Here is a 243,793-nt window from a genome sequence, read left to right on the forward strand (position 1 = left end):
GACTTTATCACTGAGTACATCTTCAGTTGCATGGATTTACATGGTGTTCGAACAACTGAATTGATCAAATTGCTGAATCTGTGTAAAGCTGTATTGAATCTATTTTTCTCCCTGATTGAAAATGAGTAATTTTTAACATAGCTAAAAAAAAAAACTTTGTAAAAATTAAGTTCTCCTAGCAAATCGTAAACTTTTAAGATTTTTTCGTCCTTTATTAAATGAGTGCAAAAGATCCATTGTTTTGATCTAAAATTTTAAGAGGAAAATGATTATGAACTGGAGAACACTTTAATTCTGTGGTTTGGTTCCATATTATCACAAGATCTGAGAGCATCATTGTAACATTCCTCCCCAAAGAGTTCATTCATAAAGAAACCAAAAGGAGAGGAAGTGGGGAGATCATTGGGCAAGTCTTATTTTTGTAATAAACCGTAGGTTAGTTTTGACTTTCTTGGATCTGATGATCCTCATCATAAGAAGAAACATCTTTAAAAAATTAGGAGGATTGTGGTTGTTGAGTATAGGAATTCCCGGTCCCATTTCAATGAATTAAACAAGCATTTTCTTAAAAGGGAAACGGGAAACATTTTCATTTTAGATATTTTTCAATTTTTCATCCACATTTTATTTGCTCTTAGGGCCACTGGATGTGCTAAAGCCAAGAATCATTTCTAGAGTCTGGTCCCATGAGTTTGGAGTTGGGAGTTTGTGAATATATTTTTAAAGATATTTTATTTGTGCATAAATTCTGATCTAGCACATGATAATCTTTTGGCATTATCAGGCAAATGTCATCACTCTTCATTAATATTCTTTTGGTTGGATGACATTACATATCTTGTACATTGAATTTAGTATTATATTAAATCAAGGGAAGTGAAAAAATAATTCCAGAAGTGAAAATGAAGCTAAAATGACAGCTGTTAGGTGTGGAGGGATCACCAAGGAGTTCCGTAAAAGGATAATACATAACATGCAAATATGGAAAAGGCAGGTGTTCTATGGTGTTCATATCTGAAAGGGCTCATGTAAGATTCTTCTGTAACTTCAAAAAGGCAGACAGAGATCACAACTATTGAAAGAGAAATTCTTGATTGGGAATTAGTAGTAGAGTAACCGAACAAGGTCTAATTAACCATTGTTTTCATAAACACTAAGAACTGATCAGAGATAACTTCAGGAGCTGAAGACCCTCGGAGTCCTTGCAGTCTTCCTAGTTCCTCTGCCCACACTCAGCAGGCTTCTACCTAGGATGCTCACCATCATATCCCCTCAACACACAAGGGCTACACGAATGCTAACCTCCTCCAGTACCATGCTCACTGGGAATTGAAATTTGGGTTTTCTAGAAGTGCCAGTGGCCTCTAAATTTTTACCTGGATCGCTGCCTTCTATCAGAGCACAGTCCTCCCTTGTTCCTTAGCACTCCGTGTTCTAGTTGTTTCATTGATCCGTCCTAGAAGTGCAGAAGCCACAGAATTCAGTCCAGGCTCCATTCCTCAGGAACATCAATCACAGTGAGGCTCCCTACGCTCCAGTTTAGCCCTTAGGAAACTACCCTAGACTCTAGCTCCCCACCCCAGAGATCTGCAAGGAGAGACCCAAGCCATTACCCACAAAGCATCATCTGCATGAGCTAAGAACTTTCATTAGAAAGTAATTAAACGTTCTGTACTCCCCAGGATCATGTGATGATTCTGATTGCCATTCTCACTTACCAGATTTCTACCATCCCAACGTTCACTCTTACACCCACACCCTGTAGACCCCCAGCTAGTATCGCTGGTGAAGATGGTAGAGGTGAAATACAGCTCAGATGAGGAAAAGATATGAACTTAGAGATAAACAGTGGGCCGTGACAACCAATTGGGTTAAGAATGTGAATACAGAATACAAAAAGGATGGTAAAGATGAAATGAATAAAGACAAAGATAGATGACTTTGGTTTTAAATGACTACAAGTTTAAAATGACTCCTTTCTGGATTAAGACAAGATATGAACAGTTAAGTGAAAAGAGATTTGGATTCCAGACAAGGGAGGTGTAGGAGACAGATAGGATGTAATTATGATATGATTTTAAATTGCAGTAAATGTAAGGTCAACCTAGGATACTTTCCCACAATGTCCCCAAGCTATGGGAGGTGCAAGAGAGATACAGGAGTAAAATATCCATGGTCAAGAGCAGTTATGCTTTGCTCTCAAACCCGGAAAACATCAAAGAGTAAATAATTGAAGAGTGACTCAGAAATTAGAGCTATGGCTCCCAATAGCTGGCCCTGGACAAGAGCCAAGTATACATGCTGTATCCTCCACTAGAGCGTAAGTTCCTGAGGGCAGTTATGACCCTGTTTAATGTTATGTGATGGTTAAACCGTGGGCTCTGGGGTCAGATCACCTAGATTTGTGTCCCAGACAAACCCCTTAATAGATTTGTGTCCTTGGGCAAGTCAGCCAATCTGAGTCTCAGTTTTTTCATCTGTGAGTTGAAATAATAATAACAGCAGTAACAACAACAACAATAATGCTACCTACTTTGTAGGGTGGGATTATAAAGAACAAGTGAGAAATACATGTAAAACACCACAATGATTAGTAGCAACACAATAAATCTTAGCTATGATTATTATCCTTTGTAAATCCAGTGATACGTAGCACAGTGCGCTCAAAGGGTGGTGCTCAAGCAGACATTTCTTGAATAAACTGAACACATAAATGAATGAATGAGTCTCATCAGGCACCTTAGAAATGGAATGTTACATAGAACAAGCCTCAGGATCTCCAGGGCAGAGGACGGAATCAGTGATGGCCAGAGGTCACGGCTCTTAAATTCCCAACCTTAAACTGGCTTCCTACCATGTAATGATTCTGCAGATTTTATTTGGTTTCCTTTCTTTTAGGATTTACTATGTCCCAAAGTCATCTTGGGCCCTTTGTGGACTGTTTTGAGGAAGACCACCCCAGAGTTTTACAACACAAGGCTTTGTTTTGAGAAATCTTATGTAGTTTTCCACTTCCAGCATTTGAGAGGAGCCCTGCATCAATGTGAATCTTCTTGCATCTTGCCCTTCCTGTGGATTGCCAGGGAGACATTACAGGTCCAAAGAACATATCGTGTGCTTTACTGTCAAAGCCATGACTCAGATTTTTCCAAAGGTGATTTCTCATTAATATAAGATATTAAAATAAAAGACATCGATTTGTTCATAAAATGCTTTCACAAGCTTTTTACTTATAGTTTAAAAGAACATTGTTTCCTACAGCAGAACATAAGCATCTTATATGAGTTTTGTCTAAGTAACATTTAAAGCTTCCTGATCTTTCTTCAGCCTGATCTCAAGTTCAGAACTGAGGTGTCTCCAGGAGAAGAAGAGGGAAAGGTGGCTTAGAACAAGCTCAGCAGATTCTTACAATTTATTCAATAGCCTATAAGGTCCTCTGCATCTGCAATGCGTTTTTGTAAAATATCCGAGAGCTTTGCAGCATAGAAGAAAATCCAGGTATACCTTACCCTTGCTTCCCTATTTTTCCACTAAAATAACAATAAGCAACAGATGAGGGAATTTGTACAAAAACATGCACATAAAGTGCTCACTTCCTTTGCTGATGTTATGCAACTATATGCAACCAAGTGAATCAGCAAAAAAGGAGGGCCGTAATCCATCCTTTCAGCAACTGTGCAGAAGCAGGGCTGGCAAGTTCCAAAGAGCTGCGTAGAGAGGCTCCTTTTGCTGCAGATAAGTTTGCAGAGAAGAAAATTGGAATTTAACGGGGAAGAGGTGGATGAGCAACCTGGAGATTTCCGGGTAGCCTTTCAGGAGCTGGAGGAATTAACTAGTAAGGGTGCAGTGGGAAATAATTAAGTCCTAAAAGCAAATAGCTCAACAGCTTGAGATCATGGCTGCAGCTTTATGAAAGTATGCATCCTCCAAATCTCCACGTAAGGAATTTTTGAAATGCGTTTTAAAGGAAAACCAAAGAAGTCTTTTAATTCTCTTGTCTGAAAACGACCAATGCATATACTACGATTTTTCTTTTAATTGTTGCACAAAGTAGGGCCATGGTTCCATTATGTCTGTCACATCCCTCTGTTTGGCATTGTGGTAATTTGCTGGGATCTTTGTCTCTATGTGAGGGATGCCACATACCACCCTGGTTCCCACCAGAGTCAGCGGTCTGTTTCCTCTTTGTCTTCCTCTGAACTACCACTGCATGCCTTTCACCTCCCCAAATGTGCTGTCTTGCATTATTCAACTGAAAAGATGCTTTACTAGCACCAGCGTCCTCAGATGTGGTTCACTCAAATAGCATCCTACCAGCAACTAAATAGTAACTGGCATCCACCAGCCTCTGATGAGCGAGGGAGCTGAGAGACAAGACCACTTCTGGCTTAAACAAACAACAATAAGAATATGTGCAGATTCCAAAAGAACACACACCAAATCTAATAAAGACTTGATGGAATGAAAAGAGTTGAAGACAATCTCAGAGACCTCTGGGACAACACTAAATGCACCAACATTCACATTATAGGGGTCCCAGGAGAAGAAGAAAAAAAGAAAGGGTCTGAGAAAATATTTGAAGAGATTATAGTGGAAAACTTCCTTAAAATGGGAAAGGAAATAGTCACCCAAGTCCAGGAGGCACAGAGAGTCCCATTCAGGATAAACCCTAGGAAAAACACACCAAGACACATATTAATCAAACTAACAAAAATTAAATTCAAAGAAAAAAATATTAAAAGCAGCAAGGGAAAAACAAAAAATAACATACAAAGGAATCCCCATAAGGTTATCAGCTGATTTTTCAGCTGAGACTCTGCAGGCCAGAAGGAAGTGGCAGGATATACTTAAAGTGTTGAGAGAGAAAAACCTACAACCAAGACTACTCTACCCGGCACGGATCTCATTCAGATCTGATGGAGAAGTCAAAAAAAAGCTTTTCAGACTAGCAAAAGCTAAGAAAATTCAGCACCACCAAACCAGCTTTACAACAAATGCTAAAGAATCTTCTCCAAGCGGGAAACACAAGAGAAGAAAAAGACCCACACAAAAAAAAACAAACCCAAACAATTAAGAAAATGGTAATAGGAACATACATATCAATAATAACCTTGAATTTAAATGGATTAAATGCCCCCACCAAAAGACACAGACTGGCTGAGTGGATACAAAAACAAGACCCATATATATGCTGCCTACAAAAGACCCACATCAGACCTAGGGACACATACAGACTGAAAGTGAAGGGATGGAAAAAGATATTCCATGCAAAAGGAAATCAAAAGAAAGCTGGAGTAGCAATACTCATATCAGATAAAATAGACTTTAAAATAAAGACTGGGGCTTCCCTGGTGGCGCAGTGGTTGAGAGTCCACCTGCCGATGCAGGAGACACGGGTTCGTGCCCCGGTCTGGGAAGATCCCACATGCCGTGGAGTGGCGGGGCCCGTGAGCCATGGCCGCTGAGCCTGCGCATCCGGAGCCTGTGCTCTGCAATGGGAGAGGCCACAACAGTGAGAGGCCCACATACCGCAAAAAAATAAATAAAAAATAAAATAAAATAAAGACTGTTACGAGAGATAAGGAGGGACACTCCATAATGATCAAAGGATCAATCCAAGAAGAACATATAACAATTATAAATATTTATGCACCCAAATAGGAATACCTCAATACATAAGGCAAATGCTAACAACTATGAAAGGAGAAATCAACAGTAACACAATAATAGTAAGGGACTTTAACACCCCACTTACACCAATGGACAGATCATCCAAACAAAAAATAAATAAGGAAACACAAGCTTTAAATGACACAATAGACCAGATAAATCTAATAGATATTTATAGAACATTCCACCCAAAAGTGGCAGAATACACTTTCTTCTCAAGTGCACATGGAACGTTCTCCAGGATAGATCACATCTTGGGTCACAAATCAAGCCCTGGAAAATTTCAGGAAATTGAAATTTTATCAATCATCTTTTCTGACCACAACGCTATGAGACTGGAAATCAATTACAGGGAAAAAACTTAAAAAACACAAATACATGGAGGCTAAACGGTGCGCTGCTAAATAACCAAGAGATCACTGAAGAAATCAAAGAAGAAATAAAAAAATACATAGAAACAAATGACGACGAAAACACGACGACCCAAAACCTATGGGACGCAGCAAAAGCAGTTGTAAGAGGGAAGTTTATAGGAATACAATCTCACCTCAAGAAACAAGAAAAATCTCAAATAAACAATCTAACCCTACACTTAAAAACAACTAGAGAAAGAAGAACAAAGAAAACCCATAGTCAGTAGAAGGAAAGAAATCATAAAGATCAGAGCAGAAATAAATGAAATAGAAACAAAGAAAACAGTAGAAAAGATGAATAAAACTAAAAGCTGGTTCTTTGAGAAGATAAACAAAATTGATAAACCCTTAGCCAGACTCATCAAGAAAAAAGGGAGAGGACGCAAATCAATAAAATTAGAAATGAAAAAGGAGAAATCACAACTGACACTGCAGAAATGCAAAGGATTATAAGAGACTACTACAAACAACTATATGCCAATAAAATGGACAACCTGGAAGAAATGGACAAATTCTTGGAAAGGTACGATTTTCCAAGACTTGAACCAGGAAGAATTAAAAAATATAAACAGACCTATCACAAGTAATGAAATTAAAACCGTAATTGAAAATCTTCCAACAAACAAAAGTCCAGGATCAGATGGCTTCACAGGCTAATTCTATCAAACATTTAGAGAAGAGCTAACACCAATCCTTCTCAAACTCTTCCAAAACGTTGCAGAGAGAGACACACTACCAAATTCATTCTACGAAGCCACCATCACCCTGATACCAAAACCAGAAAAAGATATCACAAAAAAAGAAAATTATAGACCAATATCACTGATGAACATAGAGGCAAAAATCCTGAACAAAATACTAACAAACAGAATCCAACAGCCCATTAAAAGGATCATACACCATGGTCAAGTGGGATTTATCCCAGGGATGCAAGGATTCTTCAATATGCACATATCACTCAATGTGATAACCCATATTAACAAATTGAAAAATAAAAACCATATGATCATCTCAATAGATGCAGAAAAAGCTTTTGACAAAATTCAACACCCACTTATGATAAAAACTCTCCAGAAAATGATCATAGAGGGAACCTACCTCAACATAATAAAGGCCATATATGACAAACTCACAGCAAGCATCATACTCAATGGTGAAAAACTGAAAGCATACCCACTAAGATCAGGAACAAGACAAGGATGTCCACTCTCACCACTCTTATTCAACATAGTTTTGGAAGTCCTAGCCACAGCAATCAGAGAAGAAAAAGAAATAAAAGGAATACAAATTGGAAAAGAAGAAGTAAAACTTCACTGTTTGCTGATGAAATGATACTATACATAGAAAATCCTAAAGATGCCACCAGAAAACTACTAGAACTAATCAATGAATTTGGTAAGGTTGCGGGATACAAAATTAATGCACAGAAATCTGTGGCATTCCTCTACATCGACAACAAAAAATCAAAGAAATTAAGGAAACACTCCCATATACCACTGCAACAAAAAGAATAAAATACCTAGGAATAAACCTGCCTAAGGAGGTGAAAGATTTGTACTCAGGAAACTATAAAACACTGATGAAAGAAATCAAAGATGACATAAACAGATGGAGAAATATACCATATTCTTGGACTGGAAGAATTAATATTTTGAAAATGACTATACTACCCAAAGCAATCTACAGATTCTATGCAATCCCCATCAAACTACCAATGGCATTCTTCACAGAATTAGAACAAAAAATTTTACAATTTGTATGGAAACACAAAAGACCCCGAATAGCCAAAGCAATCTTGAGAAAGAAAAGCAGAGTTGGAGGAATCAGGCTCCCTGACTTCAAATTATACCACAAAGCTACAGTAATCAAAATAGTATGGTACTGGCACAAAAACAGAAATATACATCAATGGTACAGGATAGAATGCCCAGAGATAAACCCACGCACATATGGACACCTAATTTATGACAAAGGAGGCAAGAACATACAATGGAGAAGAGACAGCGTCTTCAATAAGTGGTGCTGGGAAAACTGGACAGCTACATGTAAAAGAATGAAATTAGAACACTACCTAACACCATACACAAAAATAAATTCCAAATGGATTAAAGACTTAAATGTAAGACCAGACACTATAAAACTCTTAGAGAAAAACATAGGAAAAACACTCTTTGACATAAACCACAGCAAGATCTTTTTTGACCCACCTCCTAGAGTAACGGAAATAAAAACAAAAATAAACTAATGGCACTTAATTAAACTTAAAAGCTTTTGCACAGCAAAGGAAACCATAAACAAGACAAAAAGAGCACCCTCAGAATGGGAGAAAATATTTGCAAATGAAACAACAGACAAAGGATTAATCTCCAAAATATACAAACAGCTCATGGAGCTCAATATCAAAAAAACACACAATCCAGTTAAAAAATGGGCAGAAGACCTAGAAAGACCTGAAATAGAAGACCTGAATTTCAGAAGACCTGAAATAGACATTTCACCAAGGAAGACATATAGATTGCCAAGAGGCACATGAAAAGATGCTCAACATCACTAATTATTAGAGAAATGCAAATAAAAACTACAATGAGGTATCACCTCACACCTGTCAGAATAGCCATCATCAAAAACTCTAGAAACAATAAATGCTGGAAAGGGTGTGGTGAAAAGGAAACCCTCCTGCACTGTTGGGGGGGATGTAAATTGATACAGCCACTATGGAGAACAGTATGGAGGTTCCTTAAAAAACTAAAAACAGAATTACCATACGACCCAGGAATCCCACTACTGGGCATATACCCTGAGAAAACCGTAATTCAAAAAGAGTCATGTACCAAAATGTTCATTGCAGCACTATTTACAATAGCCAAGACATGGAACCAACCTAAATGTCCATCAACAGATGAATGGATAAAGAATTGTGGCACATATATACAATGGAATATTACTCAGCCGTAAAAAGGGATGAATTTGGGTTATTTGTAGTGAGGTGGATGGACCTAGAGTCTGTGATACAGAGTGAAGTAAGTCAGAAAGAGAAAAACAAATACCGTATGCTAATGCTTATATACGAAATCAAAAAAAAAAAAAAAAAATGGTATTGATGAACCTAGCTGCAGGGCAGGAATAAAGAGGCAGACATAGAAAATGGACTTGAGGACACAGGGTGGGAGGGCAAAGCTGGGGTAAAGTGAGTGTAGCATCGATGTATATACACTACTGAATGTAAAATAGTTGACTGTGGGAAGCAGCAGCATAGCACATGGAGATCAGCTTGGTGCTTTGTGACCACCTAGAGGGGTGGGTTAGGGAGGGTGGGAGGGAGGCTCAAGAGGGAGGGGTTGTGGGGGCATATGTATGCATATGGCTGATTCTCTTTGTGGCGCAGCAGAAACTAACACAGTATTGTGAAGCAATTATACTCCAATAAAGATCTGTTAAAAAAAAAAAAAAAAGACTTGATGCCACAAAAGTCTGTGTTAGTGGATGTTGCCAGAGTTCTTTTCCTCTTGTATTTTCTTGTATTGGTTTGTCTCTGGAAGCTGTGGGTCCAAATCTCCACTCCCCATTATGGTCATGAGTCGATTCACCTTTGAGTGTGCTGTCTTGGTAGCTAAGAGATGGGGCCGGGCAACTAAGGGGCTTGTTAGATCACTGCTCCAATGGAGCCAAAGTGTGAGCTCCAGCCCAAAGAATCGCTAGGCTCAGTTTCTCCAGCCACCCCACAAAGGCCTGGGCTTGGCCACAGAGACGTTGAGTTAAGGTGCTGGTGAAGTTTCCATGCCACAGTGCCAAGAGAAGAGCCTTAAAAATCATTGTTTCACTGGTAGTAGCGAAGAACTTCATTAAAACTAAGTAGTAGACGTACATAGTTCCACTTAGTAGTGCAGAGCAGAGAGTAGTTGTACCTACAGGGTATAGAGAGAACTGAATATCTGAGAGCATCCAGAAGGCTTCACAGGAAAGGAGATATTTGAACTGGGTCTGGAGAGAAGCAAGATAGCACTGTTGCCCTGTGGAGAGAGAGACAAAGCATAAGCCATGAAACCCTACGGTGCATTCAGGTTTTCTAGAGGGATTAACTTTTTTGTTTTTTTTGGCTGCGTTGGGTCTTTGTTGCTGCACCCAGGCTTTCTCTAGTTGCAGCTAGCGGGGGCTACTCTTTGTTGCGGTGCTCGGGCTTCTCATTGCAGTGGCTTCTCTTGTGGCGGAGCACGGGCTCTAGGCACATGGGCTTCAGTAGTTGTGGCATGCGTGCTCAGTAGTTGTGGCTTGCGGGCTCTAGGGCATCGGCTCGGTAGTTGTGGCGCACGGGCGTAGCTTCTCCGTGGCCATGTGGGATCTTCCCGGATCAGGGCTCAAACCCGTGTCCCCTGCATTGGCAGGCAGATTCTTAACTACTGTGCCACCAGGGAAGTCCTCACAATTTTTCTTAATAAAAGTAGAGATGATGACAAATTTCAGACAGTGCAGTAAAGAAAATTCTTTTTCAGACAACATTAGGAGGTGAGTGAAAGTTTAGCTGTTTGGATGCAAGAGGGGCAGATTGGCCCTGAGAGTCTGGCCCATAGCGCTTTCTGATTGCACATTCTCTTACTTTCTTTTGGTTTCTGAACTCTCAGATTCTCTCAAATTCTAAGTTTTTGTTTTCTGATGTGCAGTTGTCGTGGTGGGGTGGGGAGAGGCAGGAGAGGGGAGAGGGAAGGCACTCAGGTTCCAGGGAGCTGCAAGGCAGGTACTGGCTGCTCAGAGACGTCTGCTCTGTGTGAGGGAGGCAGGTGGGCATGGGCGGCCCTTTGACCCCAGGACTGAGCCGGCAGCGGCCCACACAGCTCCAAGCCACACCCAGCGCTGCCCACGCCTGACACTTGGCCCCGACCTCCCACGCTGTGCAAGCCCAGCACACTGGGCTGTTCTGCTGAATGTGCCCCAGGTCTCCAGAGGGAAGGGAAGGAGGTAAAGGGAGGTGAACAACAGTCCCCGGAACTGTACACAGCCGGCCACTACGTGTGTCCCCGTGTGACTGAATTCTCATTCACAGGTATACTGAGCTAAAGGGTGCTGTTGTGGGAAAGGGACTGCAGGATGGATTTCATGACTTTTTCTCCACAAGGGAAGGAGGCCAAGAAGAGTGGAGACTCCCCGTGGTCATCAGCAAATGTCCACGTTTCATCTGGCCTGTCTGTGTAAATCTGGTTTCCTGCCCTTGACCCTGAATGACTTGATCCTGTCAGAAGGCAGCTGCTTTGGTGGCAGGGTGATGCTCAGCAGCGGCCTGGGGTAGGGGGTGGGGGGGGGGCCAGTAGGTGGCCACCCCGACTCCAGTTGCGGCTGCTCTGGGTGAGCAGTGGCAGCAAGAGGTCCTGTGAAAATTGTCTGGGCCGCCTCTGCTGGCCCTCCTCCAACAAGAACCGTTCACAGGCCTGTTCTCAGGCGGCCTCGTTCCAGAGGCTCTAACTGGGAACACAAAATGCATTGCTTTTTTTTTTTTTTCCTACCAACCTCAAAGAGGTCCTTTTATGGACAGACCAAGCCTGCCTCCTTTTTGAAAATTCCCGTTGAGAAGCTGACCTCCTTTGACCTGGGCGAGGCAACAGGTGATGACCCTCTCGGAGAGTGGGTGGTCAAAGCAGCTCTGCCTCTGCGGTGTCCGTGGAACTGAAGACAAATACAGCTTTCAGCCTGAAAGGACACAGGCGATGCCTCGGGACATGCCCTTGAGTTTGGTGCTGCGTCAGGGCAGTGGGACTCCTGGCCTCACAGAGAAGTTGTGGCGGCTCCTAACCCTTGGGGAACTCACTGGGTTATGGTGATCGTGTTGGCAAACAGGAGAGCAGAATGTGTGACTACCCTTTGGGAAAAGTTCCTTGGGTTTTTACCCACATATACTTGGTTGCATTTGGCTTAAAAACTTACCCTCAGTGCAATCTTCTCTGTAGACAGTTGTGGAGAAGAGATTCCAAGGTAGGTCAAGACTGTCAACATCACTGACTGGATGGGAAATGATACACTAGGTTGAAGAGATTTTTCTTAAAGACTGTGGTGTCTGGGATTTTTCAAATCTCCCAGAAAGCATTAATTTGATGTCGTTAATTTATCAAGACATAATTAAGCACTAAAACAGGAAATGAAGTGAAATTCAAAATCAGCTCCAGCGGCCACTCAAATGTCAGCAACTTGATGTGCAGATCTTGTTTTAAGAAAGGACTAACAGACCTGGATCTATATAACAGAAAGTCAAGTTTTGGTTATTTTTGGTGCAAATGCTTTTGAGTCTGTTTTAATGGCATTCTTTAGCCATGTATTTATATCTCTATATTTATTTTATGTTTGAAGTGATAAAGAGGAAGGAAGCTATAAAAATGCTGGGCTCTTACATAGAAAACAAGTTTGATGTTACGAAAGGAGAGAAGGAAGGGGGAAGGGACGAATTAGGAGTATGGGATTAACAGATACAAACTACTATAAAATAGATAAGCAACAAGGATAGACTGTATAGCACAGGGAATTATAACCATTATCTTGTAATAACCTGCAATGGAATATAATCTGTGAAAACACTGAATCACTATGCTGCATACCTGAAACTAACATAATATTGTAAATCAACTGTACTTCAATTTTTTTAAAATGCTGTGTTCTTTTCCTACTATTAGGAGATTTGGAGTAGATGACTCACTTATCCCTTTTGTGTATTTTCATTCTACTTTCAAACACATTTTGGTTTTATTTTTTATTCTGTTATACTCATTTATTATACATATATGTATATTAACAAAATTTAATATGTATTTAGCACTCATATAGTGCCTTGCACTAAATTAATCATTTCAATTTGGTGTTATAAATCTGGAAGACACAGTGGTTATCACAAGTGATATAAAAGGCCTAAGGAAAAAAACAGTGCCAAACACCGAGTTCTTATAGACTATAGAATTTAGGTGTGTATTATTGCACCCGGACAAGAAGCTGACAAAGCAAGTATCATGGCTTCTGGGAGTTGACCCAGAGTCAATCTGAAGTTGAGTCAAATCTCATCCCCAAATCGTCTGACTCTTCCTCTTTGCTCTTTTAGCCATTGGTAAGGAGCCTAGGGAAAATCACTGGCAATTAAAAAAAAAAAAAAAATTCTTACAGGACTTGCTTGCTTCTGAAGAACTGAGCCCTGGTCTTGAGTGGCTGTTAGGCTCTAGGTCACTCCCTACTGCCCTGTATATCTCAGCGTCTGCATTTGTGAAATGGGGATACTTAAAACGCAAGTTATTCTGCAGCTATGTCTCAGGGGGTAACAATGACAGTTATTTACATAGAGATCATTCTTTATTGTTTGGAAAGTTCTTTTTTGTAGACAAGGATATTACACAAAAGAGCTTTGAAAGGTAAAAGACTGTACAATTGCAAGTGATTACTGTGCTTCACTTTTTAGAACTCCTGTTTCCCCAACAGTAAAAAAGATGGCTTGTAACAGTCTCAAATATTTAACAGGAGTTTGGAAAGTCACTCAGTGTCACTTGGACAGTCTTATCTGAGCTAAAGAGATAGTCATTCAAAATATTTATAGAGCATCTATTATCTGTTAAGCATTGTGTTAGTTACGGGACAGGTGAACAAAATCCTTAATCCTTTGATCTCGCCTCCAGAGACTTTCATCTTCACCTCACTTCCCCAGTCCATAGTAATTGTTACACCGTTAACCTTGCCAACTGAACTTTTAAATTTCAATATCCCACATTTTTAATGTTATCTTAATGCAAACCAATTAATGTTATTGAAATCCAAGATAAAAATTGTCCCATATCACATTACCTAATTTGTCTGTGATATCGTCTACTACTTGTCCATATGTTCATCAATTTTTGCATATTTACAGTATTAGTATCAATAGAGTTCTTCAAGCTGTACTTTGTCACTTAGTATTATACCAGAAGACTTTATTTTTAAACTTTCCTAGTTTTTCTTTTCTGCCTCTGGTAATCTGGTTCTAATATACTTTCTCTGTCCACTGTGGTGGATATAATGGTAGATATTTGCTTGCTTAATATCTATTCTAATCTCTTTCTACTTTTCTTCCTATACTAAAAAGGCTTGAAAACTAAACAGTGACATTTCCCAGATGCCCTTGAAGCTAGAGCTGATTGTGATTTACGTTCCAGCACACAAGTCACCAGGGCAAATTTAGGCCCTGGACAGGAAGGGTAACCTGAGTCAAAGTCCTCAATAAATGAGAGAGTGATTGGAGAGTGGTGGACAGCAGAAAAGAGGGAAGAAGGATGATGGTGTGAATCTAAAACATGAAAAGTTTAGCATGAGGTTGGGAGACGTTCAGACAGTGTGGGCATTTTATGAAATGGCCAAGGGTGCCCATGACCCTCTATTACCTTTCTCCCCTGCCCCCAATTCTTTCATTTCAGTACCTGAGGGGAACTTCAGCTCAGTGTAGCTGCTATTCCTGTAGATTCCAAAGGGCCAGATTCTATCGTTGAGCCTCTGCTCACGCTGCTTTCCCAGTGCCAAAGCCCAATCCCTTCTTCTCAGTTTACATACTTCATGGTCAACCAGAAGTTTTTTCTCTTTCATGATTTCCTTGTCAGTTGTGACTCTAAGAAGTCTGTGCCATATATGAATATCTAACACAGCTTAGTTGTGTCTTCATCACAGACTGCCATTTATTACTCTTCAATGGTTCAGTAAATCTTGTTACACAACAGTAGTGTCAAAACCTCATCGTTCTTCTCAAGCCTTCTATCCTATCAACTCCCCATTCTTTTTTCACTCTTTCATTTCACAGAGAAAATAAAACATATCAGTTGAAAAAATCCCTCACATTTCTCCCTCCTCACAGTATTCCTTCATGTCTTCTTATCAGGGAGGAAGAGGTACCCCTCCATGTGTCAAAGACACACATCCTCTACTGGCATCCAGTTCTCTTCATAATTTCCTGAGCATCTTGATGTTCCAGCACCAGCCCAGGTGCCAAGTAGAGGGTGATGATCTGCACAAACATGGTCCCTGCCCTCAGAGTTGAGAACCTAGTAGAGAACAGGTATTTGGTTATTATAAATAGGATGAGTGTAAAGTCACACAGGGATTCTGTCTCCTCCTGCCTTCTTGGAAACTGCCATTGACCAACTCCTACATCTTCACTATCTCCAAGCGCTTGCTTTTTATAACATCCCCACGATTAGTATTTACGCTTGCCCCTTTACCTTAAAAGTAAGATAAAAATTCCTTTATGCCTATTTCCCTCTAAATATAGTCCTACATTGTCTTCCATTCCCCAGCAAAACTTCTAGAAAGAGCTGCTTATAATCACTGTATTCTTTTTCTTACATCCTCCTGCAACTTGGCTTCTGAAACACTTCCCACCTCCATCACCAGATCCCAGGAACCTCTCCCACCAAAAACAGTGACTTTCACGTTGTGAACACAGTGCGTAATTTTCAGTTCTTGTTTGACCTCTCGGCAGTATTTGAAGTTCTTTATCATTCCCTGTTTCTCCAAACGCTCTTTGTTTAGCTTCAGGCACTCCGCAATCTTAATTCCTCTCTCCTCTTTTGCTACTCTATTTCCATCTTCTTTGGAGATTCATTTCAGCTGTTAGACCTCTAAGATTCAGTTCTCCCCTCAATTCATGTGCTGTCTTCCACCTAGGCAATTTCATCCATTCCTGAGTCCTAAATTAACATCTTCAGAGGACTGTTCCACATTTATACCTCCTGCTCAGATCTCTTCTCTGAATTTCAGACTAGCGTACCTAACAGAGCTTGGGTAATTTCCTCTGGGAATGTTTCACAGAATTCTTGACAAGCTTAGGGTCTCTTACAGTGCACTCCCATTTCACTTGTATTTTTCTATCTACTTTATTGTGATTTTATTATGTCTTCTTCCCTGAAATGTATTCTGTGAGGGCAGGAACCCCAGTACTATACTTACTTTATTCAACACTTTACCCACAGTGTCTAGCAAAGGGCCTGCTTTGTAATTACTATTTATTGAAACTCTGAATTGCTCAATTTAATGATTTTCATTGAAGCCATTGTAGGAGTTGTCTGTTTTAAAGGACATCAAAATTAGTGTGTCTTTCATCTTTTACAATATGATAGCCCTTTAATAACTGATACTTTTGTGAAATATTTATAAAAACAAATTACTAAAAAAGTGAAACCAGCAATAACATAAAAGACATACAAAATGCTAGCCCCAATTTTTCATTATTACATACAGCAGACTTGTTTTTACTCAATGGGATAACTCTAAAGGTTTCTAAATGTTTACTCTAAATTTCTGCAATTTTCCTGATGCTGCATGGTGACAGCTCACAAACTAGCATTAGACAGCTGACCATACTTTGAGTAGTGCTGGGTCGGATGACAGAGGTGGTCATACCTCTCAATTTTTTTGCATTTGCATCTTTCCCTGATCACTTTATTTGCCAAGGAACATTAGAGAAAAGTCCTTTTTGTTTTTGCAAAGCAAGTAAGGAGCTGCTTCTCTAATGGTCAATGAATTGAGTATCCCTCATAGTTCAAGTTGCTGTAGAGGGTACAGATATCACGGATGAGGTGGAGTAGGGATCATCAGTGTGCACGTGTACCATGGAGACTGCTCGAGCCTTTTGCTGCATGGTTATCACAGGGTCCTCGACAGAGTGACCGCTGAGTCAGTGCCCACTATTGTGCAGCCTTATCCTTGGCACTGAGTGCTTTAAAGCCAAAGACTCCCTGAAGATACCTGCATCCTTTCGTTTATCAATACTACATTCAGAACCCTTCAAACACTACAAATATTACAGCCGTTAGGAAACTCTTGCATTATTTCTACTAAACATATGAGAACTGCAACTTCTCGTGGAATTGCCAAATTTTTTTTTTCTAGGACCAAATATCCAGGACACTAAAAGTTCAGTGTGATGATATCTATAGTTTTCCCACATATTTTTTAACAGTAAGACTATGGGGAAGTTTCAACCTCTTCCCCTTGTCAACTTTGGAATATTTCTCTGTTTAATATTTGAAGAACTAATAAAAGCCCAGCCTCACACTGGAACCTCAGATTATCTCAGGCAGAAATTGCTAGACAGAAGCTCTGTTTTTAATGTCTTATTAAGGTTGCCAGATTTAACAAATAAAAATACAGGGCACTCAGTTAAATCTGAACTTCAGATAAACAACAAAAAATGTTTTTAGTATGGATGAGGCACATATCCGTTGGATGGGACACTAAAAATTTATTCTCTGTTTATCTGAAATTCAAGTTTAACTGAGTGTCCTGTATCTTATCTGGCAACGCTGTCTTGGGTAAATTATTTTATTTAGATGGGCGCTTTTTCCTATGTTACCACTGTGGGGTTTTTTGTTGCTGTTGCTTGTTTCTTTTTTTGTTTTTGGACTCTTTTCTTCACTATTTGAACACATTTTTTTAAAGGCTCTCTGCCAATCCCCAGCTCATTATCAATGACATCATTAGCATCACCATAGCTCTAAATTATGTTGAAACAGGATTAGAACTACTGACAAATTGTAAAGACAAGAGGCTCCCAAGGAAGTTAGGATCAAATTATGATCAAGAAAGGAAAGGAAGGAAATGCCAAACTTAGCCTGTAGATAATGCCCAGCATAGTGAATGCTCTGTAAAGGCAGTCGGACACGAAATACCCCTGGGAGGCCCATGGGCACTCAGCCTCGCATTTCACAGATGGAGAAACTTGAACACAAAGGGAGTTAGTGACTTCTTGAGGGGGCAGGAAGCAGCTGTATAAAGGGATGGGGGAAGAGAAGAGAAAGAAAATCTTCTGAAACCCAATCTTACCTGGCAGGGTGTGGAGAAGGCAGACATCACTGAAATGTGGAAATTTATTAAAATATTTTTCTTCTAGACGAGTGGGAAAGTCTGGTCTCTACAATCCCACCCTTTATATGCACAAATCGTGGAACCAGCACATTCTAAAATTTGGAAGGAACATTAGAGAACATTCATCCCAATTCCTTCATTATATTGATGGAAGAATGGAGGCCAAGGGTTTGAGTGACTTTAACCAAATTGTATAACTTGTAGGACTCCGCCTGGGTGTAGACCAGGATGGTCTACTAAGGAGGTCTACTTCTTAATGTTTTCATCCAGCTGCTTTTTAATTAATAATTGATCCATAAACTATAAAAAGAAAGCCAGGGTGAGTTTTTTCAACCAAGGAAAGTAACTCCAATAAATTGGGGCATAAAAGGGTCTTAAAATATCTCTCTTTTCAGTAAGTTTAGGAGCTGCCATGTAAGAATAAAGTCTGATCCTCTTGTTAAAGGGTAAATTATAAAAGAGATATGACTTATGCAAGTATAAAGAAACCACGTCAAATATTTGATTTAACTAATTAATTAATGAGGGAACCAGTAAGATGTTACAATTGATTTAAATGGTAGTTTGACATACAGAGATAATATATTATCTACCTGAGTGCTAAGGACTGAATTGTGTCTGCCCCTCACAACTCCCACCCAAATTCATATGTTAAAGCCCTAACCCTTCATATGACTGTTGGGGGTTAGGGCCTTTACGGAGGTGATTAAGGTTAAACTAAGATTTAAGAGTAAATCCTTGATCCAGTTGAACTGGTGTCCTCATAAAAGATCAAGAGATACCAGCGATAACTCTCTCCCTGCCATGGGAGGACACAATAAGGCGGCAGCCACCTGCAAGCCAAGAAGAGAGCTGTCACCAGAATGTGACCATACTGGCATTCTGATCTCAGACTTCTAGCCTCAAGACCTGTAAGAAAACAAGTTTCTGTTGTTTCAACTACCCTCTCTATACTATTTTGTTATGGCAGCCTGAGCTAACACACTGAGAAATCCATTTTCATTGCCTTGAACAGGAATCATTTGCATAGCTATGGACAGAAACATTAGCATTTTTGTACGGTTAACTTCTCTCTACAGCGTTGGAGGAGCCTAGTCAAAGAGAGACAAAGGCACACAACCCTATAGAATTAGATAATCCCCATAAGCTACATCATTCCGTGGAAAGGCTATCTAATAATCTGTTTTAGCCATTTAAACATCTATAATTTCCCCTCACGATTTTTATGAAGATACATCTGTAGGAAAATATTTTACCCATGTTACTTTAAGCCCACCTGCACTTCACTGGAGGTCACTCCATTCCTTACAGCACACGTTTTATGGGCTTCTGTGGACAGAGAGCTTTACCTGCTTCTCTTTCCTCCATTTTCAACTTTTTTTTTTTTTTTTTGCAGTACGCGGGCCTCTCGCTGTTGTGGGCTCCGGACGCGCAGGCTCAGCGGCCATGGCTCACGGGCCCAGCCGCTTCGCGGCCTGTGGGATCTTCCCGGACTGGGGCACGAACCCGTGTCCCCTGCATCGGCAGGCGGACTCTCAACCAGGGAAGCCCCTATTTTCAACTTTTTACTCTCCTTACTCTCCATCCTCTTCTGTGACTGAAAGTGTTAATTACATTTATCTGCAGTTAATTTGTATAAAATAAATATAAAACCTCTTTCCATTGGAAGATTAAAACACTTCCAAAATCAATAACCAGTTTATTTAGGAGAAAGAAGAGGAAGACTCTTTCCTAAATGTGTCATACTTCTCAGAACTAAGAGGCATCTCAATAGATAATTTTGTTCTTCATATTTAAGTACCTAGAAGATAAAGTTTTATTTAAACTATTCAAAAATGATTGAGTCGACTCATAATAAAAATTTTGTAACTACTGATAGAAATATAAATATTCTTACTGTAATGGTACACATCCTTAGAGAATCACAGATTTAAATTTTTGAAGTTTAGAGATTGAAGAATATTTTCTCATCAATTTTTCATTCCTTCTGTATTACTCTTCAGAAAAATTGACTGCTTAAATATTTTTGATTATCTCAATACTTCAAGAGGAGTTCCTTTCTCTTGTTAAATAGCTCCAAAAATAATCATAATTTCCCCTAAGCCTTAAAATATTAAAAATATACTACTAATGCAAAATAATTTTAATAACTTACAGAAAGCTACTATTTCTCTGGTATGATAGCTTCCAATTACATATATTAATCCATCTGTTACAATGAAGCTCTTCCAAGACTATTTTCCATCTTCTGAATTCATATCATCTAATAATGAGAAGTCTAGATTTTGGAATATATATGTAGGCTACTAAGAAATCTTTCATTTCTGCTTAATTTAATCTTCATATAACTTTGACTTCTCTATAAAATTCCACTTATTTTCTAGACTTTTATGGAGATTTATAATGGCAATATTATAAATATTTTATATGAAAATGATTATAATTTAGGAAACCTGTAACTGTACTTATGGAAATTAAAAAACACATCCTCTAAAGTTAACCAATGAGTCCTTTGTAAAGTGTATCTTTACAAACTCATTGATTTTAATGTATTTTTGTATATCCATCCACTGCTGTTCTTCTTCTTCTTTTATGTTCAAAATTTTCCATCTTTGGCCAGTAGCATTTTCTTCAAGTTCGCTCCTGAGTCCCTTTGATACAATTCCAGTAGTCTTAGAAAGCTTTTACGATTTTTGATATTGAATATTCCGTCTTGTTCATCCTGCCCCAAGCCTGGAATCAGCCATTTCTTTCAAGCCCTGGTTTCTTCTTTAGGAGGAAAATATTATTATTATTATTATTATTATTATTTTGGTTGCGCCGGGCCTTAGTTGCGGCTGGCAGGCTCCTAAGTTGTGGCATGCAAACTCTTAGTTGTGTCATGCATGTGGGATCTAGTTCCCTGACCCAGGATTGAACCCGCAGCCCCTGCATTGGAAGGTGGATTCTTAACCACTGCACCACCAGCGAAGTCCCCCAAATAGTATTTAAATTGCATAGTTCATATGCCAACATTAACAATATTACAGAATCAATCCGTTATTCTAATAACTGGCAGAATGGAAAAGAATCAAACATCTATATTGCTTTTCAAGAACAAATTGTACCTCAGGGTAACCAAATAAGTGAACAGTCTTCTTTATGAGAAGATTTCCAATTAATAAAGGCAGAAAGATGGTAGAATTGGAATGTTACCATTTTCAAGACCCTAATGAGATAAAGGATTTAGACAGTTATTAAGTAGAAAGTTGTTGAACAATTTGTAATGGATTGGGTTGACAATATCTATCGTTGATCAACTGAACAATTACAATGATAAAACAAAAAGAGGGATAACCATAAAATATGTACCTTCTGATAGGATGTAACAGGAAGTACAGAACATCACTTATAAAATGTCTCTGTCCCCTCCCCCACCAAAAAAAAAAAAAAAACTGGAACCAAATCAAGCCTCTAGATCTAACTACCAGTTTGCTAATATGCTGGAGACAATGGACCATGTTAAATGACACAACAAGGGCACAATTCTACATCCTGTTTCCCTAATAATTTCCTAAATTTTAAAGAACTAAAAAAAGGGGGAGAAGGAACTTATAGACTAAGAGAAACTTATAAAGCATATCAACCAAATGAGTGTGCAGACCTTGCTTGATCCTGATTTGAACAAAACAACTATACAATATGTTATGAAACAATCAGGGAAGTCTGAATATTTTTGATAATATTAGGGAGGGGATATGGGGATATATGTATACATAGAGCTGATTCACTTTGTTATACAGCAGAAACTAACACACCATTGCAAAGCAGTTATACTCCAAAAAAGATATTAAATTAAAAAAAGTTATTAATTCGATCATGGTATTTGGTTATATTTTTAAAGTGAAGGAGTAGATATGAAACAAGTTTAAACGTGTGCTGATAATTGTTGATGGTGGAGGATGGGTTTCTGGGATGTCGCTCTCTACATTTTGTAATCCCCCTATTTTTGTATGCTTGAAATTTTTCACTATGAAATACTGAGAAAATTTTAAATCCATGTATCTTTTCTTTTAAGAATTGTATTTCTAAGAATTTTGTCTTGGAGATATATTTGCATTTGTGCTGAACAACATGCATATGTGAATATGCATTGCAGTAGTGCTACAATATCAAAAGATTAGAAAGTATCTAAATGTCCATCACTAAGGCACTGCTTACATAAATTAAGGTATATCCATACATTGGAGTACCATGCAGTCTTTAAAAAAGAATGAGGTAGCATTAGATATAAAATTAGGAATGATCTCCAAGACATAACGTTAGGTGAAAAAAGCAAGCGGAAAAACAATTTATATATCCATGTATTATTGACTCTGGACATAAATCAGGGCGTGCATATTCTCGAGTACCATTGAAAGATGCTTTGTCATCATGAGGAAAGCTGGTGTGAGAACTAAGCTGATACAAGGGCAGAGCTGAGTGGATGTCAAAGGCACGGAGCTATTTCATTTTTTAAGTCAACTTTGGGTTTTCCATGCTTGCAGTCTAAAATAGCTTAATGAATGCATCAGGGCTAGTCCTGCATCACCAGGAGAAGATCACAGGAAAGGATTGGGGTTGGGATGTGGGAAAGACACAAATCACCTCTTCCAAAAAGTGACAAGTCAAGGAGAGAGATTAAAATGTTTCATTGATAGCAAAGCACACTTTAGAGCAGTTTGAAAAAACTCCTTTAAAAGGTTACTAGTGTAACCCCTGAAACAAATCTAGTACATTCAGATGGGATATCCAAGATTTCTGTCTAATTTTCTGCCCTAAGATCTTCCTATCCACTCAAATGTCCAGAAGTGCATTCTGGTATCTATAACACATAGTGTGCTGGGCAGGACTGTAAGGTTTTTCTTGAAACCTAAAATAGGCAAGTTTCCTTGTCTGATTTTTGCTCTAAGCACTAACCCAACCCGAGTGTGTGCGCATGATTTATAAACCACAAAGAATTCTGGGCCAAGATTCAGGTGAAGCTTCTTTTTTTCCCCTGGTTTCAAGTTAGGCAAAAATCAATGTTTCGAGCCCATTACAAGTGAAAGTTATTGAGGTCAACTGACAGGAATTCAGATATAAGATTTTCCAACTCCGGTCTAAGCAAGCTGCATAGAAAAAAGTTCTTTTATTCAAATCATTCCAACTGGTAGGCGTGATTCTCCACAGACAGAAGGGCTTTGCTTAGTTATGGTTTGTAAACTAAACTTTAACAAATTCGATCAGGTAACTCATCCAAAGCTAAGAAAGTTTAAGTCAGAATGATCCCAGGATTAAGTTATCAAAGTAAGCCTTTAGGGTGCTTATTTGAGGTGGTTTAAATGCAGTCATTATTTACGGAGTTTGTAGACCTCTGACTTGGTCTACTAAGGAGTAAAAATGGCTCAAGTCTCTTATTTGGCTTACTAGGTTCCTACATCTTCTCAAGGGTAATAAAGGAATCTCAAATAACAGTCTTTCCAAAAGTTCATCCAGGCCTTTAAAATCTCTGAATTGAAATTACTCTTTTATTAACCAGATTCATAGTCCTAAGAAGACACGTTTCCATGCTGATCTGCAGAAGAGAGAGGTAAACACATTTATCTCTGATTGTAAAAGGCAAGGAGTAGAAGTTATAAAAGAGGAGACTGCGTCACAGATGAAGGGCTCAGATTCCCAACCCAGGAGAGAGTTGTCTTTTCCCTGCTCCAAAAGACTGAGTGACCCTGAGAAATAGGTGCCTGCCCAGGTCAAATAACTAACATATATATATATATACACATAGGTGTATATATAAAAAGGACCACAAGCCCCACAATAAGCTTAAGCTTAGACAGGCAAGGGACAGGAAGAAGACCAGTAAGACAGGAGCAGGGCTACCAAAAGGGAGAGTGGAAAGAGAAAGACCAGGCCAGAGAGAAGGATTACCTAGAGCCTTGGAACCAAGGTCAAGTGTTCATATTCTTTTCTAATTGGAATGGAGAGCCACTGGAGCATTTTCAGCAAGCCACAGTCTCTCCTTGTAAAGTGGTGAGTGTAACTACTTCAAACGAGTGAATCATAGAGTGCTTGTTTCTTAGTAAGGGTTCAAGAAATGGTGCTGTTGCTTCTTTTCTGGATGAGAAGAGCACTGCCCACCTCATCATTCTTTGCTTGTCAGCACCATATTCCCCCAGAGAGCATCTTACTTGTCCTGTATCTCATTATGTCACAGTCAACTAACAAGTCCGAGAAAGCTACTTCTGCAGCGCTGTGTGGTACGGGAAGCTCCTGGAGGTTGGGTGTGCAGTAAAGGTGGCTTCTCAGAGGTCTTACAACATCCCTGTTCTCTCAGAGTGGAGGGGACCACAGGATCATTAGTTTTTAATTGAAAAAAAAATCTGCGGGTTTAATAGTAACTCCAAAATTGAAAACGTGACTTGAGTAAGCATCTTCAGTAGGGTGACAGCTCATACGCTCCCCCTGACCCCCAGGAGATTTCCTTAACCCCACTTATGGGTCAGGCAACAGCAACGTGTTTTTCCTAATCTTCCAGCATGAACCAAATTAATAATGTCATAGTTCATCTTCTGTGAAAATACATGAAAGTTTCTAATACTTTCTCACATTGTTATTTTAAATAAGGATTAAATGACTGTTCCAGAAGAATCGTTTGTGGTTCAAGTAGTCTACCCTTGGCCAACAAATTTTTTTTGAGGGCTTTTCACCATCCAGGCATTAAAGTTATTTAGTACAGCGATTTTACATTTTTTTTAAGGCAGAGACAACTTTCTTCAAGCAAAATCTATCAAATCAATCCAACCTGTGAAACAGACCAACACGAAGGAGCTTTTGTGAAAGCAGGGATGGGGTCTCAGGCCTGAGATGGGGCTCTCAGATAAGCCATTGCTTTCCAAGGGGATCCCTGAATTCCTCCTGAAGGGTTTGGAGGAATTTGAGCACATCTGAAAACTAGTGCCCTGGGTGAAGTTCAGATACTGACAGAAAATAGATTTTTTAAAAAATCACTTGGGAATGGTGGCCCAAATGTTAATCCCTCATTCTTTTCTCTATATAAGATTTTGTATGTGGGGGGGTTATGAATTATCTATCAAATCCTTTATCGTTTTAACACTTAATGTGTCTTTTTAGTCAAAGTTCTACAGTCTACTGTTCACATAGCTATCCTGAACCTTCTAGGTCCAAGAAGCCCCATCCCCTTTCAATCACTCATCACTGCTGCATCCCACCAATAGCATCTAGGAAATAAAATCCCTCCAGGTGCAAGACTCCTTCACACACGTGCATGAGAGAGTCAACGGACTCCTAACGTACCCCCAGTGAGGTTGGACTGATTTAAGTATGTTAAAAGATAAACCGAGGCCTGTTAAAAATTTTAAGAGCTTATTTGAGCAAAAATCCATTCAAGTCAGGCAGCACCAAACCAGAAGTGTTTAGTAGCTCTGACAAGAGCTGGGGAAAGTCTTTTCCAGAGAAGAGGTGGAAGCAGAGAAAGGAGATTATTTGATTGGCTGTAGCTTAAGTGCTTACCTTATTTGAAAAAGGCTAGCTGGCTGTGTGTGACTGGTTGTCCATTAGGTTCCAATTTTTTCCTCTTGAGGCATCTACAGGCTTCGGTTTTGTCTGCTTACAAAGGCTGCGAAGGCATTAGAACCTCCTCAGTCTAACGGGCTCCTTGCTTACTTAATTTAATAAGCAGGAACATGGCGGGTGGCGAGTGCTGTGATTTTAAGTTCTTGCTCTCACACTTACCAATAGTCGGACCTGAGGCAGGTATTTTAATTTCTCCAAGTTAACTGTCGTTTCCTAGTACACAAAAGAAGGATAATAAATAATACCTTTCTTACCCAAGAATGGTATGCAGTCAGTACTCAATAAGTGCAAGTTTCCCCTTTTCACTCTTTCCTTTTCTGTTGTGTGGCACAGTGGTTCCCTCCTGCGAGCCTGCAGGGATGAGGGAGTGCTGGGGAAGGGCTGCGCCACGATTTGTAAACTATACCCCCTGTTTTCCCATGTATGCAGCTGCTGTTGAGGGAAGAAAATACAAATTCACTTAAAGTGTTTATCAAATTCAAGGTAGCCTTTTTTTGAAAAAAAATTTTAATTTATTTAATCTCCACTCATGTAAAAGGCCACAAAATAGGTTGATATTAAGAGGTCCTTTGACTTCTAAGGAGTGGAAACAGCTTTCGCATGGAGCAGAAGGGCAGCCGCGGAGCTCTGGGCCTCGCATTAAATCCTGCTGGCTTGGTTTCCTCTGGCAGCACCCTCTCTGCATCTCTCATTACTGGTTATCAGTGGGTAGGTGAGGACCATAGCTTCGCTTTTCTTCACGTCGCCTGTCGTGTTTCCTGGTTTCCTGCCCCTCTTCCTCCCTGTCCAAGCCCCTCGAGGGCACATCTTAGGAGCGCGGCAGCAGGCAGGCCACTGAGTCACAGGCTCCGTGGTGGCGTGGGCCCTGCTCCCGACCCGGAGACAGCCCCGTGGCTGTGTCTGATTGCTAATGAGCCTCTGGAAGCTGCGCCTTCCCATCTGCACCGTTTGTTTTTACAGGGCGCCGGTATAGACTTGACACGTGTTTTCCTTGCCTCCGAGGCCTCCAAGGTTTTTCCTCTCTCAGCCTCGCTGTCTCCTTTTCTTTTGAGACTGTGTGGGAGCTAAATTTAAACTTGATTAACGACATTTAGTCCAAGGAGGGTCAGCATACTCTTTTCATGTTAAATGCTGCTCTTTCGGGGGGTCTGTTTTAAGACACAGTAGGCCCTCTCGATGGGAGCCCGTCTGATTTTGTTGCTATGGTGTGAAAGACAAAAATAGCATAAAGCCTTGTGTCCCCCATCAGCGACGGAGGGGGAACTGATACCCTTTTGTGAGACTATAGTCTACTCTTGACAGAGATATTTGACAAACCTCACAAATACTTTTAGTAATGACATTTTGACACTTTACTTCTGAATAACTTCTTCCACTCAGCATTTGGGGTCCAGCTTGATGTCATTTACTCAGGTAAACTCCCTGACTCCCCAGATATGTCAAGTCCACTCTTAGGGGTCTCCTTCCACACCCAGGAAGCATGGTCTAAGGCCTGATTAAACCATTATTCATCATCTGCCTTCTTCCGTAGCCTGTAAGCTCCACAGATGGGGCACGGCTTCTCTCTGGCTCGCTACCAAAGGGAACGAATATATAAATGGACACTGGCCGGATCACATATGACAGTAGAACTCTGACCCTCAACCTCTGCAGCAACCAGTTCCAGATGTCAAAGTGCAACTTCTTGATCCAGAACGATCAGGAGAATCCTCAGGGCTTGGTTGACGCCTGCCAGCTTCTCCAGTTTTGTCCCCATACCCAGATCAGGACCAAACAGAGAAAGCAAACTGTGTTCCCCAAACTTATCACATAGGATGCTCCACTCCCAGTCAGCCCCCCCCCCCCCCAGCTTCCCCCAGGCCTAAAGCCTTCCTGTTTTTCACTATATTGCTTTACCACTCCCCCGCCTGCCTTGGAGTCAACTAAACTTAAGTGATGGTGGCTGATTCGCTTGCAATAGCAAACTCCACACAAATGGCCTTTGTTTGTTCTCATGCGGATGGTCTTCATTTATTCCCACACTATAACCTTGTACTCAGGATAGTGTCTAGCACATAGCAGGCACTCAAAAGTAATTTAATGAGTGAAAGAGTACTCATCAATCCGTTACTGGATTATAGTTCAATCTTCCTGAACAGAAAATTCAGGAGCCAAGAGGACCTGGGTCTTCACCTTAGGTCTTTATGTATCTGACTTAGGTCTTTAAGTACCTAAGGCTTTGGGAAAGTCACTCACTGAATCTAGGTATCATTTTTCTCAAGCTGTAACCTAGCAAGTTTTTACATGATGTCCATGTTTCAAAGATCTCTCATAAAACCTCTCTCTACAGCTGGGAGCTCAGGGCGTCCACCTAACCTTCTCCACATTGTGCTTAAAGAGAAAATGTACTGAGTGCTTTCTCTGATAACCCACCCTAGCTGCCTCACGGAAAGAAAGAATAGCTTTTAAGAAAATGAGTTTTTTCCTCCTGAATTAGGACTTGATGAGCCATGATGTGTGCAGGGAAGAGCAAGATCGTTTCTGTTACTTATTTCGTTATCTGCCAAAGATCCTGGGGAAGGCATCACGCTTTCATGTTGGAAGGCCATACTGTTAAGCTCTCTGCACCTCTGCTCTCCTTCAGCTTATGTCACTTGGCTAGGTTGTTCCCTCCTCCACTCCAGCAATGCAAACTCTTCCAAGTTCAAGGCCTACCTCACGTTCCATATTCTACGTGAACTCTTCTCCAATTTGTCTTGTTCCTGATAAGCCTCTTCCTCAATTCTTATAAGACATCATTGAAAGTTCACATACAGTCTTTTCAACTAGAATATAAATTGCTCGAAGAAAGGGATCATATCTTCCGATACTTCTACATTTGGCCTAATACCTTTAAAAAGTAGAAAAGAAAAGTATCACTGGATGAGCCAGCTGTTTTCATTTCTGTTATGTCATTGGGTTTCTGCCACCATCTCAGGTAATGGTTATAGATTCCATATTACAAAAGGACAGATGGACTTTCAGAGAGGGTAGGTAAGTTGTCCAAGGTCACCTGGGCAGCTGTGTTGGGTCTCAAAGCCAGATTTCCTGACCCCTGGTCCAGCACAACATTGTTTACCCCACACATGTTGATTATTAAATCAGTTTTTGTGCTCGTTGACAAATCCAGCTGAAATATCTAAAATGGTAGCAAATACAGACTGGAGGACAAGTTCCAAAGTTTTAAGTTATATTTTCAAATTCAACTGAAATTTTCAGTTGGTCACAGCACTTAAAAAAATTTGTTTTCCTAGAGATTTTGAACGCACAGACTTACGTCCGTTTGCATGGCAGCAATAATGTTTGTCTTTATGTACTGAGTAAATATTCTGGAACTTTTTAATAGCTATTAGGCAAAAACCTAAAAACCAAAATAGGCAAATCAGAAAGTAATTCCACTGCAGTAGAAGTTTAGTTCAAAGTCAATCTATTAGATACTAGGAGATATTGCCACCTCTCATGTTTTTTCTCTTTTCATCTCCATAACAGGATGTGAAAATAGCTAGAAGAAAACCTAAAAGGAGAAAAGATTGAGTAGTGTACAATTCAGTAGAGTAATTACTGTTAAAAGCATTTTTAGAAAGCTGGGGCATAGCATTGGAATAACGCATTTATTATTACTGGTCAGACCTTTACCAAAACAAGAAATTCAAGCTCTAGAATATAAAGTTTAAACACCTGGGGAATTTAGAGACAAATCAGAATAGAGTGTAGAAATGTTTAACATGATCAAAAATGAACCTGGAAATTCGACTAATGCAATTGTGATTATTTGGCCTATAGAATAGAACTCCACAACTCTGAGTGAATAAGGGACTCCAGGAGTATCAAGTACAATAAATAAGACAAATATGAGTGACTTTCTGTTTCCGCTGAAGACTACAAAAAAACAGAAGAAATGAGCATATGTATAACTGTGTCTTTCCCTGGCTATACTCCCTAATACTTTACAGGTACTTTTCCTGGGGTACTCACCACTTTCTCTGTGTCTTGTCAGTTATCCTCCTCTCTTACTTCCAGGGGCTATTTTTTATACATCTTATATTCTTACATTCTTGCATTTAGAAGGAATGAAACCAGTGGGAGAACAGCAGAACTGAAAGATGCAAAGAGGGCAAGTTCTGACTGGTGATGTAGCGCTTGGATCCAGCCAAGTTTTAAGGTAGTCTACCGTGGACTTTTCAAACCGTGATTTTATAAATTCATATTTTTTCTTCATCGTTTGAATAAGAGGATTTTTAAATTAGAATTATGGGTAGGTAACCAGGACCATCAGAATAACAACAATGTTTAGCTGGGTTTTTAATTGGCATCTATCCTAGGCCTGGTTTTCACTCTTCATGGTCTTCTTGTCTGGTTTTCCTATCCTCACAGTTTCAGCAACTTCTATGACAATGACTCCAATATCAGTCCATATTCATAGGTCAGGACTTCTCCAGGCTTACACATCTAGCTGCCTACTGGCCCCTTCATGGGCACTTCAAACTCAATATTGTTAACAGCACTTGTTTTCTTCTCCTTCAGACCTGTACATCCTCTCGTTTTCCCTACCTCATGTAAGGATTTCAGGCACCCAAGTCAGTCTTTTCTAATTAAATGATTTTCTAATGGGTGAGCATGATGTTTTCCTCCTGTTAACAGTCCTAGCAGCATACCTAACACTTAATAGATACCTCCCAATTTTTTTGCTATATTATTAACAAAAAAAAGAATGAAGAGGGCTTCTCTGGTGGCGCAGTGGTTGAGAGTCAGCCTGCCGATGCAGGGGACACGGGTTCGTGCCCTGGTCCAGGAGGATCCCACATGCCATGGAGTGGCTAGGCCCGTGAGCCATGGCCGCTGGGGCTGTGCGTCCAGAGCCTGTGCTCCGCAACGGGAGAGGCCACGGCAGTGAGAGGCCTGTGTACTGCAGAAAAAAAAAAAAAAGAATGAAGAAATGGTAAGACTACTCTGTTATTTAGTGATATCAAGAGCAGGTCTTAATTGAAAAAGAATAAACTAGAGGACCTCTTAGAATTCCTTCCAGCAAACTAATGTTTTTAAAAAAATGACTCCTTTGCCTTGTTTTTAAAGCAAAGAGGTAAACTACTTTTACAGGTAAAAAGTGTTTTTGGTTGTTTGTTTCTTTATATCTCATTTCTGATCCATTTAACAAAGGAAGATGTCTAATTGGTGTTGATGCAATACAGTTGGTCAATCATAGACCATAGACTAGTCAATGGACTAGTTTCTTAATTCAAAGGTTTGGAGTTGCCCTAAGTATCAATAATGCAACTTTGATCAAAAGTTGTTCTGAAGAAGTACCTCTTTTACAAGTAAACTAGGAGGAGAAACAGGAAACGAGGAAGTAGACTAAGATGGGAATGGATGAAAAGGCTATGGGAAGATCTTAGTGGCAAACAACAAACAACTTCACATCAAAAAAAAATACGTATAAGACAATTCAATATAAAGGGAGTATTGAGAGAAGAATAAAGAAATTATATCCTGGGGGAAGTTCTAGTTTGGTGAGCATTCTCTAAAGTTTATTCCCGAATATAGCATAACATTTTTTTGTTTAAAAGAAAGTTTATAAATTAGGAGTTTGGAATTAGCAGATACAAACTACTACATATAAAATAGGTAAACAACAGGGTTTTATTGTATAGTACAGGTAATTATATTTAATATCCTGTAATAAACCATAATGGAAAAGAATATGAAAAAGAGTATGTATATATATAACAGAATCACTTTGCTGAAGACCAGAAATGAGCACAACATTGTAAATAAACTACACTTCAATTATAAATAAATAAATGCAGAATGGGCTCCAAAAAAAAGTTGAGAGTAATTGTTTTAATTGCAACATTGTAAGATGTTAAGATTGACTTCTTGAGGTGTCTGTATTTTATTTTTTATTGTAAATGTGGGTGGGAGAAAAGAAGATAAAAAATGGTAAAATTTTCAGAAGCCTAATTTCTTCCCAGGGCAAGTTCACAAACTCTAGATTTAGGTTGGAAACGTTGCAATACCAACTACTCCTGTGTACTTATTTGCCACACAAGTCTTGTGTTCTGCCACAAAATCCTTTCCTAGCTAGCATATTGTTCCCACAATGGTTTTAACTCAGGACTCTGAGATGCCAGTGATGACCACCTCTGACCTGGAGAGGCTAATGGTGCTGAATAAGATCACCTGAGAGATCTCACACAAATTTCTTCCCAAAGCAACCACTTCCCAAAAGGGCATTCATCAGATTCTTCAGTATACAACCTTAGGATCTAGCCTAGGCATAATTACCATAATCTTCTTGCCAATTTTCCCCTGTAGGACAAAGTCAAGATGCAGTGCTTGTAATCAACAGTAATCTCCTCTCCAGAATGCCTTATTTGCCCAGAATGCCCACCAACACGGAGAGTTGTGATGGTTCACAAAAAGGACACGAGAGAGACTGATTTATCTGGCAGCCAAGAACACAAACTCCAGCCTAATCTCTATTGCTTAGATGTAGAACAGGGCAATCAGGCAGAAGGCTCAATGAAATACAAACAATAGCCTGAGAAAACATGAATTACACTCTAATATGTTTTTGCTTGTGGGAGAATTCTCTGTGTCTGCTAGGTAGAAATAGCAAACGGATTTCTTGTTTCAGTCAAGAAATCTGGGACTCTGAAAGGGCAAGTGAATTTGATTGCAGTGGGGGTGAAAAGGTAGGGGAGAGATCAGTAAATGTGGGCACACCATGAGGTCCCTTCAGAACCTCACTTTGGTCAGAAAATACGTTCATACAGTCACTCTAATCACACCTCCTCTCCCCACCATGGCTCTCACGCACATCACTCCCTAAACTTTACTTTTGTTGTACATAGTTATATGTATTCCTTTGTACCCATCTATTCATATATATGTTTCCGAGTTGGTTTAGATACTCCTGCTGGCTCTTGAGAATTTTAAGGTCAACCTTTATATCTAAAGTATTTTCATTCCTTCTCCCTTGGGTTACTCTATGATTCCTTTCTTTGAATGAATGTTACTGACTAAGCTCATTTTCAATCTCAGAGAATCCCTTCTGAGAATAATGAAAGTGTTATGGGTATCTATAGCTATCATTATGACTATGAAAGAAGAGTCTGGCTAACATGGGTGTGATGTCATATTTACATGCCAAGGGATATATGTTTTGAGGATAAAGCTACCAGTTTCCTTCCCACTATTCATTTGTTTTTAAAATAAATATCTATCAAGTGCCTGAGTATTAAACCTAGAAAAGGAGATTCAAAATATTAAGACAGGCTCTGACTTCTTTGTACTTTTGCTTTTAGCCCTCTTTTATTGATTAGGGCATCAGTTCTCTATTATTGCATAACAAACAACCTCAAAACTTAGGGGCTTGAATAGCAACTACTTTTTAGCTCACAATTCTGAAGCTTGGCAATTTGGGCTGGATTCAGCTCGACGGTTCATCTGGTCTCAGCAGGCTCATTCATGCCTCTGTGGTGAGCTGGCGTGCTTGCTGGGGCACGAAAGCACCAAGGCTCAGAGCAGCGTGACGTCATTTCCACTACATTGCAATACAGTAGTAAAATAATAATTGTTATTAAATAAGTAATATGTGATATGCTAGTAAATAATAATTTAATAATTATTAAATAATATTAAACATAATTATTTTTTAAAATCTTATGGTTTTAGTTTTTTACAGATAATCTTTGCAGTTTCTGGAAAGCCAGGGGCTCTTTACAAACATACATAAAATTATTATTTTTCATCACAAACGAATTGTAGCAAAAGCAAAGACCAGAGAGTAAAACTTTAGAAGCAAGCACTGACTCTGACACTTTAATTCTTCTAGCTCTAGTTTTCAATCTGTTGTCTTACCTGCAAAATGGGGTGTCATGGACTTGTCTCCCACCCCAAATTAACATGTTGAAGCCCTAATTCCCAATGTGACTGTATTTGTAAATAGTGTTGAAGGAGGCAATTAAGGTTAAATAAGTTTGATCCCTCATCTGATAGGACTGGAGTCCTTATAAGAAGAGGGAGACAGTGGCGCGCTCTCTCTCTCCACATGCACACGGAGCAAAAGCCCTGAAAGAACACAGTGAGAAGGCAGCCGCCTGCAAGCCAGGAAGAGAGTCCTCATCAGGGACTAGCCCTGCTGGTCCCTTGACATCTAGCCTCCAGAACTGTGACAAAACAAATTTCTGTTGTTTAAGCCACCCAGTCTGTGGTATTTTGTTGTGGTAGCTTACACTAAGTAATCCTGTGAATTAAGATAATACATTTTGGAGGGATTTGTGGGGTTCAAATTAGATTTGCAAGTGAAAGAAATTTATAAACAAAAAAATCACACAGTAGCTAACTATGAGTAATATTTATTGATAATTAGAATTGGTGATTATACTTGAATTTAATAATTGAATTAAAAATTGCCAAGGGTATGTTAACAGGGTAGGGACAGGCTTCGTGTAGGGGTATAGGATTTATTAGCCAGTGGAGATTGTCTTTCTGCATTGCTGTTGTTACTGACTCTGCACATCATGCAAAGAACCTGCTTAGTTTCAGGATGATGAGTTGAGGAACATTCATGCTTTATCCTATGATATGCCACTCAATTACAACATTTCATGTCAACATGGGACAAATGACTCCAGTGATCAAACTCCAAACTATAGAAATTATCATCAAAAGCTAAATGGATTTGCTTACAGTGCAACACTTCAAAGACTAGTAAATCACATACATAAAAGTTGAGAAAACTCATAAGAGTGGATGGAAGAGAATTTTCTGAGATTTAAAAAAATTAATCAGGTTCAGCTGATATGTGTTCCTGATGCTTTTCTATAAGGGCACCGTCTCCTTTCCCTTTCTATTTCAGCCACTCCCCTTGCCCCACTTGTTTTTTCGAATACTTGAAACTGCCTGGCTTCTCTCTTCCTCCTGAAAGGAAAAAAAGTCAATTCCAAAATGACATACTTGTCCAGCATCATTTTCTCCAAAGAGCTCAAAATATATTTTTAAAAACCTTGTTTGCATAGCTCTTGGAAAGATAGATGGCAAATATTAAGTTTACAAATAGGAAAAGTTCCAGAAAAAGACTCTCCAGGGACTTTCATGAGAGAAAAGTTATAGAGTTGGACTGAATTGTTTGAAAGTTTTTCTGTATATTATATCCCATTGCAAAATGCCTGGAAAAGTATAGTCTTTGTGTCTTGTACCTCTTACAAATTAAAAGGCAGGATAGTTAACATGAAGAAAGAAGGTATTATAGGTTCTTCAGCAGTGTACTTCCAAAATTTCTAATGGGATATGGGCAAAGGATGGATATTATGGTACTCCTTTTCCCTCAAAAATGTCTAAAAATATACAAACTAATAAAAACACCCCAATGATTTATAAAGAATGATTTTTCAAATAAATCAAGTTGAGGTGTACATGCAGAAGGCCCTGGGTCTTGATGACCATTAAGTGGAAAGACAGGGAAGGATTGTGGTCTATTTGACATATACGATCTTTGGGACTTTTTAAGCCCAGCTGGTGAAGGCATGGCCACAACTGCTGGTTATTTCCATGAGTCATATTAGAGAGCTTAGACCAGTGTAATCATCAAAGAAGCTCTGCCTTCTGGTTAACTCTGTTTATAAATATATCACAGCTAGTTCTTCCCCGGAGCTACAGAAAAATTTGATTTGCTCTTTGGGTCATTTTAATGAAATGCTGACTTTCAGTTTGTGATTCTTGGCACTATCCCAATTTCTAATAAAAAGAATTAGGAAAGAGACCCCTGTAAATATATACCATCATCTCCTAAATATACAACAGTATCTGAGAGACACTCCCAATTCATCACTCTGGGATGAATTTGTTTATGTCTGTGTCTATGTAAGAGCCTACACATGGTCTTAGAAGGAATTATCAGACTCTGGGATCAAAGTGTACATTTCTTAATATGTAAACGAGTTTCACCAAGCCAAACAATCAAAATAGGCTTTGCTGCCTTGTAAGCAGGGACTTCAGAGCAACTTTGGATATCCAAGAAAGACAATCTCAGAAATGAGACTAGAGAGAAACATTTTTGTGAATGAATGCATAGAGACTTGTGTGATTGTAGGCAAGTCATTCACTCTTTCCAGGTATCAGTTTCCAAAATTCCTTTCAGCTTTAAAAACCTCTGCTTTATAATCCTCTCAAATTGAAATTTTCAATTCCAAAATTATCACTGAGTACATAGGGTGAGCCAATTATATCCTAGAGCTGCAGGGGGTCAAAATATTAAAAAATTAGATATGGTCCCTGGCTTCCAGGATTATGCACCAGACAGGACATCTAGATGAGAAAGGATAAAATAACGATTCAGATTAAGGACACAAATGATAGCAGGGAGTTTTTAGCAGAGAGAGTAATGTGGACAGAAAAATAATTACAAAAATGTAATTCTTAAAGGATGGGTTAGATTTGAATTAAAAGTACTCAGTGCAGTGTGTTCTTCCTCACTTAATTTCTTCTCTCCCCTTTGGCATTTTCCCCTTACTGATGCCTCTCCTTCCACTGACACTAATTGGCACAGTTGTCACCAGTGTTGGAATGCTTCCTAGAATTTCTTTTTCCAATAAAATTTTTGTTCTTTATGTCATTCCTTCAAGACAAATCATAGATCAGGGCAACATATAACATTTACTAAATGTTTGTTGATGATGATGATAAAAACTCAGTTTTGAAGGTAGCAGCTAAACAGTTTGGGGGACTAATCTAATCCGTTCTAAGTTTATTAAAAAGAGAGAGATACATACACAAATTTTATATATGTTATATATAGTTTATATAATGTGTACTTTATACATAATATAATTACTATAACTATAACATAAAATAATGAGCTTCTAGATGATGGAGAAAATAAGGTAGTGACCACTGAGTGCCATCCTGGATTCAGTAGGAAGAAGTCATAGCATGCTAACCTCTTTTCTTTAGTTAGCAAAATTGATGACAGAACAGAATATGGAAACGCAGTAATCCAAAAATCTCCATGTGGGATTTTTTTTTTTTTTTTTTTTTTTTTTTTTTTGCTGTACCCGGGCCTCTCACTGCTGTGGCCTCTCCCGTTGCAGAGCACAGGCTCCGGACGCGCAGGCTCAGCGGCCATGGCTCACGGGCCCAGCCGCTCCGCGGCATGTGGGATCTTCCCGGACCGGGGCACGAACCCGTGTACCGTGCATCGGCAGGCGGGCTCTCAACCACTGCGCCACCAGGGAAGCCCCATATGGGATTTTTTAAAGGTCTGGAAGAAAGTTTAGTTAAATGGATTCTTGTGATGAACAACTATGCTCAATGAACATTTCCTCAAAATAAACCTGATGGGAGGATTCAGTAGACTGTCTGGGACCCTATCCTCAAGTTCTGTCCAGCTCTGCATTTTAATCAAGGAGTTGGATTAAGTTATGTTAAATTTGCATATTAAATTTTCACATGCTTTGAGACTGGGAAGAATAGCTTATTTTGTTTGCAGAATATGAGACATTTTTCAGAGACTTGAACAGAGAAATGAAGCTAAGATTGAATTTTACAGAGATAAATATAAATGCCTGTATTTAACAGCAAAAGCCAAAACACGGGATGGATGAGTTATTGGTGTGGTAGGGTTGATAACTTGGAGACCTTAGTTGATAGTTGATCCTTAATCATCAGAGGTGGGATGTGACTTTTAAATAAGTTACCATGTCCATGTAGTATATAAACAAAGGAGTTACAAGTTCTACTCTACTCTGGGCTGTTTATCCAGACTGCACCTAAAAGATCTTCAGAACAGTGTATTTTAAAAGAAGATAAATCAGGGCTTCCCTGGTGGCGCAGCGGTTGAGAGTCCACCTGCCGATGCAGGGGACGCGGGTTCGTGCCCCGGTCCGGGAGGATCCCGCATGCCGCGGAGCGGCTGGGCCCGTGAGCCATGGCCGCTGAGCCTGCGCGTCCGGAGCCTGTGCTCCGCAACGGGAGAGGCCACAGCAGTGAGAGGCCCACGTACCGCAAAAAAAAAAAAGTGATGCCTTTGCAAATCCTTGCTGGGTGAAGAGTGTGAGGATGCCAGGTGATTAACTCAGGTCCCAATTGTTTACTTAAAGTAGCTGATTACCATCTTGAAGATGTTAAAGCATCAAGTTACATAAAGCACAAAACATAGTTAATACAGATACTTTTATTCAGAACTATCTTTTCAAGTTTGTTTTTACAGAAATCAGTCTTGGAAGTTAGATGTAGTATCTCCCTCCGGAGCAAGGGGGTAGGCTTGTTTACTGATCAGTACAAAGCAAACAAAGGGCAGGCAAGGTTATTGCCCATTATAAAACATTAGGGTTTCCTAAGTTCAGGGTTCCTTTCCCCAATGCATCCACTGCATGTGCAGGTATCATCTGACTTTCTTTGCATTACCTTGTGGGAAGTGGGGCTCAGGGAACCAGAGAAAATGCTGATACTTTGGCTACTGCTATGCCTGTGAATAGTAAACTGTTCTTATCTATGACCCAAGCCTCTCCCGTCTTCTACCAGCACGTAAGAAACTGTGACTGGTTAACCTGCTAGCATGCAAGTAGGATAAAATCTGAGACCCTTCACAGTTCTTTTTTTTTTTTTTTCTTTTATTTGGGTATAGTTGCGTTACGGTGTTGTGTTAGTTTCTGCTGCACAACAAAGTGAATCAGCTATATCTATACATATATCCCCTCTTTTTTGGATTTCTTTCCCATTTAGGTCCCCACAGGAGACCCTTCACAGTTCTTGACAATACCTTTTGACACCATGGTTCTGTGATTTTCAAGAGACTGGAGATAATGCCTTACTGCAAAAAAATATATATATAGATTCTAATGGTGAGAATTCCAGAGTCTGTTATATGATGGAGAGGTGACTGAGAGCAGGTGGGAATTTGAAGAGACTATTGGGACAAATTTCATGGACAATCATCTGTTCAGCCTCTGTCATTGCCCCTTCTCATGCAGTGAAAGATCTTCAGCACAACATTGATGGGGCCAGAAATACAGCCACTTCCCAGGGAAATTGTGTTATTTCAAATTTCTACTGAAGAAGGATATTCTGTTTTAGAAATATGACATAATCTGAACTGTATTTGAGTTCATACAACAGTGGGCTGCATCATACAAAGTTCCTCTTCTTTTATTGTCCCCAAAATGTATGAAGGTTTATCTGGCAAACACATGACCTATTAATTTTACTATCAACACCAGATTACATTTCTTCTCCATGAGACCTTCCCATTGGTGTGGTTGAAATTATAAAACTATAGTGTAAGGTGTTTTGTTTAATATCCATTCTTTTTGAGAATAGTGATAAAAGAGTGATTGTTTTCTTTGAAATCCAGCAGCTTTAGCAAGACCGATGTCTGATTATTTTTCCTTTTTTTTAAAACAAGTTTTTACAATTATTTTGTAAGTATTTTATCAAGTAAAGGAATGTGAAACATCACATGTATCTAGGAATTTATGTGTGTGTAAACTTACCTGTAACATGCACACGTGTTGAAGTGGGATTTACAGTCTAGATTCTTCAGGTCTTGAGCTGGGTAGGAGAAAGCTATAATGAGAGTCAACCCTAGCCTCTCATCTCACGTCTCCTATGACTGGGTTTAGGACTGATATTTAGGATTGATTCTTCGTCCAAGCTTGCTCTCCAATAAGGGGAGACAACTGATATAACACCCAGACTGGAATGGGAGCAAGGAGTGCCTGGATCTCCTTGTGGACAAGTTGACAGCTGACGACTATGAGTGCCAAACTGGTGTCTAGCTCCAGAATGCCTTTGGTCTATGACACAACAGCCTGCACCCTAAAGACTTTGAAAAATGAAAGGGGAAAAAAGTTTGCTTATTGAAATACTTATAGTTAGGGTGGGAAAACTGCTTTCATTGTTTATAAAAATAATACATTCTAAGAATGGTGTATAGGGGAGAGCTTTAATTTTCTCACTCTCCACTAGATACTTTTCCTCATATTTCAGAGAATAATAGGGGGAAAAATGGAAACTGATAGCATGCGTTTCAGTTGGATCGCTTGTAACTGGAGACAGGACAATCCTAAAGAGAAAAAGAATTGCTTATCTCATGGAAGAAAAACTTTAGTCATTGGAAACAGGGCAATATTTAGTTGACCTGTTAGAAGCAGGAAAGCATCTGTACTTACATTCATGACTGTACTTACTAAAACCCAGGATCATTCCATGATCGTGTAAACCATGAGAAGACTGGCTAGCATTGCAGGTCGGGCATATGCCCCAAAGGGCCCATGCCCTGTGGACCAAGCATCAGACACAATTCATGAGGAAGATCCCAGTCTCTCTGATTCTTCTGACAAACTCAGCCCCAGTATTTTTCATGGGTCTTGTATCTAACTGGCTCTGCTTCTCATTAGACAAATCAATTTAGTTCTCAGTGCTCCCTCACCTGTTCTTTGGTTCCTGGATTCATCTCAGCTTCCCATTCTTTTCCCATTTGTTTCTCAGTTTAAATTGGTCACTCGTTCCCATTTCCAGTATATTTTGATATCAAATCTCATCCCTCCCTTTACCCCCATCCGCACTTGCGGCTCCCACCTTCATCATAGCACCTTTGTCTATTGATTGACACAAGAGTTTTCCTGCCTCTTAGGTGCATGTGAGCCTACCACTCCAGCAGTGCTTCATTTAGGGCATCCTGTTAGTACTTGCTATAATCACTTATAAACACTTTGGCAGCCTGGACGTAACTCTTCAAATTTTGACCCTTATTTATGTCTCGTACTGGAATTGGGGGAAACTTTTCTTTCGAAATAGGAATTGGATTACAGGCAAAAGAAAGGTGTAGGCATAAGTGGTTGTATTTTCTGTATAAAATGTATATTTATTAGAAATCAGTACTCAGACTCTTTTCTGACCTTTATTAATTAAATGTTACAGAATGAGGAGTCCAGTGAAACATGTTAGTAAATTAAATTCTTCTTGGAAATGAATGTCTGTGTTTGGGGAGAAAAATCACAAGCAAAATTTTGTAGAAATATGTAAGTAATAGAAATGTGGCAGGTAAATTTCAGTCTGAGCAATTGTAAGGTAATGAATTTTAGAGGAAAAAATCCAGAAGTTACTTATGATTATTAGCTTTGAGCTACCAAAGAAAGTCTAAGCTAGCAACTGGTGTAATCATTGCAGACTATTCCAACATCCTACCATGACCAAAAAAGGCTAAACGACATTTTCTAGTATAAATGAGCTACATAAATACAACATCACCTCCATCATACATAAAACTTGGTGAATTCACACTGGAGTATGCTGTCTCGATTGATACATTTCAATCAAGATGAGACATACAGATCTCAAGGAAGCCCAGAGGAATGTAAAAAAACTCCATCTGTGGAAGGAGCTTTTCATAATAAGAGAAAGTAAAAATATTTTTTAAAAGAGACATCAATCTCAGAAGATACAGGCAAAGAGGACACATTTTCCTGATGACTTTTAGAAAACGTAATTTTAAAACATGATAAAATAATTCTTTTAAGTCAGCAGCCACCTTTACACTTAATGATGTCCCACCAGAGGCTTTCTCATTAAAAAGCCAGACAACGTAACAGTATTCACTCTATAACCATCCTATCAGGCTACTCTTTCACAGAGCTGAAGCAATCAAGAGAGAAAGTTCACAAGGTCCCACCACAACAAATTTGCTCAACTATATATATATAGTTGTGTATATGACTATATACTCTTCCTTGTTTTCCATTATTATTCATGAACTGGCCGTGTTCCTACCTATGGCAATCCTGCCACTTGGGCATCAGAGCCCACCTACTCTTGCCCACTCCAGAATATTGCTCCAGCAATTCTCCCCATCTTGCATCATGATTTTTCTCTGTTTACTTTATTATTCTAATGAGTATAGAAATATGCTGTTATTTTCCCCACCAAAAACATTCTTTTGATTTGAAAGCTCAGTATTGTAAAGATGTTAATTCTCTCCAAATTGATTTAAAGGTTCAACATAATTCCAATAAAAATATTTGCTGTTAAATAAGTGTTAAAGTGATAAGCTGCTTCTAAATGTTTACAAAATTAAGTGGGACTAATAGTAACCTCAAGAAGTACAGAATTGGAGGAAATACACCACAGATTATTAAAATTTATTGTAAAGTTATGAGTCTTGTAACTCTTCAGGAAGAACAGAGTTGAAAGGAATTGAATACTGGATATTAAGATTTATTATGAAGTTATAAGACTTATTTTAATAGTAATCTTCAAGAAGAACAGAGCTGGAGGAACTACACTGCCAAATATTTTGATTTATTATGAAGTTATGACTTATTTTAATGTTAAAAAATGTAACCTTCAAGAAGAACAGAGCTAGAGGAGTACACTGCCAATTATTATGACTTATTATAATTTACAGAAAATAAGGTGGAGTATTTGTGTAAGAATAAACAAATAGGCTAATGGAACAGAATAGAAAATACAGACAAATACCCACACATATATGGTCACTTGATTTTTGATAAAGTTACAGTGCAGTGCAGTTTATAAAGAAGGGTCTTTTCAGTTAATGATGCTAGATCAACTGGATAGTCATATTAAATAAAAAAAAAAAAGACTCCTACCTCACACTGTACCCTAAGTCTCTTCCAGATGGGTTGTACTCTCTCATTTCAATTAATGGACATTTAATCCTTCTAGTTGCTCAGACCAAAAGTTTTGGAGTCATCCTGATTTTTCTGTTTCTCTTACATTTTACATTCAATGCATCAACAAATCCTTTCAGTTCCTCTTGAAAACATATTCAGCACTAAATCAATTATCCCCACTTTAAGGATACACTTTGGTCCAAGTTATTATTCTGTCTTGCCTAGATTACTGCAACTCCTATCTTAGTTTGGGTGCCTCCAGAAACTCTCCCTAAGAGGGTGATCCAGGAAGCATGGTGAGCTAGATGGAGAATGAAACTGGGAAAGTTGATGAAGCTGCACTAATGAGCAAGATACTGCTTGGACCCTCAGAGCTCAGTTCTGCTGGGGACCCTCCTAGAGACTGTGTAGAACACACCTCGGAATTATCCCGCTGAGAGAAACTGGAATCTTTATGCACAAGCTCCCTCCCCCATTTGTTGAGAGGCATTCTAGGTGTAACTCCCTGGCACTTCTGCTCCCGCTGCTGTTTTCAGACAGAGAAACAGGAAGCAGTCAGTATATATGAGAACTGTCTACAGGTGCCTTTTGGGGTGAACCAAGGCTGTATGGCCAGGAGAATGACAGCTTCTGTTCTACTCCCCAGATGGTCTCCTTGCTTTCATCCTCTTCAATCTGTTCTTAACACAACAGCCAGAACCACAGCCGTCTAAAGCAGTTCATATCACCTTTTGGCTCTAAATCTTCTAATATTTTCCCAACTCATTCCAAATAAAAACTCCAAAGTCTTTGCTATGACACACAAAGACCTCCCTGATCTAGATCTTCATTATATGTTTTAAAAATCTCATTTACCTCTACTCTCTTTCTGAACTGTTCCAACTCCTTTACTCAGAAGATATTTTTTGGTGAGGTTTTACTCTATCTAAAATTTCAGCATCCACCCTGGTTACTTTATATGCCTCTTCTTTGCTCCATTGTTTTTCCTTTGTCCTAAGCACTACCTATCCTAATTTATGTCATCTTTGTTAAAATCTGGATTGTTGTTCTTCTTTTGGCTAGAAATATACCATACTCTCCCCCACCGCCCGCCCCCATCCCAGTGTTGTGGGCCCAGTGCTTAGAACATTCGGCTGACACAGAGTAAATGCTTAATAAATATTTTCCATTGAATGAATAAAGCATAATTTGTAGATTATAAGATTTTCTTTTGAGAAAACCCAAGATAATCAATCTAAAAATTATATATATAAAGCTATATATCAATTATAAGCACTTATAAAACATAATAAACATATAAAGCATGATAAGAACCTAATAATCTAACAGTAAAATAATCTAGTAGTACCTTATCAAGAAATGTGAGACTTCTGTTAAGAAAACCATAAACATTTACTGAGATGGAAAAGAAAGTTTTGCTGTATAAAGAGATGTATCATATTTCATGGAAGATGGAATCTGACAAATACGTTAATTACTCTAAATTAATTTACATGTTTATACATGTTCCAATAAAAATTCCACCCCTGCCCAAAACAATCGTGTCGTTTTCGGACACTAAAAACTACTCTAAACATTTTTAGAAGACTAAAGAGAGAAACTTCGCCAAGAATATTTTGGGATTAAATAACATAGAAAGAGTAGCTAAGAAGGAATTTGTTTTATTAGATATTAAAACTTTATGTAAGAATTTAATATGGTGCTGAAATCAATGGATAGATCAGTGTAACAGAATATATAGGTCCGGTGCTGACCCTTTACTCTTTGGGGATAACCTATGCAATCACAATTATCCTGTTTGTGGGTTGCCTACCCCAGGAGTGTAGGTCTTGACTATACCAGGTCTCTACGCCTTCTACCCATCTCATTGTGGTTCCTTCTTTATATCTTTAGCTGTGGAGAATCTTTTCTGCTAGTCTTCAGGTCGTGCTCACGGATAGTTTCTCTGTAAATAGCTGTAATTTTTATGGCCTTTGAGAGGAGGTGAGTTCAGGGCCTTCCTACTCAGATATCTTGGCCACACCTGCTAGTTCTAAACAAAGTAAATTTCATCAAATCCCTGTAAAACCAAAAGCCTATATAAGTAGAAAAGCTTTGCAATACAATTATAGAAAAAACGGGTTCTTCTGAATTAACTTTAACTACTATACACAGTTAAACTTTAGATTTCTCTAAACCCATGGCATCACTTATTTAGTATCTTGCTTTTGAATTTTGTTTCTATCAAATTTGCTTTGATCAGAAAAATCTAGTCATCTAATTTTTCTGTTTTTAGTAGGGACCCAAAATATTATTTTTTAAGTAAAAATTTTTAAAGAAAAAATGAAATTTGACCTTTACCTTCACCCTTAATCTCTTTGTCAGAAAAATAATTCTACAAATTCTTCTACCTGCTAATAAGCAGTCATCTAAAAATAAAAACATTGCAGGCAACAAAGCTTCTGTTCTAAAAAAAAGATTGATTTCCTTGTTTTGATGCTTTTAGTCTCTTGTAGCCTGTCTCCACTGAAAGAGAGCTTTCAATTCCCCTCAAGACCTCAAAATACCCCCACTTCTCCCTCATCATTGTGGTTACCAGTTTATTTATCAGTTGTGGCAAATGGTAACCTTTTACACCATACTTAGCTAAATGCTGTTTGCTTTAGGAACAAAGCACAGAGGACAAATATTTCAGTGTGGCTTTTCACTTGGGGAGGGAGTGCGACAAACACTTGAACTCCAGCTGATTCTCATCCTCTCAGCCCCGTGTTATTTGGCAGCTGAAACTTCACAGAGCCCTCAAGCCTCCAAAGTCTTGGACCCTGACTTGCACAGAGGAGGCAGGAATTAGACTGGTTGCAATTAACCTGAGAAGCGCATAGATTCCAGGCCCCCGGTAAAGAGAAAGTTTGAAAGACCACTAGAGCACCCTACGTTAATTATTATATAAATAGCTCATAGGGAAACAGTGTCTCTTCTTTTAAGGACCCTCTGCAAGGGGTTTTTTGGGTCAGGATTTATGCTGATTTCAGTAAATTTGCAATGAAAACTCAAGCAAAATCAAAATTAAAAGAAACTACCTCTACCCAAGGCCACCCAATATGAATCAAAGAAAATCCCCTTCAAGCCTAATATATTAGTGGGGGTCAAATGGTAGAGGAGAGAATGTACTCTATCTTACTTAATTAAAAAAATACATTAGTTATGACGCACTAAATTGATTTCATGGTGCACTAATGGGTCGCAGTCCTCAGTTGGAAAAACACTGGTCTTATGGGAACCCATTTATGAGTGGGAAAAGATTTAGATCTGGTGCATTGAGCCTGTGAGTACCCCAGATGTGTAATTTTTTTTAAAGCAGAATGGCCTGAGAAAAAGGAAGTATAGGGTTGCAGGGCCACCAAGGAGGAAAACCTACATTTTTTTCCACTGGCATTAGATTTCCTGGAGTCAGAAGCTGATGTGCAAGAGTGTGGGCTATTTTACTGGTCTTACCCATTTGTTTTTCTACAAATCGATCTGTCAAGTTTTGATAAGACTGTCGGTTCAGGCGTTCATTTTTACCAATGGAAATGACAAAAAGCACAGTACAAATGGGGCAAAAAAAGGCTTTGAAGTACTGGATAAGAGCATTGGAGTCAGGCAGGCTTTGAATCCAGTTCTGGCCCTGCCATTTACTAGTTGGTTATCTCGGCGATTTGCTTAACCTCTATGACACTGTTTTCTCATCAGAGTGTCTCGTGACACTAAAGCACTTAGCATAATACTGGGCACAAGATGCTTAATAGATATATATGATGTGATTTTAATAGCATGGCTCTGTCACTAATAAGTTATGTGACATTGTGCCAATCACTCAACATCTGTGAGGCGAGAGGAGCCATGACGTTCTCATCTGTAAAGTAAGGCCTTGAATGAGATGCGTAATGTGTTCCCCGGCTTTCGGTTTCATTCGTTAAAATACACTACCACTAGGAATTTAGGAATACTGGAACAAGTTAGTGGAAATATACCTCTTAGCTAGATTTGTGGAAAACAGTCTTTTCGTTTTTCTCTATCATCTAGACACTGACTTCTTTAACAAACTGCCTTGTTTGTAAAAATCGTTTAGAAACCATTTCAGAAACAGCATAGGACTATAAAAGCCAAACAACAATTTCTCAGCAGGAAAATAAGCAGGCTGCAATGCCATGATATTGTGTTATTTAGAAGCCAGAAGTCATGAAAGATGTTGCTACGTATCACTGGTAAAGATCTAACTATGAATAAGGTTTTCCTGATCTAGTTATGAGATCTTCTGTCTTTTTAATACTATAAGGATTATGTATAGGTGCTTCTTTTGCTTTTATTTTTTTTTAATCTCAATCAGTTGCTTTTCCATTAAAGAAGGACATCTTGTCTTAACTATTGGAAAAATAAGTCCCATTTTCCTTTTATCCCTATTCTACTTACTACTTTATTCTAGGCCAATGATCCATTGTTTAATTTAGTGAGAAGTCATTCAAAATGAGATTTTTCAGTTGTCCCTGAGCTTTTAGTCTTCCTCTCCCCGTCACTTTCTTCTGTTCTAAAGGAAATAAATGTCCTCCTTTCTATGCATTTACCTGCTTTTGGTTAGAATCCATACCCTTCAGCTTCTCCAGCTAGGGTTATTTCTGCCTTATCTATATCTGTAGAATCTATCTCTATTTCTAGGGGAATTTATTCTCCCTTCTCTATGCCTCCCTTTTGGCATAGGAATTTATTATGTCTCTCCTTCACAATTGAAACAAAAGTTTCAATTCACCTAGCCTCTCTTTATTTTTCTCATTTCAATATATTCTTGCTACAACTGTTAGCCAAAACTTTCTAAATCATATCACTAAGTCACAACCCCACTTCAAAATCACCAACAGCTACTGAGTGTTAAGTAAGAGAAAAATTCAAACTGGGGAACTCACTATTTCTTGGATGCTCATTACTTATTTGCATTTAAAAGCTACCCTATCAGACTTCTGCTTCTGGCTGTGATGTTGGGACTAATACTAAACTTACTCTAAGGCATAAACAACTATACAACTGGAAAAAATTAAATGAAATAACTATTTCATATGTTTGACAAAAGGTAGCACAGGGCAGCAAGCCCTGAGAAAGGAAATAAAAATGAGGTGAACCCATTATTTCCTAAGGCACATAATCTTAAAAACAGACAGAGGAAAAGATACATCACCTTCAGGGGAATGTAATAAGAATGATTGTTGCCTTCTAATCAGATATAATGGAGAAAAAATAATGGATCATTATTTTTAAATTACTAAAAGAAGAGTGTGAACCTAGAATTCTATAAACAAATAAAGTATTTTTCAAATGAAGCTGAAGTGAAGAGATTATTAGACCAAGCAAATCTGAGAGAATTTATTGCCAGAAGACCTGGGCTACAAGAAGTATATAAAGAAGGTTGAAGGATAATGCTGTATTAAAATGTGATTCCACACAAAGAAATGGAGAGCTCCAGATAAGTTTAATATATAGGTAAATATAAAATACTTTTTTTTTCTGTGGTACGCGGGCCTCTCACTGTTGTGGCCTCTCCCGTTGCGGAGCACAGGCTCCGGACACGCAGGCTCAGCGGCCATGGCTCACGGGCCCAGCCGCTCCGCGGCGTGTAGAATCCTCCCGGACCAGGGCACGAACCCGTGTCCCCTGCATTGGCAGGCGGACTCTCAACCACTGCGCCACCAGGGAAGCCCTAAAATACTTTTTCACGTCATAATTTTTTTAAAAAACTAGTTGACTCTTCAAAGGAGAAACAAACTATCATGGGGTTTATGACATGTGTGGCAGCACAAAAGATGAGAAGGAAGAAAATGAAATTATACTGTTGTTAAGATTCTTACAATATACATAAATTATTATAATATTTTTGGTGGGAGAGTCTAACATTAAAATTCATGTAATAAATCCTAAAGTAACTATTAAAAAAATAAAATTAAAAAATATGAAGATAAACCAGTAGAGGAAATGAAGTGAAATGCTAAAAATTACTCAACCCAGAAGAAAGTCAGAAAAGCAGGGGAAAAGCCTACAGATTATGTGAACAAGTAAAAAGCAAACAATAAGATAGTAGATTTACAACCAAACATAAACATGCCAACAAAAATAAATTCACCAGGCCTGATTAAATCCGTGGCCAAATTATTAGCTGCTTAAAAGAGGAGTACATTAAGTGTAAAAAAAGCTACAAATAGGCTAAAATTAAAGGGTGGTAAAATATGTATCAGTCAAACACTAATCATAAAAAGTTGCCTATATTAAAAGCAGACAAAGTAGACTTCAGAAAAAAAGTACTGACAAAGATAAGAGAAACATTTCATAATGATAAAAGGGTCAATTCATCAGGAGGAGACAACCCACAAATCAGTATGAATCTAAAAAGAGAATACATGAAACAAAGACTACAGAATCAAAGGGAGAAATAGACAAATCCATGTTTGTAGTTGAAGATTTCAATACTCCTCTCTCAGTAAATGTTGGAAAAATTGGCATCACTAAGGATCTAAAAATTTTCAATAATACTAACAACAAACTTAACCCATTTGACATTTGTAGAATATTACATCCATTGACAGTAGAATAAGTACTTTTTTCAAGTGCACTTAAGACATTCACAGAGATAGATCAGATGCTGGGCCATAAAACGTGTCTCAATAAATATCAAAGAATTGGGATAGTTCAAAACGTTCTCTGAACACAACAATACTACTTTAGAAGTCAGTAAAAAAAATACACCTGGAAATCATCAAATATTTGGAAATTAAACAACGAGGTTCTAAACCATCTATAGATCAAAGAGGAAATTCCAAAGAAAATTGACATATATTTGGAACTGAATGATCCTGAAAAAAAGTATAGTAGTATATCAAAATGTGCGAAACATAGGTGTAGCAGGGCTTGAAGGGCAATTTGTAACTCTAAATGCTCATATTAGGAAAAAAAAAGATCAAAAGTCAATGATATAAGTTTCTACTTTAAGAAACCATAAAAAGAAGGACAAATTAAACACAAGCAATCATTAGGAAGGATAAAATAAACACAAGAGTGGAAGTCAATGAAATGATAGACAATAGAGAAAATCAAAGAAACTGAAAGCTTTTTCTCTGTAATGATTAATAAAATTGATAACTCGACTGACCAAGAGAAATAGAAAAAAAAAGTCCCCACAAATTACAATTTTTGTGAGTTAAAAAGCGACATTATTACATACTCTACAGACATTAAAGCAATAACGAGGCAATATTGTGAACAATTCCATGCAATAAATTCAACAGCTGGAGAAGAGCATGGATTCTAAAAGTAGATAAATGCATAGAAAGAGGAGGGCATTTATTTCTTTTAGACCCAAAGAAAGTGAAAGGGAGAGGAAACCTTAAAGATCAGAGACAACTGAAGGACCTCATTTTGAATGACTTCTTGCTGAATTAAACAAGGGATCATTGGCCTGGAATGAACTGCAAAGGGAGCTGGAGATAAATGGAAATAGGAATTATTTTTTCTGATAGTTAAGACTAGATTGCTTTCTTTGTTGGAGAAGCCAAATGTGAATGTTGAATTACTCTTTCATTGAAAATATTAGAAAATACATTATTATGCTCAAGTTTAAAAGTGGGTCAGAATTAGACTAGTATCTTCATTCAGGTTAGACAGATTTTCATGTTAGCTGATTACATGGATTTCAATTCAAGAAGTAATTTTTTAGAAGGAAAAGTTATTTTTTTAGTGGGTATTGGTGCTTTCAATTCAGTCCCCAAACGAGGCATCTGTGGGTCCTTATCAGTATGAATTCAGAAAGTATAGATATTAGGTGTTCAGCAGAATGTATTCTCAAAGATCCCCTTCTGTATACACAGAGTAGTCATCAAATGCATAAAATGTAAGCATGAAGAAAGTCTGTCCCTGCTTTCCAGGCTGGCTGGGTCTCCTGGACCCAAGTTAAAGAGTGAGCTTTTCCAAGTATCTGCATGTTTTAGGGGGAAGAAGAGTTAAATTCAGCCTTTCCTGGGTAAACAAAAGAACTCCTAAAAAAAAAAAAAAAAAGAACTCCTTTTCCCAGTCTTATTATTTTCCCTGTCTCGCTGTTCTCTCTAAATTGATTCACTTTCTTCATTTTCATATTGTAAACGGACTTTTTGCCCCTATTGGTCTACTTCTTTTTAGAGTAAATCAACTGTTCACAATGTGCTACTGAGTTAAAAAAAAAAAAAAAAGACAGCGTTAAAAAATAGTGTATATATTATTATTATATTTTATACACATGTATAGAAAAATGCCCAGGATAGACACAAATATGTTAGTTATGGTTCTCTATGGATATGGGATTATCAGTGAATTTTCTTTTTAAAAAATTTGTTTACTTATTTACTTACTGTAATTTTTCTAGAGTAAGCATAATTTTTTAAAATTAAAAATCAAAAGCTCTAAATATCAACTGAGAATATATCAGTAATGTTGGAATTATCAGTATATTTCTTCTTTTTTTTACTTTTTTAGCTCTCTCTTTTTCTACTTATCTCCATTCTCTATTTTTTTCTAGAATAAGCATGATTTTTTAACATAAAAATATCAAAGTCTATAAAGAGTCAACTAAGAAGACATCAAAGGAGTTTTCTGAAAAGTTTAATTCCAGCTGTTTTGTGGAAAATGAAAAGATTAATGCCTGAGAAATAATTTCTGAAGTATAAACGTTATTGTAAACAGGTGAAGGGCTTGATCTAGCCTTAGAATAAGACAATAGAAGATTGAAGTCCTCATCTCCTTGGCTGGCTGTATCCACCCACATTATCTTGTCACTGTGCCTAGGTGTCTGAGTCATCATGTTTGAGGTATGACTAATCTGATGAAGACTCACTTTAGGAAGTGAGGAAAGAGAAAGAGTCTATGTGGCTGACATATAGGAAATCATATGGAAGAAAGGTTAACTTCCTTTTCCTCCCAAACTTGTCAATAGTTAGAGGACAGGTCAGATTTCTTTTGTTAGCTCACATTTATTGATTATGTAGCATGTGCATAAGTCATACTAAGCCCTTAACTCATTTAACTCTTACAGCAGCCTGTGAGCTAGGTAAAAATATTATCCCCATTTTTCAGATGAGAAAACTGAGGCATAACCTTAAGCAGCTAGTAACACAAGATCTGGGATTCAAAGCTTAGCAGTCTATCTCTTAACCACTGTGCTATACTGCTTAGAGACTTTGGCCATGTGACAATAGAGGAGATAATGATTGCACTACCATAGTGTATCAGACAGAATTGACCAAGGAAATAGAAAGAACCTATTTCATTACAGAAAGTATAATTATAGTGGTGAAAGGAACTTTTGAGATAACATCAGTTTCTACCTTCAGGCAGGTGAATACCTGTTCCTTGCCTGACCAAGTGTTGTCTATTCTGTTCTAAAGTATGCAGTGATACAGATTTCTTTGTGGAGTGCTGTGGTAGGCAGCCCCGAAGAAGGGTCCCAGGGATTCTTGCCTCCTAACATTGATGCTTTGGCACATCCTCTCTGCTTGAGTGTGGCTGAACACAGTGACTCACTCTGACACATAGGATAGTGCAAAGGCAATGTGATGTCACTTCTGAGATTAGGTTAGAAAGACTGTGGCTTCTGTCTTTCTCGAACATTCTTTCACTCTAGCTCGCCTCCTGCAAGAGAAGCCTGACTGCCATGTTGTGAGCTACCCTATTAAAAGGCCCATGTGGCAAGGAACTAATATCTTCAGTCACCAGCCAGCAAGGACCTAAGGCCTGCCAACAGCCAGGAGCGTAACCTTGGAAGTGGGTCTACTTCTACTCTCCTACTTGAGATAACTGTAGCCCCAGCTGACTCCTTGCCTGCAACCTCGTGAAAGACCCAGAGCCAGAGACACTCAGCTAAACTACTCCTGGGTTCCTGCTCCACAGAAACTGGGAGATGATAAATGTTTGCGGTTTTAAACTGCCAAGTTTGGGATTATTTTGTCACATAACAACAGGTAAATAATACCAGCATAATCACTGATCTCATTGAATCCACTGACAGTTCTTTGGGAAGATGTCTACTTCCTCCCCAAACTAAAATGCACGTGTCCCTGTCTCTGGTGTTGGACAGTGTCTTAAAGATGATGCCTAGAATGACAGGGCAGTGTCCTTCAGGCAGCGCTAGACTAAGGAAGAACCGTCTGACTTCTTTGGCTTTCCATGTTCCTGCCTTCAGTTCCTGGGTTAGTCTTACAGGTTACAGTTTTTCTGCTCCATCTTCCAGCCGTGTCCCTGGCAACGCCCCCACTTGGCTCCTAGCCATCAACCTTGGCTGACCCCTCACCCTCCTCCCCCTGGACCACAAAATAAACCCAGGTCTCTGATCAGAGCTTCTTCAACACTATGTTTACCCTTTGGTTCGGCTCTGCCCAGACTTTCATCATGCCTTCCAGAGCATCATCTCTCTGTCCTGCACCAAACCATTTATTTCTGAAACTATGCTAGGTAAGGCCAGGTTATATTGTAAGTAATTTAATAATGTAGAATTTCTGGAGTTATAAAATAAAGAAGCAAGGTTATAATAACTATCTATTTTTAATGGGTTATAAAATAAAACAATGTCATTATTTCCAATAAATTTTGAACAATAGGCTCTAAGCATAGCTCACTTCCTAAAGAAACATTTGGGTTCTTGAGGATTAAAAGGTTAGAATTAATTATGAACCATACAATAAAATGTTTATTTTTCAGCCTAGATCCAGCACAATATTTTTTTCTAGAATGAATTTGAGGTGCTCTCTAAATTAAGAATTTGCCCTATACTACTCACAAAATAATTGTGCAACATATATTCACTGAAAAGCCATGAAATGCAAGACACCAGGTTAGGCTTTATGAGAACATAAAAATGAAACTAGAAAAGTTGGGGAGAAATATTTTTAAGAACTTTTCCCTCCATTTCTCCACTCTCTTGTGAAATAGTTTGAAAAAATATTTTTCTTTCTTATGTTACACATGAGCCTTTGATCACGGAATATAAAAAATTTTTAAATTTTGAAAAAAAACCACTATAAAGTATTTTTGCTCTTCAGACTACAAACTAAGAAAATCATCTTATATTTGTTTTAAAACTGCTAAAACATGTTTTGTATATATTCCAGTTTTCTCAAATGTTTGAGGATTTGTAAAACATTTCATGATGCCAGGACCTCAAAAAATTTTGTATCTTACTCTTGACCTAATCTGGGCATATATGTACGAGAGTGTTTAAAGCAAATAATCTCTGATAAATAAAGGATGTTTTAGGGCATCTCTAATTTGCTACCTGAACTCCCACCCCCAAGCCTCTCAGTTTCTTAAGGGCAAGGATTTTTATCTGTTTTGTCCACTGTGGTATCTCCAGTGCCTGAAAGAATGAATGCACGACACGTAATAGGTGCTCAATAGATGTGCTGATTGAAGGAGCAATCACTCTGGAAGAAGAGGGTTGAGGTTTTGTTGGCATTATCATTCTCACTTGTCTTGCCATCACATGTAGATGAATGTGGAATAGATATTCTTTCCTGCTGATATTATGATTCTGGCTTTTAACTCCAGTAAAGGAATGATATTTTGCTTTAAATAGAAATAAATGTGAAAACATTCTCAAAGGCCTAAAGTCAAAAGACAGAAAAAACCCTTCCCCAACCTGTTATTTATCTTAATCTTTTTTAGAGTGAGACTTCGCAGTCCTCAGTCTTTTAAGCACCTTCTAAAGATGAACTAGATCAGATTCAGAAGGATGAAAGGAAGTCAAAGACTCAGATTAAAAAACGAGCTAACCTCTCTCACTTTGTCACAGCTTACCCTTCCCCCTCCCCATATCCTCAAGTCCATTCTCTAGTAGGTCTGTGTCTTTATTCCAGTCTTACCCCTAGGTTCTTCATGACCTTTTTGTTGTTGTTGTTGTTTCCTTAGATTCCATATATATGTGTTAGCATACAGTATTTGTTTTTCTCTTTCTGACTTACTTCACTCTGTATGACAGACTCTAGGTCCATCCACCTCACTACAAATAACTCAATTTCGTTTCTTTTTATGGCTGAATAATATTCCATTGTGTATATGTGCCACATCTTCTTTATCCATTCATCTGTTGATGGACATATATACACTACCAAATGTAAAATAGATAGCTAGTGGGAAGCAGCCGCATAGCACAGGGAGATCAGCTCGGTAGTTTGTGATCATCTAGAGGGGTGGGATAGAGAGGGTGGGAGGGAGGGAGACGCAAGAGGGAAGAGATATGGGAACATATGTATATGTATAACTGATTCACTTTGTTATAAAGCAGAAACTAACACACCATTGTAAAGCAATTATACCCCAATAAAGATGTTAAAAACAAACAAACAAAGCTAACAACCAAATAGTGACGCTGCTACAAAGGACTCAGCAGGAGAAGAGCAAGTGACTTGTGATGAGCGGAGATTCATTTCCTTGTTGGGTCTGACCTTGGCTTTCTCTCCTTTGTTTCTTCCCTCCTCTCCCCTCCATTTCCTTCCTTTCTTCCCTCCCTCCTTTCGTTCTTTCATCTTGATTTCAGGGCTTTCTAAGAAACTTGGGATCTTACGGGAAAGGCCTTTCTTCCTACTGTATTTTTTCCACTTGTATTGCATTGTGACATACACAAAATGAGGACGGAATTACTTTTTTCTGGAATTTTCTTTTAGGAAAAAAAGAACACATTTTTAAAAAAAAAAAAAGAAAAAATGCTGATGGGTTTTTTTTATCTCTTAAAAATATTTTCAATTTATGTCTTGAGGTTGGTACACATTTAGACCCAAAATCTATCTTTTCTTGTTTTCTACAACCATATCTACCTCTCTGAAACAGTAAGAATTAATTTTTAACATTTGGGAATATAAATTTATATAGTTCTTTTAACAGCTTACAAATGCTATCTAATCCTCACAATAACCCTATACAATTATAACTCAATACAGTGAAAGACGGTTTTGTTACCACCACATAGAGAATTCCTTGTATTTCACTCATATTTTATTTAAGCAGAATACATGCTGAAAATCACATCTGATTTTCATTGAAATTTCTTAGGCAGTTAGATATGGGTATGAACTAGGGAATGTGTTTTCTTTGAATTCTGTAGCTCTTCTGCTCATTTCTTTATGTTCTCTTTCTTTTCTTAACCATATGTTTTTGTATTATATTAATGAAAAATGTGGGATCCCTTGCTGGGGGGATTAGACTTGAGGGAACTTGTTATATGTTTAGGGAGGGGGAGAGTATGTGTGTTTGGCTTTGTCTTTCTCTTGTGCTATCACATTTCCCAGTGCCAATTCTGGGGAGGGTAGGAATTGGTCATGAAGTGCTTCTATTATAAAAAGAATATGTTTTCTTTATTGCCAATTCGAGTTTTATTTGTGTAAATGTGACAGGCTGGTGTAAAATTAAATGAAAATTATTATGCCTTGAGAAACAAAATGCTGTGAATGTATAGACATTATTTCTAAATTCTCCAAGTATGAAATATTAATTCAAACCCACTCAGTGCCAAGACACAAAGTTGGTAGTTAAATGAGGTTGAAAAACCTTTCAGTTCCTTTTGGAAGGTTGTAATTTTATTTGAATTCTTGTGATCATTCCAGTAGCTCCTTCTTCCCTCCTTTCCTTTCCCCCGCTGACCCCCGCTGTCCTTACCTCTCCTCTTAGAAGTAATTTAAGAAGGAAAGTAAAGGAAAAGAAACATTATTCTAATTCCTCACTAAAATTCCATCCACATCAAGCCCTATTTCACTCCTTACTAATCTCCCAAAAAGAACAGAGCTGGCTCCTTCCCTGTGTTCACCAGGACATCTCTCTACCAGACGATATTTGACCCCTTGCTTTCCAGATGTCACTGGAAGTGAAACCACATGTAGTTTTCTGAGTCAGAGTCAGCCCTTCTTACATGAGAACTTAGCCTGGATAGATGGACCCATGTATCCCCTGGGTGAAAAAGAACAAAAGTTAAAACTCAGTACCCCCCCCCCCCCCCCGCCCCACCTTGTCCAAGAAGAAGGGAGAGAGTTGGGCTACCACGTTGTGTGGGGTGGCCAGATATTTCTACTCCAGGGTAACTGTTGTGCATCTGTGTTCCTCTGGGCCTGCAGCCTCTTTGGTTTGTTGATTGTTGTTGTCATTTAACCTGGCCAGCTGTGAAGCTCTACTGATAGCAAGAGCTTCCAGGAGGCTGTGGACTTTTCAGTACAGTGAACAGACACCTGCCCATGAGCTACTGAGATCTGGGCTACAGTTAGGCCCAGTATAATTCCATTTATTCCTTTACTCTTTAAAACTTACATGCCAAAGTACTGTGCTCCCTGTTTTGTTTTAAAAACGTTAAAAAAAAAAACAAAACTCCCCTATCTTGGGCTCATCACAGACCCCTTTAATGCTTTTAGTTACTTTCAAGAACCACCAATCATTAGTCTCACTGCCTGATCAAATCATATCCACTTCCTTCTATTCTTTCTTCCATTAAAGTGTTTTAGATCCATTGTGCCTTCTTTTTGTGTTTTCCCACTATTTTCATTTCCATTGTTTGTCCAAGTGACTTTCTGTTTATCTGTAATTTACAATGGTTCCCGTGATCATATTCATTACTCACCTTTCCTCTTTCTCTGCATAGGTCAGTGCTGATTGGAGATGGTGGTCTTTAACCTTATTATGGCCCTCCAGCCTTCGACTATTCAAAGGAGCCTTGGCTCCTTTGTCACACATGGGACATAAGGCCTAGGCTTATCCTCACTCTCATGGTCTCAAAGCCAAAGTTGCTGCAAGATCTGGTTCATAAAACATTGGCTAAGCAATGTGCCGTCGTGCAGCGTCATCCTATTATTTAAAACAACTTGGCTTTTCTAGCGATTCTGCTGTCTTATTACTTCCAGATTAGCTATCTCCCTGATAAAGGTCTTTTCTGGCTGGTCAAGAAACAAAGCAATGTATTGGGAGAAGGAAGGTGAAAATTCAAATGTTAATTTCACTCCTCAATGGGTCATTGAGTTCACTGCCATGTTAGAGATAGAAGGACGATCCATTCACTTCATAACCTCACTTATTCCCCCGCTTCCTCAAGACAACTCATGAAAATACTGGGCAACATTTTCACCACACAACACATAACACCCAAAGCCATATTCATTCTCTTGCCTGATTGGTCATGACAACAGAACAGGCAGATTCCCACCATCCTTGCTTGTGAGGTAGAATTTTAAAGACGAAGAGAGACAGTATTCATCCATCAACTCACTTAAGGTGAGAACTGTTACTCTTTGGGTCACTTGTCTCACGTTGAATGGTCTTGTGGGACAAGTTTACTTTTATCACGTGGGTTTTCAATCTAGGAATGCTTAGATGATAAACCAGGGGAGGGAGTATAATGGGAAGAGCGCTGTCACAGAAGTTGGAGGGATTTCAATTGTTAAAAGGCGAAATGCCCTCTTTTAAATTTAAGTTTAATTTAAATTTAAGTTTACTGCCAAAGGTCACATGATGCAACAAGTCATGCGGGCAGTCTTCAAGGCGCCCAAGGGACAGAGCTTGTTCTCTATGAAATGATGTCCAGGCAGGATGCCCTTTAGAAGGTTGTGGTTTCCACAGCAAGAGGCTGAATTGTGTTGCTGTCTCTAATTCCAGCTTATAAAAGCATGCAGAAAGATTACCCAAATCCTACAGAGTTTAGTAACTATATTAAAGACAGATTTGCTTTGAACATCAGTGGCCAAAATGATCGGGAAGATGAGAGAAGACAGAAGTGGAATACAATCAGAATTTCTATCTACAAATAATATACCTTTAAAACTAAACCATTATTGCGAGACCTTTCTATACTCTCTGGATTTCAGTCTGCTTTGGCACTCAGCAGATGACCTTTGATCATGTCTGCAAAGAGACCAAAACATGAATAACTTGAAAATGACAAAACTGAAAACCAGATACTCCCATTACTATAAGAACTATTCTTGTGTTGTTGTTGTTAGATATTTTAGCTGGGTTCCCAAGTCGCTCTTCAATGGTCAAACCAAGTAAACAATCTTTGGTTGTTTGGCAATATCTATTATAGCTCCTTCAATTGGATATATCCTTCAAATCAACATTTCCACCTTTAGAAGTTTGTCCCTAAAGTATACTTGCTCATTAGGGAAATGACATATGTTCAAGGTTATTCCTAAGTTAGGACTATTAAATATATTCTGACACATCTGTTCAAAGGAATAGCATACTGCTGTTTTAAAAAAGGCAAAGTGCATTATATATTGATGTGGAAAGATCTCCAAGATATATTGTTAAATGGAAAAAGAAGTCAAGGGACAGAACAATGAAGATAGTTTTATTTTGCTAAATGTGTTTAAAATAAGAGAGGCAGTAGGAAGGGAAGAAGGAAAAGAGAAAGAGGAGAGAGGAGGGAAGGTAAAGGAAACCTGGGATAGCAACTGGAAGCTGGGCATGTACTTTTGTACCTTTTTAATATTTTGAAAAATTTTGTAGCTTATAAATTTTCAAACCAAGTGAACATATTACTTGTCCTATATAAGTGTGAGAAGGTTGCCATACTTCCCTGCTTCCTTTGGAGGAGCTGGAAATGGGCAGTGGTGTTTAGTCCTGTAAAGTGTAAAGCATGAATATAGAAATGGCCATTTTTTTCCTTTCATCTTGATGATTTTACTGTCGTTTGTATTGGGATTTGAACATGTTATGTTTAAAAAGAAGAAGCTTTAAATATCCTTCTCTTGCAACTCTGGCTGGGTGGTAAGTAGTGAGGGCACAACAATTAGCAAAATATTAATAAACTGAAGGTAATAATGTTACAAGGAAGTAGAAAGCAAATTGGTAGTTTATAGATTCTCGTAAGAGGAAATAACATGAAACTGCTGAAGGATAGGCAGTTTGAAAATAAAGCACATATCCGCATCTATATGCAACTGAGTGTGAATGAAATCCACTTCTCCCGTGGAACTTTTTTCATGTCTATTTACAGGGTCGTACAGCTCTGTGCTGTATTTGTCTGTTTACATGTTTCCTGTATTGTGAGCCCAGGGAAGGCATGATCTCTGTGCTAGTCACTTGTGGACATCTATGCCCAGCTCAGCTTCTGATGCCTGGAAGGGATTAATAAATGATTATTGCCTGTGTAACTGTGAGCCCCAAAACAATAGTGTAAGTTTATTGTCAATAAAGGAATCTAATGCTTTGTAACATAAAGATGCCAGAGTGTGTAGTATTTCCACCCTAACTTCTTTTTACCAAGGCATATACACATTTCTTAGAAATAAAAATATTGTCTAAAACTGTAACAAGGTTTATTTATGCAATTTGTAGCAAGCTTGTGATAGAATACAAATATACAGATAAAACGCTAAAACGGTTTTAACAAGAACCAATAAAAAAAATAGTATACGCGATGGTTTCTTTGCTTTAAATTTCATGCATACTAAATGTAAACATGTTGGCATTTATTTGTTAGCGATGTCACTTTACAAAATATATGAGACACTTAACAAAGGGATTTAACAATAATATAAAGATACAAAGAGCCACCAGAGATAATGCCAGGAGTCCCACTCTTCCCACAATGTAGTGACCATGTTCTCAAAGTTTTTTATTCTAAATTTAACTCAAAACCACAGAAATTTCTTTATGATCAACTTAAATGTATAGTTAAAAAGGAGGAAGACATGTAAAAATGCAGAAAACAACCCATACTCTCCTCTGCTTTTGGCTCTTGGGTGCAATCTCAAACACAGATTAGCATTTGGAGTTTGATTTAAAAAATGAATTTCTTTTTCCTGACTAGCAAACCTTTGCTAGTCTAAAAGTTGAGTCCATCCAACTGAAAGTTTGAATTATTGATAGAATGAAATAATATAAAGTCAGGAGTGATTGTTTGACTATGGGATTTTTTGCTCTTTCTTTTCTTTTCTTTTTTAAAACCAAAATAGTTTTAATTGGTCTTTCCTAATCCTGGATTTTTAGAGTTGGTGTTTTCATATAAGTCAGAGGTAAGTTTAAATACAGAATGTATGAACTTCCTGTTCCTCAGGGAGAGCTGTGCTTTTGTGAGAAATCCCCCAAAAGGGGCCACAGCAACTGATGGGGACAGAGGGCTTGGGAGGCAAGAATGGCTTTCAGTGTGTGCACTGCATAGGTTGCCCGGACTCCTCTGGTCATGTGGCCCTGGATAAGTTTTACAATTTCTCTAACCTTAGTTAGAAACTTTGTGAAGTGAGGAAAGTACTGTGTGTCTTCAATTCTAAGACATTATCAATTATAGGATGCACCATCAATTTTTAATATTAATAACTAATATACAACTGAGGAAGCACAATTAATGACTCGTCATTGTCTGTAAGACGCATTCTAATTTCAGAAATGTTAGAATGTTAGGGACGGTGGGGAGAGTGCATATTAGAACCCTTGAAATGCAGTAAGGGTATGTACCTTGTAGAATTGTGAGGGTTAAATGAGTGAATGCATGTATATGGTTAGCACATCTCAGAATGCAATACGTGCCCAATAAATAGGAGAGCTATTGTTATTATTCATAGTATCCTCAACTTGAGAAATGACTTAGCTTTGGGATGGTGTCCAGCTAAACTGGAAGCTGATACACTGACAAGGGGCAGAAGGAGAGGAGATTGAAATGTAGACCACATAGAATGGAGACTGATTTCATCTCTTGATTCTAAGCTGATCTGCAGCTATATATGTATCCATTCATACATGGTTTGAGAATAGTCACAAGATTTAACTGTAAAGTAATTCTTAGGTCAAGGTTCTACCAAGGTTGCTGCTGCTGCTGCAGACCTGTTGGTTTTTCTTTTCCTTCTCATGTGTCATTTCCTAAAGCTTCCTATTCAAATGTCCTTAATGTTGACAGACAATCAAATTTTAAATGTTATTGTAATTTTTACATAGTCCTCAAATTATTAGAAACAAAACTAGTGAGTAAGGGATTTAAATTAATTTAGGTACAAGCATCATAAAATAACCAAATAATTGCAACAGAAAAGAAAAAACAGACCACATAGCCCCTCCCCTACCTTTAGTTTTGTACTTGATTAAAATTTTTAAAATATTCCAATTAATGGAGCTAGTTTTCTCAAATAGCTTATACTTTTTATTAAAAAAAAAGCAACTCCTTAGACGGAAAATGTTAAATATATATATATGAAGACAAAGGTGAACTTATTGTATTTATTTCATTTTAATCAAATATATAGTCATATATTATCTCTCTTTCTTATATAACAATATTAAGAATAATACTTCTATGAAATCCCAAGTTTCCTGGGAATCACAGCATTGATTCAAGTTGTCTGTTGATTATGTTATTTAACCTTTCTGAAGTTTGCTCCTTAAATGTCCTCCACATCCAACTCTAAAGTTCAAAAGGGTTTAAAGTGAGAAAATACTATTTATCCACATAAATGGCTCAGGGCTAGGTTTATCTAAGATTTTATTTAATGATTTTGTCCAAATAAGGTCTCAGGCTTTAAAACTTCATTTTGTAAAGACAAGTGCTATTTATTCCAGCTAAGAGAGGGCTTCCCTATTTGTTCAATGTTCGTGAGGCTATCGCATGTGTATGAAGCTTAAAGAACCCTAGTGCAGGAAGAGAAGTTAACTCCCCACCCCCCATGCTTACTTGCCAAATTCACTTTCATTTTATTCCAAGTTGAAATGTTTCCCAGTGGTCTCAGAGTTCTTTCACGGGCATTTTTGAAATGACTAGCTTTTTACCCAGGAAATGCTGTCATTTGGGATCACAGTCCGAGCCTGGCATTTCTTTTTACAGCGATTGAGCAGTTTCAGGGGTAAATAGTGTTTTCTTTCATTCAGTGCCACTTGCTTGTGGAAGCCTCAAGGACCACTGCCCCATCAGAGTCGCACACAGAGCGCCCTGCTTCTGCATCTTTAAATTGGCTTCCTGAGCTGCTGAACATGTCAGCTCTGGTGATCCACTCTCAGATATCACAGGCACCTGCTGCGTCTGACAGGGGCCTTTCTGCAAGTACACATGGGGGTTGGCCTTGTAAAGTCTTTATCATTTGCAGATTATTGCACAGAGTGGATACGAGCTGTGGTGTGATCCTGTCACATGGAGAGATTGGCCACGTTTTCAGAGCACCAGGAAAGGGACACCTGTAAGCTTAATACTCATGGGATTTTCAAAAAAATTTTGTGTTACTCTAGGGAAACAAGACAAATAAATTTAATCATTGATCTGTGAAATAAATAATCTGACAGGAATGCATCAATTGACATTTTGGCCTAGGATTTTAGGCACAAATGAAAATCAGGCACAAAAAGTTTTTTAATTTATTACTATTTCCTTTGATACTTTAACAAACTTCTAAAAAGTTTCATAAAACTACTTTCTGGGTTTCCTGTGACATTTTCCCCATGATACAAAAAGTTAATATTTGATAGCTTAAATATCAATATTGACAGAAACACAATTATTTAAATAGAAGCACAGATCATAAAACAACAATTTTATGTGATATAAAATAGTTGAATATTTTTAAAACTCCTTGGAGCAGAGATGCACTTAACATGTGGTAAATATTAGATACTAAAACCATCCCTCAGAAGTTGCTTTGGTAATCCTCCCTTTCTCTCCTGGCCATTTAAAAAACATAGTTTGTGGTCATCTGAATTTCCTTATAGGTTTAAACTAGGAAAATGCCTGCACTTAATACAAAGTGGCCCTTCCCTCCCCTTTTTTCACAGAAATGTATAGAGTTGCAAGGAGAGTCTCCTCTTAGGTCTTGTAGAAACTTCTTGGATATTATTTAAATTCATTTAAAAAATTCTGTTAAATCTTTAAATTGTATTTGGTTTTATTATTGTCCTTTCCTCTCATCTCCATTGTAATTCGCTACCTACTTTTTTTTTTAATGTATGAAATGTCAAACCTGCCAACATACCACCAAATCAAACAAACCAAACAATAATCGTGATGGGTGGTTTTCCTTATATAATTTCTTCTAACGTTTCTCCATTCTCTAATTTATATGACTTCTCTTATGTGTTAACTGTCTTCTCTTTTCTCTTAATAATATTGCTCTGATTCCATTGTTTATTTTGTTCTAAGAATGGCACTCTAGTACTAGCACCCTTTCATTACATTTTTATATAAACTATACCCTCATCCATTCCATTCAGACGTTTCTGTATTCCTCATATTTTGCTCCTCCAAACTCAACATCATCCTTCTATTCTCAGGAGCTCTGTGCTTTATTCTTCTATTTGTAACCATTAGGCACTCCTTCCCTTTGGAAAATAGAACAAACCAACAACCAACACCATTTTTCCTTTCTTAGCTCTTAAATAGTTATTTCCAACTGTACATCCATTCTTCCTATATTTGCATTTTCTTAAGACTCCTCAACATGTATTTGCATTGTTCTCTTTTGAATCGAGCTTATTTGCAGAGGTTTCCTTCAAAGTAGCTGCAAGAGTTATTTTCCATTTTTAGGATACAATTGCCATCTGTTTACTACCCACTGATGTTATTTTATTATCTTGCCCCTTTCCCACTTCTTTTTCTTTGAAAAAAGCCAACTCTCCCATCATGATTTTGAGTGGGAAATTTGAAACATCTTTTTTCACTGTTCCCTTTCCCTGTCATTCAAATGGTAGCAACAACAAAAAATAAAATCACTGTAAAGGGAAGCTCTGAAATCATTAACTTCAGTCGTTTATTTCTCTTGGATGAAAAATCACTAGGATCCTTTAAAATCTATTTACCCTATCATTCTAGAAGGCGAGAAGATTCTTAAGATGCTACACACGTAGTTACGGGAAGCTAAAGATAAATTTGTATGCATAACTACAAACATTTAGATAGATGTGAAATAATTTAAATAGAAAAATGAAGGAAGAAAATGTAAAATACAATCTAAACAAGACTTGCCATGTGGTTGGCAGGCAGGATATTTCTTCCATGAGGTTTTTTTAAAAGCATGAATGTACGTAGACCACATGTCTTTTCTTTATCACATGAGATTTAATATCATACATCTTTTAAAATGTCTCCATGTGCTGACACAGATTTTATATGACAATTAAGGCAACTTACACTATATAAATGAGGCTTTTTTGCCCAAATACTAAAAGACATTGAAAATAATTTACCTTTGCAAATGTTTTATTTTATAAAATCCTTTGACATACTATCTCACAGGTTTTTCACAACAACTTTGTGATGGAATAGAGGTAGTTATTATTATCTTCCCAACATTTTAGATAATACAAGAAGCTCAAACCCTACGTGACTTGTCCAGTGTCACAAAGTAGGTGACACCCAGAGCTCCAATGTGGTCTGCTACAAACGAAGCCACAGCTCTCTCTACTTTGGGACTAGTGTAGGATGTTGGCCTTTTAGTTCATGTTCAACTTTTAAATAAGGAGTCCCGGATGTAAAGCCCTTTCTTTGCTACTAAACCAGCTAGTTATGCTTTGGAAGGATGTTAACCTCTCTCTCTTCCACTTTCTTCCGTCATAAAATTAGCAGGTGCTCTCAACGGTCTCTCTGTTCCCTTTGGCTTTCACAGCCTCAGATGCAACACCACCAGTGGTTGGTCTCTTAATACAAATAACTTTCACCACTAGCCTAATTATATTTTTGTCTTTAATTATTCATCCCTAACTCATATTACAGATTCCTTTTTGCTTTATTCCCATTTCGTTTCCCAGCTTTAGTTTTTGCTTGGGAAATGTGTTAAGGTTTGTGTCCACAAATATTTATTGAGCATCTGCTACTTCAGATGATGCGCTAGGTACCAAGGCTGCTGATCTGAACAAGGAATCTTTCTTCCTCTCAAGCCCAGAGGCCATCATCCAGGTATACATCACATCAGCTCTGCCTTCCTCTCTTCTTTCCCCCAGGTCTTGGGCTGAGGAAGCCTGCATTTCACCTCACCATCCTCCCCTTTCCAAGGCCTGATAGGCCTTTAAACTCACCCTCAAGCAGAATCCTTCTCCCCAGGGAATCAGCACCACTGCCTTTCATTATCTTTCCCCCTCTGCCAGACTTTCTTCCTCATTTCCACTTCAACATGTCCTCCATGTTCAATTTGTAATTCACAGTTTCTCACACTCTCATCTTGAGGCTTGAAGCCAACAAGTGTTTGTACTGAGCCCTGGAGGGATGGAGAGCATCTTGCAAACGGGAGCAAAGCGGGAGAGTAGATGTCACAATGACACTGATCTGTCTTTATTATCTGCCTTGGCCGTGTGGAGCAGTGTAAAGGAGGAATGCGAATTCCCCATGCAAACTGCACCTAAGGGAGATAGACTTCTGAGAACTTGAGTTCAGTCTCAGCTCTGACAGTCTCTTCCTGAATGGCCTTGCAGTAAATAACTTAACCTTCCTGTAACATAGGAGTGCTAACGGTATACATTTTAAATTCCTTTTTAAGGTGTGGCTCAAATGAGCTCATTTGTATGGATGGACTCAGTGGGGCTTTGTGAGGTGAGCTAAATACATTCGTTTCTGAGAGCAGCAGGGGCTGCTGGGTATCTGGGAGACAAGGGAAGGAGCAAGAGACGGGAGAGACATTCGCAAAAAGAAATGAAAGGGGCACAAAACCCAATTCTGCAAATTCTGTGGTTTTGCACAGGTCCCCTCAGCAGCCCACGGCCACTGATATTGCTGCCTTAGCCCCGACTGCTGAAATTAAGAAATCCGGACTCCTTGAAAGGCTGCAGGCTTCACATGTGCCCAGGTCGAGCAGGCACATGGATGGGGGCTTGCAGCAACATCATCTTAATTCATGCTCATAATAGAAGAGAATTTCCTCCTTCAGCCCCGCCCAGTATCCCCACTCAATTCCATCTCTTCTCTAGTGAAAATAAAAAAAAAAGAAAAGGGGTAGTCATATATCCCTAAGTTCAGTCTCTCTGGATTATGAGGTTGTACACGGGGAGTCCCTGTTCAGAAGAAATATCTGATGGGAATGCAGTGGTGGGACCTTGCTTCTTTGAATTTCTGTCCTCCAACTTCTACCCGCCCTCCCACTTCACTGTCTTTTACCTTTGGGTCTTTCCCTCCTGTATCTACAGTGGTCATTTGGAGGGAACTTTAATGTGGTCGTCCTTTTATGCCCTTTTTCATTCTCTGGTTCTCCATACTGATTTTGCCCATCCTCACCAGATGGGATGTATTTTTGGATGACTATTCACCTCATACCAAGATATTTGCTTCCTTCATGTCCACAGGAATTTGATACGTTGGCTCTCTCCACTCCAAAAATTTCTTTGGCCAAACGTCTTTTCTGGCTTCTTCTAATACATGTTTCCTTCACAGTTATCTTTTCCTGACTCAAAACGTCAAGAGTCTCACTCATCTGACTTACGATGTTGCAGTCCTTTGCCTTTTCTGGCAACCATTTGATTTCTGAATACTCTGGACACAGGACGTTTTCATCTGTGACCTACTTATAATAATAGTACTGCAAAATCAAGCCAGGAGTTCTTTCTCTTTTCCAGACATTTTTTCCAAAATCATCATCTACTACCTTTCTCTTAAAACTCAGCTCGTATGTACTCACTCACAACTTTTTTTTCTGGCCGTGGAAACGTCTCTCAGAATTATACCAGGTGCCAGTACAACCAAAGTTCTTACCTTATTATCTGCATGTAGGTGTCTCCTGCCTCTTTTTGAGCCGCATTTATATTTTATAGAGTAATGGAGTTTCTTTCCCCCTTGTAACGTTAACTAGGTCCTTATTTCTTTTTGTTCATCTCCTTTTCTTTCTGGAATTTTAGAGACATCCCAGCAAAAATAGTTATTCGGCACCTGTTGTATGCCAGGCATATTTCTCAGTTTTGAGAAGAAGTAGAGACAAAAGCCATAGCCTTGCCTTCTAGAAAATTATAATCTAGTTGTGGAATCAGGTCATGAATAAATACTGAATTGGAAATCCAGATCCCTGTGGACCATTCTAGTTCTGTCCCTAACTCAATTTTGTGGCCTTGATTGATAAAGGTTAGCTGCTTCTGTGTAACCTAATCACGACCCCAGTAACAAAGGATTTGTGAGGTCGACCTTGGTTCAAGAGAATTGAAGTGCACCTGGGGTTACTTAAACAAAATAAAAGCAGAAATAAGATTAGAGGAACCTTGTTTAAAAGCATAACTAATCTTAAGACTATCCCTAAATGAATTGCTCTGATTAATTATTTGTGTCTTGTTTATTCATTCGACCAGATCCTGAAGGACTGGCTCTAGGTTATTAGTAAATATATGTTATTTGAGAAATAATCACATTAGAATATATATGAATGTGTATACAGTATGTGTGCTCATAGCCACGTTTGAAAGTCACGACCAGAATTTTGACCTTTAAAATCGATCACTCAGAACACTCACTCGCCTTGCGGCAGGTGCTGGGAGTCACTGATATTCTGCGGCCTCATTTCTGGCTTATGTCCTAGAAAGCATCTGAGTATTGATGAAAAGGGGAAATTGAGCGATAGGACTGCCTCGGATTAGAGAGCGGGTTAGGGCTGGAGCCAGGAATAGCCCACAGCAGGATTCCTGAGCGCTCATCAGGCAGCGTGACCGCGGGCGGGCTTCCCCCCATAGCCGTCGGAAGGTTTATCAATCCTCAAGCTCTCCGTCCTCTCCTGAAAGGGGTGCTGTGGGCAGCTGGAGACCTAAGACCTGGAGGGGTGAAGGCAGTGACCTCACTCAGGTCGGGGCGGAAGGCAGCCCTGGCTGATCCTTTCTTCTGTTGGTCCTCCTTGACTGGGTACATCCTTGTCAAGAACCTTCCAAGACCCGGGTGCTGGCTCTTTGCCCAAGAGCAGTGCGAGGCACACAGGCCAGCCTGGTGGGAAGACTAGCCAGACGTGCGCCTCCCTTTCAGCCCTTGCTGCCCTATCATTCACTGGGTGACAGATGCATTGTTCTGTGGGAGAGGCCGGCCGCTCGGCGGGGCGGCTCCGCCCCCCGTCCTCGGGCAACCCTGGCGCAGCGCGCATCCCAATCGCCCACCGTGCGAAGCCAGGAGGCCCGGCGTGGTGGTTGGCGCTCCCCGAAATTTTAACAACATATGCTACAAGAGTGTCTGTTGGTGGCATGAATGAAGCTGGCTGTCCGTGCAGTGGGGCTTTTATATTTTTTGCCCCGAGGGGGGAGGCTTGGAGCTGTCCCGTGGGACCGGAAAGCGGCAGGGATGTCGATGAGAGCGAGAAAACGATAAAGCGTCCGCGCCAGGAGACACTTCACCGGCCTCGGGACTGGCCGTCTTCCTCCTACCTGGCAGAGACGAATGCATTGTGTTGGGAAGTTTCAAACGACCTCATTTGTCCTGCTGCAAGGAAGCAGTTGGCCCCGCAGAAGTGGAATCTGCAGAGTTTCCTCCAGGCAGGAGCTTTTCACGGTGTGACTCATGCTCACTTCTCCTGGGCGGGAAGGGAAGGGCCCTGCGTGAAGGAAATTTAATTAAAAAAAAAAAAAAAAAAAAAAGATGCTTAATTTGTACCAGGCAAACGCATTTCCAAATGCCTGCTGAAATTTCCTCTTCTAGTCCCTTAGAATACACATCAAAAACTGAACTTGGTATTTTCTCTCCTGTCACTGGTTTCTCTGCTCAACTTACTTATTAGGTTAAACGAATTACCATCTCATCTAGGTTTGCAGATCTGAGAGCCTCTTGACTGCCCTCTACCCTGCCTGGAACATCCTGCCAGCTATGAAATCCTTTCCCTTCTGCCTTTGCACCATCTTTCACTGTGGTGGTCTTTTCCTTGATGTTTTCACAGACATGGTCCTAGCTTAGGCAGTGATCTCTCTTCCCCTCCTGGACCTTAGCCAGAATCTGCAGTCTCTCACTCTCCAGATCTCCTGCCCCCCAGTCCAGGGCACACGCTGCTACCATATTATCATATGCTCATCCTCCCAGTGATATTAGATGCCTCCTTATTCTCTATAGCAAACTGCGCAACTCCTTGGTGGGACATTCAAGACCTTTATTTACCAACATTATTTGCCTCCTCTCTATTCAAACTCTTTGCTTTGGTCAAAATAATCCATCAAAAATTCCCTAAAGGGCTTCCCTGGTGGCGCAGTGGTTGAGAGTCCGCCTGCCGATGCAGGGGGACGTGGGTTCGTGCCCTGGTCCGGGAGGATCCCACATGCCGCGGAGCGGCTGGGCCCGTGAGCCATGGCCCCTGAGTCTGCACGTCCGGAGCCTGTGCTCCGCAACGGGAGAGGCCACAACAGTGAGAGGCCCGCATACCGCAAAAAAAAAAAAAAATTCCCTAAAAATACCTCGTTTTTTTTCCTGCCTCTGTACCATGTGCCCTATCCAAGACACCTCTTGCCTCTCTGTTGAAACTTTACCAAGTATTCCTTTTACTATGAATACTTCCCCAACTTCTCAGAGAAAAAATTATGTTTCCTTTCTCAAGAAACCTAACACTTGTTTGTATCAGTCTTGGGCAATTTATTATACATTGCTGGTAATTTGTCCACATATCTTGTCTCTTTCTATCTCCTCTTTCTATACCCTAGGAAAGATGAGCAGAATGATGAGTTGCCTGCTTAATTGATGCAGCCTTGAAAATATCCATTAAGTGCCCATGAAGTACTCAGTAGTGTTTTGACACTATTCTTTGATGAATAACCTACTTAAAGTAAAATAAAGGACATTTTGAAGCACCAAAGGAACAGTCACCTCTGTTTCCCAAGCTCTCCTTCCAGTGCTGACCCTGGCATGCATCCCGCCACACCTACTTCTAACCAAGGGTACGCATTTGTGTAGTCCGTAGCCATGGAAGTACTGAGATCAGCTAACGTTGGAATATTGGGCTTAGCAGCTCTATGCAGAGCCAAACGAACTAACGAAGCCCAGGTAACAGGGGTTTATAATATGGTCTATACGCAAAAGCATCTTCTTAAATCCCAAAGTAGAACCAGCTATTACCTTTTATTTAATACAAGTAAAGTAAAAACACACGTGCCTCCATGTGAACTAGTCAAGCAATACTTCCAAAGTGTGAAGTTCCCCTAGAAATGCTCTTTTTGGCTTAATGTGTTTATGTGAAGTCTGATGTAAGACAAAATCTAGACCTCCTGCTTCAAAATGCATCATAACCGGAAGATGCTGCAAACCCAAGTGGCCCTAAAAAGGGTTCAGGAACCAGTGTGTGTGTCATTGGGGGCAGTGTTCCTCATACCACCAGGCAACGCTTTGAACATCAGCTGGGTGTCCTATAATTCAACTCAATTCTGACACTATCTACCCCAAAATAGAATCAGATCCCACAAGTCAAAGTTCTACATTTCAGACGTTGCTTAAATCTTGGCATATCTGCCAAGCAAGAAGGTAGATGTGACAAAATGGTTCTTCTTTTTATTTAGGAGAATTAAAGTGCGTAATGAATTTTTCATTACTATTGATCCATAAAAGGGTCCATAAAAGGAATACTTCTTTTTAGAATATTTTTCTTTTAAAACTCTAACCAGTGTTATTAGTCATCATTTTCTACTCATTTTGTTTGGCCTCCTTATCTCAGACTGTCTCCCGCCAAGCTAGGAGAACGTAGATAATACCTTGACAACCAGGAAAACTCAGTATCCTAAATCCAGCTTTCCTAATCCAGCTGCAGTGTCATTTCACACCTGCCAGGATGGCTGTAATACAAAAGACAGACAATAACAAGTGCTGGTCAGCATGAGGAGAAACTGTAATTCTCATCCACTGCTGATGGAAGCATATATTTGTGCTTGGCAGTTTCTAAAATGTTAAACACAAATTTACCATGTGACCCAGCAACTCCACTCCCAGATATTGACTCAGGACAAATGAAAACATATTTCCCCGTAAATACTTGTATGCAAATGTGCGTAATAGCACTATTCATATTAGTCAAAAAGTAAAATCAATCAAAAGTCAATTAACTGATGAATGGTTAAACAAAATGTGGTATGTCCATGCAGTGGAATACTATTCAGTAATTAAAAAAAAAAACAAAATGAAACAGAGTACTCACATATGCTACAACATAGAAAAAACTTCAAAAGGGCAGCTTAGGTGAAAGAAGTCAGACACGAACAAGCAAAAAAATGTATGTATGATTCCATTTACATGAAATGTTCAGTAAAGGCAAATCCATGAGACAGAAAGTAGATTAATAGTTTCCTGGAGTTGGGAATGGGGATTGGTTGATAAAAGAAAGAGGTGTTGGGAGCTGGTGATAAAAGTGTTCTAAAATTGGATTGTAGTGATGGTTGCACAACTCTGTAACTTATACTTAAAACAGGTGAATTATGGTATGCAAATTATAAGTCACAAAGCTGAAAGAAAGAAAAGGGAAAGGAGGGAAGGCAGGAAGGAGGGAAGGAAGGAAAGGAGAGAGGAAGGGGATGCTGCAGGGCAATAACTCTCTAAACTGGAGAGCTCTGCCTTGCAAGCATCACGCACAAGGCACCCAATAGCCTGAACACAGAGTGTCCCACTGGCCTCCCTGTTTCTGGAAGAAGGAGCAAGTTATGCACAGTGCTAAGGAAGTTTACAGGCTGCAAAGGATGGAAAAAACAATCCTTCCTTTTATCTATTTTTGTAAAAGTAGCAGAAGCTATAAAAATCTTCTCTTTCCTGGGCTGATAATTTTATCCCTCATGACCTGTCTGTAGCCCCAGAGGAGGAAGTCATGTAACTCAAGCCATGAGGATGGAGAGGTACTTGGAGCTCCCTGACGCCCTCTTGCCAGCACAGAGCTGCCTCTGTGGCCACGTCTGCTCTCAGCGGCTTCTGGCGTTAAGCTTGCCAATCAATGGCAAGAGGACAGAAGAATTAGCTGTTGGAGTGGTAACTCAGCACAATGGGCTGAACCAGGGGCCCGGGAGCAGTTTATTTGTTTGGTACCATTTCCTCAGAACTGACAGGCAGCCCTTCCTTCTGAAATCCCTCCCGGGACCCCAGCACACTCTGACAGTGAGTGCACTCAGCTGGCAAGAAGCCAGACTCGACCTATGTCCTTATTACCCGTTGCCTTAGAAACAAGCCAAGGACTGTGTGGGTGCTTTGCTTCCTGACAGGGTGAACCTCACAGAGTCCTGCCAAGATGCTGCTTCTGCTGCTGCTGAGAGAAAGAGAAAGGGGGATGCACCAGGCATACAGAAAGTAGGGACAGGGACCCATTCTCAGAGCGAACAAACCCAGCAAGGAAATGCAAACTCTGGATGTCCTTGGAGTTAAAAACACACACACTTGTTCAGGTCTATACAGGGATGGGCTCGCTCCTCGCAACCACATCCTGTGCACATTGAAAATCTCCAACAGAATGTAATGTAGTGTGTGTGCCAACAATGTCACCTTCCAGCCAGAGCAGTGTTTTCTATTTTGAAGAACAATTTCCAAGAGGATGTTTTTCTTTTTCACAGCAAGTCCAGTATCAGATTGAGTGTGTTTGGGGAGGGAGGGGGTAGTCTACTTCTAAACAAAAGGCTGTTTACCTTCTTATCTTTTGAACTAAATATAGAGATTTCCCTAAAAATGATCACAGATGATCTATGAAGGTGGTGAGCTCAGGACAAGTAAGTGGGGACCTAACCAGTTGTCCACTCCCAGGGAAGGACTTCTCCCACGTGACTGTCAGAAGCCTGAAAATACTGGTATGTTCAGAACAACCGCGGCCCAGTGTGGCACATCCGAGGGGGACGCATGCTCAATTTGCATTGGGAGCACACAGAACATGGATGTAACCTGGGCACAGACGGTCATGTGAGGCTTCCCAGAAGGAGTGTGGGATAAGCCCCATTGCACTGAGACTGCTCAGGTAACTCCAGTCTTTAGAAGAAGCACCTTAAGTCGCTCTACATACGCTTTCAGCTACTGCCCATTTCTCTGATCTGCAGAGAAAAATTTCTAGAGTGTTCCATCCACGGTAGCTCCTTTCCTCATCTATTTACTTTCCACTTCCTTCTATCTGCCTTTTGTCCTAAGCCAGTCTTCTGAATCCACTCTGGCAAAAGTCACTGGTCACCTTCTTGGTGTCAAAACCAACGGATGCTGTTTTGGCCTCATCTAACTCACCTTTTCAACAGTGTTTAACACAGTTGAGCACTACCTTCTTCTTGAAACCCTGTATGCATCCAGTTGCTTCTGCCTGGATGTAAAGAGCCATCTTTCTTTGTCAAAGGTGACATCTGTCCAGCAAGCTGAGCACCAAAGGGGTTGTGTCTGCTTTAAAAGGCATCTTTGTTATCCTTACAAAGGGTCTGTGTAGGTGAATTACAGTCCCCCATCCACTCAGTTACCAGAATGGAAACCCCGTTACCAAGAATGACACCTGCCAAATTCACCAGCAAGTCCTGTTGATTCCACCTCCCTTCCATGGCCATATTCCTACTTGACACCACCATAGTCTAGTATACAGACTGCCCTAACCTCCATCAGATCCTCCATTGTTTTCACACTTGTCTCCTCTGATCCATTCTTTACAAAGTAGCCAAAGTTATTGTTTAAAAACAAAATCAGATGTTTTAAAACATCTCCCTTTTGTCCTGCCTAATCTTTTAAAATTATTCTCCATTATCCTTAGAATGAAGTTCCTGCCTCACCTCTCCAGCCTCTTCCTTTTGTACTTCTTACCTGTCCCCTTGCCCATCACCCATCACCAACAATGGCCTTTTGTCAGTTCCCAGAAGGGCCAGGCCTCTTTCCTCCTTCAGGGCTGTAATATTTACTTTTCCTTCCCTTGTTCTTCATATGGTTGGCTCCTCCTTACCCTGAGTCTTCAACTTAAATACCATCTCTCTCTAACAATCTAAAATGGGTTGCTCCTGTAATGGTCCATTCCAAAACCTAGTTAACTTATTTTATAGAACCCAAAACAATGTCTAGTTAATATATTTATTTATTGTCTATGTTCCACACTAGACTCTAAGTTCCTGAGGGCAGATCCCTCACCTATCTTGTGATCCCTCATATCTTCTGGGCTGACACTTTCTGGGTCACAACAGGCACTTAGTAGGTACTTGTGAGTGAACCAATGAATGAATCTGAGTTTCAGATATGAGTTTTGAAAGATAAAGAAGTTATTTAAATGAGACACCATTAGGGGCAGTTCCAAGTGTAGAGACTCGAGATAGAGCTTATGAGGAAGGTAATTGGTCAGTTGGAGTAGGTAATTAAGTAAGGTTGAAACGAAAATTAGAGGGGGAAAGTAACCTAAAAATGGACAGGCAGTGCCTCACATTAAACTGGAAGGAGAAATTCTGAAAGAGCACATGAAAGCTACCTTTCCAAAAAACAGAGCAAAGTGGCTTTGAAAGCCATGCATAACTGGAATCTTCTGGTTGTGCTGTCAATTGGTCTTTCATACAATTTTAAAAGTGAAATAGGGGCTTCCCTGGTGGCGCAGTGCTTGAGAGTCCGCCTGCCGATGCAGGGCACACGGGTTCGTGCCCCGGTCCGGGAAGATCCCACATGCCGCGGAGCGGCTGGGCTCGTGAGCCATGGCCGCTGAGCCTGCGTTTCCGGAGCCTGTGCTCCGCAACGGGAGAGGCCACAACAGTGACATGCCCGCGTACCGCAAAACAAACAAACCAACCAACCAAAAATAAAGTGAAATAGAACAGAACACTAGGACATTTCATGATGATTATAGTATAGTTGGAGCATTCATGTCACTCATTTTGATGTTAAATTTCCAAACTTTTTTTTTTTTTTGTATTTAATTTCTTGTTGGGGGAACAGTTGCAAGTTTAATACCAGATCCATACTGGATTCTGGAACCCATTTTCCTGTTTTGCTACTTAACAGCTGTGGATCTTGACCAAGACAGTTAACATCTCTGAAATGTGGTCATCTTGTTTGTGAGCAAATGAAAAGGAATTAATGATGGATCGGAGATTTGGGAAGAGTAGGACACCTGTGTATATTTAAGTTATCCAAAGCAGCGTGAATATTTGTACAGTACGTAGGATTGTGTAAAAAGGGGGGAGGGCCAAATATAGATATTTGCTAGTATTGCTGTAGAATACTCTGGAAAAATAAGTGAGAAAGGAATAAGAGTAATTGTCTCTGTGGTGGGCATCTGGATGGCTGGAAAGGTGGGAGAAGGGACTTTCACAGTATGTCCCACTCTTCCTCCTTCTCTCCCCTCACCCATCCCTGTTGTTCTCATTGCCAGTAATAGCTATTTTAAGAGGTACCATTCTTCTCCTTGACTATCAGTCCATATCTCAGCACTGTGAATTCTACTTCACAGAAAATGTAGAGATCCTCTCCAGACATGTTCCTCAGTTATATGACCATCTTCTTATATATCACCTGCCTTGGCATTGGATTTTACTTTTCACCATTTTAGATAATAAGATCCCATTCTCTCTCTCCCTCCCTCTCTCTCTCTCTCTCTCTCTCTCTCCCTCCCTCTCTCTCTCGCTCTTTCTCTCTCTCTCTCTCTCTCTCTCTCTCTATCTCTCTTTGGTAGTATTAAAATACTCTTATGTTTTCCTATCCTTAAAAAACCTCTCTGTACCCTAGAACTCTTTGCTGCCATTTTCCCCCTTTTCCCCTTTATAGCTAAGTTTCTTAAAGAGTTTTCCATATTTTCTCTCTCTATTTCATCATTAACAATTTACTCCGTACCTCACTGGATTTTCTTCCCTCCACTCCTCTGAAATAGTGTTCCCTCAGCTCATTAAAGACCTCCTTTGTTAATAAGCCTGATGAACATATTTTCTGTCTTTATCTTATTTGACCTCGGCCCAACATATTGTCACTGATTACTTCTCCCTTTCCAAATGTTTTCTTTTATGGTTTCCATAAAGCCTTCTTCCTTTCCCTCCCCCTTGCCTGAGTAGGGAGCTTAGCCTAGTTGTTCTCATAGAAAGCTATACCTACTTCTGTTATGTGATCACCTGTGAACATGAACAGGAATATCTTCTCCATTAAACTGTGGTATCCTGAAGGCAGGAAGTGTGTCATTTTGGTCTTTGATCTCAGTGCCTAGGTCAGTGTATTAATCAATAAATATTTGCTTACTGAATTTTGAATGAGTGAGAAATTTTTCTTCTATAACATCAGTTTTAATATTAACTATGGCAGGAACTGTTCATTGCCTCTAATATCTGTTTCCCCTCTTTTCATTTATAACAGAACCCTGAGTGTGTTCAGCTGAAAAACTGCATTTCGCAGCCTCCTTGGCATGACCATGTGGCCATATTCAGGGTAATGAGATGGAGGTAGAAATCTCTAGAGTACTTACAGAAGGCTCTTTAGAAGGGAGGTGCACCCCTTCTCTGCTTATTGTTTCCTCTAATGTGAAGTGAATGGCTGTAACTTTATCAGCCCTCTTATGACCCTGAGAATGGGGGGCAAAGCAGCAGAAGAAAAGGAGCCTGGTGCCCTGATATATTTTATAGGGTAACCCCACCAGCCTTGTACCAAATACCGCTGGACTTTTTTTTTTTTTTTTGGTACGCGGGCCTCTCACCATTGTGGCCTCGCCCGTTGTGGAGCGCAGGCTCAGCGGCCATGGCTCACGGGCCCAGCCGCTCCGCGGCATGTGGGATCCTCCCGGACCGGGGCACGAACCCGTGTCCCCTGCATCGGCAGGCGGACTCTCAACCGCTGCGCCGCCAGGGAAGCCCTGGACTTTTAAAATGTAAATTAATGGACCCTTAAACTGTTCAGTCCATTCTAGACGGCTCTCTGATATTAGCAGCAGAACTTAATCCTAACCTACACACATCCTACAATAAAAATTCTTAACAAAGTTTAGCACACCTCAGTGATGGAGAGTTGGGGCCTTTGGTTCCTTAATTCACTCGCTGCACAGGGAAATGGGGGACAGATGGCAGTTTGAATTTGGGTAATACACAGAGACCAGATGATCACTATCATGTTTGATGCCCATCAATTAATGGATTTATCTAGAGCAATGGGCTCCTGTAGGGAAAAAAGTGAGAGTTTATCAGACTAAGATACGTGATTATTCAGTAGACAGTTTTTGAGGGGGTAAGTGACTGGATTAAATCGACACTAGATTATTCAAAAGTGTGATTGGATTAAATAAGCCAGTTAATTCAGCCCAAGCAGTTATCTTCTTTTAAATAACTTTAAAATTGCAAGTTGATCATTCTAAGACAAAATGGAAATTTGGTCACAAAACAGGACATTTCAACACCGTACGATCATGTCACCCAGGAGCAGTCCAAGAATTGCCTTCATTCTAAGTATGGAAGCTAAAAGTAACATTTGGAAGAAGGACTGTGGATCTAAAAGGCATGGACCACAACAGGTAGAGATGCAGGCTGGGTGGTAACTAATTTTTTAGTGTCTTAGAAAGGCATGCGGTTGATTTATTCCTAGCAGGGCTCAAAAGATTTAGTGGACATAATCTTAAAATACATTTTCAAATAATTTGAATACCTGAAGTATGTGAGAGAGTCCAGACTCCTGCATTTACACTGGAAAGTTTGATAAGCCGGAGTTTTTCCCATATAGGCACGCAATTGATTTAACTATAGGCTTGACCCATGGAATTCCCTTGTCAACTGACAGCCATGAGAAAACCCACTCTTGCAGTGGAGTCCTCCTGAAAATAGAGCAGACACTTCTTGCCCTTTCTCACAGGCCTCTTGGCTGCAGGGAAACAAGAATGCCCTTTGTCAAGGCATACCCAGGAGGAGCATTTTGGAGCTCAATTTTCTCATGGTGTATTCAAATAAAAGGAATGATGATAATTCAATTTGAAATATGTCCAAATGTTTCTAGTATCATCCCTGTGCTGTGGTATGTTTCTGAAGCAAATAAGATAATAAGGGATCAAATATGGAGAGTCAGCTAAATGTCTAATGACCTAAAATAAGATAGATTGTAGATTTTTGCCATGGCTTTCTTTTACCCCTCCTTTTCTGAAATAAAATGTTTGATAACCTGATCTCCTGAATCAAAGAAACATACAAACAGAAATGATTACCAGACCGTGTCTGTGACCACAACGTATCTCAATATACAAAGTAACCATTTCTTCAGTAGTCCTGCAGCTTAACTAACTTCCTTCTGAACACAGTGAATGAGTCGTGAGTCCAAGAAGACTTAGCTGGAGAAAGGGTACCCAGGTGCCATCCACACAGACTAAGGCTACAGGGCCCTGCATTGCCGCCTGTAAAGGATACTTGGTGCCCTGAAATTATCCCATCCAGGAGCCTCAGTAGGAGGCAGCACCTCTTCAGAATATGACCTAGCAATTTGCTGCTGCACTTGGCCTTGATCCAGTGTGTTACTATAGTTGCAGGCAGCACCTACTAGGCACTCAGTTAAGATGAAATATTGAGGAGTATGTGAAGCTGTTTTCACTTTTTCCAACTTATATACACTTTACTCACCAACTAATGTCTCCATAACCATTATAGGTTTAAGGCTAACGGCTGAAAACTATCTTTAAACGAACACATGCAGTGTTTTAAATTTTGCTGAATGTGATTTTCACGCTATTCACATACCAAGAAGGTTAAAAGAACAGGCTCTGTGGTCAAACTGCCTAGGATCAAATCCTAGATCTGCCACTTACTAGCTGTGTGATCAGGGAAAGTTACTTCACATAGCTGTGCTTATTTGTCATATGTAATAAATGGGGATGATAGCAGCAAGTACTCAATAAAGCTGATTATATATAATGGAAGGCGTCAAACATATAGGATGGAAATTCAGTTGCTATATACATGGAAAAAATTCCAATGTTACAATTAATGTCTGTGTGTGAATGAATCTGGAGATTTGGAATTAATCGAATTCAGTCTTGCACAACCATATAGAACTCTCTAGGTAAAATGTCTTTAACTGGATCACATCAAATAGTCTGATAATTCATTTGGCCTGCTGCAATGACATTACAGATGTGATTATAAAATTGCAGGATGAACTGAAAAAAAAAAGCACAAACTGCTATGCTAAATTTACATATCAAAAGAACTGTTGACTTTCAAAGCTGTCACCTTGTGAGACATTTCTAAAATTTATTCTAATGCTACTCTGAGATTGCTGAAAATATTCTTGGTTCTTCTGTTTGGGAAGACAGTTTATAGGCTACAGGCAAAAAGTAATCAAACCTATTTTAATTTTCCATCACATCTGACACTGATTGTAACTATCCCCCAAAACCTATTTAGTCTTAAAAAGAATTGTTAACACTAATAGAAATCCAAAGAATGAATAACTGGCCCTGAAAGCAATAAATGAATGTATTCCCCATTCATCCATAAATATTTACTTCAATGCACTACAAAAGATGCTTTTACAATATCAATCACACTGGCTTTGGTAAAATATTTTAAGTGATTGCTTTGATAGGAATGTGTGTAAATTCCTGCCTACATTTGATTAAATAAAAGCTATTCAAATTAGTTTATAGACACACGCCAAACTTGAAAGGATCCACAAGGATGCCTGCTGAGGAGACCACAAGAAAATCATGGTAAATGTACTACTTTTTTAATGGAAGTGAAGTTTTAAATGTTGGTGATGTAGACATTATTTAAATTTATTATGATTTAGTGTCATGTTTAAGATTCTCTGCTTAGTTTCCTTGGGCTGCCATAAAAAATACCACAAACTGGCTTAAAACAACAGAACTTCATTGTCTCACAGTTCTGGAGGTTAGAAGTTCAAAATCAAGGTGTTGGCAGGGCCACGCTCTTGCTGAAGGTGCCAGTGAAGGATCCTTTTTGCTTCTTCCTAACTTCTGGTTTCCAGTAATCCTTGACGTTCCTTGGCTTGTAAATACATCTGACTCCATTGCCATACGGCATTCTTCCTGCGTGTCTGTGTCCAACTTCCATCCCCCTCTTATAAGAACACCAGTCATATCCAATTAAAGGTCACCCTACTCCAGTATGACCTCATCTTAACTTGATCACATCTGCAAAGATGCTGTTTCCAAGTAAGGTCACTTTCACAGATACCATGGGTTAGAACTTCAGCATTACTTATGGGGGGAACACAATTCAAGTCTTAATACCTTATGTGTCAATTTAGCTAGGCCATAGTCCCCAGTTATTCAATCAAACACATAGACATTGCTGTGAAGATTTTTTTTTGGTGTGATTAAAGTCTATAATCAGTTTGCTTTACGTAAGGAAGATTATCCTAGATAATCTGAGGGCTTCTGATCCAACCATTTGCAAGGCCTTAAAAGAAGAACTGATGTTTCCGTGAGGAAGACAGTCTACCTGTGGACTACAGTGTCAGCTCCTGCCCCAGAGTTTCTAGCCTGCCCTTCCTGATGACCTGCCCTGCAGATTTCTGACTTGCCTATCCAGCCCTCACAATCACGTAAGCCAATTCACTGCAGTAAATCTCTTAACATATGTATATACATGTATAGTAGTGGTTCTTTCTCTGGTGGAACTCTGACTGATACAATACCTAAAGGAGTATAAACTTCTTGAAATCAATATTTCATCATTCAGAAATCATTTACTGAACACCCACACGACAGCCTGCAGAATGGTACAGGGGTTAAGTGTGTGGACTCCGGTGTTAGGCTGCCTGGGCTCAAAGCCTGGTTCCACTGCTTACTGGTTTTGTCACTTTTGGCAAAGGAACATAACTTCCCCATGCCTCAGTTTCCTTATCGGTATGAGAGTGTGTGATAATAGTATCACTCGATAGAGTAACTAACACTTGTTAATACTCAAAGCAGTTGGTACCAGTTAATACTTAGTACCATCAGTATCCTGGAGCTGACTTGTACTGGCTCAGGAAAGCCACTTGTGATCATTTCTCTATTCCATATTCACTTTCAAGAACTTTGGCAGCTTGAACTATGCTGTGAAGGGAATATTTACACTATGGAAATCGACAAACACTGCAGTTCAGGGCTTTTTTTTTTTTCCAGAGCTAGATTACCAGCATAATACATACTTAAACTAATGTCTGCTAGTCCTTGGTAAATAGTAATGATTATAATAGGTAAAGTGCAATACGAGAAAAAGAGGATACTGCTGGTCCATTATGGTCCCTTTGTACAAAACAAACAAACCAACAAAAAACACCCCTCCTTCCCCAAACTTCACTGACACTTGCTAGGAAATCATGATATTAAATTAAATCTATAGTGTGAATGGTGACACCTAGAGTTACATCATGCATAACTTAGACAACTAACTACACTCAGTATTCCTGCAAGAAACTACACCCAGTGACAATTTCATTTTTCTATTATTTTTTTTAAAATAAATTTATTCATTTTATTTATTTATTTTTGGCTGCGTTTGGTCTTCGTTGCTGCACGCAGGCTTTCTCTAGTTGTGGCGAGCGGGGGCTACTCTTCGTTGCGGTGCACGGGCTTCTCGTTGAGGTGGCCTCTCTTGTTGCGGAGCAGAGGCTCTAGGTGCACGGGCTTCAGTAGTTGTGGCTCATGGGCTTTTGTAGTTGTGGCACATGGGCTCAGTAGTTGTGCCTCGTGGGCTCTAGAGCACAGGCTCAGTAGTTGTGGTGCCTGGGCTTAGTTGCTCCGTGGCATGTAGGATCTTCTCGGACCGGGGCTCGAACCCATGTCCCCTGCATTGACAGGCGGATTCTCAACCACTGTGCCACCAGGGAAGCCCCCTCTGTTATTGTTTTAAAGGTAATTTTTCTCAGTAAACACGTGAATGGCCCCCCTATTTTCATTTTAACCTCAAATGAGCTTTAATTCTTGTGAAGAAATTACTTGAAAATAAAGATATTTCTCAAGTAAAAGAAAATATTTTCTATTCCAGGACATTTTGAAACATTTTTTTCAGAGGAGAAAAGAACCTCAGCAAGAGCATCAGAAAGAGAAATAACCAGTTACTAGGAAGAGCAATGCTGAAGGGAAGGGGTGGGGGCACATATTTACAGAATATCTTGACTAAAGCTGGATAATACACAAGGACAGCCAAACAAAACACAACGACAACAAGGACTTCCACATGAAAGGGCCCTTAGAAACTTGTGAGAGCTAAATCTTTCTTGCTAGCGCCCAAGTTTGCATTAAGATGCCCTGCAGTTCAGCCCTTGGCCCGAGCTGGCCGATCCACGCAGCCAGCAATGCTTCACAGGCCCAGGGTGGCCGTCCTTGCGAGGCACCGTGGAGATGGCCTCCCTGGCACATTCTTGGTGCATCCACAGGGTCTGCTGCTTCCCAAGTCTTGAAGATGTGAAATGAAACCCCAAGGGCTACATTAACAAGGGCCCAAAACACCAGCAACCCCAGCCAGCAGAGCATCCTGGATTCCCATGAGAAACTCTTGGGATCCAGTTCATGTGAGTCACATGAGTCTGCAAACAGGAGGCCACAAGAGTTTAAAAATACTGTGACTGAAAAAAATAAATAAAATAAAAATAAAAATACTGCGACGATTGGAGATTTCCGTGGCCATATTTAGTTCCTAGGTCTCGCAGTGGTAGGAAAGAACTGGAAAGAGACAAAGGCAGATGGAGGGAGAGAAAGAAGGCAAGGGGTGCTGCCCGCATTAGGAATCAGGATGCAATACTGCACCACCTTCCTGCCCCCCTCTTCCCTTCACCCCTCACCCCTCACGCCCCACCCGCAAGTCTCCGTTGAGCGCTTGTTTGCTCTCCAAGGAAGCTGCAGCCCAGCGTACTCCTCCGCCATCCCTGGACATCTGCTAGGCTTGTCTATTTTCTGCTACAGAAAATAGAGGACAGGAAGGAAGAGTTTGTTTCCTGTAAATAGAGGGAGAGAAAATTACAGCTATTATTGTTTTGACAACGGAAGCCCTCCCTGAAGCTTGTACCACGGTTCATTCTTGACAGGCATCGCGTCTGAGTTGCCGGCTCTCGGCAGAAATTCCTCTCAAGGGGTCCCCGGGGAAAGCTGAAAGCCTTGATGGCTTTGCATTAGATGTCTAATGGCCTAAAGATGTAATTCTGGGCAATCTTGATATCGGGCTGTGGAAATGGAATGCAGCCTGTGTTTTGATGAATGTTTTGAGGCAAACCTCTGCTACCCCAGATGAGCATGCTGGAGCTTGACACACACACACCAGTTCGTGCAAAACACATACCCCAGGGTTGAAAACACCTTGATAACACAAATTATTTATCTTTTAATTATCTCCCCTTACTCCCTGCTCTCCCAAACTTCATTTCTTTTGAAGATTCCCGGGCTTTTTAAACTATAGACACATACATATTCAGTGGAAAGGTATAAAATTATCAACTACATACTGGGTATCCCAGCTTCTACTTTCCATGTTTGATGTGTCCACATGTTCTTGTGAATATATTTGACCATGATCCTCAGACATAAATTTGTTATTTTCAGATGTTTTAAAGTCACCTTTTACCTGATCAGTGTTTGAAATCTAAAAAGAAAAGAGGAAGGAATTAACCAGAACTCAGGCTGGGAGCCAGGGGAAAATCTAATACTCTGTGCATTTACTAAGAAGAATGAGATTTGTTACTCAAAGGGAGAGATTTCTCCTCTTGGAAGGAGAAATAAACTTAATTTTGATAGCTAAAGCAGGATTCATATTTTTGTCAAATATATTAAAGAAGGGTTGTTTAGATTTTTTTTTTTTTTTTTTTTGCTGAACGTGTAACAGTAACAGAACACCCTATGCAGAATTAAATTGATGGGATCATTTTTACTCTTGGCCGTCTTGACAGTACACCCTTTGTTTGTCCTCTTTCACTGGCTGCTCCTTTTAGCATTCTTTCCTAGTCCCTTGTCCTCAACTCCACCCTGAATGTCCCAAGGCTCAATCTTGGTCGCGCTTCACTGTTCTCTCTAGGCTTATGGCTTTCATAGTATCTATATGCTGATGGCTTTCCAATTTGTGACTCCAGACATCACCTGTCACTGGGATTCCAGATTCTTAGAAGCCACAGCCTACCTGATACATCCAGTTGGCCATCTAACATATATCTCAAATGCCTAAAACAGAGCTCTTGCTTTCCCCATCTCCAAACCTGCTCTTACTCAGCATCCCCTATCTCAATAATTGCTACCACCATTCACCTCGTTGCTCAATAAAGAAATCATCCCTGAGTCTTCTTTTCCCTTTATCTCCTATATCCAATCTGACAGCAATTTTTCTTATTTCTGCTTCCAGCTGACATCCTCTATTTGTCTTCCTCCAACCCCATGGCTGCTCTCCCAGTCCAAGCCACCTGGCCTACTGCAGTAGCCCCTGTCTGATAGCTGTACTTAGAGACTTGGACACCTAAAATCCTTCACACACAGCAGCCAGAGTGATCTTTTGGAGATGTAATAAGGGCAAATCCTTTCTCTGCTTAAAGCACTTTAGTACCTTCTCATTGTACTTTGAATATAATTCAAACACCTTACCCTGACCTGCAGAATCCTGCCCCTGGAGATCTCTTCTACAGAACCTAATCCCCTTCACTTTTGCATTCTACCATCTTTCTACTCTCTAGAGCCTTCCTTCCACCACTAGAACCTCTGCTGGAAATGTTCTTCCCTTGGAATTTCATACCATGGGCTCCTTCTTGACACTCAGATCTAAGTTTAGATGTCATCTTCTCAGAGAGGTCTAACGCCTCACCCACTATTTCTATCACTGAGCTTATCACCTCCTGGTGGCTCCTTGTTCATTTATTTGTGCATTATTTCTTCCTCCAACTATATCGTAAGCTCATGTGAGCAGAGGTCTTGTCTTCATGTCCAGTGATATAGCTCACGTACCAAGAAGAGTGCCTGGAATACCCTGATGCTCGATAACTGTTGAATGAATGAGAGAATCAATAAACATACTCTCAGGGGCCCTGATCTGTTCTATGATATCAGGAAGACTTGCCTGAAAGAGTGTTGTTTGAGCAGAATCCTGAATGATGAGCAGTAATTAACAGGAAGAATTTGGGGAGGAGACAGAAGAAACAACAGGTGTAGAGACCTGGAGTTGGGAGGAACACGGAGCATTTGTTACAGCATAAGAAGGGACCCTGTTCAGCATGCAAGGACAGAGGAGAGCCGTGTGAACTCAGACTGAGAGAGGTATGCAGAGCTTCTAGACCAAGTTAAGGATTCCCAGCTTTACTATGAAAGCTTTGGGAAACCACTGTGCATTTAAGCAGGTAGATGCCATCTTAAGATTTGCCTTCTAAAAATATCCCTTTGCCTGCAGTGTAAAGAAGAGGCTGAGGTGTGAGCAGTGTGGCTCTTATCCTTCCTGCCGTTAGGATGTTGCTGCAGTAATCTAGAGGAAAGATCATGGGAGCATGGTCTAAACAAGTGGTGGAGGATAATGAGAAATTGGGACGATTCCAGAGACAATAAGGAGGTAAAATAAATGGTGGTGTTCAATTCAGTAAAGGTAGAGTGATGGAAGGTGGGGAAAGATGTGACGTTAGGCCTGAAGCTCAGGTTTTTGACTTGCGTGCGTACTTGTGTGGATGGTGGCACTGCTTATGGAGAAAGAGAGTATGAAAGAGAGTTAAAGTGGCAAAAAATATCAAACGTTTGGTTTTCTGTATGTTGAGTCTGAATGCCTTTAAGATATCTAAGTGGAGATGTGGAAGTAGACAGTTGGAATTAGGAGTAGGGAGCTCAGGGACTCACCTGGCAGTCCAGAAGTTAAGACTTGACGCTTCCACTACAGGGGACGTGGGTTCAATCCCAGGTCTAGGACTAAGATCCCAGGTTGGGGAACTAAGATTCCCACATACCGGACTTCCCTGGTAGCACAGTGGTTGGCAATCCACCTGCCAATGCAGGGGAATGGGTTCAAGCCCTGATCCAGGAAGATCCCACATGCCGCGGAGCAACTAAGCCTGTGCGCCATAACTACTGAGCCTGCGCTCTAGAGCCCGTGAGCCACAACTACTGAAGCCCATGTGCCTAGAGCCCGTGCTCCGCAACAAGAGAAGCCACTGAAATGAGAAGCCCTCACACCACAATGCAGAGTAGCCTCCGCTCATTGCAACTAGAGAAAGCCCACGCAGCAACGAAGACCCAATGCAGCCAAAAATAAAATAAATAAATAAATAAAATAAATACATTTACTTTATTTATTTATTTTTTTGCGGTACGTGGGCCGCTCACTGTTGTGGCCTCTCCCATTGCGGAGCACAGGCTCCGGACGCGCAGGCTCAGCGGCCATGGCTCATGGGACTAGCCGCTCCGCAGCATGTGGGATCTTCCCGGACCGGGACACGAACCCATGTCCCCTGCATCGCCAGGCGGACTCTCAACCACTGCGCCACCAGGGAAGCCGTGCAAGGTGGTTCTTGACATCAAAGTGTTCATAGGCTATAACCAGTGTTCCGAAATTTACACCTCCTGCTCACCATATTTCTTTTGGCTCCTTACTCCTTTATTTTACTTTTTGGCCGCACCTCACAGCATGTCAGATCTTTCTTTTTTTTTTAAATAAACGTATTTATGGGCTTCCCTGGTGGCGCAGTGGTTGAGAGTCCGCCTGCCGATGCAGGGGACACGGGTTCGTGCCCCGGTCCGGGAAGATCCCACATGCCGCGGAGCGGCTGGGCCCGTGAGCCATGGCCGCTGAGCCTGCGCGTCCGGAGCACGTGCTCCACAACGGGAGAGGCCACAACAGTGAGAGGCCCGCGTACCGCAAAAAAAAAAAAAAAGAAAAAAGAAAACCACCTTGTATTATTTATACTTGCCATAGACTCTAACACACAAATATAAGCTAACGTGACCATTCCAACTAGTAAGTAGGTATGAAGGCAAATTGTACAGATTATTTTAAAGAAGCAAAATAAATGTCCATTTGGAAAGCTTTTTTATTTAAGACTTAGTAAAAAAATAAAAAACAGGAAAGACAGGAAAATCGTATATTTTAAATTTACTGTGAACATTCACAACACTTTTCTGTCAGAATTTCAAACTGGTGAAAAATTACCCCATTAAAAACTCCTCAAATGACTTCTTCCTTTATGGGCAAGTTTATTGGGATTCTAAAACTAGATTGGTCATGGAACAAATATATCCTAAAGAAAGATTTTTATTATAATTATATCACAACTGTTTTCTGAGTTGAAGAATGATAAAGAGGTATGTTTTCCTTACTTCCAAAGCAGAGCACAAAGTAGCCGTTGCCCACCTTGCAATTCTGACTCATCTTTCATTTTATTCCAAACAGGACGGCCTGACATGAATTGATTGGAGTAGGAATGGCTGAGTTTATTGTGTTTAAGTTTGAATTGTTTTAAGTGAGACATAACACGAGTATGAAAATGTGTCAGAAGATGCATAACATGAAGTGCCGTAAGTGTGAGGGTGTCCATTTCCTAGAAGTAAACTATACTAGTTTCCTAGGGTTTTCATAACAAAATACCACAAACTGGCGACTTAAAACAACAGAAATTTGTCTCACAATTCTGGACACTAGAAGTCTGAAATGAAGGTGTTGGCAGGGCCATGATTCCTCCAAATCCTCTAGGGCAGGATCCTTCCTTGCCTCTTGTAGCCCCAGGCATTCCTTGGCTTGTGGCAGCCTAACTCCATTCTCTGCCTCTGTGTCTGTATGTCTCTGTGTCTTCATGATATTTTCCTCCCTAGGTCTCTGTTTTCTCTTTCTATAAGGACACTAGTCATATTGGATTAGGGCCCACTCAATTCGAGTATGACCTCATCTTAACTCTACATCTGCAGAGACCCTATTTCCAAATAAGTGCCCATTCACAAACACTGAGAGTTAAAACTTCAACATATCTTGTTTTGGTGGGGACACAATTCAACCCACAGCCTGAACTATCAGAGCTAATGAACATGTGCATGTGCAAGTGAGGGCTCAGTGTAAGAGTGTGTGTGTTTTTGTGTGAGTGTGCATTCATGTTGTAAAGAACTATGACCAAGTAACCAGTTCGTCGATCTCTATCCTGATTCCTAGTTCTTGCTTTCAGTGGTTACTTGGAGGGCTTTTATGCTGTGCCAGGACTCCATTCTCAATGAGTAATGGATCATTTCCGAGCTCTCACTCCCACTTTTAATGAATACCCACACTAATTAACTGACAGTAACATGTAGCTGCTCTTGGGTGCATGAATCTCTCGCTGAGGTCATAACGGCTGTTGGTAACGTAAGTTATTACTTCGTAAGGCACACTCTGGGACTCAGCGTGAAGACCATTTTTGCAAGTGCCAAGGCAGCGTAAGGCAGGCCTTTAAGGTAATATGTTCCATAGCTCCTGGGCCTTGGTATAATGATGCATCCAAGACACAGCGGTTCCTCTGGAATGCTGTAACGATTTCCAACCACAGTACCATCTGTGGGGAGGCACAGAGGACTATTGTTTGAACGAGGATTCCTGCTTATATCCTGAAATCAGAGACAGCAAGAGAACCCCCTAAATTATCAGAACACAGTGTATTATTAGTGTTATTTGTATTATCAGCCTTAGAATTGTTCTGGGAGTGAGAAAATTGCATCTCAGGAAGAAACAACACCACACAAGCAATATCAAGGATGTCTGATTAGGAGAACGGCAGGCACCCCAACCCTTGTGTGCCCTGCAGTGAGGTCACTCGGGCAGCCTGCTTCAGGACCCAACTCTGTACTCCCCGTGAACTCTACCAAATTAGCTTTACATGAGGAAGCGGCCTTGCTTCTCTAGAGGATCAAAGTAGCTGGACCCAGTCCCAATGTTCTGTAGATAACCAGGTCACAGGATACGTTTGTGCCCTGTTCTGCTCCTAGCACACCATGCTGCAGATTCCTCTGTATTTTCCAGTTTACATCCATAGAGTGAACTTAGGTTCACATGCTTCCTTCTATTATCTGCGCTAATCTGGTGACCTGAGATCATTTACGTACCCTCCACTCTTGTTACAGTGCTTCTGGAACCGTGTAACATTTTTTTCTCATGTATGGGGCTACTGTTCCCACCAAGTCCTTTTATCCTCTGTAATAGTAACAGCACCTCCTTGTAACACTTAAAATGCTTGTCTCCCAAGGGCAGCCTGACAAGGGAAAATATGTAAATATGATTTTCAAAATGACATCTGAATAGTGAAAAATCACAAGACTATGCAGCCAAAGTAATAAAAACAATGACTGTGAAAAGATGTATTAACAAAATGAATAAAGAATGGAAGAGAATAAGTTAGAACGAATTTTAGCTGTTCAGCCAGTGGCTTTTACTGGTCGATATTCCATGTTTAGATTCATTCTCCTTTTTCTGATGCTCAATTCACATATACCAAGATCACTCTCTACATCCATCCTTATATGCAAATACACAGTAAATGTGACCATAAAGTTTTGAGGCTGACTTTTTTTTAAATGTCAGAACTTAAATAGCCAAATTATTATTTTCCTTAATCCTGGAAACATGGTTATTCCAATGCAACTGTATTTACCTAAAAGCCTGTGAAACTGTTCTTTTAGAAACAACTTTGAATTTAGTTTCTGAAAACTAAAAACAGAAAGCATACTCATTACTTTGTGTTCACATCTGAAATATGTCCTCCAACTGTTTAATTATCTTGAATACTTATCATATTCAGAGAGTTAGTTCCAAACATCTTGTCTTTAACCCAGCCTCTTTGAATGAACATTTGCTATGATATTTTTAACTTTCTTAGATACTTTTAATAACAATACATTCATTATAATAAGTCAAAGATACGTATAAGGAAAAATAATAATCTCCATCCTCTCCCACTAATATCACCCTCATGAATGAATAGAATATGGTACATCCATATTAAAGAAAAATAAACAGCTATATGCATTAATCTGAAGGGATTCCAAAGATATATCTTAAATAAAAAAGAAACAGAAGGATACAGTATACAATATGACTTTATTTTTATTTTAAATTTTGTCTATAAATGTATAGATCTATAGCATGAATGCACCATATTTTACTCAAACTTTGCCTTATAGATGGGCAGTCAGGATATTTGCAGTTTGCCTCCACTACAAGCAATGTTCCAGAGGACTTTCTTAATCATAAGCCTTTATGCATAGGTACATTTATATCGGCAGAAGAGATCCCCTAAGGTGGAATTTCTGGGTCAAAATGCATACATCACTTTTTTTGTTACTCCTAGGAAGAGGAAAAAAATACATAGAACTGGTAAAGTATAACTGCATTTAATTAATAGAAAAATTAAAAGTCCAATCTGTGTTTCTCTATACTCATGAACAGAGAAAACTATCTAGATTATTGTTCAGTGTTTGGGGAGCACACGTTCATATGACACAACAAATACATCACAGTCACGGGCAACTGTGCTTGTTAAGGCGGTCACTTCAATTATGTCTCACTCTTCAAGTGTCTAAAGCCAAGTTTCAAAATGAAAATGACAGTAATACAAGCATAAAAGAAAAAAATCTCCAGCTATACTATTAGATATAACCTAACAAAAAGTACCCAGATACGAATTTGGTCATCCTGTTTTATGACCACAAAGTATACAATAATCCAAGTCTAACATATTATTAAATCATTGTAAACTCTGCCTGAAAAAACCAACCATTTCACCCATTTGTGACTTTCTCTAGTTAATAAATACCCACTATAGCAATGTCTGTGTTTCATCGCTGAGTCATTCTTCTAGCCCTATCACCTTCCTAATGTCATCACAGTGACTTGTCGGTACATAAGATGCACACTGATGAAAAATGCTGCTTGCCAGTTTGCAAAGAGTAACTGGTACAAAGACCATCAAATAATGTGTCTACTAATAGCCATGAAGTGTTTTCTTCCATCTGTAATTATAATTTAGTGCCTTCAACTCTTCAGGAGAGAGGGAATACTCTTCATACTTTATAAAATAATGAGAACTGAGGTCACTGAGAACAGGAGAAAAGTTCTAGTATGTCCCGTAAAGTATACATTATATTTCATTTGATATATACTTACTGAGTGCCTCCTCTATGCCAGCAATAGTCTAAGGTATAAGGGATATAGAAATGGAGAAACTAGTCACTGGCTCCAAAGAGGCAAGAGACAAACCGGTAGCCACAGTTCTAGCACAGTCTGAGAGGAGCTATGATGGAGATGTGTACAAGGTGCACTGGAAACCCAGAGATGGGTCACCTACAGTACCAAAGATTCTCTAAAATACTGTGGAGTCACCACATTTGGCAAAGAAGCCCATAGAGCTGAATGTTTAGTTTGCTAAATAGTACTGAAAGCTCAGTGATTGAGTCAAGTGGCAAGAGAATTGGGCAATAAATGATATAACAGCAAGTCAAAAATCTGCAAGGTTACATTTAAACCCTTCATTTTGAAAAATCTAAATACAGACTCACATATATTTATGGTGGAACCCTACCAAGATGCTCATGTTGGGGAGAGGAACAAAAAACTTTCCAAATTGTGAAATCAATTTATCAAATAAAATTCTTCTTTGGCCACATCCACGTAATAATACACCATTGTATCATGAGGTTTGACTCTGTTTCTACAAGCTTAATAAACAAAAGTCATTGCAAATAAAAATCTTATCTTTTTATTTAAATTTTACTGACAGGGATAGACTTCCATGTGCCACAGCAATTACAGCTTAATTCAGCCTCATAGATGAACTATAAAACAAAATTTTTTAAAAAATCCTAAAGAATCCCAAGAAATGTTTTAAAAATTGATGATGTGTTAGCTTTAAGAACACCTGCATAGTCCACTTAAATGGAAATAGTAAATGATGTGAGTGTAAAGAAGCACTCATAAAAAAAGTTTCCATCAGTGTTTACTTTTAATCTAAACACAGTAATCCATAAAAGCACAATTTTAACCCCTGAGCTTTTCTTTTGAAAAAAATCCAGTTTTCTCTGTTCCCCGCTACTCCCCAGAGCAGAGGGGTATTTTCTGATATATATATCATTTGTTTGTATAACATAAAATATTCGTAAGTAGTTTGTGTAAGTGAAATATTGTGTATCTTCACTTAGTGTTTTCCTGCAAAGGAATAACAAATAAGGTCTTAATTGTTTTTTAAAGTACTTTTGCAAGGACTTCAAGGTACCTTCGCTTAGTACTCATCTATATATGAGTAAATGGCCCCTTCCTTCCTTCCTTCCCTCCTTCCTTCCTTCCTCTCTTCCTTCAACAGTATTGAGCAATAACAATTACATGTTTATCATGGTGCTATCTATACAGATTCCAAAAGTAGACTTAACAATTACATCACAACTGTTTTATTAAAGGGTTTCACAGAGCAGTGTGGTGTTAGATTGCAAATACACATGATTACATTTAGAAAATTGAACACTTCTGATTCAGTATCATTTTGTAGCTTCATTAGTAGGATGAATGATTGAATACAAGCCTAGTTATCAATACCTAGGGGCCAAAACTTTTCTACTGTGCCTTGGGAAATATGTTCTAAATTCTGAGTGATCATGGAAAATTGGAAATGTGGTCAGATGCAAGCCAATCAAAATCAATGAGAAAAATTGCATGCTAATTTAAAAGTAGGAAAATACATTACACAAATAAAATGATTGAGAATGACTTTTTATGTGAAGAACAATAGAAAAATATTCACCAGTCTTGGACTCAGAGTGACTGCAATATGACTGTTGCAACAATTTGCAAAAATCATTTCTCAGAGCAAGCATAATAGCCTGTAGGAGCCCAAAGGTTAATTCTTGCCCAACATGCACATGTACAATTACCAAAGTATACTACTCAGTTGGGATACACCTATTGAAAGAAACACTGATGCTTATAGAAAATTCACAGATAAGTCTTATTTGTGATATTAAGATTATTAGATCTCTTGGGAAAGATTGTCCAGTGGCCCCTGAGGATATTTACAGCATGATCCCAAACCACCATTCCCCCCTTCCATTGAGGATGGACACAAGGGACACACAGGTGAGGAAAGCACACGGGTGAAGGAAACACAAGAAATGAAAGCTGTCTCCCTGCCTTGGGATCATATCAGATTCTCATCTTTCTGAAATGTTTGAGGTGTGGACCTCCCTAGAAATAGGGAGGAGCAAAATCCAAAACCCCGACTTTAAAGAGCTAATTAATATGCAGGTAGCTTCTCAGGAGCTGCAAAAACAGCTATATTTCTCTTTTGACTAGAATATATCTGTATATATGAATTATTTACATACAACATAAAGGCTTATAAAGTATGTGAAGGAGAACTTTAAATTTTATTTAATCACTTGTTTTATAGCCTACATCACATCAGAAAGGATTGTAAATAGCTTACAAGGATTCTGGGAAGATGGCAGTGGTGAAGGCATGGTATTTAAATATCCTTGAATCCCCTTATAAAGAACAGAGCAACTATGATACCAGAACCCAAAAACCCATGGGCAACATGTGAAGCAAACTAAGTGACAAAGTATCCTCCACAAACCTCAAAATATGAGAAGCCAGAGCGCCCACAGCTACAAGATCTGTGTGTGGTCATCCTTAGCACAGGAGGAAGCAGAGGGAAGCCAGCAGGCATCTGGCAGCCCTGAGAATAGAAGAGGCCCAGCAAGCTCAAACTGGGGCCCCACAGCCAACTGAGAGAGTGGTTAGGCTGGAGGGTTTCATCAAAGCTCCCTCCCGAGACAAAGCCCTGCAATGAGAAGAAATTGCTGGGATAGAATTCAATTTGGCCAGTCAGGAGCAACAGGAGCAAAGGAAAGGGAAGGTCCAGATAAATGCCATGACAGCAACAGAAGCAGTGAGCACGAGAGTCATCAAACTAGAAAAGATATCCAAAACTACCACCAGCACTCCAGAATAATAGAAAACTCATTTCCCTCAAAAATTAGCAACAGGGAAACATTAGAGATTCCCATACAAAGTGGTGAAATGAGAGAGAGAGAGAAAGACAGGGGAGAAAACAACATCTCTACAAGCAATAAATATGTGCCAAAAAGATATGACCACAAAAAGATGTACAACCTAATATTCAGAAAACACCTACATGAAGAAAATGATAGAAGATATAAAGAATAACAAATTGGAATTGGGAAAAACTCAAAAACAAAATGATCGGAGGAAAGAAAATTTGAAAAGAAAGGTGACAGAACTTATGAAAGAATTAGAAGTAGAAGAAAAATGATATGATTTAAAGACTAAACTAGAAGGGATGCAAGAGCAAGTAAACATAACAGATACCTTTCAGGAGTTAGGTGACTCAACAAACTAGAAATAGAAGGGAATTTCCTCAGCCCAATTTGGGCATCTATGAAAAACTCACAGCTAATACCATATTTAATGGTGAAAGCCTGAATGGTTTTCCTCTAAAATGAGAAACAAGACAAGGATATCTGCTCTCACCACTTCCATTCAACATTGTAGTAGAGGGGCTAGCCAGGACAATCAGACAAGAAAATGAACTAAAAGGCATCCGGATTGTAAATAAAGTAAAACTATCTTTATTGCTGCTGACATGATCAGCAGCATGATACAGAAAATCTTAAGGAATCCACTTAAAAACCATTAGAACTAATAAACAATTAGAGCAAGTTTGCATGATACAAATCAATATACAAAAATCAATTGTATTTCTATACACTTGCAATGGACAATTTGAAAATGAGATTAAGAAAACAACTCCATTTACAATAGCATTAAAAGAATAATATTCTCGGGAGTAAATTTAACAAAAAAAGTCCAAATTGTATACTCTGAGAACTACAAAACACTGATCAAAGAAATGAAAGAACATGTAAATCAAAACGCCGGCTGGCTTCTTTGCAGGTTGACAAGCTGATTCAAAAATCCTTAAGGGGGAATTCCTGGCGGTTCAATGATTAGTGCGCTTCCACAGCAGGGGGCACAAGTTCCCTCCCTGGAAGATACTGTAAGCTGCATGGGGCAAACAAAAAACAAAACAAAACAAAAAAATCCATAAGGAAATTCAATGAGCCCAAAGTGGACTAAATAAATAAATAAATATTGAATAAAGAACAAATATGGGGGGCTACCCTGGTGGTACAGTAGTTAAGAATCCGCCTGCCAGTGCAGGGGATATGGGTTCGGTCCCTGGTCCAGGAAGATCCCACATGCCGCGGAGCAACTAAGCCCGTGAGCCACAAATACTGAGCCCGCATGCCACAACTACTGAAGCCCATGCGCCTAGAGCCCATGCTCCGCAACAAGAGAAGCCACCGCAACGAGAAGCCCACGCACGGCAACAAAAAGTAGCCCCCGCTCACCGCAACGAGAGAAAGCCCACAGGCAGCAACGAAGACCCAACACAGCCAAAAATAAATAAATTTATTTAAAAAAAAACAGCTGAAATATAAAAAAATAAAAGAACAAATATGGGAGCCTTCCTGCTTTCAAAGCTTAATAGAAAATTACATTAAACCTGACAGTGTGGTAATGGCATAAGAATAGATATAGAATCATAATAATATCAGTCAATAAAATAGAATAAAGAATCCAGAAATAAACACACTCAGAGTCAATTCAAGATCTTCACTCAAGATCTTCAATAAGGTACCAAGTCAATTCAATGGGGGAAAGAATAGGCTTTTCAAAAAATGATGCTGGGACAACTGGATATTTACATTATAAAAAAATGAAGTTGGACTGCTACCTTTCCTAATATACAAAATCTATAATTCAAGAAGGCTTTCCTGAGAAAAAGAAATTTGAAAATATATTGAATCACCAACGCTGATAATTACTATTGATTTAAAGAAAAATGTTTGAATGGAGTTTACCGATAATGAAGAGGATGAAAGTGGATGAGATTTGGAAGGAATACTCAAGGGCCTCCCTGGAAATTAGTTCTATTCTATATGCAAAGCTTGGTCATGGAGATACAGATGCTTGTATCATTGTTCATCTTTATACCCCTCACATACACTGGAGGTATTCTATTCCGAGTATGTTCACTATTTACTAAAAGCAGTTAAATTGACTACTACCAAAAGAGAGCATCTAATGAGTGCCTAATAAAGAACATAGACAAAGTAGGGGAGAATTATCCTACAATGAGGGTATGAGCTTCTAAGTTGAATAATGTACAACGATGTTATCTAAAGTACTTTACATTCATTAATTAATTTGATCCTCTGAATAATCCTATGAGATGCACACTATTATTTTCCCCATTTGGCAGATAAGAATAGTAAAGTACAATGTAACTTATCTAAAGTTTACAAAGTGAGATGGTAAACAAGAGGGAATTTGAATCCAGGCAGCCTAGCATGAGAGTTCATGCCCTTCATTTGCAATACTTCACTCTCTGGGTAGTGGTGATGGTGGTGAAGCTGGTGGTGGTGGTGGTGGAGGTGGTGGAAGTGGTGGAGGTGAAGGTGGAGGTGGAGGTGGTGATGAGGTGGTGGAGGTGGTGGAGGTGGAGGTGGTGGTGGAGGTGGTGGAGGTGGTGGAGGTGGAGGTGATGCAGGTGGAGGTGGTGGAGGTGGAGGTGGTGGAGGTGGAGGTGGTGGAGGTGGTGGAGGTGGAGGTGGAGGTGGTGCAGGTGGAGATGGTAGAAGTGGAGGTAGTGGAGGTGGAGGTGGAGGTGGTGCAGGTGGAGGTGATGGAGGTGGTGGTGGAGGTGGAGGTGGAGGTGGAGATGGTGGAGGTGGTGCAGGTGGAAGTGATGGAGGTGGTGGTGGAGGTGGAGGTTGAGATGGTGCAGGTGGAGGTGGTGGAGGTGGAGGTGGAGGTGGTGGAGAGTGAGGTGGTGGAGGAGGTGGTCGTTGTGGAAGCAGCGGTGGTGTTGGTGTTAGAAAGTTTGGCGTCATGCCAGCTATTCACAAGGACAATCGGGAGAAGTGCAGACAAGTTTTGATATTAGTCTTATTGTTAATTTGTGGCCAGATTTGGAAATGCCTTGAATGCCATGCAGAAGTGGGGGTCTTTATCCTTTAATCAGTGGCAGGTATTGATCATTTTTCAGCAAGCAATTTATAAGCTGAAAGTCATATTTAAAAAATGATAATAATAAACTGGGCTGGAAAGTTGATGAAAGAACTAAATGAAGGCAGAAAATCTATTTGCAGACTTTGGGGGAGGGAGGAATACCTGAATTTAAAAGAGATGACTTTGAGCCAGGAGCCAGAATCCTCAAATACTTTTATTTTTTTACTTTTTGGCCACGCCCTGAGGCATGTGGGATCTTAATTCCCCAACCAGGAACCGAACCTGCAGCCCCTGTATTGGAAGCGCAGAGTCTTAACCACTCGACCGCCAAGGAAATTCCTCAAATACTATTTTTGACCACAATGCTGAGCAGTTCCTGAGGGAAACTGTGTACAGAGGACCAGGCCCAGCGAAAGCATTTCTTTAATACTACGGAGTCTTGACTCCTAACGAATGACATCTCTTGCTTGAAGCCAGATGGACGGATTGTGTGGAGAACTCTGTCTAATTGGAGGCAGGACTAGAACGTAGACCAAAAGATGCCAAGAAGTCTCAGAATTCTTAAGCCTCCTCAGCCTACCCTTGTCATGATGAGTGCAATGAGAGGAGTCTAAGAGGGGCAGCTCAGAGAGGTGAGAGCAAGCATCTGCAAGTGCAAGAGGGCCCAGAGTATCTCTTGAAACAGGCTTAACACATGCCCTCCTGCTACAATTTCATCCCTGGCAACCAGGTCATGCTACCCATTATGGACAGAAGTTAGGGAGAGAAGGGCTTCCAGCCGCACCTGCAATAGTCAAAGCATAGGTGATCTAAATGCTGATTATGGTGGTGGATATGGGAGCAGAAAAGGACTTGATAAGAGATCACACTGACTGAAAGAATGGAACCATCAAAAATAACAGTTTTGAGCCAAAATAATGTGCCAAGAGAACTATGGGGACCAGAAAGAGATGCTTGCTCTGAGTAGACAATTATTCCTCCCTTTTTTTTATGCATCACAGTATAGCAAAGCTCACCAAACTTAAATGAAATTTCAAATTCCTGCTGCACCATCTTGAAGTCTTCAACAAAGGCTAGTAATTCAATATGCAAGTTTCTCTACACGTTTATGTCTTTTTTAATTTGGAGAGATTTTTTTAAAGGGAGTGTACATATAAGATACTCATACTTCTTATTATGAGGTAGGACAGAAAATGATTTCTTAATAAAAAATAATAGTTTCTATTTCTTGAGTACTGATTTTGTTCCAAGCATTATGCTAAGTGCTTTATACACACTAGGGCAATAATGCTCACAATAGCACTGCAAAGGCTATTGTTCTCATTTTGCTGATGAGGAAATTTAGGCACTGAGAAGTTAAAAATGTTAAGAAATTCGTCCCAAGACACGTGGCTAGGAAATGGCCAATTCATGCTGCAAACCTAGATCTGACTTCAACATGTCTTATCTAGAGTTACAAAATGGTGTTCTCTGATTTCATTTTTCTAGTATCTATCAAACCTACAAGTTTTGCCTAGGTGGTCACTACAAAATTAAAAGGTGTTCTTTTAACTAGCTCGCAACTCACTGGTTATTTAACTAAATTACTAATCAGTCAGTTTAGTCAATACTCTTAATTCTTTATTTATTAAAGCATGAAATCGACCATGTGCCAAGCTTATCAATCTGCTGGAGAAACTGAAAATAGAGACTTTCCTTCCATGTCCTCTGTTTATCATCCATGGAGAGACACACTTTGAGAAATAAGGTACAGCATTCCAAAACGATGCAGAACATCACTACACAGCATACCAATTAGACCCTTATTATAGTATAGAATTCTAGTCTGGAGTCACCAGTTTGAGTCCAGTTTGGAGAAAGGCTACACCTAGTATGCAAAATGACAGCAATGATTGGGATGATAATCTAATGTAAACCCTACCACCAATTCTTGCGAAGAGACTAAGGCAGTAACTTTTTTTCTCATCTATATTTAAAATTTGTTTCTTTTTACCTTTTGACCCCCTTCATCCATTTCTCTCATCCTCCACCCCCCAACCTCTTGACAACCACCAATCTGTTCTTTGTATCTATGAGTAATAACTTTTTAAAAAAATTAAAACTATAGTAAGTCAACAATACTTCAATTAAAAAAATAAATAAACGTTTTAAAGGATGAATAAAAGAATACATGTAAAAAATTAAACTTCAATTGATACAAACCAAAGACAATAACTGAAATAATTTTTCAGAATCAATCCAACAGAATAGCTATGTTTCATTGCATTATTCAGGTACTTCCTTTCCCAAATAGTTATTTGGTCCTGAAAAACCCAAGTAATTAATTATCTCCTTTGCTTTAGCAGCAAAGATCTAGAATGATAAAAATATTTCAGACTGAAATTTTAGAAAGTAAAGTTAGAAGGGAAAAGTCACACACCTGAGTTACCTCAGCCTGCACGGGAACATTAATTCAGTAAATCCTCAAGTACAGGAGAGGTTGCTGACCGCCTTCTCCACTGACGCGAGCACAGAGGGGCAAGGCAGCACCGTGCCTGGCATTGTAGCAGCTGCACAAACAATTCATAACAACAAGGTCCCTTCCAAACAGGAACAATGCAGGAAAAGGTAACCCTCTTGGTAAGAGTTGTCTCTTGCTCAAAGTCGTTAAAAACCAAGTATAGTTTAGATCTAGGGATGACATTTCTTGGAATATTCCTCAAAGGGAGCCGGTTGTGCTCCCAGACACGCTTTGGGCCCAAAGCTACTATTTCCTCATGAAAATTTGCCACTTTTATCTGGTCGCTGCCACCCACGCCATGCTCTATGATCTCAAGAAATGAAACTCACTTCCCTAAATCAATCACCAAAAGGGATTTTAGACCTAAGTGATGCTAAACTTAGAGAAAGGGAGAGAAAAAGGATAGTGACTTCTTAACAACCTTCAATATTTTTCTCTCCAGTTTTATCTTAAAATCACATCTTTTCGATATTGGGGATGAATGTAGAACCCTTGGTAAGCCGTTTCATGAACGCTCAGGCTTCTGGCATTGAAAACAGAGTTAAAGTGATGAGGTAAAGGCCTTGCTTGGGAATGCAATGACTTAGAGGTAAGCTCAACAGCTCACATCTGCTGAATCTCAACCCAAATAATACTTTAAAATTTTGTCTCATCTTAAGTCACCAGGAGAATGTTTCCTGTGATATTGCTCCATTTAATAGGGGATCTATCATTATTCAGAAGCATCAGGGACTTAAGCTCACATCTCACTGTAGTAAGTTCCAATGCAGCCCTCAAATTAGTCACACAGAGAAATACACTGTGTATTGAAATACAACCATTTTCTGCATGTTCAGTAGAACACAGAAGCTATTTTGTTTCACAAGTATAACATGATGATTTTTATGGGGGAAGTGAAGAATAATTTATCCAGTGGGGGAGGAATGTAATTAGTTTGAATAGAGAGTGTTGGAATTGGGCCAGAACAATAGCCAAGTTACTGAAAAAAATATCCCAGTTCGGACACCAAAAATTAAACCGGTGTCCCCCTGTAGAAGCTTGCATTCTCATGGTTATATTATCTCTCTCTCAAAGTAGAAAATACGTAATAAGGTACTAAAGGACTACATCAGAAATAACATTTGCAGGGGATCCACTGCACACTAGACACGGTGCTAAACGTTCTTAGTCTTCATGACTCCCCTGTGCCAGCCTGCACAGGCAAGCTCCCTCCACCCCCACAAATGCCTGTCCCTTGGCCCCCTCTTCAGCCTACAAGTGACCCCCAGTGGCCCAATGCTCTTTCAGAAAAACAGACCTGGAAAGAAAGAGGCCTGAGCAGATTGGAAATAGGCTGCAGCTGTGAAGCTGGAAATTCCAAGGTCCCTGGCACCCGGATGATGGCTTAATAGGCAGCATGGGTGCATAGAACACAAGCTCCAGGTGCCCCTTGAACTGCGCACTCCACAATGTGATGCCCAGAGGCAAGAACAGGGATTTCCAAAATGTGGAACCTGGTGCGGATCCCCACGTCCCTTTCCACCTCCTGCCTTGGTCTAAGGCTAGTGCTACCAACCTGGGTCTAACTCAAAGCTTATGCTCTGAACCACTAGGCAAACAGTTTCATAGAACACAACTGGGTTCAAAAATGGCTACGTGAAGGAGTGATTGCATGAGACCGGGGACCTGTCCTCTTGAAGTTTAGTAGAAAAAGACTTGTATTTTATCTATGGAACAAAATTGAAAAGATGTTGGGCTAAAGGAGCAAAAGAGCTCTGATCATCACCAGTTTTCATTCCTGTGACATTTGGTTAGACTTGCCTTGAGGTGCCCCGATGGCTTAGCTGTCAGGAAAGTCACTGGTTTCCCAGAGCATGGGCTCCAGCCTGGGGCCTCGCCACCACAGCTCAGGACTCAACGTTCTACCCGTCTCAAACAGCCCAGAGGCAGTACTGGGTTATGTTGCTTAACCTGTTGTCTACTTTTCGGGGTGGATCAAGAAGAAAATAAAGGAACTGAAAGTCTGTCTAATCAGCATCAAAAACTATCTCAGCAGGGCCTCCTGGTAACAGGTTAAGGTGTTGTTCATTTGTATTGTGTTCAAATAAAATAACCCCTAAGTGTAAGGGAAGTAGAAATTTAGATTCTTTATTAGCCTTTCTACAACACAAGAAAAGGGATTTTTTCTTTTTTTGTTGAAGTATAGTTGATGTACAATGTTGTATTAGTTTCAGGTGTACAGCAAAGTGATTCAAATATATACATATATATATATATATGTATGTGTGTGTGTGTATATATATATATATATATATATATATGTATTCTTTTTCAGATTCCTTTCCCATACAGGTTATTACAAAATATTGAGGACAGTTCCCTGTGCCATACAGTAGGTCCCTGTTGTTTACCTATTTTATATATAGTAGTGTGTATATGTTACTCCCAAATTCCTAATTTATCCCTCCCCCACACTGAAAAAAGAATTTTAAAAAAATAATGTTTTCTTTTATGATTACAAAAAAATGACATGCTCTTGGGGAATAGTTTTTAAAAATGTGGAAATGTACAATGAAAAGTCAATCATAATCCCACCAACCAAGACAATGACCATTAGTATTTTATTGCACTTTCACATTCTAAAATCATTACCAGTTACTTAATTACAGCTTATCTTTTCATCTAACATTTAAATAAGCATTCTCCCATATTACTAAGAGTCTTTGGATACATTAGTTTATTAGCTATGTTGTATCCCATTGTGTAGATTTACTGAGGGTTAACAGTTTACTTAATTAACTCATTGTTCCCATGTTGTTTTAGGGCTTTGTTTTTCCTGTTGTTTGTTTTTGCTCTTATTTTCATTTTGATGAATAATATTGTATTTATTTCCTTATTTTGCCTTTAATATAATATTATGTGTGAATCTATAGAATATATAAATACATAAAATATATTTGAGGAAGTAGGATAACTGGGTCAAAGGGGCAGACTATTATTAAGGTTCTGCTAAATTGCTTTCTAAAACCAGGGATCCAGTTTAAACACCAGATTCTTATTCCACCTCTCCCATCAGCATGGAGCACAACAATTTCTTTGAATATCTGACGACTGATAAGTAAGCATGGCATCTCATTATTGTAATCTGTATTTATAAGGAAAACAATTTAAATGAATGGAATTATGCCACTCTTACCATTAAAATGTATTAAAAGATCATTTTATCTGATTGTCAAAAATATTTCCTGACTTCCAATCAATGATAAAGTCATGAAAAATATCTCTGGATTTACTTTGTTCTTAAACATTTTATTTTATTTATTGCTATTCTTAAAATCAGAGTTGTAAATGTCCTTGGCCTGGTCTACGGGAAGGGCAGACTTTGGGGTGCATGTCTAAAAACTTAAATGAGTTAATATTTCATTTTATTCCTGAAAACTCTAGTCTATTCCCCCCAAATTCAACTTCTTAAGAATCATAGTGGCCTCTGGCACTAGCTGGAATTATTGCTTCTTATCTTTGAAGCTTATTATGAACTTGCATTTTTATTATACTTCCCATTCTCCAAAGTACTGCATGCCATGTGATTATTTTTCAAAACTCAAACATAAGTTTTTGGTGGCGTCGATGAGGATTATGCCTTACCATTCAAGCTAACTGTATTTAAAAACAAGCACACAAAAAAGCACAAGGAAACAGGTATGAGGATTACCAGCTTGAAGGGAGACTCACTTGCTAGAAAAGCATCCACACACTAACTTCAGCAGGATGTGGGACTTTTGCCACTGACTTTTTTCTATTCATGGTCTCACTTGTGAAGAGCAGAAGCGAACGGAGCTGGTTGGTGGTCTGCACTTGTCCAGTCAATGCTGGGAAACTGTCAGGATTACAATGCTCCTTTGTTGGCTGGCTTGGCAGCGATGCCAAGAGCTGAATGGGCCACAGAGACTGAACTAGTTATGACGACTGCTGGGTCCTCCCAAATGACCAGAGGGCCTCCCCACCTCATTGCCCAGCCACCCTGGGATGACTGCATGGACGCGGAGATGCCCCAATTCCTCCTACCAATATGCTGCACCAAGTTGGCCAGTGGAGGATGCTGACTTCCTGATGACCAATCTAATTCGGTAGGGGTACCAAGCTCACTGGAAACTCGCAAAAAGAACGCAGATAAACGAGATAGAAAGTAAATCCTGAAACTGCTATGCTGTAATGATGTGCTAATCTCTCCCACTGAAATTCACAGGGAGTTTTGGAGATGGAGAGTAAAGGATTAAAAAATAAACTCAGAAGAAAACAGAAAAAGAAGCTCCCCTATGATGATATTCATGGGAAAAATCTGATCTGACCAATTTAGGTCATAAGGATTTTTATGTTTGTTTTTGACAAATCACATGTCCCAGAGCCCCAGTTTTCAGATTTAGATGCAGCCCCCAATAACAGAGAGAAGGAAACTGAAGATTATGAAGCAGGTAGGACAAAAAGATTACTAAACAAAAGATGAGTTGTTTTCTAACAGCTTTCTGCTAACCCAGACCCCCTGGTTTTGTTTAAGAAGTCCACTGCCTTTGAAAATACACAGGGTCTTTTCAATAGCAAAAGATCAAATGATGGGGGCTTCCCTGGTGGCACAGTGGTTGAGAGTCCGCCTGCCGATGCAGGGGACATGGGTTCGTGCCCCGGTCCGGCAAGATTCCACATGCCACAGAGCGGCTGGGCCTGTGAGCCATGGCCGCTGAGCCTGCGCGTCCGGAGCCTGTGCTCTGCAATGGGAGAGGCCACAACAGTGAGAGGCCCGCGTACCGCAGAAAAAAAAAGATCAAAAGATGTTAATCAGGCAGTGAGTCCTAACCCTTTAAGGCAGCCGTTGTCTCTTTACATTATAAACATTCCGGCTATACAAGCTGGAACAATTTTTATCTTAGCCTGTCTTTTCTTCTTCTTCCTCTCTCTTTAAATTTTAGGTTTCTCCAATCTTTCTTCTATCTCCTTTCTAACCCCCATCAAGGAACAATCTGTTGTGCCTTAGGACGAAGGAAGACAAGACGATGGGGCAGTGAGTACACCCATCTCCCCGTTTTCAACTCCATGTCCTCCACACGTCTGAGCTGGTCATTGTAGACTACGTTCTAGTAGAAAAGCCACATCCACAGGGCACTGTATATAGCTCAGGGTTCTCCCTGCTCAACATCTCTGCTTCTGTTCAGCTATTGGTTTGGCCTGATGGATTCACTTCCACTTACCACAGTTATGGATACATTTACAGATATGATCAGCAGCTTTTTTTTTTTTTTTTTGGATACAATCTTTGCCTCAGAAAGATAATAATCATATTTTGAATTCTGTAGCATGTTTAGCTGAAAGAAGAATTGATTGGGGTAGAGAGAAGGATGTATGACAGTTGTCTTCAGATATTTGACCTACCACCCTGTTGACATAGGATTGGACTTCTTTAGGAATACAGAACCGTCACAGCAGTGATTCTTCAGGGGGAGTGGTGGTGGTGAGTAGAGACAGTTAAGGTCGTCTTCAGTTTACATCTCTGCTGAGATGCTAATGCGTCTGCAGTAGAATGCCGTTGTTATCCTGAGCGTTGGACCTATTTCTTAGGAGGGTTAGGATGGAAAAAATTGAGATGGATCAACCTGGACTACAAATTTTGCCAAATCAGTTGAACTATACGTAATTCTCTTATCTTTTTACTCCTAAAGCCCAACAGGGCCTGACACGTGGCAGATGCTCAAAAATGCTTTTCAAAGTATTATTTTGTGGATGAATTAAAACAAAACTTCAGGGAAGCAAATTTCACCTTAATATAAGTGGAATGATCTAATAAGAAGCACTGTCCAAGGTGGGCTATGACAGACAGTGAGCTCTCCATCTTTGGAGGAGTTCAAACATAAACTGTGGATACTGTTATGTAAGCTGGGGGGTTGACCCCGTTTATGAGGCGAAAACAGTGGCAGCCCATTAGCCCCTGGCCAAGGAAAAGCTCCAACACTTTCTACTTCATGACCATGAACAGATTCATTTTTGGAAGGGTATTAAAAGATGCATCCTGTAATATCATCAGTTTAAGCCAGGAACCAAATCCTTGTGCTCTGCTTTCTGGGAGTTTTGTTCAGTTTGAGCCACAGTTTATTAAACCCTAGGTTTTTAATTTCTATTCATGATACTAAAGTTTTTTTTTTTTTTTACTAAGAATAATACTTGTACCTTTGAAACTCTCCGTGGACATGGTCTTCTCCACTAGAGCACCATTTGAATGCTGATACATATTAGTCTAGAGCTGTGGTTGATAGGTCCTAAAAACCCAGTTCCTTCTTCCTACAGAAGCAAAGGCTTCTAAACCCATCTCTTTGTCACACTAATTTGGAACCCAAATTTCCAAATTAACTTAAGAATGGCCCACAAGAGAATTTCAACGCTTCTTGAAACATTGGAAGTCTTTTAAGATTTTCCCTTCCCTTCTCCTATTCTTCCTTTTCCTCCTCCTTCCTCTTCTTTTTCTTCTCCTCCTTCTTCTTTTAATTCTGAATGAAGTTTATCATCTCAGGAAATGTGGTACCTTGATAATCGCTTTGATATCCATGCATCCCACATTGATTTACACTGAACAACTGTGGTCCATTAAAAAGACTTAATAAAGTGGAAGCCTCGTGCCCAACCATAAGATTTGCTGTGATGATCTTTTGGTGAAGAGCGCCACCTCTCAAGAGCAAGCCAAGGTGGCCTTTCTGTGGGCCAGAGTCGGAGGAACCGTCCGCCAGAAGAGTGAATCAGGGATCGCTCGCATTTTCTCCTTGCACAGCATTCAATTACTTTTTGGACCAACAATGGTAAAGTACCTGAGATTGTACCTCATGACTGTTTTAGCGAGAGTGTCTCTGGGCTCTAAAATTATTATTCACCGTCTATGAATTCACTTTTAAAAGACAGTAATTCTTAATCTATTTCTCAGTCTGCACCATTCTTTAAAATCTTGGATTTTCTACTGAATAAAACAAGTCTCCAGACTTTATCCAGATTAAGAATTCTTTCTTAGCATTTTAGGTATCTCACAGGTCTTCTAGGCTTCTCTTTTTACAGGTGCAGAAGGTGAGGTCTGGAGTAGACCAGTGATGGCATACACCTCCCCTGTTGACCCCGCACCTGTTGACTACTACCCTCAGGCCCTCCCCTTTGGGCCACATTCCCCTGTCTTGGGTTCCCAGAATTTTGCAGTTTAGAGGGTAACTGGAAAGACTGGGACTGTATCGAAACAATTGTGATATCTTAGGTCATATGCATTTTATCTTTATAACTTTATCATGTTCTGTTTGTGCTAATAAAGTACAAATCTCTCTATTCACAACACATAAAAAACCACAGATGTTGATTCTAAATTGAATTATATTAATCACTGCCTATGCCTCTAAAATCATTCATGTAAAATTTTTGAGAAAAGCATTTTAGGTTCTTCTTCCTTTCTCAGGAGTTTTAAGTGATTTAAAATATATACCTGCATGTATTGTTTGATGTTAATACAGCTTTTCCTAAATAGCATGCTTGACGTTTAACAGAGATTTTTGGAGCTAGCGTATTCTGAGTGCCAATGGAGGGAAATTTACCTTATAATATATGATTTACTATAAAGGGGTGTTGCTACTGCAGAAGAAAGGCAAGGAGCAAAGGATGAGAACTTTGGTTTCAAGTCCAGTGTCTGACACTTAGCAGCTCTGTGAATTAACCCCAAAAAAACTCTCCTGGTGGAGGCATGTGTGTTGCTCGCAGGGACAGGGGGGTGGAGGGGAAGGAGTGGTAAGAAAATCTATGCTGCCTTTCTCATTGAATTGTTGTTAGCATCAAGGTCAATAATATAGTTGAACGTTCTTTGAAACTTATAAATCAAAGTTAAGTTAGGGGCTTCCCTGGTGGCGCAGTGGTTGAGAGTCTGCCTGCCGACGCAGGGGACACGGGTTCGTGCCCCGGTCCGGGAAGATCCCACATGCCGCGGAGCGGCTGGGCCCGTGAGCTATGGCCGCTGAGCCTGCGCGTCCGGAGCCTGTGCTCCGCAACGGGAGAGGCCACAACAGTGAGAGTCCCGCGTACCGCAAAAAAAAAAAAAAAAAAAAAAAGTTAAGTTAGTACTATAACGGCCAGAGCGTTTGCTTGCTGCCATGTAGCATGTGAAGTGGAAGTCATATGTTTAAAGGTTAAAATCTGGGCTCTTTGATCTGCCAATTTGGATGGAACCCTAACTTCACTACTTCCTAGCTGTGTGCCCTCTGGTGAGTTACTAAACCTGCCTAAGCCCGACATCCTGAGGGAATGTAAATTGGTGCTGCCACTATGGAGAACAGTATGGAGGTTCCTTAAAAAACTAAACATAGAGCTACCATGTGATCCTGCAATCCCACTCCTAGGCATATTATCTGGAGAAAATTTTAATTCGAAAAGGTAGGGAATTCCCCCGCAGTCCCGTGGTTAGGACCAGGCACTTTCACTGCGGAGGGCCCAGGTTCAATCCCTGAAAAGATACATGCACCTTAATGTTCATAGCAGCACTACTTACAACAGCCAAGACATTGAAGCAACCTAGATGTCCATGGACAGAGGAATGGATAAAGAAGATGCGAGATATATATATAATGGAATATTACTCAGCCATAAAAAAGAACGAAATAATGCCATTTGCAGCAACATGGATGGACCTAGAGATTACCATACTAAGTGAAGTAAGTCAGAAAGAGAAAGACAAATATTATATGATATCATTTATATGTGAAATATAAAATGTGACACAAAGGAACTTATTTACAAAACAGAAACAGACTCAGACATAGAAAACAAACTTATGGTTACCAAAGGGGAAAGGGGGTGGGGGAGGGATAAGTTAGGAGTTTGGGATTAGCAGATACACACACTATATATAAAATAGATAAACAACAAGGTCCTACTGTATAGCACAGGGAACTACATTCAATATCCTGTAATAAACCATAATGGAAAAGAATATGAAAAAGAATATATATATATATATATATATATATATATATATATATAAAACTGAATCACTTTGCTGTACACCTGAAACTAACACAACACTGTATTGTAAATCAACTACACTTCAATAAAAAATAAATAAAAGATAGTACAGTGATGCGTGCGAGGCACCAAGTGGGATGTCCAGCCCACAGCAAATAAACGTTAGTTTGTTTTAGCGCTATGCGATTCCTGGCTTTTTCTGTTCATACAGTTCTGTGGGATAAATAATCTGGGAGAGTTGAGCCTTTTAGCCCTTGAAATATTTTACTTAGGTCTCCCTCCCCTATGACTAGAGCTCTAGCTGAGACATCGCCTCAAAGGACACAGAGCAAATGAAAGTGTCATGAAACAAAATTATGAACAGAAGGATTCATAAGTTTGAGGGATAAATCCAAGAATATCTGCTTTTTATCCTGCCCCCCCTACTCTCGTCTTCAGAACTATGTCCCTTACAAAAAATTTCAACTCCAAGAGAAGAGTCGATTTCAGGATGTCTTCTTGACTCTGTTCCTAGTAAGCGTCCCCAGTAATCTTAGACCCTTTATAAACCTTATGAACTTATAAATAAGTCATTATTTTAAAAAATTATGTTATAAATAACTTGGTTCATTTACCCTATTTCTTCTTTTAGGTTATGAACTTCGTGAAGCCTAGCCTCTTCCTGTTTTTCTCACTGTACCCGATGTTTAAGTTCCATGAATGGTCCAAAGATCATTAGTGCCTTAACGTTACAAGCACCTGGACTCACGTTGTGCTTCTATCACGTACTTGTTGGGTATCCTTGGGAAAGTTGCTTCAATTCTCTGAACCTTGGTTTCTTTGCTCATAAAATGAAGGCAACCTTGCAGAGTCCTCATGAATCTTGGTAGTAATACCTGGAAAGCCCTTAACACATAATAAGACTTCAATAAAAGGTCACAATCAGTGTTTCTCTCCTTTAAGTTGTCTAATATGATTATTATCACCATGGTGGCCACCATTTCTATGCCTATCATTGGCCCAGATTCCCAAGAGCTAAAGGAAAACAGAAGAAAGGATATAGAAAAAGCCAGAGAAGCATGATGAGAGCAGAAAGAGTTTGCTAAAACCAAATCAGCAAACACAGGGCAATAAATGTATTCCACCATCCAAAGGTGACGGTGGCTTCATCATGCTGATAAAAGAGAACACTGGTGAGACAGTGCCACTTAGTGGTGGTCTCTTAATATTACATGCAGTGACTTCGTAAGCGGTGGGGAAATATTAATAATTGCCAAAGGGGCCTCCCGTTTATTCCTCTTGTCTCTTTTGAGAAGGTGGGGATGTACCGCTTGTGCATTCCTCTCTCTCACCCGTCCTGAGTTGGGCTGTGCACAGCGCTGTGCTCACAGACCTGCTCAGCAGCACTTTGTTGTTCGCTTGTTACTTCTACATTAATAGTTAGAGCCTCTCTGGGCTTATAAATTAGCTCATTAGCAACAAGTCAACATATTAATCGATCGCAAAGGAACAAAGGATGATGAGATTCTTGACATGTGCAAGTTAAGCTGTGGTCTTGATCACCATTTCCCCATCTGCAAGGAAGGAAGAAAATACTTTTTTTTAAATAAGTTTATCAAAATTAAGTTCATAAAATTATGAACGTTTAAGGAAGAATGTTTTATCTATCATGATAGTGCGTCCTGCAGTTACTTACTCAAAATTATAATCTTTTAAACACAATGATGTTACGTGAGGAGTTTTACAGTGCTCTACAGACATTCAGTCCCGAGTCCCTGGGAAAGAGAAAATAAGCAGATTCGATTAACTTTATATTATTTATTCACTTGTTCACAGTAGGATCTATGAAGACAAACTAACTCCACCGATAAAAGAAAAATCCAATAGCCCTAGTATAAAGCAGCATACCTTCAACTGTAAGGAAATCTTTTTTAAAGTTTAGAATTTTAGAATTAGAAGGCACTTTAAAAATTAGAAGGTTCAGCTCCTTCTTTTACAGATGACTCTGTTTATCTAACTCACATATTTTGTGATTTTGTCTTTTACCCTTGACTGCTGTGTTAGGATTTGTCACAGAGCAGTCTGGTTCTATTAACAAGTCAGGCTGTAAAACACCTTCTACAATGTGTCATTTATTTGGAGAGAGCGGGCCTGGGAGAGAATTAGAAACAGCTGAAGGCATATACACGCCCATTGCTGCTCCGGTTTTAAAGGCAGTTTAAAAGCTCAGATGAAGAGAGAATAGGCAGAAACAGAAAGTTAGAGCAGGACAGATGTTGCTGCTGCTGTCTCTCTGGCCCTAGACGGGCCCTGGCCTCAGAGACAGGAAGGACCATCCCGGCAGTTTGATATGCCTCCTCCCCCAACACCCTGCCACCCAGCCTCACGTGGGCATGGAAGAAGAGGGGAACACATGTGTCCCAATCCTGAATGCCCTTGCTTTATAGAAATGCCATGGCTTTTGGACCAATGGCATCTCTTCTGGTAGAAGTTGGAAGACATCTCCCAGATAGACTGATTTTGTTCATTAAATTAACATTTTTGAGCTCCTGACTTGGGCTATTCTACAAATCTCACAACGATTTTCAGGCCTTCGGGCAAGGTGATTCCATCCCTGAAGGGCATCTCCTTTTTACACCTCCACCACCACCATCACCATCTTCTTGTCACCACATCTAGGGGAATGTCACGCTAGGTTCTGAGGATAAAAGATGGATCAGACAGAGTGTCTACCCCCAGGAGCCTTTCTGTCTAGTCTCACCATCATGACAAAACTGCCTGGGAAATATTCCCTGAGCTCAGAAATGTACTTCCAAACAGTTAAAGAATTCTCCTGTGGCTTCATGGTTTGCCATTTGGTTTTCGCACCTTCTGAGGTCAAGTCCTACTTCGAAATGGCAGGGGCAACCGCCAGAAAAGAAACCTGACCTAATTTGTAAGCTCAAAAATTACCATTTCAATTAAGTTGAACCAAAGACACATGCAGAACCTGATTTGTCCCTAGAGAAAGCTTGAGATGCACTTTACCTAGAAGAACCTTTCTGTTCCGTATCCCCTTCCAAGCTCTGAAATATGATTCCTTGGCAATACAGCCACTTCATTATTTACATAATGATGGCATATTCTGACACAGCCTCTCTCTCCGTGTGTGAAATGATCTCCCCACACAGGAGAACTCGATGGCTGCCAGGATTCCCACACTGCCATTCTAGAAAGTCCTAGGAGGCGGTATGGATACTAGAAAATACATGAGCCGTGGTGCTATAAAGTTTTCGTCCTAACACAGCAACTTAATAGGTGTACGATCTTGGGCAAATTATTTAACCTTTCTGAGCCTGTTTCCTCACCTACAGAAAGCAGAGAACGATACTCTGAAGGATGGTACAAATTTGAATAATATGGCAGAACTCCTAGTGAAGTGTCTGGCACAAATGAGGTGTTCTTTAAAGAAAGGTATTACCACTGCCATCCAAATACTCCTTGTACTCACTTCCTGATACCCTCTCACAACGCCATGCAAGACCACCTGACTGTCCTGTGCTGTTAGTGAGGCCAAACCCTTCAGTTTTAGTATCTGTCCTTGTATCTAATTGCTTTCCTCGAGTCAATGTTCGTTGCCACCACTTGTAATATTCACCACTTGCTGCCTTTGTTGTTTGCTGTTCCCTCGCTTGTTTTCTTCCCTCTTCCATCAGACTTCCTCTCTACTTCCTGGCCTGAGTGTTGCTGTGGTTTGCCTTTTATGACTCTTAAAAGGCACTGAAGTATCTCTATTCTTTCTGAACATTAAACCAAGAGACCATTAAGTGCCATCCTGGACCCAAGCCAATCAGGTTTCGCTTCAATGGCTTAAAGCTGGACGCCCTGGTTGTTTTTCTTCTTTTTCCCGTTAGACACACTTTAAAAATTCCCCGCGCCCCCCCTTTAATCCTCTGGGTTCCATGCCACTCCAGATGTATAAGATTACTAGAATTTTGGCCTCTGGGATAACTGAGGTGTTGCTACAAAACATATAGGTTTACTCTTTAACAGTTAGGAATGTGCTAGAACAATAGCATTTCTTGTAGTTAGAAGTTAAAAAAAAATTTCCAAATTGTTGAAAGCTGCATGTTATCAGAATTGCTTTTCTGGCTTTCTTTTAATATAATTTATTCTCTATATTACTTAACTTGGCTGCTGTTTTATAGGAGTAACTATTTTTCTTTATTTAACAGGAAAATGCTACTGCTGAGTACGTACGAGAGTATCATTTCTTTTTCTGTGTGTGGAGAAGGATTCTGCTACCTGGTCTAAGGTACCTGAAAGGTCACCGTGTAACAGCTCCCAAAACAGTGGCTGGCACAAGGACCTCTGTGAAATTCACCTGGAACCCTGCCCTGTTCCTGATGACGCATGCTGATGGACAGGGGCAAACTGTAACTTCAGTCACTCTAGAGGGATAATAGTTCCAGTCTGTTCCATCTGATAAGGATGGAGTGATAGAGCAGCTGAAGATTCTTGTACAATTATGAAACACTTTAGTCACTGAAGGTGCGCATCAGTGGAGAAGATTTGGGAGCTTGCCAGAAAACTGGTGTAAGGGATTATTAACTCAGATAATAATTTAAAACAAAACAGTAATGTTGTCTTTCTACATGCAGAACCCCTCCACTCTGTAATCCAGATGTGTCCAGGGGTGACTCTAACACACCCATTAGTGGCAATTATCTTGGAGCCAAACCGTTCTTGCTCAGCTTAAGGTTAACTGTTAAGAAGGCACATCTTTCTTGGCAATGTCCCTGCCACCACCCTCAGCCACCACAGACAGGGTGCACTCTACAGCTGCTCATCTGAGCAGAAAGCCCTCCCTTACCTCTGTCGTTCATGGCTGGTTTTATGGGGGACTGGTGCCCACTCTGACTTTTTTGCTGCACTGCAATACTGCACCACCGGCAAGAAAAGTGGCAAAAGAGAACAAAACCTAATCTCTTTCCCTTGAGCAAATATTCCTTTTGTAATATTCCCCCACTCCTAGACTTACTATCCTACATTTTTCTTCGGGGAGCTGAATTGCTCTGCTTAACCTAGTAACATAACTGATCAAAGCCTTCCTCGAATTCCCCTCATCTTTCCGGAGTCTCTGTGGCCAACCTCCAGAGCCTTTCTACACTACTTTAAAAAGGGGTTACATGTGAAAATTGTGTTTATTTTATTTCCTCACTCATTTTAATATAAATGTAACATCCATTTTCACCAATTATAATTCATCAACAATACGAGGAGTTTAATTTTAAGCATTTTCATTTTGGACCTATAGACTACAGCTTCTTAACTGCAACATTAGTGACATTTGTGCCGGATAATTCTTTGTTGTGGCAGGTTGTTGTGTGCTTTGTGGGAATTTTATTAGCAGCCCTGACATCTGCCTTTTAGATGCACACTCCCCTGCTTTGTGACAACCAGACATGTCTCCAAACATTGCCACATGTTCCTTTGGGGCAAAGTCACCCCGAGATTGAGAGTCGCTGATATAAACCAACTATTAACCTTTTTGTCAATGAAGATATAGCAGGCAGAAGCATCATTTTTTCCTTGGGTGTCTAAAGGAAAAAAAGAAAAGAAAGTAGGTTTTGGTCAGACATGGTCTCTGTTCTTTCATCAGTTCCTAAAAGCATTTTTATAAATGTTTTCTGGGCAAATTTTCTCAGATCAATCCATTGCTATCTGTTCTCTTGCCCAATGCTTTACCTAAATGACAGTATACGAAATCTATTTTATACACAGGATCTCATTTAATTTCCACAGTGATAAGATGTGGTACTCACAGCCAGTTAGCTGGGAAGCAGCAGGGTGTCATGGAAAGGAAGATTTGGAGAAAGACAGGCCAGAGCTTCAATTCTGGCAGCCCTGTTCACTGGCTATGAAAACTTAGGATAGATACATGAATTATGTGTAACTGAATCACTTTGCTGTATACCTGAAAGTATCACAACATTGTTAATCAACTATACTCCAATATAAAATAAAAAGTTAAAAAAAAAAAGAAAGAAAGAAAAGTCAGGCCAGTTCTTCAGCTTCTGTGCCACTCAGTTTTCTCTTGGAAATGTCCGATTACTATCTTGGAGAAATGTTGGGTGAATTAAAATGAGGAGAGATGTGTGACAATATATCTCACTTAGTGGAGGCTTAAGCAGTGATAGCTTTTTGTATTAGAACACCAAGACCAGAGCTTTGTGGACTACCCCACAGCTGCATGTTGAAGCAGCTTTCTCAATAGCAGCAGATTTTGCCCCCATTCTGTCACAGGCCTCTTTAGGGATCTGATAAATAGAAAAGTCCTCAAATGCAACACAATTTCAGGAGATTTCCATATTCCCCAGAAGTGTATATTAAACCCAAGGGATGAATCCCTCTAATGAGAGCCTTCTGATTTCACCTTTTCTTCTAGTTGACTCAGTAAGTGATACAAATTGTTTTCCTTGCCCATTGCTTTAAACTGGCACCCCCTTCTAGGGAAACAAATGGGTTCCAAGTCCCCTGATGTTAGTGGTTGGCCAACAAGGCTTTGAAATAAGCCATTGGTCTGGTAGAGAGCAAACAGGCTTGCTAATTTCCCAGCAATAGACATTTAGCATCAGAGAGAAGTAAACCTTTGACGTGTTAAACCCCTCAGATACAGAGGTTGCGTATTACTACAACATAACCCAGTCTAGACTTCACTTCCTATTTCAGTGAGAAAATAGAGGCAATCAGAAGAGAGCTCCACAATCTCCCACGACCACAACTGCCGTTAATTAGTCACCATATATTCTCCCTTCCTCATGTTTTATGGATGAATGCTTCACATTCCTAAGACCAATCTTTCATCTTGTACCCTAGATTGTATCCTCTTCTATCTACTCAAGGCCGTCATTCCAGTATTTCTCTCCTTTGTCTCCTACAGTACATCATTAATTTTCCCTCTCTACTAGATCACCTCCATCAGTAAACAAAAATACTGTAACATCTCCTGTCTTAAAAAGAAATCTTTCCTCCAGTAGCCCCACTCATTTTAAATGAGTTGCATTTCTCACTCCTGTTCTCTCTGGAACCATCTCCAGGTAGGGTTCTGCTTGCCCCAGCAGACCAAAGCTGCTCTTGTCAAGGTCAGTAGTGACAATGAATTTGCTAAATCCAGTAGTCAAATCTGTCTTTATCTGATATAATGTTGACTTAATTGATCACATTCCTTCCTTCTTGAAGTATTTTCTTCATCTGGCCTCCAGGACACAACCACCTCTTAATCCTCTACTGGCCACTTCTTTCTGGTCTCCCAAACTCTAAACTTTGGTTTGCCTGAGACCTGAGGCTTCAGACATCTTTTCTTCATCCACACTTTTCCACCAGGTGGTCTCATCCAGTTGCTTGGTTTTACAAACCATCTTATGTGCTGATGACACAAAGTCGTCACCTTTCCCCTGACCTCCCGATTTATCTCTCTACTAGGATCTCTAATAGGTATCTCAACATGTCCTAAACTAAACTTCTGATTCCTACCCTTCCCCACAACCTACTCTTCTTGCAGTTTTCTCTGGCTCAATACATAGCAACTCCATTCTTTCAGTTGGTCAGGCCAAGATTGGTGGAGTCATCCTTGACTCCTCTCTTTCTCTCGTACCCCATGTCCAATCTGTCACAAATCCTGTTAGTCCTACCTTTAAATTGTACCCCAAATTTAACATCTCACCACCTCCACTACTCGAATCCTGGATTAAACCAAAATCATCTCCCCAAAGAATTACTTCAATAGACTCCTAACTGGTCTTCCAACTTGCTTCCTCCCTATACAGTCTATTCTCCATGTTACCCTCTCTCATTGAGTCCTTCAGTATGCATGTCACTAAGTGCCTTTAAAAACTGGTACCATCGTTTTTTGATAGAATTAGGACAGATAGTTGAGACAGGCCCTGACCAACTTTTGGGGATTCTTCAGCACTTGAGGTGTCAGGGGGTTGTGATTTCAACATGGAATTGTATTCACTCCCTAGCCATTTATACTAACCTCTAAAGTTCTCTAGCTATGGCTAGCCTCCAATCCTTACAGTACTTTTGTCACTCCTAACTAATGTCTCCCTTCCAAAGCATCTTCCTTGTGCCTCTGTTAAAATGTTTATAGATTGCTCGCCTTGAAGTAGAGTTCCTTATCTCTCCCTCTAGTCAGAGGTTGAATTGCTAAAAGGCAAGATTTTGGTGCATTATGGCATAACCTTCCTCCACCTCCTCGGCACCCCAACCCCTCTGTCCCTCCCCAAGGAACTGCAATCCCTTTAAAAGTTTGATGGAGTTCAGCTGAGCGGAGTTTAGCAAACAAGTAATGCATACCTAGATGCTCCAAGTACAGTGCCTCTGCCTTGGATGGTGCAATGCCCAACTGCAGCCACTACGGCCAGGAAGGTGGAAGACTGGACAGAACAGTCGGAGAAAACCAGGGTGAGGAAATGGAGGAAGAGTAAGGAGAGGAGGAGAGGGAAGGAGGGGTAGGGAGGAAGAATGGGAGGAGCTTCAGTGGGAGGGGCTTCGGGGGGAGGAGCTTCGAGCGGCGGTCGCGCTGCTGGCTCAGACCTGTCGGGATCGGTGGCCGCATGGCTGCGCCTATCTCGGGCCGCGGGGCCCGGGACTTGCTGCAGTTCCTGCGGCTGGTGGGGCAGCTCAAGGTGAGCGGGCGCCGGGAGGGCCGCCTGGGGCCCGGGTCGCGGCTGCGCGGGGAGAGGCCGGGGCCGGCCGCGGGGCGACGAGGCTCCTGCTCCCCACCTGGCCCGAGGCCAGCCCCCTTCCTCAGTTCTCCCGGCCTCTTGGGGTCGACAGAGGAAACCCCTCCGGATGGATGCGGTCGTGCGTCCGGACCGTGGTCGGAGGAAGCAAGTGGCGGAGACTGCGTGGCCGGGCTGCTAGGGCCGACCCCAGGCCGAGAGGAGTCCGAGACGCGCTGTTTCCTGTGTCGGCCTGGCGCTCCGATGGGGCCGGCCCAGGCGGCCTTTCGAGAGGTTTCTGGAGGGGATCCGGCGCGGTGATGTGCTGGTCCCTCTGCCCGCGTCTGCCCTGACTACTTTTGGGGCTCACGACCCCACAACCAGCCAAGTGGGAAGATCAGAACCCATTGGTCCTGCAGGGTTTAAGTGGAGTGCTTAAAATCTGTCTCACAATTACTTATAGAAATAACAAGACTTTTTTTTTTTTTTTTAACGGAGGATTTTATGTAGCACACACTGGAGTTACATCCCAGAGGTCCTCCTCCTGCCGGTCCACCCCTGGCCACACGTTTTGCAGAATTTCTCCAAGTTCAAAGCAGATTATCTGTTTCATGCCATTGTTTCTGCAGTTCATAAAATTCTTTAGAAATGTGAACTCCCGAGTCTCACAGGATCACATCATGATCTGAGTAAAAGGAAGAGTCATGACTGGTGGGTAGCATGAAGCAGTTAGAAACGCCTTATCCTTTCTGCTTCAGAATTTGGAAGTCTGTTGCTTGTTCACGACGCTTTCACCACAGTGTTTTCTACTTGTGTCTAATGAGTTGTTTGAAGTAAAACTTAACAACTCTTATAGTTAGGAAAGATAAGATACTTTACAGTTTTGTTCTTATGTTTTAAGGACTTGTATATGATCTGTACATCAGTAAATCGGTAACACGGAGTAACTTGACTTTTGGACTTATGTATTGTATACTTGTGAATTATTCCTCCCTCCCTCTCTCTTTCTCATTCTCTGCCCTCACTGGTTTATTTGATTCCAGCAGTTGATCATTTAGGTTAGTTAAGCGTTTTTTAATATGTACTGAAACCGTGACCCAGCTTCTGTGCCCTATTCCCTGGACTTCTCTTGAAGAGCACTGTAGATAGTTAAAATACTTATTTTTATCAATTGTTTTCTGTTCATTTTTATCAGAGAGTCCCACGTACTGGCTGGGTATACAGAAATGTCCAGAAGCCAGAGAGCGTATCAGATCACATGTATAGGATGGCAGTTATGGCTCTGGTGACCAAAGATGAACATCTTAACAAAGACCGGTAAGCTGTGAACTTTGGTGCCGGTTAGGGTCTGTGGGTATGCATGACTCTTCATGACTGAGGCCTGTGTCAGATTCTTGTAGCTTAGTGTATATGTCAAGAAAAATTACTTGAGGCAAACCATACAGATTCAGGATGTGGGAAGGGGCATTATATGCTGATCACTTCAGTTGTTGTAAACTGTACTCTGGGTTTTCTCCTGGCAAGTGAAAGAGCCTACCTTGGTCTCAAACTTAAGTGTGATGTGAGGGTTTCCAGGGCCTTGAAGGTAAAGTGTCTTTTGTCTAAAATTGTATCCATACACTGTGTGTACCTTTATTTCACCCCTTTTCTGAATAGTAGCACTTATTTGTGAAGTGACTTTTTGAAATTGTATGTGCAGGAAAGAGCTGAGAAAGATATCCTCTCTCCCTTCAGTCAACCAACAAGTGTTTAAAATGCTTTTTGAGGGACTTCCCTGGTAGTCCAGTGGGTAAGACTCCACGCCCAATGCAAGGGCCCTGAGTTTGATCCCTGGGTGGGGAACTAGATCCGTCTTGAATGCCGCAACTAAGACCTGGCTCAGCCAAAATAAATAAACAAAATAAAAAATAAAATGCTTTTTGAGCGCAGGACAAACTTTCCTAGCAATACAGTATAAGATAGTAAATAAAACCCAGATGAATTACACAGGCCCAGAGTGGCTTCCATACAGAGCACAAAATAAATTAAGTTAGAAAATTTAACCGAAGAGATCACCTGTTCTCGGGCGGTCTTCATGGAGGAGACAGAATCGGAGTTGACCTCTATGGTGCTGATTAGGTGGAGAAGTAGAAGACAGCACATAAAGAGAGGGCAGAGAAACCAAATCTCTGATGGTAGGAAAGTAAAGGTATATTTTGGAATTGATAAGTAAATCAAATTGATTGAAACGAAGGTCCATTAGGGAGTCTCCGGAGGCCTGTTACTCTGTAGATGGCGTAGAATTTAGGAGGTTTTTGGCAGATGGTACGAGATGAGCACGGTGTCAGATGGAGAGGCTCGTAAGGACAGTCTGAGACTGAACTAGATGAGAGAGCAACTGCAGGCAGGGACACCTGTGAGGAGGCTGGGAGGCCTTCTTCTGCCTCGGTGATGGTGGGAACATAAAACAGACTGGCCCTCTGGGGCATTTATCTCATGAACTGCCTTTATTATTTTGATGCTGATTATCCTAATCACTAATCATTATCACTAATAATTATAATCATTTGTTGAATAATCAACATGTTTCAGGAACATAAATTATCAAATTTAGTTTTCATACCAAAGTTAGGAAGTATTATTACCCCTTTTTACGGATGTTAAAAATGAAGGCTGCAAAACTCAGCATTTAAAGAAATTAAGTACCTTGGCAAAGGCCACACAGCTATTAGATGTTGATTGCCGGATGCAAACTCAGATCTGTCCAACTCTACCCATTTCTCTAGAAAGGGCATCATTTTGACATCTGACTAGTACATTGGGGAGATGATAGTTTTTGAATTTTGTATCAATAAGTAAATGCTCTAACTAGATCACCTCCTGGCTTTTTAATCTAAAGTTATCCACCTTTTAAAGTGACATTTGAGAAACCAGCTATTTTTTTTAATTCATGCTAACAATTTCCCCTGTATTCTCATGTATTGTGCTGAATATTAACTAGCAGTTTTGATTCAGAACTGTTGCAGGCTGGCAGAATATAATTACTTTAGAAAATACTGCATTAAAATAAAATACTCTGTGAGGCTGGAGAAAGAAAACTATATTATGTAACTTCAAAGTAGTATAGAGAAGGAATCTAGTGAATATCATTCTGTGTAATTATTCACCATTTCTTGCCTGCTCAGATGTGTACGCCTAGCCCTGGTTCATGATATGGCAGAATGCATCGTTGGGGACATAGCACCAGCAGATAACATCCCCAAAGAAGAAAAACATAGGCGAGAAGAGGTCAGTGTTGACTGTTGACTCCACAAAAGACCCCCAGAAAAACCCACTGCTGAAACAAAGCTAAGTTTATTAGACCTCTTGCAGTAAGGGAGAGTACCTCCTTGATGGAGTTTTAGTAGTGTCTCAGAAAGGAGGGTGAAGGGAGGGTATTTATAGAGTTTTAGGGCCTGGGCTGGAGGATGTTTGGATGCATCTTACAAGAGGAGCTACTATCTTACAAGATGGGATTGCATAGAGTTTAGGACACAATAACTTTGGGGTGGTAGGGCTGGTGAGCCAAGGTCTTAACAAGCGTCTTGAAGGGCAAGCTGTTAGTGCTTACTCTATTTTGGGTGGTTTACAATCTTACCTTCCAGAAGTAAGGATTTCTTGGAATAAGCAGTGAATTGGTTTTGCTTATTCTAAGCCTTGTTTAACACAGAGACAGGACATTTTGTTGGTTTCAGTTCTCATGGAGGGGCATAGAGGGGACCTGAACACAGAGTACAGATAGTACGGCTTTCATTAGAACAATGGAAATAGCTGGAACTTGAAGGAATTCTCCATGCTAGTTTAAGCTCTTTGGAGAGAAGTTCTATAAAGCCCAAGAATAATCATTATTATAATTAGTATTTAGTAAATTTTAAATTAGTCCTTTGATTTAGTGGTTAAAAGTAAAGAAAAAAATTTTGTGTTAGTAAAAAATGAATAACATCAATAAAACATTGTCTGCTGATTTGGACTCTAAACCAGAGTCCAGGGACAAAGAGGAAGACATATTTGACACAGAGACTGGAAAATCCAGGAAGGTTTTTTTTTAAAATGCTGAATGGCTGGTTCCCAATTCAGGGATTATTGCAAGCTGCTTTTATTGTAGGCCAGAGAGATTGATCCTAAATGTCTAAGTCAACAGATCCTTCATCAAGGTGGTTTAACAGGGAAGGTGGGCTTAAATAGCTGTTCTCGGAGCTGGCGGAGGCTAGAGCTCAGTAGCCAACAGCATTTTTGCCCCTCTAGAGGCAAGAAGATCTATAAGGAATCTCAGTTTAGGAGTTCCAACACACCCTAAATTATGGTAGTAAGGGGAATAGTGTAAGGAATGTGTTCTTAGTGTAAATACAGGTCCAGAACACACGAGCATCATGACAGTCTGTGAAAATGGAGGAGCTAAGGAAATGTTTCTCTGTGGGAGTCTAGACTGTCCTGAATAAAGAACTCCTAGGTTGACTGGCAGGATTAACACAAAAAGAAAACAATTAGCTCAAGATGCTGAGTTGTGGAGAGGAGTTAGCCCCAAACCAGAGGATGTTGGGTATTGACATATGACATAGAGAAAAAGGAGGAGGAAAAGACTCCTCAATTATATAGCACGTTTCAGGATGTACGATGGTTTCATTCAAGGGTAAATGTATACCTTGTGGAGGAGAAATCACATACTGAAGTACCAGAGGGTGACCAGAGACCTTAAAGTGACGCAAAGGAAGAAGAGAGTGTTCCCGTATCGGCACACAAGGAATGTGAGGTTCATTCCACAGAGGAGCGAGTCAGAACCTTCTGAAGAAAAAACATTCAGTAGGAAGGATCTCCAACCACTGGAGACAGAGAAAACCTACCTGTGTCCTGACAGAAGCTGAGTCCTGGCTAGTGACACCCCCCGGAGCGGGGCATAGAGGGGACTTGACACTCAGTGCTGCTTCTTCCTGGACGCCGTATGCAGGCAATGATGAAAAGCCTGCCCAGCCTCATTAAACCTCCTGGCTGCTGCCCACTCCATCTGATTTATAGGAGAATAAATATCATCAGAAGGGACAGGGGAAACATCTTAAAGAACCCCAAGTTCTTGGACAGGAAACCAAAGGCTTGGGGAGTGCTGATACTCCATTGCCTCTTCCTCTGCTAGTTAGGATTTGGGACAGAGAAAAAGATCTGGGAGGTGAACAGTTCTTTATGCAGATGGTGTTTATGAATAAGATGTGGATGTCTGAGCCATAACTTAAGATAATTAAATGAGGGTTTCTTGGCTCCTTGAGGTGGAATGCACATACTGAAAACCAGGAAGTATCATTTGCCCAGAGGCTAGCCAACGGCATCAGAAAGGCTTTAAACCCAAGTAGGAATGGGAGGAGAAATACTTGATAAAATTGGAAGGCTGATTGTCTTGGAGGAGAGTAGGTATTAAGATGAAAGGGAGAATGAAGGTGTAGAACAGAAAATTCAGGGGGGCCAAAAGTAATACTTGTAGTCTGACTCCCCTCCTAAACAGGATAAAATAAACTTTATATTATAACCCTAGTTGGTAAATGATGCCTGGTAGGGATCATTAAGAAGTAGTGGGATGAAGCTTGACTCTGGAATATAGCAATAGCAGGTTATATTCCTTGGCAAAGGGAAAACTTATTAAAACAGAAGGCAGAGTTATGATATATATGTACCTGAGAGTTAAAGTTGCTGAAGAACTAGAGGTTAAAAGGGGAAGAACCAAACTTTATTATGGGAGTAAACATGCAAGATGGAGAAAGTGAAAAATACAGTGAACATTTTACAGAGTGCTTTTCCTGTGCCAGATAATGAGCACTTTATATATATATTAATTATTTAATCCTCACAGCAATCCTTTCAGGTAGGTACCACTATTAACCCCATTTTACAGATGAGAAACCTGAAGGACAAAGAAGTAACTTGCACAGGGTTCCACAGCTAGTAAATGGCAAGCAGCGTTTCAAACCCCATCTGAATCTACAGATTGTCATTAACTGTTGCACTCTTCAGCCTCACCAAAGGTGTGTGAGTGATGAATACTGCTTTCTGGGTGCTTGTCACAAAACTGACAGACATTTGCTGAAAGCTTCACTCAGCTCAGAACTGTAGGCAGATTCTTTTTTTTTTTTTTTTTTTTTTTTTTTTTTTTGCGGTACACAGGCTTCTCACTGTTGTGGCCTCTCCCGTTGCAGAGCACAGGTTCCGGACGCGCAGGCTCAGCGGCCATGGCTCACGGGCCCAGCCGCTCCGCGGCATGTGGGATCTTCCCGGATCGGGGCACGAACCCATGTCCCCTGCATCGTCAGGCAGACTCTCAACCACTGCGCCACCAGGGAAGCCCTGTAGGCAGATTCTTGACATGTTTTGCTAACAGGAAGAAGCTAGGGAGATTATCACTCTAAATCTGTGTGAACAAGACAAAACTCAGTTTAGAAGTGGGAGTGGCAGGGCTCACCATCAGGCAGGGCAAGTCTGACATCTGCAGCCATTTGTCCTGGACTTCAATGAAGTCGATTTCAGTGGCTCATTTGAAAAGGTAGGCATGATTCTGTGGCATATGAGGCCAAACAAGGAATAACAACTAAGAGGTCTCAAAATGCAATTCTGATTGTATAATAACAAATGATATCAATGAGTTTAGGTCCAGAAAATCATTGCTTAATTTCAGGAAGAGAACAAAAACGTATCTGTTTGCTATGTTTTGTTTTTTAAAAGACATGGTGATTTTAGTCACCAGGAAGCTTATTAATAAGTCAGTAATCATGTGATTTCCAAAAAGCCAACTCAGCCTTGGGCTGCATTTATAGAAATAGAGCATTTGGCACGATGGAAGCTTTGGTTCCATTGTGTTTCGGGGTCAGACCACATATCAATCACTGTATTCAGCGCTGGGTGCATCGCTCTGAAGGAAATAAAGTAATCCCTTGTCACAGCAGGACTTCTATGTTTATATTATAAAAGTTTAATTTTGATATGTCTCTATACCTATATGTTATTCAGTTCATTCTTTTCAAACAAAAGCAATGGGCAAACTTATGTTTCTAGAATAGTGTAGAGAAAAGTGATCTATTTATAAAGACACTATTAATTTTTGAAAGTGCAAAGTATTTTCTCAAGTATTTTGCTGAGGTTTATGAAAAAGAAACAAGGGAGAATGCAGGTGCAAAATACCCTAAATTTCATACCACTAAGGCTGCTATAATGGTGCAAACCATTCAAGATGGTGATGTTAGTTACAAGAGCAGATCGTTGACACTGGCCAATGTGGTTTGCTCTGGAAGTGGTTGTATTCTGTAACATTTTTTTCTCCCGGTAATAAATAATTATATATACAAATACTCATTTTTATTTTTATTGCTTTTTCCCATCTCACCATTTGATCTTATGTGAGACCTTTGCCACTTTTATATACCCACTTTGCCAAAAGTGGTTCTTACAACCATATTCTTTTCAAAGAGCCTAAGCTCTAGTTAGAAGAACTGGACCAGATTAAGAGGCATAGGATGAGGATAGTGAAGGAATTGGAAGCCAATTGAGAGTAGACTGCAGACCTCATGCCCCCAAAATGTGATATTTTAGAATTTTGGAGCAACATAGAAATGAAGGAAGAGATGGGAACGAGAGGGGCTCCTGGAACTTGGAGACTAGATATACATACTGAACACCCTCCATGCTCTCACTCTCTCATCTCTGCTTTTCTGTGGGTTTTGGCTCTCCAGGCTCTACTCGGGGCTTCTGTCTCCCAGCCTCTGCTGGACAACTCATGCAGATGGTCCCTGAGTGGCTGGTTTGAGTTACATGGCCATCCCTTGGACCAATCACTGGTCGCAGAGATTCTGGCCCAGCTGGGCCACGGCCCACCTGTTTGACATTGTGTTTTTATGAGGGAGGAAGGCAGAAGAGCTGGGGCTATAGGCATAGTGGAAGGACTACAGGGACAATTTTCAGCTTGATGTAAGAAAGTACTTTCTACCAATGCTGCCTAAAGCCCATTTGGGTAACCTCTTGAGGTGCTAGGTTCCCACCACTGGACATGTTTGTGGAGGGAGGATAAGAAGTGCCCAGTGATGCTGCTGGATGGTTGGGCTCGTTACCCTTTAACATCTCTTTTCAGTCTGTGAGTCTGTGAGCCTACGAAATGCTGCTTGTAATTTCCTTTATGTTAATAACAATATCTGCCCATTTGTGTAGTGCTTTACATTTTGCAATAAAAACATTTTAACGATAAAAAATGAACATAATGGTATACAAAAAATTTCTTTGAGGTTTGTAATTCACCGATACTTTCCTATTCTCCCCACACTCAGGTTTGTTTTGAACTGTAGTGTGCTTATGGTTGAAATTCATGTGGGCATCTTGCAATTCATCCACAAGATGTAAAATCCATAAAACTCTTAGAGGAAAACATAGGCAGGACACTCTATGAAATAAATCACAGCAAGATCGTTTTTGACCCACCTCCTAGAGTAATGGAAATAAAAACAAAAATAAGCAAATGGGACCTAATGAAACTTAAAAGCTTTTGCACAGCAAAGGAAACCATAAACAAGACAAAAAGACAACCCTCAGAATGGGAGAAACTGTTTGCAAATGAAGCAACTGACAAAGGATTAATCTCCAAAATATATAGGCAGCTCATGCAGCTCCATATCAAAAAAAAAAAAAAACAACCTAATCCAAAAATGGGCAGAAGACCTAAACAGACATTTCTCCAAAGAAGACATACAGATTGCCAACAAACACATGAAAGGATGCTCAACATCACTAATCATTAGAGAAATGCAAATCAAAACCACAATGAGGTATCACCTCACACTGGTCAGAATGACCATCATCACAAAATCTACAAACAATAAATGCTGGAGAGGTTGTGGAGAAAAGGGAACCCTCTTGCACTGTTGATGGGAATGTAAATTGATACAGCCACTATGGAGGACAGTATGGAGATTCCTTAAAAAACTAAAAACAGAACTACCATATGACCCAGCAATCCCACTACTGGGCATATACCCTGAGAAAACCATAATTCAAAAGGAGTCATGTATCACAATGTTCATTGCAGCTCTATTTACAATAGCCAGGACATGGAAGCAACCTAAGTGTCCATCGACAGATGAATGGATAAAGAAGATGTGGTACATATATACAATGGAATATTACTCAGCCATAAAAAGAAACGAATCTGAGTTATTTGTAGTAAGGTGGATGGACCTAGAGTCTGTCATACAGAGTAAAGTAAGTCAGAAAGAGAAAAACAAATACCATATGGTAACACATATATATGGAATCTAAAAAATAAAAAAAGGTTCTGACGAACTTAGGAGCAGGACAGGAATAAAGATGCAGATGTAGAGAATGGACTTGAGGACACGGGGAGGGGGAAGGGTAAGCTGGGACGAAGTGAGAGAGTGGCATGGACATATATACACTACCAAATGTAAAATAGATAGCTAGTGGGAAGCAGCCGCATAGCACAGGGAGATCAGCTCAGTGCTTTGTGACCACCTAGAGAGGTGGGATAGGGAGGGTGGGAGGGAGATGCAAGAGGGAGGGTATATGGGGATATATGTATGCGTATAGCTGATTTACTTTGTTATACAGCAGAAACTAACACAACATTGTAAAGCAATTATACTCCAATAAAGATGTAAAAAAAAAAAAGATGTAAACTGCTTGGCCTCGCTTCTGATACTTCTGTAATCATTTCACACCTTCCTCATTGTCCTTATTTGTGTCTGGTGTGCTGTAGGCCACAAAATAAGTGCTCGTGAATAAATACATATGAACAAATACATTTATTTAATGTACACAACTGCCCTCCTTGTAAGCCTAAATATTGTCCAATATTCTGCTGCCCCTTTGGGAGTTATTTGTAAGAGTTTGAGTCCATTATTTGGCATTTGTAGATGAGCTGTTAAATAAATGTGAATATGATTAAAGTAATGATTTGATGTTTCAGGAAGCTATGAAGCAGCTAACCCAGCTCCTCCCAGAGGATCTCAGAAAAGAGCTCTATGAACTTTGGGAAGTAAGTATATCTGATGGGTTGCTTTTTATTGTAACTGAATTTATATGGCTCATCAGTGTTTTATTTGACTTAGACTATCTCAATAAGCTGTCTCCAACTTGTTGCTTTTTTGGTCATGTCAGTTTCTCACCTCCCAGCTGCTGCAGGAACTTCTCAGGACTAACAGTAATTTTTCTTCCCATTTCCCTTGTCACCATAAAGCCTGGTACGGATACTGACTCACAGCCCCTGGATTTCCTGATGCATAGCTCTCATCCTCCACCCTGTCAACCTCACACTCCCCCACCCCCGTCTCTGGTCCTTGAAAGGAATGTAGGCTTTGGGGTAGTTCAGAACTGGGTTCCCACCTCACTCACCACTTCCTGGCTCAGTGACCTTGGGCTCCTTCCCCTCCCTGAGTCAGTTGTCCATCTCTGAAACCATTAAGGGGTGTTAGGGCTGAGTGAGGTCAAGGCCAGGTGCTGCCATGGAGCCCAGCGCAGAACGTGGGCTCTGTGGGTACTCAGTCCCTCCCTGGTGCTGTTTTCCAGCAGTGAAGAGAAAACGACAAACAAACCCTGCCTACTGCAGTTTCTCCCTCCCTTCCAGCCCCACTGACCCTCCCTTGCTTGAGCCTCTAGCCCCACCCCTTACGCTTGGGTAGCCCTGCCTCTCACTCTCACTCTTCACGTTTCCTTCAAAGCCCTGCTCCCTCCTCCTGTCTTCTGAACCCGACCTTCCACCTTTTCTTTCACCCCCTAAAACTCATATGTACCTCCAAATAAGACCTTATTTGGAACTAGGATTCTTACAGAGGTAATCAAGTTAAAATGAGGTCATCTGGGTGGGGCGCTTTTCCAATATGACTGGTGTCCTTATGAAAAGGCGAGTTTGGATGTAGAGACACACATATTGGAAGAGTACCATGTGAGCATGAACAAGGCCATCTGTAAGCCAAGGACAGAGGCCTGGAGCAGTTCCTTCCCTCACAGCCCTCAGAAGGAACCAACCCTGCAAATACCTTGATTCCCAATTCCCAGCCTCCACAACCGGGAGATAATAAATTTCTGTTGCTTAAGCCACCCGGTTTGTGGTACTTTTTACAGCAGCCTTAGAAAACTAATTTTCTCTCTCTTTCTTCCTCTTTCCCTGATTCTGTGCAGTGGCAACTTTATTATATTCTTCGTTATTTTTTAATTATCTCTATATTCTCTCTGTTTGGCTCTTTACTGTATCTGTTAGAGTTTTGTACAGTTATAGCTGAAAGAAAGCCTGTTTCCAACTCCCTTATTTTATAGATAAGAAGACTGGAGACTAAAGAGTTTTGCCTTCCCCAAGGTCTCTTAGCCAGCTGGTGACAAAGCAAGGCCACAAGCCTGCTTCCTAACTCAGCATTTTCTTTATGTCATTACGCTGTATGTTAATTAATTGAACAAGCATTTATAGTTCTTATGTATTCATGATACTATGTCAGTTACTTACTATTAATTGTAAGAGACCCTGGGTTTCCAGGGGCTGCTGTAACAAATTACCACGAACTCGGATGGCTTAAAACAACAATGTATTGTCTCACAGTTTTGGAGGCCAGAAGTCCAAATCAAGGTGCTGGCAGGGCCATGCTCCCTGAAGGCTCTGGGAGAGGATCCTTCCTTGCCTCTCCCTAGCTTCTGGTGAATGCGTCTTCCAGCTTTGACATCCTTGCCTTCTGAATACATTGTTCGAGTCTCTGCCTCCTTAGTCAGGTGATGTTCTTCCTGTGTCTGTAACTGTGCCCAGATTTCCCTCTCGTAAGGATGTCGGTCATTGGGTTGAGGTCCATGCTAATCCATTATGACTTTATCTTAATTTGATTACATCTGCAAAGACTCTATTTCCAAATAAGGTTACATTCGTGCATTACAGGTAGACATGATTTTGTGGGAACGCTATTCAACAGAGAACACAGACTCTCATATTAACTTATGCATGTTTTAGATTCATGTACATTGGCTTCAATACCAGATTTCCAAGGTTCAAATTACTGGCTCCTCTGTTTACTAGCTATGTGATCTTGGGCGACTTACTGAACCTCTCTGTCTCAATTTCCTCATCTATAAAATGCTACTAATAGTAGTATACCTATTTTATAGGGTTGCGTGGCAATCAAATGAATATATGTAAAGCAGTTAGAATATTGCCTGACACATAGTACACTCTGTTTTTCTGTCTCCAGTCCATATGTTCTGATTTTGATTTAAGAAAATAGGGTCACTCTGAACGCAGGGAACTGAGTACTGGTTACATAGAAAATGGCAGTTGATCGATTTCTGAAACGTTAATCACTGCTATTCACAACTGTAAATAGCTATCAGCCCACAGGGTCACATCTAGTTAAAGCAATTAGATATCCTCGATTATAATTTATCTTTTACCATAGAAGTGTGAAGTCAAATTTTAGTGAGTCAAGGGAAAACATTTTCATTTTTTTCCTCGAAGTATCACAGAAAGATATCCGCCCTACCACCTGCATTTTGCTTTAAAGAAATAACCCTTGGAATCCCGAGGCAAAGCAAGAGGTGCTCCCTGCCATATGCTGAATGCCTGGCACACTCACCTGCCCTTGGATTGTTTCCCAACATACAGCTGAAGATACTGTTGGGTTAACAAGTACCCCTTAAAAAAGCCTCTCTCTGTTCTATCCTTTGAAGTACAAGTGCTGTATTTTGGTGGGGAGTTTGATATACAGCAACATGAGCGTCCTGGGTCCCAGAGGGAGAGTCACTAGGAGGTGAGAAAGTGGAACACATAAAAGACAACTTTATATATGTCGATACTTCATGTAGGGCCAATCTTTCCCCAAGGGAGAGGGAGGTAACCTTTGATCTTCCTCTCCTTTCCTCTCTTTCTCTTTCCTTCGGTCCTCCATGTTGAGAACCTGGAACTTGCTTGAAATCCTCATCCTTCTGTTGTTCTGAAAACCCCAGTCAGAGCTGCATCTAATAAAAACCAAGAAATCTTCAGTGATTCACATCACATCACCCTGCTGAGAAAGCATGACAGGTTCATTATCTGAACACATCTAGGGTGGAATTACAAATGAGAGCTTGGCAGGGAAATCAGTTGGGAATACTTTGGTCTTAATAGAAGAATGGTTCTGTATAGTATTAATTGGGACTGGTGGTTTTGTGACATGTGTCATGCACTATGAAGCAGACTGCCTCTTATTTCTGGCCTGCACTGAGGAGGGAGGGAACAAAGGGAAGAGGAAAGGTAAAAAAGCCACACCCCGTCCACTACCTTCACCGCCTCCCTGCCACCAACACATGCACATACCCATGGCATGAAGAGTTCTCAGACCCTGGCTGTATCCTCAAGAGTCATAACCCGGAGGGACTTGATTAACTCCTCCCTATTTGGAAAGCAGGGACAGAGATTTTCATTGTAGAGTGGTAACCGAAATTAAATGAGAAAGCTAGAAAGTCACTTCAAAAGGAAAAGGAAACGCGACATTAAATGGAGAGGGAAATAATTTGAGAAGCATAAGATGAAATATTAGCTTGAAGTTGAAAAGACCTGCTCTACTCAGGTGGATTAAAGAATAATGATCTTGAAGATAAGTTACTAAACAGGAAGGAAAATGCTTGGAAGTGTCCATGTGAACACATGAGGCCTCGCAGGCATCGGGTGGAATAGATGGAGCTGTGAGCACCGCCTTCCCACATACAGCGCCGCTGTTAAGCGGTGGAGTTGCAGGTGACTAGTCTCTGTGATGGGTTTGTATGCAGTGGAGAAATGTGGCCAGTGCAGAATGTGCTTTTAGCTGTGACTCTGATTTCAGGTACCAGAATGAGAATTTTCCTGGAATAACCTATCATGCAGCCCTAATCATGTGGCTTTAATTGTCCCTTTACTTAGGAATATGAGACCCAATCTAGTGCAGAAGCTAAATTTGTGAAGCAGCTGGACCAATGTGAAATGATTCTTCAGGCATCTGAATATGAAGACCTTGAGAACAAACCTGGGAGACTGCAGGACTTCTACAATTCCACAGCAGGTACGCAATGCTGCTTTCAATAAGCATCACTTTAGTTTGGCTTAATTTACTCCTAGTGTATAAAATGTTAGTCATAACATTATATTATATGTCCACTGTTGTTACCCTCCTCTGACACTTTCGTATGGAGCATCTAAGAAGCAAATGGTGGGGTTTATGGTATGAGGTGACCTAGTGCACAAGAGCATTGCCGCTCTGGAGTCTGAGCACCAGGTTCACATCACACATACTAGCTGTGTGCTTCCAGGCAGTCTCCTGACCTTTCTGAAAAATGGAAATCATAATACCTTACTTAAGACATAGGCTGGTTTTGAGATTCAAGGTATGTCAAATGCATTATAATATGTAAGTGCTTTATAGATGTCAGGTCATGTTAAGGTGGAGGTAGAAATAGAGACTTAAAAAGAGAAAACTCCAAACAGCTGAAGTCACCGTCGTCATTATAGCTCTTCAGAGCACAGGCCTAAAGTCAAACTGCATGGGTTTGAATCCTGGTTCTGCCACATACAATTTACGTAACTTCCAGTAAATTAATACTTAACCTAGCTCTGGACCTTCATTTCCTTATTTTTAACTTGAGGATAATTACTAAATCTACTTTATAGGGTTATTTGAGGATATATGTGAAGTGCTTAGAATAATGGCTGGCAATAAGCCTTAGCTATCCTCATTTTTTTTTTTTTTTTGCCATACGCAGGCCTCTCACTGTTGTGGCCTCTCCTGTTGCGGAGCACAGGCTCCGGACGCACAGGCTCAGCGGCCATGGCTCACGGGCCTAGCCGCTCCGCGGCATGTGGGATCTTCCCGGGCCGGGGCACGAACCTGCGTCCCCTGCGTTGGCAGGCAGACTCCCAACCACTGCGCCACCAGGGAAGCCCGCTATCTTCATTTTGATTCAGCTTCTAGAGTGAGGCACCAGGTGCACTGACCGCTGGTGTTCATGTTGCTCCCTGGAGTAGAACTCCATCTCTCTTCCCTGGGAGTTCTTCAGGCTCAGCTCAGCCTCCATCTCCCCTGAGAATACTGTTAGCGATGATATTGGGGGGACCTCTCTGGACCCTTTTGTGACCTCATCAAGTAGAGGAAAGTCCCAGCTCCAAAATATGCTCCAAACTATGATTTGCATTGTAATGAAGTTGATGTGATTTTCCTTCTCTCTTTTCCAGCCCCACTACCTCTGCCCTAGACAAGGCCCTCATTATTTCTGTATTGAACTGTTGTTATAACCACCTAATTTAATCTGCTAGGCTCATGAGTTCATCCTGCATGTCTCAGTGCTTTCCTCCTTTGTAGATATAGGTATCATCACCTCTTTTGTTTTTTAAACGTTTGTGGCTTTCCTCTTCCTTAAAAATAAAATCTTGACAATTTCTAAGTCATCTGAACAGCTCTGCAGGCTAAGGCCACTCAGCTGTCTGGTTTCCTCTCCTAATCTTCCCTGTCACAGCTGAGCGTTCCCTTCTTTTTGCTCAATCTGCCCTCGGTCTGCAGCTTGCCTTAGCGTTGTCACAGTCTGACTTGCATTCTCCGTAATGATGTTCCTCGTTGGGTTTCTTTCCAAAACCCCACTTGCCCACCCCACCCTATCGTAAGCTGTTTGAGGGCTGAGACCAACCAGCTTTGTCTTATCTGTCCTCGGTATAGGCGATGCTCAAAATGTTTGACTTTGGTTCAGTGGAATAATGTTGTAAACCAGGGGTCAGCCAACTATAGCCCGTGGGCCAAACTGGCTGCTGCTTGTTTCTATCAATAAAGCTTTACTGAAACAGCCACGCTCTTTCTTTCTCTGTTGTCTATACTGTTTTCATGCTACAGCAGCAGAGCTCAGTAGTTGGCAGCAAAGACCAAATAGTTCACAAAACCTAAAATATTTACTATCTGACTCTTTACACGAAAAAAGGTTTGACCAATGATTGGGTTACTAGATAGCATATTTCCCCAATAAGGTAATAAAATATGTCACGTTTATGTTGTTCTTTGCATTTTAATACTATTTTCTTCTATTTTGGTACATTCACAATGAAAAACAGAAAATGAAACATGAGAATACTAGTACAATCAAAAACTATGGGAGCTGGAAGGTCATCTGGTTTAAACTCCACATTTTATTGCGGAAGAAACTTGAGCCTGGAAAGAGGGTGATGTGCGCACAGCTGATGAGATTAAAATTCACTGCACTTTCCACTGTGGTGCACTATTTCTAGTAAAAAATTAGTAAACTTAAACAGTGTAAATGATGTAAGAAATGGTTTCTTCCTATTTCTTGCCCTGGTTTGGACCAGGGTAGTAATGGTAGAAAAAGTAAGAAGTCAGATTCTGGATATATTTTGAGTATAGAGTCGACAGGATTTGTGTATGGGGTGTTTATAAGAGGAGTCTGAGGATTTTGGACTTTCCACTAGACAGGAAAGATGGGGGGAAGAATAGGTTTGGAGGAAGAAAATCAGGGGTCCCAGAAGCCAAGGGAAGAAAGTGTTTCAAGAGGGCAGGAGTAGCTGTCGGATTTAGCAACATGGAGCTGATCGGTGTCCTTGGTAAAAGCAGTTTTGGTGGAATGACGTTAAGTCTGACAGCACGACTTTTACACCGTGGGGCAGAGGATGGCCTGGAAGCAACGAGGAGTGTGGAGGACAAGCCCTGGCCTGGTGGTAGGAGCTGCATGAGACAGAAGACAGCCACGGGTGGAGGGGCTGCAGAGAAAGCTGTATCCTCAGGACGAGTAGGTGTCAGTTAGGGCAAGAAAGTGAAGGGGACGTTCAGAGAAGAGATTGAGCATAGCGAATCAATGGAATAGAGTTAACTGTGGAATGAAGAGCAAGCAACAAAAGGCACTGGCAAGAGAAGACAGGGAAGAAGGGATGGTGGGTTTAACCACCCCCCCCCCCCCACCACGTGCTAGCCACCACCCACCTAAGATAGCTCGGAGCTTGGCTGCTGCCCAGGGCAGAAGCCCAGAGGGGCCAAGGAGCCAGGAAGACAGCACAGACTAGCTGGTTTCATTGTAGATGTTTGCACTCTTGTCTGCATCCTGGGACAGCCCAGACCCCCTGGTCTTCCTATCAGTCTTTTTATATGTAGGTGCATTGTTCCCCACAACTAATTGCAGATTCAGAATGGACAGCGATTGTTCTCAGTTCTCTGGACTCCATCCTCCCTGAGTTTCCCTGGAGTTCCTGGTAGGGGTACTCAGAGGCTGCCTGGTGAGGTTTTCCCCAGGTCTGCCTGAGCTGTAGTTCTTTGCCTGATTCTCATCCTTACGCTTGATAGCATCTGGGGTGACTAGCATAAGCTCCGAGTGGTTGCCTTTGGCCTCTCTCCAGGACCTGGAATCTTACTCTGCGTTGGAGTGAAGTACGGGTCAGATCACAGAATCGGGCTCCTGACAAGCCCTAGGATCCAGCTGGAGAAACTGATGTATTCACTTGTCATTATCTTTTTCCCTATCTTCTTGCATTGCAGGAAAATTCAGTCACCCTGAGATAGCCCAGCTTGTTTCCGAACTTGAGGCAGAAAGAAACGCTAACATAGCTGCCGCCGCCAGTGAGCCACACTCGTGAGATGCACTCCTGTAACAAACATTTTATTTTTCTGTTTCATGGTATTGTGTTTTGCCACTGTTGGTCTGTTGATTCCCCAGATGCGAGTCTGTTTATTTTCAATTGCCTGGACTCCAGCAAGAAACGTGATAAAATTTGGACAGTAAAAGAAGCTACAGAACAGGGTGTGGTCCTGAAAATGCCATGGATGAAGACTTGGAGGGTGGGGGGCTTTTTATGAACTGAGTAAATAAATTTTTAAAACCTTAAACTTTGGAATATTTATTACTGATTTTCAGTCATCTTATTCTGAGTTAATAACCTACCTCCCTGAAGGCCAGATTCGTTGAACAATAGAAAATGTAATTATGATTGCTTTTAAGAAGATTCTTCAGCTGGCTTAGTGATAAGGATCCAGGAAAGACAAAGTATCATAATGCATTCTCCCATCAGATGAAATGCTGCTTTATTCAGATGCTGCAGCCAGACTTTTAATTCACTATGATGTGCTTTAGGGCCCTGATCATAGACTTGTAACCTGGTAACTGGTTCTGCCCCTGCCCCCATCAATCCTTTCTGTCATTTGGGGATATAAATCTGGGCATGCGATCTCAAATGGCATTTCTCCTCCTCTGTTTTCCCCTGGCTGATTTATATTCTTCAGACCTTGATTATAAGATATTTATCACCAGATGAGAAATATATGAGTTATTACTGGGTCACGGGACCTTATGGAGAGAACGCATCAGACCCGACTTCTTCCCCTCATCTCCCTAGCATAGGGTAAGTAATCTGCCCGCTTGCCTTTACATGTTGCACAGCCACTGAATGGTGAGGAAGGGAAGGCTATCCATGCAAACCTGCTCAGTAGTTTGGTGGGAGCATGATGCCTGTCCCTTTAATTCAAATGTCAGTTTCCATTTGAAGAAGGCCTAAAAAGGCTGGCATGGTGAGAATCCTAGGCACCAGTTTCTTTGGAAACTTTGCAGTATCCATGGATACCGAATCTGCCGGAAGCAAGGTGCATGATCTCTTTAGGAGCAACACAAACGTGTACCTAGAGCTGATCTGCATTGAAAAGAGCAGTGCTGCTCTGCACTGAGATGCTGTTGCGTCACAGCAACAGTATGTAAAAAGCAGTAAATAGTTGAAAGTCAGCAAGGTCTGGTTATTCACTGGAGATACGGTTTAGAAGAAAACAACTATATCTATCAGTGTTTTGGAGTTTTTTTCTCCTGGCATGAAAACATGCACACAAAATAACCCTTGATAAAGTTCAAATATTTGTAACCAGAAGATTTCTGTGGCCCTGGAGTTTTATTTGGGTTGTTTGCCTGTTGTAATTTTCATAAATCCACACAGAGACTCTCGAAGTCTTTACTGGGTCACACTTAATACTGGTCACAATCATTATCTCAGTTTTCCATTTACCTACCAAATGAGGGTTCACATTTAGTCCTAAACCTTCCTTATTGGGCTAATATATTTAAAAACAGAAAATGTAATGGTGTTATAAATAAAATATCCTTTAATAAGAAGGACAAAATGAAGATCAGTAAAAGAAGATAGCTATTGCGTTCACCAGCCGATGTCTACAAATAGTTAAGCATTATCAATCTAATGGTTTTCTCTTCTTAGATACCTGTGCTACTTGTCTGGAATTGGTCTTCTGAATAACAAACCCTAGAACTATGTTGCCGAGTAAATAATTATTCTTGGGTTGAACTGTTGGTTCGCAGACCGGCTCCCCTACGCGGAGGGCAAGGAGAGACTGCAGAAGAGGCAGCCACTCCAGCTTAGTAGGTGGCCAGTTCATAAGCAAGGCAACTTACATATGCAGCTTGTCTGGGGCGGCCTCAAGACAAGATCTCTGCACTCGCCTGTCAGAATCTTGAATTTATATAGAAGCTTTAACTGGCTTCAGTCAGTCGTGTACCGTCCAGATGGTCTCAACCATTACCGTCACAAGGCAGCTTCCTGAAACAGCTCCTAGTGTGGGAATGGTAGGTGGAACACACATTACACGCACAGGGATGGGGGTGAGTAGCCTCCAATTGCCTGGGCCCAGCTCTCTGGTCAGCTGGTGGTCACATCCTCCTGATGACCTGCAACATGAACTCAACAAAAACAATTCCTTGTTACCTCTTGGTAATGAGGAAGAGACTACCCCGCACTCAAAAAGAGGAGCAGCTGGAAGGGTTGGTCTGCAGGGGGCACCTCAGGCTAGTTCTCCCTGCCTGGTCCCTGGGGCTGATCCGGGTCGGGTGGAGGTGGGGGTGGTTCCATCTCCAAAACAGTTCCTTGTTTTCCCATTGTCTGTGGGCTACCATTTCCCTAGCTCTTACGTAATTCTCAATGCCCTTATATTTGACAAATACTAATTCTAACAGAATGGCCAACCTGTTCGTCTTAAAATCTTGTAACGTATGCTCTGGGATAAATGACTAACGAAGTGCCTTGGGAAGAGCATCCTCTGTACCCAGCATTTTTATTTAAGTAACTTGCCAGTCTTTATAGACAAAGTGAGATTGGGGATGATTTCTATGGGAGACTTAGGATTATGTTATTTGTGGTTTGCCTTGATATATATACTCTTTATGGTAGAAACTGAAAGTCAAGTAGAAATGCAGAATAAAGAATTTTACCATTCTTAAATAAAGATTATCAAAAATAACCGTAAAACTTTGCCAAATATAGTTTGAAATTATATTTGAACGCCAGGTTTGAAGAAGTTGCTTTACATGTCATATTTAAGTCACTTTTTAAACTTATCACCACCTTCCTTTATTGTACCCATCCACACTCCAATTTAATAAAAAGGGAGAGGAGAGGCTTGGGGTTAAAGTTCACAACCTTATGCACCATTTTACAGTGAAGTTCAACAACTTTCAAGCTGATGGGTAATTTTGGAACAATGCACTGTGGCAGAAGAGCCGCTTAGATTCCCAGAGTTCTCTTCACGTTGACCACTGTGAGTGGCATGGCTTATCAGGACAGTTCGTTCTGTTGTCTATGGTTCAAGAGCAGATTTATAAGAAAATGTGTAATTTAGGGAAAGATACAGATTGCTTTGCTGACATGACCTACCAATAGTCATAGTCTATGAGATTTGAGTTTAAGATAAATTTGCAGTGTAAATTTCTGAATATTTTCCATCAGAGCAACAGGATTTTAAAAGTAATGAATGGTTAAATTACAGAATGGCTTACTTAAAAACAGTTTATTTTGTAATCACAGTTCACATTGGAGTTTTCAATTATTGAGATGCATTTTTGGTATCATACATGTTGTGGCATTTCATATACTTGGCTGGCCTGACCTGAAGTCGTTTTGATTTGTTAGCAAAAGGCTATGTCCATTGCGTGCAAATACTGTTCAGTACTTGTGGAACACTTTAAACTACTGCATGTGAACTAAGCCCAGCTGGACAAAATAGGGCAACTCAGCGGCCAGTCAAGTTGGGACATACTTGCCTGTGCAAAGTCAGGGAGACACGAGCAGCTCCTGAGTGAGTAAGCAGTGAGAAGATGAGACCTGCCAACCAAAAACTGATTTAATTATTCTACTCACACATCTCATGACAAAATGAAAAAAGAGATGTCATGGCCATTTTATCGCTCCCAGATGAGAGGGAATAATTTTAATTAAAAACAAACTTTTCAATTAATAGAGGTGATGTGAATATAGTTTTTAAAAAACTGATGAAATTAGAATTTTTGAAGAATGGTTTAAAATAAACAGCTAGGGACTTTCCTGGTGGTCTAGTGGTTAAGACTCCATGCTCCCAATGCAGGGGACCCGGGTTCGATCCCTGGTCAGGGAACTAGATTCTGCATGCTGCAACTAAGACCTGGCGCAGCCAAAAATATTAAAATAAATAAAACAAACATAAAATTTATTTTATTTTATTTTAGCTTTGAGGCATTAACACTAATTTTCTTGATTATTTTTCTACCTAATTTTAATACTGTGTTTTCAGATTGTAGGGTTGAGACTACTGTGTGCAGAAATGGGTTGGTGAATGAAAATACGTTTATAGCAACATAACTGCATTTTCTAATACAATGCAGGGTGCTGAATGCAATCAAAACAATGGCAGTGAGTTTACAAAAGGTGACCAGGCAACTGCAGACTGGTCACAGAGAGACGGAGGACACGCTGTAGCAGGGGGTGAGCAACACGGTCACAAGCCAGTTTGGCTTCAACCAGCAGGCTGGAAGGATAAATTAGGGAGAATGCCAACGCTCCTACTGGCAGGGCTCCTTTGTCCCCTCTGCTTCAAGTTTATAGCCCCACACCTATTGCTCCTGAGATTTCAGGCCTCAGAGACATGTGGCCCTGAACCAGTTCGATTTTCAGTTAGGTGTATGGACTGTCCTGCTGCATTAACTTCAATGGAAGTTTTTAGGTTGGTCTTACTTCACTATTTACATATATCCACTTCTATTTAATAATAAGTTAAAAAATGAACAATGGGGCTTCCCTGGTGGCGCAGTGGTTGAGAGTCCGCCTGCCGATGCAGGGGACGCGGGTTCGTGCCCCGGTCCGGGAAGATCCCACATGCCGCGGAGCGGTTGGGCCCCTGAGCCATGGCCGCTGAGCCTGCGCGTCCAGAGCCTGTGCTCCACAACGGGAGAGGCCACAACAGTGAGAGGCCCGCGCACCGCAAAACAAAACAAAAAACAATGAACATACTATCTCTCTATAGTATGTATATTATATGTATTATATATTATTTATATATAATATAGTTATATATATTGCTATCTATATTATGTATATTATATGGATTATATATTATTTATATATAATAGTTATATATATTGCTTATTTAAATTGTGAATTTTTAGTTGGTAGGTCTATTCTACATTCTACAGTGTACATTTAAAAAATGTAGCTATAGGAAGCTACTAACAACAAATGCTACCTAATAACAAATGTATGTTCCCATTTAGAAGAAAAAAGAAGCATATGATGTGGAAGGTAAACAGTACTGCAGAAATCTGGTTGTACTGATTGATGCTTTTTTCATTCTTGTGAGCAATTTGCAAACTGGAAACCGTTGCAGAGCCCTGCTTCTCCCATTTTCTAGCAGTTCCCTTTTCAGCTATCTCTTGCCTACTTAACTCAGTAGTTACCAAGTTAACTACTACTCTAGGTAGATTAGAGAGAATTTTAGAATTGTAGATTGTTTCAGCATCCTAAGGTAGTTGAGGTTATAATTACTTACATATCCTCTCTCATATTTTCCAAATTAGCAGAAGTTGGTTTAAAATAGCATCTGCAGAATTATACCTACCACCTTTCAAGGTCATCAGCAGAACTGAAACGTAAAGAAATTAAGAATTCAAAGTCATTAAAATCAATTATTTTAATTGCTTAAATAAACATAAGGAATTAAAGTAGGCGAGGGAGATCGGAAGCAGTTTGATGAAATTCTCAGTGTCATCCCATTCACTGCTAGAGACGGTCGGAAAGAGCCCCATCCTGTGGACAGAACTGAAAGGGGGCACTGAGCCTTCAAAGACATGCACTTCGTACAGGAGTCCAAGCAAAAATCAAAGCAAATAATTAATAGCTACATGTTTGGAAAATATGTTGAATTACACAAAAAACAAGGGTCGTGACCAACTGTGTACCTGCTGGAGCCGACATTTTAAAAGATGACTATCTATGAATACTAAAGTGTGATGGTCACGTGGTCCATCATCAACACAAATTCAAGTGGAAATCATTTAATTAAACTTTCAGGAGAAGCCATTTGAAGAACAAGGTCAAGGCCTGGGTCTTCCAGTGGGATTCTGGTCTTCATATCCGGATGCGCGCGGGCAGGGCAGGGTCCCTGGAGGTGGCTGCGGGCGCGGGCGGGGCCCTAGCACTGCAGCTCCTCCCCCTCGGCCCGCCGGGGGCCACCGGCCGAGCTCTGCGCGCTGGCTTGGGCCGTGGAGCTCAGCACCTCCTCGAAGCTGCCTCCGCCTTGGTTCGTCCCGCCTACTTTCGTCTGAAACGGGTTGAGACGCACACATGCAGTTATTTCGTTATTTCTGTAATTTTAAAAATAAGATCGATTGCTTTCAAGTTCACAAATATACTTGTCTTCTTGAAAGGGGATGCAAAGGATGTAGAGAAGTTAGTTTCCTTTAGCAGGGGGCTAGGATATCATTCATATTTGGGTTCTGCGACTGGACTTGAAACTTTAATTTGTACAGATTTAGTGACTCTCTCTTTGTCTCTTCTACATCAAAATTCTCAGTCCCTTCAGGGGCATATGCAGATCTGTGGATTTGCACCATCTACTCACTCACCCAGAGAACCAATTTAATCAAATGGAATGGGATATTAGATAAATTCCCCCAATTTCACAAATGTGTGAATGCCTTTTAGTGACTCCAGCTTGAGTTTTCCATTTGGGATTTAGCAAGGCAATCTGGATTTCCGAAAAATGTCTCTTGAAAAGCAGAGTGGCTCAATGGAACATGATTTCTGGTTTCTAATACTTTGAGAGTTGGAGATGAATCATGGCTTAAGCACTGCTCCTCTCACATCTTTCCAGGCAGTTGTCTTTATAGGAGGAATATACCTTAAAATGCAAAGTTATGATGTTTTACGAAGCTCTCTTTTTGTGTACTTGTTATTGGCTAATAAGAATATAGTCAGGGGCTTCCCTGGTGGCGCAGTGGTTGAGAATCTGCCTGCCAATGCAGGGGACACGGGTTCGAGCCCTGGTCTGGGAAGATCCCACATGCCGCGGAGCAACTGGGCCCGTGAGCCACAGTTACTGAGCCTGCGCGTCTGGAGCCTGTGCTCCGCAGAGAACAAGAGAGGCGGCGATAGTGAGAGGCCCACGCACCGCGATGAAGAGTGGCCCCCGCTTGCCACAACTAGAGAAAGCCCTCGCACAGAAACGAAGACCCAACACAGCCATAAATAAATAAATAAATTTTAAAAAAAATTAAAAAAAAAAAGAATATAGTCAGGAAGAAATCAATTTATAATTAAGAAATATGGTTAAGTATTTTGAAAAATTCCTTATTATAAGTTCTCTCAAAAGAATATTTAATGGTCCAAAATGCTTAATGCAAGTCTTGTTAATGGCCACATCGGCCTTCCTTTAACCGTTAACAATATGGAAAAATATTTTGAGGAAAAGAAAGGTATAGAAGATGTTGCTCTTCCCAAAATGCTGTCTACACCTCACTGTCACTTATGATCACTCACAAGGACATAAACCACACTGGGCAATGTACCTGCCAATTGCCTGGCCTGCCCTTTTAAAACCTTAACCAGGATTTAAAAGCAGTTCAGTCATCGCAACTTTTCTCCCATTGTCACTAAAATCCCTCTCTGCCTCTGTAAATTCAGTTACTAAGTTGAATTTTTCCACTCTGCTTGGGATTGGAAAACTCATTCTGGAAAGTGACAGATTATAAATATTTTAGGCTTAGGAACCACATCATCTCTGTCACAAATACTCAAATCAGCCATTGTAGAAAGCAGCCAAGACAATACATAAGTGAATGAGCATGGCTGTGTTCCATACAGGCTGTATGAATGGACAGTGAAATGTGAATTTCATGTAATTTAATTTTCAAATCACAAAATATTGTTCTTCCTTTGATTTTTTTTTAACCATTAAAAAAAAGTGAAAACCATTCTTAGCACACAGACCGCTCAAAAATAGGCAACCAGCTGAATCTGGCCCATAAACCTTAGTTTGCAGACTTCAGGGACAGAGCACTGATTCCTCCTCCACTCTGTGCTATCTTAGCACCGGAAAGAAGCAGGGGGTTGGTTTCAACTATCTGATTGTTCACTATGGTTATTTCTTTTCCGAGAGAGGCAAGGTCAATTCAATGTAATTAACTCTATTAATAGTTCCCATCTTCCTCTTTAGGCGCATTCTCTTTAGCAATAGAAGTCACACACAGTGTTGAAATCAGGTGAATACCAATTACTGATGTTTTCTTCTGGGCTTTGTTTTGTTCTTCTCTTCTAGTTCCTGATTTCTCAAATCAAAATAGAAAAATAAAGAGGGAGGAAACCACTTGGAAATAAAGCAGTTTGGCCAAGAAAGGAGTGGACTAAAGGGGTTTCCTAACCATGCGGGTTTAGTAACTACACACGACAATACTTTAGCCAAGGACCTCCTTAAGCAGAGATGTGAACGATAAGCTTCTCCCGGACCCTTCCCTTCAAAATGGTTTTTCATCCAAGAAGTTGTCACTGTGTCCCCAACGCTATAACTGCTCTTTGCAAAAAAATGTTATTTGAATTACTGAACTGGGCTTCCTGATCTTTCTTAATAAAAGTATCCGGTTGAAAGGACACAAAGAAACAGTAAGTATATCTTACCTTTTTTTATGGTTTTAATTCAGGCCATACAATGTGCTCACCAAAAAGTAGGGGCACTAAAAATATGTTCTGCTTGACATGGGTGCAGAACGGTCAGAGGGGATGTAGTTGCTCATGATTCACTGGAACATAGTAGAACATTCCAAATATGGTTTCACAGGAGCTGATTCTGTTTTCTGTTTGCTTGTTTTAGATGAAATAGAAATTGTGCTTATTGAGTGTACAGGTGACACCAGCCAAGATGTCAAGTAATACATTGATGTATTACAAGGATGTAGGCAGAAAGGACTAAATTTTACATGATTTTGATGAACTGGCAAGTTTTTCATGGAAAATCAAACTATCTACACAATTGGGTATAAAATAAGAACTATCCATTGGGTGCAAATGCCAGATGGTGTGACAGATTGTGTGCAAAGATGGCAGGAACGGACCTCGCTTCACAGCAGAACATTATTTCTAATAGAACACAAATATGAACACGATTCCCTCTAAGTGGTGTTTGAAAAATCAAGCTTAAAGCAGGATGTGTGAGTGGAAATACAGCATATAGACCTGCAAGGAATTTCACTCATCTGTACTGATTCATGAGTCATTCCCTCAGCAGGAAATAACCTCAGGATTGAAAAGTTACAGAAGTTTTGGAGAAGATTCAGAACGCAAAAGAAAACTATGCAGAAAATAAACTATACACAGAAGGGTTAAATATCTATTGTTTAGTCTGGAGGGAAAAAAAGGAATGAGAAGTTTGTAATTATTGAGGAAGTGGGAGGTCTGACACACAGCATGACTATTAGCTATTCTCTTGGTGCCTGTGTGGGCAGAGAAAGAGAAACTAGGTGGTGGGTGGGCTGTGAGTCTTGTTAAACCCATGGACAATCATGCAGACATAGAATCTGCTTTCAGGAGGTCTTGACACAGGCTAGTATCCAGTTGGCTGAGTTAGTTTTGTGCATGTCTGAGGAAGGAGGCAGGCTCTGTACCTTCCATCCAGATGCAGTGAGAAAAGTGAGAGGCTGACAGTGTGGGTCAGACACTTATCTCATATATGAACTGTGAGCTAACCTAAAAGCAAATGAAAACAGGTTGTTCTTTATTCTTCTTTTGCTTCTTCATACTTCCTCCTTCTAAAGAAAACCTAAAAAGCACAACTTCTCCTATGTCAGAACTTGACAACAGAATCCATCCTTCTTGGATTGTCTTAAGGCTGAGAACCAAATGTTGAGAAATTAACTCCTGGGGTTTTTGGAATCTTTTGTTTTGAAACTAGATATTCTGGCATGAGAAACATCTGTGACACTGCAGGTCTCTACCCATAAAAAGTTTTTCCTACAAACAGCGGCAATTTAATGGCTCCTCTGGGTCCCTAAATAAATGATAATGTTGACAGGCAGAGCAGTAAAACTGCACAACTAGAGACTGCTGGTAAATGAAATCAATGAAAGCATGGTAAATGTCGAGTAATAATTTCATTCTTGAGCCTTAAACACCTAATCACAGGTCTGGAAAAGAGAAGACTACGTGAAAGCCTCTTCTAAGGGGAAAGACCCTCCAGGTCAAAATCAATAAGAGCATCTAAGACCTCGACTAAGGAATAACTTATACCCTCACAGACTCATCTGGCAGCACGTGTGAGGGTCATATGATTCAGAAGCAGCTGGGTAATCAGCACGAGCCTATATGTGCTTTTGATCTGATTAAAGATCACACATATTCTTAATTTTCCTAGTAATAGGGAAATATAGAAATGGATTGTATGTAAAATAGTGATAATGATATCAAGATGTAATTAAGTTTAGGTGGTATCTTTAAAAAATCTGAGTAGTATCAATGACTTTTCGTGTTTTAAACGTTCTATACAGTTAGGACTAGACTGATTTTACTTTTGCTCTTTTATCCTCTGTACGTTAACTTATCTATGCTCAAACAATAAATTCAATGACTTTTTTTTTTTTAGCACCTACTATAGAACAGGCGTACTTTCAGTTTATACCCAGGGAACAAATGCACTATTACAAAATAATGCATTTTGTGATTCAGCTTTATTTTCCCTCCATGATAACCACGCTGTGCTGCGCTCAGTACGTGAGTGGAGTAGGCACGTGGTGTTGATGGGCGGTGGATGGCAGGATAGCGCATGGAACCAAGTTCATTTCTACTGGTCCGTGTCCAAACCAGAGGAGCTCTGAGCTGTTACTGAACTTTCACTTACACTCTGATTTCAGAGTTCACAGATCCTTTGTCCTATCCACAGTCATCTGTCACATATCTGCTTCTTGGGGGATACCATTAAGAGTTCTAACCAGTGAACAGATCAACACAAATCCCAATTCGCTTTCATGAACAGTTCACTTCTGAATGATTTATTTATATAAACAACTTGGTATGGCTACAGTAACACTATTCAATATTGGTTTTCTTTACATATTTATATGTGAAGAAAAGTGACTCTGTGCGGTGCTGCCTTCAAATGCTGGTAGCCCCGCCTTTGGAGCCAATGGCAGCAACGCCTAAGCTGTCCTGATTCAACGAACCCAGCGACACAAAATTCACTTCATCTGTACCTTAAGGCTTGTGACAGTTGTCTCAACCCTCTCCTCAAATGATTTGAAAGTAGGAGAATTCCTAAAATAACAAAAAAAGAGAGGTCAGCTCCGAAGACCTAGCTGTCTTAGCAGTCGTGCCGTGCTGCCTGTTTTCTGCTCTTGCAAACATCACCTCTGCACCAGAGTTAGTTGCTGACTTGCCACCTACACCAACCATGTTTTCAAATTTATTTCACTTCTGCTAGGTTAGATCCAGAAACCATAACCCGACATGGAATTTTTCTAAGTAAAATAGATAACTGTAGAATAAATAATATAGCATTTGGTAAGGATACAACTGTAATAATTCCATGGTGCACCGTACATCATTTCCAACGAGTCAAAGGAGTGATAGCTTAATTTTTCATTTACTAATTAATTGTTTCTATTGTAACACTCCTTTTCCCAGCTCAGTTATTTTATAACCAATAGAAAGTCTATCTGAAGAACGTCACATTCGAGTTTTCCCACTTGGAATTTTAAAAGTCATTTATTTTAGTGAATGTGACACAAGACAGAAATAGCTAAAGGAAAAAAAAGGTTCAGATGTTTTCAAACTTTAAAGTTTTAAAACTAAGCATTTTCTCAACATCCAGGAAGCAGTGTTTCTGAAAGTCAGTGCGCCCATTATTTTAGGTTGAAATATACTCACTACTTGTTTAATGCTTGATCAAAATGGTGCTATTGGCACGTGTTATATTTCCTCCCAAAGAAGATACACTTACGTGTTCTTACCAGACAGAACCTTTGCTGTCTATCGACAATTTATTTGTGACTCATTCACTGTGTTAAATAATCTACATACCATCTTGTAACTTTAAGATTTAGATCTTTATCTGGTGCTTTTTGGTTTCCTATACGGGATTTGGCCACATGACATCATGAGTTAATGACATCATTACCATTAAAAATGATATCACCAAGTCCAACTAAGGAAACAGGAACTGAATTAAAAATGTGTCTTAAATCTTGTGTTCATGTTGGCTTTCAGCAACGACTGCCATCATTTTCAGGTCAAAAGATTCAACTGAACGTTACTATGCTTGATAAGCCACTTGCTATTCTCTCGAGTGCAGAAGAAATAAAATAAGAGGAATGGCCTAAAGAAACTTCATAAGGGCGGATGGTTATAAAATACGGGCTTCACTGTATGGTGTGGGCTGTAGCATGGCTCTAATACTATCAAGAGGAAACTAATGTAGAGGATATGTTTTTGAATGAATTTGGCTTCATTAGGGATTGTCTCCCAAGACTCTGATGCTCCGGATGGTCACAAATGCATTTGCATCCAGGCTGTATGAAGTAACAGTGGTGAGTTCAGAGGGCCCAAGCATGGCATCACACCTTGTATATGACTCAAACATGAGTCGAATCCCTGTGAGGAATCCTCCACCGTACCTGTCTCATGATGAAATATTAGTGAAATCACATAAGAATGATTCAGAAGTGTACACTTATTAGCACTTTACTTCCACTGCATGTTTTATTTGGCCAAGCTGGTCACATGACTAACTACTTGTCATCCATCAGTTGCACAGGACCACAGTGGGCAGACAGTTCAGCCTAATGGTTCATGGTTTATGTTAGTTGAGCAAAACCTTTTTTTTTTTTTTAAAGTTAATTTCAGGCAAGCTCACAAGGAATACATTTGACCCATAAGTCACTAGATGGATTCCTCGTTCACAGAGGAAAACCATATATTTTTTTCAAGGCTTTTTTGGACACCCAGACTTAAAATTTAACAAGTAAAGAAACTCAGAGCTGCAGGCTGCACTGCTCAATTCTGGTGCTCTTATTCTAGGGGCAGCAAGTCATTCAAATATGAACTAAGCCATCTTGAATCTATGCTCTCTACTTACCACCAAATTAGGGAAATCAAATGCTGTGGTTAAACTTCCAAAGTAACCACATAACCCCAGTGTAGAAGAGACATCATCAGATATATAAAACAGACATTCCTCTAATCAAATTACACTAGAGTGCATGCTGGGGAATACGGAGAAACTATTTATTCAGATTTAATCATGTCATATACAACTACAAACTTGTAGCACTGCAAATGACCCTGGAAAGAATTTGGCTTCAGTGGGCTCAAACTATTTAGAGTAACTGAACGCCCTCTAGAATGCATTCACACCACAGTATATAATATAAAGCAGGAAGAAGAGGCACAGTTCTGACTGAAGTGAGGGAGGGTCCCAGAGACTAGATCCCCTCCCATGGAGCCCCAACCAGGGCAGCCCAAGGAAGCACTAGGGCTTCTGGAAGCACCAAGGGAAGAGCAGTAAAGCTGGTTCTAGCCTCTTATTTTTAAACATGATGCAAACGCTGTCACTGAGGTGACCTTCCCAAGGCTGCCAAGTTCACCCCTCAGGTCACACAAATCAAGAGAGGCTGGACTTAACTCAGTGCGTCTGGTCAATAGCCCAAGCCCATGACACCTACAATGCTTAGACAGGGTTGTCAGCCTTTCTTCCTGAGGGCCCTCAGAAAAGAGCATAAGATAGGTCATGGCATTTCCCTTTATATAAAGAAGGAAAAAACCCACAAAGTATCAATAAAGTTAACACTTCATGCACATTATACACTGATATTAGGTAAAATAATTTACACAGATTACCTCATAGCAGGCATACTTATGGAATGGCGAATGGAGTAGCTTCAGGGCAAAAGCAGATTAAAGGGAAAAAAAAAAAAGATAGCACAATATAAGTACATGAGAAACTCCCTATTCACAGTTTCAAAACAGCAATTGCAACTATCTGAAGTGTTCCCTGCACACCCCACCAAGATGAGATTTGTTTTTGTTGGGTAGGATGGGCCACAGTCACTTCCAAAGGAATAAGGAGACCAGGTGGTCCATGGCTGCATATTATTTCACTTCCTGTAGGTTCCCTGTAGGCCAGGGAGGAGAGGAGGAGACTGTCTGGTTTGCCCTAGGTCAGCCCAACAGCTGGTGGACATGCTCACCTGGTCCAGCTCCCTTCTCCTGTTCAGGAAGACAGTAAGGGGCAAGGGGCGGTGCCTAGCACATAGAGCCAGGCAGCTAAAAGCTAATCATTCCATTGTAGAGAAGCATTCCAGAGGACTGTGTGTAGTTAACATGAGTCAGTCAAGGAAACACATGCCAGGTAAACGCAATTCACACAGTCCAACATGGTGGCAGGGCTTCTGCATCCATCCCAGGACATCTGGTACAAAGATCAACTTTTCTGAGAACTCTTAAGATCATCAGCCTTCTCACCCTGTTGATCCTACAGCGGCTAACTCGTCTTCCCTCTGATCGACTGCCTGTTATTTCTACGTGAGTTCCACTCAGAAATCAGGCTGCAGGAAGGGAGCAAGCAAAATGGGGTCCATTTTCCTAGGCTAGCATGCCCTCATCCAATTTCCACCACAGTCCCGGCCTTCTCTTCTCCCAGGAAGCTAACAGGTAGGGGATCAGACTCATCACCTTCCCCAACAATATCCACTGAGGTCATCAGTAGGGGCGGCACTTTACTAGAACTCAGAAAGAAAAGGACAAAGAAGTGCAGGGGATACTTACGGTCTTACCCTAGACACTCCATGTAGAAATCATAGGCAAATATTTCCTCATAAGTTACATTAAAAAAAGAATTACTAAAAGAACTTCATCAGCATTATAAATTATTCATCTCTTTAAATACAGGTAGTTTTCTTAATAAAAAAATTTTTTTTAAGGATGTAATAAGATTCTACCTAAAAGGAGGCTTAATTCAGAGACCTGGGACTGACAGTTGCACACTTGCTAACATTTGAGCTCTTCCGGTGGCCTTTCTCCTCTTCAACTTCAGAAGGTACAGAGAGTTGAAGGTAAATCATCTGCCTAAGTAACAGTTACTAGGAATTCAGAAAAACACAACAATCCAGCGGAAAAAACTCCTGTTTCTCGACTTCACTTTCTGAAAGTTTCGTAAACATACGCAACTCGCAATTGCCACTTTCCTCCTCTTTGAATCTAAGGACCTTTGCCAGTGTAAGAAGGCATGATGCAGAAGGAGATTCCTGAGGGATGGCTCAGCAAGTGAAAGTCATGTAAATGATTCAGAAGTGAGATACACAGGGGCTGAAATAGATTCAAATGCATTAGGTGCCCTATACTCTGTAACTCTCCCTGGTTGTGAACACTGTCAGCAACAGAGACCTGGTCTTTGGCTGAAGCGCACCCACAGTGGGGCTCCGGGGAGGAAGGGAGCTGCTAGGGAGCTGGCAGGGCCCTGGGGGCAGCGCTTACCCGATGGAGTGAGACCTGCAGCCGGAGCAGCACAGGAGAGAAGAGCAGGAGCAGTGTTAGCACATCAGGATGCAAGGAACCGGCCTCACTGCCCACTGTCCCCTCTTTGAAGAGCCCCAAGGAAAAGACGAGGGGACCCCATTTGTTACTCTTTTTGAGTACACTGACTTTTTAATGTCTTCACAATTACTTTACCAACCTACCGTATGTGCGCTTCTCACTATTTTTCTCACGGACATATAGAGGTGGCTGGATTCTCTAATAAAGTCACACGCCTCCTCCAAAGATTTCCTCTCCACTAGATCACACGCAGTTTGAACAAATTCACCGAGAAGTCCCAAGAAGATGACAACATTATTAATATAAAAGTGATTCTAATAGCTTGCATTTCTTCAGAGTACTTTCATAAATGTGACCTTATTTTAACTTCAGAGAAAACAGTCTAGTTAGGTAGCTATTAACCATGTTACCTGACAGGTGGAGAAGAAGCCAGAGCAATTCCGTGACGAGGCTCAGGGGCCTTCACTTAGTGGCCGTCAGGAGAAAATGAGAACCTTAGCTCAGGAAATCTTATTTATTTTTATAAAACATCTAAATTAAATCCTAACATAGTGCTTTTCATCCAGTTATTAAAAGGCCCAAATGCTAGGTTTTCAAAACCTGTAAGCATTAACTTTTAATTATTTTAAAGAAAAACTGAGAGGGGATTCCCTGGAGGTCCAGTGGTTAGGACTCTGAGCTCTTACTGCCAAGGGCCAGAGTTCGATCCCTGTTCGGGGAACTAGGATCCCGTAAGCCTCGCGGTGCAGCCAACAACAACAACAACAACAACAACCAAAAAAAAAACTCCACAAAACTGAGAGGTACTGTTTTTCTTCTCAGGTATCTGAATTTTTCTGTCAATCTTTTTGAAGAAGTTCAGAAATTTGTTCCCAGAATTCACAAAAGAATTTTATGGTATAACCAACAAAATATAAAATAATATGATACTTTCAAACTGAAAAGGGGTTCAAAGTAAAATGCCTGTGATAAAATTTTAAAATTTCCCCACTATCATTTTATAAATTGGCAAATTAATTTGAACAAAAAATTTAAAACTTACTAATTGTTCTCTTTTGAGAATCGTTATTATATTAAACTTAAATACTTTTCAAATATGACTTTTACATATATTACTTGTTCTAGTATAAAAGTAACAATTCTTTGTAAAACTTTCTGCTTTCAGAGAGAGTTATCTTCATTTATTTCAAATGTTAGATATTATAGTTTGAGAAAAATATAGGCCTGAAAATATAGGTCTACAAACTATTACAGGCCCATATTTGAATGTGGACTACATGTCCCAATATTTTTAGTCACAGTTTGTAATGGAAGTTTTGTATCCTCTACACAGAGCCATAATTAATGAAAAGTTTGGAACTCCTGGGAAACAGGTTATCCATTGTGCTAAAACAAAGCCACACTGAAACAGGAGGAAAGGCAGTCAACGCAACCTTGATATTATGCCCAGCTCTTGTAGGAACATGAGTATGTCAACATGCTGCACGTGTGAAACACAGTCCTCGTTCTCTACAACTTATGAAACACACTGCACTCCTGTTCACGGACTCTCCCAATTTCAGTCCTGTGGGGTCACCTTGTAACTGAGACAGTCACTTAGTAAAGGTAAAAACTGGCATTTATTGAGTGCTTAATACATAGCAGGCTCTCTTTTGCTACGTGTATAATAAACTGAAGACATTGTTACTTTTATCCCCATTTATAACTGAGAACAGCCACAGATTCCTAGACGCCACCCAAGACCTACTGAGGTGCCACCTTGGAGAGAGAGGTGGAATCTGGGAATATGCACTTGTCAAGCTTCAGAGGTGTCCCTAAGGTCTGCTACCGTTAGAGAAACACCATTCTAGTCGGCAGTATGATGCCACTGAATCCCAGTGTTCAAGTGAAAGGTTTCAACTAAGTATGTGGAGAACAAACTTTATAAACATGACAAAATATATTTTCTTGGATATAACTGGTGATAAGGTCTTTCCTGTTTTAAGGAGTTATTTAATTAGTTTAGATAAATGTTTTAATGCCACTGAAATGACTGCACATTTTTATATAATAAAGTTAGGGTTAATTCATAATCCAGAATACTTACCGTTCATCACACACTGCCTCTGAAGAATTTTAACTGCTTTTTGTTATTGCTTTATTAGCAAAAATGAAGATAAAGCAATGTACTCAGATTCATGCACATGTACTTAACTCTAGCCTCATGAATGCCAAGTTGTTAAGATGATGCATGAATTTGGGGCACAATCCAGTAATTTTTGACGTCAAAAAATAACTTAAACACAAAGATATAAATATTTGCCTCTAGGTATCAAAGCTGCAGGGTAACAAAGAAAGAAATAGTTTAAGAATCCAGTAAAATAATACACACATATTTTTTAAAAAGAAGAAATATAAAATGTACTTGAGAAGTTTTTAAAAAGTGAATTTGATTTCTAGAGAGAAAAATGACATTGATTTATACAGAAAAATCTCCTAAACATATCAGCCAAATTCAAAATAAACTATGAGAGGTATTTAAAGAAGCAAAAAAAATGAGAGTAACAACTCTATGTAAGATAACTTCCTAGTACATAATATGAAAAATAAAAATGGTCAATACCACATTGTTTTCCTGGTGCCTATAGTGAGGTCATTTGGTTCTCAGTTCAAAATCTTGATATTCACCCTGATTTTATATAACAAATACTGAAAATAACCAAAATGAACAAAGGGACTGGTTTAAAAATTTTGCTACAGCTATGCACTGGAAGATAATACAGCCATTAAAAATGAAGATGTAAGGACTTCCCTGGTGGTGCACTGGTTTGGAGTCCACCTGCCAATGCAGGAGACATGGGTTCGATCCCTGCTCTGGGAGGATCCCATGTGCCGTGGAGCAACTGGGCCCATGGGCCACAACTACTGAGCCTTTGAGCCTCGAGCCCGTGCTCTGCAGCGGGAGAGGCCACCGCAGTGAGAAGCCTGCACACCACAACGAGAAGTGGCCCCTGCTCTCCACAACTAGAGAAGGCCTGTGTGCAGTAACAAAGACCCGATGCAGACAAAAATAAATAAATAATTTTTTAAAAAATGAAGATGCAATAAACATTTATTAACATATTCACAATATATTGCTAAAGTAAAGAAAGAATACTACCAGGAGCATACACTATATGGTACCTTTTTAGAATAAAAGAATAAATATCTATGCATTTAGCATAGAAAAAATACATGTACTAGTTGGATATATACAAAAATGTAACCAAGAATAGTTTATCAGAGAATATTCCACTGAAGGCATATTTTAACTTATTGTTTAAATTACAGTGATTAAAATTCAGTGTGTGCTGCAGTCTTTTGAAATCTCTCCTTATTACTGGTGATTAAAGGCACCCTCTATCTTCTATTTCTACTAGGTCAGGTCCTAGTGGAAAGGGCATCTCTGGGACCAGGCCCACTAAGCTGACCTTCAGGCAGAAAATGTCCCAATATAAAAATGTATCTCAGTCACCAATACTATCAGCCACATAAAATTTTAATCCAACTTAAAAAAAAAAGAATGTGTTAGGAAGACCAGTTGATATATATATATATAATGCTCCCCTTCTCTCAGAAAGCCAAAGGCTTAGCCCCATTCCCGTGGTTCTTTCCCACAGTACCTCATGTCTCCAAACTTCTTGCTGATGGCCGTCCCAACGTTGCTGAAAGCTGCAGTTGCCTTCTGCCCTGCGTGACTCAGAGTTTCATGTGTTTTCTTGTAGCTAGAAATAAAACAAAAAATAAAACAGAGAAAGATAATATCATGATTTCCCATAAAACATTCATCGTACTTCTCTCTCCTGACTTTGAAAACTCCCTTTCCAAGCCAGATTTAGGAAGATGATCCACAGAAGTAATTGTTTCTATTCATTGTTTGGGGAGGATGGGTTGGTGGCCGCTCATCAGAGGGAAACTCAGACCATTAAATCTGAATTCAGGAAAAATATACATATATAAGTCCAGATCTGAATGTGCAGATCTTTAATCACAAATAGTGGAACTGCTCTGAGAATAGAGAGTTATTCTTAAAGAGATGTATTAACTCTATGAAGTGATGATGAAAGCTCTAGCCATCAATGGTAACACGAATTAGAAAATGTATATTTCAAAGGGAAATTTAAGCTTTTACTGCTTATGTGGGTAAAAGTAACCATAAAATGGCAAAATAGAACTAGTTACTTAATTTTCAAATACTTAGAGCTGGGAATAAGAAGGGTGCATAATCTTAATATAGTTACTTTTTTAAAAACATTTTTAGGAATATAGTACTGCAATGATCTGTTCACAAACCTATGTCCCCACAAGGCTGACTCCCTGAGGGCAAGGAAGCCATTCATCTTTGTGTCCCCAGTATGTGGCAGAGGGATACAGGGGAAACTTAATAAATATTAGAGGAATGAATCAATGATCAAAGAGGAAGCTCCCCTGTAGCTCTGAACTAGGAGTCATGACAGTAAGAACAATGCAGTGTGATGGGTTATAGAGAGAGAATGGACGGACTTGACAGGAGGTTATAAGTGACAAATGGAACAAGACGAATAAATTGGTTTAAGGTTTTGAGCATAGTGACAGGAAAGGCGGTGGTGTATCCACTGGGCTAGGAAATTTCTAAGTGTTAACTAATAAAGTAGAAAACAAAAGGCACCTAATCTGAGGGAATAAAAAGAAATCAGCCGAAAGTTTTGTACACCATTTCACAGTATATGTAAGTCAAGTCATTATGCTATACAGCTTAAACTTATACAGTGTTGTATGTATTATATTTAATTTAATATATCTCAATAAAACTGAAACAAACCAAACCAAAAAGTGTTCAACTGATTTTTAAAAAATAAACGAATTCTTTTTTTTTAACATCTTTATTGGAGTATAATTGCTTTACAATGGTTTCTGCTTTATAACAAAGAGAATCAGCTCTACACATACATATATCCCCATATCTCCTCCCTCTTGTGTCTCCTTCCCACCCTCCCTATCCCACCCCTCTAGGTGGTCACAAAGCACCGAGCTGATCTCCCTGTGCTATGCGGCTGCTATGTGGCTGCTTCCCACTATAAACTAATTCTTATAATGCACATACCATCTTCTTCCCATATATGTTGCTCCCAGGTAAATTCCCCCAAAGCTCCTTGCTTTAGCCTAGAACACTTGCATGCATATGGTACATCTAAGAAGACTATGCCCTGTGACATTCATTGTGTAGGAACTTCCGTTATCCCTCCCACCCTTCCACTTCCCACAAATCATCCGGCCCTAAATATACTATCAGACTCTACACAAATGCTTTAAAACGTGCTCCTTGGTCTTCCTTGGGACTGAAATCACTTCATTAACATGGTATTCTATTATTCCTTTTTTGTTAGCAGGAAGGAATGAGTCTGATATTATCAGCACCGTATGTTATTTATTTACACAATGCCTGTTTTTCAGGAAGTGTAAAAATCCAGTATTATCTAGATGATAAAACCAAACCAAATATTCATTTACTAAACAGACATTTTCTAGGGAATAGGGAAAGACTGACAGGAAAAAGGGTCAAAGCAGAATTTGGTGAACGGGAGGTAATTTGTCTCTGGGGAGAGGTATGTGATTAGGGGAGGTGGACCCCAGACGGCTCTGGGTCAAGCAGCAAATGAGAAGTGGGAAGATGAAAGAAAGGAACAGCTTTTAGAATGTTTGCTTAATTTTGTTCGCTGCCAAGTTACAAAAATATCAGTTATTCAAATTACAACTTTCTTTTTACATTTCACTATAGGATGTTAGGTTTTAATTATGGCGGGAGAATATTTTTGATCATGTGAAATCATGGAATTGCAGGCAGATTACACATAAAATAAAATATTAACCTCTAACTTCTTATTAGTGATAAGGCAGTTAATATAGCACTAAATGTGGACCAGAAATTAAAACCTCCATCATTATTACAAGAATTCAGGAGATGTGATCTTGAAATGGCACATGCTGAGAATCCTTCAGAAGAAACATGCTACTAAACAGGTTCCCAAAGCAGTGTCCTGATGCTTGGATTAACTAGGCGTAGAGATAGCCTTTAAAACAAAGGTTTAAAGGTAGTAGTTTTAGCCTTAAAAACAAAAGGATTTATTTACAAATAAACAAAGAAAAATGTGGAATTGCTATTCCAGTTATATTTTTAGGATGCTGACAAAGTTTTCACAAAGCAGTAACCCGGCCATGAAATCAGATCTGTAGAGGGAACTCCCTGGCGGTCCAGTGGCTACGATTCTGTGCTTTCAATGCCGAGGGCGCGGGTTCGATCCCTGGTTGGGGAACTAAGATCCCACAAGCTGCACAGCATGGCCCAAAAAAACCCCAAAAATCAGATCTATGGAAAATGGGCTGCAAAACATGAAATCCATACATGATGGAAGTGAGGAAGACACTATATTATACACAGATGAAACATGGTCTTGCACTATGGACTGGAATTTAGAATTAGGCTCAGTTCTAATTAGCAAGGAAAACATTTCCCTATGCAAAAGTTTCTCAGGCATATTGGTGAGGAAATAATCCATTAAATAACCCAAAGAGGAGACTTTGTATCTTCTCTTCCCCTCTATTCCTTTCACACTCCATAGCCAACCCGTCAAGAAACCCTGCTAGTTCAGCCCTCCAAACAGATCTCGAATCTGTCTACTGTCTCACCACCTCTACTGGTCTCTGCCTTAGTTCAATTCACCATCATCACTCACCTGGGGTCTTGGCCAAGTGAGTGTCAGAGGAACAGAGTTGGGTTCTGGGGGGAAATGGGCACAGAAGAGGGAATCAAGGAAGGCCAAGGGAAGACAGTCAATCGGGTATCCACTCAGTACTGCATCTGTAAGGCCTGAAAGGTGACTCAAGGGAAAAGTAAAAAATTACTCTGGCACACTGTGGTCTTTGCATGAGGCTGGGACTGGGTACCAGTTAGAGAATTCCTTCTTGTGTTGGTCCTGCATTTCTTTCAGGAATTTCTTGCAATTAAAGCAAATATTTAACTTACTTGTAAACTTTCCACGTAGTTTAACTTTTATATATTTGAGAATGCTTTGAATTTTGAGGTAAGAAGTGACTTTTGAACACGTTTTGTGTGTGTGTGTGTGTGTGTGTGTGTGTGTGTGTGTGTGAGACATTCTAAATTTAATGGCTTCATTTAAAAATAGCTAGTCAGGGAGAAGTACAGTTAGCCCGCCGCGTCTGTGGGTTCTGCATCTGCGCATTCAACCAACCACAGATGGAAAACGTTCAGGAAAAAAATTCCAGGAAGTTCTAAAAAGCAAAACTTGAATTTGCCATCAGTGGGTAACTATTTCCATAGCATTTACACTGTATTTAGAACTATTTACACCGCATTAGGTATTATAAGTAATCTAGAGATGATTTCATGTGTATGGGAGGGTGCATATAGGTCATATGCAAATACTACACCATTTTATATAAGGGACTCGAGCATCCACGGATTTTGGTATCTGCATGGGTCCTGGGACAAAACCCCCGCAGATACCTAGGGGTGACTCTACATATAGTAAGCAATAAGTGTTAGCACACTATGTTTTAAACACGCTTCTGTATCAAAATGTGAGACAGGTGTTTACAGGCATCTGACTACTTTAGTGAGGTATTAGGGACATTTAAGTCCTCACCATGAAAAATGCATCTCTATATCTATGTGAAATTTCAAAGTTAAAATTCAAACGTATGGATAGCTCAATGGAGTGTTAAAGATTTTAGGGACTGTTAACTCTTTATTTCTGGGAATTATAAAATGTTAAATCTGAAAAGCACTAGAGCCCGATCCCTTAAGACTACAGATGATGAAACTGAGGCCCAGAAGAGCTGAGTGACTCTTTAATGACAGAGGTAGGGTTAGAGTAGGCAGTGTGCCTGCCTTCTACCAGAGTGTCTTGTTGCCTAGGAGATGACAAGGGTGAATTAGATCAACTCCAGTGTTTGTGGAGAGAAATAATAATACTATATTTCGAGAAATTTTAAGATGCACATTTTCTACGCACACTTTTAGGCCTCTTCCCCTAGGCTAACCACTACATTTCTTGAAAACGATTAGTAGTCCTTATATACATTACTTAGAGACCAATAATTGAGGACAAGAGATTTCTAGGGGTTAGGCAATGAGAGAGGGTTATACATGGGGAAGTGAGCTCCACGAACAAAATAACTAGGGAACCCATGAGAAATAGGTCAGCAGGCTCAGAGCATTTAAAAGCTCCAAGGAGTACCACACACATTACAGCCTAAGTGAAGGGTCCCTCTGGAGTTGTGCACTGCACAGACCCTGTACCTTATGGTGCATCCTAACTGGGCTTGATCTTAAAACTGAATAAGTAATATACATCCTCATCCAGAGGCTAGGAGCCTGTGTCTTGAAACAATGCTCTTCTGTCAGGCCACAGATAACCCCCAAGGAAGTCGGTGTATTTGCATTTTACTCCCTTTATTGTGCCATGAAATTCTGTACATAGTTTGTACTACTAATACTGAAAACTGTTTTTTCAACTCTACCACATAAAATTATGTTCAACAGTATTCAAATAATGAAAAACAATTTAAATACTAACATTCTGATTGACTGACAACCTTATAATTTAAATGGAAGTGGTATTTAGCATTTTACATTACTAGCATCTCTTATTTTAAGCTAAAGATAAATTATACCATTGCTGAGTTCCATAATTGATAGAGCGGACAACTAACACATTTTCCTTAAATAAAAATCAAGTGTTAAGATATCCTCAGGGACTTCCCTGGTGGCACAGTGGTTAAGAATCTGCCTGACAATGCAGGGGACACGGGCTCGAGCCCTGGACTGGGAAGATCCCACATGCCGCAGAGCAACTAAGCACATGTGCCACAACTACTGGGCCTGAGCCCTAAAGCCTGCAAGCCACAACTACTGAGCCTGTGTGCCACAACTACTGAAGCCCGTGCTCCTAGAGCCCGTGCTCCGCAGCAAGAGAAGTCACTGCAATGAGAAGCCCGTGCACCACAACGAAGAGTAGACCCCACTCGCCACGACTAGAAAGCCTGCGCACAACGACGGAGACCCAACGCAGCCATAAATAAATAAATAAAATAAATAAATAAATAAATAAATTTATTGAAAAGAAAAAAGATATCCTCAGGTTGCTGTCAATTGTGCACTGGGAGGCAAGAAAATTGGGAGTATTTGCTTCAAGAAGTCTGTGTTGGGTGCCTCTCCTCAGGGTTCCCATAATCCCCTCTGCACAGCTCTTTGCAAACATCCTCCCAATGTGCTGCAATTACGGTTTTTAAACCTCTCTCTGGGACTCGCCTGAACTTCCTGAGGGCAGAACCACGTCTTTTTCATCATCACTGTATCCCCAGTGCCTGAATCAACTACAGCAAGAGTCATGTGAGTTTCCTCTGGATTCTGGAGGCTGGGATGCCCCAGCTTCAGCTACAGGTGCAGAGTCAGGGCTTGGCAGTGCGAAGTTTCTAACTCTGGAGAAGAGCCACGGCGACCTTAAGGTGAGTGAGGGCAATTCTGCCTTGCGTGCTCTAAAGCAATCCAGCTAACAGTAGCTTTGGAGGAACCTGCACTTCCCAACAAGGCTCGAATATGGTCCAGGGTTGAACCTTTCTTTGGCAAAAGTTTAACTGTGATAAGCAAATGGCAGCTCACATTTATTAAGCACTTTGTATGCGTTAACCTATCAAAGATGCATTTTGTTTGCTTGTTTGGAGTACAAGTAATCTTCCTCTTTTCCAATGAAAGTCAACAGAAAAATAGGCTTTACTTTTCAGAGATTCAGTTTGGCTGGAATGGATAGCTTCCCTCTTCCCAGCTTTACTGAGGTATAACTGACGAAACAAAATTGTGAGATATTGGATTTGATATACATATACACTGTGAAAGGACTCTTTTCCATCTAGTAAATTAACATATCCATCACCTCACATACATATGTGTGTGTGTGTGTGTGTGTATGTGTGTAGATGAGAACATTTAAGTTCTACTCTCTTAGCAATTTCAATTATACAATACAGTGTTACCAACTATAGTCATGATATTATACATTAGATCCTCAGACCTTATTCATCTTATAACTGAAAGTATGTATTCTTACCAACCTCTCCCTATTTCACCCATACGCCCACCTCTAGCAACCACCCTTGAACTCTGTTTCCAAGAGTTTGATGTTTTTTTAGATTCCACATATAAGTAATATCATGCAGTAACTGTCCTTCTCTGACTTACTTCACTTAGCATAATGCCCTCAAGGTCCATCCATGTTGTCGCAAACAGCAGGATTTCTTTCTTTCTCATGGCTGAATAATATTCCATTGCATTCGTGTGTGTGTGTGTGTGTGTGTGTGTGTGTGTGTGCGCGCACCTTTAAGGAATGGGTAGCATTTAACTGCTGCAACAGGTGAGCTGTTTGGCCAGCACACCAACAAGGGTGCTCTTCAGTAGTGTGGGGTAAGGTTCTCTGCAAGCCAAATAAAAGGCATTCTGTTGACTTTTCATGCAGATTTCTCTTCATGTCTTACAGATTTGAAAGTCAGTGTTAATAATCAAAGGAGAAAGCGTGTCATCTTCTAACATGTTCTGACTTAAAGCATTTTTCTACATACGGATCGAAGAAAAAAATTTAAATTCAATAGTCTTTTTACAAGAAGATATCTTATAGCCCAAATCTGTTTTCTATTATGGAATTTAAAAGAGAGCATTACTTGAACAGTTGCATATGCAGCATTTCACCAAAGACACAAAAACTATTTAGGCTTCTTTTCTTCCAAAGCTTCCCTAAACACACTATCAAAACATAGATTTACCACATGAATCTAGAAAAGCAGAACCTACTTCCTGCCTTGTGTGATAAGATGAAAGCCGAAAGGTAAGAAGAATGAACGACCATGTGAGAGATGCGCTACGTGGTCTTTTAAAATTAGGTCTTTAATCTTCACTGGCACTTCTGAACCCAATGGTGCCACAACAGGCTCCTCATAAAAAGAGATAATAATCTTTACTGACCATAATAAGCTGGAAGTCTTAGAAGCACAAAGCAAAGAGTAAATAAATCATAAATTGAGCTTCAATTTTCAAGCACTGTGCTTTTTTTTTTTAATGCTGAATGTTAGAGTTTTACTCCCCTGTATATAGGATGAAGTTATTAAGTTTTCTGAAAAGATGGAATGGTTTAAATTCCATTCCACAACCTTCTCCCCTTTGTACACCTGCCATTTGTTCTATGATACAACTCAGTGTTTATTGGTGGGCAATTTCACCGGTTAGCAAAGGCTGAACACTCACTAAAATGAAGCATATCAGTTTTAACAGCCCACCACCACATCAAGCTTACAAACTCCTTTTCCTTCTATTTCCAATTTCTCCTCCAGTGGTCTCCCCACCTCTTCACCCCAAAGCCGCCCACCTCCCCCATGCTTCCTTGAAGCCTAAAAACATTAAAAAGCTTCAGGATGAGGGTGGGGGGAATTTTTTGTGAGTGTTCTTAGATTCTCCAAAATCAAGGCAAATAAAAAACTATGACAAAAACAACAGCAACGACAAACCCAGGGACACAGATGGCCTCTCGACCTACTACTGTATGGTTATCTTTCTATAAAGGAGATACTTTTAGTCTGCGGTGTAGTTATTCCTACTCATCTGGTCCTATTCCAATTTGAATCCTACCACAGACTAAAATATGCTAAGATCTTTCATTAACATATCACAGATTTTCTTTTCATTATAAATCAAACTAAATAGGTCATGATTGCTTAATCAGTATGCAAAGTATTGCCTCTGGGATACCTGCAATACTCTGACAGCTGAAATTCTTTTTGGTGCTTTGAAATCTAATTCTATCCAATCTAACCTTACCCCAGTTCATCATTCCCCCACATCAAAATTTCATTGTATGAGGTATAGATATTGTTCTAGAATGGGTATCATGGACACTAATAGCAGGGATCTAAATATTCAGGGGGAAAATAGATTCTGCTTTTCTGTCCGCCCCCCTCCCCCCAACATATGATTAAGACTTTTCCCTTTCCCTCAGCAGCCAAGAAAAAATGGTGGGAGAAAGATGCTCTCCTGAAATTATGTTGCTGATAGACTCATGCCTCCCTCTTAAGAAAGAAATTTATTCTTCTTTACAAAGGAAAGTTCGCATCATTCCTAAAGGTTAGTGAGTCCATGATCATCTGTATTTATTAACTAATCTCTAAGCAAATCTCATCTAGGTCTGCAGCTTTCAATGCATCAATATGTCGATGACTCTCAAATGTCCATTTCCATCCCTGACTTCTCCTCCGAGTTGCCCTCTCAATATATAAACTCGTTTATCTACTGGACATCTCAGACTGCGCACAGCCAAAGCAGAATTCTTGGGTGTCCTCACCAGGCCTGTTTCCTAGAAGAGTAAACAGGCCTACAAAGTATCAGACACTGTTCTGCGCTCAATGAATCCTCACTACCTACGATAGGTACTAATACGATCTCATCTCATGGAGGCAGGGGACCTAGATTTCAAACCAGGCAATTGGTTGGAGTCCACAGCCCACCAGCTTAACCACAATGCTAAATCCCCACTGCTGTAACCAGTCTCAGTATTCACCCAGCAGCCCAAGTCAGAGACCTAATGTCACACTTGATCCCTCTATTTCCCTCAACCCCCCACATCCAAACCACTGGGAAGTCCCATTGGGTCGACCTCCAGATCCTGTCCCCTCTCTGCTCATGACTTTCCATCACGACAACCTGGGCCACTGCAACAGTCTTATAAATGATTTTCTGGTTTCCATTCCTGCCTCTTCACAATCAATATTACACAAACCAACCAGAACGTTCTTTTTAAAAGGTGAATTAGAACAAGTCACTTCCTGCTGCAAATTCTCCAACGGCATCCAAAGCTCTTGGAATAAAATCCTCACTCCTCCCCTTGGCCTGGGAGGCCCCAGAGGCTCTGACCTCAAGCTCCTCTCACTACACTCCAGACACAGCCCTTTCCTCTGCTTCCTGAAACCTGTAAAGCTAGGTCTTGCCTCAGTGTCCTTGTGGCAATTTTTTCCTCAGCCTAAAAGCTCTTCCCCAGATCCTCACAAGATCATATCTTTCTGTCATTCAGGTCTCAGCTCAAAGAAACCTCCCAGGACAGGATTTCCCCCGTCAGGGACCCATCAAAGCAGGTTCCACCCTCTCCGCAGGTCACTCTCTAGTACCTCAACCTATGCTGTCTTCATCATAGCGTCCCGACAGATCCTCATTTGTTTGCTGCTTGTTTCATGCCCTTTTCCCTTTCAACATTCATAGAGATTAGGAACTTTGTCCATCTTGTTGAATCCTGTATCCTGAGGGCTTAGATTAGCCCGTGGGTAATAATGCCTAATAGCAGCCACTCACTAACACTTGTTGGGTAAACAAACTGTCAGGACCCCCCTAACAGCTTTCTATTGCCTGTGGATAAAGAATAACTCTGTTTATAAACAGATGCCACAAGCCCCGGCCCCTTCTCCCCACCATCTCAACAAACCTAAGTAATTGGATGGATTTTCCTTAGGAGAAGGAGCCTTCTCTGCCAGCCTCAACCAGGCTGTGCCTGTGCGTCCCCCAGGACGTCCCTCCTGCCCCCCGTGGCCGGATTAAACTCCAAATCATCCTCCAGAGTTCTGCTTAAACATCTTACTCAAAAAAGCTTCCCTGAGACCCCAGGCAAGGTTCCATCCCCTGTTTTACATCCCCTACAATACCCTGGATTTGCCGTTACAACCCTGTCACACTTAGCTTTTAACCGGTTACTTGTAAAAACTTGTAAAATAAACAAAAACAAAACTCTGTTTTCCAGACCACGACTTTAAACTCGATAACCCCAGGGAATAACTCTGTTCTACTCATTCAACAAAAAGCTTGATACTAAGTGTACTGCCTGACCATAAAACCAATTGGTTTTTTCAAACATGGGAAAACCAGAAACTATATATTCTCCAGTGTGCAGAGGCTACAAGCCTTCCTTGAACTTGCCTGCTCAGGAAACCATGACCCATTCCCCTCACTCCCCCCCACTGCCTGCCCTGGCAGACCCAGAACAAACTGGCCACATCCTCTGCTCAGATATTCGCTGCTCCCTCCCTCCTCTCAGCAGCAGAAGAGCCAGATTGCCCTCCCTCCATTGGGTTCTCTTATCCTTGCAGTGTGGTCAGGGAGGCCAAGCAGAAAGATCCTGCCTGGTTCTGACACCCCAGAAGGAAGTTCAGATCAAGTGACAAGAAAGCCCAGACCTGGATTAAATACGGAGGCCACCAGACCCAGGGAATTAGAGATGGCTCGGCCTCACCCTATCAGGGTCTTTAATTGGTATAGGCCACCAAAGTGCAAAGACAAAAAGCTAAACTACTGACAGATAAGCTCATTTAATTTAGTGCCTAAAATCCAGCTATCCTGAATTTTCAAGAGATTGTTCATATGGTGTTGGCGAGATATATATATATATATATTTATATATTTTTTTCTTTTGCGGTACACGGGCCTCTCACTGCTGTGGTCTCTCCCGTTGTGGAGCACAGGCTCCGGACGCGCAGGCCCAGCGGCCATGGCTCACGGGCCCAGCCGCTCCGCGGCATGTGGGATCTTCCCGGACCGGGGCACGAACCCGTGTCCCCTGCATCGGCAGGCAGACTCTCAACCACTGTGCCACCAGGGAAGCCCGATATATATTTTTTAAATTGGTAAACATCAGTGTGTAGTTTCTTATCTTCTTCCATAATCATCAGGTTGGGGAAGGTTGGTTAAGCTCTGGAGAGACACTGATGGGCTCCCTGGCTCCATCCTGCCCTACTCTGGACTGTGTCCTTACCCTTTCTGGATGAGCCCACGGGGTGCACATGCACAGATGCAGATAGAATTGCTAGGCTCTTAGAGCTGGAGAGAATATTCCCCTTTACACGGACACTAAGGGAACCACAGTGTGGAGACGTCAGGCTCCTCTTAGATCTAACTCCTCATGCAAAGGGTATCTTCACTAAGGTCTTAGATCTTAGTTCTCAGTAACCAGCAGGCAAAGTTGGCCCCCAGCCAAACTGAAATAATTGCTCTCTATCGTGGGTACCTTTTCTTACTACCAGGCCCCTCTACGCCTGGGAGAAAAGTACCAGCAAAGAGAAAAGCTGTTTCCCACTTAAGATACTAGCAATGTAATATCTTTACCTTCCAAGGAGGAATACTAGGGAAGAAAATGCATAACACAAAGACAAAAATTTCTTGATGGTGGACTCTGGGGTCAAGGGATAGGAAGCCTCTGTGGTTTCTCCATCGGCCCCCAGCTCCCAACACACAAAAGGAAGCAGAATCGCATTATGACGCGGGCACCTTCTTCGCTTTGGCACAAGACCCCCTGGCAAGCAAAATATTTTAAATCATAAGAGAAGTACCACAATAGTTAAATATTTCACATAATTTAAAAAGTAACCCCATGAAAGCATGATTGTAGAATGCCCAAACCTATTCTGTACCTTGCCTAACATCAGACAGGAAGATAATGGCAAAGCTGAAAAACATTTCTGTTGGTCTAAGTAAGAAAAACTTGCTTCTCCTGTGTTTCTCCTTTACTCTCACATTACTATCAGACTCACAATACTTCTGACATCAGCTATGGGGGCGTTTCCACACACCAAGCAATTCCGTGACACCAGCTGGGCATCCTACAATTTAACTCAATCCTGACACTATCTACCTGGAGATCGAGTCAGATCCCTCAGGTTAAGGGCTCAGCCCCACAAGACTGCCCCCCACTCACCTCACTCCAGATGCCAATCGCAAGTCCAGATTATCACCAGTGCTTCTGACCAGTGGGCTATAAATCAGAGGTTCCCACAACCTCCTCCTTGAGTTCAATTAATTTGCTACAGTGCCTCACAGAACTCAGGAAAACAGGTTTCTTACGGGGTTACCGATTTATTGTAAAAATGATATGATAAAAGATACAGATGTACAACCAGATGGAAGAGGCATGTGGGGATGGGTACCGAGCTTCCATTCTCTCTCCTGGCACGCCACCCTCCCGGCACCTCCATGTGTTCAGCAACCCTAAAGCTCTCCAAACCCCATATTTTTGAGATTTCTATGGAGGCTTCATCATGTAGGCATGATAGATCACTTCCAGCTCCTTTTCCCTCTCCAGAGAACGGGGGTGTGGGACTGACAGTTCCAAGCTTCTAATCATGGCTTGGTCTTTCTGGTGACCAGCCCTCATCCAGGAGTCCACCAAAAGTCACCTCATTAGAACCAAGGATACTGCTATCACCCAGGAAATTCCAAGGGATCTAGGAGCTCTGTGTCAGGAACCAGGGTCAAAATGCAAATGTTAGAACAAAAGATGCTCCTGGTGTAGGAAATTATAAGGGTTTTGGGAGCTCTGTGCCAGAAACCGGGGGCAGAAACCAATATATTCTATTATTTCATGTGGCCTTAACCCAGTTCTAACATTCCCTAGAGTAGTGGGGATAAAAGCACACCCCTAAACATGAGAGGTAACAAGCTTTTCTTTTCATGTAAATGGACAAAAAGTCTGTACAGTTTTTAAAGCTGTCAACCATTTTTGATAGTAACTCAAAATACGCAATGAATGCCAAGTATTCTGAGGATTTAGAATTTTATGAGAAAACATAAGGAAAAAGTATATATTTAACAAATGTTAAAATATATATATATATAATGAAGAGAAAGAACTTTAAACTGTACAACTCCATAAAAGTAGTCTAAGTGAAAACAGAGTGTTGGTGAACAAAGTTTCATTTCATGAAGCTACTTTATAGAGTCTGCAACATATTAATGATTATTCGTATTTCCTTATTTTACTTCTGGAGAAAATATTTTTCCCGAGCCACCAGTATGAAATCAGCCTCATGGGAAAAAATACTGAAGAGGCAAGACAGCAGGCGGAGTGATTTTTTTTTTAAGAAAAACGTATACTCACGCAGTAGTAGTCTGCACGTCATGCCAGCTTCTGCTGAAGTTCTGTTTTAATTCATTCATCAAGTTCATGCCGAGTTTTTGTTTTATCTCAACCAGACGCCTTTCTTTCGCTGATAAAACTTGTCGTAATGTTGTAATTTCATCTTCTAGCTACAGGTAGGAGGGAAAATGGTGGGGGAAGAGGTCAGACCAGCTGAAACACACACGGGCGCCCTCGGTGCTCCAAAGCAGCCTCTGCAGCCTCTTGTTTACATAGCCCAGTGCATGGCCTTAGCAAACACATCCTGTAGAGAAGACTGTCTAATATTTAAAAATGAAAGTAGATTTTTTTAGCTTTAATAATTCTAAAAGAAATCACTACTCCTTGTAAAAAATTCACTCATACAGGGGCTTCCCTGGTGGCGCAGTGGTTTAGAGTCCGCCTTCCCTGGTGGCGCAGTGGTTTAGAGTCCGCCGATGCAGGGGACACGGGTTCGTGCCCCGGTCCGGGAAGATCCCACATGCCACGGGGCGGTTGGGCCCGTGAGCCATGGCCACTGGGCCTGCGCGTCCAGAGCCTGTGCTCCGCAACGGGAGAGGCCACAACAGTGAGAAGCCCACGTACCGCAAAAAAAAAAAATTCACTCATACAGCAAAATGTAAAGAAAATAAAAATCATGTGTCATCTACTAGGAAACAGCCACTGCTTAATTTTTTTGGTTTCTAATCATCCAAACGTTTTTCTAAAATTATACACAGATATAATTTTTGAACAAAAGACTGTTTTTGTAGTCTATGCCTAACAAGTTCTTTTAAAGTGTTATTAGTCAGTGTTGTTTATTTTTTGCCAACCACACCTAGCATATGTTGTGGTTTGCCAAGGTGGTGCCTCAGGAGAGAATGAACAAGGGAGGAGAGGATGTATGCAAGGGAGTGATTTGTGTTGATTTTTCTTTTTAACAATTTTAACTGACATGTAATTAACATACAATAAACTGTACACACATAAAGTGTCCAATCTGTAAGTTTTGATATATGTATACTCCTTTGAAGTCATCGCCTTAATCAACATAGTAAAGAAATCATCACCTCCAAAAGTTTTCTAGTTCTTCTTTGTAATTCCTCCCTCCCTTTTCTCTTCCTTCACCCAGGCAGTCACTGATCTTTCACTGGAGTTTAGTTTGTATTTTCTGGAATTTAATATAAATTGAACTACACAGTATAAACTCATTCTTGCCTGACTTTGTTCACTCAGTATAATAATTTGAAATCATCTGATTCATCCATGTTGCTGCATCATCAATGGCTTTTCCTTTTTTCTGCAGAGTAGTACTCCATTGTATAGATACACCACAGTTTGTTTTCTATTCAACTACTGAAGGATATTTGGGTTTGGCTAATGCAACTAAAGCTACTATTAACATTCATGTAGAAGTCTTTGTACTGATGTATCTCCTGTTTCCCCTGTGTTAGCAGAACAGTAAATCTCTCCAGCATCATAAAATTGCTCTTGTACACTATGGAAAACAGTATGGAGATTCTTTTAAAAATTAAAAATAGAATTCTCATATGATCCAGCAATTCCACTTCTGAGGATTTATCCAAAGAAAATAAAAACACTAGCTCAGAAAAGATACACGTACCCCCCCCACATGTTCATTGCAGCATTATTAACAATAGCTAAGATATGGAAATAACCTAAGTGTCCATTGATAGATAAATGGATAAAGAAGATATTTTACATACACACACACACACACACACACATACACATACAGAAATATTATTCAGCCATTTTAAAACGAAGGAAATCTTGCCATTTAAAACATGGATGGACCTTGAGGGCAATATGCTAAGTAAAAGAAGTCAGACAGAGAAAGACAAATACCATATGACTGTATAATCTTATATGTGGAATCTCAAAAAAACCACCAACCCCATAGATAAAGAGAATAGATTGGTGGTTGCCAGAGGCAAGGGAGGGGTGTGGATGAAATGGGTGAAGGGGATCAAAAGGTATAAACTTCCTGTTATAAAATAAATAAGTCATGAAAAAATTGCTCATGCAAATCTGATTTCTAATAAAGGAGTTCTGTAAAATACCCAGATTTTAGAGAGCATTGCTATATTTTGTGAAAATAATTTTGAACCTCCTCAAAGTCTCTGATTCCAGGTATCATACTTTATTCCATTGTCACACTCTGTAACATATTGCCCTGGTAATATTGCTTAAATTTACATCTTTGTTTTCTGAAAAGTACAAATATTTGTGACTTTCTTTGTGAAGCCAGAAGAGAATCAATAGTACTCCCTTAGTATCCCACACGCACAGAGGTAAAAAAAAAAAGTGCCTGACACTTTATGAGATTATTATTTTTTTTAATGGAGATCTGGGTCTCATTTACATTCTAAGTGTCACTCTACTTCTGACCACAAGGAGCATCACTAACCCTGTCAGTCATCTTGCAAATGTGTTCGTGGGTCACCAGAGACGTAGCTGCTAAAAAACACATCTCAACAATGACAGTTACCTTTGCAAAAATTAGTCCTTTTTATTAGAGCAAGGAAGATTTTACCGCAATGGTGAACAGACAAAAATAGCATTGTAAACCTTCGTATTCACAAAAAATCACTTAAGCAAAACAGGCAGAAATACTGAATCAAGCATCTTAAATAATCTAGTAGAAAAGAACAATATCTTGGAGCTTTTAATATCAGCAAAATGTCCTAGTAATCTAACATTATCCATTTTTTTTATGGTTATGGAACATTTCTTTTATGTTCATGGAAATCTTTCTGAAATGAATTTCACCTTCCATAAACATGTTATAATCAATAGCACCCTGTCTTTTCTTGATGAGCAAGAGTCTTCAGTATGCAGACATATACTCATTACTGCAAAAGGAGTGTACCTAGGGACCAGCAAAGGGGATCATGTTTTTAGTCTTTCCATTAAATGAGAACACACTGTCATTTATTTTATTTTTTTTTGGCGGTGGCGGGCCTCTCACTGTTGTGGCCTCTCCCGTTGCAGAGCACAGGCTCCGGACGCGCAGGTCCAGCGGCCATGGCTCACAGGCCCAGCCGCTCCGCGGCATGTGGGATCTTCCCGGACCGGGACATGAACCCGTGTCCCCTGCATCGGCAGGCGGACTCTCAACCACTGTGCCACCAGGGAAGCCCAGACACTGTCATTTTAAAGTCAAACCCTTCTATCCTTTTGCTCTCATGTTATATTCCACTTTTTCATCTTTGTCAATGTGTTCTTCTGCATTTAGTTTGCTGCCTAAGATTTCTCAAGGTTGTATCTCTATCTCTCTTACCATAGAAGATAAGTGGGCTTCATTTCAGCCTTTTATTCTGTATTAGAAAGACCTTTTGGCTTTCTTTCAGTTTGGGTGACTGAAATGACTAGGAATCTGGTTTTGTACATATATCAGGTATTACTGTAGTTTCCAACTTGTAACAAAATTAATGGGAAGTTTTTTAACTTGCAAAAAGAAATTAAAGATGTAGAGAAGAAGAAAGAGGTTTAAACATCTTGGTATTCTCAATCTTATATCTATGGAACCCCAGAAATTTATTCAAAACTATGGGGGACAGTAAGATATTCATTAGTTATTTGGGGGTGGGAGGAGTGGGTAAAGTATTCACAATTTTCTAATGAAATCCACGATCCCCAAAAGTGCTAGAAACATTGAAGTGACCAATTTACCAAACAACATCCTAAAGAAAGATAAAATTCCACACCTAATAATTTAAAAATCGAAGCATACGTTAAAAGGCATTTGTAGAGAAAAAACTTCTAATGATGGAAACATGAACTCAGTTACTCTGTTGGGTCTATTGTCAGGTTCTATAATGAAAGTCTCACCATTTCAATAAAATGTAAGGCTCACACTTCTTAAAGCTTTCATTTATTTATCAGTGATCTAAATATATGCCAAAATATCTATGAAGCAAAACCCAGAAGGTGAAAAAACAGATAATCTTAAATTACATTAACATGCCAGCCTGGAAATGGCCAATCTCATCTCTCTCAGCAGAGCAGAGAGTCCTGACACAGCAGAAGGGCCTTTAATCACAAATGGTTTAAATGACAATCCTGGTAAGATTCATTCACTTATTTGACTAATGAGAATTTTTGGCCTAGTTACACCAGTGGTTCTCAATTTCAGTTTATATAAAAGTCACTCAGAGAGCACATTTAAAATGCACATTCCAGAAATAGGCCCCTTTTAATGCCCTAAGATTCTGATATCTCAAATTTGGTGAGGCCAGCCTACATATATTTTTTAACAAGCACCCCCAGATATTCTGATGCAGGTAGTATGCAAATTCTACATTGTAAGTACCTCTGCAGCCATATCAAATTCGTTTTGGAATGAGCTGGAGAGCAGGTAAATCATCAATTAAAGTATTTAAGATATCCTTTCCCCTTTAATTTTAAATTAATCATATCTTCACTAGAAACTGATAGTCTGGTTCTTTGGTTTCTTGACCCCTTAGAAAGATCCTCTTTTTTTTTTTTTTTTTGGTGGTACGCAGGCCTCTCACCGTTGTGGCCTCTCCCATTGCAGAGCACAGGCTCCGGACGCGCAGGCTCAGCGGCCATGGCTCACGGGCCCAGCCGCTCCGCGGCATGTGGGATCTTCCCGGACCAGGGCACGAACCCGCGTCCCCTGCATTGGCAGGCGGACTTCCAACCACCGCGCCACCAGGGAAGCCCAGAAGATCTTCTTATAGGATAAATATTTATGCACAAGGTTAGATATTTCAACTTGATTACTCAGATATGAATGAATAGGAATGAAAGTGTTGGTGAGGATGTGGAGAAATTGAAACCCTTGTTCATTGCTGGTGGGAATGAAAAATGGTTCAGCCACTGTGGAAAACAGTCTCTCAGTTTCTCAAAAAGTTAAACATGGAGTTACCATATGACACAGCATTCCTGCTCCTAGGCATATTCTCCAAAGAATTGAGAACAGGTACTCAAATAAATACACGTATATGCATGCTCAAAACAGCACTACTCACAATAGCCAAAAGATGAAAACAACCCAAATATTCATCAAAGGACGAATGGATAAACAAATTGCAGTATATACATAAAATGGAATATTATTCAGTGGTAAAAATGAATGAAGTACTGATATAAGCTACAACACAGGTGAATCTCAAAAACACTAGGCTAAGTGAAATAAAGCCAGCCTCAAAAGGTCACATATTGTATGATTCCATTTACATGAAATACCTAGCTAAATCCACAGAGACAGAATGCAGGCTGATGGCTGCAGAGAAGAAAGAGAAATGGGAAGCAACTGCTTACTGGGTATGGGGTTCCCTTTTGGGACGATTAAAATGTTTTGGGGCTGGACAGAGATGGTAGTTACACAACACTGTAAGTTTCTAAATGCCATTGAATGGTTCAATTTAAAATAGTTAATTTTATGTTATGCCAATTTATTTCAATGAAAAAAATTATAAATTTAGTAATGAGTTAGCTTCAATATGAAATTTATATTAGAAGATTGAAAACTTACTTTTCTATTTAATCTGCTATATTACATAAAATATCTAACTTAAATCCAGAAAAAGAAATACTTTTATAAACTATTAAGTATCAGTATGATGTTTAGGAGTAAGAGCATGTGGTCTCTTGTACACACTGCTTCAAGTCCTGCCACTTCTCCTGGTTACTCCTGCCTTGGCTAAGAATATGGAAGAATTAAAATTAAAACGCAAATAGTATCTGGGAGGGTGTGACAGGCCATGGGGTGCCCAGACATTTGGTCAAACATTATTCTGGGTGTGTCTGTGAGGGTCAGTCTGCATGAGATTAACATTTGAATTGGCAGACTGAGTAAAGCAGATTGCTCTCCCAAAGTGGGTGGGCCTCATCTAATCAGTTGAAGACCTAGATAGCACAAAAAGGCTGATCCTCCCTTGAGTAAAAGGGAACTCTATCTGCCTGTCTGCTTTTGAGATGGGCCACTGTTTTGTCTTGTTGTTGTTGTTGTTTGTTTTTTTGTTTTTTCCTGCCTTCAGATTCAAACTGTAACATTGGCTCTTCCTAGGCCTTCAGACTGGAGCTACACAATCAGCTAAGTCCTTATAATAAATCTCTTTCTATATACATATATATATCCTATTGGTTCTGCTTCTCTGCAGAACCCTGATTAACACAGAGGGGTGTTACAATAAGACAGTATTGGTTGTGAAGACTTTAGTTGTTCACTAGCTCAGTCCAGAAAAAATGAAAGTCTTGAAGGAAAAAAACTGAGAGAGGAAGGAAGAGCTTAGGGCACTTCTTTGGAAAGGCTAAGAGATGGGTGGCTTGAGGGCACTGTGTGCTTTTCTTGGGGAATGACACACTGAGCAACAGCCATTGTCTACTTGATGATGCTGTCTGGTATTTTTCCTACTATTAATGCCCATTTTTCTTGAGTCATTTTATCTAGGGGACATTGGCAGTACTTGATTGTTATATAATCATAAATTTATGGTTCTAATGCTAACACTTCATCCTTTTCAAAAGGCAAGCCACATTATAGAATACTGAGCATCAAATGCAGCTTAGCGAAATGAAAGTGGGAGTGGGATGTCAGTAGCACAGAAATATTGAGCAAGTTTATCTAAAAAGGGAGAATGGAAAAAACAACCCACAGAATAGATGCATAAAAACCTCAGGAAAGATGTTAGGAGCAGCTGGTAATAAGACTAATGAGAACAAATATCTGAAACAAAATAATATTTCTTTATATATTGACAAGATTTGTAAAAAAAAATATATTCTTCTTCCAGTATTCACAAATATAAATGTTTGTTGGTGCTATGATTCAAGTTATTTATAAATCTTAATTGCACACCTTCTGTGCACAAACTACTGCACCAGATCAGAAGTGATATTGGCCCCGCACTGAAGGAACTTTTAAAAACACACATATAGCGTGAACATAATAACAAACTCGAGACTGAACTGTGTTAACGACAGATTACTCTTTTAAGATGCAGACCTCAGCTAAGATGTAGCCCCTTGGACAATACTGGCTTATTTTATGTCTCTCCCCACAAGGACAGGTCTTCCTTCTGCCAGCACTTGGTAAGCACAGCAATGTGCTGGCTGTGTGGCTGAATGGGGTTACAGGCTCGCTTGAAGTCTAAGGGCGCCCTCATGAGAATACAGACCACAAAACAGTGCAGGGTAAAGCAGTGGGGCAGAGATCCAGCACAGTCAGCAAACAGTAGGAGAATCTGAGGAAACGCGGGACAGGAGTGTACAGAAGAGGAGAGCGGGTGCCTGGAACACCCCAAGACCCCTCTAAGCAAAGCAATCAGACGTAAGAAGTCCTCCTACACGAAGCTCTTGCTTTGGATCACGGCCACAACTGACTGCCTGAATCAAAAGCAGTCTAACAGGCTGACCTGTGAGGTGTCCTGTTACCCAAGTGCCTAACAGACCCAGTAGGATCTTCCCTCAAACAGAGAGGGGTTGCTTATGACCAGGGGCCCCAGAGGAATATCTGTGGAGAATTGAGGCAGAGAAGCTGAGCTGTCTGCACGATGTCTCAGTTCTTCATAGGGCCAGCCGTGGGACTGCTGAGATGTCCTTGATGCAATTAAACCCTAGCATTTACGGTAATCTGAATGCATGTGTGATATGAAAGAACCTAATTTGTGGTGTGTGTGTGTGTGTGTGTGCGCGCGCGCGCACGTACACTGTGAAAGGGCAGAGAAAGTGGATTTAAGAGAAGAATGAGCAGAAAGCAGAGGTGGCCTAGATGGAGGGAGAAGAAATGGACATGTGAAGAGGAAAAATAGCAAAGATCCCCTCCTTTGCTTTTTGCTGGGCCTGAGGCAAACAGCTGTGCCCAGTGCCCCTGGAGGTTACACTGCTACCTTTGGCAAGACATGGCGCTTCTCCATCCCTGAGGAATCCAGAAATAAGAGACAGGAAGCATGGAGGCTAATGCATCCTAAAGGATGAAAACATCAATCCTGGTAACGTGAAAAAGTAACAAGTAGTCTGATGTTATTTTCAGAAGTCAGGCTCAAAAAGTCTTAGGAATGAGACACACTGGAGGGTCATTAATGTGGCCAAATGAGACAAGAATGTGTGAAAACACTGGGTTTTTATATTCATGGGGGCATCCATTGAGAACCAAGGCTTACTGTTTCTTGATTATAAACATAATACTTGCTCATTGTTGAAAGTTTAGAAAATACAGCATGCAGGCACACAAAAAACACAGATGCATGTACGTGTGTGTGTGTGTATATATATATCCCAGTAATCCCAGAACTGAGAAAAATCAAGTCATTTTATAAAAGTTGCTCTGTTACAGAGGTTGTGTATGAACTTAAACTTGGATGATAACAGTGAAGGAGTTAAATTTCAGCTTAGAATCAGTTAGCTGATGACAGTCTGCAGAATATAACTTTTGTCAACACAATTGACGGGAACAAGTCATAATCCAGGATTCCAGGCCCTAAGAAAACGTGGAGCTCAGATAGTCTCTGTTTAGGTTGACTTTGGTTCGTGCACTCTGGCAGGTGTGGCCAATCTGAAATAAACGAGGTGGCTCTGGATCAGTGGCCGCAGACAGGTCCAGCTAAAGAACCAGGCTATTTGATCTGAGGCCCTGTCCTTACTAACATAATTTCTGCTGTACTAGAAGAACAAGCTGCTCCTTCATTTTATCATGAGGTTATTCTAGGCTGTGTCTTACGAAAGCACCTGAAATGTCTTTAGTATTATTATGAGCTGTCATAAACACACACTATCAGAACCTTAGAGCTTGGAGAGTCTGGGGAGGACACAGCGGGGTGAAGCTTAATTTAAAGCTGTGTCTCCAGCCTGTAGAAGAGGCCAGAGGAAGAAGACAAGCCTTGATTCCAGCTGGACCAGGAGCTTCCTACCCTCTGGGCCAGGGATTCAAATGGGGAGGAATGCTGGCCCCTTCCCCTCTTGCTCTACTGCTTCTTCTACTTGAGAAGCTCCCTTCTCCTGCCCTTTCCTCCTATAATGTAAACGCTCCCTAATAAAGTATTTAAGAGGTAGCAAAGTGTATGTAGTGGGTGCTACAAACAAATGGCTTGAACAAAGAGATGTCTTCACGACAAGCCAGGCACCCTCCTCATCTCTAGGTCCAGATGCCCACGGCAACTACACAAGCTCTAATGAAGCCTAAAGTCATCATAGCTTCCCTCTCTACCGCTGGAGCTTTATTCTTCTGAAAAAGAGCACATCAACTTAACAAATTCAGTTGCTTCTATGAATGAAGTTTTCATTATAAACATAAATCCTTTCATATTATTTGTTAAGCTAAGCTGCTGACCTAAAACAACTGCTCTTCAAAGGCAGCTTGCGACTGTACCAAGGCCTTGAAGGAATTCCATAAGGTTTGTAAGTGATTTATTGTCCCCATAGCATTGTGATACTAAGAAGAGTAAGAGGTGCATATTTCCAACTAATTATTGTTGCTTAAGCAGCATAACCGTTTGTTTTCCTATGGCCACCAATGGATAATGGACAATTAGCATTACAAAAATACCTCAGAAAAATGAATCATCTTACAATATATCACTTATTAAATCTTATTAAATGAAAGACAACATAATTGTAATATGCAACTTATATCAACTAACAATAATTCTCAGGATTTGGAGATAGACATAGCAACAATAAGAAGATTACTAAACATACCTGAACTAGTTCTGCCTTTAATTCTTCTTTTTCCTCCTCAGAGAGCATGCTAGGGAAGTCAGCACTGGCTCCTGTGTCTTCATCTCTTCCTTGCAGTGGTTCAGTCTCCAACAAACCTTTAGGCAAGATTGGCAAAACATAACGCAAGTTAAAAAATGAATTTAGGGCTTCCCTGGTGGCGCAGTGGTTGAGAGTCCGCCTGCTGATGCAGGGGACGCGGGTTCGTGCCCCGGTCCGGGAAGATCCCACATGCCGTGGAGCGGCTGGGCCCGTGAGCCATGGCCGCTGAGCCTGTGCGTCTGGAGCCTGTGCTCCGCAACGGGAGAGGCCACAACAGTGAGAGGCCCGCGTACCGCAAAAAAAAAAAAAATAAGAATTTAGCCAAATTCTACTTCCATGGTCTGAAGAACTAGATACTCTGACTGACCCTCCCACTGAAAAATAACTAAAAATTCCAGAAGAAAGAAATCCTTCTAAATGTGTCATGAGCTGTCAAGAAAGTAAAGAATACTAAGAATCCCCAAAACTAAGTGAAAGTGGGAAGTTGAGATGTAAACAAAACAAGTCTTCATTAATTCTACATTTACCACCCAGATGAATCCCAGCCTCAGTTTTTACTGTCCCATGGGATGCAGGGGGCAGAGGACAAAGCCCAGGGCCACGGAGGGAGAGAAGGTTATGGTGAGACCCTCCTGCCCACAGGGCTACACCCTGAGAGTAAGGTGACCTGGAAGTAAATACCTTCACTCCCCACAGGCATCTGCAAGGCAAATTGCCTGCCCTGACATTCAGCATGAAGTGGACAGGGCAAAAGGGCTTCCCCTGAGAATTCACAACCTCCCAGGTGGTCCAAAAGAACCTCGAGATAAGAGAGTATTAAAACTTTTTTCCACTTCGATGTGGAAATATGCAGATATGGAACCTGGAGCAGCTGCAGCCGTGAGGAAGTACTGTGGCCACACTGACTCTGTCAGAGGGAGGTGGGAAGCGCCTGGACAACGCAAATGCATATGTCCTCTGTAAACAGGCGCACATATATACGGAAGCTTTATTTATGACATGAATTATGACAGAGCTGGCATTCATACATCTCTGGAAAAAGGGAGGTCTTTTAATAAATTGTCCTGGAACAAATAGTTTTCCATATAGTAAAAATAAAATTGGACACCTTCACACCATTAACAGAGATTAAATTATAAATATTTTAGAAGACAATATGGGACTTTATATTTATGAACCTCTGGGTAGGAAGGGATTTCTTGAGACACACAAAAAGGGTAAATCATGAAAGAAAGGATGGATAAGATTGAGTTATCACTTCACACCTGTCAGAATGGTTATTGTCAAAAAGACCACAAATAACAAATGCTGGTGAGGAGAAAAGGGAACACTTGTGCACTCTTGGTGGGAATGCAAATTGGTGCAGTCGTTATGGAAATAGTAAGGAGGCTCCTCAAAAAACCAAAAATAGAACTACTATATGATCCATCAATTTCATCTCTGGGTGTTTACCCAAAGAAAACAAAAACACTGACTTGAAAGATATATACACCCCAATGTTCATAGAAGCATAATTTACAATAACAAAGATCTGGAAGCAACCTAAGTGTCCATCAACAGATGAATGGATAAAGAAGACATGGCATATATATATATATATATATATATATATATATATACACACACACACACACACGCAATGGAACATTAGTCATATAAAAGAATGAAATTCTGCTATCTGCAAAAATGTGAAGGGACCTAGAGGGTATTATGTTTAGTGAAATAATTCAGACAGAGAAAGACAAATACTGTTTGTTATAACTTATATGTGGAACATAAAAAAATAAAACAAATAAAACAGAAACAGCTCACAGATATAGAGAACAAACTAGTCATTACCAGTGGGAAGAAAGATGGAGGAGGGAAAAGATAGGGGTAGAGGATTAAAAGAGACAAACTACTATATAAAATAAATGAGATACAAGGATATATTGTACAGCACAGGGGATATAGGCAATATTTTTAGAATAACTTTAAATGCAATATAATCTATCAAAATACTGAATCACTATATCGTACATTTGAAACTAATATAATATTGTAAATCAATTCTTAATCAAAAAATAAGAATGGGTATTCCCTGGTGGTGCAGTGGTTGAGAGTCCGCCTGCCGATGCAGGGCACGTGGGTTCGTGCCCCGGTCTGGGAAGATCCCACATGCCACGGAGTGGCTGGGCCCGTGAGCCATGGCTGCTGAGCCTGCGCGTCCGGAGCCTGTGCTCCGCAACGGGAGAGGCCACAACAGTGAGAGGCCCGTGTACCGCAAAAAAAAAAAAGAATGTTTCTTCATCAAAAACACTAACTGTATGGAAAATAAAAAGACAAGCCACTAATGGAAGAAGATATCTCCCAGATGTAGAACTAGCAAAATTAGTTCCCAGAATAAACAGAATTCCTACCAACCCACATAAACAATGGAAATAACCCAATAGAAACATGGGCCAAAAAACCCAAACAGATTCATTACAGGGAGAAATCACAAGTGGTTAATAAATCCCGAATAACATGCTCAACCTCACTGATATTCCGGGAAATACAAATTAAAACATTTCATACCCACTGGATTAGCAAAAAGTTAAAAGTTTGATGATATTAATAAAAGTTGATGACTATGTAGAGGATGGAAACTCTGATACACTGCTTACAAAAATATAAATAGATACAAATAACTTGAAAAAAATGTATCATTATCTAGTAAAGTTGAACATTCACACACCCTACAATCCAGCATTCCACACCTATGGATATACCCAAGACACTCATACATCAGTACCTGAGGTCATTAATAAGAACTTTCATGATAGCAAAAAACTGTAAATCAGCAAAAGTCTATCAACAGGAGAACATATAAGCACACCGTGGTCATTTACACCAAGACAGCTCGACCCTAGTGAAATGAGTCAACTACAGCCATGCACGCCACATGGGTGAAACTCAGAAACAAGATGCTGAGTGAAAAACACAAGTTGCAGAAGAATAATAAAGTATAACTGCACTTATATGAAGTCTCCAAACACACAAACTAAATAAAGTACTGTTTAGGAATAAAAGTAAAAAGACAAGCAAGGCTATGGTAAAAAATTCAGGACCATGGTTTTCTCTGAGGAGTGGGGGAGACCAATTTCAATGCTAAGTATTTCTTTTTCATGAGTAATACCTGTTCGTTGTAAAAGATAATAAAATAAAATGACCCATTAGTCATTAAAATTACTCTTAATCACACTACCCAGACATAATGATCATCTTGTCCATCCTTTCTGGTCTTTCTTCTATGCATTTGCTTACATTTTCTTGTATATATTTATATGCATTTACTGTTGTGAATTTAATTTACTTTTTCAATAGGATAACATGATATCCTTCATGTCTCAAAACATATATCTACCTTTATTTATTTTTATGGTTGTACAGTATTTTGTCTCATGTATGACTGATAATTTATCCTGTTTATTGGGGAGCTGCAGTGAACATCTCCTTGCCAAGTCATTAGGCAAAATCTTGATGATTTCCTACACACTGGGTTACAGAGGCAAAGGCCATGGACATTTTTAAACCTTCTGCCTGGTTATCCCCCAGAAAGGTGGTGCCAATTTTATGCAAACATCAGCAACCTAGGAGAGTATCTCTAGATTCTCGGTACAAGAATGTTAAGTAGGTCATTTAAAAAGTTTTAAACACTGTCATTTATTTTTGCTGGTAAATATTTATGTTTACATGTGGCCAATATATTTTTAGTCAGTGTTCTAGGATAACTGTCTAAATCAGGAATCAGCAGTAATTCCAAGCACAGTTTTAAGAGATGCGCCCAGAAGGTAAGCTGCCCACCTGCACTGGGGGCTGGGGAAGAGCCATAGGAGGAACCTGTAAGACACTCTGGTCTTCTCCCCAACTCAGCCTGGCCCAGGAACTTAGCAGATACTGCTCAAACTTAGCCAGAACCTAAATTCTCCATCTTCTCCTTTCTTGACAGTATAAGAGGACATGTACCAGGGAACAGACAACAGTTCCAGGCACTTAGACTTTTCAAGACATCAAACATCTTTAGTATCTTCCTATATTCTAGGAAGATTCGAAATCCATTTAAATTGCTAATATGTGAATTGGGAAACTTCTAGCAAATTTAGGGAAGGACAGACCTCCCCTTATCCAGCAGGTAGCTTCTACTTTTCAGGGGGAAGGTATATACATCTCATAAAGTGAGATATTTCCTGTACTGGCTTCAGCTCTGATCTGTCACACATGCCACTCCTCAGAGACATCATGAATCTCAAAGTTTCTCTCCCAGAAAGCAGCCATTCAGGAAATCTGCCTGGAGCCCAGAAGCTGCTATTTAGGTCAGGTCTAATTAGACCAGCTACCTTCTTTACTCTTGTCTTTGAAATAAATGTCAGTTCCCCATCATTTTTTTGACTCACTGCGTTAGGGAAGCAGCAATCACTCATGAGGTCAAAGGATAATTCCAGAATCAAGGAGTAAGGGGAAAAAGGAGTTCGATTTTAAAAAGTGATCAAACAGTGAAAGAGTCAAAATCAGAAAGAAAAAACAAGCAAATAGGAAGAGATACCAAGTGACAGATGATAATGTGAGAAGGGCAGTAAAATGAGTATAAAATAACCTAGTTACTATGGAAGAAGATATTAGAGAAGATTAAAAACATATTTTTAATAAAAGCAATAATTAGTGGGCAAAACTATTCAAGAAGCACAATTTTTAGCGGGTACCAATACATTATGAATTTTGTTCTCTTTTCCAAATGTGCAGACTACACCGCCTTTATCTGGCATAGAAGAAAGAGCACTACAACAGGAGTTGGGACACTTGGAATTCTGCCTACCTGTGGGCTTGCCACTAACCAGCAGAGGACACTTGACCTCAATTATCTCATCTGTAAAATGGGTACCTTACAGGATTGTTGTTAAGATTAAATGATGTTAAATCAGATAAGATATGTGAAAATGTTTAAATTTCCGTACAGACCTCAGCAACATATTGGTGAAGTTTGGGGGTGACAGTTTTTAAAAGTATTAATGTGCTATGTTCTCTTTTGTGTTTTAGCCTCCCCAAGATATAGTATTTTCCTAGCTGGTCTAAGGCATCCATCTGTCTGAGGTAGAGAAAGGAGCAAAAGAAACACAAAGATTAATATTTAGATTTTTGGCATCTGAAATTGGATTTGCCAGGAAGACAACAGTTTTGTAAAATAGGCAATATTCTTAGGAGGGGATGTTCTCCACATCTTTATTTCCCTCTTTGTACATCAGAAGCCAAGGCCAGGACATCCAGGCCAGGAAGCTCCCCTTAGGTACACAGTGCATGAGGATTTACCAAGGATGTACGTACCTCCTGCTCTGTGCCCCGGAGCAGGCGGGAAGAGGGAAGGGAGAAAGAAGGAGAGGAGCTGTGAGGTGTGTATGTCCAATCTTTCCCTTTGGGTTTTGGCCCAGAAAGATTTATAGAGGAACCTGCTGGAGGTTCTGTTTGCTTCTCCAGACCCACCCTCTATCCTCTTCCACTCTGCTCTGTGCCTGGGAGACTGGCCTAAGGATTACATCAACATGGTTCCCTCACCCTTCTGCTTCCTTTCTGCATTGGCCATCAGAGCCCCAGCGGGACCCTGTGGGACAGAAAGGGGCAGGGACTGCCTCTCTCCCTGCCAGGCTGCACTGTGCAGTTTTATTTTTCCACCACCAAAGACCACAGCTTCTGTTCAGTAGTTTTCTTCTACAGCTCAGCTCTTGTCAAGTTCCTAGAACCCTGCCCTGTCCTCCAGCCTAGGGATTGTACTGACTTCCTGCTGCTATTGCTCTGAGGAGCTTCAACATGCCCTGTTGGTTTCCCCTAATTCTTCCTATATCTCTAATAGTCCCTTCATTAAACTCTTGAATCAGGCACCCCTTTTGAGCATGTCATCCATTTACTTCTTTCCTGGTCCCTGACTGATATAGGAAGCCTGCCCCACTCTGATTTGGAGGGCAGTGGTCGCTCCAGAGAAAAATATCTTTCAGGCTGTGCTGCACCAGCCTGGAGCACAGCCATATCTCTATCAACAGGTGCTGGGTGGTTGGGCATCTCGGCCCTTGGTGTTTAGTTCCCCAATTCACTCTTCTGCAGTCAGTTAACCACGCATGGGATCCAGAACTCCCCTTAGCACTTAGAGAGAAACTTGCTGCCTTGGCAAAGGGTTGGTGCCCCTGCAGCAGGAGCGGAGGTTACTGGCCCTGGCCAGAGGTCTGGGTGGAGGGGGTGGAGAAATCAGCCATCAAGAGCCAAAGTGAAGCTGAATCAGCTTGGAAAGGTTACTGGGCCCAGACTCAGGTAAGGAAGACAGGATCATAAGTAATACCTGCAGAAAACGTCAGCATCGGAAGACTTCATGGTCCCAGTGGCCCAAAGAGCCAGAGGAGAAGCCAAGGCACTACGTGGGCCCTTCCTGCTTCCATATACCAGACATCCCCTTAGCTGGGACACGGAAAAGGGGAGCTGAAAAAGGAGAATTCTGAGCTAGAGGGTAATTTTACTAAAGAATTAAGTACCATTTAAAGGGGCTTTAAAAATGATTGCATTGGAATGGACTAAAGCTATCTTTTCTTCCCCACTATCCAAAGCGCAAGGGTAGTAGGGGTACAGGTATAGGTCAGGTATGGAGCACAAGTATGTGCACCAAGGTGTGGTGTGAATAAATCTTGCAAACCTGCTGTGGGGTATTTTGCACTTCAAGATGCCCATTTTACTTTCATTAGTACATGCAACAAAATATACAGACCTGTCTTAATAAAAGTAACAGATATTCACAGGAATGACTCTACCGCAGGAGTTGTGCTTCTGCATTGGCCAGGTGACATCCTGGTCTGTAAGAGTCGTCAAATGCTACCATCCGCCTGCTTTCACTATACCTACAATGACCCAGTGATGACTCATTTAAGTTCCACATATGAGACTGAATGACACAACAAACTGAACCAGATCCAACTGAGAAGTCACTGTGGGCCAGTCCCAGCCTTTGCTAATGGGGACCGTCACTCATGGGACCTGGGTTCAGAGTCTGGCTCAGCTACAAGTTGCTGTGTTCTCACTTAGGTTAGTCTGAGTCCTAAGCCTATGCCTTTACCTGGCTTACAACCATCTGAAGAATAGTAAACAAAATGCTGCTGAGTACAAGTCAAGAATGAACTCTGGATGAAAGTGCCTCCCCTCCAACCTTGAAATGAAATCACCTGTTGGCATCAACGTACTTGAATGCATCCGGTCAAGCGCTCCCCTGGGTTAGGCTGTGGCTTCATGCACATACTGAAACAGTACAGATAGCTATGAGGTAAAATGATTATGAACTGTGACTTCAGACGAGTGACCATACCCTGAATTGTTGGCAAATATATAAAAGTTCCAGAATTTCTTTTAAATAACAAAAGAGTCTTGCATGTTTGTGTGCGTACACCATATTCAGGAATTAAGAAATAAATCCAGCGAAGGAAGTGCATATTTTCAAAAAGAATACAAAGTTATCCTAGGACTTAATAAAAAAAAAGATAGACCTGGATAGACCTAGAGTCTGTCATACAGAGTGAAGTAAGTCAGAAAGAGGAAGACAAATACCGTATGCTAACACATATATATGGAATTTAAGGGAAAAAAAATGTCATGAAGAACCTAGGGGTAAGACAGGAATAAAGACACAGACCTACTAGAGAATGGACTTGAGGATATGGGGAGGGGGAAGGGTAAGCTGTGACAAAGCGAGAGAGAGGCATGGACATACATACACTACCAAACGTAAGCTAGTGGGAAGCAGCCGCATAGCACAGGGAGATCAGCTAGGTGCTTTGTGACCGCCTGGAGGGGTGGGATAGGGAGGGTGGGAGGGAGGGAGACGCAAGAGGGAAGAGATATGGGAACGTATGTATATGTATAACTGATTCATTTTGTTGTACAGCAGAAACTAACACACCACTGTAAAGCAATTATACTCTAATAAAGATGTTAGAAAAATTAAAAAAAAGAATGCAATAAAATAGTTTAAATGAAAATTCACCATGCTTTAAATAATAAATCTACAACTGTAATATTTATTACTTAATTATATTTTCTTCATGATGTTTGGTAAAAATAGCTTCAGGCATTCTTTTAACATAAAACTTCAAAATATCTCCATTTATTCCCTAAGGGAAAAGCTATTGAGCTAATCTCATTATTGTTGGATTTATGATTATCTCTGAGTACACACACAAAAAGCTAATACATGTTAATTTGAGGAGGGTGGAAATTAAAGCTATAAAACAAATTTGTTTATTAGAATCCCTTCTGCACATTTACTAAATCTTCCACACAAAAAACCAAAATATTATTTCTTATGCACCTCCCTTCTTGAACTGCTTTTCATTCATTTACCAGAAACTCGTATCTAGCCTATTGCTGAATCACATGTAGAGCAGATAGGGCTTTGAAGGCTTTTCCTTGTTTTGCCCTGTAGTTTTGGCAGAGGGCTCAAATGCTAAGAACAATATAATGAGAGCTTTACACTCCCACATCCTAAAAGCAAGGCTGGAACCCTAACGTAGGACACGCCAGTGGGATAACCTATCTCCAGCCTTTGAGACAGGGGGTGACACATAAACCCCAGCTGCCACCTATGGCAGTCTGTAGCCTTAATATATGCAGGGTCTCCCACTGCTGAGCACCGGGAAGAGTCCATGGTGGGCTTTCATCTCCCAAACACTCTCATATAGGAGTTGCTCAACTAATATTTGTTGAGTTAATCCCCTAGAATAGAAAATCAAGCTATCAACTCTTTTTTTTTTTTTTTTTGGTACGCGGGCCTCTCACTGTTGTGGCCTCTCCCGTTGCCGAGCACAGGCTCCGGACGCGCAGGCTCAGCGGCCATGGCTCACGTGCCCAGCCGCTCCGCGGCATGTGGGATTTTCCCGGACCGGGGCACGAACCCGTGTCCTCTGCATCGGCAGGCAGACTCCCAAACACTGCGCCACCAGGGAAGCCCCAACTCTTCTTTTTTTAAAAACACTGAAGTATTGTTGATTTACAATGTTGTGTAAAGTGATTCAATTATACATATATATGTCTATATATTCTTTTTCATATTCTTTTCCATTATGGTTTATTATAGGATATTGAATATAGTTTCCTGTGCAATACAGTAGGATCTTGTGGTTTATCTATTTTATATATAGTAGCTTGTATCTGCTAATCTCAAACTCCTAATTTATCCCGCCCCCAATCCCTTTCCCCTTTGGTAACCACAGGCTTGTTTTCTACGTCTTACCAAGTCTTCCTGATGCCCTTTGTGTATCTTTTCATCATCTATCATATCTGTCTATCCTGAATTTTCATTGCTATGACACAGTACTGCTTGCTGTGCACACTGCTTGCTGTGACTTAGGGCTTTTGTCTCTACACACTCAAAATTATTTAAATCTTAGCTAAATTTTATCTCCTTGCTTATAGTCTCTTTCTCCACCACCCAATCTACACAACACTCAAATTAATATTTTGAACACATAACCTTCATCATCTTAAAACCCAGTTGCAAAAACATTACATGGATGGAATGGAATTGCTTCTAGCCTAAATTTGAAAATTCTTACACTAGCATTCAAAACCTTCCACAGCTGGCTACAAGTGGTGATTCCAACTAGCCTGCCTATGATTCTCCCGCCAAGGCCTCAAAACCCACCAGGCTGTCATATGCAGTGCTCCTCACTCGTGTTCTATTCATTCTTATGTTTTTATGCCACTCCATCTCTCTCGAAAGCCTCTCTTCCCTTCCTCTTCAGTTTCTCTTCTAAGAATCCTACCAAGTTGCCAACAACACTAGAATAACAAGTTACCATGTCGTGTGCCTTAAATTGATCTAAAATGGCTCTTTTGCTTTCTCTATGTATTACGACGCACATTACTCTCTATATTATGATATACATTATTCTATATATTACTACTAAATATTATATAGAGTAAAAGCTACATTACGACTTGCATTTTATAAATTGCATTAATACACATAATACTATATATTACTATAATTATAGTTAAACAAGTTTATGGGGAAAATATTTCAGGCACTGTCCTGTAAAATTTTATTATCCTTCTTAAAATATGAAGAACACATGAGTCACCACTACTAATAGCATTTATTTTCTAAAGCTTTGGTGTCATTTAATAATGTAGCTAAAAAAGATCATCTCTGTAATGCTCAGCCTGAGAGTGTACTAATCAGTTGAATACGGACTTTATGCTTTTTACTAAGTATTTTATCTAAAGATGCTTCTGAGGTTGTAGACAACTAAATTAAATTCTTATACTCCATCTTTCCCCTTTTTTAAAAATATGCCGTTTAGGTAATAATCCACATAGTCATATGCTGGTTAAAATAGACTCTACTCTCTAAAGAAAAATTTGTGACTGACCAAAACCTAATGTTGGCTAAAGATGGAAGTGACATGCTATTACAGATAGAGATAAACAAATACATGGAAATATTTCCTTCCATTTCTCATTTACCCATATGTACAAGGTAACTGTCTTCTGACTGTAAGAGGAAACATACCCTTGATATAAAATTCTTAGGTGCATTGTGTATTGATGAGGTTACCAAAATTCAATAGGATACTAAAGTTAGCAGAAAGTATATGGCACGCAAGAGTTAAATAAGTACTGCACAGCCCTGAAGGGCAGGCCATCTTCAAGGAGCTCAAATCAATCAGGGATGCACATAAACCTAAATTATCATTTCTGTGACTAAGGTCTGATCAGGACTCTTACCTACCGTCAGGGATAAGAATCCCAGACAGTCTGAACTGGCCCCATTTACCCAAGGCTTCCCTGGGCTCATGCCCAACCCACGCCTTTAGGGTGCTTCTGAAGGTACTGAGAGCTGTGGAAATTTGAGGGATGGAGAGGCCCCGCTCCCCTATGGCTACAGTGGCGCTGCCCAGGCCCATGGGAGTGGCTTGATTTGTGGTATCATTTTACTGGGCTAACTACAGAAAATGTCCTTGCATTAAGACACGGCTTCAATTATTGTGAAAGACCAGCTGGCCATTCAGGCTGGGATCCCCAGGTTGGCTGCATCTTTGAGAGATGTCATATCCTGTAGTCTGTTAAGTCCAGATATTTTATTTCACTACTTCACATTGTGGTAATCAGCCTCTTAGATGATAGTTTCCACTAACAAATCTTCTGGGAGATTGATTTGCCAAGAAGACCAAACTTCTTTCGGGAAATTCTGCGCTCTCTACTTTCTCAGAACAAAATCTACTAGAGAAACCAAATGAACAGCAAAAGATTATCTGGTAAGCATTGGGAAGAACAAAGAGAGTTTGATGACTTCAAGATATTTATCACTTATGCTATATTTTAACCGCACAATTCATCGTCTTTCTCCTCCTTCAGATTATGAGGTACTTTATACACTCTTAATACAAGGTTCTCCATAAATATCAATATTTGTGGACTAATTTAATTAGCTCTCATGACCTTCCATATGTACTATTCAAATGTCTATGAATTAAATCTGATATTCAGTCAGGGGAGTCTCTGTCTTTTTGCAGTGTTGAAGACAAAATGATCAAGACTTACAACCATTAAACTCTTAGAGGAAAACATAGGCAGAACACTCTATGACATAAATCACAGCAAGATCCTTTTTGACCCACCTCCTAGAGAAATGGAAATAAAAACAAAAATAAACAAATGGGACCTAATGAAACTTCAAAGGTTTTGCACAGCAAAGGAAACCATAAACAAGACCAAAAGACAACCCTCAGAATGGAAGAAAATATTTGCAAATGAAGCAACTGACAAAGGATTAATCTCCAAAATTTATAAGCAGCTCATGGAGCTCAATAACAAAAAAACAAATAACCCAATCCAAAACTTGGCAGAAGACCTAAATAGACATTTCTCTAAAGAAGATATACAGACTGCCAACAAACACATGAAAGAATGCTCAACTTCATTAATCATTAGAGAAATGCAAATCAAAACTACAATGAGATATCAGCTCACACCAGTCAGTATGGCCATCATCAAAAGATCTAGAAACAATAAATGCTGGAGAGGGTGTGGAGAAAAGGGAACACTCTTGCACTGTTGGTGGGAATGTAAACTGATACAGCCACTGTGGGGAACAGTATGGAGGTTCCTTAAAAAACTACAAATAGAACTACCATATGACCCAGCAATCCCACTACTGGGCATATACCCTGAGAAAACCATAATTCAAAAAGAGTCATGTACCACAATGTTCATTGCAGCTCTATTTACAATAGCCAGGAGATGGAAACAACCTAAGTGTCCATCATCGGATGAATGGATAAAGAAGATGTGGCACATATATACAATGGAATATTACTCAGCCATAAAAAGAAATGAAATTGAGCTATTTGTAATGAGGTGGATAGACCTAGAGTCTGTCATACAGAGTGAAGTAAGTCAGAAAGAGAAAGACAAATACCGTATGCTAACACATATGTATGGAATTTAAGAAAAAAATGTCATGAAGAACCTAGGGGTAAGACAGGAATAAAGACACAGACCTACTAGAGAATGAACTTGAGGATATGGGGAGGGGGAAGGGTAAGCTGTGACAAAGTGAGAGAGAGGCAGGGACATGCATACACTACCAAACATAAGGTAGATAGCTAGTGGGAAGCAGCCGCCTAGCACAGGAAGATCAGCTAGGTGCTTTGTGACTGCCTGGAGGGGTGGGATAGGGAGGGTGGGAGGGAGGGAGACGCAAGAGGGAAGAGATATGGGAACATATGTATGTGTATAACTGATTCACTTTGTTATAAAGCAGAAACTAACACATCATTGTAAAGCAATTATACTCCAATAAAGATGTAAGAAAAAAAAAAGACTTACAACCAACGCAGTGGCCATTGACAGAAGTATTAAATAACGCAGCAGAGAAGTAACAATCAGCACACATCAATGTATCAGCTGTCCTGGCACCATCACTACATTCTTGTTACTGCATCTAGTCCCTTCAAGAACTACATTAAGCCAGAGGCTAGCTTTCATTCTATCAATGTTCTGCCTGAGTTTATACCTTTATATTCCCCAATAAAACAATTCTGTTTCTACTTCCTTGAAAAAGATACAAGTAATTAAAGGGAGAAAGTTTAAGAGGAACTAGGATCCTCAAGACATGATGGGTGTCCCTAGAATATTAACCCCATTTGGTAACAGAAAACACCTACAGCAGGATCTTACCCAACATCCCGACAAGTTGAAAATTGACATATACCTAGGACTATCTGTGGTAGAAAGGTGTCCCTTCATGTCACCCAGGACATGGTTGTGTTACACTGTCCAACTTCTGTGTTAATTTAGGTTGTTTAGAAAATATCAATAAAAGAAAACTTTAGTTAACTGTGAATACTGTAGAAAAAAATTTCTTTAAATGTTTAAAAGTGGGTCAAGGGAAAAAGTATAGAAAACACTGGGTTTTCTTTAATGAAAGCCAGAAACAGAGAAGCTTAAGTTCCTTACAGTTGATGTGGTAGATGTGTTCCTCCGGGGGCTGCTTCTGAAATTCACTCACGTGAGGCCAATGTGAATCACAACCAAAGAGTGAGCCACTCAGACCTGAGTTTTTATTCCTCACCTGAGGTCACATGGCCTTATCCACACCAATGGCTTCTGTTGGTTACAAGCATTTCAAGTGACCACACTCAAAGCCATGGGAAAAAACCACGAAGTCAATTTTCAATTAAAAGATGTGACACGAGGCAGGCCTGGATGGGGAGGCTGCAGGACGGGGAGAGGGGACAGAGCCTGGAGCCGTGCCCATGCTGGGACATCAAGGCTGTCCACGGGGCCCGGTCTGCCGTGCAGGCTGTGCAGCGGGTCCGCAGTAGGCTGCCCAGGTGGGTGCGAGGGACAGGAAAGCATCCCTGGCAGGTTTGTAGCAGCCCACCCGGACGGACCCCTTCTGAGGACGGCAGCTTAGCTTGCACTGAGGACTGTGAAAGCATTTCATTGAGCGCTTGCTATGTGCCGAGCCTGGTTCTTGGCACCAAATGGACTGTGCCAGCCATGCAGCAAGGGGAGCGGGGGAGGAAATGGACGGTTTCCTGAGCGACAGGGACCTTGATGACGGCCGCTACCTGCCCAGGCCCAGGCCGTCCGCAGGTGGAATGGCTATCCCTTGTCCAGCAACCCACAAGGCAACAGGATAGCAAAATTCCTGTCTCCTATCGTGTGCGGGTGGTGACCCTGGTGGGGTAAACGGCCAGCTATTTCCAGTACAACAGGAGGAGGAATTGTTTTAGGACAAATGAACCAGAAAACATCTGAGGCCTTGAAGATCCACCCATTGCTTTGAGAAAAGCTCCAGCCAGACAAGATCCGCCTTCATCAATCCCGTGCAAAGTTCCTTTCCTTCATTGGCTTAAGCAGCTGCCCTGAAGGGTTTCCTCTTCTGTCTGCAATAGACGTGCTACCTAACCAAGAATTCCTAATTCCTCAGACAGCTCAATCATGATAAGGTAGACAGCTGGACCTTGGATTGTAAAAAGATTGCTTGATCTGTTGGTTCCATCGTGAATCCGGACAGATCCCAGCTCTGGAATGAGCTCCAAAACTACCTCCTGGTGTGACCTCAGGCCATGGCCATGGTCACAAAGCACAGGGGCAGCAGAATGACACCGGGGTCTTGGGCGGGAATGCCATCGGCTTCTAAAAGATGGAGACAGACTGCTGTTTGGGTTTCCAAGAAGCTGGTAAGAAGCTCGACTGATGCTGCAAGTTCCTTAGTTACGTCAGGAATCCAGACCCGCTCATCACCGCCCATGAATCGGGAATGAGTGATTTCTGACACTAACGGCAGAATTTGAACATTATTTCAGCTCACAAAAGTATTGTCATCTGCAGAGGATGAGGCTGGATTTGGGAAATTTAAGTGCAAGATTGCTGATGTGGAAACCGTCTCGGGGAAGTGATCATGGGGTGCTTTTTCCTGTGACATAGTACAGTTTCTACATTTTTTTGTAGAACGTGGGGTAGAAATAGAGATTTGCAGATGTTGAGGCTTTTCGTCTTATTTTTGGTCTTTGATCCTCTGTGGGTACCAGTTCTTAAGGTGACGGCAATGCTTTCCTTGGTTTATACTTTTCTTTTTACTGGACTAGATAATCTTCTATCTTCAAACATCTAAAAAGTATACTACATTTTAGTAATACTTTAGGGGAGAGGAAAAAGGATGGTTTGGGCAGTGAGTATAGTTTGATTCAACTGAGATTAATGCTGATAGAATTTGAGCGTTTAAATATTAGAACCAAAGAGGAAACCAGTCACTAGAATCTGGATCTCATAAAGAGGACCATTAAAATTCCAAATATGCATGCTTTGTGCTCACCCTTAAGGATCGAGAGCTAGGTCTCCAAAGAGAAGTTGAAAGCAGAAAGCGTTTGAAAGAGCTTCCCCAAAATGGAAAAGAACTTAAAACTAAAGATCCTGATTAGATGTGTCAGAATTGCATGACTTCCGTCCTGGATTTACAAAGATTTGAGCCATTTGAAGACAGCCTGCGTTTCCTACTTTAATATGAATGTCCTAGGCCTCTTCCCAAATCTTGTTGAGCTTCCCCAGAAGTGAGGATGCCCGCTACACATTTCCCATATATGATTTTTAGTGGAGAGTTTAACTCTTGTTAAAAAGTGCGTGTATGTACATACACAGATGTACATAAATGGAACTTAAGCATTTTTAAGGTAACTCCATCCATTTTCTGTAACTGTCATGGGCAACTTTTCGTCATTTAAAATACATGTAAGAGAATAAATAAATAAAATACGTGACATATTTATCATGAATCTTCTTGGCTTCTCCAATTGCCTACGTTTCAAGTATAAGATTAAGGCACTTGGAATATTCTTCCCATTCCGAACCATCATTTGCTATTCTAGAAAGGCACAGTTTGACACACACAAAATAGATGCACAGTGGATAAATCTGCAACTCAGACCAAAACAATCCAAAAGCAGAGTGATAAAAACGCAGCAGCCACAAAGTTGTGAATAAAAAACCAAACAAATAGTTATGGAAAAACAAAAAATAACTAATCTTCCTGATGGACAGACTCTAGGAACTTCCTTCTCTGAATAAACTCCTACATTGATGTGGAAAATAATCTATTGCAAGAATGTGTATAGACAAACCAAAAATAGGTAGATCATTTAACTTTTAAATAATCCTTTTTTTGTATCCCCATCCTCATTTCACAACCCCCAACCCTATATATATATATGCAACCCTATATATATATATATATATATTCAACTTTACCTCTCATGAAACTTGGAAAAGGAAACCAAACCTGACAAAAGATAAATCTGCGGAATTTAACACCCAGCCTTAGATTTTTGCCTTGAACAAGAAGGAAGACAGTCTCACTTATATTACAAGAAAAGCCCAAGGTAATAAACTATCCTGTATTCAAACTCATCAACAAAAATTAACACTCATTTAAAAAAAAGAAAGACTCCCTTCTCCTTTTCTCTCTACTTCTCCCCTCTTTCTTCTTACACCATCAGAAATAGACTCGAGAATTAGATTTTCCATTTATTTATTTGGTGAGTCATCTTGAGATAACTGAGCTACAGTCAAGGGACCTGGGACCAGTTTCTCATTTCCTCCAACCCCTGAGGGAGTGAAACAGACACAAGCTTGCATATGGTCAGCTTCACTGGACAGGCTACACTCCCATCCTCGGTCATTCCTTGAATGCTCATGGGTCTTTGTAAAGGTCTGGGTCATTCTTCAGGGCAAGTTCAAGCAAAAAAAGTAAAACCATTCCCTTTACAATAGAAGACATCTTCTAGGGACTCAAGCAGAACAAAATATAACTTCCCCCCACACCGCATATTTACAGAAAGGGGTAAATAGTAAGAAAGACTGCCATAGGACCAAGGTTCTTTTTTTTTTAATAAGCTTTTAAAAGTTCTTTAGTCCTTATACAACATTATGGCTATGGTGAGAGCTAAAGAATAATGCCAGGATGCAGCCTATTGGTACCACAGGCAGACTTGAAGGCCTGATCATTTAAAAAGCATTGGCCAGAATTATAGGCAGCCTTCCCCTTACTGTTAACAATCAGCTCAGTAGCATTCACATTTCCCCAGCTTTGCTTATCAAATCTTTAGCATTTCAAATAGCTGCTACTGACAATGTCCAGGAGAAAATCTTTTTCTCCTGAAATCTCAGTAGGAAAATAAATGCTAAAAGAGATGGAAAGATGTGTTTCTGCATCATGAAATGTTTAGCAGAAATAAAGTATGCAAGAACTAGGAAAGTTTAAGGCAAGTCATACACAAGAAAATATAATGGCTAAATAATATATGAAAAGACAACCTTACTAGTAGAAGGAAAATGCAAATTAAAATTGCAAAGTGGTATGATTTTTCGTCTAAGAGATTAGCAAAAATTCGAACGCTGGAGGACAGCCTGTGTTGGCAAGGTTGTAGAGAAACCGGTCCTCCACCACATCACTGGCTTCCAGACTCTGACAGCTGATCGGGAGAGCCTCTGACCCTGCCATCCCACTCTTGAGAATCAATCTTACAGAAAAGAAGGAGAAGATGTAAGAAAATAGGTATAAGTATTTACTGCAGCATTGTTGGTAGCGGCAGAAAACTAAAAAAACCTGGCTACCCGTCAGTAGGGGAACACCTGAAAGAAGTACAGGATTCCCATACTGCGTACTATTTTTCAGTTATTAAAAATAATGAACTGGATTGACGTTCATGGACCAGGAGGAATGTTCACTGTATGTTGTTAAATGTGTAAAGCAGCCTGCTACATCATGTTCACCCATGACCCATTTGGGGACAGCAATGAAAACTGCTGGGGAAGGCAGTCTCAAGCATGCAGTCTTTGGACCCCCATTTGGCTGAACGAGAAATGGGCCTTGTGCCTGGAACACTTCCTTACTAAGAGAGAGAGAGCCCACATAGCCTGTGCTGGGCTTATCACCTCGTGAGGGAATCGCTTTCCCTATCTCAGGCTCAGTGGGTGCTCTTTTGCTCTGCTTAAGCATGTGTGTCCATGGCCTTCAAGTGCACCCCAGCTTTCAGTATTTCAGACTCCACAGGGGTGCAGTTGGGATCATTCCTCTCTATTGCTGATGGTGGTAGAAAGGAGAGGGGTGAGTAAGGTCAACTGCCCCAGTCAGCTGCTGGGGGAGGGAGGGGACCTGCTAGTCATGAAGGACCTAGGCACAATACTGAAGCTGACCTTGCTTTCTCTTCTATACAAGCAAAGCATTGTTCCATCTAGAGCCTGACCGCGTTGTTGTATTTTCCTTGGCAACTCCAATATCAAGATACAATGGACAGGAATGTTTAGAGTCCTCTCCTAGCATTGGTGCACAGTGCTCTGCTCCTGTGGGATTAATAACCAGCACACAGTACTCTGCCCAGCAAAAATACCTTTTATATGTGGACATGAATGTCTGTGTGTTTGTAAGAACACTGAGGAAGGTGAGAAAAGATACACACCAAATCATTAATGCTGTTCACTTCAAAAGGGTGAGATTGGATACGGAAAAGATTAACTCTGTTTTACATAGCTCTGTATTACCTGGCTGGTTACAGTAAGCATGTGCAAGGGACTGAATGTTTGTGGTCCCCAAATTCACATGTTGAAATCATAATACCCAATGTTATGATATTAGGAGGTGGGGGGTCTTTGAGAAGTGATTAGGTCATGAGGGTTGAGCCCTCATGAATGGGATTAGTGCCCAGAGAGATCTCTCCCCACTTCCACCATGTGAGGGCATAGCAAAAGATGGCCATGTATGAACCAGGAAGTGGGCTCCCACCAGACACAGAATCTGCTGGCACCTTGATCTTGGACTTCCTAGCCTCCAGAACTGTGATAAATAAATTTCTATTGTTTAAGCCACCCAGTCTATGGTATTTTTGTTATGGCATCCCGAATGGACCAACATAGCATGTAATTGTTAAAATTTTTCAAAATTTGTAATTTCAAATTTATGTATAAGTAAAACTTAAAAGGATTACAAAAGTATAAATATAGATATAAGATACTACCTATCCTAGTCAATTCAGGTAAGAAAGATAATACTTAAATTTTGGCTATTAATTTTTTTTTTTTTTTTTTTTTTTTTCGGTACGCAGGCCTCTCACTGTTGTGGCCTCTCCCGTTGCGGAGCACAGGCTCCGGACGCGCAGGCCCAGCGGCCACGGCCCACGGGCCCAGCCGCTCCGCGGCATGCTGGATCTCCCCGGACCGGGGCACGAACCCGCGTCCCCTGCATCGGCAGGCGGACTCCCAACCACTGCGCCACCAGGGAAGCCCTTGGCTATTAATTTTTAAAATATCCAGAAAATGGGTTCAGGAGTCCCATGGTTGCAAATATGTCTCACAATTGTTATAGTAAGGAAGTCCTTTCTAATGTCTAACTCAAATTATTCTCACTACCATCAAAGCAAATGCCTCATTTCCATTCAGGTCAACCAACATTTATTTATTTACTATTTATTATCTTTTGTCAGTGGAATTAGTGAAAAAATACACAATATCACTGATGTGGTATTTTTAACAATATTAACTGGTATGCTCAGCAAACTATCTTAAAGACAAATATCGAAGACTAACAACAACAAAAAGGGTGAAATATGTTAAATGGCAAAAACTGGAGGACTATTTATACACTCTGGTAAATCCATAAAAAGGAACCTTTTGCATCATAAAAAAACCATTTTCCAGAAAAACAATTAATAATAACATTAAAAGTTAAAAATACCATGTTAATTCTAAAACATATAAAACCATAGTTTCAAATTTTATATCAAATATTAAAGTGCATAGGGCTTCCCTGGTGGCGCAGTGGTTGAGAGTCCGCCTGCCGATGTAGGGGACACGGGTTCGTGCCCCGGTCCAGGAAGATCCCACGTGCCGCGGAGCGGCTGGGCCCATGAGCCGTGGCCGCTGAGCCTGTGCATCCAGAGCCTGTGCTCCACAACGGGAGAGGCCACAACAGTGAGAGGCCCGCGCACCGCAAAAAAAAAAAAAAAAAAGTGCATATATTTTCTATGCATAGAAAAAGACTATATGAAGGAAATGCACAAAAATCTTAAAAATGAATATTACTGGGAAGTGGATTTACAGGTGATATTTTTCATTTACTTCCACTTTCCTGTATTCTTCAAATTTTCTAAAATAAATATATATTAAGAAGAAAGTACAGATCTTTCTAGTTGGGTTCCTCAGGGTCCCTACATCATTCCTATCCTGGTCTGTAACATCACAGTAGAGCCTTTGATGTCTCTTTACCGGATTCAGAATAAAATATAACCCTCGAAGCAGAGCATCGAGACTGAGTAGAGCCCCTCTATGCTGGGTCCTTCAGCCTTTCTCCATCAGGCAGCCTACTCTACAGCTGTACCAGCTCACCAGTCATTCACAGAGCCCTGGGCAATCTCTGCTCCCATTCCTCTACTCACGCTACTCTTTGGCAAGTCATGCCCTTCGCTACCATCTTCATGTGTCCAACACTGCTTCGTCCTCTAAGCCCAGGTCAAATGGTGCCTACACTGTGAAAGCTTTTCTCTGAATTAACTGCTTCCTCATGTATGTGTCTTATCTGTTCTCACTGGTTCCATTCCAGCACTCATCACATTGAATTTAGGGCTTATCAGTCCTTACCCATGAACTCTTCAAGAATAGAGACACTGTCATAATCATGTCTGAATCTCCAGCACTTAGCATCGTTGTGGCATATAACAGGAGAATTATTGGAACCTCCAGCCAAAAATCACCAGGAAAATAGAAAAAACAAGAAGGATCACTGGATCAAGGAGACCTTTCTGAGCAAGAGAGTCAGAGTCTTACAAATTGCAATCAAAAATCAAAATCAAGGACCATTTTTAAAAAGCCATACGTGGGAAGATAGATTTTTTACATATGTAAGAACGAATATGTAGAACGAATAGATGAGTCTTTTCAATTGTGTCAATGTTATCATCAAAGAACAGTATATATACAGTATATGTATAAACCATTAAATAACTCATTCACTTTACAGTTTTGGTATCAGTGGGAGACAATGCACACTTCTAAATCATGAATGGTGGTTTTTATTTCAAATACAGAGTGGGCGAAGGAACATGCATGAAGAAATCCTAACTTACACAAACTGAGCAAAATGGACCCAGGCAAAGGGGGTCTGGCTTTTCGAAGGTGGCTGAGGACACAGTGCCTTTGGAGACAGCCGGGGAGGTACAGGGAGAGCATACAGTTCCAGAGCTCCCGCCCTCCCTGTCTCTCAGACAGTGCTCACATGCCCACCGCAATCAGAAGTCTTCAGAAGCCGGTCGACTGTCCCACACTCGCAGACACACAAGCCTTTGCTCACTCTGGGGACAAATGACTATTGAGGAACATTTAAAAATTAGCTCACACTGAATTATTGAGAAACTGTGTATATCATTTGTCTCTATTTTGTGAAAACATTTCTGATATTTTCAATGCACATTTTTTCAAAGAAAATACGTATTTAAATCTGTGGCTAGTACAATTTTGTACACATGTCGTCAATTTTCAACACATTTTTAACAGATGACTAAATCTAGAACTATTTTTTTTAAAAAGATCAAAGCATTTATTAATGGAACTTATGGCATGCTAAACATAGAAGCAGGAAGAATCCTGGTCCTCTTTTAAAATCCTTCCCAGTCGGTGGCAAACAAAACCTAAAAACCAGTCTTCAAGTAAGACGACTGAAAGAAGGGTTTAAATAATTATCATGGCTTTAAAATGTATGTTCTTCTAGAAAGGTGCCACCGCAGAAGTTCAACACAGACTACGAAACATGGCAGTGACTGCAGGCTCACCTACGTATCCCAGGCAACGCAACCCAGGCAGGCAGTGGTAATCACCCACTAAGGAGACTTCATCTAATGATGCAACAACGTGGAAACACAAGGCAAGTCGAGCTTTACAAAGTGCCCTATGATTCTAAAGCATCCTTGTGCAGGAAGTCATTTAAAAATTTTCAGCAACATCTGGTATTTTGTGATACAAGTGCTCAATTCTAGCACATCTTCTTGTATATTAAGGCAAGCTGAGCTTGATATCTTCTTCCTTTAGAGTTTCATTTGAATTGAAGTAAGTGTCTAAACACAGAATTTAACACTTGACCTTTTCTTGGTTTTGTGTGTCATGCAAACATCAGTAATTATTTAGTAAATCATACAAATCTAGCAAAACATTTTTTAGGCTGTATGATTGGTAAAAATTAAAATCAATGAAATCCAGCCTTAGATCCTTCAGTCCACAATCAAGAAACCAGCTGAACAGATAGGATTGCTTGTTTAAATTCAAACAAACAAACAAACAAAATACCTTTACTTTTGTTTTCTTTCACCACAATCAGATTTAGTTTCATAGCATTGTCTAGATTTTATAGGCTGTTTCTTTAAGTGCCAGAAGAGGTCAGTATTGTTATGTTATCATGTATGTTCTTCTTCCTAAGGATGAAGGAAAATGAGCCAACCTTGCCCTTTTTTGCTATGACTTTTCAGTCAGATGGGTTTCTCAACCCCAGCACTATTTGACATTTGGGGCCAGAGGATTCTTTGTTGTGGAAGACCGTCCTGTGCATTGTAGGATGTTCAGTCATTTACAGGGCTTCTGCCAGACAGATACCAGTAGTACCCTTCCCCCAGCTGGGACTATCAAACTCTCTCCAGACATTGCCCCGTGTTTGCAGAGCAAAACCACACCCAGTTGAGAACCATTAAGGAAGCTCTCCTGGGGCACAGAGGCAGCCCCACATCCACAATTATGGCTGCTGGGAAGGAGGTGACACTTGTGTCCTTCATGTGTCAGGCCCTAGGTCAAGGGGCTCGATGCTCATTAACTCACATGGTTAGGCATCCCTACCCCTAATTTATAGATGAGAAAATTGATGTTCACAGAGAGAAAATGGTCGAGCCAGGTTTCCCTGCTTTTTCTATATTCCCTGCTTTTTCTATAACTTATCTCAGTGTGTCCCTAGGCCTCCCAGCTCTGGAAGCTGCTCATGTGTTTGCAGATAGATTTCCCTTACTCCATGCATCCAAACGTGTGTAGAAGGGTAGAATAGGGGCAGCCACTGCAAGTGAGTAGAAATGTAAAATAAAGAAGAATTTTGTGATTTTTTTCCATCTCCAGTGAATAACTGAAAACTCACTTAACCTGGCCACTACAGGTTTCAAACACTACACAAGATGCCTTCAAAGACAACAGACACAGAAGACTCAAATTGCCTTAAAGGGTTTAAAGTACTGTAAGAGCCTCCCAGTGGCTGAGAGCCTTTGCGGCTGCCTCTGCTGTAGTCAGGATCCACTGGAAACTAACCGCAGATATTCTGTCCCTAAAGGTGGACAGACCTTGAGTTCCTCCATTTGGGGAGCAAAGCAGAGTTCAAGATCAAATGAAGATGGGGCTGAGGGCCAGGGTCTCAGCTTGAAGCCCTGGGCACAGTCCTACTTCCTGGTAGTGCTGTGACAGTGCTGACCTTCCCAGATCCCGACCCTTACTTATTTAACTGGAGCCACGGGCTCACTCAGAGGGCCCTGGGCTGCCTGATCCCTCGGCCAGCCTCACGCTGACCCAGAGCTGCAGAGGCGCTGGCCAGCCTCACCCACGTGGACACCAGCAGTGACTGTTACTAACCACACTTGGTTGTGACATCCCCTACCTCTCTCTTTTCTTTTTTTCTGGAGACACTAGTGCCTCAGGTAAAGGACACCCAAATGCCTCTCTGAAAATTGGGTGGTGCAACCCCTCACCTCTGAGGTTTAGCGGGCTTCATTCAATTTCCTTTGGGTTCTTCCACGTCACCAATTACGTACACTTTCGTTTACTTAGTTCCTGCCACCCATCTGCATCCTTAGCACTAAGATGAAAGGAAAAGTAACTTGGCAAGTTTTTAATAATCTTTTGGGGTACAGCTTAGTTAAGAGTAATCACTGGAAAAGCAATCTTGTTTCTGAAGTGTGGTCTAACTTTAAGAAAGTATTAAATTATACATTATTTTAGAAATAACTAGTTTGCACACCTGATTAGAACATTATACTTTACTTTGGGTAGAAAATAGCTTTTGCTTAAAAAAATTCGTCCAGCTATTCTGCCTCTTACGGTCCTGAATTGTACACTTGACCCTCAAAAAAGTCTTTACTTTAGGGTCTCGCAGGACGAAAGAGGGAAGTGCCTCCTGATTGGGGGGACAAACATTTCACTAAAATACTCTACGGAAGAAAAGGAACTCAAAGAGACATGAAAATGAGAATGCAGGAAAATAAGAAAAGTTACATTTCCTGCATTTCTGAGCATGTGAGCTTGATTCATACCGCTCAATACTGAACTGGATCAAGGGGCAGATATGTGCTGCTTAGAACTATTTAATTAGAGATTATGAAGAGAACAGACCTACCAAGAAGAAAGAGTAAAATGGTTCAAGGATTTAGAAGGTCAAAGTGATAACATATAAACAGAGATTTTAGTCTAGAAAAGTGACATCTCTAGAGACTGTTCATATAGGGAGGCGTGTTAAAAGGAAAACGACAGCAGCTCTTCTTTTCAGCAAGCAATAAGAAAGATGAAATAAAATTTCGGCAAGCAAGATTATGAGTCTATGTTTGGAATATTTTCAGATTATAAATTAAATGTAGTTCCTCATGATCTAGAAAAGGTTGGGAAAATCCTTGCTGGAGCTCCTTAGTGGGAGATTCACCACATGAGTGTTCTGATTAAAAGCACAGACTTGTCCAGATATCTCTGAGGAACAGTTTTAAGGTTGTTGTTTTTATTTCCCTGCCTAATGATTTAGGAATATGACTACACTTTTGCTACTAAGGGGGAGGAATCCTGATGCTGGGTCTGCCGCTCACTGGGTAAGTGGCTCTGGGCAGGAATCTTCCTCACTCTCACCTCTGTGCCCCATGTGTAAAATAAGGGGCACAGCATGTCATAGTCATAAATCTGTTTAGATACCATGGTGATGAGGGAGGTGGAGAGTCTAAGAATAAAGTCTGATATCAAATACACAAATATGAGGAAAAAGAAAAAGTTCTATTTCCACTGAAACTTGTTTTACAATTTTAATGGAAGCTGATAAATACCAAAGTACATATTATGGATAAAATAAACATTTATTTCAAATACATTACTCAGTGCCATGTATTTTATATAAGCTAATAAAAAATAACCATTTAACATGTAGTATATTTCTTAAAAATAATTTGGTGATTGTTGGTCTTGCATTGAGACAGAAGGCCGGATGATAATTATATTTCCTTTATTTGTAGGGCGACATACCCAAACTCGTTTCAACATTCAAACCAAAATTAAGCTCTTAACATTACTGAAACGGTAATTAAAACTTTGGTACTGCCCCAGATGTTTCTTTGGCTAATGTAAGTTCATGTTTGATCTTCTTATTATCTCTCTGTGACAGTCACGAGGATTAAGGATATGAGATGAGGTCTTAAAATAAAATATAGGAAGTCTTATAAACAACCACAACTTTGGAAGCTGTGGAAAGCTTATCTTTCCTTGTTTTCCTGAGCTTTTGATGATTCATACATTTAGAGCTAAATTTAAGGGCATCACTCCAGGTCAACTGAATTGGAATCTTTGAAGTCAACTTGGCACATCTGTGTTTTTTTAAGCCCCACAGGTGACACTGGTGTGCAGCCAGTGTTGAGAACCACTGATTTTAAATAATATAATATGATGTAAGTGATGCCACTGTGAAACCGGCCCTGGTCTAGTTCTTAGATAAAGCCTCTGCTCTCATGAAGCTTAAGAGACGCTTGATGAGCAGATAAGCAATAACTCTCGTGGCTGTGGCAGTGCTCTGGTACAACAGGGCACCGTGACAGAGCAACTGGAAGCAGGGTTTCTGTCTCAACACATGACCGACAATGATTTGAGAAGTCAAAGGAAGCCTTGCTAAGATGGGTCATGTGTGCTGACCCCAAGAATGGGCTGAAGTTTAAAACTCCCAAAAGGAAAGAGAGCTCCAGGGAGAGATAACAGCTAGTTCAAAAGCCCTAAGGTTAAAATCTCTGCTTGGAACATCAAAGAATCAAAATATGCAAGTGATGATTAGAGCAACTCGAGATGACAATGCTGATTTGCCCAGTATTATCAGGGAATGTCACATCAGTTCCTTTTCCATAGATCTAAAGTTTACTTAATGTTAAAGCATTTTAAACTACTCATTTTATATAAAATCTTTCTCTCATTAAAGGGTGATACAAAAAATGCATGACATGCTTCTTACCCTCAAAGAACTGAGTAGGGAGCCTTAGTGTACTCAGCTAACTATAAATTAAGAATGTATTAAACACTTTAGCCAAGGTCTAAACAATGTATTATTAGCATAAATAAGAAATGTTTAACGCAAAAACTTATCCTGAAGGTCTTCACAGAGATAATGTTGTTTGATTTTGGTCTTACAAAATAGGAGAATTTTGACAGGTAGAGATGGGGAGGGAGATCTTGTAGGAAGAGCACTGGCAAAGTATAAGAACCAAAAAAGTTCAGGTATAGTACAAGAATGAAGAGTTGGTTAACTATCTGAAGTTAGGCTTTTAGGGGAAGGAGTTAAGGAATGTACCAAAAAGCATGTTTGGTCTAGATCACAGAGGATCCTGAATTGGAAAAAAGATGGAAAGGAGACTGGAGGCAGGAGAGGAAAAGAGAAGCACAGGTTGAGCAGAGGAGTGATAGGATGTGCTTAAGGAAGAAAACACAACTTTCCTGATGCTATGATGTGCTCATGGATGACCTCAGGGGCTGCTGAATTATGAATGGCCCTTTCATCCTTAAACAGAAAACCCAGAAATGCTGAGCTTCCAGATCTATCCCTGTTTCTTCCAGACTTTTCCCTGTTGTGAACTGCCACTTCTAATTGATTGCAAACTAGACGTTGCCAAGGGAAACAAAAAAGTCGCACTCAATATTAATCATTAATTGAGTAAATAAGCTTGAATTCCAAAGGTGGTCCTAGTCAGCTCTTAGGGACTAAAAGGCATGGAGCCTTAGTATTCGTTTTCTGGGTTTTTTTTTGGGGGGGGGGGGTTAGATTTTTTTTTTTTTCACGTGGACCATCTTTAAAGCCTTTATTGAATTTGTTACAACATTGCTTCTGTTTTATGTTTTGGTTCCTTGGCCACAGGCATGTGGGATATTAGCTCCCCGACCAGGGATCAAACCCGCACCCCCTGTGTTGGAAGGTGAAGTCTTAACCGCTGGACTGCCAGGAAAGTCCCTGTATTCATTTTTTAATTCTTTTACTTTTCAGAAGACTTTTCCACAGAATTCTCTGGCTGTCTAAATCTTGACGATCTAAAAGAATGGATCTATAAATAGAACTGTCAGTATTATCCTCAAGAAAAAAAGTCCTTTGGGTTGTGAGATCCTTGAAGGCCTGGGCGTGGCCTTCAACCCCACCAACTCCCCAGCTCAGTCTTGCAAGTCTCCAAGGAGAACTGCTCCGCAATGAACATATCACAGCTTTGCACCCTTACTAAGGTTGATGCTGGAATTGGGAGAGGAGGAAACACAAACCTAGAGTCCAACACATACACATCAATATCTATACCTAGGTATATAGATTCATATATAAAATATATGTGCATATCTATTTTCTCATATATGTATGTATTTTTCATGTATATGTTTTGCATATGTATGTTTTCCATGTGTATATGCACTTTATATACGTTTCCTTCTTTTGATATACATACAATTCTCATATCCAGAGAGGCTGTTTTCCAGCCTGCCTTAGCACTCTGCTGCTCTGTGCGCCCCCTGAAGCTATGCCGTCACAGCGAGAACGCCTCACACTGAAAGTCACAGAAAAATTCCTTGTGGATTTGTTAGCCTTCCTTCAGCCCACTGGTTCTCAGCTATATTCCATCACGGTGCCCCTAAGGGCTGTAGCATAGCCCTCAGAACAGTACTCAGTGTGGCAGTGAGTGGCAATGGTGAGGATAAGCACTCCCCTATTCTGTCTACCCAGGAAAGTACATCAGAATAGGAAAAAGGAGGGGAGCAGAGAGCAGTGAGGAGGGACATGGGAAGGGAGAATATAAACACAAGCAGCTTGAAAACAAATTCACTAAGTCCTTCTGCCCTACCCCACCGGGGACAGGTCGTAGCCCCAGTCTCCACCCTCTATACTGAGAATCGCAATATAACTTAAGAATGTCTCTTTTGGAATAAGATGGGCCTGAATCTAGTCTTGGCAACACAATTATTAGCTGAGCAATCCTGGCTATCTCACTCAGCTTCTCTAAGCTTCACTTTCCTCATCTGTAAAATACAGAAAATAATAGTAACTACCTCAAAAAGCTGTCTGGAAGATTAAATGAGATTAAGTTATGTAAACTCTTGGGTACAATGTTTAACACATAAGGATAATGAATAGATGTTAGCAATGATTACAGAGATGAACTGCTCCGTCAGTGCCCTTATAATTGAATGCTTGCCAGGGAAGACATGGATGCTAACAAAATCTTTCAAGAAATCAGGTGGGACACTTGTGACAGAACCAGCTCTCACTGGAGTGGCCACACATGGGCCTGACTTTATCAGTAAGGTATGTGTGCGGGTCCAGAGCAGAGCACGGGGGAGGCGAGCCCCACAGGGGTCAGTGCAGACTCAGGCCCACCACCAAAGCAGACCACTGTGGTAAAGCCCTTGGCTGGTGTTTGGAACCATGGCTAATATTCTCTTTTCTCTCCGAGTTCTTATTAACTCTCAGAAAAGTGGACTTAAACCTAGCTGGTAAGTTAACCAAGGGGAGAAAAATCAATGCTTACTTCCTTAGAACTGAAGATGGGCAGACAGCAGGAAGACTCCCTTATGAGGTGCTGCTGTACTAAAAAAACAAAACAAAGCAAACCCAACCCCTTCTTCTTTGCCATGAGGTGCTAGCAGCACATCCCCTGGTGGCCAGGTGATGTCATAGCAGGTGTTTTTCCATTATGGGGACAAAGTCTGCGTAAGTCACATCTGCATGTCTATTTCTCCTCCCCTTAGTAGATTACGTTTCAAGTTACTAGCATGTACATTTTGGGATCCTGCTGAGGCACTTGCAGATAAGGAAAATAAGGATTTTCCTTTTTTCTCAAAATTTGTATTGCTATGGATTAACCCAGACGAACTTCATGATGCTGGTTCTGAAACCCTTGGCATTAAGGGCAGGTGTCAACATGGCCGGGTGATAGTCACATGCCTGGAGCTAAATGTCTGGTGTCCTGAGTGCTAGCCCAGTTCATCAGGAGAACACCAATTTCCACCTGGAGTCAAAGTCATCCTCAACCCCCCTACCCGCCGCTACTCTCCTGCAACAGAGGTCCTGAGGGAATAATGATGAGAGGACAGGTTTCTCCAACAACATGATCAGGAGAGCTTGATGGCTGTGTAGTAGCTATTTCAGGTCCTTCATTCATAATTCTGTTCAAATCTTTTATGATTCTAGTTTGTGCCTTGAATAGCAAGTTCCACATGTTATTATACCGTGTGAATATTGGTTCTTTTTATTTTTCTTGAACTTACCTTTTAAAAACTAGTAATAGTTCATAATGACAAGGTATGTAGGTGTCCAGTGAGCAGAAGAAGGAGAGAGAAAAGTCAAGTATCAGAAGGCCAGTGAGGACTTCGATGTCCCACAGTTGTTCATTTCTTCCTTTGCTCTGAGCTCTCTCTCTCCTCAGATGTCAGGGAGAAAGACACACTCAGAGAATGTCTGGCTTTATACTTAGGATATCTGCACCCTGTTCTTCTATTTTGACAAACTACATGTAAGAATAGCCAGCCAAATGGGAAATACTGCTGTTCTTGGGCATCTACAATGCTGCACCATGACATTTGATAGTGGGTAGGTTCCTCTACACTGTTACAGTTAGAAGAAAGACTATTATTCACCCAGTTTGGAACGCATCATTATCCCTTCACCATTTCCTTCTGAAATTAAAAATAATTAGGTCCATATTTTGATGGAACCTGGAAGAGGACATTCAGTCTCTCTCTTCTTCATTTAGGAATGGTTTGGAAATTCTTTTCTTTCCATTTGAGCATATAATTTTAAAGCCTAAGTGGAAAAGATAATCTAAGAATGTTTAGGGCAGAGGTGAAATCAACTGAGATGCCTTCTATTTACACCAAGACAACCCACATTCTTATGACAGACCCAACCGCTGGAGAAAAATCATTACCTAAGGCATCTACCACAGCAGGAAAAAAAGTATTTGCTCCCATTTTAAGCTAATTCTCTAAAAGTATCACAATGCTTTGCCAAGACTGAAAACTATCTTAAGGAACCTGCTCCCTGAATGTCTTCCACATAAGCTGGCCTTACTGGCATATACTCAATAAAGCAAAGCAAGCCTAGGTCTGGATTTGACCTCACTGAGTCACTGCCTCACTGAGTCACTGACAGCCCAGTGGAAATCTGACCGTGGAATGCCATGCACGCAGCTTGATAGGAATCTTCTAATGCAGTATTTTTTTCAAACTGTAGGTCACTACCCCATTTAGTGGATCACTAAGTCAACTTAATGGGCTGTGACTAGCATTTTTTAAATGAAATAAAACAAAGTAGCCTAGTAATATGACAGATGCATTAGTTTTATTCCTTTTATCTGTTTGATGATTTCTGTTTAAAGTCCTTTGTTTTCTATATATTTCTATATTTTTCTTCTTTGTTTTTATAACTTGTTCTTTTTTAAAAATCTATTTTACTTAAATATAGTTGATTTACAATGTTGTATTAGTTTCTGCCGTACAGCAAAGTGAATCAGCTATACATATACATATTATCTCCTCGTTTATGGACTTCCTTCCCATTTAGGTCACCACAGAGCACTGAGTAGAGTTCCCTGTGCTACACAGTGGGTTCCCATTAGTTATCTATTTTATACATAGTATCAATAGCGTATATATGTCAATCCCAATCTCCCAATTCATCCCACCCCTCCCCCCTCGGTACCCATAAGTTTTCTCTACATCTGTCTTTATTTCAGCTTTGCAAATAAGATCATCTATACCATTTTTTTAGATTCCACATATATGCATTAATATGTGATATTTGTTTTTCTCTTTCTCACTTACTTCACTCTGTTTGACAGTCTCTAGGTTCATTCACATCTCTACAAATGACCCAATTTTGTTCCTTTTTATGGCTGACTAATATTCTGTTGTATATATGTATCACATCTTCTTTATCCATTCCCGTTATGGACATTTAGGTTGCTTCCGTGTCCTGGCTATTGTAAATAGTGCTGCAATGAACATTGGGGTGCATGTGTCTTTTTGAATTATGGTTTTCTCTGCATATATGCCCACTAGTGGAATTGCTGGGTCATATGGTAGTTCTATTATTTTTTTTTTTTGAGGAAACTCCATACTGTTCTCCATAGTGGTTGTATCAATTTACATTCCCACCAACAGTGCAAAAGGGTTCCCTTTTCTCCACACCCTCTCCAGCATTTATTGTTTGTAGATTTTGTGATGATGGCCATTCTGACCGGAGTGAGGTGACACCTCATTGTAGTTTTGATTTACATTTCTCTAATAATTAGTGATGTTGAGCATCTTTTCATGTGCCTCTTGGCCATCTGTTTGTCTTCTTTGGAGAAAAGTCTATTTAGGTCTTCCACCCATTTTTTGATCGGTTTGGTTTTTTGATATTGAGCTGCATGAGCTGTTTGTATATTTTGGAGATTAATCCTTCGTCAGTTGCTTCGTTTGCAAATATTTTCTCCTGTCTGTCATGTTAGTAAATAAAATGGGATAAATTTGCCTCAAGAGAAAAATTTCTCCAAAGAGATCATAAAGCACAACCCAACTACACCTGCATAAAACTATCTAAAAACTATGTGAGTTGGAGGAGGTCAAAGATAAAAGTATGTGAAATGGTATACCAGATGGAGGTAAATAGTGAAAACAAACAAAAACAAATAAAAATAGACAGCTGAAAATAATAATAATAGAAGGCAAGATTATAGTCAAGGTAAAAACCAGTCATGAGATAAAGAGGAGCATTTCATAAAGAAAACCATCACAGGTGCATGCCTAACCAAATCACCCCAAGATCACATACTAAACATGAACAGTAGAGGTAATACCAGCATTTGCAGGGGGTGGATTCAGGCCATTTCCTGAGGCTACTGGTTGTGACATCATGGAGCGTATAGTCCCCCACTGTCCCCTTCCAGGAAATCTGTTGACACCCTATACCCAAGGCTCTTGTTGGAATATTTCAGTTGCCTTATATTTTCTGGCTGCTGTAGTGAAAGTGTGAGAAGAAATCACTTCACAGTGCCTTGGTTTCCAGGCTCTTGCTGTGAGGACCTGTGACATCTGAGATGGGCTAGAAATTACTGACAAACAACCATTGGCCTTCCTTGAGCAGAATATTTTGGACTTTCTTCCTTATGATTTTCCCATATTATCTCCTTTCTTTTCGAATGAATTGCTGTGTTTAATTCCGGTTTTTCCTCTATTACATTGAGAGCTATGTCCTCTAGTTTTGTTCTATTATTGATTACTAGAGGATCTTGACACTCATACTTAAAAATATATACTTAAAAGTCCAAAGTTTAACAATATTTCTGCACTCTCCTTAAAAATTATAAAATGCTGAACATAATCCCTCTTCCTTTTACGTATTTATAAAAGCTCAAATTTTTAGTTCTGTCTTTTTAAACCTAAATGTTCCATTTTTCTAAACAGTCAATTTTCATTTGGATTTCCTTACCTATACTGATTTATTTTTCAGAATTATTTCTTGTATCTTCTTCTCCTCCTCCTTCTTCCTCTTCTTCTTCTCCTTCTTATACTTCCTTTAGAAGTAACTTTAATGATGGCTTATTGGCACTAAAATCATTTTTTTCCACTAAAATATTGGCTATGGGTACATTTCTGGTTTTCAATATTCTCTGCCGCATTCTGGCCTCCGTTGCTTATAAGATGCCCGCCATCCAGTGGTTAAGAACCTGCCTGCCAATGCAGGGGACACGGGTTTGAGCCCTGGTCCAGGAAGATCCCACATGACACAGAGCAACTAAGCCCGCGCACCACAACTACTGAAGCTCACGCGCCTAGAGCCCATGCTCTGCAACAAGAGAAGCCACCACAATGAGAAGACTGCGCACCGCAATGAAGAGTAGCCCCCGCTCGCCACAACTAGAGAAAGCCCGCGCACAACAATTTAGACCCAATGCAGACCCAAAAACTAAATAAATAATTAAATAAATTTTAAAAAATTTAAAAAAAAAAGATGCCCGCCATCAATTTTTTTCTTTGTAGTTAATCTGTGTTCTCTTTATGGATACTTTTAGGATGTTTGCTTTACCTTTATTGTTCTCTGCGGTATACCTCGGAGAATTGTGGTTTAGTTCCAGACCACCTAAGTAAGGCGAGTGTCACAATAAAGTGAGTAATAAAAATTTTTTGGTTTCCCAGGGCATATAAAAGTTATGTTTATACTATAGTATAGTCTATTAAGTGTGCAATAATAGCATTATGTCTAAAAATATCACACTTACTACAGGAAGAAGATCCACTGAAGGATAAAAATTTGTCCTTCCACTTAGATAACAAGTTGACAGAGGAGAGAGTCACTGTAAAGTTTCCACTGGAGTCACTAGTGTTCTCTGCTATGGTAACTTGTCTGAAACCTACCCAGCTGTGAAGGCTTTGGCAGAATGTACAATACGCTTGGATAACTATGGGATATCTTATTCAGCAGGTGATGCCATAAAACCTGGCCACCTTCTCAACAGAAACTTCCCAAACAAGATCTCTATTAGTTATTCTTAAGGTGAAATGCTCCCTTACTCCTCCTTCCGAATCCCAGGTAAAAACCTTTATGCCTTAACACCATAAAAATCCTCGGTAGGGCTTCCCTGGTGGCACAGTGGTTGAGAGTCCACCTGCCGATGCAGGGGACACGGGTTCGTGTCCTGGTCCGGGAAGATCCCACATGCCGCGGAGCCATGGTCACTGGGCCTGCATGTCCGGAGCCTGTGCTCCGCAACGGGAGAGTCCACAACAGTGAGAGGCCCGCGTACCTCAAAAAAAAAAAAAAAAAAAAAAAAAAATCCTCGGTAAATGAGGAGGTATAAAAATAAAAGTTTATCTGACAGTTTCTGGATTTGAGATAACACAAGACTTTGTTTATTCTCTGGCAATGTGTGTGTGTACATGTACAAATATCTAATTACACATACACATGCACTTTTTTTTGCCACTGTTTGAGAAAAATAGCACATATTTATATACTCCTCTGTCTCTCGCTATTCTTATTTAACAATTCACAATGAATATACATGCTAAATGGTATAGCTATAGCTAATTGTTTTAAGGGACTGGTGACTATTCCATGATAAGCAAATGCTATATGTATTCAAGCATTGCCCCTTCGATGGACACTTATTTACTTCACTTTTTTCTGGATGGGGAAGGGCCTACTATAATCAGTGTGGCAATGAGTATCAGTGCGTGTATTATTACACAAGGTAGTTTTTAGTTCCAAAAAATTTCAAGAGAAGAATTTAAATTTTAATAGATGTTGCCCGATTGTTTTCCAAAAAGACTGAAGCAATTCACATTTCAACCAGCAGCATATGAAAGTATTCCTTTCCTCCATCCTTCTCAGTTACTGGAGTTATCACACTTTTAACTTTTTACCTATCCAAAGTATATAACACAATATCATATCATTACTCAAATCTGCATTTGTATAATTAATTTAAGCATCTTTTCATATGCTGTCAGCCAACTGCATTTGCTTTTCTGTAAACTGTCCATTCAAATAATTTGCCTATTTTCTACTGATATATCAAAGTATTAGATGTTTTTATACTTTATTGATATTAATCCATTAACTGCTATATGTGATGAAATTTTTTCTCCCACCTATTATTTGCTGATGAAATTTGATAATACTTTTTGTGATGTAAATACTTTAAAATTTTATGTAGGATAAAATGTTTATTATTTTTCTTTTCTGTGTTTCCTTTCTTAGTAAAACAGTCTCCCCAGTCATTACATGGTACGTAGCCATGTCACTTTTCTTTGAATATTTGCATTTTTTTACAGTAAAGATTTTAATCTATGTACAATTAATTTTTTAAGGCATAGAATAAGAGTCTGACTTTATTTTTTTCAAATAGTCAATTGTACTAGGACTTTGTTATTAAATATTTTCCATTAAATTCCAGAATATTCTAAGATCCATTCTGGACTCCATTTTGTGGTACTTATCTATGTTGGCATTACCATGCTGTTTAGAGTGACTTTAGGGTATATATTAATAGTACATAAGGTGGGACTTCCCTGGTGGTTAAGAATCCACCTGCCAATGCAGGGGACACAGGTTCAATCCCTGGTAGGGGAAGATCCCACATGCCGCGGAGCAACTAAGCCTGTGCACCACAACTACTAAGCCTGCACTCTAGATCCCGCAAGCCACAACTACTGAGCCCACATGCCACAACTACCGAAACCTTCACGCCTAGAGCCCATGCTCCACAACAAGAGAAGCCACCGCAATGACAGTGTGCACCGTAACAAAGAGTAGCCCCAGCTCGCCGCAACGAGAGAAAGCCCATGTGCAGCAAAGACCCAAAGCAGTCAAAAGAAAAAAAATAAATAAATAAAAATAAAATAAAGTAGTAATATTTTAAAAAAGAAAAAGTCCATAAGGCAACTCCCTCCCACACTTAGCTGTCGTTATCATAATGCCTTGTCTAATCTCACATATTTTTTCTTTATAGCGACTCTTAAGAGCATTTGTCCAATTCCAAAATATCTTATCTATACTGGAACTTTAAATGGACTTATATGAAATACAGTTATTAATTAATCTATTAAAGTTTTCAATTCTCCTTGGATTAATTTTGGTAGTTTATATTTTGCTATACTTCCTCTGGTTCAGGGGTCAGCAAACTATGGCTTGCAGGCCAAATCTGGCCCATTGTCCATTTTTGTAAATAAAGTTGTATTGGATCATAGCCATGCCCATTTGTTTTTATAATGTTTGTAGCTCCTTTTGTGCTACTGTGACAGAATAGTTGTGACAGAGACCATATGACCTACAAAACCTAAAATATTTACTGTATGTCCCTTTATAGAAAAAGTTCACAGGCAAAAACCAAAATAAATGAACAAACCAAAACAAACATGTAGATACAGAGTAGTGATTACCAGAAGGGAAGAGGGAGGGAGATGGTGAAATGGGTAAAGGGGGTCAACTGTATGGTGATGGATAGAAACTAAATTTTCGTGGTGAGCACACTGTAGTGTATACAGAAGTAGAAATACAATGTTGTACACGTGAAACTTATATAATGTTGTAAACCAAGGCAACCTCAATAAAAGAAAAGGAAGAAAAAAAAAGTTTGCAGATCCCTGCTCTAGGTTTAAAATTTAGTTTCCAAAAAGTTATATGTGGTATTCTTCAGCTTCTAAAATTTCTTCAATATTTTAGTTTTGTTTCTTTTTTTACTTCTAACTTTGCTCTCTTTTTCTCTGGAAATAGGCTCTCAAGGAGTGTGTATCTTTCCAAATATTAACTTTTGATTTACCCTTTCTACTATTTTTGTTGTTGCTGTTTTCATTCATTTCTGTTTCCATCTTTTAAAATTCTCTCTTCTTTTAGTGTGTTTTTTCTAATTTCTTAAGTATTAACTTTTATTATTTGTGGTTACTTTGTATCTCATAGATTTTGGAGTGTTTTCCTTTTCATTGTTTTCTAGACAGTTCAGAATTCATTTTGATTTTTTTCTCTGGCCCAAGTATGTTTATTTCCAAATTTCTAAAAATTTGGGGTTATATTTTGATATTTATTTCTAATTTCATTGGACAATAAAAAATGTGGTCTGTCATACACTAACAACAAAATGTCAGAAAGAGAAATTAAGGAAACAATCCCATTTACCATCGCATCAAAAAGAATAAAATACCTAGGAATAAACCTACCTAAAGAGGCAAAAGACCTGTACTCTGAAAACTGTAAGCTGCTGATGAAAGAAACTGAATATGATACAAACAGATAGAAAGATATACCGTGTTCTTGGATTGGAAGAATCAATATTGGTAAAATGACCATACTACCCAAGGCAATCTGCAGATTCAATGCAATCCCTAACAAAGTACCAATGGCATTTTTTACAGAGCTAGAACAAAAACACTTTAAATCTGTATGGAAACACAAAAGACCCTGAATAGCCAAAACAATCTTGAGAAAGAAGAATGGAGCTGGAGGGATCATACTCCCTGACTTCACACTATACTACAAAGCTGCAGTAATCAAAACAGTATGGTACTGGCATAAAAACAGACATATAGATCAATGGAACAGGATAGAAAGCCCCAAATAAACCAATGAACCTATGGTCAATTAATCTATGACAAAGGGGGAAAGAGTATTCAGTGGAGAAAACACAGTCTCTTCAATAAGTGGTGCTGGGAAAACTGAACAGCTACATGTAAAAGAATGAAATCAGAACATTCTCTAACACCATATACAAAAATAAACTCAAAATGGATTAGAGACCTAAATGTAAGACCATATACTATAAAACTCTTAGAGGAAAACATAGGCAGAACACCCTTTGACATAAGTCGCAGCAATGTTTTACTGGATCCGCCTCCTAGAGTAATGAAAATAAAAACATAAATAAACAAATGGGACCTAATTAAACTTAAAAGCTTTTGCACAGCAAAGGAAACCATAAACAAAAAGACAACCTTTGGAAAGGGAGAAAATATCTGCAAATGATGCTACAGACAAGGGATTAAGTTCCAAAATAAACAAACAGCTCATACGGCTTAATATCAAAAAAACACAAACAACCCAATAAAAAATGGACAGAAGACCTAAATAGCCATTTCTCCAAAGAAGACATACAGATGACCAACAGGCACATGAAAAGATGCTCAATACCACTAATTATTAGAGAAATGCAAATCAAAACTAAAATGAGGTATCACCTCACACCTGTCAGAATGGCCATCATTAAAAAGTCTACAAATAATAAATTCTGGAGAGGGTGTGGAGAAAAAGGAACCCTCCTACACTGTTGTGGAAATGTAAACTGGTGCAGCCACTATGGAGAACAGTATGGAGGTTCCTTAAAAAACTAAAAATAGAGTTACCATATTATCCTGCAATCCCAGTTCCTGGGTGTGTATCCACAGAAAACTCTAATTTGAAAAGATATATGCACCCCAATGTCCACAGCATTATTTACAATAGCCAAGACATGGAAGCAACCTAAATGTCCATCGACAGATGAATGGATAAAGAAGATGTAGTGTGTATATATACAGTGGAATATTACTCAGCCATCAAAAAGAATGAAATAATGTCATTTGCAGGAACATGGATGGACCTAGAAATTATAGTGAGTGAAGTAAGTCAGCCAAATATCATATGATATCACTTACATGTGGAATCTAAAAAAATGACATAAATGAACTTATTTACAAAACAGAAACAGACTCACAGACAGAAAATAAACTTATGGTTATGAAGGAGGATGGGGGGGATAAAATAGGAGTTTGGGATTAACATATACACATAATGATATATAAAATAGATAAACAACAAGCACAGGGAACTATATTCAATATTTTATAATAATCTATAATGGAAAAGAATCTGAAAAAGAATATATAACTGAATCACTTTGCTGTACACCTTAAACTAACACAACATTGTTAATTAACTAAACTTCAAAAAAGTAAAAAAAAAAAAAAAATCCCATTCCACATAAGCTAAAAAGATAATGTTACTGTCAGAGCATGTAATAAATTCCTCATTTTCAACGTAAAAAAAGTATGTGGTCTGTAAAAGCTGTTCTGAAATTTTTAAGCTCTTTTTTGGGCCAAGTACTTCACTAACCTTCCCCATGTTTCATGGCACCAAGAGAGTTAGGGAAAGAACATGAAGTTCTATAGAAAGTTCCATAATATATCCTATCAAGTCAACTTAATGGAATCACCCAAGGCCCTTTTGTCTTTACCTATTATCTACTATCTCCTCATTAAAATACATCACTATAAAACTGAATTATTAAACAGTTATCCATGCAATTGTGATAGCTTTTGATTATGCATTTCTAGTTGCTATGCCATTTGGGCATAGAAGATTATGACATCACAAAGTGTGACTCTTTTATTGTTTTGTGCTTTCCTTCCAATACAAATATTGTTCCTCATGCTTTTATTTTGTTTGCTCTTTGCCTTGTATATTTTTGCCTATCCCCTTCTTCCCTCAACCTTACAAAACATTGCTTAAGTATATTTCTTGTAGCAACTTTTCTCCATGCTTTTATTTTTATCGCAACAGTCTCTTTATTTAGATCTTTTACACTGTAATGTAACAATGGTATACTTGATTTTTTTAATTTTATAGTTACGATTTAGTTTGTTTTCTCCTCTTTTTTTCTTTGTTATTTTGCTGGCTTGGTAGACTTTCTGTTCATTCCTTTTTCTCTTGTTAATTTGAAATTTCTACTACTCTTCTCAATTCTATAAGTTGTTGCCTTTCCTTCACAAATAGTGGTACTAAAATCTTCTGAAAACAAAGTGCCTAATACTAGTAATCAGACAAAATCGAATGTTGGCGATCTTATACAAAGCCAACTATTGCTTCCTTCCAGATCCATTAATCCTACATCACTTTCTCCTTTGTCCCTGTAAGGCGAGAGCTTGCATTCTTCTCTCTGTGGATATGCCCGCCTCTACTGCAAAGTCCCAGAAGCTGGCCTCCTTGGATGACGCCGGAGGGCCTCATGTGACTTTGGTTTGGTCAGCCAGAGGTTTTCCCAGGAGATCTGTGAGAGCAGAGGTAGAAGACTCACTTCAGCCGTTTCTGCTCTTCCTGCAGCCAAGCACAGTCTTGGAGGCATCGGCTTCCTGTGGCTGAGGTCCCAGTGTTTGCCCCCCACCAGCTTCACGATGTGAGCCATCCATTTTGCCGGTGCAGACAGGAGCAGGTGTAGCTCAGTTCTGAAGCCAATGGCAGGAACGGCAGCTTGGTGGCAGCAGGTCCCGATGGCAGTGGCTTCCTGATTCCAAATGCTTCTTAATAGTAGCTGTGGCAGCAGCAATATGGGGCCCCAGTTCTGGGAGTAGCTTTAAGAGTTTTTCCTGAAAGCTGAGTCTGGAGTCTACTCCTTTGGCCACTATGATTCTGTGGCCTTTTAACAGGGCTCTGTAACAAATTCCTTCCTGTTTAAAATGGATGGGTGCATTCTGTCCTCTGCCGTTGGACTCTAAATGACATGCCCCCTTCCTCCCCAAAGGACTCCCAGATTTTACTGAGATAATAAGTAAGTACATTTGGTTTAAGACAGTTTCCCTTTCAGTATGTCTCTTCTACGTCAAGACTCCTTATTTAGCTCATATTACACATTCCCAATCACTATCATGATTTATTTACATTTAATCAACATCTGAGTGTCAACCAAGTTGCCAGGGATTAGGCTCTGCAGGAAAAACAACTGCTAAAACTTGATCCCTGGCTCATATAGTCACCTTCACAAGTTTCACAGGTTTTATAAATATTTTCCAGTTTCATTCTCATACAATCCAGTGATGCTTTGTTCATTGTTTTCATTAAACGTCCTTCCCTTATGATCTTCCAGTGGAGTCATACAAAGAAATAACAACAACATCAACCCTTCTTCTGTTCAAGGCCCTTCAGTAGGCACTCTTCATCCATCTATGCTTCTTTCAAATACTTATATCCTATCACTCCTAAATACAAAACCTAGCTCCAAGCTCACCCCTCCAAGAAGTTCTCCTATATAGTTCTGATCCAGGCTGGCCACCTTGAACCTTCTGGATGCTTCAGTGTTGCATATGCACCTTCATGCTGCTTTCATTCCCATTTTTCATTCCCATTTTCTTTTCATTTTTGTTTACTGTATAAGGATCGGCTCTATTGGAAATTCCTCAAAGAAGGGGAAGTTGTCTCTTTGGCTGTCCTCAGAGTTTATAACACAGTGACTGGCATGAAGTACTCAAAATAACATGCCTTGCATGCTTAATCCCCACCGTGTGTGTGTGTGTGTGTGTGTGTGTGTGTGTGTGTGTATTCCAACGTGGTATATAAACACACACACACAGAGTAATTGTTTGAGTACTTGGTGTGCAAATTACTTAAACTCTCCAGGCCTCCATTTATTAATCTGCAAAATGAAGATGCTGTCACCTACTGCTTAGCTATATTTTGATGAACATGAAATGGGATCTTATATGGCAATGCTCTGAGCAGTGGTCCAGGGTCCAGAGGTGAGGAAATGGTAGGGATGATGATGTCTGACAGCCAAGCCAGTGCTCATAACATCCTGACTCCCTCAGCTGTTCTCAGCCAAATTAATTTAATGTCTTCTTCTTTCCATGGACTCCAAAAGCAACAGCTCCTTTAAGAAGCTGCATCCAGAGCCTGGAATGTCATCATCCATCCAAATGGCAGGTTCCCTCCCTTTCTACCTTCAACCACCTCTCAGAACCACCCCCTCGGCAGGCAATCCTCTCCTGACTGCCTATACAGAGGCAGCCACTGCTCTCCACCTCACAGATCTAAAAGCGTAACTCCTACACTTTGCTCACGACCTCAGCTCATGAATCCTGAAAAACAACTTGTGCTTAGATAGCTAATGGGAAGCAGCCACATAGCACAGGGAGATCAGCTCGGTGCTTTGTGACCACCTAGAGGGGTGGGATAGGGAGGGTGGGAGGGAGACGCAAGAGGGAGGAGATATGGGGATATATGTATAGCTGATTCACTTTGCTATAAGGCAGAAACTAACACACCAGTGTAAAGCAATTATACTCCAATAAAGACGTTAAAAAAAATAAAACTAGAAAAAAAAATGCCACAGCGCTGTGCGTTTGTTCAGGGTTTCCATACTTCCCCTGTGCCTGTGTGCTTTGCACATCTGCCTTAGATGCTGTTTAAACTGCTTTGTACGAGGTCCAGCCAAGTAACACACATTTACAGCTACTGGCTTAATAAAGTCCTCCCAGCATTGACTCAGCACCTATGCCTATCTGCCTTCCTAGGGACTCTTGGTCATTATATGCTTAACTGGTTTCTAGAAAGTACAGCTGCAGAGGAGCATAGCAGTGCCTCCGTAAAGTCAGAAGTATCCTAGAGTTAGCCTTGCCCATAAGAACCGCCCCGAAGGGGTGATCTAGACAAGAGCCACCAGGAGAGCGGCAGTCCAAACTCAACATTCCGAATGAAAGCCAACTGCCTCAGAATCTCTGTAATGTCCTAGAGACTCCTCAGACCCTGAAATCAGCGCACCACCTAATAACAACTCACTCCAGCTCTCCTTTGACAAACTGAGAGAAGAGAGAAATTGTCCAGAGATCTATGGCTCAGACCACATCAACGGAAACATCTCAAGCCTGGAGGCTCACAGTTATCTGTGCTGACACATTTTAGCATCCCTCCTAGTTCATCACTGTATCCCAGAATCTATACATTACTCAGCGCCCAGAAGATGCTCAGGAAATGCTTGTCAGTAAACAAATGTTATCATATGCCTCTATCTAGTTCTGTCCTCAGTGCTAGTGGAAAACACCCAAATCCTATAACTATTCTCAGTCTGATATTTAAATCCCATGATGTGGTTAAATCTCAGTTTGGTTTCCTCTCTCTTTTTTTTCTCTAGAAAATAGCACGTACATAATCAGGTAAAATAGCTGGTCTGCCTCGACACTGTCGCTGAAGTCCCCAATGGTTAGCTCTTTTGGTACTGTGGCCGATATGTTTCTTGAGTCTCTTAGGTCTGTTATGTAGTTCTCTTGTTTATTCCTAAGTCCTCCTGAAGGTCTTATATTACAGCCTCTTAGTCTTCCTGAATTTTGGTCTTGGCATTGCTACTTATGCTAATCATTTAGATCACGTATTATCAGGTTTGTTACCTCATTGCTACAAATTAATCACTCCAGTATATAAATCAATCAATTAATTTGACATCATATTCACTGCTTGGTTCACTGCCATCAGATTCTTTACCCTTTCTAAATCTTAAAGAGAAAAACAAACAGTGGGCTTGAACCCAACTTCTAAGATTACTTTAAGCCATCATTGTTTCCCCTCTTCTGGTTCTACCTTTGTAACCTGCACAAGAGCAACACCAGGCAGCCTCCTTCGCACTACCAGAAAGTACTGTGAATAGTCACAATTAGATGTACTGAATAGCATTCAGCAAGTATAAAGGGCTATGGTAATAGCAAGTCATTTGGCTGCCATTCTGTGGGCCACCAGAGCTGGAAACTGGTGGGATTCTGTTTCTTTATTTAAAAGAACTCTGAGCAAGTAAATAGAAAACATTTTTGATACCTGAATGTATCATTAGAAGAAACAGGAAACAGTGTTTTATATAGATGTTAAACAGTCCCACTCATGTTTTCAATTATAAGTTGAATTCTACAGAATAGGGTAATTCACACTCTCCTTTATATTCTCTGATAAAGAAAAGCTGAATACATAACACATACATATGCTGAATTTATTTATTTACTTAAAAATTATGTATCACATTTAATTTGAAAATTCCAATTTGTTGGTAATGTCACGACCTTCAAAGTTAAAGTGAAATTTTGCTCAATTTAGAGAAGTTCTAAACCATGCTTGGCACTAACTGGTCGATTAACCATAGCAGATGGTAGGGAACTCTGGGAAAAGACTCACTTTCAAATGTCTAGCTTTGAAATCTTAATAATACAAGCCTGCTTTTCTTTTCCTTCCTTCCCCCCCCTTCACCTTCACTCCATAACAGAGTCGAAATGGCTTACGACATCATATATGATGAAATAATAATTACACAAAAATAAAACAGGGCTTGTGCAGCAGTTATGAAAAGACAGAGAAGAAACTGAGACATCTGATGATTCACCAAGACTCTGAGCAGAATAATTATTCACATGATAGAGCGTCAACAGAAGAACAGTAATAACCAGAGCTATGGATTAGAGGTGATGAAAAGGTAGGATCAGGATGGTAGCGGAGTTCTGCCTGGTGGTGGATTCAAGTGCATTCAGACACCAGTAGAAAGTGACTTTCTTTGTTGAAATGGCTATCAAACACTCTCCCTTAACCAGATTGCCTCTAAGAAGCTGCTCCCCAGAGCAACACAGCCCTCTTAAAAACCATTTCCGAATTTTTCTTAGAATGCTCAAACAATGCTATCATGCACGAGAGCAGAAAAGACTCACGTCAAATAAGAGCTGCCTTCTCAGCATTTCTGTCCAAAAAAAGATCGCTGGCATTCAGAGTAAGTAAATTGAAGGACTAGAAAAAAGAAGTTAGTACCACTGAAAAGAAAGAAATGAAAGATCATTCTGCTACATTGAAGCTATCCTGTGGAAAAAAACTTGTGCCTTCAATATATACCAGATACAATAAAATTATCAGCATTGTGAAAACAAAACAATAGTACAACTTGCATTATCCTAAGCCTAAATAGAAAGGGAAAAAGACGATCTGCTTGTGAAGTGCTTTGAGGGATTTACAGAATAAACATTCAACCACGAATACCACGGAAAATTAGCATTCCTGTAGTGGTTCTTAGTTAACAAAGGTCTTTGAGGCATGTGGGGATTATTATAATTCTTATTCACACTTCAGGGAGTCCAGCCGCTGAGCAATTGCCTTTAACCTGGAGGCTGAGTGGGACTACCCTGTCTTTCTTTGAGCAGCTCTATACTTGCTGCCTTTAGCAACAGGGTCTACTTGGGTAATCCACTGTCGTCTAAGGGTCTACTTGGGTAATCCTCTGTGTTCTACAGAACACAGTGATAAACGAGAAACGGAAGAGATCTAAGGCACAGCGTTTTTCCTCTTGAAGTTCACTGTTGCCTGGAGAGTTAAAGTTGATCAGGCAAGCGACTGGGGAAGTTGTGTCCAAATTGCAGGAGAGAACCATGAAGGATGGCTGGAATGCAGTCAGGTACGTCTGTTAAGATTGAGCGGTCTGAAGAACAGGAAGGATTTCAGAGGGACATCAAAGGTCTTTAAGGTTGGGTGAAAAGAATGTTTATATTTTGTAAGAGGCAAAGAAAGAATGAAATCCAATCAAGTGATGTGGGGCTACAGGTTGCCCTTTAGAAGTCACGGAGTTGTGGACAGAGCAATTATAAGTTCAGAATATTCACCAGGGTCACCAGTGGGAATGCAGGCAGCGTCCCAACCCAAATCTCTTCTCCTTGTGCAACTTCAAGTGTACTCAGAAAGCCACGTCTCTCTTCTGGAAAGTAAGCTCAGTTAAAGGCTCTGGGCAGAGTATCAGTCCCAGAGAGAGGCAGAATCATCTACAACCATCACTCCACCCACCACCTTCAGCACTTTACTGTTTTCTTTAGCACTGACCAACAACTAGTATACTACATCTTCAATTAATTTAAGTTGTTTACTATTTGCCTCTTCCCTAGAATATGAACTTCCTGAGGGCAGAAATTTTCATTTTGTTTGCTTGTGTTTTTCTGGAGTCTAGAACAATGTCTTGGCACATAGATATTTTATTTATTTATTCACTTATTTTTTAGATTTCTTTTTTTTATTGAGGTAAAATGGTTTATAATATTATATTAGTTTCAGGTGTAAATATTTTAGATAATTATTGCACAAAGAAATGAATGAATGAAAAAATGAATAAAACCAAAGCCACAGAACTGGGGTACTTGTGGGAAGACATCTGAGTATTTGGTATTTTATATTATGTTTGAGAGAATTTCGTCTATTGAGAGACGATCAGGTTTATAATTACAATTTTAAGTGTTTAATTAGGAAATTGATTTAAATGTGATTTTTAAGTGGAAATCTTACTAAGTTTGTAAGTAATATTAGAACATTTAAGAGAATTTTAGATTTACTATATTTACATATTTAATTTTTAGATTTACAAGATTTAAGTAATTGGGAAGGATGTCAACTAGAAAATTGAAGTACTCAAATATGAAATTGACTATATGAGCTAAATTTGTATGTCATACTATTTGACTGTCATACTATTCAAAGTTCCTTTAAGAGTAATTATGAGAATTTGCTAATTTTATAAATAGAATAAGATTTGCAAGCTGAACTTAGGAGTGTAAGTTTTCTGAATCTGTCATGAATAAAATGTTTGAATGAAAAAATAAACCTCCACATAGTCTTTTCAACAAGACACAGGAACAAATCACCACAATGTGCTGCAGAAGGTGGAAGGCTGCACGTGACAGGATCACAGGGCTGCGAGGCAGGAAGGAAACCCGTGTTCTGTTCTAGTGTCTCCACTTATAAGAAACTAGCCTGGGGCAACGCCCCCATCCCCCCTCCAGATCTCTTGGAGTGTTTTCAGCCACAAAATGAGGAGACTGTATGAGATCATTTATTAGTCCCTCCCAACTCTAAATTATGATGCTGTTCCTTAAGGACATAAAACAGATTCCAAATGCCATGGAAGTTGACAGAAGAGGGGGATTACCTCCAGGGAGAAGATCAGAAGTTCATTAGTAGCGGGATGGGATCTGACAAGTTGAAATGAGAGGAACCAGCATTCCAGGCGGACAAAACCACCTGATGGAAGGGTCTAACATGGGGAAGTAGAAAGTGGGCTTGGAAAACGAAGGGACAGGAAAACGTCCAATGATGAGCAAGCCATCCAGTGCGGCCAAGAGAGCACTTCACCAGTGTGTTGATGAATACATCGCATAGCTCAAAAAGCTAGTGTGTTAGTAGCAGCCTTTACTGTATCTGCTAGGACGCCAGAGATATTTTCATAGCACAACGGTAGTATTTACACAGGACCTAAACAAACACTTGATTATCAAAATTATGACATCTACTTGTATTAAGATTAGATTTGGGAAGAAAGATATGCTTTTACATTACACAGTTATTTCTTGGGAGCCTATTTTAAAATGACCTTATACTCTACTACTTTATTAGTATAAAAGGCTAATCATGATTCAAGTATTCATTTTACAGAATTCATCTTGAGTTCTATGAAACAGAAAGAATACCCACATCATCTGATATTTCTGTAAGAGGTTTCCTCTTCTCTAAATTCTCAGCAAAGCTAAAAATACTCTCCAGTGAAAGGTCAGTGAAAATGGGAGAAAAATGGACTCACATTCATCAATATTTCAAACCCTCACAGGTTATCAGCAAAGACTTGGGGGAGGTGGCACATTCAGGGAAGGAAATAAGTGTTTTTCAAGTTCAGTAGCTTCTTGCAACATGCAGAATAGTGGACATAAGAATATGGACAGGGCTTCCCTGGTGGCGCAGTGGTTGAGAGTCCGCCTGCCGATGCAGGGGACATGGGTTCGTGCCCCGGTCCGGGAGGATCCCACATGCCGCAGAGCGGCTGGGCCCGTGAGCCATGGCTGCTGAGCCTGCGCGTCCGGAGCCTGTGCTCCGCAACGGGGAGAGTCCACAACAGTGAGAGGCCCGCGTACCACAAAAAAAAAAAAGAATATGGACATATTTTCTCATAAATCTCTACAAAATAGAAAGCAGAGCAGGTCACATGCACATTACAGAAGAAAATGCTACCAAATTATTGTAGCTTTTATTTCTATAAATGAGACTTTCATTTGTCCAGTTAAAATAGTTTGAACAGGTTTGCTGATCCAAGGTTTTCGACTGCACTGAAAATCAGCTGCTCAGGTAAAGCATCCCCAAGGGACTGGGCTGCAGTCTCTCCTTCTCGTCTCTCCTCTGCCCTGTTGGACCCTCCGCCCCAGGACAGTCAGAAAAACCTGGGCACCCAAAGCACACGGTTCATTTGCACATCTCATACTGAAGACTATTAAGTATTTGCTCAATATTTGCTTAATGGAGATTGGGAGAAACTGAATATCTATTTCTTTGTTTGCAAAATATACATCAGGTGTCCAATGACCTCTTCTCTTTTGAGCTGTCTCACGAACAAAACTCTATGAAAAAAATGTGAAATTCTATATTGAATAAAGATATCACAGGGGAAACTAAGAGGTGATGATAGCATTTCCTGGGAAAGCACCATTAGAAGCATCTCTTGTCCTAAGTTTCTCTCCTCAGCCTCCAGGCATCTCTTCTTCTCTCCTGCTGTATTTCTTTTTCTCCTGCTAAGGCTCACTCTTTGTGGGTCCTTCCCTCCCTGCTTCCCATATTTCTCCCTTACCCTCTCCCCAGCCCTCTCACTCTCGTTTTCTTAAAAGGAGCAACTTAGTTCTACCCCAGCTTCTATTTTTATGTTGACTCCCCAACACCTAAGTTTAATATCTTCTTCAACATTTCAATCTTGGAAACATTCTGTGACAATGAAAGAATACTGAGAATTCTTACTATCACTCTAGCACTTCTTTAATCTGGAGAGCTTTTATGAGAAGTTATAATAAAAAATTTTAAAAATTATTCATTTCTTATAAAAGTTGAAATGTTCATCCCCTATTACACCCTGCTGGGGTTACATAAGACATTATCCACTCAGTTCTATTCATTCATTCATTCATCGTTTCCTCCATAAATATTTACAGAGTGCTTTCCATGGGCCAGACATTGTTCTGGACACTGGGGATATGGTAATAAAGGAGACAAAGCCCCTGCCCTCAAGGAGCTTAAATGATAGTTGGGAGAAAATGAAGACAAATAGTTATGCATAATATAACATGCCATAGTGCTATGAAGAAAAAGAAGGTAGAGTAAAGGGAATAGATTGTGATGGGGTTTTATATATTTATATTTATACATAAATAGTTTTCATTTGTGCATTATTTATTTTTTGAAACATCTGAAATAGCAAGAGCAGAAATCTGCATTTGTCATTAGGAGCTTTACAGAATATTCAGAAATCTCAAGCATGCTGCTAAGCAACAGAAACCGGGATCTTCAAAGGCCCGCCATCCAGAATACACACCTTGCTCCACAGGCTCTGCATTCCTTCAGCAAGGCTGCACTGTAATAATCAACATCCAAGCCACGATAGATCAGAAATAAGATCAGCTAACTGAAAAGATAAGCACTGCCAGCACTCCCCACCACCCCGATGATTTATTAAATTATTATGAGAGAAGCAATGGAAAGGAAAGCAAAAAATTTAACCTGTTCGTCCTCAAAACATGTCCAAACGATGAACATTGCTTTGTTATACCTGCATATCTCTAAGCTTTTACCCAAGTAAAGAAAGAAGGAGCCAAAGAGCAATCATTTAAAATATCCTCTTGGGACTTCCCTGGGGGCGCAGTGGTTAAGCGTCCGCCTGCCAATACGGGGGACACAGGTTCGAGCCCTGGTCCGGGAAGATCCCACATGCTGCGGAGCAACTAAGCCCATGAGCCACAACTACTGAGCCCGTGAGCCACAACTGCTGAGCCCATGTGCCACAACTACTGAAGCCCGCGCTCCACAACAAGAGAAGCCACCATGAGAAGCCCGCGCACCACAATGAAGAGTAGCCCCGGCTCACCGCAACTAGAGAAAGCCCGCACCAGCAACGAAGACCCAATGCAGCCAAAAATAAATAAATAAATAAATAAATTTATAAAAATAAAAATTAAATAAAATATCCTCTTGTTAGCAAAACTGCAGTGTGCTTTAGTAGGTAAAATTTATACTTCAGAAAAGAACTTTGCATGCTGGCCAGATGTCCAAATTCCATCAACTTATATACTTATTTCTATCTTCAACCTACTCATCTTTCCTTAGCTCCAGAGAGCTATATTTAATCGTGTGGTAGGTGGTGTACCAAATCCAAAGAATTTTCTGATAAAAGAATGCATTAAACATAGTAACTTGACACCTAACTGCTTCAATAAAAATAGGGTGGTAAGCTCACAAAGAAATGCCATTTGTTTAATAAATACATCTCACCTTTCCTTTTAATTACTGTAATAGTACCCAAGCACCATCCCAAGGGCTTCACGGGCATCATCTCCCTCAGTCATCACCAAACCCACTGGGTGGCCACAACTCTCACCGTTTTGCAGATGACCAAACTGAGACTTGGTTAAGTTAAAGGTCACACAACCAAAAAATGACTGAACTGGGACACGAATCCAAATCTCTGTGACAACATCTGTGCTCTCCACCACTAGGCTAGAGTTCCTTTATCTGACAGAACCTTTATCTTTCTTCTATTTCTTCCTCCTGACTTCTCCCCACATGACCGCACTCATCTTCTCAGCCTGGAGAAACAGCTTATGTGGGTGTACAGTCAATTTCTAAATGAGAAGTACCAGTATCCAGACTAAAATATTAGGAATTACGTTAGGAAATGAAAATACCTAACTTCATTGCAAACTTTCCATATAGAAATGCAAGCAAGCATAGTTCCATCATGGTTGTTTTATACATATAGGAACAGCAGCTCTATATATATAAACATACACACACATTTATACGTGTGCATATATACATAGATACATACAAAACTTTTTTATTTTTAGAAAGCAACACGGATAAAAGGACTTGAATGAGCCTTTCAAGAACGAGCTAGTCAGTACCTCAAAGGACATCCGATCCAACCCCTCATGTAAGAGGTGAGTAAACAGACCTGAGAGGTGAGGCATAATGATCTCAAAGCCAAGGGTTTGATCAAGAGACAGATGACAGAAACAACAGAAAGCATCTACCCAGGGAAAAATGTAGATTTATACTGGGGAAAGCAGCCAGGGCTGTCTATAGATATCCTTTGGACCATGTGCCTGACTCAAAGTGGAGAGTCCTTTGGGGCAAATGACTGAGCTGGCAAAGCCTGGTAGTTAGGGGAAGGGAGAGAGGAAAATGGGGCACAGACCAGTGGGGAAGCTGGACTCTCTCTGCCTCCTGGATTCCTTCTGTGAGCACGTGATCACATCTACAAACTGACCGCAAAGTCGCCAGTCTGCCACAGAAAAAGAAGAGGCCTGCTGATAGAAAGTAAGGGTTACCTTTCATGGTGATACTGGTAGATGGACTCTGGTCTTGCAAGAATGGCAACCCTGGGTCAGTTTGTTCTTTTTATGGTGGAAGTCGCAGGGAATGGAACACATTTTTTCATTTATTTAACTACTATGCTTCAAACTATTTTCTTCACATTTATTTTTTACCATTCATGCAATTATCCAATACTGAACTGAGTCAGTAGAAAGAGCCAGTTGATTTCAGTGGAGCACTAACAAGGAACCAGTAGACTCTCAAAAAGATTGTAGCTTGCTTCATTCATTTAATAAATATTGATTGAACCCCTATTATGTGTAAGCTCCAGGTACTGAAGATTGAGCACTGACGAACATAGTAAAATATTTTGGCCTCAGTGAACTTACTTTTAGGAGGGGTAGGAAAAGCCAAGGAAAAAAAAATACATTAGGTAAAATATACAGTATGTGAGAGGGGAATAGCGGCTAAAAAGAGAAATGGAAAGCAGGTTAGGGAAATACCAATAGTAAGTGTCTCTGCGCGAGTGGTGAGGGTGTTGGGTGAAGTGTCATGTAAAGAGGCCACGACGACATGATCATCACTAACCTTTGCAGGGCCCACAGCAAGAGCGCAAAGCAGGCACACAGCCTGTCCTCTCTTCCCGCAGACACCCTGCGCCATGTTAGCTACCAACTGCCACATGGCATGTTACCATGAAGTTAGCTGCTTCAAATGACATGCTTCTATTATCTCTGAGCTTCTGTGTGTCAGAAACCTGGGCACAGCTTGGCTGGGTCCTCTTTCAGGGTCTCACAGGGCAGTAAGCTGTAACCCAGGTGTCAGCCACAGTACACTCTCTTTTTTCCTTTTTTTTTTTTTTAATTTATTTATTTATTTTTGGTTGCTGCATGTGGGCTTTCTCTAGTTGCAGCGAGCGGGGGCTACTCTTTGTTGTGGTGCACGGGCTTCTCATTGCGGTGGCCTCTCTTGTTGCGGAGCACAGGCTCTAGGTGCGCGGGCTTCAGTAGTTGTGGCGCGCGGGCTCAGTAGTTGTGCCTTGTGGGCTCTAGAGCACAGGCTCAGTAGTTGTGGCGCAAGGGCCTAGTTGTTCCACGGCATGTGGGATCTTCCCGGACCAGGGCTCAAACCTGTGTCCCCTGCACTGGCAGGCGGATTCTTAACCACTGTGCCACCAGGGAAGCCCAGCGCTCTCATCTAGAAGTTTGACTGGGGAGAATCCACTTCAAGTCTCACTCAGGTTGTTGGCAGAATAATTTCCTGGCATCTACAGAGCAGAAGGCCTTAGGTTTTTGCTGCCTTCCTCAGGTCCTAGAAAACACCCTCAGTTTCTAGAAGCTGCCCAAAGTTCTTGGTCACGTGAGCTTGTCTAACACAGCTGCTTCCTTCATCAACCCACCAGGAGAGTCTCAACTCCAGTCTGCTAAGACAGAGTATTATTAAAGTAACATAATCAAAGGATAACATCCCATCATGTCTGTCACATGCTGTTAGAAGCGAGTCACAGGTCCCGTCTGAAATCTCAGTGGAAGGACCAAACAGGAGTATGAAACCTGGAAATCATTCATCACCTGGGGTCACCTAGAGGTCTGTCCATCACAAGCACAAACAGGGGCTCCTGTGCACGTGCATGGGGAAACCTAGCCCAGTGAGTTTATATCGGAACTCTCAAACAGAATGTGCATCAGAATCATTCGGAGGGCATTTTAAAACACAGATGGGGCTTCCCTGGTGGCGCAGTGGTTGAGAGTCCGCCTGGCGATGCAGGGGACGCGGGTTCGTGCCCCGGTCCGGGAAGATCCCACATGCCGCGGAGCGGCTGAGCCCGTGAGGCATGGCCGCTGAGCCTGCGCGTCCGGAGCCTGTGCTCCGCAACGGGAGAGGCCACAGCAGTGAGAGGCCCGCGTACCGCAAAAAAAAAAAAAAAAAAAAAAAAAAAAAAAAAAAAAACACAGATGGCTCGCCTCCAAAGTCTCTGATTCAGTAGGTCGAGAGCGGGGCTTAAGAATTTGCACTTCTAACAAGTTCCCAGGTGAAGCCCATGATGCTGGTCAAGGGATCACACTGACAACCAGTACCCTAGCCTGTATGTCCAAGCGACTCCCACTGCCAACTCCAAGAGCAGCCTGCCCGTCATCTCTCAGGATGAAGAATGTTCACGCTGGCAGCATGGTCTACTCTTGGAAGGCACAGGCAAGCCTGGTAACACACTGAGGGCTGTTTGGGCAGAGAATTCTGGAGTCCCGGGTACCCAGAGCTCGGTCTAGAAGAAGAGGCATAGGTTCTAGGTGGGTCTATAGACTACTCATTCCAGACAAGGATCACACAGAAGGCTAAAATGGGGTCCTCTAAAGTTAACGGCTCAGGAAAGGTGTCAAGAATTGTGAAGTGTTGGATTTTGCCCCACTTGCAAGCAAACAAATTAGCCTGCCAGTTTCATAGATGTTGGCAGGAGATACAAGACTCCTGGGTCACAGAAAAAAGAAAATGTATTACTCACAACAATAGCAGTAGCCATGGCAACATCATTGCACCAGTTCCCTAAGCCCTAATTCCACAAGGGTGACGTGCTGAGGGCCAGTGGTGCCTGACTACACAGTGGGATGTGTTTCTGTGAGTAGCACCGAGATTAGGATGCTCCGATTTTATACAGGGGCTGCTAGCAAATCTGCACGACATGGGGTCCAGAGGGAGTCCTGATCTTTATTATCTCGGACGGTAAATCTACCTGCCCCTAAGGGAGACAGTCTCTGTCTTCCAAGGCTGCCTGCTATGCAAAACCTCCTTGAAAAGAGCGTCAAGGGAAAATTAGCTGTGAATGCCTGTGCTCACAAGACCAGTTGCGCAGAAACTTGAGAGACCGACAGAGAACTGTCTCCTGACAACAGGGGCCCAGTTGCCAGGACTAAGGGTAACACTGAAGGTACTGTGGGAGAGTTAGGGAAGGTAGCTGAGGGAGAGTTTCTGAGGCAGAAGGCTCAGAAGGCTCAGCTGAAAGGTTCTGAAGAGGCAGCAAAGGGAACTCCAAAGGAAAGCATTAGGAGATAAGGTCGGGGAAACGAGGAGGAAGGGGAATCACGTAGCACCCTTGTGGCCACAGAAAGGACCCTCCTCTTTATTCTTTGTGAAAGGAGGAGTTCCTGCAGAGTTCTGAAGCGAGGCATGGCATGACACTACCTGTTTTGAGACGATCACTCTCGTTACTATGCTGGGAATAGACTGAAGACAGGCCAGGGCCCAAGCAGGGAGACCAGCTAGGAAACTCCTGCAGGAACTCAGGTGAGAAATAATGGTGGCCTGGACTAAGGCACGGTCAGCAGAGAGGGTGGGAAGCTGTTCCACTCTCAATATATTGTGAAAGTAGAGCTGCCATGACAGACTGGAAACGGGATATGGATATGATGCGGGGGGAAGCCCAAAACAAAAACCTTTCCTGGGATAGGTTTTGGGCTTCCATGTTTGAAATGGAGTTGCCATTAGCTGAGATGGCAATAACTTTGGGAGATACTGGGAGACTAGGGTTATTTCAGAGGAAGAAGATCAGAAATTCAATGTTAGACATGTTAAGTTCAAGATTTGAGACATTCATGCAGACGTAGCAAGTGAGTAGCTGAAGGTGAGGGGCCAGGTCCAGGCTGGGAAAATAAATTTGGGAGTTGCTGGTTTGTTGGCGTATGGATGGAATTTAAAAGCACAAGTCACGAGGAGCTCACCAAGAGAGTGAGTGCAGATAGAAGGCAAAGGAAACTGAGGGGGGGGCTTGCGAAGAAGGAGGGGGGGAAAGTGCTTGGCATCCTGGAAACCAAGAGAACAAAGTGCTCCAGGGAGGAGGGAATGAGCAACAGCACCAAGAGATGCTGGTATGTCAACTAAGATGGGGACGGTCGGAGGACTGACCACTGGATTTTTTTTTTTTAAAGAGAAAGAGCTAATTTTCTCTTTCCTCAAAGAGAACCCAAATTCAAAGCAATTACATGGGACCATTATAACTCCACCATATACAACAGGTCCCATTACATTAATCCAAAATATCTATTTTCCCTCAGCCTTGAGGAAGGAATAAGAAGAAAGGACAAAAATCTGAGGAAGGCAACTCTGCAGAGGCAGGCACAGGGTGTCACTGGGAAGAGAGGGCCAAGCAAAACACTGGCATCAAGTTCTTTTTTTCCTGAGGCCAGATCTCTACAGGAGGTAGTTTTTGTACTTACATGTTGTGAATTCCTGGGTCATTGCAAACAAGCATATTTAACTGTAAGTACACAACATGTGGGATGACACTAAATATAAATGGGTTTTTTCTCTACAGTAGCAAAAGTCATAAAAAGTTATATTTGTATCTAATTGTAAGATTTGGGATAGTAGATTATAAAATGTTAGTGCTAATACCACTATTATTTGTCCAGTTCTCTTAATGAGGGAAGTCAGCAACCCCATAACATACCTAATCAAAGAACTTAAGTCAATGTGGTGTGGGCAATATTGTGACTCCAATTCTTTTCAAATGTATACCTGAATCTCTTTTCAGATGTGTGTTTTACCGCTGTTTTTTTACTGTTATTCAACCGACCTCCCTTTTTCTTCCAATACGAGATTTGCTTTTCAAATGTACTGGATTTTTTATTTGTAAGTACAAGGGCCTTGCTCCCTTGTGGAGGCCAAAACCCTTGCTCGAAAGGAGGGGCCTGGGTCTCAGGCCTTCTCCTGCATGCAAGAGAATCTGTAAAGCATATGCATTGAGCACTGCCATGAAGTGACCGCCTGCCTTCTGGCTGGTGGATACACTCCCCTTACATCTTCACGTGCAGATTTTATCAAAATAGCAAGATCATATTTCAAAAAATTTCTGCATGTGTGTTCTTGTCTCTATACATTGTATCTATGCATCTTATCTCATCTGTATACATTCTCTGTCACAGGGAAAAAAACGCAAAGTCCTAATCCTCCTTCTTTCAGGGACAGTGTCATTGAGAGTGGACTATGGGAACCTGATGGAACATCTCATAATGACTGCAACCATGCCTGGCACACAGTAGGCCCACAATAGATATTTTCCTTGTCAGTAATGTCCTTCATGGAATGAGGAAAATAGAAATAGGTGAGTGCTTATAAGAACCTTCCAATCACCTGAAATAAACTTTGCAGGAAGAATGAATATCTTGACATTTCCAGATGGAGACCTGGGGTATCAAAAGAGGAATAACGAGGCCAAAGACTTCAATTTCCTCCTGGCCTAACTCTTGTCCTAACTCTTAAGTAAGGGAACCATCTTTCCATGATGTCTTCATGTAGAAATGAATCCATTTTGAAATCCCGAATGTTGGAAATACTTATAAACAATTTTCTTTTCTGCTCTCATTATTGCTACTCTCAGCTCATTCATGTGCAGGGGGGAACATCAGTGAAAAACAAACAAATATCCAACAGCCAGAGACTCTGAAACTGAGAAATCTGAAGAGATCCCTTCTCACCGTCCCCAATCCCTAGTTATCTTTTTCTTTTGAATGAATCAGTTCTGTTTCCAGGATACTTGACAAGGTGCTCTTGTTATTGATTGACAAAAGAGGCGTCTAATTATAAGAAAATTGCATTTTGCAATTTCCAAGGGCTTGGAGGATTCTATGTTTTAGATACACAGCAGGGAAAATGTAATTTGCGTAAGGTGCAAATAACCATGGATAAGTCTGGAGATGAGGTGTAACATATACACACATTTTCAGTGTGTGGCACATCATTTGGCTATAGCACAAATAGTCAAGTGTCAGATTTTTGTCTTTTGAGAAAGAAGCAATATGGTGGTGAAGAAGGGGTACTCTTGGAGATTTGTGGTTTTATTCTGGGAATTTCACACCCTCTGCATCAAAATGTAACACTTATAAACGACTCACACTGTGAGAAACTATTTAAAATTCATCTTTCCTTGAGGACCCAAAGCTTTCATTTAGCCAACTCAAATTCATTAAAATGTCCTACTGCCTTCCCTGGTACATTAATAGTGATTCTTAATTTAATGTATAGATTTTAAATAAATTACACTTCATTTCTAAAATATTCAATGAAAAGTAGAATGACAGGCTGGAAAATCCACAGATTGGGGTCATCCTTTACGTGTTCTTAACTGCATCCTAACTCCATAAGTTTAAAAGGTGGCTTCAAAGTGTTGCTGGGGACCTTCCAAAATTGCAGTCATGATGAACGTCCACATACATGGAGAGCAAGCCAGGTTGATGACTGGGACTGCCACCCTCTTTTCTTCAATTGCCATTTAAAAAAATTAATTTTTATTGGAGTATAGTTGATTTACAATGTTGTGTCAGTTTCTGCTGTACAGCAAAGTCCACTCGTTTTTAGATTCATTTCCTATATAGGTCATTACAGAGTATTAAGAAGAGTTTCCTGTGCTATACAATAGGTCCTTATTAGTTATCTATCTTACATATAGCAGTGTGTATATGTCAATCCCAATCTCCCAGTTTATCCTTTCCCCCTCTTTCCCCCTTGGTAACCATAAGTTTGTTTCAATTGCCATTTTAGACCACAGAAGTTTAACACAGAGATTGCTACAGTAGCTTAAGGACAAACCCTCTGACGATTCAATTTTTTCCAGTAGGCACCTTCTTAAAGTAGGTATTGTGCTAACATGCTGGGAGACGGTTAAATTAAAACATACCGGGGTAAACACGTAATTATAATACTCATGAGACTATAAAAATCTTTCTTTTTTGGGTATTCCTTGAGATGAGTCTTTTTAGCGGGCATCTAGAGTGTACAGACTCTACTTTGTGGAGACAAGCAGGTAGATCCTATGCCTTTTATTTATTTTAAAGTCCTGAGATTACGAGATATAGGTGAACACGAAGTGGAATAACATATTTGAACCATTCCACCTTTGAAATGGCTTTTCCTTGCAGCTGCTGATAAAATTCCGTACTGGTTCTAAGGATCACATGGCCTGTGGGCCCGTGATTTTACAGAATTTCCCATCTTGAAAACAGAACTAAACCAGCCAGCTGTTGCTACATAAGCACCCCTACCCCAACTTGCCATAATACGGGGCTCATTTTTGCAGACCTCAGTTAACTGGGTCATATGCCCAGACCTAGACGCTGCCCATATATGCAATTGACAGTATGGTTAAATTCTGCCCTTTTAAAACCCCCTTGACCATACAGAATGTCAAGAAAAATCTATTATTTTTAACTTTGCACACTGACCACTTATACACACCAACTTAAGGAGATGGTATAGAATATTAATAAAATCCCAAAGTGTGCAGTCAAACTCCCTGATTCCAAATCTGGGCTCCAACACATCCAAGATCTATGAATTAAAGAAAGTTGTGCAACTACTCTGTCATTTAGTTTCTTCATCTGTACAACAAAAATAGCATTACCTTCCTCTTGACTTTGTTGTATTTAGTAATAACATGATTTTTTTTAAGTGCATAATAGTATGGCATCTGGCACTTTAAAAAAATACAGTATTATTGTTTTTATCACCCTCATTGTGAATTAGTTCTAATTAGTACTTTAATACTCAAAAAGTCCCAATGAGATGGAAATATATCATCTAGTTAGTTCTATGTGCCATTACCCATAGGAATGACTCTTCTTGGTCGCCCTCCCTAGAAAGATGACCCATGCCAATCAAACACATCTTTGCTTCCCATTGGCATATACTGCCCATCACATACTGAGAAATGGTGTAGTATAGTGGTGGAGCTCACACTCTGGACTCAGATGGACTTGCAATTGAATTCCGCCTGCCTCACTGAATTTTTCTGACCTTCAGTTTTCCCTGTCTATAAAATGAGTTAAAAGTAATAGTATCTATCCCATGGTGTCATTAAAAGATTCAATAAGATAATGCATGTAAAGTTCTTTGCTACTAAAAACATCAGCAAATGTTTATAGAGTACTTACGAAGTGTCAGGTACCGTTTTAAGCACTTTGCATATATTAACTCGTTAAATCCTCATTACAATCCTGTGAGATAGCTGTTATTGTTTTCCACACTTTATGTATGGGGAAACCAAGGCCCAGAGAGATCAAATACATTTTTCAGGGTCATGTTAATGATAAGTGACCACGGTAGGATCAAAATACAAGCAGTTTGACTTGATTCTGGAATCTTAACCACTATCCCCTGCTACCTCTCAATAGTAAGCGCTTATTGAATATTTGCTATTACTATAGTAATCAATAAATATTTGTTGAAATATTTATTTGACAAATCATTATTTGTCAAAGTATCAATACTTATTTATTATTTACTTAGCTCCCTAAGTACCAAATCTTATGACTGGCCAGAAAAATGGACTCTTTTGCTTATAAGTTTTTTGAAGCAACTTCTCAGATTCTGCCTAGCAAGAGTATCAAGAAAACAAGGTGTATATTAGGGAATGCAATTCAAAATAGGTTCCAATATACTATAATATCTATGATTTGTTATGACTCCATTTCATAAGAATTTTAATTGCAACAATAGTACATGATTTGTTGCAAATGATTGACTTTATCTTATATAAACATCATTGATTGCTTTAAAACTTTTATTTAGAGGGAAAATAAAACAATAGAAGGTAGCTCTGAAGACACTAAGAATGCTCTTCATAATATTTTCAAAAGTCATTAATCAAAATGTGTAATACCTAGCTTCCACAGTTTGAGGTTTATGATTATATGGCCTGAAATGTGGAAAACAGATTTTTTTCCTTGGGTATCTGATCCCTACAATATAAGAGACTTGACCTGTTGCTATTTATGAGAGAAGGGATTATTTTACTGCTTTGTAAAAAAAAAACAAACATGCCTTGTTTACAAAGCAAGAATTTGTTTTCATGGAATATTAATAAAAAGGTTATAACTGTATTCATTTTTCTAGAGCTCATTCCTTGCTTCATTTTCTGTTCTTATCCTGGCTTGTTTTCTTTCATCTGTTTCTAATTTACATTACCTTGCTGTAATGTAATTTACATTACCTTGTTTCATATATCTGTATAAACTGCCCTGAGTTCTTCCTGGAACAAGATGAGTGCAAATAAATGTCCTCTGAGCAAAGTAGAAAGTAAGGTAAATATGACCTTTTCACTTTAATGGAATCTGCAAACAGGATTAATCTGATGTTTATTACTTTATGTCATTCATGGACTTATGAGAATCCTCCTGAGCAGAATGTCTGAATATAAAAAATAGTTACTGGAATTTGGCTGAATAACGGCACCCAAAGATATCAGGTCCCAATCACCGGAACCTCTGAATGTTACCTTATATGGGCAAAGGGTCTCTGCAGATGTGATGAAGTTAAGGATCTCGGGATGGGGAGATTATCTTGGATTACCCAGGGGAGCTCTAAATGAAATCACAAGCATTCTTAAAAGAGAGACAGAGGGAGAAGGCAATATGACCACAAAGGCAGAGACTGGAAAGATGCAGCCAAAGAATACCAACAGCCACCAGTATCTGGAAGAGGTAAGGAAAAATTATTCCTTAGAGCATCCAGAGGGATCGAAGCCTTGCTGACATCTTAATTTTGGTCCAGTGATAGTGACTTTGGACTTCTAGCCTCCTAACTGTGAGAGAAAACATTTCTGTTGTTTTAAGCCACTAAGTTTGCAGTAATTTGTTACAGCAATTATGGGACACTAATACAATTATTAATCTGAATACATACAAGTGTGAAGTGAAATTTTGCCTTTTAACACTAAAGACAATGGGAAAGACAGAAAGTTATTTCCTAGAGTAACGAAATATTGAAAGGTAGTTCAAAAAGATCAGGAAATTTTTACTTTAAAGGACTGCCATATGTTTCAGGAAAATGCTACATTCCTAAATAAATTCTCTGTCTAATATATCATTTTTATGAAAGCAAATTCTCTACTACCAGGAAAACAACTGGCGACGTTGGCCTCCTGTGGGCCTCTCACTGCATACTGTTCTCCAGGCCCTCTTCGTGGAATGGCTCTGCTCCTAACCCCACTTCTGTGTTTTACCTTCTACCAAAGTCAAAGAATATATCTGCAGCATTTCACTTAGGGAAACGTTTCTAGGACCCACTGCTGCATTTATGGAGCGATGTGTGCAAATCATGTCCATAGCATTTGTGTGGGGGGGTGGTCCCCTGCAAAGTACATGGGGATATCTTATCAGCAGCTGACCACTTAACCTCACTCAGTTTTGCTTTTCTCTAGATCAAGAGGCAGAAAGAGAAGCCATCCCCACTCTAGATAATTCTAAAATAAACGGTGTTGAGGATAGAAACTTGCATTTAGGAAATCACAGGACTCTCTTAGAATCTAAGAGGCAATTCATTTAGCCAGAGTAATGTCCGAAGGGGCAAGAAGATCTTGAACTTGATGTTACAAGAAATTTACATCTTTGACCTGTTTCCTTTCTGGAGAACGGGAAGGACAACACTACCTAGCTCATGAGACTGCTGTGAAGAAGAAATGAGTCAACACATGTAAAGCACAAAGAGCAGAAACAGGGACACATTGAACAAACTCTGCTGGTTTGATTATCACCTACTAGGCCGGGAGATTTTTCAGGCTCTTGCTACACTGTGGCCCTCTTCTTATCATTAAGATGCTTGCAATTTTACATTTTACTTATCAAATAACTATCAAATTAATGTCCATCTCTTCCTCTACTGTAAATTTCATGAAGCAGAGATCAAGGCCGGGTTTGTTCCTCCCAGCACAGTGCTTGGCCAAGGAAAGCACTGGAATATTTGTTAAGTATATTTCTCACATAAAGCAAACGAATAACACTAGTGGGTCCAATCTGTAGTTTCAGTAACCTGATGAATGTTTCCTATCTGCTGTGCCAGAGTAACAGATTCTGTTACTCACTCACTGCGTGAGTAACCTCACTGAGTAACAGATTCACCTGGGAAGATTTCAAATATACCCATGCCCAGGCCCCAGAGATTCCAATTTGATGGGTCTGGAATCTGCCAGGGCCTGTATTTAAGACTGCAAATAATTCTAATCTGCAAAGCAGGTTGGAAAGCTCCAGCCTTGTTTCCACCTGCTTCAGCTTAGGAGTGAAGGCCTCCAACCTGACCTCTGCGTTTGAATTTGACCAACAACCGTTGGTTGAATTCTCCTTTCCTATTTAGAGAGTGTGGGAAAAAATACTGGAACTGGCAGCTTTATGCACAGGATCTTGGCTGATGGTAAGAACGAGGATGGTTTGTACTGTTCAGACCATCGTAATCCTGGCAGCGAACCTGCTGGGTGGCTCCAGGCCCAAGTATCTGCCAAGCCGCTCACATGCAAGACGTTTGGCCTCTAAAGGGCGAGCACATAGGGTCATGAACCTCTTCTTCCTTTTTTTTTTTTAAACGGGTTTTTTATTTATTTTAAAAAGCCTTCACAGAATTTCCCGCAGTGTGTTAGAAAGGTGGTGGTGACTGTTTTAAAGGCTGAACTCTGCCCCCATCCCTTCTTGGCGTTGCTCCCAAGATAGACTCCAGAGTCAGTGTCCTTCCTACCAGTCTCCTGTTCCACCTCCGCCCACCTCTGTTTCTTTCCACCGACCATTTACTTCCACTCTTGTACGATTCCTTCAGGATTCCCTAACCCTCGTGCGCGTGTGACCCCAAGACACCAGGCTGCCCTTGGTGAAGAGGTCTCGGGCTCCTCGAGCGGGCGACCGCAGGAGCTGGGAGCGTGGCGACCAGACCGTGGCCGGCGGCCCTGCGCGCCTGGGGAGGCAGAAGTCGCTCCCGACCGTGGGAAACAGGGACACCCGTGTCGAGCTGCTGAAGATCAGCGGGCGGTAACGCTCTCCCGGCCTCGGAAGGCAGGTCCCGGCCCTGCAAACCCCTCGCGTAGCCGGGTCCCCGCGGAACCACCGCCGCGGCGCCGCGCTCACCCCGGGACTTGGGAGCTGCGGAACGCTAGCCCTCCGCTCAGGGCAGGAGGCGTAGCGCTCCCCGCTACTCCCCGCGGGGAGAAGGGAACGAAACACGGACTCCGGTCCCTGCCCAACAGGTTCTTTGGGCGCCCACGAGGCTCGGGAAGCGTGTGGGCGACGGGCTGGGAAAGGAGTAAGGCATTCCGCTGGCGCATTCCCTGCGGAGGGTCCTCTGCACTTAATGCGTCCTTCACTGGTCCCCAGCCCCACAGCAAGTCCTGAGTTTGGGGAGCAGGAATTGCCCCGCAAGCGCGGGTAGGAGCGGAGTTGCGGGCATGTGGTGCGGTCACCCATCAGCTCGGTCCGGGAGCAAAGTTAGGTGATGCAGGGAAAGGGCCTTTACGTTCCCCAGGGCCTGACCCTCAGGGCGGTCGGCGACCACTCACCTCGTGCCTGCGCCTCCATGGTGGCCGACTTCGGACTGAGCGCGGCGGGGGCGCCCCGGCGCTTGGAGGAGAAGCAGCAGCGGTGCCCGAGCTCGGAACGCAGCTGGCACAGCCGCTCGCGTCCTCTTCCTGCACGCTTGTAGCGAGCGCAGCGCTGAAAGGGCGGGGACCGCGGAGCGGCCTCAGCTGCCCGCTTCTGGTTACCTCCGCCCCTTCCAGTCCACCTGGCCCAGGCCTCGCGGGGAGGGAGCCTACCGCTGGGCGCCACCTGCCGGCCGCTCCGCGCATCGGGCGGACGGCGCCCGCTCCGGGCTGTGGGCGCGTGCTCCGCCCTACGAAGGCTTGAGGTCGGCTGTGCCTTCACTGTTTTGTGTATTTGGGGTTTTTTTTAGTGAATACATTTATTGATACCCATTTTATATAGTTCAATGAAATAATCCACAAATTTAAAAGCATTTTTCTTTTGGATATCACTATGGTCCATGTAAATACTTAACCGTCAGAATCGTCTGCAAGTAGCACTCCAAGTCACGTGTTTAAGTTTACAGACCTGAATATACATATTTCATTAAACAGTGGCACTTACGTACTCAAGTGATCCAGTGGCTTTGGAATCTATGACTACTGGGCATGTGGGATAAAAATAATGTGTACGTTTAAATCAAGGGAAGGGTATCAATCATCAACAAAAAGAAAAATTATGAATTAATATCCTAGGTGAAGAAAGTTCCACCGTTGACACTTGGTGTCAGGATACTGGAGATGAACTTTTGTGTGTGTGTGTGTTTTGTTTTTGTTTTTATGGGACAGTTTATTGTGAATGAGGTTGCTAGGCCAATGGCGAGATCCGTGGGCTGCAGCACAGCGGGCCAATGCCCCGGGGAGAGGAAGGAGGGTGGATTTACAGTAAGGAATCATTGCTCCTGGTAGAAATACAGTGCTAGGTTCCTCTGACATTCTGGACCCCAAATTTTTGTCAACTGATCAGTATATAACCGTTTTATGTGTGTTTCTGTTTAACGATACATCACTTAATACATTGCTGTTAACTCATTAACATTGAGCTCCCCGGTCAACAGCCCTATTAAGCTTATTTAACTTAGGAAACCTGAATGAAACTTCTTAAGCTTATTCAATGGATGCATTTCTCCCTAAGGCACAGACTGCCATCTGGCACTTAGGATACCTGACAGCACTTCAGCACTAGGCTTGGGGATCGTTTTAAATAGCAAAATCACCCTCCATAACACACAAAAATAGCCTGTTTATAGTCTGTGAGAAGGGCACTTGTTTCTAATCTGAGTGCTGAAACAAGAAGGTGGAGCTTAGCCTTTTTAGACCTTTGCTGGGAGGTGTGCACATGTTTCCCCAAGTTTTTCAGGCCTCTACCCGTGTCCGGGAGGGACCATGAAAGCACTATTTATTGATTCTGGTGTCACAAATAAATTTTTGTGGGGAGGCAAATTCACAGATATGGAATCTGCAAATAAAAAGCATCAACTGTGGATATATTTTCTAATCTGAACCCATGGGTTGTATCTGTAAGTTGATGAAGCAGTCATATTTTCAGAGAAAAGACTAGAAACTCACAGTTCTCTTCTTGGCCTGGCCTGGCAATGTGACTAGAAAGCATGGCAGGGACTAAGAAATATCACCTCCTGTCTCACCTCCTCAGGTCCTTAGCTGTCACAGATCTTCCCCTTTTCTTCCCGTCTATACCATCCTCATCTGCAAAAGACAATGTAGTATTTACTTACATTTGGTCTTGAATGATTTGCTGTATTACTCAGTCTTTTTTCTCTCTTAGATGGTAAAGTCTGTCAGGGTTCAGTGTGGGTCTTATACTGAGCCTCTCATATTTCCTGCCAAAGAGCCTTATACAAATTCATAGCTAAAAAAAGATTTATTGAATAAACAATTAACTAACTCGTAGGTTCTATAGTTACTCTCAGAATATAGTCTAATAAACATTAATAGAATCTTACATTTTTGCTTGAAAGAAGGAATACTCATGATTGCCTGGCACATGTATAAACACATTAGTGTTTTTTGTTATGTTGAAGATGTCCTTGATTTGTAATCAGTGCCATTAAAATTCCTCTATAGGGCTTCCCTGGTGGCGCAGTGGTTAAGAATCCCACTGCCAATGCAGGGGACATGGGTTCAAACCCTAGTCCGGGAAGATCCCACATGCCGCGTAGTAACTAAGCCCGTGAGCCACAACTACTGAGCCTGCGCTCTAGACCCCATGAGCCACAGCTACTGAGCCCGCATGCTGCAACTACTGAAACCCGCGTGCCCTAGAGCCCGTGCACCGCAACGAAGAGTAGCCCCTGCTCTCCACAGCTAGAGAAAGCCCGAGCGCAGCAACAAAGATCCAATGCAGCCAAAAATAAATAAAGTTATATAAAAAAAATTCCTCTATAGATCACTAGGCATAGGTGATCTATAGAGGAATGGTTTTTGGTGATAGTGACCATGGATGCACCAAGTGATGAATAGAATTGGTGATTAAATCACTTTTTAGAGTCTATTCCGTCGTTCTGGTCCTCTCTACGCTGGAGATTAAACACCAGGTTACAGCTGACTCTTAGCTGTTAAAAGCAGCTAAAAATAGTTAACGATGTTCTAGCTTGAGTCATCTAAACTTCTAAACTCTGACTTATTTTTCTGATTTATAAAATTTTAAGGTCTGCCCTCTTAAACTCTTGTATCATTGTTCATAATAATGAAATATCGATATTGATTCAGAAACAGCTACTGAATATCTTCTATGTGTCAAGGACTGTGCTAGATGCTGAGGATACAGGTAGAGCCATGATCCTTTTTACCCGGGGAGTTTATGGTCTCGTGAGAAGGAGGGGTAAAGAGATGCTTTATAAAGCAGTGCAATATAATAAGTCTGTACCAGAGTTAAGTCGAGTATGCATGTGAGAAATGAGGGAGGTCTCCTAACTCAGACGGGGGAGGATGCTTGCCTCACCTGAGTCTTGCAGGATGAAGGAATTAACCAGGTTTGCGGTGTTATTCCCCACATAATGGTTTAGGCAAGGAAGACTGTGCTATGTCCTTCTTTTTCCTTGCCACTTAGGATGATGAATTTCCTTCCCATCTTTAAAGCTTAGGAAAACAACCATCTTCAACCTCTTGTTCTTTGTTCCTGTAGGTACTCCACATGGAAAACAACGGGAGGGTGTTTGGTTAAGTCAATGAAAACCTGGTTCGCTCCTCCAGAATTGATCTTTCTACAGAGGTGGGGATGCAGTGGAAATCTTAAGTGTCCAAAGGGAAGGTGTACTCAGCAGTCTTGCCTAAACGAGTCCTGGTTACTTATAACCAAGATTTAAAAAAAAAAAGTAGTAATTTTCTAAGGTCTTAATACAGAGTTTCTTAACCTCAGCACTGTTGCTATTTTTCACTTGCTAATGTTTTCTTGTGCTATAGGATGGATAGGAGCATCCCTGGCCTTTGTTCACTACATGCCAGTAGCAACTCCTCAGTTGTGACATCAAAAATGTCTCCAGACGTTGCCAAATGTCCCCTGGAGGGCCAAGTTGCCCCCTGGTGAGAACCATGACTTTAACTCTTTCCTGAAGGTCATTATGAATAGAATCATATGAATAGAAATGCTTACCGTGTGTAATATAGGGAGGCCCACAGTATACAGAGCCCTCTGCACCTAGCCAGGGAGGGATCCTTACCCAACATTTCCGCACACAGCTGCTCCGGAACTTTCCTGTCATCTTTCTTCTTCCCTTATCATCATCACTCCTCATCTGCAGACGCCTTATCCGAAAAAGGACTAAGAGGGGCTTTACCTCGTTCCTAAAGAGAGAGGGGAAGAGAAGGAGAAGGCAGAATGATCCCTGTGGTTTTTCTCTGTAACTCTGTA

At 40.4% G+C, this 243,793-nt stretch overlaps 2 protein-coding genes across 4 annotated transcripts; one reads left to right on the forward strand and one right to left on the reverse strand.

Moving 5' to 3' along the window:
- The first annotated feature begins 116,944 nt into the window (after nucleotides 1-116,944).
- Nucleotides 116,945-137,358, forward strand: HDDC2 (HD domain containing 2). Its single transcript, XM_027087167.1, has 7 exons — nucleotides 116,945-117,070; nucleotides 118,302-118,423; nucleotides 120,271-120,373; nucleotides 127,071-127,139; nucleotides 131,013-131,151; nucleotides 134,611-135,470; nucleotides 136,326-137,358. Exons 1-6 carry the CDS (start codon nucleotides 116,999-117,001, stop codon nucleotides 134,706-134,708), a joined length of 603 nt encoding a protein of 200 aa, XP_026942968.1. The 5' UTR covers nucleotides 116,945-116,998; the 3' UTR covers nucleotides 134,709-135,470; nucleotides 136,326-137,358.
- Nucleotides 137,359-139,517: 2,159 nt separating this feature from the next.
- Nucleotides 139,518-240,019, reverse strand: TPD52L1 (TPD52 like 1). Of its 3 annotated transcripts, XM_027087201.1 has the most exons (8): nucleotides 239,902-240,019; nucleotides 176,594-176,709; nucleotides 166,910-167,058; nucleotides 153,581-153,682; nucleotides 149,880-149,894; nucleotides 148,245-148,283; nucleotides 145,604-145,664; nucleotides 139,518-140,688 (listed from the first exon to the last, which is right to left on the reverse strand). In XM_027087201.1, the coding sequence occupies exons 1-8, from the start codon at nucleotides 239,918-239,920 to the stop codon at nucleotides 140,560-140,562; spliced, it is 630 nt and encodes a 209-aa protein (XP_026943002.1). In that variant the 5' UTR covers nucleotides 239,921-240,019; the 3' UTR covers nucleotides 139,518-140,559. The 3 variants fall into 3 exon arrangements, with proteins under 3 accessions (XP_026943002.1, XP_026942983.1, XP_026942993.1); XM_027087182.1 differs by lacking the exons at nucleotides 148,245-148,283; nucleotides 149,880-149,894; XM_027087192.1 differs by lacking the exons at nucleotides 145,604-145,664; nucleotides 148,245-148,283; nucleotides 149,880-149,894 and having other exon boundaries at nucleotides 140,561-140,688.
- Nucleotides 240,020-243,793: the final 3,774 nt, after the last annotated feature.

Source organism: Aethalodelphis obliquidens, unplaced genomic scaffold (genome assembly GCF_003676395.1).
Source record: "Aethalodelphis obliquidens isolate GAN/ISIS:26980383/991018 unplaced genomic scaffold, ASM367639v1 scaffold3, whole genome shotgun sequence".
Classification (NCBI taxonomy): Eukaryota; Metazoa; Chordata; class Mammalia; order Artiodactyla; family Delphinidae; genus Aethalodelphis; species Aethalodelphis obliquidens.

Coding starts and splice junctions, on each gene's coding strand:
- HDDC2 (XM_027087167.1), top strand. CDS start 116,999: ATGGCTGCGCCTATCTCGGGCCGCGGGGCCCGGGACTTGCTGCAGTTC. Junction 117,071..118,301: donor GGCTGGTGGGGCAGCTCAAG/GTGAGCGGGCGC, acceptor CATTTTTATCAG/AGAGTCCCACGTACTGGCTG. Junction 127,140..131,012: donor AGCTCTATGAACTTTGGGAA/GTAAGTATATCT, acceptor CCCTTTACTTAG/GAATATGAGACCCAATCTAG.
- TPD52L1 (XM_027087201.1), bottom strand. Junction 145,665..148,244: donor ATAAGTATGCCTGCTATGAG/GTAATCTGTGTA, acceptor TTGTTATTTTAG/GAATTCTCCTACTTTCAAAT. Junction 140,689..145,603: donor CAACTGTCACAAGCCTTAAG/GTACAGATGAAG, acceptor AACCCGTTTCAG/ACGAAAGTAGGCGGGACGAA.